This window comes from Felis catus, chromosome A1, assembly GCF_018350175.1.
Source record: "Felis catus isolate Fca126 chromosome A1, F.catus_Fca126_mat1.0, whole genome shotgun sequence".
NCBI lineage: Eukaryota > Metazoa > Chordata > Mammalia > Carnivora > Felidae > Felis > Felis catus.
In genome coordinates, this window is record NC_058368.1 from 173,129,879 (window position 1) to 173,418,236 (window position 288,358).

Genomic DNA, 288,358 nt, shown 5'->3' on the forward strand with positions numbered 1-288,358 from the left:
TCTCCATACTTCTATAACACTTTCTACTGTCTTTTCCTTATTAAAAAATTTTAAATTATCATTATTTAATACATATAAAAATATTATAGGTAATTTATAAAGAGTAATAATATAATGAACACCCATGAATTCATCATCTAATCTGAGCTAGAAATTATCAACCCACCTATTTTTTTATTAACAAAAAAATTTTTTTTTAAATGTATGAAATTTATTGTCAGATTGGTTTCCATACAACACCCAGTGCTCATCCCAACAGGTGCCCTCCTCAATACCCATCACTCACCCTCCCCTCCCTCCCACCCCCCATCAGCCCTCAGTTTGTTCTCAGTTTTTAAGAGTCTCTTATACTTTAACAAAAATTTTTAACATTTATTTATTTTTGAGAAACAGAGAGAGCACAAGTAGGGGAGGAACAGAGACACACACACACACACACACACACACACACACACACACACACACACACAGAATCCAAAGCAGGCTCTAGGCTCTGAGCTGTCAGCACAGAGCCCAACCTGAGCTGAAGTCAGCCACTTATCCAACTGTGCCACCCAGGCACCCCAGGAGATACAGAATCTTAAGCAGACTCCAGGCTCTGAGCTGTCCTCACAGAGCCTGACGTGGGGGCTTGAACTCAGGAACGGTGAGATCATGACCTGAGCTAAAGTAGGACACCCAACCAATTGAGCCACCCAGACGCCCTTAAGTAAAAAAATTTGTTTTAATGTTAATTTATTTTTGAGAGAGAGAGAGAGAAGGTGGAGGAGGGGTAGAGAGAGAGAGAGAGAGAGAGGAAGACAGAGGATCAAAGTGAGCTCTGTGCTGACAGCACAGATTCTGGTGCAGGGCTCAAATCCATGAACTGTGAGATCATGACCTGAGACAAGTCGGATGCTCAACTGACTGAACCACCCAGGTGCCCCCACCCCCACCCCCACCCCTAACACTCTTATGCTTAACTCCTGGTGCACTTGGACAGGAGTTTCTCAGGGTATACACCTAGGAATTGAATTGCCAGTTGGTAGGGTATGTGAATGCTATACTTTATGAGCTATTGCCAAATTGTTTTCTAAAGTGATTGTATCAATTTATATTCTCATCAGCAAAGGATAAGAGTTCCTATTGATTTTCATTCTCTCCAGCATTTGGTACTGTCACACTTCTTTATCTTTTGCCAATCTAGTGGGTATAAATGGTATTAAATGTATGGTAGGTCTTTTCATTCTATTTATCTCTTTTTCCTTTTTTAATTCATCAAACATTTATTAAGCATCCTGCATGAACTAGATATTTTGTTAGGTCCTAGGGAATTTAATGTCTCTCTATTTTTCTGATTACTTTTTTATTGAGGTATAGCTTATATGGAATAATGTATATAAGTACAAATCTTGAATAAATTTTTATATATAAATAGAGCTGTATAATCACTACCTATATTAAAATATAGGACATTTCAAGTCCTTGAATGCTGACTGTTCTTCTCAGCCAAAAGAAATCATTATCCTGAATACTGTCATTACAGATTAGTTTTGCCCACTCTTGAAATTTGTATAAATGAGTTGCTAATTTCCAAATATTTGGGGCATTTCTAGATTTCTCATTGTTATTAATTTCTAATTCAATCCATTGTGATCAGAGCACATACTCTGTAAGACTTCAGTCTTTTGAAATCTCTTGGGATTTGCTTTATGTCCAGCATATGGTCTATGTGGTGAACATTACATTTGTATTTGAAAAGAATGCATGTTTTGCAGTTGTTGGGCATACTGTCATATAAATATTTAATTGTGTCAATGTGGTTGATAATGTGATCAGATCTTCTGTATCCTTACTGATCTTTATTTAGTTCTATCGATTACTGAGGTGTGTGTGTGTGTGTGTGTGTGTGTGTGTGTGTGTGTGTGTGTGTTCAAATCTTTAGCTGTGACTGTGGATTTGTCTACTTCTCTTTTTGGTTCTGTTATTTTTTGCTTCACGTGTTTGATTTCTGAATATATAATAGGAAAATCTTATTTTCAGTTAGACACTTTTATCAGTGTCTTATCCTTATCTCTAGTAATACTTATTATTGAAAGTCTACTTTATCTGATATTAATTTAGCTGAGCCACATCTTTTCTGTGGAAAAATATTTATTTTTCCATCCTGTTGTTTTATGTTCTTTTGAACTTGATGATGTTATATTTAAAGTGTATCTCTGTATAGCATATAGTTGAATTTTAAAAATCCAGTCTGTTGGGGTCCCCCCGGGTGGCTTAGTCCGTTAGGCATTCAACATCAACTCAGGTCATGATTTCATGGTTTATGAATCTGAACCCTGCATTGGGCTCTCTGCTGTCAGTGCAGAGCCCGCTTCGGATCCTGTCTCTCCCTCTGTCTCTGACCTTCCCCTGCTTGCACTCTTTCTCTCAAAAATAAAATAAGCATTAAAAAAAAATCTAGGGGTGCCCGAGTGGCTCAGTTAGTTAAGTGTCTGACTGTGGCTCAGGTTGTGATCTCGCAGTTCGTGGGTTCGAGATGGTCATCGGGTTCTGTGCTGATTGTGCAGAGCCTGATTGGAGTTCTCTTTCTCCATCTCTTTCTGCCCCTTCCCCACGTGCCCCCCCCCCCAAAATAAATAAAAGTTAAAAAATATTTTTTTAAATCTAGTCTATCTTTTTCTTTTAGAGTGTTTAGTCCATTTTCATTTAATTTAGTTACTGATATAGTGAGGTTGTTTTTACCATTTAATTATTTGTTTTCTATTCACTCCATCTGTTCTTTGTTCCTTTATTCTCTTGTTTTTTTTTTTTTTTGCCTTTTCTTGGATTGAACAATATATATTAAAATTTTTTTTCAAGTTTATTTGTTTATTTTGAGAGCGAGAGAGAGAGAGAGCGAGCACAAGCTGGGGAGGGACAGAGAAAGAGGGAGAGAGAAAATCCCAAGCAGGCTCTGTGCTGTCAGCACAGAGGCCCACTCGAGGCTCATTTCCACAAACCATGGAATCATGATCTGAGCTGAAATCAAGAGTTGGCCGCTTAACTGACTGAAACACCCAGGTGCCCTATTCAGCAATATTTACTATCATTTTTATCCTTTGTTTTTTATTGTTATTTAACTATTTAGATATTTGATCATGATATGACTATTCTTTTAGTAGTTGCTCTAGAGATTATAATATGCATCCTTAACTCCTCGCAGTTACAATACAAAATTAGCATTTTCCACACTTCCTGAAAATGCTAGAACTTTAAAATTGTGTCACTCTAGGTGCACCTGGGTCGCTCATTCAGTTAAGCATCCGACTTCGGCTCAGGTCATGATCTCATGGTTCCTGAGCTCAAGCCCCGTGTTGGACTCTATCCTGACAGCTCAGAGCCTGGAGCCTGCTTCGGATTCTATGTCTCTTTTTCTCTCTCTGCCCCTCCCCTGCTCATGCTGTGTCTCTCTGTCTCAAAAATAAACATTAAAAAAAAAAGTCATTTAACACTTACTGCTTTCTTGTTATTGTTGTCAATTTATTTCAATGCATTGTTTTAAATCCACAAGATGTTATTTTTGTTGTTGTTTTAAATTGAAAGTTTTTATTTATATTTACCAACTTAGCCACCCTTTGAGGTGTCCTTCATTCTGTTTTGCAGTTTCATGTTTCCATCTGGCTCATTTTACCTTCAGACTAAAAATATCCATTTAGTATTTCTTATAGTGCTGGTCTGCTCATGATGAATTCTCTCAGCTTTTTTTTTTTAATTTTATTTTAATGTTTATTTGTTTTTGAGAGACAGAGCATGAGCAGAAGAGGGACACAGAAAGAGGGAGATACAGAATCTGAAGCAGGCTCCAGGCTCTGAGCTGTTAGCACAGAGCCATATGCGGGGCTCAGCCTTGAGATCATGACCTGACATAAAGTCAAATGCTTAACTAACTGAGCCACCCAGGCACCCTCTCAGTTTTTGATTGTCAGAAAATGTCCTGTTTTGCCTTCATGGAATTTTTTTTTTTTTTATTCTGGTAAAATAGAAGTGCCTGTGTGATTCAGTTGGTTGATCATCTGATTCTTGATTTCTGCTCAGGTCATGATCTCAGGACCAAGGGATCAAGCCCCACATCGGGCTCCCAGCTGAACATAGAGCATGCTTAGGATTGTCTCCTCTCCTTCTGCCCCTCTCCCCACTTCTCTTTCTTTTTCTCTCTCTCTAAAATAAAAAATAATTAAAAATAAATTAAAAAAATAAAATGCTGGTGAAATATAAATAATGAAATTTAACAACGTAACCATTTTTAAGCGTATGGTTCAGTGGCATTCGGTAATTTGCATTATTGTGCAACCATCACCAGGGCCTGTCTCCAGAAAGTTTTCATCTTCCTGAACTGAAACTCTGTACCCATTTAATGGTAACTCTCCATTCTCCACTCCCCTTAGCCCTTGATAACTACTATTCTACTTTCTGTCTTTATGAATTTAATTATTCTAGGTACTTCTTATAAGTGGAATCAGAATATTTGTCCTTCTGTGTTAGGCTTATTGCACTTAGCATAATGTTTTTAACATTCATCCAAAGTGTATTATGTATCAGAATTTACTTGTTTCATAATGTTGAATAAAATTCCATTGTGTGTATATATATGCATACAAATGTATATGTATACATACCACATTTTGTTTACCCATTCATTCATCACTCAATGGATACTGGATTGCTTCCACCTTTTGGCTATTGTGAATAATGCTGCTATGAACACTGGTGTTCAAATATCTGTTCGAATCCCTGCTTTCACTCCTTTGGTTATATACCTAGAAATGGAATTGCTGAATCATATGTATATTCTATGTTTAACTTTTTGAGGAATTGTCATACTTTTTAATGTTTTACAGCAGCTATACCAATTTACATTCCTACCAGCAACACATGAGGGTTCCAGTTTTTCTATATCATTGCCAAACTTGTTATTTTCCATTTCCTGTTTTTAAAAATGTTTATTTATTTTTGAGACAGAGAGAGACAGAGCATGAATGGGGGAGGAGCAGAGAGAGAGGGAGACACAGAATCCAAAGCAGGCTGCAGGCTCTGAGCTATCAGCACAGAGCCCAATGCAGGGCTCAAACCCACGAACCGTGAGATCATGACCTGAGCCAAAGTCGGAGACTTAACCAACTGAGCCACCTAGGCGCTCCTCCAATTCCTTTTGATAGGTTCATGACCTTTATTTACATACTTCTTTGCTTTCTGGCATAACAAGATGCTTCAGGCTCATCTCATACTTAATCTGCCCCATCCATGTAATGAAATGGAATCAGTCATTTCTCCAAAGAATCCTGGATCATTTTAGTGGAGAATGATACTTAGAAACCATAGGCTAGGCTCTAGGTATGCTCATTGCCATTGGGGAGTTGCTGCTCTCGGGACCTCTCAGTAGACACAGCTACGGCACCCATTCTGGATCGACTTTTCTTGCCCTATTCAGACCCTGACATCCCCAGATAGGCTACCCCTCCATGGAGAAATCTTTCTTACTCCATTCAGGCTCTGACTTCTCAAACTGGGCTGGCTTCCTATGCAGATAACCTCCTTTTCATGCACAGGCTTTGATATTCTGTGCCAGGCTGCTGGTCTGCAGGATGTTCTTTTTATCCTACATGTATACTACTCTCCACTCTTGGCAACTCTCCTACATGGATGTTCTCCTTACCCATTTGGACTCCATTATTATTATTTTTTTAATATTTATTTATATTGAGAGAGAGAGAGAGAGAGAGAGTGCAAGTGGGGGAGGAGTGAAGGAAGAGAATCCCAAGCAGGCTCTGCATGGTCATCACAGAGCCTAATGCAGGGCTCAGTCCCACAAACCATGAGATCTTGACCTGAGCCGAAAGCAAAAGTCGAATGTTTAACCAACTGAGCCACCCATGTGCCCCTGAACCTCAGATTTTTATTACTCTGCCCATTAATTGATCTTTCGTTCCAATATATATATTTTTAATTTTGATCCTTTTGATATCACCCTACAAATCTTTGGAAACTTATTTGTTTTCTGGCACAAATAAGATAGTCTAGGCTCATCTTGTTTTTACATACCAGAACTTGATTCAGCCATTCCTCTAAGAAGCCCTGTGTTCTTTGTTTGTTCATTTTTAGTGGGGAATGATGTTAGACATTACAATCTGGATGATAGAAAACCCTTTGTTAATGGGGAGACATTGCTGCTAGTCCATTTTGGTGGATGGAATTTAAAAATAAACATTAGGGGCGCCTGGGTGGCTCGGTCGGTTAAGCGGCTGACTTCGGCCCAGGTCATGATCTCGCAGTCCATGAGTTCGAGCCCCGCATCGGGCTCTGTGCTGACAGCTCAGAGCCTGGAGCCTGTTTCAGATTCTGTGTCTCCCTCTCTCTGACCCTCCCTCGTTCATGCTTTGTCTCTCTCTGTCTCAAAAATAAATAAACGTTAAAAAAAAAAACATTAAAATAATTAGTTCATATTGGTGTTTTCCATTCAAGTTTAACATCAGGGTGTTTTCATTTCATTTCCTTGATTTCAAAAAATTTTTTTTAATATTTATGTATTTTTGAGAGACAGAGAGAGACACACGCTTAACCAACTGAGCCACCCAGGTGCCCCTCATTCCCTTAGTTTCAAATTATATATATGTCTTTTATTGAAAATCTTGATTCCTAATATCATTAACATAATTATTTCTTTGCTTTAATGTATACTATAAAACAAAGTCTAAAATATTAAATCTGAAATTACTACAGATAATAAAAATGCTGATAAAAGTTTGAAATTTCTTTAGAGATCTTTTTGTTCTTGGATTGTGTCCCACTTAGGATGTGTAGTCAAATACTGTAGTCAAAAGGACTTTTTCTAAAGTCCTTTTCTTTAGGTGGTTACCAATTTGATACTCAGTTTGATTAACTTATTTCTATTTAAAAAAAAATGTTTATGTATTTATTTTTGAGAGAGAGAAGGGCACAGAGAGAGGGAGACAGAGAATCCCAAGCAGGCTTCTCACTGTCAGTGCAGAGCCTGATGCGGGGCTTGAACCCATGAACTGTGAGATCATGACGTGAGCCATAATCAAGAGTCAGACACTTAACTGATTGAGCCAGTCAGCCACCCCCTGGTTAACTTATTCCTATTTTATTTTCAATTTAAGGAATTTTTAAATTAAAAAAAAATTTTAATGTTTATTTTTGAGAGAGAGAGAGACAGAGCACAAGCATGAGAGGGGCAGAGAGAGAGGGAGACACAGAATCCAAAGCAGGCTCCCCACTCAGCTATCAACACAGAGCCAGATGCAAGGCTCTGTGAAGTCGGATGCCTAACTGACTGAGCCACCAAGGTGCCCCTCAATTTAAGGAACTTAAAAAAAATGTTTAGTTTTGAGAGAAAAAGAGCAAGTGGGGGAGGGGCAGAGAAAGAGACAGAGGATCTAGAGTGAACTGTGAGATCATGACCCAAGCCAAAGTTGGATGCTCAACTGACTGAGCCACCCAAGCACCCTCAATTTAAGGAATTTTTAAAAATTAGTTTTTGTTTTTTGTTTTTTTTTGTTTTTTGTTTTGGCTAGGAGAAGCATAAACATAAACCAAAGTTCAAAACTGCCTTTTGCCCATTCCTGCCTCCTTGCTACCTCTTTTTCCTTTATTCTGTAAAAGTAATCATTTTTATTCATTTATCCTTTTATCATTTCCTTTTGCAAATCCAAGCAAATACATATTCTAACTCCCTCCTACATTCTCTTATGTATATAATATATACATTTGATCTTTTAAAAAAAATTTATTAAGGCATAATTTACATACCATAAAATTTTTGTATTTAAAGGGTATGCTTCAGTGATTGTTAGTCTATTTATAGGGTTGTGTGACCCTACCCACAATGTAATTTTAGAACATTGCCATCACACCAGAAAGAAACTTTATGCACTTTTGCATCATTCCCATTCCTATCTCTAGGTAACCATTAATGTGTTTTGTGTCTCTTTTGATTTGTATTTGGTCTTTTTTTCTTATATATATAAGTATATACTGGGAGACCCCTATGCATATCTATAGCGATCTTCCTCAGTTTTAAAAACAACGTAAACTTGTTTTACTCATTTAAGTACATTTAAAATTTTTTTTATTTACAGTAAAACCTTGCTTTGTGAGCATAATCCATTTCAGAAACATGCTTATAATCCAAAGCACTTGTATATCAAAGCAAATTTTCCCATAAGAAATAATGCAAGCTCAGATGATTCATTCCACAACCAAAAAATATTCACATAAAAATGATTACAATACTGCAATGTAATACAAAATAATGAAGAAAATACAAAATGTAAAGGAAAATAAATTAGCCTACACTGACCTTTGAAAACCTTCGTGGCTGATATGACAGAGACAAGAGAGAGGGGTTATTGTGTAGGACAACTTCTACTGTCACTAATGGAATCACTGCTGTCTGTTGGCTCAATGGAATCCTTTTCTGCATGGAGCCATTGTATATGCTCACATGGGTGTTGACTATGGTATTAATAAACTCTTGTCATATACTGTATTTAATGTAACTTGGCAATAAGGCAGCAGAGGAAGGGGTCTATAGCTGCAGGTAGCCTGATCCATGAGATCATGACCTGAGCCAAAGTCAAGAGTCAAATGCTCAACACACTGAACCACCCAGGTGCCCCTTTTTAAAGTTCATTTTTATTGAAGTATGATATACATATAGAAAAGTACACAAATGATAATTTGGTTAATTTTCATAGAGAGAATGCTCTGGTATAACCAGAACCAAGATCAAGAAATGTAACATTCTGGGAATGCAAGCTGGTGCAGCCACTCTGGAAAACAGTATGGAGGTTCCTCAAAAAACTAAAAATAGAACTACCCTACGACCCAGCCGTTGCACTACTAGGCATTTATCCACGGGATACAGGTGTGCTGTTTTGAAGGGACACATGCACCCCCATGTTTATAGCAGCACTATCAACAATAGCCAACGTATGGAAAGAGCCCAAATGTCCCTTGATGGATGAATGGATAAAGAAGATGTGGTATATGTATATACAATGGAGTATTACTCGGCAATCAAAAAGAATGAAATCTTGCCATTTGCTACAATGTGGATGGAACTGGAGGGTATTATGCTAAGTGAAATTAGTCAGAGAAAGACAAAAATCACATGACTTCATTCATATGAGGACTTTAAGAGATAAAACAGATGCACATAAGGGAAGGGAAACAAAAATAATATAAAAACAGGGAGGGGGACAAAACAGAAGAGGCTCATAAATATGGAGAACAAACTGAGGGTTACTGGAGGGGTTGTGGGGGGGGGACGGGCTAAATGGATAAGGGGCACTAAGGAATCTACTCCTGAAATCATTGTTGCACTATATGCTAACTAATTTGGATGTAAATTAAAAAAAATAAAAAATAAAAAGTAAAAAAAATACATCAAAAAGAAAAAAAAATGTAATGTTTGTTACCAGCACCAAAATAGTCCTTCTTGTGCCACCCTTCTGTGACTACCACCACCACCTACCCTAGGATAGTGACTCTCCTGATTTCTAACATCATAGATTAATTTTACCTGTTTTTGAACTTTATGTAAATGGAACCATACAGTATATTTGTATGTGTTTATGTGTGGGTGTGTGTCTTCTTTTTCTTCCCTAATAGTTGTGAGACTAATCAATAGTATTGCATGTAGTTGTAGTTTGTCCATTCTTATTACTACATAGTATTCTATAGTAAATATTCCACAAATAATTTACCCATTGTACCACAGATGGGTATTTGATTTATTTCTAGCTTTTGGCTATTATGTAAACTGCTGCTATCAATATTGTTGTATGTGTCTTTTGATGTACTTTTGTACTCATTTCAGATGTATATTCACCTAGGAGTGGAATCACTGGTTTGTATGGCAAGCATATGTTCAGCTTCAGTAGAAACTACCAATTTCCCAAAGTAGTTCTACCAATTTGTACTTTTATCAGCAGTTGTTCTGTATCCTAACCAACAGTTGATGTTGTCTGTGTTTTTCATTTTAGCGTTGATGGTGGGTATGTAATAAAATTATCTGTGGTTATACATAATAACTAATGCAGCTGACTACCCTTTCATGGGTTTATTTGCCATTTGGTTTCCTGTTTTGTGCAGTGCATGTTTAATTCTTTTGTCCATTTTTCATTAAAAATTTTTTTAATGTTTATTTATTTTAATGTTTATTCATTCTTGAGAGATCGAGAGACAGAGAGACAGAACATGAGGGGCAGAGAGAGAGAGAAGACACAGAATCCAAAGCAGGTTCCAGGTTCTGAGCTGCCAGCACAGAGCCCAATGCGGGGCTTGAACCACCAACTGTGAGATCACGACCTAAGCCGAAGTCGGATGACCAACAGACTGAGCCACCCAGGCTCCCCCTTTTGTCCATTTGTCTATTGGATTGTCTGCCTCCTTATTCCTCCCAAGAAAAGGACACTGGATACAAATCCTTTGTTGATATATGTATTCATATGAATACACTAAAATATCCTTTCCCAGTCTCTGCTTGACTTTTCACTCTTCTATCATATATTTCGATGAACAGAAATTCTTAATTTTAACATAGTCCATTTTTCTTTTTTTTTTTTTAATGACTAGTGCTTTCGGTCCTGTTTAAGGAATATTTGCATACTCTAATGTTTTGGAGAGATTCTCTTATGTTATTTTCTAAAACTTACTGTTTAACAAACTTTCACAGATTAGTAACAACTTAGAAATGATTTTTGGGTATGGTGTCAGGTACGGATGAAGATCCATTTTTTTCCCCATGTGGACATTAATTTGATCCTGCATCATTTATTGAAAAAAGATCAGCCTTTCCCCACTGCACTAAGGTACCAACTTTGTCACATATCAGGTGTCCGTGTATGTGTGGGTTTGTTTCTGGATTCTCTATTCTGTATCAATATTCTGCTTGCCGGGGCACCTGGGTGGCTGAGTTGGTTAAGTGGCTGACTTTGGCTCAGGTCATGGTCTCATGGTTTGTGAGTTCAAGCCCCACATCAGGCTCTGTGCTGACAGCTCTGAGCCTGGAGCTTGCTTTGGATTCTGTGTCTCCCTCTCTCTTTGCCCCTCTCCCACTCATGCTCTCTCTCTCAAAATAATAAACATTAAAAAAAATATTCTGCTTGCCTACATTTGTACCGGAACCATGCTGTCTTCCATGGGTTTATTTGCCCATATAAAGCTATACTATAGCTTTATAATACATCTCGAGGTCTGGTAGCATATTTCCTAAAACTTTGTTTTTCTTGTTATTCAAGATTGCCTTGGCAATAATATACCATATAAATTTAGAATCAGCTTGACAATAACCTTAGACAAGGACTTGTTATTATATATAGACATATATATATACACATATACATAGATGTATATATATATATATATACACATAAACATGTGTATATATATGTGTATATATATGTGTGTACATATGTGTGTATATATATATATATAATATATATATTTACCATTTGGCATAGTGGCAGAGTAAGCTCAGTAAATATTTGTTGAGTAAATGAAGGAACTAGAATGTAATCATTGAAATATAAGCACTAGGAAGGTAAGGGAATTTTGACTCTTAATTGTTGTGTATTAATAGCATTAACAGAAGGCAAAGGAGAAGAGACTCTTGAATACAGAGAGCAAACTGAGGGTTGATGGGGGTGGGGAGCTTGGGGGGGGGTAGGGAAAATGGGTGATGGGCTTTGAGGAGGGCACTTATTGGAATGAGCACTGGGTTTTGTATGTAAGTGGTGAATCACAGGAATCTCCTGAAGCTAAGACTACACTGTATATTAGCTAACTTGACAATTAAAAAACCAAAAACAGAGTTAAGAAATATATCAGGTATATAGGTTTTGAGGAGAAGATGATGAATTTGTGGGAGTTTTTCCATTTTTTAATTGTGAAATACACATAACATAAAATTTACTATCTTAACCACTTTTTATAAGTTTATTTATTTTGAGAGAAGGAGAGAGTGTGTGTGTGAGTGGTGGAGGGACAGAGAGAGAGGGAGAGAGAGAATCCCAAGCAGGCTCTGCACTGATAACAATGTGGGGCTTGATCTCATGGTCCTCAAGATTATGACCTGAGCTGAGACCAAGAGTTGGATGCTCAACAGACTGAGCCACCCAGGTACCCCATTATCTTGACTATTAAAACAAAAAAAATATTTTTAATGTTTATTTATTTTTGAGAGACAGAGAAAGACAGAGCATGAGTGGGGAGGGGCAGAGAGAGATGCAGACACAGAATCTGAATCAGACTCCAGGCTCTGAGCTGTCAGCACAGAGCCCAATGCAGGGCACAAACTGGGAGATCATTACCTGAGCTGAAGTCAGATGCTTAACCAACTGAGCCACCCAGGTACCCCATATCTTAACCATTTTAAGTGTCCAGTGGTATTAAATACATTCATATTGCTGTGCAATCATCATCTCCAGAGCTTTCTTCGTCTTGTCAAATTGAAACCCTCTACCCATTAAAAAATAACTCCCCATTCCTCCCTTCTTCCAGCCCCTGGAAACCACCATTATACTTTCTGTCTGTATGATTTTGATAACTTGGAGTACCTTTTATAAAAGGAATCATATAGTGATTGTATTTTTGTGACTGGCTTATTCCATTTAGCATAATGTCCTCAAGGACCATCCGTCTTGTAGCATATTGGAGAATTTCCTTCTTTTTCAAGGCTGAGTGATATTTCATTGTATGTTTATACCACATTATGCTTATCTATTCATCTATCAGTGGACACATGGGTTGCTTCCTTGTTTTAGCTGTTGTGAATAATGCTGCTATGAACATGGATTTACAAATATTTTTTGAGGTTCTGCTTTCATTGCTTATGAGTATATAACCAGAGGTGGAATTACTGGATCATGTGGTAATTCTATTTTTAACTCTTTGAGGAACCTCCAAAATGTTTTCCACAGTGACTACACCATTTTACATTCCTACCAACAATGCACAAGTGTTCCATTTTCTCCACATCCTTGACAACACTTGTTATTTCTTGTCTTTTTGATAATAGCCATTCTAACAGATATGAGGTGATTTCTCAGTGTGGTTTTGATTTGTATTTCCCTGATGATTAGTGATATTGAGCACCTCTTCATGAGTGTGTCAACTATTTGTATGTCTTTTTTGGAAAAATGTCCATTCAGATATTCCGCTCATTTTTAAATAAGATTATTTGCTTCTTTTCTACTGAATTATATGAGTTCTTTATATATGTTGGATATTATGAGTCCCTGCTTTTTAAAAATTTTTTAAAAAATGTTTTTATTTTATTTTTGAGACAGAGAGAGAGAGAGAAAGAGAGAGCATGAGCAGGGGAGGGGCAGAGAGAGAGGGAGACACAAAATCCAAAGCAGGCTCCAGGCTCTGAGCTGTCAGCACAGAGCCCAACCCAGGGCTCAAACTCACAAACTGTGAGATCATGATCTGAACCAAAGTCAGACACTTAACTGACTGAGCCACCCAGGCACCCCAATGAGTCCCTGCTTTTAATTCTTTTGGGTGTATACCAAGGAGCAGAATTGCTGGATTATCTGGTAATTTTGTGTTTCTCTCTGAGGGACTACCAAGCTGTTTTCCACAGTGGCTACACCATTTTACATTCCCACTAGCAATGTAATACAGTTCTGATTTCTCTACATCCTGAACACTTTTTATTTTCCATTTTTTAAAAAGTTATTTATTTATTTATTTATTTATTTATTTATTTATTTATTGAGAGAGAGCGTGAGCAGGGAAGGGCAGAGAGAGAGGGAGAGAGAGAGAACCCCAAGCAGGCTCTGCACTGTCAGTGTAAAGTCCAATGGGGGGCTTGAACTCATGAATTGTGAGATTATGAGGAGTGAAATCAGGAGTCAGATGTTTAACTGACTAAGCCACCCAGGTGCCCCTCCACTTTTTTAATAACAATTATCCTAATATATGTGAAGTGGTATTTCATTGTGGTTTTGGTTTGACTAATATTGTTGAGCATCTTTTTATGCACATATTAAATGTTTATTTTGAGAGGGAGAAAGTGTGGGGGAGGAGCAGAGAGATTGGGAGAGAGAATCCCAAGCAGGCTCGGTGCTGCCAGCACAGGGCCTAGCACATGGCTTGATCCCATGAACCATAAGGTCATGACCTGAGCCAAAATCAAGAGTCAGATGTTCAATTGAGACACTCAGGGCACCCCTTATATGCATATTAGACATTTGCATATCATCTTTGGAGAAATGCCTATTTAAGACCTTTTGTTTGAATTGGGTTGTTTGTGTTTTGTTGTTGTTGAGATATAAAGTTATTTATTTATTTATTTATTTATTTATTTATTTATTCAACGTTTATTTATTTTTGGGACAGAGAGAGACAGAGCATGAACGGGGGAGGGGCAGAGAGAGAGGGAGACACAGAATCGGAAAGAGGCTCCAGGCTCTGAGCCATCAGCCCAGAGCCCGACACGGGGCTCGCACTCACGGACCTCGAGATCGTGACCTGGCTGAAGTCGGACGCTTAACCGACTGCGCCACCCAGGCGCCCCGAGATATAAAGTTTTTAAAAATATATTTTCTGGACCTTAATCTCTTATTAGATATATGGTTTGCAAGAATTTTCTCCCGTTCTTTGGGTTGTCTTACTCAAATTGTCTTATTTCTTTCTGAGCCAGTTTTCGTAGTTTGTGTCTCTCTAGGAATTTGTCCATGCCAAATAATTTATCAAAATTTTGGCCTACAATTGTTCATAGTTTTCTTTTGTAATCCTTTTCATTTCTGCAAGGTCAATAGTATTGTTCCATCTTTCATTTCTGATTCTAGTAATTTACCTCTGTTTTTATCTTGATCAGTCTTATTAAATATTTGTCAATTGTGTAGATCTTTTCAAAGAACCAGCAGTTAATATCATTGATTTTCTCTGCTGTTTTTATATTCTCAATTTATTATTTTCCGCTTTATTCATTATTATTCCTTCCTTCTGCTTGCATTAGGTTGTTTAGTGTGCTCTTCCCTTGCCAGTGTGTTAAGGTGGAACGTTAGGTTATTGGTTTGTGATCTCTCTCCTTTATGTATATATGTGTGCATGTATGTATGTATGCATATAGGTATGTATGTAATCTCTACACCTAACCTAGGGCTTGAACTCACAACCCCGAGATCAAGGGTTGCATTCCCTTCCAACTGAGCCAGCCATGTGCCCTCTTTCCTTTCTTAGTAATAGCATTATAGCTATGAATACCCTTCTAACTACTGTGTTAGCTACATTTTATAAATTTGGATACGTTGTGCCTTGATTTTGAGTCATCTCAAAGCATTTTATGATTTCCCTTTATTTTTAAGTTTATTTATTTATTTTGAGGGAGAAAGAGAGTGTGAGCAGGGGAGGGGCAAAGAGAGAGGGAGAGAGACAATCTGCGCTGGCAGCATTGAGCCTGATGTGGGGCCTGATCCCACAAGCCTCAAGACCGTGACCCGAGCTGAAAGCAAGAGTCAGATGTTTAACCAACTGAGCTACCCAGAGCCCTTTTTTTTAAATGAATATAATTTATTGTCAAATTGGCTTACAACACCCAGTGCTCATCCCAACTAGGGCCCTTTTTTGATTTCCCTTTTAATTTCTTCTTTCACTTTTTGATGGTTTGGAAATACATTGTTTAAATTCTATGTATTTGTATGTCTCCCCAATATTTTTCTGCTGTTGATTTCTAATTTTTTCCATTATGGTAGAAAATATACCTTGAATTATTTTTATCTTTTTAAATTTTTTGAGATTTGTTTTATGGTCTATCATAAGATTTCTCCTAGAGAATGTCCCATGTTGTCTTGAGAAGAATGTATATTCTGTTGTTGGGTGGAGTGTTTTATAGTCGTCTGTTAGACCTAGTTGCCTTATAATGTTTTTCAAGTTTTCTTTTCCTCACTGATCATCTGTTTAGTTGTTTTATCCATTATTGAAAGAAGGGTATTAGATTCTCCAAATTTTATTGTTGAGATGTCTATTTTTCCTTTCATTTCTGTCAGCTTTTGCCACATATATTTTATGTCTGTTATTTAGATGCATGATGTTTGTAACTGTTATATCTTCTGATGTATTGATCTTTTTTTACCATTATAAAATATCCTTCTTTGTCTCTAGTAGCCTTTTTGTTTTAGTCTATTTTGTATGATATCATTCGAGCCATTTCAGTTTTCTTATGGCTGCTGATATCTTTTTACAGTTTTCTTATGCTTCATGATATCTTTTCAGTTTTCTTATGCTGCATGATATCTTTTTACATCCTTTAGTTTCAGTTTAATTTTATATTTGAAATAGTGTGTAGAGTCAGCATATCGTTGGATGTTTTGTATCCAGTCTGACAATCTCTGACTTTTGATTAGAGTATTTAGCCCATTCTCATATAATATTATTGATGCATCTAGATTTACACTTGTCATTTCCTTTTTTTTGGAGTTTATTTATTTTGAGAGAGAGAGAGAGAGAGAATGAGAGGGAACGCATCTGAGTGGGGGCAGGGCAGAGAGAGGGGAGAGAGAATCCCAAGCAGGCTCTATGCTGAGATTGACGTGGGGCTTGATCTCATGACCTCGAGATCACGATTTGAGCTTATATAAAGAGTTGGACGCTTAACCAAATGAGCCACTGAGGCACCCCTACCAATTCTTTTTTCATGTAGTTTCACATTATCATCTGTAGTTATTTGCTTTTACCCTTAACAACTTTCTTTAATATTTCCTGTGAGGTGGGTCTGCTAGTAACAGTTCTGTCAGATTTTTTTTTTTTTTTTTTTTTTTTTTTTTTTTTTTTAGTCTGGGAAAACTTTTAGTTGTGCTTCTTTTTTGAAAGGTAGCTTTGCTTCATACAGGACTTCGGTTGACAGGTTTTTTTCTTTGTGCAGTTTGAATATATTATGCCAGTGCCTCTGGCCTCCATTGTTTCTGCTGAGAGGTCATCTGTTATCAGGGTTCCCTTGTATGTAAACTGTCTTTTCTCTTGGTGCTTTTATAATTTTCTCCTTGGTTTTGATTTTTTACATTTTTACTATGAAGTATCCATGGACCCCTTTACATTTATCCTCCCTAGAATTTGTTGTGCTTCCTGGATATGTAAGTTATTATTTTTCTATAAATTTGGTGAGTTTTCAGCCATTAATTTCTTCAAATACTTGTTGCTCTACCTTTTCTCTTTTCCCCTTCTGCTACTTTAATCAAATGTTTGTCAGTATGCTTTGTGTTGCCCTACATTTCTCTGAGGTTCTTGTTTATTTTTCTTTATTCTTTTTCTCTGTTTTTCAGTTTGCATAACTTATTAATCTATCTTCAAGTTTGCTTATTTATTTATTTATTTATTTATTTATTTATTTATTTTTGAGAGAGAGAGAGAGAGAGAGAGAGGACAGGGGGAGGGGCAGAGAGAGAGGGAGAGAGAGGATCCCAGGCAGGCTCTGCACTGTCAGTGCAGAGCCCAACATGGGGAACTCACGAACCATGAGATCATGAGCTGAGTCAAAATCAAGAGTTGGGTGCTTAACCATCTGAGCCACCCAGTACCCCTTATTCTTTTTTTTTTTTAAGTTTATTTATTTATTTTGAGAGACAGAGTGAAAGGAGGGAAGGAGCAGAGAGAGAGGGAGAGAGAGAGAATCCCAAGTAGGCTTCGTGTGTTAGCTCATGAACTGTGAGATCATAACCTGAGGCGGATTCAAGAGTCAGAAGCTTAACTGACTGACTGAGCCACCCATGCTTATTCTTTTTTTTGCACAGTTATGTCCCCTTAGTGATTTTTAAATTTCAGTTATTGTTTTTCAACTTCATAATTTCTGGGGTTTGTTTTTAATGTTTTTATTTATTTTTGAGAGACAGAGACAGGACAGAGCACAAGTGGGGGAGGGGCAGACTGAGAGGGAGACACAGAATCTGAAGCAGTCTCCAGGCTCTGAGCTGTTAGCACATAGCCCAAAGCAGGGCTCTAACTCAGGAACCATGAGATCATGAACTGAGCCAAAGTTGGAAACTTAAACGACTGAGCCACCCTGGCGCCCCCAGTTGGTTCCTTTTTTTTTTTTTTTTAATGATTTCTATCTCTTTATGGATATTCTTCATTTGATAAGACACTGTCATCATAGTTTCCTTTATTCTTTTTTATTTTCTTTGGTTCTGTGAATACGGATGGATGGCTACTTTAAAGTTTTTTTTTTTTTTTTTGATGTATCTGAACTCTGGTTGCTCTCAGTTTCTGTTGTCCACTTTTACCAGTGTAATACTTTCCTATTTCTTTGCATGTCTTGTAAATTTTTTGTTGGAAACTGTTTTTTTTTTTTAAATAATTTATTATAGCAACTGTTATAGTCAATTTTATATGTCAACTTGACTGGGCCATAGGGTATCCAGAAAGTTGGTGAAACATTACTTTGGGTGTTTCTGTGAGGATGTTTTTAAATTTTTTTTTTTAATTTTTTTTTCAATGTTTATTTATTTTTGGGACAGAGAGAGACAGAGCATGAATGGGGGAGGGGCAGAGAGAGAGGGAGACACAGAATCGGAAACAGGCTCCAGGCTCTGAGCCATCAGCCCAGAGCCCGACGCGGGGCTCGAACTCACGGACCGCGAGATCGTGACCTGGCTGAAGTCGGACGCTTAACCGACTGCGCCACCCAGGCGCCCCAAGATTTCATTCTTTTTGATTGCCGAGTAATACTCCACTGTGTGTGTGTGTGTGTGTGTGTGTGTGTGTGTGTGTGTGTGTGTATACCACATTTTCTTTATCCATTCATCCACCAAGGGACATTTGGGCTCTTTCCATACTTTGGCTATTGTTGATAGTGCTGTTGTAAACATGGGGGTGCATGTGTCCCTTCAAAACAGCACACCTGTATCCCGTGGATAAATGCCTAGAAGTGCAATTGGTGGGTCGTAGGGTAGTTCTATTTTTAATTTTTTGAGGAACCTCCATACTGTTTTCCAGAGTGGCTGCACCAGTTTGCATTCCCACCAGCAGTGCCAGAGAGATCCTCTCTCTCCACATCCTTGCCAACATCTGTTGTTGCCTGAGTTGTTAATGTTAGGCATTCTGACAGGTGTGAGGTGGTATCTCATTGTGGTTTCAATTTGTATTTCCCTGATGATGAGTGATGTTGAGCATCATTTCACGTGTCAGTTGGCCATCTGGATGTCTTCTTTGGAAAAGTGTCTACTCAGGTCTTTTGCCCATTTCTTCACTGAATTATTTGTTTTTTGGGTGTTGTGTTTGATAAATTCTTTATAGATTTTGGATACTAAACCTTTATTTGATATGTCGTTTGCAAATATCTTCTCCCATTACGTCAGTGCCTTTTAGTTTTGCTGATTGTTTCCTTCACTGTGCAGAAGCTTTTTATTTTGATGAGGTCCCAATAGTTCACTTTTGCTTTTGTTTCCCTTGTCTCTGGAGACGTGTTGAGTAAGAAGCTGCTGCAGCCGAGGTCAAAGAGGTTGTTGCCTGCTTTCTCTCTAGGAATTTCTGCTGTCCTTTGGATGAGAACTACACCATTGGCTCTCCTGATTCTCAGGCCTTTGAGCTTTAAATGGAACTAAAGCCATCAGCTTTCCTAGGTCTCTAGTTTGCTGAGTTATCCTTAGGATCTTGGGACTTGTCTTTCTTAATTTTGTGGATTAATTCCTTAAAATCTTTCTCTCTCTCATCTCTTACTGGTTTTATTTCTCTGGAGAACCCTGACTAATATAGCAACTCTGAGTACTGGTCCCTTCAACCCTCCGGGACTTACTGTTATTTGCTTGTTTGTTTGGTGATTGGTTGGATTATTTTAATGAAGTCTACTTTCCAGGCCCCCACATCAGTGTAAAGCCTCTGATGTTCCTCAGGGAGACATAGCTTTTGATATGTCCACAGTAACCCTAGGATAGTGATTTTGATAGGACTCTATTCCTCTCTTTTCCTGATCCTACCCAGTTGTTGAATTGTTCTAATTGCCAGCTGATTGCTGTATTGTTTTAAACAATCCCCTGGGGTATAAATTGCTCTGTAGATTTATCCAATCAAATTCTGGCTCCTTTGAAATAATAGTTCCTGAGGTCAGTGTTTGATATCTATTTTGACTCCTTCCAGCTGTGTTATTCCCTGGGTTTTTCCTGTAGACTGACTGGCCTGTAATTTATCCTGCATCTCAATTTTCTTTCCAGTTAACTTTTACCACAACCACTGCTCTTCTTGTGAGCACCCTTAGCCTTGAACTTCTCCAAACTTTGTTGTAAATGAAGTCGCTTACTTTAGGAAGAGATTAGGAGCTACCTGTTCTTTTCTCCTCCCTCCCTCCATCCTGCCTGCTTTTCCCTGGAAGCAAAATCTCTAAACCGGGGCTCTGGAGCTGTAGAAAATAGGACCAATGACAAGCTTCTCTCTGAGTAATGCTCCTACTCTAGGGTCTAGGACCTCTTGGCTTGCTATCCTGATGTGGAACTGTTAACAAAAAACCCAAGTTCAGCTGCCTGTAGTTCAAAAAGCCAATATTCAAGAGATGAGTTTTTGACTTGAAAGGAATATGAGCTTTATTCAGGTAGCTGGCCCCCTGGGAGAAGGCAGAGTCTTTCCCAAAAGCAACTCCAAGGTTTCTGCTCGGCCCAAAGACTTTTAAAGGAACTTTAGGGCAGTTAATCAGTAAAGGGGGGGAGCACACAGGTCTGTAACACTTCTTGATTGCATGCAGACTCAATTGTGCCAGCTACAGAAATTATCAAGGTGCTCAGAAGTTGTGCAAGCAGATTTGGTTCAGAGTCTTTCTTGGGAACAATGCATGATCTACAGATATACAAAGAAAGGTTAATTACTTAATCACATGGGCTAAAGGTGGTTGCTAAAACTTTAAAGACTACTAAATTGGCCAGAGGGGCTGAGGTCATGGCTTTAGAACTACTGTGTTTCATGAGCTCAGGCAAGGTGATCAGGGCTCTAGTATTCTCAGCATGACCAGGGGCTAGGTGAGGGGATTCTCAGCTTCCCAACTGTGTTTTCCAGGGACTTAGCCTCAGCAACAGGTTGCTGGAGACAGAATGAGAAACTGATGTCCTGCTCCTCCTTGGAAGGAAGCCTTTGACCATGAGCTGAGGGAAGGGTGCCCTGTGTTCTTGGCTGTAGCAGTCTGTAGAGCAAACTCTACCTTACTGAGCTGGGAGGTGGAGGGGAGGGAGCAGAGCATTCTTGGTTCAGATATTGCAGTCTCACTTTTCTCACTGAATTTTTAATAGATTGTTTGATTTCTTCATTTACTCTTTGTCCTTAAGACTATTGTCAGAGGCTTGAAAAACATTTTTTTATAGTTTATTTATTTTGAGAGAGAGAGAGAACATGAATAGGGGAGGAGCAGAGAGAGAGAGAGAGAGAGAGGGAGAGAAGAGAGAGAGAGAGAGGGAGAGAGAGAATCCCTAGCAGACTCCATGCTGCCAGCTCAGAGCCCAATGCAGGGCTCAAACTCATGAACCATGAGCTCATGACATGAGCTGAAATCAAGAGTAGGTGGCTTAACCAACTGAGCCACCCAGGCACCCCTTAAGTAGGCTTCACACCCAATGTGGGGCTTAATTAAACTTACCACCTTGAGAAGGCCCAGTGCTCTACTGACTGAGCCACCCAGGAACCCCTCAATGAAGTTATTTTTAAAAAAGAGAGAGAACCTGTCACATTGTGTGTCAGGATTGAGGGGCAGTCACTGACTTCTGGCCATGGTCACCCCTCCCATTTCTCCTGTACACGGATTTCATTAAATAATAAAAATCATGTATTTTTTTTAAAAAGATTCTGACTCTAGATTATCTACTAATTACAAATTCTTTGTTTCTTTCATACCTATGTACACATTGTCTGTTAGCTGTCAGCACTGTGTATGGGTCTCTTGGGATTCCACCATCTTTAACGTATCCTTACTTGATAGGGTTTTTGCCACACTTCCTACAAGGTCCTCTTGTTGTTGTGTGGTAATGTAATAACTGTTATTGTATTGCTCTACCATGGCCTATTTTAAGTTAGCCTCTCTCCCATGGGTGAGCATTTGGATTGTTTCTAGTTTTTAGCAAATATAATATACAATTTGGCTATAATCATCTTTGTTCAAGTCTGTTCTTCTCTCTTTTGAATCATCTTCTTGAGATGTATTCCCCAATGTGGTATTACTTGGGTTGAGAGTATGATCATTTTTATGATTCTTGACAGCTATTGCCAAATTTCTCTCTGGAAAGATTACAATTGTTTATAGAGCATTCACAATGAAGAAATATACTTATTTTCTCACAGTCCTGTTACCATTGAGTTTTGTCTGTTTTATTTGTTCTTGCTAATTTAACAAATGTGCTGTGGGACTTTTATTTTATATTTAATTGTTAGTGATGCTCTACATTTGTTTTAGTGCTTATTTATTGTTAACATTTTCTTGTGGGTTAACTCTATGTGTTTGACAGTCCCAACTTTGTATGGGACTTCGGGCAAATCAGTAGCCACCTTTTCTCACTGTGATTCAATTTCTCAAACTGTGAAGTGGAAATTGAGCTAAATCAGTGTTTACTTTGCTTAATAGAAGAATTCTTTTTTCCAAACATGATTCTGTGTAGGTTCCTAATGTTTGAGAGAGATTACAAGTGGTAATTTATTGATATACAGCTATTTTAAAAGTTAAAGATTATAAGTTATTTATAAAATCAATTAATTTGAAAAATGAGGCAGTCTATGTAAAGACAAAATTTTGCAGTTGGGTATTATAGGTGGCAATTGGAGTCTTTGTATCAGAGTCATCATGTAACTTACTGTGTTCTTTTAAACTTTTTATTTTGGCGTAATTTTAGACTTACAGAAAAGTTGACAGACTAGTACAAAGAATTCCCATATAACCTTCATCTAGATTTCCCAAATGTTAAAATTTACTACTTTAGTTCTATCATTGTTTCTACTTTTGCTTTATAGATGATGTTTTTGAACCACTTGAGATCAAGTTGTAGACATGATGCTACTTTGCCACTTAACTCTAAATACTAAAGTGTAAATTTCTCAAAAGCAAGGACCTTTTCATATATAATCACTGTATAGTTATCAAAGTAAAAAAAATCACATTGACACAATAGTGTTATTTAATCTATAGACTTTATTCAAATGTCCCAATCAATCCTTTCCTTTATAAAAGCCAAAGAGAATTCTAGATCATATATTCCATTCAGTTGTCATGTCTCTCTACTTTCTTTAATCTGGATGAATTCCTGGCTTTTTTGTCTTTCATGCCACTGATATATTTAAAGAGTGAAAAATAGGTATTTTATAGAATGTCCCTCATTTTGGGTTTGTTTCTGTTTCTCTATGGTTAAAGTGTATGCATTTTGGCAGCAATACCACAGGCATCATATCAGCTTGTACATGACATTGATGTGCCTCATCACTAGTGATGATAACTCTGATCATTTGATTAAGGTGGTGCCCGCCAGTTTTCTCTATTGTAAAGTTACTGTTTTCCCCTTTGTAATTAATACTTATTTTGTGAAGAAATTTTTCAAGATTATATACATATCTTGTTAGTTATCAACCTTGCATCCACTAGCTTTAATATTCATTGATGACACTGCCTTAATTTTACTCTGTTGGTTGCCAAATGGTGGTTTTATAATTTTGTCATTCATTCTACATTTATTAATTGACCTTCTACCTAATGGAAGAACTGTCCCTTCTCCCTTATTTATTTATGTATTTATATCAGTATAGAATCAAATTATTATTTTATTCAATGAGTTACAGTCTATGACTATCATTATTTATTTTTATTTTTATATTGTCCTGTATTTGACCCTAGGAACCCCTTCAGGTTGACTCCTGTATGTTTGACATGTTCTCATCTTTCTTTAAGCACTTCTTTACTTTCTTGCACAAACGGATGATCTGGGCTCATCTTGTACTTTCCGTGGAGTCAGCCACTTCTCTGAGTCCTAGTTCTGTATAGTAGAGAATGGTTTAAAAATTTATTTTTTATTTTGTTTTTAATTTTTAAATTTATTTTTGAGAGAGGGAGAGACTGAGTATGAGTATGGGAGGGGCACAGAGAGAGAGGGAGACACAGAATCCAAAGCAGGCTCCTGGCTCTAAGCTGTCAGCACAGAGCCTGACATGGGGCTCAAACTCACAAACTGTGGGATCATGACCTGAGCTGAAGTTCGACACTTAACTGACTGAGCCACCTGACAAGAAATTCTACGCAGAAATGGCAAGAGAAGCTTTAGAAGGAGAGGTTAGCACAGAAACGTTAGGTAACTTGGATGCAGCAATCACTAAAAGGTCTCTGGTGATTACTTTGTTTTAAAATATACAGTTTGTTCACGGCAAAGGAATCAATCAGCAAAACTAAAAGGCAACGGACAGAATGGGAGAAGACATTTGCAAGTGACATATCAGATAAAGGGTTAGTGTCCAAAACCTATTAAGAACTTATCAAACTCAACACTCAAAAAACAAATAATCCAGTGAAGAAATGGGCAAAAGACATGAATAGATACTTCTCCAAGGAAGACATCCAGATGGCCAACTGACACGTGAAATGATGCTCAATATCACTCATCATCAGGGAAATACAAATCAAAACCACAATGAGATACCACCTCACACCTATCAGAATGCCTAACATTAACAACTCAGGCAACAACAGATGTTGGCAAGGATGTGGAGAGAGAGGATCTCTTTTGCATTGTTGGTGGGAATGCAAGCTGGTGCAACCACTCTGGAAAACAGTGTGGAGGTTCCTCAAAAAACTAAAAATAGAACTACCTTATGACCCAGCAATTGCACTTCTAGGCATTTATCCACGGGATACAGGTGTGCTGTTTTGAAGGGACACATGCACCCCCATGTTTATAGCAGCACTATCAACAATAGCCAAAGTATGGAAAGAGCCCAAATGTCCCTTGATGGATGAATGGATAAAGAAAATGTGGTATATATATATATACAATGGAGTATTACTCGACAGTCAAAAGAATGAAATCTTGCCAATTTACAACAATGTGGATGGACTGGAGGGTATTATGCTAAGTGAAATTAGTCAGTCAGAGAAAGACAAAAATCATATGACTTCACTCATATGAGGACTTTAAGAGACAAAACAGATGAACATAAGGGAAGGGAAACAAAAATAATATAAAAACAGGGAGGGGGACAAACAGAAGAGACTCATAAATATGGAGAACAAACTGAGGGTTACTGGAAGGGTTGTGGGGCGGGGGATGGGCTAAATGGGTAAGGGGCACTAAGGAATCTACTCCTGAAATCATTGTTGCACTATATGCTAACTAATTTGGATGTAAATTTTAAAAAATAAAAAATAAAATTAAAAAAATATACAGTTTATTCATTAAAATTTTTTTTTAATGTTTTTATTTTATTTTTGAGAGAGAGAGACAGAGTGTGAGCAGGGGAGGGGCAGAGAGACTGGGAGACACAGAATCCGAAGCAGGCTCCAGGCTCTGAGCCATCGGCACAGAGCCTGAGACTGGGCTTGAACCTCTTGGACTGTGAGATCATGACCTGAGCCGAAGTCAACCAACTGAGCTACCCAGGCACCCCTACAGTTCATTCATTTTTAATCACACAATAGTTATAAAAATAAAATCAGGACATAAAGGCTATGGTAAAATTCTCTTTGATCCCAATTTTAGATGTTTACTCCCTTTTCAGAAGTATCCTATACTTTATGCTCATTATGTATCCAAGTATCCTCCCAGGCCTATGAAAATACTTCTACATGTTCTGTTACTTAAAAAAAAAAAAAAGTGATATTTGTATAAGAGTTTGTATTCACATAAGTGGAATCATGCTGAGAGCGTCATTCATTCTCCTCCCATCTGTGCTGGGTACTGGGTATTCTTCTAAGTCCTGGGGATGCAGCAATGCACAGAATAAAGTCCCTATTCTCCCAGAGCTTGCATCATCCTGCGATTTGCTCTTTAAAGTTAATATCATGTTTTGAGATGTATCCATAATGACACATGCAGATTTGGTTCACTTCTTTTAATTGTTTTATGTTATTATATTATATGAATATACTATACTATGTGATATATCATTCCTTTACCGCTGGACATTCAGAACTATATCAATTAGGATGTTTTTACTGCAAGTAACAAAACATACTGATATAAAATTAAGGACGCTTAGTATTTCACATTACAGAAAGTCCAGAAGTTGAATGCTTTCCAGGTATATATGATCAGAGCTCTCACCCTGTTATTTTCTAATTTTTCCTCTTCTAAGCTGTGTATTAGTTATCTGTTGTTATATAACAAATTACCCCAAAACTTGGTGGCTCAAATAATTAATATAATTTTTGTGGGTCAGGAATTTGAGTATAGCTTAGCCAGGTGGTGCCTTTGACTTAAGGTCTCTTATGAGGTTGTAGTTAAGCTGTCACCTTGTGGGGCTGGGGTATTGGTAGTAGTGGAATTCTCTCTCACACATGGGTCTCTCCACATGACTGTCTCATGACATGGCATTTGGAGTCCCCCAAAGTGAGCAAATGCAAAGGGTGAGAATGCCCAGGAAGGAAACCTAGTCTTTTTATAACCTAGTCTTGGAAATGACATCCCATTACTTCTGCCTTATTACATATTTTTTAAAAGTGAGTTAGTAAGTATAGCCCACCCTTAAGAGAGTGAATGCCGGAAAGCAGGATGATTGAGGGCCATTTTGGAGGCTGCCTATCAATGGCTGGTCTGAAGTAAGATGCTCCAAATGGAACTTTCTGGCCCTGCACTGAAATCTTTTCTGATCTCCCCCTTCCCAGTTCTATTCAATCAACATGTATTGAGTGTTTGCTTTTGGCCAGGCTCTTTGCTACTTGCTGGGGTTATACAGATCATGTCTTCAGAAAGCTCACAAGTCTCATAAAAGAGATAAATACGTTCAGCAGATAACTCCAGTATACCATGGGTGATTAAATGTCCCAGCAGCTGAGGAAGCAAGCAGGGGAACTATACTGGGACTGGTCTCAGGTCTCCTTAACTGGTGTGTGCACTCTCATTCAAGATATTAGCAAGAAGCAGGGATTGGCCAGGGCTGCCCTTGGGCATCCCATAGCAGGGTGCTCAGGGCATTCCTTTTTCCTTGGGTGTCCCTGCTTCTGGCAGTAACTACCTTGGTTCCATCCCAGGTTGGCAATTCCCTGTCAGTTGTCTGGTCTTCTGGGTCTCCTAAGGTCATCTGGAAGTGGTGGAGGAATTAGGGCAGCCAAAAGTTGTGTCTTTTTGGCCAATCTTCTATATCTATTAACTCCTTCTGCCTTGTCCCTGTTATTATAGATCTTGAAGGCCTCTTCCACCAAGGTTGACAGTGGAGTCTGAGGGATGGCCTCTAACTTTTGTAATTTTTCTCCTCATGTCTAGAGTAGATTGGGTAATAAAATGCATGGAAAGCAATGCCCTTCCCTCTGCAGGTCTGTGTTAGTATAGTGTACAGTCTTCACAGAAGACAATGAGATCTAATTGGGTGACAAATTTGACTGGCTCACTGACAGAGAAGCCCATACACCTCTTCTCCCCACAGACAGGACAGAGAGGGTAGAAGTACCAAGAAGTGTTTTTTTTTTTTTTTTAAGTTTATTTATTCATGTAGAGAGAGAGAGAGGTAGTGTGGGGCAGAGAAAGAGAGGGAGACAGAGAATTCCTAGCTGGCTCTTTATCATCAATCAGCACAGAGCCTGATGCAAGGCCTGACCCATGAACTGTGAGATCATGACCTGAGCAGAAACCAAGAGTCATAACACAATTTGATTTATGGGGCATCTGGGTGGCTCATTCGGTTAAGCGTCCAACTTTGGCTCAGTTCATGATCTCACAGTTTGTGAGTTCGAGCCCTGTGTGGGGCTCTGCACTGACAGCTCAGAGCCTGGAGCCTGCTTCAGATTCTGTGTCTCCCTCTTTCTGTCTCTCTGCCTCTCATGCTCCCTCTCTCTCTCTCTATCTCTCTCTCAAAAATAAACAAAATTAAAAAAAATTTTTTTTAAAAACAATTTGATTTAATGTTTTATTTATTTTTGAGACAGAGAGAGACAAAGCATGAGCAGGGGAGGGTCAGAGAGAGAGGGAGACACAGAATCCGAAGCAGGCTCCAGGCTCTGAGCTGTCAGCACAGAGCCCGATGCGGGACTCGAACCCACGAACTGCGAGATCATTACCTGAGCTGAAGTCAGACGCTTAACTGATTGAGCAACGCAGGCACCCCAAAAAACACTTTGATTTAAACACAAACGTAGGCCACATTAGGCCTGTGTGGTTACCAGTTTGCAATCTCTGGATTTAATATCAGAAGAAAGAAGAAAGAAACCCCTCTACTGCATACCTATTGCCTGCCAGGGTGGGCACATGGGATTTTTGCCTCTCCTACTGCTCTTTTTTTTTTTTTTTTTTTTTGGTTAAGGGGCTTAACCAATTGAGCCACCAGGCTACCCCTGAGAACTATCAAGAAATTTTAATTTTTTTTTTTCAACGTTTATTTATTTTTGGGACAGAGAGAGACAGAGCATGAACGGGGGGGGGGGGGGCAGAGAGAGAGGGAGACACAGAATCGGAAACAGGCTCCAGGCTCTGAGCCATCAGCCCAGAGCCTGACGCGGGGCTCGAACTCCCGGACCGTGAGATCGTGACCTGGCTGAAGTCGGACGCTTAACCGACTGCGCCACCCAGGCGCCCCAAGAAATTTTAAAGAGGGTTAAAAACAAGGAGTCTCCAGGTTGAAAATGGGCAGTGGGCAGAGTAGAGGGAGCTGGAAGAAGCAAAAGGAGAAAGCGAGAAGAAAAGAAAGAAGCCAAGCAAGGGCCAGTGGAGGGAGGCACTCTGTCCATTGCCCATTGGGGTGATCAGACTAGGGGAATCAGCTGTTTCACTGCATCCCTTATGGGTGTCTATTCAGACAACTTGGAACCAGGGAATAAAAGGAGAAAGGAGAGAGAAAAAAAGAGAAAGTTTCCTGTGGCTATCAGACTTCCAGCTATTATATGGTGTGAGGCTAATTCCTCCACCACTCTCACTTGTCCCTGCTCAGGGACAGACTGTTTGACCAAGGTCTACTTGGTATAAAGTGAGCCTCTCCCACCTCTGCTGGTTAGGTAACAACCAAACAGAGCATGTTCTCAGCCTGTAGGCTGAGAAAAGTTAAGCTGTAGCTGTCTTGTGGCCATGCCCATTAGTTGAGTATAAGGAAGGGGAAAAGTGTGGAAAAGGAGAGGGAGATTAAAGGAGGAGGGAAGGAAATTGGAAAGGAAGGGCAAAGGGTAAAGCATTGCCTGAATGAAGTAGTGGGAACCCTGGGATGCTGGAGGCTGACTTACCTAGCACTGTGACAGTGAAGCAAAGGTTCAGGCAGCTTCTAGTCAGCTATGAAGGGGTTTCGTCCAGCCACCCTCCCCGTGGGTCCCAGACGCTCTCCTACAGGGGACAGAAGACCTCCTGGGGTCCTGGTGGAGTTGCCAAAAAAGTATGATACCAACCTCTAAGGAGGCTTAGCTGGGAAAAGGGTGATGTTTAAGTATGTAAAGGTGGGGATTTCTGATACCTGTGCACTTAAAGGTCATGCTTCTTCATGCCTTGCATGCCTAATTAGCATGTAAAATCTCTACCCTTGGGTGGGATTTTTAGTATTATAATGAGGGAAAAGTCGGTGAAAGGTCAGTGTTGGTGGCCATCCTGGCACAGACTGGTTTTATCCAGTCTTCACCAGTGTTCATAGTTGAGTTCTTCCTTTCCGTAACCATCTTGTTTCCACATTTCTGCAAGATATACTACTCAGGAGACATGGAGTTTCAGCTTTTCTTTTTATGTAGACAGCTAAGGAATGCTGGATTTTGCATTTAGGATTGAAGGGAGCTGAGTTTAGTTCTTGCTGTCTCATTTCTCCAGAGATTTTACTCTCCTTATTCCTAAGGAGAAGGGGCTGAAGATCTCATCTTCTGAAACTTCTTCCTGCCGAGTGGGGGCTGTTGTCCTTAATCTGGACGTGTAAAAAAACCTCTCCCTATTCTGACTATTTATAGGGACTCAGGTTTTCTATGGTCTTCTACCATTGGGATGGGCTGGATTCCCTGGGCCACCATCAACTTGACCTGAAACTGCTGGAGTCTAGAAGATACAAACTTTACTAACAGGTTAAACAGGTGCCAAAAATAAGTAGCAGCAAGATGGCCATTAATGGTCCTAGAAAAGGTAAGAACCAAGAGAGACCGAAGAAGGCAATTTTGATTGTTGACCATATATAGTTAGGGTCTGTCCCTTGGATGTACTGATGTAGCCAGGATGCCTGCTTATAGATGTTTCTTATATTTGCTTCAATATTCACATAGTTATTTACATAGGTTATGTTAATAATGGCAGACCCCTTCTTGTTTGGCCAGGAGATGATCTAAGGCTAAACTGTTATTCAGAAAAGCATTTGCTAGAGAAACCAAGGATTCTTGAAAGTCCTACGATTTTTCTCCTCTATTTGTAGACAACCCTTCCAAGGTCAAAGTGAGATTTCTTCAAGTCACTTCATGGTAAGTGAAGCCTCCCCAAGGGTATACCAGCTCTATAGTGGCTCCAGTTCCCACGAGGATTAGATCAATAGCATACCTTGGCATTTATGTTGTAGCAGGTATATAGTTATTCCACCTGGAGTTATGCTGTCTATGGCACATTCTCCCTGGTGGTATATGTTAGAAACACATGGGTAGGCTACCACCAGTTGCAGCTTATATGTACCGTCTGAGGGAGTTTTGGAAGTTGGGGGTGGCTGAATTCCACATTAAAAAAAATGGGAACCTGGTAGTATACATGCTTTGTTGGGAATGCTTGAATTAAATTGCTTCTAGAGTTAATTTTTGGGGAGTTTATTTGAATTATTACAGTTGGGGGATAAGAGTTTACCTCTTGGAAGGGTATTATCTTTTAATTTTACTTTATTGAAAGGTCAGAGATCACTGGTTGTTTGTTATAGTGACGTTATAGACGATAGTTTGGCATCCCTGGGCCATGCACGATGTAGACTGGACTGGAACTCGACAAGTTAAGTTTACCATAGGAGTTATATAGATACATGCGTAAGTTCCATTTTCTATTATGCAAACTTTGAGGGTTGAATAGCTTACCCTAGTGAAAGAAGAAGGAGAAGTTGAAAGATTGCCCATCAGGAAAAATGAGTGTGAACTGTGGACTGGTCTGTGGGTGCCTATACCAGATCAAGCAGTTATAAAGATTATTTCCTGAAGCTATGAGTCTAGAGGTATTAACAAGGGAATTTCCTTGCCGTTGACCCTTGATCAGATTAGCTGGGAAGATGACTAGAGTCAACAGGAGGAACATTTTTGGAAAAAATTTGAAATTGTATTGAAATCCAAGTTAGTTAACATATAGTGTAATAATGATTTCAGGGGTAGAATTTAGTGATTCATCAATTATACGTAACACCCAGTTGTCATCCCAACAAGCGCTTTCTTTTTTTTTAAATTTTTTTTTTCAATGTTTATTTATTTTTGGGACAGAGAGAGACAGAGCATGAACGGGGTAGAGGCAGAGAGAGAGGGAGACACAGAATCGGAAACAGGCTCCAGGCTCCGAGCCATCAGCCCAGAGCCCGATGCGGGGCTCGAACTCACGGACCGCGAGATCGTGACCTGGCTGAAGTCGGACGCTTAACCGACTGCGCCACCCAGGCGCCCCAACAAGCGCTTTCTTAAAATGCCCATCACCTATTTAGCCCATCCCCCCAACCCAACACCCCTCAGCAACCCTCAGTTTGTTCTCTGTATTTAAGAGTCTCTTATGGTTTGCCTCCCTCTCTGTTTTTATCTTGTTTTTCCTTCTCTTTCAGGAGGAACATTTTGGTAATGGAGGCTTTCCTTTTAGACTCAAAGGGACAGAGAAGGTGCTTCTCTGGTGGGGTGGGAGTCGGGTTGAGCAAAGCTGTAGAGGGCAAGCAGAATTATGGCCCCAAAGATTGTAAATAGGAATCCATGCCACCACATTATTTATATGCTATAAATTCATTTTCTTGAATAGATATTTAAAGTCTTCTAAAGGCTCAAAGGAGTAGCATGATTCTAGGTCTTCCGGATAGGCCTGTGGATATTCAGGAGAAAGGAATTTCAATCTGGAAAGATGTACCCAATTAGGGACTCCTTGTAAGTTGACTGCAGTTAGAGTGGCCAGGATTGCTCTGTAGGGACCCTTCCATTTAGGCAACAGTTGGTTCTCTGGGCAGTTTCCTTTCCAAGTTCTAAGAAGGACCTGATCTCGTGGGTTAACTTGTAGAGGGGTTGCCCTCTCTGCCTCATTCTTGGTGGGGGCTGGCAGTATTTTGTTTGCAAAGTCTGTGATTGTTTTATGTACTTGACCTAAATTAATAATATATTGTAAGCTCTGGCTCACGTCTCTAACAGCAGTTGTCTAATCTGAGATTCATGAGTCTCCTGAAATGAAACAGAGCAGGGACTAAACTCAGGTCCCTTCAATCCTCACAACAAAATCCAGCATTCCTTGGCTGTCTCCATAAAAAGAAAAGCTGAAATTCTATGCCTACTGAGTAGTATAACTTGCAGAAATGTGGAAACAAGATGTTCACAGAAAGGAGAGAGGCAACTATGAAGACTGGGAAGACTGGATAAAACCAGTCTGTGCTAAGATGGACAGCAACACAGACTTTCATGGGCTTTTCACACTTATAATACTAAAAATCCCACGGAAGGATGCAGATTTTACAAGCTAATTAGATATTCAAGGCTTGAAGGATCATGGCCTTTAAGTGCCTACGTGTCAAGAATTCCACCCCCCTCCCCCATGCTTAACCATTACCCTCTACCCGACTAAGCCTCTTGAAAGCTCTCCCTGACCTCTCTTTGGGGAGCTACCTGAAGATTCTTTCCTTTGTGTTGTCTTCCTTGTGCTGTAGCATAAGCCCCAATAAAGCCTTGTCTGTAACTCCTATTTGACCTGTTGTCAATTTCTATTTAGTGAACCCAAGGGCTCTTTTCAGCATCAGGGTTAGAGGAGGCAAAGGAAGAAATTGTTGAGCGAGGTTTTGGAGGATCAGTTGGAGGTGTGACTTGGGAGGATAAGAAAAGGATATTTCAGAATTAGATGTTACAGAAAATGTTAAGAATAATGTAACTAGTTCCATTACCCAACTGTTAACATTTTGTTATATTTATTTTTAGGTTTCTTCTTTTTAAAAAAAAGAAATCATGACAAATCTATCTGAAGTCCTGTTTATCCCCCTCTCCAATCCATCCTGACTTCCACCCCCTCCTCCTGCCCTTATATTATTAGGGTGCTTATCTGCATATCCATCTAGTTCATTTTCTATAACTTACACACATATGTTTCCCATAATCAGTATATACTGTGATTCTGTGTACAGTAAAACCTTGGTTTGCAAGCATAAATTGTTACAGAAACATGCTTATAATCCAAAGCACTTATATATCAAAGTGAATTTTCCCATAAGAAATAATGGAAACTCAAATGGTTTGTTCCACAACTGGAAAATATTCACAGAAAAATGATTACACTACTACAATATGGTACAAAATAATAAAGAAAATACAAAAGACAAATAAATCAACCTGCACTTACTTTTTGAAAACCTTGGCTGGTGTGAGGGAGATAAGAGAGAGGAGAGTTATTGTATAGGATGACTTTCACTATCACTAACGGAATCACTTCTATCTATTGGCTCAATTGAATCTTTTTCTTTTCGTGCAACTTTAACAAGGAACCTATCCAATGACACTTGCTTTTGCCTCCTTTTGAGTATTTCGTAGAAATGTAAACTTGCACTGTCGTTAAACAGGTTCATTGCTTGCACTGCTACAGCTTTATTCAGGTGGTGATTTTCTACAAAATTTTGCATTGTTTCCCACTCTTTACACATCTTCCTAATCTCATTTAAAGTGAGGGATTCTTCAGCCTTTTCCTCCTCCTCTGGGGGTAAGATGCAGACGTAGAGTTATAAAATCTTGCAATTTTGGCTATTAGCATACCTTGTTTCTACCTCTCAATGATTTACTTCTTAACTTCCACCACAATCATCTCCTTCTTCCTACCGCCTTTCTTTTCAACCTTGTTCTGCCTGGGGGCCATTGTATATGCTTGCAAGGATGTTGACTACTCTTGTCATATACTGTATTTAATGTAACTGGCAATAAGGCAGCAGAGGAAGGAGTCTATATCTGCAGGCAGCCTGACCTAGAATGAAGCAAAGCATTCCTAAACTTACCCTTGCATGAAAAAGCAAAGGACTGTCTATAGGTGCTTTGAAGTGACAAAAAATACACTAGTGCCAGTTGTGGGCACTTTCCAACATTTTGAAAAATCACTAATTTCTACCAAACACCAAGGCCTTAGACAGAACATCTGAGCATGGGAGATGATCACCCACAATATCAAAGAGAGAAAGAGAGAGAGAAAAGAACCATTGGCTCAGCTGTGATCACATGACATTTAGCATCATGTACAACTTGTATTGGAAGACATTGCTAAATTTATTAGAAATGTTTGTTTAGCAGAACACTTGCAGAGCAAGTTACTCCCAGTTTAAGGTTTCACTGTATTTTAAATCCATTTCACAGTGCACATATTTGTTGGTATGTTTCTATTTATAACTCTTATGAGCTATTAAATGTTGATAGTATAGGACTCACTTATTAGTTTTATTTGTTGTCAGTATTTTATTGTAGGAACATATCACGTTTTATTCCTCTGTTTTATTGCACATTTCTGTTTACATTTTTCACAAGGAAGCAGGCTAGAAGATGGGTTTGTCTTCTTGTTCACACCTGTAGGAGTTTCTTTCTGTATTTTTCTAGACATGAGGTTGCTGGGTCATAAAACATACCTTTTAAATTTCACCAAAGTGGCTGTTCTAATTTTATACCTCCACGGTACCGAAGAGTTTCTGTTTCTCAGTTTCCCTCCCTTTCTCAAAACCATCAGATTGTAACATTTACTATCAGGTGATAGTTTTCAAGTGGTCATATGAACAGACAATTTCAATATAATTCTACGTGAAAAGAAAGGGCCAGAGGAGGCTTGGTGTGGCAGAAAAGACTTTGAAGGGGTTCACTGCAGTGTTTCGAGCGCCTGTTACCCTTTGGTTTCCCTCAACGTGTAAAAAAAAATGACACAACGAAAGAGAACACTGCAAAACGCCGGGAGGGCAAGATCTGTGTTCCAATCTCAAATCCGACTCCTTCTTGGCGAGCCCCAGCCCTCGTGCAGTGGTACGACCTGGCAGCGGATTCCCCCCGCGGTGCGGATTGGTTCCGTCCCCAGACGCCGGCGCCTGCGCTCCCACCAGCCCAAGAGCGCGACTCCTCCCCTCCTCCCCGCGGTGCCTCAGCTTTGCGCGCGCGCCGGCCCCGCGCTCCTGACGCGCTGCGGACGCTCGCGACCCGCAGCGCCCCGGGGGAGGGGCTGGGCTGAGGGCTGACGGCCGGTCGGTGAGTACCTGCCGCCTCCACACACCTCCAGCCCGCTGTCTTCTCTCCTCCTCCTTTCTCTTACGGGGGCCGCGGCCCGCCCTTCACCCGAGGGGCGCCGCTGACGCTGGATAGGGCCCTCTCGGCGCAGCGACTGATCTCTCCGGACGCCGAGGTGGCCCCTCAGGCTGTTGGGTGGGCGTCTCTGGACGCCGGGGTGGGAACACAGGATGCGGGCGGGCGCCTCCCGACGCGAGAGTGGGGCCCTTTGGTACACCAGGGTGGGCCGTAGGGACTTCGCTGGGCGCCTCCTGACGCGGTGGTGGCCTTCCTCCCTTAGGTGCCAGGCCTGACCCCCCACCCCCTGCCGCCGCTCCCCCCTACCCCCCCCCCCCGCGGCCTCTCCCCCCCCTGCGCCGGGGGGTGCGGCCTTTATCTTCCTGGGCGTTCCTTCGTTATTTCTCGTGCGACGATGGGCTCTTGACCCCGCCCGTCCCTCGAAAGCGTCTTCCTCACGCTGAACTCCCCGGGAGGCAGCTCAGTCCTCGCCGTGTCCCCCCCACGGGGCCCCACAGCCCGGACCTCTACCGGAGCTAGGGCCACCGGGCCCCTCCGCTGCCCCCCCCCCCCCCTTCGGGCCAGGCTACCGTTCAGTTGCGGAGTGATTAGTTATTTGCTCAGAAAAAAATCTGTTCCTTGGAAATCTTTATTGTTTGCCACTTTCCCCTCTAACGGAACTGATGTTTCTTTCTGTATGTTGACAGTGTTTCAAGCTTGTTACACGTACACATTTATAGATCATCTTAACGACACTTATATGAAATAGGTACTATTCTAAGTTTACAGATGAGGTAACCTGTCTGACTGTTTTGAGCTAACCTGTAGGGCCGTTTTGAATCCAGTCAGCCTAATGTTCTTGTATTTAGTCACTGTATCATACTGAGATATAAGTAATGTCCAGGAAAAAGTGAAAGTTTTATGCTTCTGTATTTTTTTTCTGTCGGGAGCTAGTGCTTTGTAGATGAATCAAAGAATGTGTTTTTGGAATCAGGCATATCGAGCTGCAGTTCACAACATATCCATTTACCAACCTAGGAACTTGCCAATTGTTTGATTTTGAGTAAGTTTACAAACATTAAAATACTGATAAAAATCGTTAAAATAATGATTAGTGATAAATAGTGTAAAATAGTGAATCCTACCACATATAGTTATTGGGAAGATAACCTTTATAATGTGTGTGAGGTACCAAGAATAGTGTCCCAGGACTCCATAAATAACTATAATTATCACTCAAAATGCGTTTGGAGTTTGTTGTTACACACTTATCCTGAGGCCGAGAATAAAGAATAAGTGTGTGTGTGTGTTTGTAAAGGTATTTACCTTTTTTACTTTTTTTTTTTTATGTTTATTTATTTTTGGGACAGAGAGAGACAGAGTATGAACGGGGGAGGGGCAGAGAGAGAGGGAGACACAGAATCTGAAACAGGCTCCAGGCTCTGAGCCATCAGCCCAGAGCCCGACGCGGGGCTCGAACTCCCGGACCGCGAGATCGTGACCTGGCTGAAGTCGGACGCTTAACCGACTGCGCCACCCAGGCGCCCCAAGTATTTACCTTTTTTAAAAAAATGTTTTATTTCTTTTTGAGAGAGTGAGACAGTGTATGTCTGTGGGGGAGGGGCAGAGAGCGAGGGAGACAGAAGATCGAAATTGGGCTCTGCCCCACCTCACAAATTGTGAGATCATGACCTGAGCCAAAATTGGAGGCTGGGCAGAGACAACCAGGGGCCCCCATTTACCTTTTTTTTTTTTTTAAAGATTTTTTTTTCAATGTTTATTTATTTTTGGGACAGAAAGAGACAGAGCATGAACGGGGGAGGGGCAGAGAGAGAGCGAGACACAGAATCGGAAACAGGCTCCAGCCTCTGAGCCATCAGCCCAGAGCCCGACGCGGGGCTCGAACTCACGGACCGCGAGATCGTGACCTGGCTGAAGTCGGACACTTAACCGACTGCGCCACCCAGGCGCCCCTACCTTTTTTTTTAAAAACAAGGAAACAATCTGTGAAATCAGGTGCTAAAGAGGTTGGTACCACATTTCTTGAATAGTGACTTAATAACTTATAGTCAGTCATTCATAAAGAATTGTTAAGGTCCCTGTGTCCTTAAGCTTTCAAAGCAGGTTTGGTAGGTAGAATGTCAAGATTTAAAATTATATTTTCAGTGATTGTTCTTCAGATAGATAAAGATGATAGATGTGCTTAAAGAAAATGACAAATAGTATCCCAAATTGGATAGTACCAAAAAAAGCTACGTGAGAAATAATAATAATAATAATAATAATAATAATAATAATAATAAAAGAAACCACGTCTCATTGCATCACCTTTACTGCTTGTACATTCTTTTAGAGACATTTTGTTCCTGTCATAATTAAGATGAGGCTTTTGGCCTCTAGGCTCTATTTTTCCTTCACAGTTAGTGGTAATTCATTCTATAGCCTCAGTTCAAATAATTGAAGATAAGCCATTATTTTAGTGAGTTCTTTATTTTGAAGGGTAGCAACTTAAATAAATAGTAACTGAGCTATGTGTTGGCCTGTGTGTTTATATTGGCCAAACAGTGGGGCACCTGGATGGCTAAGTTGGTTGGGCATCCAACTTCGGCACAGGTCATGATCTCGAGGTTCACAAGTTAGAACCCGGAGTCCAGCTCTGTGCTGACAGCTCAGAGCCTGGAGCCTGCTTCAGATTCTTTGTCTCCCTCTTTCTCTCTCTCTGCCCCTCCCCTGCTCACGCTCTGTCTCTCTCAGAAATAAACATTAAAAAAAATTAAATTGGCCAACCAATGCCTTGTTTTTACTCTTAGAGTTACTGTGGAGCAAAGTGGCTACATCTCATGAAGCACTGAATTTTGGAGTCTGTATCTGTGGGGTGCCTTTACTTAATGCTTCTTACCTATGTCTTATCTGCTTAATTCTTTGAAAACCCACTTTGAGACTACAGGTGGTTCTGTGCTACAGAAAAGGGTTTTTATTTACTCATCTTTAAGAAATACATATATATTTGGTGGTATAGCTATTCTTCATGTCAGATTTGAGCAATTTTGTTTAAATAACTCTAGGGTACAGAAAACATTTAATAAGATGAAAGCTATTCCATATAAGATGTTTTCCTGGGGCACCGTGATTCCTTGAGAATTCTCTCAAACTAATTCCGACATCCAGGTTTTACCTATGCTATTCAACCTGTAATAATTTTATCCTTTTATGCCTTTTTGTAGTATTTAATAATTTAAATATATACATTAAGCTGTTCATTCAGCACATATTTATGTGTGCATACCATATATTAGGTAGCAGTTTTAGTTAGAAGAGGTGTAAAGATTAAGTTATAGAGTATTGGAGTCAGGTGACAGAATTGCAAGTGCCTGCTTTGTAACTTTGGACAAGTTACTTTTCTGTACTTATGCTTCCTAGTAATAATTATATATACTTCTTAGGTTTTTATGAAGATTAACTAATTAAGAATATTTTTGGACCATCAGGGCACGTAGGTGGCTCAGTTGGTTAAGCATCTGACTCGATTTTTAGCTTAGGTCATCATCTCAGGGTTGTGAGATTGAGCCCCACGTTGGGCTCCGTGCTGGGTGTGGAGCCGGCTTCAAATTCTCTCCCTCCCTCCCTCTCTCTCTCTGCCCCTCCCCCCTCTAAAAAATAAATAAATTTAAAAAGTTAAAAATATCTATCTTGGGACCCTTGAATTGCCGTGTGAATTTTAGGATCAGCTTGTTGATTTACACACACACACACACACACACACACACACACACACACACACAATGAACCAGGATTTTATTAGGTACTGTATTGAATTGATATGTTAGTTTAAAGAGTATTGCCATCTTTGGGGCTCCTGGGTGGCTCAGTCAGTTAAGTGTCCGACTTGGGCTCGGGTCATGATGTCACGGTCTGTAAGTTCGAGCTCTGCATTGGGCTCTGTGCTGTCAGTTCAGAGCTTGAGCTTGTTTCAGATTCTGTGTCTCCCTCTCTCTCTGCTCCTCCCCCACTCACTCTCAAAATATGAATAAACATTAAAAAAATAAAAAATGAAATATTAAAGAGTATTACCATATGAAATCTTTTGATCTTTGAGCGTGGGATGTTTTTCATTTTTTAGATCTCTCATTTCTTTAAAAAATGATTTGTAGCTTTCAGAGTATAAGTTTTGCATGTCTTCTGTTAGGTAAAGTTAGTCCTTATGATGCTATTGTAAATGGAATTGTTTTCTCAACTTTATTTTCACATTGCTCATTTTGAATGTATAGAAATAGTTTTATTTATTGATTTTGTATTCTGCAGCCTTGCCAAACTTGTGTATTCTGATGGTTTTCTTTTTAAAAAAATTTTTTAACGTTTATTTATTTTTTTTTTAAATTTTTTTTTCAATGTTTATTCATTTTTGGGACAGAGAGAGACAGAGCATGAACGGGCGAGGGGCAGAGAGAGAGGGAGACACAGAATCGGAAACAGGCTCCAGGCTCTGAGCCATCAGCCCAGAGCCTGACGCGGGGCTCGAACTCCCGGACCGCGAGATCGTGACCTGGCTGAAGTCGGACGCTTAACCGACTGCGCCACCCAGGCGCCCCCTAACGTTTATTTTTGAGAGAAAGAGAGCATGAGCGGGAGAGGGAGACACAGAATCTGAAGCAGGCTCCAGGCTCTGAGCTGTTAGCACAGAGCCTGATGCGGGGCTTGAATTCAGGAACAGTGAAACCATGACCTGAGCTGAAGTTGGATGCTTAACCAACTGAGCCACCCAGTCACCCCTCTAATAGGGTTTTGTTTTGTTTTGTTTTGTTTTGTTTTGTTTTTAGTGGATTCCTTAGAATTTTCTATATACAATATCATTGCATCTGAAAATATAGTTTTACTTCTTTCTTTCCAATCTATATGCTTTTTATTTATTTCTTTCTCTCTTTTTGCCTAATTGCTTTGGCTAGGACCTCCAGTATAATGTTGAATAAAAGTGCTGAGAGTGGACATCCTTGTTTTGTACTTGTTCTAAGGGGAAAGCTTTTAGTCTTTCACCATTAAGTATGATATGTATTTTTAATTAAAAATTTTTAATGTTTATTTATATTTGAGGGAGAGAGAGAGAGAGAGACAGTGTGTGAGCAGGGGAGGGGCAGAGAGAGAGATGGAGACACAGAATCTGAAGCAGGCTCCAGGCTCTGAGCTGTCAGCACAGAGCCCGCCTCGGGGCTTGAACCCATGAACCGTGAGATCATGACCTGAGCCAAAGTCAGACACTTAACCGACTGAGCCACCCAGGTGCCCCACTTTTGACACTCTAAATATAATTTGTCTTGATGTGGATTCCTTTGGGTTCATCTTTTTTAGAACTCTCTGGGCTTCCTGGATCTGGATGTCTGTTTTCTTTCCCACATTAGGGAAATTTTTATCCATTATTTCTTCAAATAATTTTCCTTCTTGTTTCTCTCCCTCTTCTGGGACCCTTGTAATGTGAATGTCAGTCTGCCTGGTTTTGTCCTTTCCATAAGTTCGTTAATGTGTCTTCACTCTATTCATCTTTTTTCTTGTACTGCTCTAATTGAATGAGTTCCATTGGTCTGTCTTCAAGTGCAGTGATCTTTTCTTTTTCATATAGTCTGATGTTGAACCCCTCTATTGTATTTTTCAGTTATATTATTGCATTCTTCAGTAATGTGATTTCTGTTTGGTACTCTCTTTTATTTTCTTTTAATTAAAATTCTCATTATGTTTATTCATTCTCCTGAGAGTGTAGTGCATAATTTTTGTGACTGTTATTTTGAACTCCTTTGTCAGGTAAATGACTTATCTCTCTTTTGTTAAGGCGTTTTTTTGAATTTTATCTAATTCTTTTTGTTTGGAACATCTTCCTCTGGTTTTGTTTTGTTTTTTGTTTTTTGTTTGTTTTTGTATTTTCTTTGACTCCATGTTGATTCTGTGCATTAGATAAAATAGCAAGTTTTGAAAGAATGGCCTTATGTAGGAAATGAATCTTATTTTTCAACTTTGCCATAGCTTTTAGTTGTCTTTCAAACCTTTGTGATTATCCAAGCAGCCTAGTATATTTTTAGTGGTTCCTGGCACTTGAAGGTATGCCAAGAACTGCCAATGTCCAAAGGGGAGGAACTCAGTCATCACCTAGGTTGAGGCTGTTTGGAAGCCAGACTCTTAGGCTGCAGCATTTAAAGTATGCAAATATATAAAGTCCTGCAGGACTGTCAGTGTAAGTAAGTCCTGGTGGCCCCCAGAAGCAGGTGATCTAGAAGTATCCCCTGGGAAGCAGCTGTAAAAATTGGAGTATCAGACAAGGGCACAAACTTCTTTCTGGGAGATAGTGGCAAGCTTGAATGAGGCAGAGGAAGATGCAAAGATGGTGCCTACTGGCCTCTGCCTTTGAATATTTCAGTAGTCACCCACGTGTATGTTAAATTAGATGCCTGCACCTCAGGCTGATGTTTTAAGATAAACAAATAAGTCTCTCTCATAGAAAGTCTTGGTGCTTTTCAGTTGGCTGCCTTTGTGTTGAGCCCTGGGGTGGGTGAGTTGGTATGTGTCAGCTTTTTGAGAACTGCTTTTCAATTCATTTTGGTTTTGGGAGTCTTAATGGATGCAAGCTTGTTGGCTTTCAGAGCTAGATGTTTAGGGGGTTATCTCTCAGTTGCAGGTCTGAAAAGTTGTGATGCCAGATATGCGATTCAAACTGATCTCTCCTCAGGGAGAAGCTCCTGGGTCGACTCCCCCCCCACCCCCCCATGGGTTGTTGTGCCTAGGGTGGGGATTATGATGAGATTTCTCTTTGCTTTGATGTGGTTTCCCTCTCATTTGTCTTATGTGAATGGGTTGCTCTGCCAGGTTTTAAGTTTATTTTAAAATAATTTGTTCCATATATATTTGTAGACTTGGTGTGTCTATAGGAGGAGGTTAAATCAAGATTTTTACTATGTCATCTTGAACTGGACCCTCCTTTCAAAATATTTTTAAGTTTTCATTTGTAAGTCTTGCCTTATTTTGTTACATTTATTCCTAAGAATTTCATTATTTTTGATGTTATTAGAAATGGAATTTTTAAAATTCAATTTTTGGATTTTTATTGCTAGTGGATAACACTACAATTGATTTTTGTATGTTGACTGTATACTGCACTCTTTTCTGAACTTCTTTATTGGTTATAATAATTTTTCAGTGGAGTTCTTAATTTTTTTGTTTTTTTAAATACAAGACCATGTCATCTGCAGATAGTGATAGTTTTACTTCTTCCTTTCCAATTTGGATGTCTTTTTTTTTTTTAATGTTTATTTATTTATTTTTGAGAGAGAATGGGCAAGCAAGGGAAGGACAGAGAGCGAGGGAGACAGAATCCCAAGTAGGCTCTGTGCTGTCAGCACAGAGCCTGATATGGGGCTCAAACTCATGAACCATGAGATCATGACCTGAGCTGAAACCAAAAGTTGGACACTTAAGCGACTGAGCCACCCAGGCGCCCCAGTTTGGATATCTTTTATTTCTTCTTGCGTAGATGACCTGCCTTGAACCTCCAGGATAATGTTCATTAGAAATGATGAAAGCAGACATCCTTGTCTTGTTCCTGTCTTAAGGAGAAAGCATTCAGTCTTTTATGTTTAAGTGTCATATTAACTATGGGTTGGTTTTTTGTTTTTTTTTTTTTGTTTTTTGGAGATGTTCTTTATCAAGTGGAGGCATTGCTGTTGAAAAATAGTTCCTTTAAATTATAATACATAGTCAAGAGAACCAACTATCTAAGTTAATGTTTAAATAACTGGGATAAATTATTATATTATTTTTATTGAAATGGCCCTACAGAGATGAGATATGTACATATATAGTTTTTTAATAGAAAAATTGGAATTTTAATGAGTAGTGGAAGTATTCAGAAGTTATTTTACTTCTTTTAGATGGGAACCTTTTTCTTTTATATGATTAAATTACAGATAGCATCTGGAAAAATTAAACTTTGAGTAAATTACTTACCCTGTGTTTCAGACAAGGATGCCACGGAGAAAGAAAAGGGTTAAAGAAGTCACTGAAGCACAGAACTTGGAGAAGAAAGATGCAGAAACTGCCAGTTCTGTCAATCTGAAGAGGAAACGTAGGTTTGAAGATGCATTCATTGTGATATCTGATAGTGATGGAGAGGTTAGTATTCTGAATAGTGGGGCTTTAGCTCTCAAACTAGGCCTTCTCCATGGCTTGTTTTGTGACTATACCTTAATGCCAACTTGCTGGAATGTGCAGTTTTTTACTCAGCTTCATTTTGATTTGTAAATGTAATTAAGAATTATGAGGGGCACCTGGGTGGCGCAGTCGGTTAAGCGTCCGACTTCAGCCAGGTCACGATCTCGCGGTCCGTGAGTTCGAGCCCTGCGTCGGGCTCTGGGCTGATGGCTCAGAGCCTGGAGCCTGTTTCCGATTCTGTGTCTCCCTCTCTCTCTGCCCCCTCCCCCATTCATGCTCTGTCTCTCTCTGTCCCAAAAATAAATAAACGTTGAAAAAAAAAATTAAAAAAAAAAAAAGAATTATGTAAAAGAAAGTAATACTGTTTGGCTGAGACTGGATCATAGTTACTCATTTTTGTAATATATTGACCCAAGATGGTATTTTTTAAACTATTAGAAGAGACTAAGGCAAATGTAAATGTTAATTTTTATGTGTTTGGAAAGTGGGAGAAAGAGAATGTAAATGCTGTAAAGTCTCTAAGTGTGATAGCAATGAATCACCTGTAGCTATTTAAATTACAGTTAATTAAAATTAAATAAAAAAAATCCCTTTCTCTGTTATACTGGCACATTTCAGGTGATCAAAGTCACATGAGTCTAGTGTCTGCTGTATTAGATGACACAGTTATAGAACATTTACCTCATTGTGGTAAACTTTAAAAATTTGTTTATTTATTTACTTATTTATTTAGAAGGAGAGGGAGAGAGAGCACACATATGCAGGGAAGGGCCAGAGAGAGGGAGAGAGAATCCCAAGCAGTCTATGCACTATAGCATAGAGCCCTACATGGGGCTTGAACTCATGAACTGTGAGATCATGACCTGAGCTGAAATCAAGAGTCAGACACTTAACTGACTGAGTCACCTGGTGCCCCTCATTGTGGAAAACTTTATTGGACAGTGTTGCTTTTGGACAGTGCTGCTTTAGATCTTAACATCTCTTCTTTGGTCCTTCTTTCCATGTGTTTATTAGAGATTTCAGTTGGTCTTTAGGTTACATAGAGGAAGGCAGTGAATTAAGTCATTGTTTTTTCTTCCAAGTTTACTTCTCTTTTTTCTTTATCTTCTAGCTCATTTGATGGTAGAACCCCTCATTTGCCTTGTTATTAAAACTCAGAATTGTATTTAACTCATTCCTCTTTCTCATATTTTATACCTAATCATTCACCACATTCTTTAGTTTTTACCTCTTAAATGACACTCAATCTATTCTTTCTCTTTCATTTCCATTTCTTTCCTTGATCATCTGTTATTTGAGTTCTTGTTATTGAGATCATGTTGTTATTTGAGCTCTTGAGTCTGTTAAGACTCTGAACTTGATTGTCTATCTTTGGTTTTTCTCTACATTTCACTTAGTTTACTCCAACTTTTTTTTTTTTTTAATGTTTATTTATTTTTGAGAGAGAAAGACAGAGCATGAGCAGGGGAGGGGCAGAGAGAAAGGGGGACACAGAAACCAAAGCAGGCTCCAGGCTCTGAGTTGTCAGCAGAGAGCCTAATATGGAGCTCGAACCCACAAACTGAGATCATGACCCAAGCTGAAGTCGGGTACTTAACCGACTGAGCCACCCAGGTGCCCCTATTCCAACTTCCTTTTAAGAATTCCGATTTTAGATTGTTGTATTCACTTACTTAAAAAATCTTTGATTCTCTAGTCCCTACAAGATCAGTTTAGAATTTTAATATAGTATACTTCACTACAACTGTCACAGTTTGTTCTCATTTGTATTCTTATCAGTAGTGCATTAGTTGCCTTGTTCCTTTTGAAGGGTGTGACCACATTTTTTATTTTTCCCAATTTCATAATGAAAAAGTTGTGTATTTTTTAATAGGAAAATTGAACATGTTTTCACATCTCTGTTGGGTATTTGTTTATTTTTTTGAATTTCCTTATAGTCTAGTTTTTAATTAGGATTTTGGCTAAATAGTTTTTAAAAAGGTATGAAAGAAAAAAATAAAAAAATAAAAAGGTATGAAAGTATAAAGAAGAAAACAAGGGGTGCCTGGGTGGCTCAGTCGGTTAAGCATCTGACTCTTGATTTTGGCTCAGGTTGTGATCTCATGGTTCATGAGTTTGAGCCCTATGTCAGGTTCTGTGCTGACAGTGCAGAACCTGCTTAGGATTCTCTTTCTCTCCCTTTCTCTCTGCCCCTCCCCTGCTCGTGTTCTCTTTCTCTGTCAAAAGAAATAAATACAATTAAAAAAAAAAGGAGAAAATAAAAGAATCCATCAATTCTACCAGTTGAATAACTTGTGTTAATATTAACAAAAATAACTATACACATACACACACACAGATATGTTAAAACATTTTATACATACATGTTAAAACAGATAAAAACAGTTCAAAACTATTTGAAAACAGTATGGAAAGCTATATAGTGAAGATGTACACCTCAGTCAGTGTACATTTAAATAAAGGTAATAATTTTTTCTCTATTCTTCCAGAAAAGTTTTTTTTATGAATATGCTATAAATAAAATCTTTTACAGGAAAGGAATCATGCTACATAGGCTGTTTTGCTTTTTAATTTAATATTTATTGCAGATCTTTTTATAACAACAGATACAGATCTAACTCATTAATTTTTTTTTTTAAGTTGTCAAATATGCCACACAGGAGAGTCCATAAAATGCAAATCATAATTTTTTTATTTATTTTTTTTCTTAAATCCCCGTCACCTATTTCACCCATTCTCCCCCCACCTCCCTTCTGATAACCATCAGTTTGTTCTCTATAGTTAAGAGTCTGTTCTTGGTTTGTTTCTGTCTCTTTTTCCTTTGCTCATTTGTTTTGTTTCTTAAATTCCACATGAGTGAAATCATAAGGTATTTGTCTTTCTTGGACTTATTTCACTTAGCTCCATCCAAGTCATTGCAAATGGCAAGGTTTCATTCTTTTTTATGGCTAAATAATATTCCTTGCAAATGGCAAGGTTTCATTCTTTTTTATGCCTAAATAATATTCCATTATCAGTATGTATACATATATATACATACATATATGCCACATCTTCTTTATCCATTTATCTGTTGATGAACACTTGGGCCGATTCCATATCTTGGCTATTGTAAATAATGCTGCTATAAACATAGGGGTGCAGGTATCTCTTTGAATTAGTGTTTTTGTATTTTTTGGGTAGATATCCAGTAGTATAATTACTGGATTATAGGGTAGTTCTATTTTTAAATTTTTGAGGAAATTGCATACTGTTTTCTGCAGCATCTGCACCAGTTTGTATTCCCACCAACAGTGCATAGAGGGTTCCTTTTTTTCCATATCCTTGTCAATGCTTATTTCTTGTGTTTTTGATTTTAGCTATTCTGATAGGTGTGAGGTGATATCTCATTGTAGTTTTGATTTGTATTTCCCTGATGATAAGTGATACTTAGTATCTTTTCATGTGTCTGTTGGCCCTCTGGATGTCTTCTTGGAGAAGTGTCTGTTCATGTGTTCTGTCCATTTTTTTTTTTTATTTGATTTTTTTTGGGGGGGGTATTGAGTTGTATCAGTTCTTTATATTTTTAGATACCAATCCTTTATCTGATATGTTATTTGCAAATATCTTCTCCCATTCTGTAGGTTGCCTTTTAGTTTTGTTGTTTCCTCTGCTATGCAGAAACTTTTTATTTTGATGGAGTCCTAGTAGTTTATTTTTGCTTTTATTTCCCTTGCCTCAGGAGGCATACCTAGAATACTGTTGCTATGGCCAGTGTGAGAGAAATTACTGCCTGTGGTCTCTTCCATGATTTTTATGGTATCAAGTTTCATCTTTAGGTCTTTAATCCATTTTGAATTTATTTTTGTGTATGCTGTAAGAAAGTGGTCCACTTTGATTCTTTTGCATGTAGCTGACAAGTTTTTCCAGCACCATTTGTTGAAGAGACTTTTTCCCATTGAATATTCTTTTCTGCTTTGTTGAAGATTAATTGATCATATATTTATGGGTTTATTTCTGGGTTTTCTGTTCTGTTCCATTGATCTATATGACTATTTTTGTGCCAGTACCATACTGTTTTGATTACTATAGCTATGTAATATAACTTGAAGTCTAGAATTGTGATACTTCTTTTTTTTTTTTTTTTTTTTAATCCAAGTTAGTTAACATATGGTGTAATAATGATTTCAGGAGTAGAATTTAGTGATTCATCACTTACATACAGTACTCAGTGCTCATCCCAACAAGTGCCCTCCTTGATGCTCATCACCCACGTAACCCATCTCCTCACCCACCTCCCCTCCAGCAACCCTCAGTTTGTTCTCTGTATTTAGAGTCTCTTATGGTTTGCCTTCCTCTCTGTTTTATCTTATTTTCCTTTCCTTTCCCCTCTGTTGATCTGTTGTGTTTCTTAAATTCCACATGTGAGTGAAATCATATGATATTTATCTTCTTTTGAGTGACTCATTTCACTTAGCATAATACACTCTTAATTCCATCCATGTGGTTGCAAATGGCAAGATTTCATTATTTTTGATCACCGAGTAATATTCCATTGTGTGTGTGTGTGTGTGTGTGTGTGTGTATACACCACATACTCTTTTTTTCTTAAATTTTTTTTTTTGCGGTTTATTCATTTTTGAGAGACAGAGCATGAGTGGGGGATGGGCAGAGTGAGAAGGAGACACAGAATCTGAAGCAGGCTCCAGGCTCTGAGCTGTTAGCACAGAGCCCAACATGTGGCTTGAACTCAAAAACTGTGAGACCATGACCTGAGCTGAGCCCCATGCTTAACCTACTGAGCCACCTGGGTGCCCCATACCACATCCTCTTATCCATTCATCAGTCGATGGACATTTGGGCTCTTTCCATAATTTGGCTATTGCTGATAGTGCTGCTATAAACATTGGTGTGCATGTGCTCTTTTGAGTCAGCATTTTTATATCGTTTGGATAAATACTTAGTAGTGCATTCGCTGGGTTATAGGGTAATTCTATTTTTAACTTTTTGAGGAACCTCCATAGTGTTTTCCAGCGTAGCTGTACCAGTTTGCATTCCCACCAGCAGTGCAAAAGGGTTCCTCTTTCTCCACATCCTCGCCAACATCTGTTGCCTGAGTTGTTGATTTCAGCCATTCTGACAAGTGTGAGGTGGTATCTCATTGTGGTTTTGATTTGTATTTCCCTGATGATGAGTGATGTTGAGCATCTTTTGATGTATCTTTGAGCCACCTGCATGTCTTCTTTGGAATAGTGTCTGTTTATGTCTTTTGCCTACTTCTTCACTGGATTATTTCTTTTTTGGGTGTTGAGTTTGATAAGTTCTTTATAGATTTTGAATTTTTTTTTCAAGATTGCTTTGGCTATTCGGGGTCTTTTGTGGTTGCGTACAAATTTTAGGATTGTTCTAGTTCTGTGAAAAATGCTCTTGGTATTTTGATGGGGATTGCATTAAACATGTAGATTGCTTTGGGTAGTAGAGCCATTTTAACAATATTTGTTCTTCTAACCCATGAGCATGGAATGTCTTTCCATTTTTTGTGTTGTCTTTAATTTCTTTCATCAGTGTTTTATGGTTTTCAGAGTATAGCTCTTTCACCTCTTTGATTAAGTTTATTTCTAGATGTTTTATTGTTTTTGGTGCACTTGTGAATGAGTTGTTTTCTTAATTTTACTTTCTCCTGCTTCATTATTAGTGTATGGGAATGCAGCAGATTTCTATACATTGATTTTGTATCTTGTGACTTTACTGAATTCATTTATCCGTTCTAGTTGTTTTTTGATGAAGTCTTAAGTGTTTTCAATATGTAGTATTGTGTTTTTTGCAAATAGTGAAAATTTTAATTCTTCCTTACTGATTTAGGTACCTTTTATTTCTTTTTGTTCTCTAATTGCTGTGGCTAGCACTTTCAGTATTATGTTGAATAAAAGTTGTGAGAGTGGACATCTTTGTCTTGTTCCTGACTTTAGGGGAAAAGCTCTCAGTGTTTCCCCATTGAGAATAATGTTAGCTGTGGGATTTTCAGATAAGCCCTTTATTATGTTGAGATGTGTTCCCTCTAGACCTACTTTGTTGAGGGTTTTCATCATGAGTGGATGTTGTACTTCGTCAGATGCTTTTTCTGTATCTATAGAAATAATCATACGGTTTTTACATTTACATAAAATACAAAATCATACTTTAAAAAAATAATTCGGCTATCTGTATTCACTACCTTAGAAGCCCTCTTGACTTAGTGTGACCCTCATCAGTTGCATCCCTTTCCACCCATCTAGAGGTAAGCACTGTATTTGTTTTACATTTCCATGATTTTCTGTACAGTTCTACCACATATATGTGTATTTCATTTTTTCACCCCCCATTTATGTGTATTTCAAAACAGTACATATATACTAAAAAGCAGTCTTAATGGTTACATGCTTTAAATTTTTTTTTTTTCAACGTTTTTTATTTATTTTTGGGACAGAGAGAGACAGAGCATAAACGGGGGAGGGGCAGAGAGAGAGGGAGACACAGAATCGGAAACAGGCTCCAGGCTCCGAGCCATCAGCCCAGAGCCCGACGCGGGGCTCGAACTCACGGACCGTGAGATCGTGACCTGGCTGAAGTCGGACGCTTAACCGACTGCGCCACCCAGGCGCCCCAGTGGTTACATGCTTTAACCAACATTTTTCAGTAATCATTTCTCCAAAAATTTGAAGTTTTACCTTAAAAAATTTTTGAGAGAGAGAGAGAGAGAGAGTGCATGTTGGGGAGGGGTGGAGAGAGACAGAGACACAGAATCCGAAGCAGGCTCCAGGCTCTGAGCTGTCAGCACGGAGCCCCTTGTGGGGCTTGAACTAATGAGCCATGAGATCATGCATGACCCAAGCCGAAGTTGGCCGCTTAAGTGATGAGCCCCTGAGCCCCTGTAGTTTTACCTTTATTGTAAACTAAAATCTTGTCAATAAATGGACTTGTTTATGGATTTTCTATTTTGTTCCATTAGTCCATTACAGACTTTTGAAATAGTTGTTGTGTTGATTATCTTGGGTTTTACAGGTAGGCACTTATGCCTGCTAATAATGGATCATTTTCTCTTTTCCTTTCTAGTATTTATACCTTTTTTTGTTGTTTGTTTCGTTACATTGATTATAGCTTCTAGAATAATGTTGATTGATTTCAGTGATAGAGTACATCTTTGTCTTGACTTGAATTTAATTGTAGAAGTATTCAGATGTTTTGTTTCATATTTCTATTTTTTATTATGTTACAGAAATATTAATTGCTTATTTAATATTAGTGTTTTTAGGAATGGGTATTTAATCAAATGCTGCTTCATTTTTTAACAAGATGATGGTATAGTTTTTCTCCTTTAATCAGTTAGTTTTATATAGTACATTAATACTATTTTCTAATTTTGGCACATCTTGCAATCTGGAGTAAATCTTACTTGGTCACTATATATTATGCTAACATAATACTGTATTTGCTTTCTTAATATGTTAGGATTTTTGCATCTGTATTCCTAGTGGCATTGGTTTTTGTATAATTGTCCTTTTTTTGTACCTTCTGAATTAGATTTTAGTATCAAGTTTAAGCTATCACACTTTTTCACCTTCTGTTGTCCTGCCACAGTTTATATAGTAAAGGAATCATCCTTTTTTTTTTAAAGTTTATTTTTAAGAGAGAGAGAATGTGAGGGTATGAGCAGGGGAGGGGCAGAGAGAGAGGGAGACAGATCTTTTACCTGTTTTTGAATTGGGTTGGTTGTTTTCTCACTGTTGAGTTTTGAAAGTTCTTTATATACTCTAGCTAAAAGTCCTTTATTAGGTACTTGCTTTTCAAATATTTTCTCTAAGTTCATGGCTTGTCTTTTCATTCTCTTATCAATATTTTGAATGCTAGAAGTTATTTTAATGACATCTGTTTGCCAATTTGTTTTTTATGGATTGTGCTTTTGGTGGTATATCTAAGAAATTGCTTAACCCAACAAACTTCAAGCTGTATTACAAAGCTGTAATCATCAAGACAGTATGGTACTGGCACAAAAACAGACACACAGATCAATGGAACAGAATAGAGAACCCGCAAACGTATGGCCAACTAATCTTTGACAAAGCAGGAAAGAATATCTAATGGAATAAAGACAGTCTCTTCAGGAAATGGTGTCGGGAAAACTGGACAGCGACATGCAGAAGAATGAACCTAGACCACTTTCTTACATCATACATAAAAATAAACTCAAAATGGTTGAAAGACCACAATGTAAGACAGGAAGCCATTGAAAAAATCCTAGAGTAGAAAACAGGTAACAACTTCTGTGACCTCAGCTGCAGCAACTTCTTACTTGATGGTCTCCAGAGGCAAGGGGAATGAAAAATGAACTATTGGGACCTTATCAAAATAAAAAGCTTCTGCACAGCAAAGGAAACAATTAACAAAACTAAAAAGCAAATGATAGTTGGGAGAAGATATTTGCCAATGACATATTAGATAAAGAGTTAGTATCCAAAATCTATAAAGAATTTATAAAATGCAACACCCAAAAACAAATAATCCAGTGAAGAAATGGGCAGAAGACATGAGTAGACACTTTTCCAAAGAAGACATCCAGATGGCCAGCTGACACATGCAAAAATGCTTAACATCACTCAACATCAGAGAAATACAAACCAAACCACAATGAGATACCACCTCACACCAGTAAGAATGGCTAACATTAACAACTCAGGCAACAACAGATGTTGGCGAGGATGCAGAGAAAGAGGATCTCTTTTACACTGTTGGTGAGAATGCAAACTGGTGCAGCCACTCTGGAAGACAGTATGGAGGTTCCTCAAAAAGTTAAAAATAGAATTACCCTATGACCCAGCAATTGCACTACTAGTTATTTATCCAAGGGATACAGGTATGTATGCTGTTTTGAAGGGACCCATGCATCCCCATGTTTATAGCACCACTACCAGCAATAGCCAAAGTATGGAAAGAGCCCAAATGTCCATCAGTGGATGAATGGATAAAGAAGATGTGGTATATATAGATAATGGAATATTACTTGGCAATTAAAAAGAATGAAATCTTGCCATTTGGAACTATGTGGATGGAACTAGAGAGTATTATGCTAAGCGAAATTAGAGAAAGACAAAAATCATATGATTTCACTTATATGTGGAATTTAAGATACAAAACATGAACATAAGGGAAGAGAAACAAAAATAATATATAAACAGGGAGGGGGACAAAACAGAAGAGACTCATAAATACGGAGAACAAACAGGGTTACTGGAGGGGTTATGGGAAGGGGGATAGGCTAAATGGGTAAGGGACATTAAGGAATCTACTCTTGAAATCGTTGCACTATATGCTAACTAACTTGGATGTAAATTTAAAAAATTAAAAAAAAACAAACTTACAGTGCCAAGGGGGGAAAAAATAAAAGAAATTGCTTAACCCAAGTTCACAAGGATTGTCTCTTGTGATTTATTTTAGAAATATTATGTTAGGTGCTACATTTAGATCTATGATCTATTTTGAGTTAATTTTTATATAGTGTAGTATAGCTCCATGTTCATTTTTTTGCACATCATACCCAATTTTTTTTTTTAACATTTATTCATTTTTGAGAGCGAGAGAGACAGCATGAGTGGGAGAGGGGCAGAGAGAGAGGGACACACAGAATCAGTGGTAGGCTCCAGGCTCTGAGCTGTTGGGTCAGAGCCTGACACGGGGCTCAAACTCACGGACTGTGAGATGAGACCTGAGCCGAAGTCAGACGCTCAACCGACTGAGCCACCCAGGCGCCCCAACATCATACCCAATTTTTTGAGCACTGTAGGTTGGAAAGGCTTTTCTTTCTTCACTGTACCATTGCACCTGTGTTAAAAATCAGTCATGTTTATTTATGTGAATTTAATTCTAGACTTTATTCCACTGATCTTTTTGTCTGTCTTAACTCAGTTTATAATGCTGCTTTGATTATTATAGTGTGTGTGTGTTTGTTTGTTTGTTTGTTTATTTATTTATTTATTTATTTTAGAAAGCACACAAACAGGGGAGAGGGACAGAGGGGGAAAGAGAAAGAATCTTAAGTAGACTCCACACTCAACATGGAGCCTGATGTGGGGCTTGATCCCATGACCCTGGGATCATGAGCTGAGCCCATATCAAGAGTCAGATGCTCAGCCAAGTGACCCAGCCAGGTCCCCTCCCCCTTTTTAAGTTTGTTTGTTTTCTTTTGAGAGAGAGAGAGAGAGAGTATGAGTGGGGGAGGGGCAGAGGGAGAGAGAGAATCTTAAGCAGGCTCCATGCCCAGCACAGAGCCTGACATAGGGCTTGATCTCATGACTGTGAGATCATGACTTGAGCCCAAAGGTGAGACGTTTAACCGAGTGAGCTACCCGGTACCCCTGATTACTATAGGTTTTTGAAATAAAACAGTGTCAGTCTTCTTTGATCTTTGTTAGAGGTTTTTGGCTATTCTAGTTCCTTTGTATTTCTACATGAATTTTGAAATCAGTTTGCCAGTTCTACAGAAATTTTGTTAGTTATTTGATTGGAATGATGTTGAATTTATAGGTCGATTTGAGGGAGAATTAATATCTTAATATGGAGACTTCTGGCCAATGAGTAAGGTATATTTTTCTATTTCTTTAAGGTTGTCTCTAACATCTCATGGCAATATTTTGTAGTTTTCAACATACAGATCTTTCACATCTTTTGTCAGATTTAACCCTAGGTATTTGATGGTTTTTGATGCTTTTGTAAATGGAATTCTTTTAACATTTCAGGTTTTTTTTTTTTTGGTAGAATATGCATAGAAATGATTTTTGTATTTTTTCTTGTATTTTGCAACCTTGGAAACTTATTCTAGTATATTTTTATAGATTCCATCAAATTTTCTACATGGCCATGTTTATTTATTAATGTTTATTAATAAAGACTGTTTTGCTTTTTTCTTTGCAATCTGGATTCCTTATATTTCTTTTTGTTGTTTGATTTCCCAGACTGGAACCTCTTGTATAATGTTGAATAGAAAATGCCAAGAATAGACCTCTTGGTCTTGTTCTTGATCTTAGGAGGAATGCATGTAGTCTTCCATTATTATGATGTTAACTGTAGGTTTTCCATAGACACCTTTTATTGGGTTCTCGGTTTTTTTAAAAAAAAAGTTTATTTTTTTAGTAATCTCTGTATCCAATGTGGGGCTCAAACTCACAACCTTGAGATTAAGAGTCACATGTTCTTCCAACTGAGATGGTCACATGCCCCGAAGAAGTTCTCTTTTGTTTCTAGTTTACCAGTTGAGAGTTTTGATCAGGAATGAATATTAGATTTTGTGAAATGCTTTTTCTGTATGGATTGAGATGAACTTATAATAATCCTTTTTAAATTCGTTTTAATATTGTGAATCACATTGATCTTTGAATGTTAAAGAAATTCAGCATTCTTGGGACAAACTCCAATTGTTCATGATGTATTATCCTTTCATAATGTTGGATTTGATTTGATAAAATTTTAATTGGGATTTTTGCACCCCTGTTTATGAGGGTTATTAGTTTGTAGTTTTCTCGTAATATTTGTGTTTGGTTTTGATGTTGGGTGATTTGGGCTTTATTGAATGAGTTGGAAAATATATCATCTTCAGTTTTCTGGGATAGTTTCAGTAGAATTAGTATTATTTCTAACTTAAATGTTTGATAGAATTTACCAGTAAAGTCATCGGGGCTTGAAGTTTTGTTTGTGGGAAGTATTTTAACTACAATTTTGATTTCATTATTACATATAAGGCTATTCAGGTTAAGTCTTGTTTTTTTAATTTTATTTTTTATTTTTTTAAATTTGCATCCAAATTGGTTAGTATATAGAGCAACAATGATTTCAGGAGTAGATTCCTTAGTGCCCCTTACCCATTTAGCCCATCCCCCCTCCCACAACCCCTCCAGTAACCCTCAGTTTGTTCTCCATATTTATGAGTCTCTTCTGTTTTGTCCCCCTCCCTGTTTTTATATTATTTTTGTTTCCCTTCCCTTATGTTCATCTGTTTTGTCTCTTAAAGTCCTCATATGAGTGAAGTCATACGATTTTTGTCCTTCTCTAATTTCACTTAGCATAATACCCTCCAGTTCCATCCACGTAGTTGCAGATGGCAAGATTTCATTCTTTTTGATTACCGAGTAATACTCCATTGTATATACCACATCTTCTTTATCCATTCATCCGTTGATGGACATTTGGGGTCTTTCCATACTTTGGCTATTGTTGAATAGTGCTGCTATAAACATGGGGGTGCATGTGTCCCTTCAAAACAGAACACCTGTATCCCTTGGATAAATGTCTAGTAGTGCAATTGCTGGGTCGTAGGGTAGTTCTATTTTTGGTTTTTTGAGGAACCTCCATACCATTTTCCAGAGTGGCTGTACCAGCTTGCATTCCCATTAAGTTAACTCTTTCTTGAGTGAGCTTTGATTGTGTCTTTCAGGGAATTTGTCCATTCCAACTACATTGCTAATGTAAAGTTGTTTTTAATATTAACTTTACCCTTTTTAAAATCTGTAGATGTATAATGATAACACCTCTCTGGTTTCTGATATAATTTCTTTAATCCTAATCAGTTCAGTTTTATTGCTTTCTGTTCATTGATTTTTCTGCATTGTTTGTCTGTTTTCTCTTTCATTGATCTCTTTTTTTTTCTAATTTTTTTAAACATTTATTTACTGAGAGACAGAGAGACATAGCACGTGAGCAGGGGAGGGGTAGAGAGAGGGGGAGACACAGAATCTGAAGTAGGCTCCAGGCTTTGAGCTGTTAGCACAGAGCCCAACGCGGAGCTCGAACTCACGAACCGTGAGATCATGTCCTGAGCTGAAGTCAGTTGCCTAACCAACTGAACCACCCAGGCGCCCCTCTTTCATTGATTTCTACTTTGGTATTTTTATTTTTTTGAAAAAAATTTTTTAAATGTTTATTTATTTTTGAGAGAGAGAAAAGGAGGGGCAGAGAGAAAGGGAGACACAGAATCTGAAGCAGGATCCAGGCTCTGAACTATCAGCACAGAGCCCGACGCAGGGCTGGTACCCATGAACTGTGAGATCATGACCTGAGCCAAAGTCAGATGCTTAACCGACTGAGCTACCCAGATAGCCCTGGTTTTTATTATTTCCTTTCTTCTGCTTACTTTAATTCCTTCTGTTTTGTTTTTTGTTTTTATTTAAAAAAAATTTTTTTTAACGTTTATTTATTTTTGAGACAGAGAGAGACAGAGCATGAACGGGGAAGGGGCAGAGAGAGAGGGAGACACAGAATCGGAAGCAGGCTCCAGGCTCTGAGCCATCAGCCCAGAGCCCCATGCGGGGCTCAAACCCACGGACCGCGAGATCGTGACCTGGCTGAAGTCGGACGCTTAACCGACTGCGCCACCCAGGCGCCCCTGTTTTTTGTTTTTATTTTAGTGCACAAGTAGAGGAGAATAGCAGAGGGAGAGACAGAGAATCTTTTTTTTTTTTTTTAAGTTTATTTATTATTTATAGTTTGAAAGAGAGAGTGAATGATCGGGGCTGAGGCAGAGAGGGAGGGAGGGAGAGAGCATTCCGAAGCGGGCTCCCCACTGTCAGCATGGAGATGGACTCAGGGCTTGAACTCATGAATCGTGAGATCATGAACTGAGTCAAAATCAGGAGTCAGATGCTTAACTGATGGAGCTACCCAGGCACTCTTAGAGAATCTTAAGCAGGCTCCATGCTCAGTGTGGAGTCCATTGTGGGGCTTAATCACCCACAACCCTGGGATCATAACCTGAGCTGAAATCAAGAGTTGGTTGCTCAATTGACTGAGCCACCCAGGTGCCCCTACTTTTATTTTCTTAATTTGGAAGGAAGTTAAGGTCATTGATTGGAGACATTTATTTCTTTTGAGAATGAGAGAGCAAGTGGGGGAGGGGGAGAGCAAGAGGGAGAGAGAGAATCTTAAGCATGCTCCATGCCCAGCACCCCAGCACGGAGCCAGACATGGGGCTAGATCTCACTGGGGCTAGATCTTAGTCCTGAGATCATGAGTCTGTGTTGAAATCAAGAGATGCTTAACTGACTGAGCCACCCTGATGTCCTGACATTTATTCTTTTTGATATTGGTGTTTAATGCTATAATTTCCCATTAAAGCATGCTGCAGATTCTTACATGTTGTGTTTTCATTTTTATTCAATTCAAAATACTTTATAATTTCCCTTTGTGTTTTTGGTTTTGTTTTTTTTGTTTTGTTTTAGATTTATGGGTTATTTAGAAGTGTGTTATTTATTTTCTAAATACTTGGGAGTGTTTCTAGAGATTTTTTGTTACTGATTTTTTTTTTAAGTTTTTATTTTGTTTTTTTATTTTGAGAGACATAGAGAACATGAGTGGGGGGAGGGGCAGAGAGAGAGAGGGAGAAAGAGAATCCCAAACAGGCTCCATGCCGTTAGCGTGGAGTCCCATGTGGGGTTCAGTCTCATGAACTGTGAGATCATGACCTGAGCTGAAATCAAGAGTTGGACACTTAACTGAGCCACCTAGGTGCCCCTTGTTACTGATTTCTAATTTAATTCCTTTGGCCGTATGTACTTTATATGAGTTGAATCTTTTAGAAATTGATTGAACTTTGTTTTGTGGCCCAGAAAATCACTTATCTTGGTAAATATTTCATGTGTACTTGAGAAGAATGTGTTTTTTGTGTTTTTTTTCCCTATAATTATCAATATAATCAAGTTGGCTGATATTGTTGTCAAATCTATATCCTTATTTATTTTCTGCAAATATTACAACTATTTTGACAGAGATACTAAATAAAGGCTGTGTGTGTAATTGTGGATTTGTCTGTCTCTTCTCAGTATTGTCAGTTTTTGTTTCATATATTTTGAAGTTTTATTATTATGTATGTAAACTTAAGAATTTTATCTCTTCTTGATAATTGATCCCTTTATCATTATGAGATTATCTTTTTTATTGCTGGTGATATCCTTTGTTCTGACATCCACTTATTATGACATATATATAGCTATCCAGTCTTCTCTTTTTTTTTATTGATAGGAAAATTCTTTAATCAAAACAAGCTTATATGTTAATATTTATGGCTTAATTAGAATAAGTCTGTCCAAATTAAAATTGTATTAAGGACCAAATACAGAATGACTCGTTTGTGTTATGTAATAGAATTCCCTCAAAACAATGGGTCCTATTTCCTTTTTAAGATCTATGAAAAGCAAAACATCCAATTTTTGAAATAATTTAATTTTTCATCTACAGATGAATATAATTAACCATGAGGTTAAAACATAATATATGTCACATGCGAATACTATTTTTTGGTGGAACTTACAAATCGTAGACCTAAAATTGTAACTATCTTGTCTTAATTTCCCCCCATTTACTTAGTTTTCAAACATGAGAAGTGTCTTTGAGCTATTGAAAATTACTCAATGAACTAATATTCAAAACAATATTTTTGGTATGCTGTCCTTTAGCTATATACCCATAAATGTTGTATGTTAACATTGGGTTTAATACAGAGACTGTCAAAGTGCCAGTACTTTTTACTTTTTCTGCTGCTTTGAAGAAATGAATGTGTACATTCTTTGCAATCCTGTCACATAAATGATACAGAAATGAGAATAAAGTTTCCTTTTAATATAGCCATGTTTTCCAATAGTGAATTTTTTTCAAAAAAATTTTTTTTAGTTTTTTTAATGTTTATTTATTTTTGAGAGACAGAGAGAGACAGAGCACGAACAGGGGAGGGACAGAGAGAAGGGAGACACAGAATAGGAAGCTTGCTCCAGGCTCTGAGCTGTCAGCACAGAGCCCAATGCACAGGGCCCAAACCCATGAATTGTGAGATAATGACCTGAGCCGAAGTCGGACGCTTAACCAACTGAGCCACCCAGGCGTCCCTCAGTTTTTTAAAATGTTTTTATTTATTTTTGAGAGAGAGAGAGAGAGAGAGAGAGAGAGAGAGAGAGACAGAGTGTCATTGAGGGAGGGACAGAGAGAGAGGGAGACACAGAATCTGAAGCAGGCTCCAGGCTCTGAGCTGTCAGCACAGAGCCTGATGTGGGGCTTGAACCTGCTAACTGCGAGATCATGACCTTTGCCAAAGACCAAAAGCTTAACCGACTGAGCCACTCAGGTGACTTTCAAATAGGTTACTTTTTTAATGTGGTATTTACTTAAATTTAGTATATAAGCATCAGAGATTGATTTTTTTCTCCCTAAATAAGAAAATACAACTTCTATGACTTCCTTAATGAGTTTGACTTAAAAAGAAAACTTAGGAAGTTGAGATATTACTTAAAAACAAACTTGTTTTAAATTTTATCTACTAGTGCTTATTAGGGGTATTAGATGGTTCATTTCAAGAGGGTTAATAACCCTAAACCAGACTTATTCCTGTATATAATCCATTTTGTTTTGTTCAGGACAGTCCTGTGATTTTACTGAATTCCCAGGCACAAAACTAAATTATCTTCAAGTTTTGTACTTTGTACAATTGTCACTTCAACTTTAGTTAAGTATCTGGTTCTGTTACAGAAAGGCATAAAGATATTGTTACAGAGAAGCAGAATAATGTAACACCATGTAGACTGGGAGATTAAAATAGACTTTTGATAAAAGGAGAGAATCAGTACTTAGGTAGATGTAGCATTTATTTTTAACTTTATTTATTTTGAGAGCAAGCGAACAGGGGAGAGGCAGAGAGTGGGAGAGGGAGAATCCCAAGCAGGCTCCACACTGTCAGCATGGAGCCAGACGTGGGGCTTGAACTCATGAACTGTGTGATCATGACTTGAGCCGAAATCCAGAGTTGGATGCTTAATCGACTGAGCCACTCAGGCGCCCCCTAGATGTAACATATTTTATCTATCATAAATTTCTTTGCCTTTTACAAAACTCATGAGTGAAAGGACAGTCTGTAAATCCAAGATTTAAAAAAACTGCACAAAACCCACGATATTTGGGGAAAAGGTTTATACAAAGTTTTTCAAGTGGAAGTTTTTTCTGTCAATTATGCAATAACATATACACTAATTGAATATATGTCACAACCATAATTCTAAATTTATCATTTTCTAAATGGAATTTCCTCATATTTGCTGTAGGATAAGCTTTACTATTACACAAGTACAGTGAACGATAATGTTTAGTTACTTTTAAGCAAAGTAAAGCAGTTTTCTTTCTCAAAGTGAGTTTAAACATCAAAACAGGCCTATAAAATTTTAAAACTTTTCAGCAGTCTCAGTATTTCAAATGAAAACCATTATAAACTTCTCAAATGATCTTTATGTTATAAATCTGTCAACCTAGTTACCTAGTGTAGAATTCTTCAGAGATTTTTCTGTGTCTTCGCTGGATGGCTTTTTGTTAGTGTCGGCCTCATGTTTGTGTTTGCTTTCTTTGTTGTTACATTCATTATGTTGTGGCCATTAAGCTTGCTTTTGACTTGTCTTCCATGCTGTTTTTCCCCATCCTATTATTTTAAATCTATTTGAATCTTTACATGTAAAGTACATTTCTTATAGTTAGCATGTATAGTTGAGTCTTGCTTTATTATCCAATCTGACCATCACTGCCTTTAATTTTGTTGTGTAGACCATTCACATTTTATGTGATTATTGGTAAGGTTAGATTTGGATCTATCATCTTGCTGTTTGTTTTCAGTTTGTTCCATCTGTTCTTTGTGTCCTTTTTTGACTTTCTGGGTTTTCTTCTGTATTAATCAAGTCTTTTTTATGATCTCATCTTCCTTTTTTGACTTACTGGTTATAACTCTTATTATTTTAATGGTTTATTTAGAGATTTTAGTATGTCTGTTTTGCCTATCATAATGTAACCTCATGATGTTATACCACCTCATGTATAATGTAAGCATTTTATGATAGTTTACTTTTATTACTTTGCCCTGAACTTTATGTTATTGTTGTCATGTGTTTTTCTTGTACATATATTATAAGCCCCATAGTACATTGTTATTATTTTGCTTAAACAATCAGTTTTTGAAGCTAAGGAGAAACAATCATATATTTATCAGTGGTTTCCATTTTTGGTGCTCTTCAGTCCTTTGTGTAACTTTATATCTGGTGTCATGGTATCATGGTTTTCAGTGTGATTGGGCTGCCATAGCAAAATATTATAGATTAAGTGGTTTAAAGAACATAAATTTATTTCCTCACAGTTTTGGAGACTGGAAGTCTAAAATCAAGGTGCCAACAGGGTCATTGTCTGGTGAGGACCCTCTCCTTGGGTTGTAGATGGCTACCTTTTCACTGTGTACTTATATGGCTTTTCCTCCCTGATGCACTGGTTGAAAGAGAGTAAGTTCTCTGGTGTCTCATTCTATAAGATACTGTCTAAATATCAATACATTGGGGATTAGGACTTCATTGTATGAATTTTGGATGGGTGTAGGGGGAGATGTGATGACATAGTCTAGTCCATTGCAGTGTTCCTGCTTCCTCTAGGGCTTTACTATTTCTTGTGAGTAGGTCACATGGCTGAAGTTACTGCTTCTCTTTGTACTTTCTCAAGTACTGGCTGTTTCTTCTTTGTTTCACGACAGTACTACTGACCCGGAGGTGGGGTAAGTACCCTCTTACTTGTTTCCAGACTTACTAGAAAAACCTAGTTTGAAACACAAACCATTGTGGTAGGCCTGCTACCCCACCCGTGAAGTAGTCATCTCCTATCCTCTGGGTCACCTGCCCCTCACCAACCATCCCACTTCATGACCATTCATTGACAATTTTAACAGCTACTTATTAGACTGAAGCATATGAAGTTGCAGTTTTTGTAGGTTCAACCTAAGGTATGATCTGTCCAGTATGCTGGCCTCTCAGTTCTCTGACCTTTTGGCCATCAACTCCCATGGATCATACCATGTCAGCCTTTCTCAAGTGGGGTTCGGAGAGAGAAGTAAGCCTAATGCCCAAGACATCCACTGTATGTAATGAATTAACCTCTGTCTTTTGCATCTAGAATGGTTTCAGTTATGTACCATCCTTGGGAGAAATAAGGAAACAGCCAGTTCATTTTCTGTGTTCTCTGGTTCCTCAACCCTGGTTGAACCTGTCAGTAATAATTGTGCCACTTCCAAGATCTTGTTTTCAGATCTCCCATTCTTTGGTGATCACCACCACCTATCTTTTCCAACTCACTCCCTCTAATACCCTAACTGCAATAATCCTTCAGCCACACTAGGATGTCTAATTCCAGACTATCACCTTTTCATTGTCCCATTACCCTGTCACGTCCTCACTTCTCACTAATTTAGATTTCATTGTTATCATATTAACAATTCCCTTGAATATTCTCTCAACTCACTTCTAATTTCTGTTGTACTCCCTGGCAAAACCCAATTTTGGTTAAATCCAACCCTCCATCTATTTATTTGTGTCCCTACGTAAGCAGCACAACAATGCTGACTGGGTTCACATTATATTTAAGGCCATAAACCTCAAGTGGCCCCTCAGTACTGCCTAGCAATCCACATGTTTCCACAGTCTGTTTATTCCTCTACTATCCCAGAGACTCTGTTGCTTCTCCTCTGCTGTCCTCAAACCTCCAATATCTATCCTGACTCGACTGTCACCATTCTTCTTTGTTTTGATACAACAACTTTGTCTCATAAATATGATTCACACATTATATAATTCACTAACTTAAAGTGTAATCCAGTGGTTTTTAATATATTCATAGTTGTGCAGCTATAACCACTATCAATTTTGTAGCATTTTCAGTAACTGAAAAAGAAACCTGTTCCCATTAGCAGTCACTCTCCATTTCCCTGCCAACATCCAGCCTTAGGCAACCACTCATCTACTTCTGTCTCTATGGGTTTGCCCATTCTGGGCATGCCATGTAAATGGAATCATACCATATTTGGTCTTTTGTGACTGGGTTCTGTCACTTAACATATGTTTTAAAGTTCATCTATGTCATAGCATGTGTCAGTACTTCATTCCTTTTTTTTTTTTTTTAATAGCAGCTACACCATTTTATACTTATATCAACAATATACTAGGATTCTAATTTCTCCACATCCTTGGCAACATTTGTTATTTTCTGTGTTTTTTTAAAAAATAATTATTATAGGGATGCCTGGCTGGTTCAGTTGGAAAAGTTGTGCAACTCTTGATCTCGGGGCTGTGAGTTCAAGCCCCATGTTGTGTGTAGAGATTACTTAAAATCTTTACAGGAAATTATTATAACCACCTTACTGAGTGTATAGTGGTTATCACATTGTGGTTTTGATTTGCATTTTCCTAATGTCTAATGATCTAGGTCATCTTTTTATATGCTTCTTGGCCATATCTAAGAAATATCTAAGTTCTTTGCCCATTTATTAGTTGCAATTGTTTGTTGTTGAATGGTGTTAATTTTTATATTGTGCCTATTAAATCCTTATATAATATGATTTGCAGATATTTTCTTCCATTCTCTGAGTTGTCTTTTTCACTTCGTTGATGGTGTTCTTTGATGCAGAAAAGCTGTAAATTTTGATGAAGTCCAGTTTATTTCTTTTGCTTTGTTGTTTGCACTTTTTATGTTATATCTAAAATTTTTTTGGCAAATAGAGTCATGATAGTCTTTAAATGTTTATAGTTTTTGCTCTTTGATCCATTTTGAGCTAATTTTTGTATATGGTACGAGGTAGACATATGTGTATGTGTGCATGCATGTCTTGTGTAGTTTAAAATACATATAAAACTTACCATTTTAACCATTTTAGGTGTACAGTTCAGTGGCATTAAATATATTCACATTGTTGGTTAGTTGTAGGAGTTTTTATATACTGTGGATATTAACTCCTTTTCAGATACGTGGTTTGTAAATATTTTCTCAGACTCTGCAGGTTGCTTTTTTACTCTGTTAATAGTATCTTGATGCCCAGTAGTTTTTAAGTTTTGCTATAATTAAGTTTGTCTGTTTTTTCTTTTGTTGCTTGTGCTTTTGGTGTCATATCCAGGTTATCATTACCAAATCAAGTGTTATGAAGCTCTCCCCACTATTCTTCTAAGAGTTTTAATATTGTAGCTTTTACATTTAGGTCTTTTGTCCACTTTGTGTTAGCTTTTGTATATCATGTGAGATAGGGATCCAGCTTTGAATATGTAGATTGCTTTGGGTACTATTGACATTTTAACAGTATTTGTTCTTCCAATCCATGAACATGGAATATTTTTCCATTTTTTGTGAGTCTTCTGCAATTCCTTTCATAAGCTTTCTGTAGTTTTCAGTGTATAGATTTTTCACCTCTTTGGTTAAATTTATTCCTATGTATTTTATGATTTTTGGTGCAATTGTAAATGGCATTGATTCCTTTATTTCTCTTTCTGCTGCTTCATTATTGGTGTATAGAAATGCAACTGATTTCTGTACATTGATTTTATGACTTGCAGCTGAATTCAAAATAACACCAGCATTCTTTACAGAGCTAGAACAAACAATTCTAAAATTTGTATGGAATCAGAAAAGACCCCGAGTAGCCAAAATAATATTGAAAAAGAAAACTAAACCTGGAGGCATCACAATCCTGAACTTAAAGCTGTATTATAAAGCTATAAACATCAAGACAGTATGGTACTGGCACAAAAACAGACATATAGATCAATGGAACAGAATAGAGAACCTGGAAATGGACCCACAAACATATGACCAACTAATCTTTGACAAAGCAGGAAAGAATATCCAATGGAAAAAAGTCTCTTCAGCAAAAGGTGTTAGGAAAACTGGACAGCAACACGTAGAAGAATGAACCTGGACCACTTTCTTACACCGTATACAAAAATAAACTCAAAATGGATGAAAGATCTAAATGTAAGACAGGAAGCCATCAAAACCCTTGAGGAGAAAGCAGGCAAAAACTTCTTTGACTTCGGCTGCAGTAACTTCTTACTCAGCACATCTCTGGAGGCAATGGAAACAAAAGCAAAAATGAACTACTGGGACCTCATCAAAATAAAAAGCTTCTGCACAGCGGAGGAAACAGTCAGCAAAACTAAAAGGCAACCAACCAAATGGGAGAAGGTACTTGCAAATGACATATCTGATAAAGGGTTAGTATCCAAAATCTATAAAGAACTTCTCAAACTCAATGCCCAAAAAACAAATAATCCAGCAAAGAAATGGGCAAAAGACATGAATAGACATGTGAAAAAACAGATGGCTAACAGACATGTGAAAAAATGCTCAACATCACTCATCATCAGGGAAATACAAATCAAAACTGCAATGAGATACCACCTCACACCAATCAGAATGGCTAACATTAACAACTCAGGCAACAACAGATGTTGGCAGGGATGCTGAGAAAGAGGATCTCTTTTACGCTGTTGGTGAGAGTGCAAACTGGTGCAGCCACTCTGAAAAACAGTATGGAGTTTCCTCAAAAAGTTAAAAATAGAAATACCCTATGTACTACTAAATTGTAGTAGTAATTGTAATTGTAGATAAATTGTACTACTAGGTATTTATCTAAAGGGCACAGGAGTGCTGTTTCATAGGGGCACATGCACCCCAATGTTTATAGCAGCACTGTCTGCACTAGCTAAAGTGTAGAAAGTGCCCAAATGTCTATTGACAGATGAATGGATAAAGAAGATGTGACATATATATATATACTTTAAAATTTACCATCTTTCGGGGCACCTGGGTGGCTCAGTTGGATGAGCGTCCGACTTCAGCTCAGGTCATGATCTTGCGGTCTGTGAGTTTGAGCCCCGCGTCGGGCTCTGTGCTGACAGCTCAGAGCCTGGAACCTGCTTTGGATTCTGTGTCTCCCTCTCTCTCTGCCCCTCCCCCACTCATGCTCTGTCTCTCTGTCAAAAATAAACATTAAAAAAATTTTAAAAAATTTACTGTCTTTCAGATTTTTTTGCATTGATTTTGAGTTTTCTCCCCATCCTTCTTTGTTTAATTTTTGCATATGTAGAATGTTTGCCCTGTTAGACACATCAAATCTGCAGAGAAAGGTATACTTAAATTACACTGCTCTCTATCCTGTACTCACCTATTCCATATCCCTTTCCCTGTTGATAATCAGTTTTATTACTTGGTAATTCTTGTTGATGTTGCTTTAAAGAAAATTAAGCCCACACATGTTTTCTTAATATTAGTTTTTTATATGTGAAATGTAGTATACATATTTGCATTTTGATTTTTTCTCTGAACAATATATCCTGCAGGTTATTTTTTTCATTCTCTTACTTTGTTACATTTCTTCAATGAGCATCTTTAAATTATACTTGAATCTGTTTACCTTTGGGGATTTAGTAATTCAGTTTTCTTTTTTTGAGATGGTTTTGTCTGTCTTCAGTTTCTTTCCTGAGTTTTACCAACTTTGATTTCATTCGGTTTTTATTTTTGTCTGGTTACGGTTTGTGTTTTTAGATTCTGATTCTGCTTTTCTTCTCTTTTTTTTTTTCCTTTTCTTTTCTTTTTTCTTTTCTTTTCTTTCTTGATACAGAGCACAAGCAGGGGAGAGGGGTAGAGGGAGAAGAGAATCTTAAGCAGGCTCCATGCTTAGTGCAGAGCCTAATGCAGGGCTTGATGCCATGACTGTGAAATCATGACCTGAGCCAAAATCAAGAGTTGGATGCTTAACTATGCCACCCAGGTGCCCCAGATTCTGTTTTTCTTAATTTCTGGATGCTTCTTTGTAATCTATTGGGACATTGTATTTTCTTTTCTATGGTGGTGTTTAGTAGGGGGGATAATAATGTTCATAAGCTGAAATGGGTTTTTTTGCATTTTCTTTTTGGTTTACATTTGCTTAGTTTGGAATTTCTTTTTTTACTTCTGTCATTTACTGGGCAGATGTCCTACTTTAAAAGTTCCCCTTTATATCTTTAGTGAAGTGTAGTTTCTTTTATGGAATATACTGTTAATATTAGTGAATTGTTAGGGTGGGGAAGATAGATTGACGTGTCCTTTTTTTTTCCTTTTTTCTTCAGGAGTCTTCCTTTTTGTTTCTCCTTCCTTTGTTTTCTTTCAATGACTCAGAGGGCAGCAGTTCTTCCCCGTTTATCTCCCTCCCTTCCAGTAACACTGCATCCCTGTGGTTGCCACTTTTGGTTCTTCTCACCTTTAAGCACTTTATTGTAGCTAATTATGTGAAGTACCATATCTTGGACCTTTGCTTAGTGTTTGGCCATAGTGTTAGACTTTCTAATCAGGGTAATGTTTTCTGTGCTTTAAGTTCTTTAGTTTCTTTTTCATGGAGTCTCTTAAGTGTCTCCTTCCTCTATTTTGTGCACCCACAGGGTTGCAGCAGCAATGGATGTTCTGTTGGAATTTATTTTTTATTTATTGCTTGCTGCTTATATGATGCTTGTGGTTTGTTCTGAAGACACTGGTCATAGTTGGCGTTTTTTTTCTTGCCTTTGTGGTCTTGTGGTTTTTCTGGAGGATTTGTGGAGAAATTCAGATTTAGATGATTTTCCATTGTTTTAAAATTTTTTCATTTTCAGCCATTCTGGATCACTTTATTATAGTTCTGTCGTTGTATGTAATCTTGAATTGCGTTTTAGTAGATTATCTTATATTCTCTATATCTATTTTATATTCTTTGCTGTTTTGGCTCTTTGTTTTGGCATATTTTTTGGCATTTAGGAAAGTTTTTTTTGTTTGTTTTAGACATTAAGTGTCTTTAAAATTTTTTTTCTTCAAGTTTATTCATTCATTTTTAGAGAGAAAGAGAGCACAAGTAGGGGAGAGGCAGAGAGAGAATCCCAAGCAGGCTCCACGTTGCCAGCACTGAGCCTGATGCGAGACTCGTTCTTCCGAACCGTGAAATCATAACCTGAGCTGAAATGCAGAATCGAATGCTCAACTGACTGAGCCACCTAGATGCCCTTTTTTTCTTTTTTTTCTTAAATGTTTATTTATTTATTTTGAGAGAGAGAGAATGTGTGCATGTGCGCATGTAAGCAGGGAAGGGGCAGAGAGAGAATCCCAAGCAGGCTCCACTTTGTCAGCACAGGGCCTGTCATGGGGCTCAGTCTCTTGACCTGTGAGATCATGACCTGAACCAAGTCAGAAGCTTAACTGACTAAGCCACTCAGGCACCTCTGAATTTATAAAAAAAAAATTTTGGGGGGCTTGTGCTCACCCAGTGCGGGGTTTGTACTCACCTGAAGCAGGACTTGAGCGCACCTGAAGTGGGCTTGAGCTCACCTGAATTCAGCAGGGCTCGAGCTTATGTGATGTGGGACTCAAATTCATGAACCGTGAGATCATGATCTGAGCCGACGTCAGAAGCTTAATGACTGAGCCACCCAGGTGCCCAAGATGCTCTGATTATCTTACTTCACCATCAGTTGTGGGTACAAAACCAAACTTAGTATGTGAAGGGTCATATTTCTGACTAAAACTAGAATGAAAGTTTTGCCCTTTGTCTCCTCACAATCACTTTATTTTACTGCTACCGCTGCATTCAGAAAGATTTGGGTTTTTTGATGACAGAAGTCAGTGAAGCTTGTTTTTAAATCTAATTAAGATTAAAAATAATTAATCAATAAGATTATTGATTGTATGGGAGATGCTCAGTTGGTTGAGCGTCTGACTCTTGATTTTGGCTCAGGTCATGATCCCAGGGTTGTGGGATCGAGCCCTGTGTCAGGCTCTGTGCTGAGCGTGGAGTCTGCTTAAGATTCTGTCTCCCTCTGCCCCTTTCCCCCCTCCCACATTCATGTTCTCTCTCTCTTTCTAATAAAAAAGAATAATATATTTTGAACATAATGTGAGCTTTATTTCTTTCATTTAATCATATTAAAGTATAATTAAAACAGGCTTGATTAAAACTTAAAGTGATAATGTTATTAAATTAATGTTTGCATTTTCTCACATATTTATAATACTTTGGATTTTACTGAATAAATTTAACATACCACATATAACATGGTCCTTCTGCAAATGGAAGTCCACTCATCATGTGCTTGGATATTTTGGCAGTGTCAGATTGCTGTAAGTTTCTAAGTGCATATTTTCATTTTCTATGCTTATTTTGTTAGAGCAGTAACAAGGAGTGTGCTCATCTGTAGATCATGTTTTCAGTAGCATTGATTCAGATTTTACAGTGACAGAATATTCTACTCTCAGCATTATTGTGCACACATCTTTGTGCTTGTGTGTGAGTGTATCTGTAGTATAAATTCCTAGAAGTATATTGGTGGACAAAGAGTTTGTACATTTATGATTTCAGAGGTTATTGCCAATTTACCTTCTAACCATATTCCACCCATTTTATCCCATCTAGCATAAGAGTACCTGTTTCCCCACATAAAGTGATTTATAACACATTTTCTTTTACTATTAATATAGGTTTTAAAAAGTATGTAATTATTTTGATTTAGATGTTCAAAGTGAGGTCGAGCATCTTTTCATATACTTACGAGCCCCTTGTGTATTTTTCCTTATGAGATATATTATGTGTTTTGCTAAAGGCAGAGGTTATTTTTTATTTATTTTTTATCTTTAAATTTACATCCAAGTTAGTTAGCATATAGTACAACAGTGATTTCAGGAGTAGATTTCTTAATGCTCCTTACCCACTTAGCCTATCCCCCCTCCCACAACCCCTCCAGCAACCCTCTGTTTGTTCTCTATGTTTAAAAGTAAGGGAGGAGGGGCTCCTGGGTGGCTCAGTTGGTTAGGAGTCCGATTTCAGCTCAGGTCATGATCTCAGTTTGTGGGTTCAAGTTCTGCGTCGGGCTCTGTGCTGACAGCTCAGAGCCTGGAGCCTGCTTCAGATTCTGTGTCTCCCTCTCTCTCTGCCCCTCTTCCTCTCAAAAATAAAAAAAATTTTTTAAAAAGTAAAGGAGGAGGTTAAATATTGGTCTTTTTTATTGATTGTAAGAGCGCTTTATATATAAAGAAAATTAGTACTTTTCCTAATAATTATGTAACATAGTTTTCCCCAGCTCTATTGCTTTTTTTTTTTTTTAAGTTTATCTGTTTATTTTGAGAGACAGAGTGTGTGAGTAGACGGGAGGGTCAGAGAGAGGAGGAGAGAGAAAGAGAATCCTAAGCAAGCTTTGCACTGCCAGCCTGGAGCCTGACTGGGGGCTCGAAGCCACAAACTGAAATTATGACATGAGTTCAAACCAAGAGTTTCACTTAACCAACTGAGCCACCCAGGTGCCCTGCTCTGTTGGTTTTTAGGTACTAATTTAAAATAAATGAGTACACACTGACTTTAATCATACTCATTTTTAAATCTGAATCAAGCTTTCCCTGTACTTTAGTGCATGTTTAATGGTGTTATGCAGATATTTACATGAGTGTCCATTTGACACATGATAGTGTCAATATATTATGTCTTTCAGTTTTTATGATTTTTGTTTCAGATTTACATGTTTTCTTTTTTGTACCGTAAGGGATCTATTTCTGATGTTTCTGTGAACATTTACAATAGCCACTGATTCTGCAGAGGTTCATTGGCCTCTATTAGTTGTAGAAGATGCGGAAAGAGTACTACTTGTAATCATAGCCATTCTGATGATATTTCTTATTTTGCAACAGGAACCAAAGGAAGAGAATGGATTGCAGAAAATGAAGACAAAACAGTCAAATAGAACAAAGTGTTTGGCTAAAAGAAAAATTGCACGTATGTTTTCATTTTTGTGTTGAGAATACTTTGAAAATTGCAGCATAGAATTGATACTAGTTTCTTCATTAGGAAGAGGTTTGTCAGATTAAGGATGTATGTGCCTATTTATTCTGGATTCTTTTGAAATTTTTAGGATTCACTGTTTCCTATAGCTTACACAGTTGACTTATGCGTAGAGGGTTCAAATTAAAAATGTGAACTTCAGAGTTAGGCATACTTGGATTTGAATCCTTGTTTCAGCCCTTAGTATATAGTCTTTAGGTAAATTAGTACTTTCAGACTACCTCTGTTTTCTTTCTTTTTTTTTTTTTCTACCTGTTTTTTCTTACCAATAAAATACAGATATAACAGTGGCTCAAATAATGGTACCTATTATAATGGTACTATTTTTATCATGTTAAACAAAATTCAACCAAGTAAATTTGAAGATCTGATTGGCTTATTAAATGATTCATGAATCAGGCAACATTCCATCTGGCAAGTAGAGGGATGCTCTGAGGAGCTGTTTGAAATGGAAGCTTTTTATAGAAAGGAGGGTGGGGCAAGAAAATTAATAGCAAAAAAAAAAAAAAGATTGTTTCAGGCAAGATCACTTTCTCTTACTGGGAAGGACAGGGGTCTTATTAGGTAGATTATGTCATTTTCCTTTGGGGGATGGAGAGAGTTTATGTGATAGATTATCTCATTGGTACTTAATCAGAATATTCCTGATTTACAGGTTAAGACTTACATTAATGGGGGAAGTTGAAACTACAGTTAGATTAGATATTAAGCCCCAGTTTGGTGACTTGGCCTGGCACAAGTGATGGCATTTTGGGCCCGTGGGCTTTCTTGTTAACATTCATTAAAATTGTAAGGGAGAAATTCTCCTGTGTGTCTCCTCTACTCTTAACACTTCGCTGTGGTCATCACGCGTGTTGGGGGTTTTCTCCCACACCAAACAATTCTCTAGTTCTCAGTCAGACCCTGTCTGGTATCCCAGTTTAACCAATTCTGACACTGCCTGCCTGGAGATAGTGTCAGGTCCCACAGGTCTGCCTTCACTTTTGATGGCAACTGCAAGTCCATGTCGTTACCTGTGCATATGCCTGACTGGCTATAAAGTGGTTCATTTGACCCCCTCCTAGGGTTTGATTAATTTGCTAGAATGGCTCACAGTACTCAGTGAAACTGTTTACCTACCAGATGACTGGTTTATTATAAGGGATGTAGTGCAGGAACAGGTAGATGGCAGAGGTGTATAGGGCAAGATATGAGGGAAGGGCTGCAGAGCTTGCACGTCCTTTCCAGGTGTGTCACCTTTCCAGTATCTTCACTAACCTAGAAGCTCTCCAGACCCTGTAGTTTACAGATTTTTATGGAAGCTTCATTATGCAGGCATGAGTGATTAAATAATTGGCCTTTGCTGATTGGTTCAGCCTCCAGCCAGCCCCTCTCCCTTCCCTCAAGGCTAGGGGACAGGGATGAAAGTTTCAGCGCTCTAATCCCCTGGTTGGTTCCTGCATCCTGAGAGGCTTTCCCAAAGTAAATGCATTAACATAAACTCAGGTATGGTTGAAAGGGATTGTTATGAATAACAGAAGATGCCTTTATTGTTCTTTTCACTCAGGAAATTCCAAGGGTTTTAGGAGCGCTGTGCTAGGGAACAAAGGTCAAACATATATTTATTAGTGTAGGTCACAGTATCACAAAAATTTTTTTGTTGTAGATTTTGCTTTGTGAAGTTACTTCATTATTATTTTTGGCGTTTTAATGTGATGTGAAGTGTTCATTTCAGTGAATTTTTCAAAAGATATGAAAACTAGTTGAAATTATTACAAAGGTTGATTGAAAATAAACAAGGCTTTATTTTACTGTTAATTTGAATTTCAGTGATTTAAGGTAGAATTCTTAGCCTTGTAAAATTGACCACACACAGTTCATTGTTGTGAAATCATTCCATTATGTCTAGAGGTAGCTTGTCACTAGGTTAGATCTGTTGAATGTACCCAAGTTATTTTCAGTATTGAAAATTGATAATAGTTATTTTTTGGGATGTGATCATCTTTATCAATTGATAGTTAAATTTATGTCATCATTGGTGGACTGTTGATAGTTGCCTGTTTGGTTATTCTGGATCTTTACAATCAAATTGGGTTTTATTTTTTTATTTGGTTGTGTTATGCTTTTTTATCTGGTCTGACAATCCTTTTTATCTTTTTAATGTATTTTGACAACTTTTGTCTTTTAGTTGTCTTTTTTTTTTTTTTTAATGTTTATTTATTTTTGAGAGAGAGAGTGAGACAGAGCATGAGCAGGGGAGGGCCAGAGAGAGAGGGAAACAGAGAATCGGAAGCAGGCTCCAGGCTTGGAGCTGTCAGCACAGAGCTGAACGTGGGGCTCGAACCACGAACCATGAGATCATGACCTGAGCCAAAGTCGGACGCTTAACTGACTGAGCCACCCAGGCGCCCCCTGTTTTTTAGTTGTCTTTCACATTTACATTTAATGTAATTATTGATGTTACTGAATTAAAGTCTGTCATTTGAGAGCCATTTGTTCCAGCTGTTCTTTGTCTTTTTTCTTTTTCTTTGTTTTTATGAAAAAAATTTTTTTGAAGTCTATTTTTTTTTTTTTTTTTTGATGTCTATTTTTGAGAGAGAGAGTGACAGAGCATGAGCAGGGGAGGGGCAGACACACACACACACACACACACACACACACACACACACACACACACAGAATCTGAAGCAGGCTCTAGGCTCTGAGTTGTCAGCACAGAGCCCAGTGTAGGGTTTGAATTCAGAAACTGTGAGATTATAACCTGAGCTGAAGTCAGATGCTTAACTGAACTTTTTCTGTCCTTTTTTTTTTTGAATTTGGTTCCATTTTATTTCTACTACTGGTTTTTTTTATATCTCTTTTAAAAAAATACTTAGTGGTTGAGGCACTTGGGTGGCTCAGTTGGTTGAGCATCTCACTCTTGATTTCTGCTTGGGTAGTGATCCTAGGGTCGTGGGAACGAGCTCCACATTGGGCTTTGTGCTGGCATGGAGCTTGCTTGAGACTTTCTCTCTCTCTCGCTTTCTCTTTCTCTGCCCCTCTGCTCCTCTCCCCTGCTTGCACTCTCTCTCTCAAAAAAAATTTAGTGGTTGAGCTAGCGTCTATAGTACATACATTTAATTACAGTCACCTTCAAATAATGTTATGTTGTTTCATGTGTAGTGTAGACTACAGTACATTCCCAGTTTTTGTCTACCCTACTTTGTGTTATTTTTGCCATACATTTTAGTTTTGCATATAACACACAATATGTTGATACTTTGTTTTAGATAAATTATCTTGTAGAGTAATGGAAATAAAAAGTAAAGAATTCCATACTTTTGTTTATTTGTGCTATCTCAAGGGCTATTTATTTCTTTGTGTAGATCCCAATTTCTGTGCAGTTTCATTTTCTTTCTGCTGGAAAGCTTTTTTTTTTTTTTAATCACTTTTTGTAATGTAGACTGGTTGCCAATCAATTCTCTGCTTTTGTTTGAGAGTATTTCTTCATTTTTATGGTAACTACTTTATTGAGATATAACTCCTGTACCATACAATTCATTCATCATACAGTACTTCCTTGTATTGTATGAGTGTTCTAATTCCTTCACATACTTGCCAACACTTCTTTTCCTTTTTATTTATTTTTTAAATTATAGACACCCCAGTGGGTATGAAATGATCTCATTGTGGTTTTTGATTTACATTTCTCTAATGACTAATGATGTTGATCATCTCTTCATGTATTTGTTGGCCATTTGTACATTTTCTTTGGAGAAAAGTCTTCATATCCTTTGCTCATTAAATTTTTTAAGTATAAAAGTCACATAAAACATACTATTTAAAAATTTAAAAATTAAAAAAATTAAAAAATGTTTTTATCATGAAAGAGGTGTTGAATTTTGTCAAATGTTTTTTCTGTGTCTGTTAAAATGATTATTTGGGTTTTATCTTTTTTTTTTCTGCCCCTTTTTTTTTTTTTTAATTTACATCCAAGTTAGCATATAGTGCAACAATGATTTCAGGAGTAGATTCCTTAATGCCCCTTACCCATTTAGCCCATCCTCCCTCCCACAACCCCTCCAGCAACCCTCTGTTGGTTCTCCATATTTAAGAGTCTGTTGTGTTTTGTCCCCCTCCCTGTTTTTATATTAGTTTTGCTTCCCTTCCCTTACGTTCATCTGTTTTGTATCTTAAGTTCCTCATATGAATGAAGTTGTATGATATTTGCCTTTCTCTAATTTCACTTAGCATAATACCCTCTAGTTGCATCCATGTAGTTGCAAATGGCAAAATTTCATTCTTTTTGATTGCCGAGTAATACTCCATTGTGTGTGTGTGTATATATATATATATACAGCACCTTTATCATTCATCCATCGATGGACATGGGCTCTTTCCATACTGTGGCTATTGTTGATAGCGCTGCTGTAAACATTGGGGTGCTTGTGCCCCTTCGAAACAGCATACCTGTATCCCTTGGATAAATACCTACTAGTGCAATTGCTGGGTCGTAGGGTAGTTCTATTTTTAATTTTTTGAAAAACCTCCATACTGTTTTCCAGAGTGGCTGCACCAGTTTGCATTCCCATGGGTTTTATGTTTTAAAAACTTTGTTGATTTGGTATACTAATTGATTTTCTTATGTTAAACTAACTTTGCATTCCTCGGATAAAGTCTCCTTTGTCATGGTGTAGAATACTTTTTATATGATGCTGGATTTGTTTTGCTGGTATTATGTTGAGAATTTATTGCATCTACATTTCGTAAGAGATACCAGTCTATAGTTTTCTGGTCATGTGTTTGTGTGGATTTGGTATCAGGCTAATATTGGCCCCAGGGAATGAGTTGCATTTTGGTTTCTCCTTTAATTTTTGGAAGAGTTGGTGTTAATTTTTCTTTAACTGGCAGAATTCACCAGTGAAGCCATCTGGACCTGGGCCTTTTTTTGTGGATAGGTTTTGATTACTGGTTCAGTCTCTTACCTATTGTAGTTTTATTCAGGTTTTTTCTGTAACTTCTTGAGTAGTTTTGGTAGTTTATCTTAGGAATTTGTGTTTCCTCTAAGTTAGCAAATTTATTGATGTACAGTTTTTCTTATAGTATTCCATTATAGTCCTTTTTATTTTTATTTTTTTAAGATTGTTAGGAATGTCTCCACTGTCAGTCCTGCTTTTACTTGTTTGAGTCTTCTTTTTTCCTCCCCTGCTCAATCTAACTCAAAGTTTGTCAATTTTGTTGTTTTCAAAAATTATTCTTTTTATCAACTTACCTGTTTTTCTATTTTCTGTTGATTTCTTCTGTATTCTTTTAGGTTTAGTTTTCTCTTTTTTTCCCCTGTGTCTTGAGGTAGAAGTTTAGGTTATTGATTCAAGATCTTTCTTTTTTAATATAGGCATTAGACAGCTGTAAATTTCCTAAGTACTCCTTTAGCTGCATTCTATAAGTTTTGAAGACATACTTTATTTTCATTCATCTCAAAGTATTTTCTTTTTTTTTTAAGAGATTTTATTTTTAAATAATCTCTATACCCAATGTGGGGTTCGAACCCACAACCCTGAGATCAAGAATTGCTGGGTGCCTGGGTGGCTCAGTCAGTTGATTCTAACTCTTGATTCGTCTCAGGTCATGATCTCATGGTTTGTGAGATCAAACCCCGCATCAGGCTTTGTGTTGACAGTGTAGAGCCTGCTTGGGATCGTCTCTCCCTCTCTCTCTGCCTCTCCCTTGCTCTTGCATGTGTGCACTTGCTCAGTCTCTCAAAATAAATTAGTAAAGAGAAAAAAAAAAGTCATATGCTCTACTACCTGAGCCAGCCCTGTGCCCCCCAAAATATTTTCTACTACCTTTTTGGTTTCTTCTTTGACCCATTGGTTAGTTTCGGGTGTTTTGTTTCATTCTGTGTATTTGTCAGTTTCCCAGATTTCTTCTTTCTGTTATCACTAATTTCACTCACTGTAGTTGGAAAACATACTTTGTATGTTTTTTATCCTTTTATATTTATTGAGGCCTGTTCTATTGCTATCATATGATGTATGGAAAATATTCTATATACACTTAAGGAAAATGGATACTCTGCCATCAGGGGGAGTAGTGTTCTGTAGATACCTGTTTGGTCTAGTTGGCTGGAGTGTTAAATAGATCTTTGTTTGGTCTAGTTGGGTTATAGTTTTGTTTAAATTTTCTATTTCCTTGTTGATGTTCTGCCTAGTTCTCCCTGTTACTGAAAGTGGTATGTTGAATCTTATTCATTTTTGAAGAATGTTTCCCTTGTTTATAGAATTCTGGTTTGACACTTATTTTTTTTTCCAGCATTTTCAGAATGGCACTGTGTTGTCTTCTGGCTGCACGGTTTTGGTGAGAAGGTGATGAGAATTCTTACCTTTGTTCTTTTGTACGTAACCTGTTTTGTTTTTTTTTTTTTGGTGACTGCCTTCAATGTAGTGTGTGTGTAGGCTTCACGCCCAGCATGCAGCCCAATGTGGGGCTTGAACTCACAACCCTGAGATCAAAACCTGAGCTGAGATCAAGAGTTGGATACTTAACTGACTGAGCCACCCAGGCACTCCTGGAATATATATTTTTTAAATATTCTTTTTGGATCTGTGATTTGTAGTCTCTTATCAGTTTTTGAAAATTCTCAATTTTGTTTTATTAAGACTATTTTTTTTTTAATTTTTTTTCAACGTTTTTTTAATTTATTTTTGGGACAGAGAGAGACAGAGCATGAATGGGGGAGGGTCAGAGAGAGAGGGAGACACAGAATCGGAAACAGGCTCCAGGCTCCGAACCATCAGCCCAGAGCCCGACGCGGGGCTCGAACTCACGGACTGTGAGATCGTGACCTGGCTGAAGTCGGACGCTTAACCGACTGTGCCACCCAGGCGCCCCAAGACTATTTTTTTTAGAGCAGTGTTAGGTTCACAGCAAATTGAGGGACAGGTACAGTGATTTTCCATTTACCCCTTGATCTCATGCATGTATAGCTGCCTCCATCAGAGTGAAGTGTTATAATTAATGAACATACTTTGACATATTATTATTACCTGAAGTCCATAGTTTACCTTGGGTTCACTTTTGGTGTTGTACATTCTGTGGATTTTGACAAATATGTAATGACATGTATCTGTCATGATATCATACATTTTCACTGCCCTAAGAATCCTTTGTGCCCTCCCTATTCATTCCTCCTGCTGCCAGTCTCTTGGAGTCACTGGTCATTTTACTGTCTCCATAGTTTTGTTTTTTCCAGCATGTCATATAAGCCTTCATACAGTATGAAGTCTTTTCAGGTTGGCTTCTTTCACTTAGTAATACACATTTAAGGTTCTTCTGTGTCTTTTCATGCTTTGGTAGATCATTTCTTTTTATTTGCTGAATAATATTTCATTGTCTGAATATAGCATTGTTTATTCATTCACCTACTGAAGGTCATTTTGATTGCTTCCAAGTTTTAACAATTAAGAATAAAGCTTCTATAAATATCTGTGTGCATTTATGTGCATCTCTTCTGGGTAAATAACCAAGGAGTCTGATTGTTGGATTGTATAGTAAGAGTATGTTTAGTTTTGTAAGAAATCGCCAAACTGTCTTCCAGAGTGGCTATACCATTTTGCATTCCCATGATCAGTGAATGAGAGTTCCTATTGCTCCATACCCTCACCAGCATTTGGTGTTTTCAGCATTCCAGAATTTGGTCATTCTAATAGGTGTATAGTAGTATCTCATTGTGTGTGTGTTTTTTAAGTTTATTTATTTGTTTTGAGACAGAGAGGGTTGGGTAGAAGCAGGGAGAAAGGGATAGAGAGAGAGAGAATCCCAAGCAAGCTCCACACTGTTAGTGCAGAGCCCAATGCTGGGCTTGAACTCACAAATAGTGAGATCGTGACCTGAGCCAAAGTTTGATGCTTAACCTGTTGAGCCACGGTGCGGAGTCTGCTTGGGATTCTCTCTCTCTTCCTCTCTCTGCCCCTCCTCTGCTCATGTTCCCTCCCTCCCTCTGTCTGTCTGTCTCTCTCTCTCTCTCTCTCTCTCTCTCTCTCTCTCTCTCTCTCACACACACACACACACACACACACACACACACTCAAAAGTGTGTTGTTTAATCTCCATGAGTTTTTAGATTTTCTAGTTATAGTTCTGTTAAAGATATGTAGTTTAATTTCATTGTAATCTGAGAGCAGGTGTTGCCTGATTTTTATTTTAAATTTGTTAAGGTGTGTTTTATGGCCCAGAAGTATGTGAGCTTGAAAAGGGCGTATATATTCTTATTATTGGTTGAAATAATCTATAGGCTCAATTATGTACAATGGTGTTAAGTTCAATTATATCCTTCCTGCTTTTCTGCCTGCTGCATCAGTCCACTTCTGATAGAGGGATGTTGAAGTTTTAAAATACGATAGTGGATTCCTGTATTTCTCCTTGCAGTTCTATCAGTTTTTGCCTCACATATTGACATTATTGTTAGGCATTTACATGTTGAGGATTGTTACGTTGTCCTGAAGAATTAACCTCTTTATCACTATGTAATGCCCTTCTTATACCTGATAACTTTTCCTTGCTCTGAAGTCTGCTCTTTCTGAAGTTAATGTAATTACTCCTATTTTCTTTTGATTAGTGTTATTATGGTAAATTTTTCCATTTACTTTTTCACATATGGTTTTTATTAATTTGTTATTTTTATTATTATGTTGAGATATTTTTTCTCTAAACTCACTTTGTTGTGAGTTTTTATCATAAATGGGTATTGAATTTTGTCAAGTGCTTTTTCTGCCTCTTTTGAGATGATCATATGATTTTTATGCTTCATTTTGTTGTTTGTTTCGTTTATTGAAGTATAATTAACATACAATGTAATATTTTAAGTGTGTGACATATTGATTCAATAATTCTTTACATCACTCAGTGCTTATCGCAATAAGTGTAGTCACCATCTGTTACTATACAACATTATTACAATATTATTGACTATATTCCCTATGCTGTACCATCTATTCACTTTTAATCTCTAGCTGTCTTTATATTTAAAGTGGGTTTTTGGGGCACCTGGCTGGTTCAGTCAGTGGAGCATGTGACTCTCGATCTTGAGGTTGTGAGTTTGAGCCCCACATTTGGTGTGGAGATTACTTAAAATCTTTAAAAAAAAAAGAAGCGGGTTACTTGTAGATAACGTAGTTTGCGGTTGCTTTTTGATCCACTCTGACAATCTTTTAATTTGTACATTTAGTCCTTGGCATTCAAGGTGATTAATTGATTATTTAAAAAAAATTTTACTTATTTAAGTAATCTCTATACCCAGTGTGAGGCTTGAACTCAACCCCTAGATCAAGAGTCACATGTTCCTCCAGTTAAGCCAGCTAGGCACCCCCATGTGATTATTTTGTAGCTGGATTAAGGTTTGTCTTATTTGTTACTGTTTTCTGTATTTGCTCCTCTTCTTCATTCCCATTTTTGTCTTCTACTTTGTTTCTGCCTTTTGTGGTTTTAACTGAGCATCTTATTCAATTTTCTCTCCTTAACATTTCTGTTATTTTCTTTTTTTATATTTTTATTTATTTATTTATTTGTTTTAGAGAGAGAGAGAGAGAGAGAGCGTGAGCAGAGGAGAGGGCAGAGGGAGAAGGGGAGAGAATCTCAAGTAGGCACCAGTGAACTCAGTAAGATGGGTCTTGATCCCATGACCCTGGGATCATGACCTGAACTGAAATCAAGAGTCAGATAGATGCTCAACCGACTGAGCCACCCAGGTGCTCCGCCCCCCCCCCCCCCCCCCCCCGGTTTCTGTTTTTGTTTTTACAGTTTTCAGTGATTGCTCTGGAGTTTGCCATATACATTTACAACTAATCCAAGTCCATTTTTTTTAAAAATTTTTTTTCAATGTTTTTTATTTATTTTTGGGACAGAGAGAGACAGAGCATGAACAGGGGAGGGGCAGAGAGAGAGGGAGACACAGAATCGGAAACAGGCTCCAGGCTCTGAGCCATCAGCCCAGAGCCCGACGCAGGGCTGGAACTCACGGACCGCGAGATCGTGACCTGGCTGAAGTCGGACGCTTAACCGACTGTGCCACCCAGGCGCCCCATCAAGTCCATTTTCAAATAACACTGTAATGTGGGCACCTGGGTGGCTCAGTTGGTTGGACGTCCGGCTCTTGATATTGGTTCAGGTCTTGATATTGCTGGTGTGATCTCAAGGTCCTGAGATTGAGCCCTGACTCTGGCTTTGAGCTGAGCATGGAGCTTGCTTGGGTTTCTCTCTCTCTCTCTGTCTCTCTGTCTCTCTCTGTCTCTCTCTCCCTCTCTCTCCCTCCCTCTCTCCCTCCCTCTCTCTCTCTGTCCCTCTGTCCCCCTCTCCCTCTCTCCCTCTGTTCCTCCCCTGCTTGTGTGTGCGTGCTCGCTCACTCAAAAAAATAAACATTTAATTTAATTTTTTTTGAGAGACAGAGACAGAGTGTGAGTAGGGGAGGGGCAGGAGAGAGGGAGACACAGAATCTGAAGTGGACTCCAGGCTCTTAGCAGTCAGCACAAAGCCTGACGTGGGGCTTGAACTCAGGAACTGTGAGATCATGACCTGAGCCTAAGTTGGACACTTAAGTGACTGAGCCACCCAAGCGCCCCAATGAATAAACATTTAAAATAGGGGGCGCCTGGGTGGCGCAGTCGGTTAAGCGTCCGACTTCAGCCAGGTCACGATCTCGCGGTCCGTGAGTTTGAGCCCCGCGTCAGGCTCTGGGCTGATGGCTCAGAGCCTGGAGCCTGTTTCCGATTCTGTGTCTCCCTCTCTCTCTGCCCCTCTCCCATTCATGCTCTGTCTCTCTCTGTCTCAAAAATAAATAAAACGTTGAAAAAAAATTTTAAATAAAACAAATGGATCACCTGGGTGGCTCAGTTGATTGAGCTATTGCCTTTTGGTTTCTGCTCAGGTCATGATCCCAGTTTGTGAGTTTGAGCCCCATGTTGGGCTCAGTGCTGGCAGCACAGAGCCTTCTTGGGATTCTCCCTCTCCCTCTCTCTCTGCCCCTTCCCCACTCGCTCTGCCTGTGTGTCTCTCAAAATAAATTAATTAATTAAAAAATTTTAAATAAAACCAAGTAACACTGTAATGCTTCATGAGTATTGTGTGTACTTTATAATAACAAAATTATGCTAATTCTTCTTATTCCTTGTATCATTGTTGTTATTTATTTCACAAATATAGAAGCATATATAAAAATATGTAAGCATACATAGTCATACATTATTACTGTTAGCGTTTTGAACAAACTGTTTTCTGTTAGATTAAGAATAAGAAAAATAAAAGTTTTTTTTTTTTTAACATTTATTTATTTTTGAGACAGAGAAAGACAGAGCATGAATGGGGGAGGGTCAGAGGGAGACACAGAATACGAAACAGGCTCCAGGCTCTGAGCTGTCGCGGGGCTCGAACCCACGGACCGCGAGATCATGACCTGAGCCGAAGTCGGCCACTCATCCGACTGAGCCACCCAGGCACCCCGAAAAATAAAAGATTTTATGTTACCTTCATTTATTCCTTCTTTGATACTCTTACTTTGTGTATATGTATATGAGTTTCTGACCTATATTTGAGGAACTTCTTTGAACGTTTCTTGCAAGGCAGGTCTACTGTCAACAAATTCCTTCCATTTTTGTTTGTCCGAGAAAGTCTCTATTTCTCCTTCACTTTTGAAGAATAATTTACAGGGTACGGAATTGTGTATAGGTGGCTTTTCCCCTCAACACTTAAGTGTTTTACTCTATTCTCTTTTTGCTTGCATGGTTTCTGAGAAATTAGATGTAATTCTTATCTTTATTTCTGTATAGGTAAGGTTTTTTTTCTCCCTTTGGCTTCCTTCAGGATTTTTTCTTTATCTTAGATTTTCTATAGTTTGAAAATGATATGCCTAGGTGTAGGGTGGGTTGTGTGTGTGTGTGTGTGTGTGTGTGTGTGTGTGTGTGTGTGTGGTGGGGGGGTGAGCTTAGGTCTGTGTTTTGGTATCTGACATTACTTTGGGGAAATTGAGTCATTTCTGTTTCACATGTTTCTTTTGCTCCTTTCTTTCTTTCTTTCTTTCTTTCTTTCTTTCTTTCTTTCTTTCTTTCTTCTCCTTATGGTAATTCTATTATGTGTTTATTACTCCTTTTGTTATTGTCCCACAGTTCTTGGATATATTCTATTTTATTCTTTTCAGTCTTTGTTCTCTTTATAGTATTGGAGATTTCTCTGATGTATGCTCAGTTATATTCAGGTTGCTAATAAGCCCATCAAAGGCATTCTTCATTTCTCTTAGTGTTTTGTTGTTGTTTTTGAGAGAGAGAGAGCATGCATGCACACAGCGGGGGTTGGGAGGTGGGTAGAAGAAGAAGGAAAGAGAGGGAGAATCTTGAGCAGGCTCCACACCCAGCATGGAGCCTGACATGGGGCTTGATCTCACAACTCTGAGATCATGACCTGAGCTGAAATCAAGAGTTTGATGCTTAACTGACTGAGCCACTCAGGTGCCCCTGTTATAGTGTTTTTGATCTCTAGGATTTTTTTTTGGTTCTTTCTTAGGATTTTCATCTCTTTATTTATGTAGTCCATCTCTCCTTGCATGCTTTCTACTTGCATGCTCTCTAAATATACTAAGGGGTCTGTACTAAGATTGCTTAGTATGTTAATCGTAGTTGTTTGAAATTCCCAGTCTGATAATTCTAGTATCTCTGCCATGTCTGGTTCTAATTATTACTCTGTCTCTTCAAGTTGTGTTTTTATGCCTTTTATTATGCCTTGTATATAAACACTTCTTTAATTAGGTTTTGTTTTTTTTTTTTAATTTTGGAGAGAGAGCACACATGCGGGAGAGGGGCAAGGGGTGGCGGGGAGAGAGAGAGAATCTTAAGCAGGCTCCATGCTCAGTGCAGAGCCTCACATGGTGCTTGATCTCATGACTCTGGGATCATGACCTGAGCCAAAATCAAGAGTTGGATGCTCAACTGACTGAGCCACCCAGGCGCCCCTGTAATTTCTACTTGATAGCTGGATATGATGTACTGGGTAGAAAGAAATAGTTATGAATGGGTTTTTGATAACATGTTGGTAAGGTGTGGGAGTAGGGAAAGTATTCTATAATTTTTTTTTTTAAACGTTATTGATTTATTTTGAGAGAGAGTGAGCAGGGGAAAGGCAGAGAGAGAGGGAGAGAGAATCCCACTACACTGTCAGCACAGATCCCGATGCGGGGCTCAAACTCATGAATTCGCAGTGAGATCATGACCTAAGGCGAAATCAAGAGTCATATGCTTAACTGACTGAGCCATGCAAGTGCCCCATGGGAAAGTATTCTATAGTTCTGTGGTTAGGTCTCAGTCTCTCAGTGAATCTGTGCCTCTGTACTGTGAACTTTGTAAGTATTTCTCGGTTTTTCTCCCCTCACTTCCTTTATGTGGGACAAGATGGCTAGAGAAGGTTGGAATTTTGTACTTTTCCTTCTTACAGGTCAGACACTGATAATACCCTGTCATTGTAGGCTCTGGTTAACTAGTTTGACCTAGGGCAGACCTTCTTAAAAAGAAGGGAGTACTCTGACATATTTCAAATTATTTCCTTTTTCTCTCCGTCTGTTGGATGCTCAAGATGAAATTTCTGCTATTTTTATTGTGAGAACCTAGTTGAGCCCTTGGAGGTAAAGTTCACAAACTTTGGGTGGGGTGGTTGCTATGATGGAGTTCCTGTGGAGTTTTTAACACTCAGACTTCTATGCACTGAGCCTCCAGTAATTTGTCAATTATGGTTTATAGTTTTCTACCCTGGCACTGGTTTCTGTGGCGGTTTCTGCTGTTGAATCTCTTGCTCTGATAAACCATGACTCCCTGTATTCCCCTCTCCATCTCTTTATCTTGGGGGCAGTTGTTTGTTCTGTGTTCTTCCCTCATGGATCAAAGAAGAGTTGTTGATTTTTTAGTCTCTGAAGAGATTTTCACTTCTTGTTAGGACAGAGTGGCAACTTTTAAGCTCCTTACATGTGGAACCAGAAGTTGGTTGTGTTGTCTCCATTATAGTTTTTCATTTGACTTTTGTACAGTTTATCATTTTTGTATGTCTTTGCAATTAGCATTTTGATAACAACATCTGAGTCTCTTGAGTTAACATGCCATAGTTTTTATTTTCTTTCTTCTTTCTTTCTTTCTTTCTTTCTTTCTTTCTTTCTTTCTTTCTTTCTTTCTTTTCTTTTCTTTTCTTTTCTTTTCTTTTCTTTCTTTCTTTCTTTTTTCTTCCTTCCTTTCTTTCTTTTTTCTTTCTTTCTTTCTTCCTTCCTTTCTTTCTTTTTTTCTTTCTCTCTTTCTTTCGAAATTTATTGTCAAATTGGTTTCCATACAACACCAGTTGCTCATCCCAACAGGTGCCCTCTTCAATGCCCATCACCCACTTTCCCCTCCCCCCACCCCTCATCAACCCTCAGTTTGTTCTCAGTATTTAAGAGTCTCTTATGGTTTGCCTCCTTCCCTCTCTGTAACTTTTTCTCCCCCCTTCCCCTACCCCTGGTCTTCTGGTGAGTTTCTCAGAATCCACATATGAGTGAAAACATGTAACATGCCATAGTTTACTTAACCATTGTCTGTTTTTAAGTCAGTGCTCTTATAGATGCTAGTGTCATGGACATCTTTTTGTGTATTCTGCTTCTCTTCAGTGACTGCCTAGGGTCATCATTTCCTAGAAGTCATATCACTTTGTTTGAGAATGCACATCTATGGAGGTTACATGGTGCCTTTCAAAAGTATTTTACACGTTTACACTGTAACTGGCAATATATAGGTATATCAGCCTCACTACAGTACAGAGCTATATCTGTTTTGGAAAAGAAAGTTCTTAGGAAAAGATTTGGGTGCGAAAATGATTTATCTTATTTTCTTTTATATGAAATGTTCCCTTTTAGCCATTTCAAATACCCCCAAATTATACAGGTTCTCTTGATGTACTATCTCAATTTGTGATCTGGATTGTTAACAGCCTGTTTGTATGTCTCAGTGGGAGGCTAACCTGAATGTTGGGAGATGTTAATCATCATAAATTATGATCAGCATAATCAGCTTTATACAAATTGTGCACTACTGTGTGTTTAGCTTAGCAGAATCATTTGATAATCTGGGCAAGTCCATTCATTTGGAGATTCTAAGGTTGACAGTTGCTGATATTTTCCTTAAAGGTGTATGCTCCCAGGAAAAAGTTTGTTTTTCCCTTTCTTCTTGGATTCTTCTATAGGTGAGAGGTCAGGTAAAATGAATCCTAGTCAACAGTGATGCTTCTTGGATTTTAGTCTCAGATCATGGTTGCTGTGTGAAAATAAGAGATGGTACTAGTGAAAGACAGTAACTAATTCTGATTGTGGTTAAATTAAATATGTAATGGTGGCTTTGTCAAGTTATGTGGTTGTATGCTGTCAGTAAAATATATGTAAAATGATAATCTGAATTGAAGTTTTGGATTTCTTTAAATAATATATAATGACAATGCATTATTTAATTATTAATTAATAATAATTAGCAGTTATTGGATGCTTGCTATGTGCCAAGTACTATTCTAAGCTTTCTACATGTATTAAATTAATTCTCATAACAGCCTTAAATATTACTACCTCAAGTTTATGAGTTTACTACCTCAATATTACTACCTCAAGTGCGACCTAAAACAAGTATTACGGAATCATGGTATTTATCTGACAATCCCTAAAGTCAGGAGTATATTTACTCTACATGCATGTCCACAGCAGATTAAAAGAAGCAAAGTAAAAGTAGGGAGGGAGATTATCAAAGACCAGCACCAGTGTCCAGGTATACAGGATAAGTAAGGTACTGAAATCTAGACACTAAAGAAGTAAAATCAAGATTTAAACCCAGGCAGTCTGCCTCTAGAGTTCTTGTATATTAGAAAACAGAATCATACTATGTTACTATATTAAAGTTCTTGTTCTAATGGTGTAGCAAGAGGGCAGAATCTGGAGAATACTTCAGTTAATGTAGCAAAGCCTCATGTCTCCAGAACCTTTAGGGAATAGGGTGTTTTGAAAAACAGTATTACAAAGATCTCAGATTTGTTGTGCATTATATGGTTCTTGTTTCTCTTAAATTGAACATAAATGATGTAATCAAAATTTTTTAAATGATTTAGTGATTTTGATAAGAATTTTTTCACTTTAGCTATTCTAGTAGCATGTTAATTTGCATTTTAATTTGCATTTTTTTGATGACTAGTGATTTTTTCGTGTGCTTATTGGTCATTCCAGTATTTTCCTTTCTGAAGTATCTGTTTAGAATCCTTGCTTATTATTTTAAAACTTAGATTTCTTGTTTTATTAAATTGTAGGAATTTTTTGTATATTTTGGATGTAAGTTCTTTATCAGATTTTATTTATTTATTTTCTTTTTTTTTATTTTAGAGAGAGGGAAAGTGCATGAGTGGGGGAGAGGGGCAGGGGGAAAGAGAGAGAGAGAGAGAGAGAGAGAGAGAGAGAGGATCGTAAGCAGGCTCCGTGCTCGGTGCAGAGCTTGACGTGGGGCTGGATCTCATGACTGTGAGATGATGACCTGAGCAGAAATCAAGAGTTGGACGCTCAGCCAACTTAGCTACCCAGACACCCCTATCAGATTGTGTGTGTGTGTGTGTGTGTGTGTGTGTGTGTGTGTTGTGAATATGTGCTCCCATTTTGTGGCTTACCTTTTTATTCTTAAGATTTAAATTATTATTAGGTCCATTTTTTTCTTGTATGCTTTTTTCTTTCTGGGTCTTGTATAAGCAATCTTTGACTACCCCAAGATTACAAAGATTTTCACTTAGGTTTTCTTCTAGAATTTTTATAGTTTTAGCTTTTATATTTAGTTGTGTGATCCATTTTGAGTTAATTTTTGTATATAGTATGAGGTCAGAGCTGAGGATAATTTTTTTGATGGATATACAATTGTTCTAGCACTGTTTGTTGAAAAACCTGTTCTTGGGGGGCCTGGGTGGTTCAGTCAGTTGAGCGTCCGACTTCGGCTCAGGTCATGATCTCAACGGTCCGTGAGTTCGAGCTCTGCGTCGGGCTCTGTGCTGACAGCTCAGAGCCTGGAGCCCGTTTCAGATTCTGTGTCTCCCTCTCTCTCTGCCCCTCCCCTGTTCATGCTCTGTCTCTCTCGGTCTCAAAAATAAATAAACGTTAAAAAAAAAAATTAAAAAAAAAAGGAAAACTTGTTCTTGTCGAAAATCAATGTGTGCATCTATTTCTGAATTTTCTATTATGTTCCATTAATCAAGCTTGTTGGGATTTTGATTGGGATTGTGTTAATTCTATAATTTGGTTAGAATTGATGCCTTATTTTCTGAGTGTCATTATGAACTCATAGATTTAAACACATTTAATATCTTAGTTCATTGTATTCATTATTCTTACTGATTTTCCAGTTCACTTTTTGGCCAATTGTTCAATTTTTGGCCAACTTAAAAGTTGGCTATTAAGTTCTTTTGATATGACCCTAGTAACGTCTGATAGATACTTTGCTTGCAACAGATATTCTAGCTAATTTTTTTTTTTTTTTTTACATTTCTTGCTCCAGACTTGGAATCAACCACTGTACTTTTATATCAGCCATGGTACCTTTCTCAAAGATATCCTAGTTGCTTTTAATGGGAAATTGTGTTTGGAGATCACATTCTGGTCACTAGGGATGTTCTTTTCTACTGGGTAAATCAGAGGATTTTGAAGAATAAAATTCTTCTGGTTGAGTGTTGAGCACAAAGCAATGCGATATGTAGCAAAAAGTCCTGGAATGGGAGCCAGTTTTTTAAATTTTTTCATTCATTTGCCAAATATTTGTTGAGTTTCTGTCAGGTGCCAGGCACTCTTTTATGCAACAGTGAACAAAGTAGGCAAAAATGCTGCCTTTATGGGAGTTTACAGTCTAGTTAACCCAGAATTTTTACTGAAACAACTGCTATTTTTCTTGGCCAATACCTTACGTTTAGGTCTTTCCTCATTTATAAGATTTTTTTTTTTTTTAATTTTTTTAACATTCAATTTTGAGAGACAGGGAGAGACAGAGTGTGAGTGGGGGAGGGGCAGAGAGAGAGGGAGGCACTCCGAAGCAGGCTCTAGGCTCTGAGCTGTCAGCACAGAGCTGAACGTGGGGCTCGAACTCATAGACCATGAGATCATGACCTGAGCTGAAGTCAGATGCTTAACTGACTGAGCCACCCAGGCATCCCCCCTCATTTATAAGATTATGAAATTGTACTAAATGGTCTGTAGTGTTTTCACTCGAAAAGTTTAATAATTTTGTTTTCTTGCTTCCATGCTTATTCAGTGTTTGTGCTGTTCCTCTCCTCTTTTTGTCTTATCCTCTTACAGAAATGACAGAAGAAGAACAGTTTGCTCTGGCTCTCAAAATGAGTGAGCAGGAAGCTAGGGAGATGAACAGCCAAGAGGAGGAAGAAGAGGAACTCCTGAGAAAAGCCATTGCAGAAAGCCTGAATGTAAATATGCTATGTTCGAAAAGTTTGTGAGGGTTGATCAGAAGTTAATTTTTTGTTGTTTTTGTTTTTTGTTTTTTACTTCTGCAGTATTACAGTTGCATTAGGAACTCGCTGTAGTAGTTCATAAGGTTTTCAACTAACAAATATTTCCCATAATAATTTTAAAGTGTTTGTTGAATTGTTGGTGAATCCAATTTGAAGTGTTTTAATTTAAATGAAAGAGTTTTCTTCCACCCCACAAGATTTTCAGTATATGGTTTAAGAGGATCATAGTAGTTGGCAGCTTCCGAAAAGAGTTACCAAGTCCCAAGAAACCAAAAGGAAGCAAGATGAGGTGCTTACTTCTCCTGTGTTTTGGGGAGAGCAAAGGCAATGAGAAACTAGAAGTGAGTTATGGAAAGAAAGAATGAGCAATTAAAATTTTTTCAAATAATGTTAAATTGTGGTTTGAATATGTATAGTTGAAATTATTTTAAATGTGAAGGTTATTTGCCAGTAGGAGGTCCTGAGCCATCCTTTATGTCATTCATGTCTCTATATTAGAAAAGGATGTAGTATAGTGATCTAGTATAGCATTTTGCACATAGTAGGCATTCAGTACACATTGTAGAAGTCATTTGAATTGAGCATCTGCATTTTGGAAAGGAGAATCTCTTAGGGACAGTGGCCTCCCCATTTTGTCCTTCCTGTGACCCTTCATGTATAGCTATTTTAATAATAAACCTGGTCTGGTGTGGGATCACTTGTTTCAGAGTTGCCGGCCTTCTGATGCTTCTGCTACCAAATCTCGACCTCTGGCAACTGGACCATCTTCACAGTCCCACCAAGAGAAAACTACAGACTCTGGGACCACTGAAGGCATGTCTCCCTGTTCTGACTCCTCCCACTCATCAAGTATAACTATATCACAGGGATCTCATGCTGAGAGTAGATATACAGAAATGCCCCAAATCCCTTTGGTGTGGTATTAAAGAGGTTAAATCTGAAAGCAGTTGAGATCTCACTAATATCCAGCATACTTTTATCTCCAAGGAAGTCAACATTTGGTTAAACACAAAGAAGAGCCTTTTACCCACATTATGTAATTCTTGGTAAGTGATAACTTACCAAGCCCTCTTAACGAAGAACAGTTTGTCCTTAGCCCTACTTTTTCTCAAATACCTACAGGCATATGGCAGCTGGTACCTCCATCACTGTTTAAAGGCTCACATATCAGTCAGGGAAACGAGGCTGAGGAAAGAGAGGAGCCTTGGGACCACACTGAAAACACTGAAGAGGAGCCGGTCTTTGGCAGCTCAGGAAGCTGGGATCAGTCAAGCCAGCCAGTGTTTGAGAATGAGAACGTTAAATGTTTTGACAGATGTATTGGCCACTTGGCTGAGCACACACAGTGTGGGAAGCCACAGGAAAGTACTGGGAGGGGTTGTGCTTTTCACAAAGCTGCCCAGGGTAGGGGGGACACATCTAGGCACTGTCTGCTTACCCAAGCAGATGCCAAAGGTCTCGATGTTGGGGGCACTGTGCACTACTTCTGGGGTATTCCATTTTGCCCTGCTGGAGTAGACCCTAACCAATATACCAAGGTCATTCTCTGCCAGTTGGAGGTTTATCAGAAGAGCCTAAAAATGGCTCAGAGTCAGCTCTTTAAAAAAAAAGGGTTTGGGGAACCAGTGTTACCTAGACCTCCTTCTCTGATCCAGAATGAATGTGGCCAAGGAGATCAGGCTAGTGAAAAAAATGAAGACATCTCAGAAGATATGGGAGATGAAGACAAAGAGGAGAGGCAGGAGTCTAGGGCATCTGTCTGGCACTCAAAAACCAAGGATTTCCAAGAAAGCCCAATTAAAAGCTTGAAAGAGAAACTTTTGTTGGAGGAAGAACCAACAACCAGTCATGGTCAGGTAAGGGTCAGTGATGCTGTGATTAAGGATGATTTATTCACAAGTTAAACAAGAATTATAGCTATTTGTTCTTTTTGTGGTCTTTTTTTCCTGATTTTAAAGTAACACATGCTCACTATGGAGAATTAGGAAAGTACGGGAGAGTGTAAGGAAGAAAAAAAATTATCCATAATCTCAGCGCCAAGAGGCAATCATCATTATTTCTGTGCATTTTAACATGTTATTTTTAAATTTTTCAACAAAATGAGGACTCTTGTGTATAAGCTTTATTTCTTTTCCCCACTTAATAGTTTATCTTAAATCTTTTCTGATTCATTAAGTGTATTTGAAAACATTATTATATGGATGTGTCATAATTTATACTTTGTGTTTTAAAATTTTATTATTTCTAAAAAGTTAAGTTTTTGAATAGGTAATAATATTCACATGGCCCAGAATTCAAAAAGATGTCAATGAAAAGTCTGTCACTTATCCCCTTCCCCAGCCAACCAGGTCCCTTCCCTCAAGTCAACCTATATTGCTAGCTTCCGGTGTATTCTTCTAAGATATTTTATGTAGTACCAGCAAATGAGTATACATACTCTTTTTCCATACTCTACACATTATTCTGCACCTTGCTTTTTTCATTGAAATATTTCTGAGATTGTTCCATAACTGTACATAAGGAATTTCTTCCTTATTTTGGATGTGTAATACACTGTGTATGGATGAATTTTATCCAGTGCCCCATTGGTTGACTTTTAGGTGTCTGATATTTTACAAACACTGTTGCACTGATTACTCTTGTATGAAGATGTTTCATCCACATGGGAGATATTTGCATAATTTCTTGTAGATATAATTGGTGGATCAAAGGATATATGCATTTACAGTTTTGTTAGCTACTGCCAAATTGCCTTCCATAGATGTTGTATAAATTTACACTCACAGCAGTGTATGAGTACCAGCTTCACTTAACCATACCAAATCAGTACTATTAGGACTTTTTGATCTTTGCCAATCTGAGGAATGAAAAATACTATCTCAATACAGTCTTAAATTGCTTTTCTTTTATTGTGTGTGCAGTTGAAACCCATTTATATTTCCTCTTCTGGCTGTTTAGATTTTATGGGCATTTTTCTTTTTCAACAGTTTTTTTTTCTTAGTGGTTTGTAGGCACCCTTTACATATTAGAGCAAGTGGTCCTTTTTAATAGGAAGGGTAGTTTTCCAGTTTATTTCCCCCCCACATGATGGTATATTTTTTATTTTGCTTGTGCTGGTTTTCTATAATTTACCAAAAACAATCGCCTATTTGGGAACATTTAGGTTGCCTTTTCAGTTTTTTTTCTGATATATCTAGATTGTATTATATATCAAAGCTTATATTCTATTTTTTCTCTAGATATTATAAAAGCAATCATATAATTATAATATACATAGTTATATATTATACACAATATATAATTATAATGTATAAACCGAAAATTTAAATTTGGAGTATTCTTTTCTATGCGTATGCTGTTTGTTACTATTTTTATTTTTGGGCTCTCAGTTTTTGGTTTTGTTTTGCTGTTATCCTATTCTGTCTCTTATGATAAGAGTTCAAGAAATGATTTTTTAGCTATGAGAAATTTCACAGCATAGTGTAGAGAACCTGGATTTGCAGTTTGAATTTTGACTTTTGTGTTTTAGTAACTGTATATCTTTGAGCAAGCTATTTAACCTTTGTGAATCTCAGTTTTACATCTGTAAAATGAGAATAGTAATTCATGTCTTACAGTAGTTTTAATGATTAAAGTGAATTATGTAAAATGTCTAGTATGATGCTTAGGAGATTATAGGCACTCAGTAAATGGTAGTTCTCTCTAAGGGACCAGAACAGCATTCATTGAAGGTACCTATGGGAATCATTCTTCCTCAGCAGCCTTCTTCATCCACATTCTGGCAATTTTGCTGTAAGGGAAGGGAAAGTATTTTTCTTAACAATTCTTCTAGTGACTTACCTCTTTTCCAAAGGAAAGTTAGATTGTGCTTGTGATAACATGTTTGTTTGTTAGTTCTTTGTAATTCAGAGATACTTCCCCTTAAGAGAATAAATTAGCTCTATAAATGAACATTTATTTATTGTATTTGTTGACTGATTGATTGTAATTCAAGTTGTTAGCTTGAAAATCCCAGGGACTAGAGTTGTAGAGCGTAGCCTTTTGTCAAGTTCTAAGGTTTGAAAGCAGCGACTTTGGAACAGCAGTGTATGAGTACCAGCTCAAGGATGATGGGGGCACTATACAGACTGAAGTTCTCTAACTTCCCTTAACCTGGCCACCAAATACTATAGATAGTAAGTACTATTTGGCCACAAGCAATCAAATCAAGCTAGTTTAATTAAAAAAGAAGACTTTATCTCGGAGCGCCTGGGTGGCTCAGTTGGTTGAGTGTCCACCTTTGGCTCAGGTCATGATCTTGCAGTTTGTAGGTTTGGCCCCATGTTGGGCTCTGTGCTGACAGCTTGGGGCTGGAGCCTGCTTCAGTTTTTGTGTCTCCCTCTCTCTGCCCCTCCCCCGCTCTCACTCTGTCTCTGTCTCTCTCAAAAATAAATGGGAAATATTTAAAAAAAAAAAAAAAAGAGGACTTTATCATGAGGAAACAGGGTGCCTCATAAATTCTAAAACAGGATGGTAACTAAGCGTGGAAAAGGTCTGGGATGTTATCTGTAATTTTTCTATATCTAATTGCTATATTGTGGTATCTGCTTTGTTTTTCTCCCTACATATTGGCTTTCTTGGCTTCTCTTTCACATTGGTAGGTGGAAGACACTGATCCTACAGATTCCAAACTTAAATGCAGGTTATAGAAGATTTATTCTCTTTCAGTTCCAATTTCAAATTCTAAGAAAGGACTTATGGCCCATTTGGGGTTAGTAGCCTTCACCAGCCCAGCTTACTGTGGCCTGATGTGTGGTCTGTGTCAAATTGTACAAGTGACTAAGTCCACTGCTATAATATAGTGGGAGGGGTGATGGACTGTCTTTAGCAAAAAAAGAGACCAGGCAGACAAACTAGTAAGTATCCATATAGTCACTGTCATTAACATTAATTTTAGAAATGACTTAAAACTGTTGAAAAATACTGAAAAGTTTAAAGAATAAAGTTGATAACATTCAGGGTCCTACCATCTAGTGATATACTCCTTCATCTTCTATACCTATTTTTGTACAGTGTCTATAATATTATATTTTTGTATTTTTATGTTAACATTATGTACACATTTTCTTATGATATTAAAATCATTTGTAGATTTCACTTTTTTAATGACTGCATAATAGTGTGGCTTATGAATTTATCATAGTATTTTAACCCTTTTCATACTGCTAGATATTTTGGTTGTGATAAACATCTTTCTTTTTTTTTTTTAATTTTTTTTTTCAACGTTTTTTATTTATTTTTGGGACAGAGAGAGACAGAGCATGAACGGGGTAGGGGCAGAGAGAGAGGGAGACACAGAATCAGAAACAGGCTCCAGGCTCTGAGCCATCAGCCCAGAGCCCGACGCGGGGCTCGAACTCACGGACCGCGAGATCGTGACCTGGCTGAAGTCGGACGCTTAACCGACTGCGCCACCCAGGCGCCCCGATAAACATCTTTCTTAAGTAAAACTTTGTTCTATTTAAAATTAGTGTCCTTAGGGGTAGGGAGCAAGAAAAATTCTGGGTTAAAGAGCTGCAAACATAAAAAAAGGTCTTACTATTTATTGCCAAGTTGCGTTTTGGAAAGGTTGCTCAAATGTGTACTCCTTCCTTACAGTAATGTATGAGAATGCCTAGGTCAGTCTTGCCAACACAGAATAGGATCTGTAAAAAACAAAACAAACAAACTTGCAAATTTTATAGGCAAATAATGAAAATCTTACAGTTGTAATTTTACCACTTGGTTTTTTGCTTTTAGGAACTGTGGGTGGAAAGAATTTACATGTTTATTAAACATTTTCTATTGATTATGACTTTGCTGGAGCTGCCCATATATGAGACTCCTTGGTTGATAGAGATAGCAAAAGATTTCTAGAAATAGGGACTTAAAAACACTCACTTTGAGGCAAATTGCTTTAGTATACATGAAGGTTTTAAAAGCTTTCGAATCAGATAGCTAGTTTCTGGCATCACAGCAACAATAGAGAGGTTGTTAGTGAAGATGGAAAGATCATCTTGATGGCCATACAGCCGGGAGGTGGAGGAGTAGTATATTGATGTGGTCGCTACTCTTCAGGGTCTGATCCTTAATTTTTCAGTCCAGATACTGGAATTTATTTTTCAGAAATGGCCAGATTATGTGGGGGTGTGAGAACTGATGTTGACAAGTCAAACTTCAAGCTGACTTGTACACCAGATGACAGTTTGCTGATTTATTATGGAAGGTAGATGTTTTTGGTGACCAGAATATTCAGGTTCACCGTCCATTGAGCCTTCTTCTAGGATGAAGGTATCTGGAAGGCTGAAAATAGTAATCAGAAAATAGTAATTTTAATGGATGATGCAGCTAGTTTATGGAAAGACCTGGTAAGCTACTAATACCTGGTAACAGAAGACATTTCTATAGTGACCAGATGATGTGTCTGTTAATTTTTACTTCCCAGGCCATGGTGTTGATGACACTGCTTGATTCTGAATTTTTGGATTTTTCTTTTTTAGATTCATATCACCCCTTTTTCATTAACATGTTATTTCTTCAGGTAGAATGCAGTGTCTTGATTAGGCCACAGCTTCCTTAAAGTTGTATTCATATCACGTGTCCCTGTTCACCTTGATTAGATTTGGGTATTCAAGTTTTGTTTGCTTATTTTGCTATGTTATTTTCATATTCTGGAAGAACCTCACTTTATCCGTATGTTCAGAATGCTGCCGCAGAGGTGTAAGTTTAGAAATTAAAAATGATTTATTGATGGGTGCCTGGGTGGCTCAATCGGTTTAGCCTCCAACTTTGGCTTAGGCCATGATCTCACAGTTTGTGAGTATTGCATTGGGCTCTCTGCTTTCAGCGTGGAGCCTGTTTCAGATCCTCTGTCCCCCTTTGTCTCTGCCCCTCCCCTGCTGGTTCATCCTCTCTCGCTTGCTCACTCTCTCTCAAAAGAAATAAACTTGGGGGCGCCTGGGTGGTTCAGTCGGTTAAGCGTCCCGACTTCAGCCAGGTCACGATCTCGCGGTCCGTGAGTTCGAGCCCCGCGTCGGGCTCTGGGCTGATGGGCTCGGAGCCTGGAGCCTGTTTCAGATTCTGTGTCTCCCTCTCTCTCTGCCCCTCCCCCGTTCATGCTCTGTCTCTCTCTGTCTCAAAAATAAATAAATGTTAAAAAAAAATTAAAAAAAAAAGAAATAAACTTGAAGAAATGATTTATTGAAATGACATTTTTGAGATTCTGTGTTGAAATGATTGTAGGAGTATTACTTGAGTAAACAATATAACAGTAATGGTTAGAACATGGATTTTGGAGTCGGATTTCAGCTCCACTTTTGGCCAACTCTAATTTTGGGTAAATTATTTAACCTGTCAAAGTTTCACTTACCTCATTTCTAAAATAATAGTTTCTGCCTCACAAGGTTCTTATGAGGATTAAAGGAGATAATGCATTTTAAAGTGATTTGCATAGGCTTGGCACATAATAGGCGTGTAATAATTAAAACAAAACACTGAGAAAGGTAGGTATGCTTTTAGTCTAAGGTAGAGGTGCAGGTATCTTTTAACTTAATTGCCTTGATTGATTCTGAAGCTCAAGTTTATTCAACTAGTCCTTCTAAGAGAGTAAAATCTACTAAATGGACACTAGGTGTCAGTATTTACCTTTTTAAATTTTTAAAAAAATTTTAGTAATCAGTGTTTCGTCACTACTGATTTCAAACAAATACTCAGGTGACTATTTATTGCTGTCGTATTTTAGTCCTTTTGTCCGTTTTGTTTAACCCTCATTTTTCATGATGATTGCATTCCTGATCATTGTACAGCTTTATCTTTCCTTTGAATGAAGTTTCATCTCAGCTATTTCTGTTTTTTAGTATATTTTATCATTTACCTGACTGGTACAGAGATGCTTAGCTTGTTTAGGTTATTTTTATCCTGTTAGGAGACCCTGAAAACTACAGCCAGTAGCTTTATATCTATTGGAAGAAGCCTTACAGCTCAGGCCCTTCTTCAGAAATTTCCCTAAGGCAGCTGTGCTCTTAGGGAAGTTTCTGTGCTCTTATGTGCACCTACATTTAATGAGTTGACATTTGTACCAACTTTACTATTAATCATAGAAAATAATCTTTTTTTAATCTAATCCCTATTTGTTACATTTTTTAAATTAAAATTTTCCTTAACATTTATTCATTTTTGAGAGAGAAAGATAGAGTGTGAGTAGGGGAGGGGCAGAGAAAGACGGAGACACAGAATCCCAAGCAGGCTCCAGGTTCTGAGCTGTCAGCATAGAGCCCAACGTGGGGCTTGAGCCCACAAACTGTGAGATCCATGACCTGAGCCAAAGTCCACAGCTTAACCGACTGATCCACCTAGGCGCCCCTTTTTTGTTACATTTCTTGAAAGATATCCCTGTAGCCAGATATTAAAACGATAGTGGCAGATTTGTAGCAAAAGGAACCTTTATAACCTTCCTGTTGGGATGGTCTGTTTTATGACGTGGTTGTACTTAGAGAGACATCTTTTACAGATTGTATTGTTTTTTGCAACAGAATATGTCCATTGGAAACTGGGCTTTTCTCTGTATTTTCTCTATCCACAACAAAAGCTTTATAATTTTTTTGATGTTATGTATTTAAAAAAATTTTTTTTAATGTTTATTTTTGAGAGAGAGAGAGAGAGAGAGAGCGTGAGCGAGTAAGGGGCAGAGAGAGGGAGACACAGAATCCAAAGCAGGCTCTAGGCTCTGAGCTGTCAGCACAGAGCCCGATGCAGGGCCTGAATGCGTGAACCATGAGATCCTGGACCTGACCTGAAGTCAGATGCTTAACCGACTGAGCCACCCAGGCACCCTGTTACGAATTTTTTTTTTAAGTTTACTTATTTATTTTGAGAGAGACAGTGCAAGCCGGGGAGGGGCAGAGAGAGACGGAAATGAGACAGAGGATCTGAAGCAGGCTCTGCACGCTAACAGCACAGAGCCCAATGCAGGGCTTGACCTCATGAACTGTGAGATCATGACCTGTGCCAAAGTCAGATGCTTAACTGACTGAGTCACCCAGATGCTCCTGTAATTGCTTTTTTGAAATCATAATTCATTTGACTCACAATATTCATATGTCTTACATTTTACAAAGTACATCATACATATTTTTAAATTCTCACAATAATGCTCTGTGAGGCCGTCATTAATACCCGTTTTAAGATGAGGAAACAGATTGAGATGTGACTTATCCTAGATTACAGAGTTGATGTGTGATCCACTTGGGATCTAAAACCCAGTGTTCTCACTCCATAGGATGTGCTCTTTTTACTGAAACTTACTTATGTAAAATGTTTTATTCTTATTGCTAATTGCTGATTAATAGTGTTGAGCAATTAATTTTATTTTTTTAAAAGAGGACAAACCAGTTCATCTGTGCCTATATATTTAGGATGTTATATATTTCTTTGCAGTCTTCCCAAGGGCTTTTTGTTGAAGAAACTTCTGAAGAAGGAAACTCTGTACCTGCCTCACAAAGGTAAGTTTATATGTTGTTATGTGTCTGAATTCTCTGATGGTGCCAGAATAAGAGAGATGAACGACATTAGTGAGACTGTATAGGGACAGCTTGTCAGGGATCTTTTAGCTCCTTTATAAACACAAACCAAGAGAGATTATTATCATCCAGTTCTCAAATATGTATCTCATAGAAGTCTAGAATATTAGAGTGTAAGAGACTTTTTTTTTGTCCAGCCATCTTGGCTCATATCCCATTTATACCATTCCTGAATAGTGTTTACATCCTGCTACTCTTATAACTATTCTAGCTTCCTATGCCAATTTGAAAGCTCTAGATTTTTTTAGTCCTTCTAGACCACCTGTCCTCTTTCTTTATTCCCTTTTGCTTATTTTATCTGCATATTCAAATTGTATACATCTTTTAAGGCTATTCTTGAGACTTGTTTTTTATTATTCATATTATTCAGGTCACAGAGAATATGTGTCACTCTCACTTCCTGTCCTTTGCCACTTTTAATGTCTTTCATTTTTTCCTTAAATTGCTGTGTTTGTATTACCTCCTCAGTTATTCTTGCTGATTGATTGATTGATGGGGTTACCTTCTTAAGTTTTCTCACCTTAATAATATATAGTGGTTGGTTGGTTACAAACTGCATTATCAACTGGATCAGGTTTTCAATTACTTTTCCCTTTTATCTGGTAGTTGACCTTTGGGGATTACTGTAGAGCTTAATTTTGTGTTGAGTGACCTTCATCTCTCATGTGGAAGTTGAGGCGCTATTACCATTTGCTGTAATTTGGTGGTGGTTCTTGGGCTTTTGGTTAAGTTGATAGTAGGAGATATTTCTTCCTGAGTTGAAGAATAATGGTTTTGGTTTGATTCTCCTGCTGTTAAGACAATTTTGGAAGTGGTTTTAACTGGAGCAGGCCTTCTGCTTCTGGCAGGTCCCTGTGCTTTGTTGTGGTGAGCCTTGTGCAGAGCAGATGTAAGTTTTAATAAATGATTATACGCTTTGTCACCAGGAGAGAGTTGGAATTGCAGGCAATGTGGTTTGACTTCAAATTGATTAGCCCATTTTATAAATGTCAGCAAATTGTTTTGTGATGGACCCTTTGAATAGAGCCCTAATGTTACCTGCAGAGTAAACTGTGTCTGGCTGGAGTTTATAACAAATGTTACTAGATGTTTTATTTAGAGAGAGAAATCACTTGTGGTTTCCTATTAGGATTTAGTTATTTATCATGGACCAGTGATGGTTAGTCTCTCTTCTCTGTGGTTCTTGGTTGATGTGGGGTTGTATGTTTTTAAGCGTCCTCTTGCATACTTGATCAAACAATCATAAAGCTCTGTGAAGCATGAGGAGGGTAGCTCAGATGCTCAGATTTCTCATCCATGTGTTCCTGTGTCAGAAGGAGATTACACTCCATGGACAAGCAGGATAAACTAGAAGTTTGATGGGAGTGATTCATAATTATGTTACTCTCAGAAGAGCATTTCAACTTGTATGGGCAGGTCTTTACTATAGGGCAGTTTGGAATTACATTTTTTTTGTTGGTTGGAAAAAGCCACATCTTGAGATAAAGAGGAAATTTAACTGCAAGGTGAGGGAAAAGCTAGTGTGTTGTTAGGAGAATCTCCATATTTTCTCTTATGAGTTTACAAATCTCTAACCTTCAGAAGGCTGAGGTGGAGGCTATAAAACACCATTGACATTCTTACATTGGAGTGGAGTTTTTGTCTTCCTTGGTATTCACAGATAGTCCTTACCCTTCAACTTTCCTTTGTAAAGATTCCAAAAGGGGGTTCTTTTGGTTCAGTGATTTCACTGCAACCAGAGTTGTAAGCATGTTTGTTTTCCTCATTTCTGACCTGGAGTTTTCACTACCAATTCCTTGCTCCCCTGTTGTGCAAGTGGTATCAAATGGCAGGTATAGATTACCTGTGGCCTTGTAAATGACTCACCATTGCTTTTGGCCTTGTGTTCTAATTTGGTTCACTGGGATTCACTTAAGGTTTGGTTCTTTTTCAGCATTGCTGCTTTGACCAGTAAGAGAAGTTCAGTCCTTATGCCAGAGAGTTCTGCAGAGGAAATCACTGTGTGTCCTGGTAAGCACTTCACTGATTTTACTCAATCTGATCCTTAGCTATCTTACCTTTTTGTGCCAATTAATTTTTCTGACTTTTCCAGCCCATTCTCAGGAGGTTTATGTGTGATTGATGTATGTGTGTATATCTCCTCCGTATATATATACATATACATATATATATACACACACACACACACACACACATATATACACATATATATACACACACATATATGCACACACATATATATACACACACACACATACACATACGTATACGTACGCACTCACTTTTTTAATGGACATTGGCTCTGATTCTTCATCTTCACTTAGAGCTATTTTAGTTTTGAAATTAATATGGCTCTTTTGTCTACTTGTTTGCTTACCAACCTCATCAGATATGACAGCAAAACATCAGGAATAGCATTTAACTGTACATTGAGAGGCAAGAGGACTTCATATTTTGGTTTATGGGTTCTCCAAATTGGACTTTCCTCAAATATGCCTGTCATTAAACAGATTTTTCTCAGAGCCTTTTACTATTTTTATATACCATTTACTCATTGCAGAGGGAGTCCAGAAATTGAATTTTGTGTACAGTTCTGTCATTGACTTATTTTTAATTTCAGATAAGACATTTAACGTAGTTAAGCACTGTACTTTGCTTTTTGTTAATTGTAGAGATGAAAAGACATGGGGTACCTTACTTTAGGTACAAGAGATGTTCATTCAAGGTTGTACATGAATAGATTTTGACATACAAAATAATTTTTTTGCTTTAATTGTAACAAACTTTTATTAAAATGTTTTTTGCTAATGTGATTTTATTTATTTTAATTGAAGTATAGCTAACATACAATGTTACACTAGTTTCATGTGTACAACTTGTGATTTGGCAAATTTATACATTATGCTGTGGTCACCACAAGCATAGGTACCATCTGTCACCCTGAAGCACTTTTACGGTACCATAGACTGTATTCCCTGTGCTGTACTGGTTATTCATTCCATAACTGGAAGCCTGTATTTCCCACTCCCCTTCACCCATTTTGCCCATCCCCCCGCCTTGGTACATAAAATAATTTTAAATGAACTAAGATACCCATTATCTAAGGGAACTCTTGAGCTGAATCATTGTATAATATGAAAAATTACTTTGTGATAATGAGCCATTACTTTTTAAGGAATTTGTTTTAGCTTATATTTTCTTGTTTTGCCTTTCTTAAAAGTGGGGCCCATTACATTTATCAGTAACCTCATTCATGTGAGATTGAGGGACTTCCTATCAATGTTTAAACTCTTTGGGCAGTAAGTGTTGCATACATGTTACCATAGATCACACCTAGTTTTCCCTTAGGTCTCATATAACCTATCAGGGTCAGAGAGACACATAGCTTCTTATTTTGGTTTCTTTCAACTTTTTTCTTTAGAGACTTAAACTTAGTTTACACATTATTCTAGGAAGGACCTATAAACATTTATAAACATTTGGCAGCATATCATAAAGGCCTTTCTTATTTTTAAAGTTGAATTATGTTGTTTTTTATTGAAAGTGGTTTCTTAATTCTTATAAAATGTATTTGGATTACTGCCTAATGATACCCGCTGAGAGACCCCACTACCAAGTGCTCTGATTTTGGCAGGAGCACTCAGGGATGCTGTGCTATCTTTGTGAAAAGAAAACTTTACCCTGCTTTGTCTTGGATTGCTGATTCATGCCATCCCGTTGGATGTATGTGTGTATCTCTTCCACATATGTATGTGTACATATACACACACACCCACTCAGTGTGTTTAGGATGATGGCATGTATGTCACCTTAGGATCTTGCAGGAGGAACCTTATAAATACAATAATTTTGAAAGCCCTAGTTAATGAGAGGGAAAAGCATGCCCTTCAGTACTGAGGTTAGATAACTTTTATGATCATGACTTGCTGTCATTAGCTTGCTAATTAAGTCCAACTGTTTGCTGACATAAACCAATTCTACATGAGATTGTAAAAGGTTTTCATTACATTACTGTTCCTTTTGCTAAGAAAGTATAACTACTTCTCCATGGAGCCAGATTCCTGAATGTCTTTGTAAATGTATAATTTAGGAGCTATGCAACTAAATTTTCTGGAAAATTTGAGTTCTGGATGTTTTCTAGATGAATGAAATACAGATTGAGTGTTGTAGTTCATCTTACCTTTTTTGTGTTGTCCTATATTTCTGACAGTTCCAGGGATCTGATATTCAGAATTATCACATCTTTTTAGAGTTACTCACTTTGTTGAAGAAGCAGGATTATAGCCTTATTCCTATATTGTATATGCTCCTAGCATTGTTTATTTCTAAAGAGCTAATGCTGTCTTGTCTTTATAGTTGAATATTTCAGCCATCTACAGAAAGCGTAATTAAAGACTTCTTATCATTACAGTAGTGCAAACAATGAGTAGCTCTGATTTTTTTTTAGCAGACCGAATGTCTTTTTTGGTACTCTCAAGGAAACTTGGCAAAGAAGTTTCTTTCTTTCTTTTTTTTTTTCTTTTCTTTTTTTTTTTTTGGTTTTATTAAACAATGCATGAATCGGGCAGCATCTCATCTAGCAAGTAGAGGGGGGTCCTGACAAAGAAGACTTTGAAGTTTATGCACTGTAAGCCTTTTCCCATGAAGGTAATAAAATCTGTGTGTGTGTTCATGCATATTCATTTTTCAGAGAAAAATTATAAGGTATAGAAGTATAGTTAACACTAGAAATGTGTTTAATCCCTCTTTGATGATTGAGAAGATAACCTCAGTATTTTATAGGTACTTTATTTGCCCAATATTGGCCATTATATTTGTGAAGAACATAAGTATCAGTTAGATGTACAGTGCTTGCAGTGTAGATAAGAGAGAACTTACTGGATTTGTATTCTGGGATAAGTTTCTTTTTCAGATTTGTTGTCCTTTTTTGACATAGAGGTACTGTTATTTTGTTATATTAAGTGATAAGTGTCTCCACCAGAGGTTGGCAGACTTTTTCTGCAAAAGACTAGAGAGATATTTTAGGCTTTATGGGATAAACTACTCATCTCTGCCATTGAAACTACTCAGTACTACCATTTTAGCACAAAAGGAACCATAAAATACAAAGAAGAATGTGTGTGGCTGTATTCCAATAAAACTTTATTTACAAAAACAGGAGGCTGGCTGATTTTGGCCCATGAGCTATAGTTTGCTGACTCCTGAACTAGACTATGAGGGACCCCATCTTATATCTCCATGTTGCTTATAGCCTATACAGTGCCTGGAACTTGTTGTTCATAAATATTTGTTGAGTTAATGTTGAACAAATAGATGCTGCCTAAAAAATATATTAAAGAAAGGCATATTTTTGCCTAGAATGTCTTTTCTGTTTTTGCTCCCAATTTTTGTCTTCTCTAATCATCCCTTTAACCTTAGAACTAACATTGGCAATTTTTTGTTTTCTGTCAAAATAAATATATTTTAAAAACAGAACTATGCTGAAAAGAAGCCAGGTGGATTAACTGGTGAATGGATAAACAAATTGTGATACATCCATACAGTGGAATACTACTACTCAGTAGTAAACCGGAATGAACTACTGATAGTAACAAAATGAATGCTTTTCAAACACATTATACTAAATGAAAGAAGTCAGACACAAAAGATGGCATACTGTAGGATTTCATTTATGTGACATTCTAGAAAAGGGAAAACTATAGGATTGTAAAGTAGATTGGTCATTGCAAGGAGCCAAGCAGTGGGGAATTCACTGCAAAGGGGTACATAAGAACTTTTTGGGTGCTTAGAAATGCTTTATATCTTGATTTTGGTGGTTACATGGTATAAATGATACCATGTATAAATTGTATACATTTGCCAAAACTCATCAAACTGTATACTGAGAATTGGTGAATTGTTTTATGTAAATTGTGCCTCAATAAAGCTTTAAGTAGAGGGGCACCTGGGTGGCTCAGTCGGTTAAGTGGCCGACTTCGGCTCAGGTCATGATCTCGCAGTCGGTGAGTTTGAGCCCCGCGTCAGGCTCTGTGCTGACAGCTCAGAGCCTGGAGCCTGTTTCGGATTCTGTGTCTCCCTCTCTCTGACCCTCCCCCGTTCATGCTCTGTCTCTCTCTGTCTCAAAAATAAATAAACGTTAAAATAAATAAATAAATAAATAAAAATAAAAATAAAGCTTTAAGAAGAAACAAACTAGATCTGTATTACCACTGCGGTATTATACCCTAAGCTTAAGGGGAAATAGGTGTTTTTTTGTTTTTTTTTTTTTAATTTTTTTAACGTTTATTTATTTTTGAGACAGGGAGAGACAGCATGAACGGGGGAGGGTCAGAGAGAGAGGGAGACACAGAATCCGAAACAGGCTCCGGGCTCTGAGCTGTCAGCACAGAGCCCAACGCGGGGCTTGAACTCACGGACCATGAGATCATGACCTGAGCCGAAGTCGGATGCCCAACCGACTGAGCCACCCAGGCGCCCCAGGTGTTTGTTTTTTTAAGTATGAAAATATAAAATGGAAATTAATGACTTTTTAACTTTTTAAATTACAGAGACACAGCTAAGTTCTTCTGAAACTTTTGACCTTGAAAAAGAAGTCTCTTCAGGTAGCAGAGAGATCCTGGATGAAGTAAGAATAATAATGGCAGATAAGGAGGTGAATATTCTGTATAATTTTTCTTAGTGTTTTCTTTTTCCGGCTAGTCCTCTCTATGATGCAGCATTGACTTGGCTGGAAAGATTTAGGTGACAGAAAGTTGTAGTTTTGGGGATACTTACGTCAGAGGGAGATTCTTACACTTCAGTTCAGCACTGTTTTAAAATAGGAGTAGTCACCATTTCTTGATTTCTTAATATGCTTTATTATTTTCTATTACAGATGGGGGAAACAGAGGCTTAGAATGTTTAAGTCATTTGCTCATATTCAAGATGTTAATAATGGTAAAACTAGAATTTAAACACCGATTTATCTCCAAAGTCTGGGATATTTCTATTAAATTACTGATAAGTAACAGAAATGAACAATCTTAGAAAAAGTCACTGTATTTATATTATGATGTAACTTTCAGCCCTCATTTCTAGATGTGATCAGAAATGCAAAGTCAGGGGGCACCTGAGTGGCTCAGTCAGTTAAGTGTCTGACTTTTGATTTTGGCTCAGGTCATGACCTCATGGCTCGTGAGTTTGAGCCCTGCATCAGGGTTCTGCTCGCGCGCGCGCTCTCTCTCTCTCTCTCTCAAAAAGAATAAATAAACTTTAAAAAGAAAAAAGAAATGCAAAATCAGGATAGCAGCATGAAAAAATAAGCAAATCTTTATTTGCTGTATTAAATTTCCTAACTTCACATATCTGGTATCGGCCCTAGAGATGAATGATACAAGTTCATCCTTCTTTTATTACTATTATTATTTTAAGAGAGAGAGAGCTAGCACATAAATGGGGCAGGGGGTGGGGCAGAAAGAGAGAGAGAGAGAGGGGGAGAGAGAGAGAGAGAGAGAGAGAGGGAGAGAGAGACTCTTAAGCAGGCTTCGCACTCAGTGTTAAGGTTGATGTGGGGGTCAGTCCCACAACCCTGGGATCATGACCTGAGCCAAAATCAAGAGTTGGACGCTCAACCAACTGAGCCACCCAGATGCCCTACAAGTTCATACTTCTAATTAAGATTTTCAGTATATATTTTTCATATTGAGTCTGATGAAGTAATTTACCAAGAATTTAAAAAATTTTAGAATCTTTAAAATCTGTTGCTCTGAAAAGCACCCTGAGAATTAAACTAATTTTTCTATGGATAAATATTTTGGTTACATTTGTGTATGCTATCTTATCCTGAGCATTAAAAAAAAAAAAAAAGTTTCATTCTCTTACTCCTTTTTATAGTCTAGGTCTTTTGAAAACAGTTTTTACAATAGAAGGTAGATCCCTTCCCTGGTCTCTTCATTGCAGGTAACTGGGTAGAAATTCTGCTTTCATGAATCATGCACACTGTGTGGTTCCCTGCAACCTGATCTGTCACACCTGACAAAGATTCCCTGATGCTAGTGGTGGTAGGGAAGATGGTGACAATCTCTGCAACAGAGTGACCTAAGGACAGATCCTGCTAGAGAATGTCAAAATGGCTTCCCAGGGAGGGACCAGAACCTTGTAAATAGGGATGGAGAACAGAGTGATACTAACAGAGTCATTTTAACTACAGAAGAAGCCCTACAGTCCTTTTGTTTATCAAGGCTGATTTCTTATCCACCTGTGACTGCAAAGGAGACTGTTCTTTGGGGCAAAGAGCGCAACCCCTATTTAGGATTTATAGTCTGCACCGCTACACATCAAATGGATAGAGGTGTGTGTATGGCCTTTCTTACATCGGATGTCCTCTTTTCGGTGTTGCTGTTTGCTGGTATCTATAGATGTCTATAAATAGTGTTAAAAATTTCTATTAAAAAATGTTAGAGATACTGTAGTTTTTACCCAATCATTTACTAGTTACAAGTTGCTTATTAGAAAGGTAGAATCTGAACATTTTATGAGCACAAAGATAGTATCAGAATGGGTGTGGTCCCTTACTCTTAGAATCTGTGTAGAGGTTCATTTGTCCTAAAATTTCTTGTTTATTGGAAGGTGGTATGGTGTAGTGCAAGGAGCTTTGAGCATTGGACTTAATTGTTTTATTCATTTCATATATTTGACAGATACTATAGTTTGTGTACTGTGTGCCAGTCATTGTTTTAGACTCTTGAGATACAAAGATAAAACAACAACAACAAAAAAACAGTCGCTTCTCTCAAAGGGTCCTGGTGGTAAAGGAGGCGATAGACACATAGATAATTTTAATGTGGTCTGACAAACGTAATGATAGAGATGCCCAGAGCATTAGGGGAACATAGAAGAAGAATGCTTTTTTGAATTTCAGTTCTTCATATGTAAAATGGAGACAAAAAAGAACCTATTTTACTGGGTTGCTCTGAAGATTAAATTAGATAAAGAATATAAAACACATAGTAGAGATTTGGCACAAGTAGAAGTATGTATGTGGAACCAGTTATTATTTTACTGCTTTGTAATATATTGTGGCTGTTCAGGGATACTAACTTACTAATGACAGAGAATTGCTCAAAAGTATTTATTTGGAATACCACGGCAGAACTGTAATCCTTGATTTGACTTCTTGCAGTGGTCAGGTTCCTTTGGAAATAGTATTTTCTGAATATCTTGCCTGAGAGAACCCCTTGGTTGGAGTTTCAGATAGTCTTTTCTCAGAAATGTTAATAGAAGTTACTCAGCATCAAACAGTTGGTGTAGTCAGTTGGTTTTTAAGTAAACTGTGTTGAGTCCTATGGAAAGAGGGGAAAGATCTAACTAAACAGCTTTCTGTTTAGATAAACTGGATGGGGGAGTGGGAGGGGGTTGGTGACTTGTAGGACGTACTTTTATTTTCACTTGGTTCATTTCTTGAAGTGAGATTTCTTTTGAGGCCAGAAGGTAAGGGCTAACCTTTAAGTGATCAAGATTCAGTGTCCAAGTACCTTATTTGAGAAATGACTGGGTAGTATTTTAAAAGGAGTAGAGGCAGCTCTTCAGAGACTGAATCCCTGACTACACAGCCCTAATAAAAACCTGCCTCGCTTATATGTTTTCCTCTTGAGATTCCTCCATTGTAGTTAATATTTAAATAGAACTTTTAAATGGTGCTGAAAAAAATCTTCCTTTATATAAAAATGTTCAGAAACCTTCTGGGTTGCCTATGAATGTGATTGGAAATGGTATTGTATTCACAATAAGACAATAATAGACTACTCCTTCTTGAATACATTAATAGTTGAAGGTACATTCTGTGCATTTTACAGAGCTGGTGATGAATACAAAGGAGTGTTAGTGCTGGGTGTGAGCACCAGTGACATTCATGTCATATAACATTTCTGTGCTTAGTGAACTTTAGAATGCCAAGTAACTACTCAATTGCCATTAACTTTCAGTAACTCAAAACTACTTGCAAGTTTTAGGGTATATTGATTTTTCTCCCTTCTGTTCAAATGGCTTTGCATGCATAAGACAACTTTTCAGTGTAAGATTTATGAACAGAGGGTTTCTGAGAAGCTAAGTGACTAAGCTTGGAATAAATGACATCCAGAACTTCCAGACACAGTTGGTTCTCCCCACCTTTTAGAGAAGAATAATAGAACCAGATCATCTCCCAATAGTTGGCAGGGTCAGCTTCCAGAAACAAAGTAGAGGGGATGCTTTTTGCTTTTGCCAAAATATGGTATAATGGAAATACTAAAGTTTTGATGCCACACAAGCCTGGGTTCAGGTCTAGATTGGCCACTTCCTAACTTTGTGATCAGCAAGCAGGTTACTTTATCTTTCAAACAAATCTCAATTTCCTCTTCTGTAATCCTGGAGCTAGTGATACCTCTGCCAGTTGGGTTGTGAGAGACAGGTATGGAAAATCCTTGCCCAGGCCTAGTATAGAATATGAACTCAACCACTGTTAGTTCTTTTTCTTGTTTCTTTTTTCACCCTTTCACAGTATGTCTTTTCAAGTAAAAGGCAGGTGTGTTGAAAACAACATTTTCTGGCAATTGTAGAAACTGTTTGACTTGGTATTTAGATGGCCTGTTTCCCTCTGTTGGATCTCATTCACAGGCAGTAGATTTTAAGGGTGGCCTAAATCAAATCAAAACAAAACAAAACAAAACAAAACAAAACAAAACAAAACAAAAACCCAGTTGCCTCGGAGCTCAAATTATCTACCTGTTGCAGTTTTGGTCCTTGTACCAGAAGAGGGTTTATTTTTTTTCCCATAGTAAGGCATAATAACAGCCCAGGTGTTCCTTGCTCTTAAGTGGAAGCAGTGGCTGGCTATGCAGGACAGTTTCACATTGATTGGTTAGGACATGCTGTCCTTTGAAGCAAGTGTTAGGTAGTAGTGCTGCAGTGCTCACGCATACTGTTGAATTAATCGCTGCAGAGTTCTTGGATCTGACCTGTAAAGGTAAAATAAAACTGCCTCTCAGAGACACTGGCAACTGTAGGAAAAATGGTGATTATAAAACACTGAGAGGAATAAGAGAGAGAAGGTATAAGAATGACTTTGGCAGAATTGTCTTAATGACTTTTATTTGACCATTCTTAAATATTTGGGTCTTAGTTCTATTTCCACTTTTGATCCAGAAGTCACAGATAAAACAGAAGAGGTGGTATATCTTACTGGTCTAAGGTGAGGCCTAGCTCTTAAATTTTAGTTATGCTCCTTTTGCTTAGAACTCTCCTTTCCTAACTCCTTATGTCTGAAGTCACTTGCAATGCTCACAGTTCTTTATGACATTGAAAAAGTTTCTTTGAGATGCTGTTGATAAGCATACTGACTTAAGAGCATGAGAGAGAGAATGCCCTCAGATTTTGCAGCCAAATAGTCCTTGATTTGAATTTCAGCTCTGCCTCTTATTTGTTCTCTAACTTTGGGCAAGTTGCTTTACTGTTTTGGACAGTGCTTTCTTCATGTGTAAGAAAGATGATGTTAATACCTTTGTAAGATTGCTATGAGGCTTAAGTGAGTATTACATGCAGAGTGCTTAGCATATAGTATGCGGGCACTGAATAAGTATTAACTATATTAGTGTATCTCCCAATCTTCAGACCTGAATTTGGCAAACTGATTGGTATTTTCTTAGAAAGTAAATGAAATATGGGATGGACTCTCTTGCAGTTCTTTGAAGGAAAAGATGTATTATAAAGTAAAGTTATTATAGTTGCCATTTGTTATTTTCTTCAGGTTGATAACAGGGAAAATGCTGAGAAGGAAATAGCTATTTCTACTGTCTCATCCAGTACCCAGGTGTCCTGCCCACTATGTGACCAAGACTTTCCACCCACAAAGATTGAGCGACATGCCATGTACTGCAATGGAATAGGGCCAAGTACAGGTAAGACTTACCAGGATTTATCAAACTTTTCTTTGCATGATAGTTTTGTAATCCTCTATAATACAGTACAGGAAAAACAGACCACTCTTCCTCAAAGTTAAAGTTGTTGGGTTTGTCTTTTTCTCTTTCCCATATCTGTTCTTTATTTCTTTGGCAGGTATGCTCTTTTGTTGCACATACTTAGGAGAAAGGGAGGGAAAAAATCTTTCATCTTGGTATAGGTGGGCCAAAAATCAGTGTGATGCTGTGGACCTTCCATTTCATCTTTTATTTCAAATATTGAGATTCCATGGAGCTTGAGGAATTAAGTTCTAGGGTTGCCTGTTTTTTTTCCAAATTGAAGTGTAATTTACACAATGTTATAAGAGTTGCCTGTTTTTTTTTTTTTAATTCAAAATAAATCCCTTGTGGGGTTTATTTATGTGTGTAGAAATTCTAACTAAAAACAGAAGCCAAAAAGTATCCCCCATTTCTGTTCATGTGCTATATGTCTCTGCTGTATCACCCTGGAACCGTTGGTTACCTCTTGAAGACTACATCAAAAACCTTAGTTTTGGTGCAGTGTGAGATATTGACCAAGAGAATGTGCTTGTTGATCACAGTCCATTACCATCCCCAATCCTGCCTTTCCTTAAGCGTGTTGCACTTCTTAGTCCCACTTGATTCCCATAACTTGGAAGTATTTAGTCTGAAATTGTATAATTGTGAAGTATTTTATAAGGTAGGAATTCCAGGAAAGAAAGGCACATGTTATTTAATTTTTCCGATATAACACACTTTTTATTTATTATGTAAGGAAGTACCTAAACTTACAAACTTATAATTAAATAAATTTGTAGGTTTTTCTGATTATAAAGTCGTACATGTTCATTGTAATAATAATTGTTTATATTTATTTGTTAAAACTTTTTTTTTAATGTTTATTCATTTTTGAGAGACAGAGTGTGAACAGGGGAGGGGCAGAGAGAGAGGGAGATACGGAATCCAAAGCAGGCTCCAGGCCCTGAGCTGTCAGTACAGAGCATGAGGTGGGGCTCGAACTCATGAATCACAAGATCATGACTTGAGCTGAAGTTGGAAGCTTAACCGACTGAGCCACCCAGGTGCCCCATATTTATTAAATACTTAAAATGAGTCACATACTACTTACATAAATGGGACCATGCTATAGTATATATATTATTCTATAACTTGTCTTTTTTTATTTAGCAGTAAATTTAGATCTTTCCATGTACAGATATGCTTTTTATATAGTGGACATCTCACCATCTGTAAAATTTTCTGTTTTGCTTTTTCTACTTACTAGCATAAAATTTCCCCCATGTCACTAAAGTTACATGTGTGTATATATGTATATATGTATATATATATATTTTTTAACTTAATTAATTTATTTGTTTACTTATTTACATCCAAGTTAGTTAGCATATAGTGCAATAATGATTTTAGGAGTAGATTCCAGTGATTCATCCCCTATGTATAACACCCAGTGCTCATCCCAACAAGTGTAATCCTTAATGCCCCTTACCCATTTAGCCCATCCCCCCACCCACAACCACTTCAACAACCCTCAGTTTGTTCTCTGTACTTAAGAGTCTCTTATGTTTTGTCCCCCTCCTTGTTTTTATATCATTTTTGCTTCCCTTCCCTTATGTTCATCCCTTTTGTGTCTTAAATTCCACATATGAGTGAAATCATATGCTATTTGTCTTCCTCTAATTTTGCTTAGCATAATATCCTCTAGTTCCATCCACGTAATTGCAAATGGCAAGATTTCACTCTTTTTGATTGCCAAATAATACTCCATTGTATATGTGTGTGTGTGTGTATATATATATATATATATATATATATATATACACACACACACACCTCATCTTTATCCATTCATGTGTTGATGGACATTTGAACTCTTTCCACACTTTGGCTACTGTCGATAGTGCCGCTATAAACATCGAGGTGCATGTGTCTCTTCAAAACAACACGCCTGTATCCCTTGGATAAATACCTAGTACAGTTGCTGGGTCGTAGAGTAGTTCTGTTTTTAACTTTTTGAGGAACCTCCATACTGTTTTCCAGAGTGGCTGCACCAGTTTGCATTCCCACCAGCAGTGCAAAAGGGATCTCCTTTCTCCGCACCCTCACCAACATCTCTTGTTGCTTGAGTTGTTAATTTTAGCCATTCTGACTGGTGTGAAGTGGTATCTCATTGTGGTTTTGATTTGTATTTCCCTGATGATGAGTGATGTTAAGCATCATTTCATGTGTTGGTTGGCCATCTGGATGTCTTCTTTGGAAAAGTGTCTATTCATGTCTTTTGCCCATTTCTTCACTGGATTATTTGTTTTTTGGGTGTTGAGTATGCTAAATTCTTTATAGATTTTGGATACTAACCCTTTATCTGATATGTCATTTGCAAATATCTTCTCCCATTCTGTTGGTTGCCTTTTAGTTTTGCTGATTGTTTCCTTCGCTGTGCAGAAACTTTTTATTTTGACGAGGTCCCAATAGTTCATTTTTGTTTTGGTTTCCCTTGCCTCTGGAGACATGTTGAGTAAGAAGTTGCTGCAGCCAAGGTCAAAGAGGTTTTTGCCTGCTTTTTCCTCAAGGATTATGATGGCTTCCTGTCTTACATTTAGATCTTTCATCCATTTTGAGTTTATTTTTGTATATGGTATAAGACAGTGGTCCAGGTTCATTTATCTACATTTTGCTGTCCAGTTTTCCCAACACCCATTTGCTGAAGAGACTGTCTTTATTCCACTGGATATTCTTTCCTGCTTTGTCAAAGATTAGTTGGCCATACATTTGTGGGTCCATTTTTGGGTTCTGTCTTCTGTTCTATTGATCTATGTGTCTGTTTTTGTGCCAGTATCGTACTGTCTTGATGATTACAGCTTTGTTATACATCTTGAAGTCCAGGATGGTGATACCTCCAGCTCTGGTTTTCTTTTTCAACATTACTTTGGCTATCCAGGGTCTTTTCTGGTTCCATACACATTTTAGGATTTTTTGTTCTAGCTCTGTGAAGAATGCTGGTGCTATTTTGATAGAGATTACATTGAATATGTAGATTGCTTTGGGCAGTATTGACCTTTTAACAGTATTTGTTCTTCCAATCCATGAGCATGGAATATTTTTCCATTTTTTTGTGTCTTCTTCAATTTCTTTCATAACCTTTCTATAGTTTTCAGTGTATAGATTTTTCACCTCTTTGGTTAGGTTTATTCCTAGGTATTTTATGGTTTTGGTGCAATTGTAAATGGGATTGGTTCTTTGATTTCTCTTTCTGTTGCTTTATTAGTGGTGTATAGAAATGCAACCAATCTCTGTGCATTGATTTTATATCTTGTGACTTTGCTGAATTCATGGATCAGTTCTAGCAGTTTTTTGGTAGAATCTTTTGGGTTTTCCATATAGAGTATCATGTCATCTGCAAAGAGTGAAAGTTTGGCTTCCTCCTTGCCAATTTGGATGCCTTTTACTCTTTTATGTTGTCTGATTACTGAGGCTAGGACTTCCAATGCTATGTTAAATAACAGTGGTGAGAGTGGACATCCCTGTTGTGTTCCCGACCTTAGGGAGAAAGCTCTCAGTTTTCCCCCATTGAGGATGATATTAGCGGTGGGTCTTTCATATATGGCTTTTATGATTGAGATATGATCTTTCTGTCCCTAGAAGGCTTTTATCAAGAAAGGATGCTGTGTTTTGTCAGATGCTTTCTCTGCATCTATTGATAGGATCATGTGGTTCTTGTCCTTTCTTTTATTGATGTGATGTATCCCATTGATTGTTTTGTGCATATTGAACCAGCCCTATATCCCAGGTATAAATCTCACTTGGTCATGGTGAATAATTCTTTTAGTGTATTGTTGGAACCCATTGGCTAGTGTATCTTGTTGAGGATTTTTGTATCCATGTTCGTCAGGGAAACTGGTCTGTAGTTCTCTTTTTTAGTGAGGTCTTTGTCTGGGTTTTGGAATCAAGGTAATGCTGGCCTTATAGAATGAGTTTGGAAGTTTTCCTTCCATTTCTATTTTTTGGAACAGCTTCAAAAGAATAGGTGTTAACTCTCTTTAAAAGTTTGGTAGAATATATCTGTTAAGTCCATCCAGTCCGGTGTATCCTGCAAAGCCTTTGTTTCCTTGTTGATTTTCTGTTTAGATGATCTGTCCATTGTTGTAAGTGGGGTCTTGAAGTCCCATATTATTTATGGTATTATTATCAATGAGTTTTTCTGTATGTTTGTGATTAATTTATATATTTGGGTGCTCTCACATTTGGGGCATAAATGTTTAGAATTGTTAGATCTTGTTGGATAAACCCCTTAATTATGATATAATGCCCTTCTTCATCTCTTGTTACTGTCTTTATTTTAAAATCTAGATTGTCTGATATAGGTATGGCTGCTCCAGCTTTCTTTTGCAACCATTAGCATGATAGATGGTTCTCCATCCCCTTACTTTCAATCTGAAGGTGTCTTTAGGTGTAAAATGGGTCTCTTGTAAATAGCATATAGATGGATCTTGTTTTCTTATCCATTCTGTTACCCTATGTCTTTTGATTGGAACATTTAGTCAGTTGACATTTAGAGTGAGTACTTAAAGATACGAATTTATTACCATTGTGTTGCCTGTAGAGTTGGAGTTTCTGGTGGTGTTCTCTGGTCCTTTCTAGTCTTTGTTGCTTTTGTTATTTTTTGTTTTGTTTCATCTTTTCTCCCCTCAGAGAGTCCCCCTTAAAATTTCTGGCAGGGCTGGTTTAGTGGTCATGAACTTCTTAGTTTTTGTTTGTCTGGGAAACTTTTTATCTCTCCCTCTGTTTTGAATGACAGCCTTGCTGGATAAAGAATTCTTGGCTGCATATTTTTCCGATTCAGCACATTGAATATATCCTGCCACTCCTTTCTGGGCTGCCAAGTTTCTGTGGATAGGTCTGCTGCAAACCTGATCTGTCTTCCTTTGTAGGTTAAGGACTTCTTTTCCCTTGCTACTCTTATGATTCTTTCCTTGCCTGAGTATTTTGTGAATTTGACTGTGATAGGCCTTGTTGATGGTCGTTTTTTGTTGAATCCAATGGGAGTTCTCTGTGCTTCCTGGATTTTGATGTCTGTGTCTTTCCCCAGGTTAGGAAAGTTTTCTGCTATGATTTGCTCACAAAAACCTTCTACCCCTTTGTCTCTCTCTTCATCTTCTGGGATCCCTATGATTCTGATGTTATTCTTTTTTAATGAGTCACTGAATTCTCTAATTCTTATATTGTACTCTTTTGCCTTACTCTCCCTCTTTTTTTCTGCTTCATTATTCTCCATAAGTTTGTCCTCTGCATTACTGATTCGCTGCTCTGCTTCATCCATCCTTTCCACTGTGGCAGCCATTTGAGATTGCATCTCAGTTATAGCGTTTTTAATTTCATCCTAACTAGATTTTACTTCTTTTATCTCTGCAGAAAGGGATTCTGTGCTTTTTTCAACCCCAGCTAGTATTATTATCGTGATTCTAAATTCTGGTTCAGACATCTTGGTTGTATCTGTGTTGATTAAGTTCCTGACTGTCATTTCTTCCTGTTCTTTCTTTTGGGGTGAATTCCTTCGTTTCATCATTTTGGAGGAAGAAAATTAATAAAATAAAAAATAATAAAATAAAAATTAAAACAACACAAAAAATATAATAAAAGGATGCCAGACTCTAGGTGTGTTTTGGTCTGGTTGTTGAAAGAAAAAATCTATAAATTTTTAATGCTTATTTATCTTTGAGAGAGAGCGAGCACATGTGAGTGGGGGAGGGACAGAGAGAAGGGGACAGAGAATCTGAAGTAGGCTCTGTGCTGACAGCAGAGATCCCAAAGAGGGGCTCAAACTCACAGACCATGAAATCATGACCTGAGCTGAAGTCAGATGCTTAACTGACTGAACCACCCAGGTGCCTGTAAAAATATTTTTAATGCTAAATATTCCGTGATCTGAATTGCCTCCATTTACTTAACTGTTATGCATTTAGCATGATTCAGGTCACCATGTTGTTGAGCCTATTATGCATGAAGTTGTTGCTGTATTTTGGGGTTATTGCCCAAGGATGTATATCACTAGCTCAGGTGATAGTAAAAAAAGATGGGCTCTAGAGTCTAGTTATTTTGAGATTGAATCCCATCTTTGTCACTTAGCAGTGTGTGATTCTGTGCTGATTTCCTATCTTCCTTTTATGCAGCTTTCAAATTAACAGTAATGACCTTGTTTATTTTTTTAAAGGTTAAATGAGATATCTTAGGGAAAGTGCATAGTACAATTCCTAGCACATTGAGTAAGAACTTAAGAACTTAAAAACAATTTTTTTTTTAATGTTTGTTTATTTTTGAGAGAGAGCACAAGTAGAGGAATGGCAGAGAGAGAGAGGGAGACACAGAATCTGAAGCAGGCTCCAGGCTCCAAGGTGCCAGCACAGAGCCCGACACAGGGTCTGAACCCAAAAACTGCGAGATTGTGACCTGAGCCAAAGTCAGAGGCTTAACCAATTGAGCCACCCAGGCACCCCAGTACTTAAGAACTTTTAGTTGGCTGTTACTATTCTTGGTAGAATTACTGGGTTTGAGATTTTGTCATCATTTTTAAGCATCATTATAATAGCATGGTCATCTTTTAAATGTAGTGAAAGTTGAAGACCTACATTTGATCATCATCACCTTCTAGTAGAACACTGAAGGACTAGGGCTTTAGATGCAATTTTAATTTGACAGAGCTCTTCAGTCTGATGTTTTTAGCAGAGAGTTCCAGTGACCGAAAGAACTCTGGGGTTGGACATCTGGTGACCGGAGAAGGAAGAAACTATCTTGCACATCTCACCAAACATGCTTATCCAGCTGGTATTAATTATCTGAGTCAACAACCTACACAGCATTGAGGTCCAGAGATAAATGAGTTTGAGAAGCTGATTGATTGTACCTTGAGCTGTAGAAAAAATAACTTTATGGTCAGAGCTGTTAGGTAAAGGGTAGTATAAAGTAGCTCTTGCTGACACCTCCCAGACTGAACTCTGATAGTCTGTGCTTAAACAGCAGGCTTTGGTATTCATTACTGTCCAAAGACATCTTTCAGCTATATGATACTTGCTTTTTAGCTTGTTCTTCCTTACTAGAGTTTAGTGGGGCAATTCACAATTCATCTTACTGTTGAAATGAGTTCAGCATTGTTTTTAAGTTTTCTGAACCACAACTTATATCACCAGAACCAGGTTGTTGTCATTGAACTTGTTGAGAAGCTGACACCATCAGGTGGGCAAAGGAGACTGAGACTTGCATTGTCGTTCATTCAGGGGAATCCTTTCAGGTTCTCTTTATTCCCCTGGGACAAGTGTCAGTGACCCTGTCGAATGCTGCTCAGTGGGATTTACTCTCTGGTTTTGAGCACTGTTTCAGATGTAGATATATGTGTGTTTTCTGATAAATTGGAAGTATGTATGTTATTGGCACTGTATGTCTTTTAGCCCTGATCCAACTGTCTCAGATATCCATTTAAAGATGTCTGCTATATCCTGAATAACAGTAACACTTTCTTTTTCAAGGGAAATTTGTTTTAAAAATTAGCTGAGGAGTATAATAAAGAGAAATGTAGAATACTGTAAATATCAACACCAGCTTGTGTGCCTACAGTGAGAAATTTGATTACTTTCTATCCCCTATTTCCTTAACTTCATTTCATTGAAATATTTATGCTTGGTTGTTTTTTTTATTTAAAAAAATTTTTTTTAATGTTTATTTTTGACAGGGAGAGAGAGAGAGACAGAGCATGAACGGGGGAGGGGCAGAAAGAGGGGGAGACACAGAATCTGAAACAGGCTCCAGGCTCTGAGCTGTCAGCACAGAGCCTGACCCGGGGCTTGAACTCACAGACTGAGAGATCATGACCTGAGCTGAAGTCGGACGCTCAACTGACTGAGCCATCCTGGCGCCCCAGAACTTTTTTTTTTTTTAAATGGTGCTAGAACTTAACATGGGTTACTAAAGACATTTGAGACATTTCTGCCATTAAGGAGCTTGCAGTGTCATTGGGGAGATAAAGATTAACCTAAGAAATTAATTACAAGATGACATAAAGTGAATGATGATGTACCTGTATGAGTGATTTTTTTTTAAAGTGTGTTTATTTTTGAGAGAAAGAGAGAGAGAGATCAAGTAGGAGAGGGGCAGAGAGAGAGGTGGACAGAGGATATGAAGCAGGCTCTGAGCTAACAGCAGTGAGCCCGTTGCAGGGCTTGAACTCATGAACTGTGAGATCATGACTTGAGCTGAAGTCGGACACTTAATTGAATGAGCCACCCAGGCACCCCTACATGAATGATTCTGACTGTAAGTGCAATAGGAATATGGAGAGCTGCAGTGAATAGGGATGAAATCTCAGAAAGAGGGTTGGTTTAACCTGGGCTAGGAAGGCTAATAGGTTTGGATAAACCCATGGGAAAGTAGGGGACCCTTTATCTTCCTATAGGTTAGATAAGAGAAGGAAGCAGGCGAAAGAGGGGTGCCTGGGTGGCTCAGTCAGTTAAGCGTCCAACTTCTGCTCAGGTCATGATCTTGTAGTGCATGAGTTTGAGCCCCATATCAGGCTCTGCACTGACAGTGCAGAGCCTGCTTCTGAGCCTGCTTCAGATCCTCTGTCTCCCTCTGTCTCTTTCTTAAAAATAAACAAACATTAAAAAAAAAAAAAAAAAAGGAAGCAAGGGAAACAGCCACTAGACAACAGCTTCCACTTAGTCTTCCTAGTAGTGTTAACTTGCTAACCTAAATTACTCTCTCTGACCCTATAAGAGAATTTGCAGCAGGGAGTCCCCACTGGAACTATTCCACTCTTGATTTATTCCTGTGTCTTAAGAACAGAGTTTGGGGATATAGGTGGGATGGAAAAGTAATTAGGGGAATTATGCAAAGCACCTGCTACTGTGCCATGTGCCTGGCATATTATACGTCCTCAATAACTTTGCTGTCTGTTTGCTTTTTTTTTTCTTTTTTTTTTTTTTTCACCATCTTGCCTGCCCCTGTTTTCCTTGCCAGAGATAGTAGTGATTGTTTTGGTTCCTCTCAACATTTTATGACTGGAGACAGAGGCCAGGCCCTCAGCCCAGTTTTTGGTAAAAGGGAGCCCCTCTCCTGCCATGGAAGGGAAAGAGTTACTCTTGAAAACACATAACCCAGGCTGGGAGACCATTCGCCCAATGCCTAAGGGGATGGAATAATAGAGAGGACTTATCTCCCAGAATTAAGTATTCAGCTCTCCCCTCCTTTCTGTTTTCCCCTAAATCTGATCCCAGACATGCTTGGTTTGGCTCTGTAAAAAAAATAGTAATTAGAGTCATTTACATGAAGTGTCTACCATTTATGCCTAGTTACCGTGCAGCACAATAACAATTATGCATATCATTAAATATGTGTCTGATTAACTTTGCTGTAAGTTTTATTTGATTATAATACTACACTCTGAGTAAGTTGGCTCAGTCTGCTCAGTTTGTTGCTCAATGACATGGCTACTACAAGTTTGGAAAAACTAGAAGGAGTGTTCTTTAAAGGCATTGTTTGAGGGGAGAAGATTTGTTAAATTAATCTAGACTAACAAAGATAGGTTGCTTTTGTATTTGCTTTCTGGAAAATGTGTTTGAGACCATTTTTATTAAAACATTTAGGAAGAATAAAGCTCTCCATTTACTTAGTAAATATTTACTAAGCAACTGCTATGTACCAGATACAGTGAACAGAATATACAAAGTCCCTGTTCTCATGGAGCTTATATTTTAGCAGTGGGATACTGACAGTAAATAAGTAAACATCCAGTATGTTAAGTGGTGATAAGTATTTTGGAGAAAAAGAGGAAGCAGAGGAAGAGAATGGAGAATACTGAGGTCAAGGGGTAGCAATTTAGAATAGGTGGTAGGGAAGGTCCCATCAAGGAGGTGACATCTGAACAGAGACCTAAAGGAAATGAGGGATTTCGAGGTGGAGAGGAGAGTGTGTTATAGGCAGAAGGAACAGTAAGTACGAAGACTTTTGGTTGTGAACAGGCTTGGTGTGTATGAGAGAATGACAAGCCAGTGTGGCTGGAGTGGAGTTAGTGAGGGAAAGATAAACAGTGAAATTAGAGAGGTAATTGGGGAGGGGACAAGTGGACAGATCACATAGGGTTCTTAGGCCATAGTAAGGACTTTGGCTTTTAATTGGAGCAAAGGAGGAGCCTTTGGAGGGATTTGAGCAAAAAAAATGAATTAATATTTGAGTAAAGGATCACCTGGTTGCTGTATGTATGGATTGTTGAGGTGGGGGACAAGAGTGGAAGCTGGGAGGATAGCCAAAATTTTATTTTTGGCAATATGATAGAGTGGGAGAAACATGGGCTTTGGAACTAGGCAGATCTGAATTTAAATGTCCACTGTTAATACTTGTCAGCTGGATAATATTTGACAAATGACCTTACCCTTTTGAGGATCAGATGTCTTGTTTATAAAATTAGTCTGACATCATTAGGATTGTCATGAGAATCAGAGACACTTTACAAAGTACCTAGCACTGTGTTTAGCATGTAATAAGTGTTCAGTAAATAGTAGCTGCTGTTATTGAATATTAGTCTTGTCTGTGTAGTCTCTCTGAAGTCTGTTTCTGTGTGCCAATACCTAAAGAATAGTCCATAAGCCAGGTAGAGGGGAAGATGAAAGGCAGGGAAAATTGTAAGGTGTTAAGAATAAGCTAGTAAGAAATAGATGGTGGGAGAGTTAGGGAAGCTGAAGTTAGGGAAGCTGTACTCTTTGGGCCTGGAGACAGAGGTGTGGCTTAGAGTCAGGATACTGTCAGGAGTGGATTTTCTTTTCATGGATGTCTCCTCGAAAAATAATAGTGAGTAAGTGGGTGAGTGTAGGTGAGATTCCTTGCTATAAACTTGCCTCAGAGCTAACAGAGAAGGACTGAGGCCTAAAATTAGGCTTAACTTGGGTGGCTTAGCAAAAATCATAAGACCTGAACATCTCTAATGAAGAACTTTTTTTATTTTCTATTAAAAAATTTAAAAATGTTTATTTATTTTGAGAGAGAAAGAGCGGGCATGAGTAGGGGAGGGTTACAGAGAGAGGGAGAGAGAGAATATCCCAAGCAGGCTCTGTGCTGTCAGTACAGAGCCCGATGTGGGGCTCAAACTCAGGAACTGTGAGATCATGACCTGAGCTGAACTCAAGAGTCAGATGCTCAACTGAGTGAGCCACCCATGTGCCCCGAAAAGCTTTTTTTAATTAGATAAAGTTTGACTTTTTCTTTTTTATATACCTGAATTTGCCTACCTGAATGTAATTTGTACCCCATTTACTCTTCACTCTTGTATCAATATGGTTTTTGTGGTACCTAGGAAAAGTAGATTAACTATATTACTATTGACACCTAACTACTGAGGTGTTAACAATTGGGAAATAGCACAGTTTTAGTAGAAATAACATGGATTTTGGAGACAGACTGGCTTGTGGGGAGATCTACAAATCCAAACATACTGAGATATTATAGTACAGTTGGGCAGATAAAGCATGAACATGAATAACTGTAACACAAGGTCAGAATTACTAATGGACTTAAAGTCTGTGGTGTTTCAGAGGAAATGTGATTAGAGATTGAGATGGAAGGGCATTAATGTAAAAGAACAGTAGGCAAGATCACATAAATAGAAAAGTATGAACAGTATACAGGAAAGAGCAAGTGATTCAATGTGGTTGTAGTATGGGCAATATGAAAGGAAATAGTAGGCAATTGTAGAATGACAAATGTAACTTGAATTATGTGGGTTAAAATGGGGTAGAGTTTTTTCTACTTGTAAAAGAATTTTTTTGTGTGTTTACTTCACACTATAGTATATAGGACTCTTTGGGATGCAAGTGTTGAAAATACAATTCAAGTAACTTAAGCAAAAAACAAGTTAGTTTGCATGGTAATTGGGAAGTCTGGTGTAGGTTTCAGACAGACCTCGATCTAAGAGCTCAGATGAGATCTCCATCTTTTGACTCTACTTGTCTGTTTTCAATAGGCTTTTCAAGGGCAAACAGAATGTCTGCCAGCAGCTGTAGACTTTTCACCTTTATTGGAAAGGAGTTCTTTCTCCTGAAACCATAGATCAGTCTAGAGAAAGACTTTTGATTAGTCTTTATTTGATTTAAGTGACCGTTCCTGGACTAGTCACTGTAACCAAGTAAGAGGGTATGCATCGTTCTTAAGTCAGAACAAGTAACAAAACCCTGTTAGTAACTGTCAGAAAAATCTATAAGTCACAGTAACAGAAAACACCATTAACAATAGGCTTAATATGTAGGGTTTCTTTTTCTCATATAACAAGGATCTAGAGTGAGGCAATGGCTCAGTGATGTAATGAAAATTTAGACTTTTCTCTTTTGCTTCTACAGTCCTTGACTTGTGGCTTCCTTTTTTTTTTTTTTTTTAATAATTTTTTTAATGTTTATTTATTTTTGAGAGAGAGAGAAAGACAGAGTGCAAGCAGGGGAGGGGCAGAGAGACAGGGAGACACAGAATCCAAAGCAGGCTCCAGGCTCTGAGCTTCAGCACAGAGCCCGATGCGGGGCTTGAACCCACAAACCACAAGATCCTGACCTGAGCTGAAGTCAGACGCTTAACTGACTGAGCCACCAGGCACACTAATTTGTGACTTCTTGATTCATGGTCTCAAGGTGACTTTTTTATCTTTAGACCTCACATCTGTGTTCCAGGAAGGAGGGGATAAAGGGGCATGGCTATAGATTTTTACTGTTGCAGTCTAACATTCCTATATTATTCTTTATAGTCTAATATTCCTATAATCTTGTGGAATTGAGCTTATTCCAAATTGTGGTAGAATTAGGCCAGGTATATATCTGGTGTTCATGTCTTTTATGTATGTGTGTTTGCCTTTATGTATGAAATTATACTGTCTTTGAAGTCGTTGATTAATTTGCTTTGTACAGTGATTCACCTTAACAAAAAATTTTGTTTTCTACTGTTTAACGAAGTGTTGCACTAGGTGCTGGGGGTCCTCAAGAGGTAGTAAAGGGATATGATACAGAGCTGACCGGGACCTCAAATTTATATTCAGGGAATTCACACAGTCTAGTGGGGCAAATAGACTTGGGCATAACTATGACACAAATCATTTGAAGAACTAAAATAAAGGCACTAGCCACTCATACAATAGAAGGGGGTTAATTTCTGATTGGTGAGAAAAAGAGCAGATTCTTGTTTAAGGGTTCCCTTAATATTAGGCTTAGGTTTTTTACCATTTTTTTTTCCTTCTATTAAAGATACACATCCAAAATAGCACAAGCCTTGGGGCACCTGGCTGGCTCAGTTGACAGAGCATGTGACTCTTGATCTTGGGAATGTGAGTTGAAGCCCTATGTTGGGTGTAGAGAAAAGTAAAATCTTTTTTTTTTAAGTTTATTTACTTTGAGAGAGAGGAAGAGAGTATGAGTCGGGGAGGGGCAGAGAGAGAGAGAGGGAGAGAGAGAATCCTAAGCAGGCTCTGTGCCATCAACACAGAGCCTGACGTGGGGCTTGAACTCACAAACTGTGAGAGCATCACATTAGCTGAAACCAAGAACCAGACACTTAACCAACTGAGCCACCCAGGTGTCCCCCCAAATAAAATCTTTTAGTCAAACAAGCAAGTGGGGCACCTGGGTAGCTCAGTTAGTTGAGCATCCGACTTCTGCTTAGGTCATGATCTCACGGCATGTGAGTTTGAGCCCCATGTTGGGCTCTGTGCTGACAGCTCAGAGTCTGGAGCCTGCTTTGGATTCTGTGTCTCCCTCTCTCTCTGCTCACCCCCACTCGCATTCTGTGTGTGTGTGTGTCTCTCTCTCTCTGTCTCTCAAAAATAATAAACATTTAAAAACAAGCAAGTGGCATGAGTCTTACATAAATTGTCTGAATTTCTGTTTAGAGTTATTTCTTTAAACTAGGATTACTAAAAGTGGAATTACTGAATTATATCTACAGAGTTTTAAGATTGCTTTCTAGAAAGGTTTTAGTCATTTAAATTTTCTCCAGTAGAATATGAAACTATTCCTTTTACCACACTATTCCAAATACTGAGGAATATTCGTTTTCTTTTTCTTTTTTTTTTAATACAGATCATGACATATATGATACGTAAATAATAGCATTTCACTGTACTTTATTTATATTTCTTCAATTAGTAATAAAGTTAAATTTTTTTCTTTTTTTAAAATTCTTTAAAATTTAAATTCTTCTTTGAAGAATTGTTCTCTGAACTTTGCCCAAGTATCTTTTGGGTTCTTAGTATTTTTCTTATCCATTTATAGAAGTTATTTATAAATGATTTGCCTTTTGCTTTGAAGGTGCTTTCCAGGTTTTTTCTACCCATCCATCAGTTTTCACCAGGTTTCCAGATTTATGCAGCCTGAGACACCAACTTCTTGGTGTGAACACTGTCAAAGCTTTTATTTCTTGAAGAAGAGTGCTGATTCTGTAGAAGGATCTAATTCGTGTGAATAGAAGTAGCACTGATAGGGGGAAAAGAGTATTGGAATCCATGCAGAATTAAGGGGGGTGGGCATTAAGGAGAAAGGATAAAGACTTTATTGCTATTGATGGTGGCAGGAAGAAGCTAAGTAGAAGGTGGCGGCCTGGAATTGGAGTCACTAGGAGCCAGATATCCAAAATGGCATACTATTTAAAGTAGATTCCTCTTTGAGAACTTGAGTCCAGAACTCTTTGACATTTTCTGAGTGGCCACCATCTTATTTGAATGTCTACTGACATAGCTACTGATGAACTCCTAGACCAATATCTACCTCTACCCCAGACTTAAAGGTTGCACTGTATGTAACCCTTCTCCTCTTGTATTAAGTATTAATAATGTAGCAGCGGTGTGCCTCTCACTTCCCCTCCCCTCACATCTTGGTTGTCTTCTGACAACTTCTCTTCATCCTTTCTGTGGGACATTGCCTCATATCAGCTCCGCTGTGATGCATTAATAAGTTGCTGTATGGTTTAGCATGTGAAATGGATGTCTGACTGCAGTCTCTGTCTGCTTGAGTCCTTAGTGCCTTCATTCTTCTCATCTTATTCCTCTTAACATTGGCTTTGTCTTTGCTTCAGTTACCCCTACTCTTTGTGCCTCACTGCTAAAGAGCCAGACCTCAGGATTTCTTTCAGCAGTGTTCTGCCAGATGTGCTTATTCTTTCCTGAAAAATAAAATAGCTCTTAACACCTGAGTTAATATCCAAAGCATTATGTGTTGAAGGAATATTATCAGCTAAAACCCACTTCAGAGAAGTTCTCTCACTTCGTGATCTAGTCACACTTTTTAACTTGGGCATTTAGAACATTTTAAGAAGGAAGTTCAGGGAATTAATATTAGATCAGTCATCTCCTTTAAATCTATTTTAGAGCCACAGGCAGGACTTTAGTTACCTCAGAGGATAAATGTTATTGTTATCGTCATTTTATTCATGAGGAAACTGGCTTCAGAGAGGGCAGCATCAGATAGTTAATAAGCAGTAGATCCAGGGCCTAAGCCCAGGTTGGCCTGACTCAAGAGCTAGCATTCTTCATTGCTACAGGTTCATTCTGCCTTCCCATGTATGGAGACAGGAATACACAAAGTTTGAGGAGAACATGGAAGCCTCAGTCAGTTTTAAGAGGACAGAGTACTAGAATCCTTCATCCCTGAATGCAAACATGAAATCTGATCTCATCAGAATTGACCTTGTCAGCTTTTAAATTACCTGGGAGAAACAGTTTGATGGATTCAGACTATTTCCTAGTGAACTGAGTTGATATGACATAAGTCACCTCTGTAAAAGCGTGTGTGTAAAATGAAAGGATCAGATGAACTATCAGAATTACTTCTGGTGGTGGCTGTAGAAATTGTCCATTCACAGACTGACTTATTACTAAGGAGTCTAAGGGCATAATATAAAGGAAACACTTGATAGCAAGATAATATTTTTCCATTAAGTAAAAGGATTTAATGTGCCAGGTCTTTACAAATCATACCTAATATGAACCAATAAGAGCTACCGTTTATGAGCACCTGTTATATATCTGGAACTGTGCTTTTTGTATAATAAGCTTTTGAAGCAGGTATTATTCCACTTTTATAGAAGAGGAAACTGAGGCTTCACAGGAAAATAATTTTCCCAGTATCACATTCCTAGAAAGTGGCAGGAGCTGGCATATATACAAGCAGCTTAAATTAAAAAACTCATACTCCGGGGGCGGGGGGGTGGGGGTGGGGCCTGTGTGGCTCAGTTAATTAAGCTTCCCACTCTTGATTTCAGGTCAGGTCATGAACTCACGGTTTGTGAGTTTGAGCCCCGCATCAGGCTCTGTGCTGGCAGTGTAGAGCCTGCTTGGGATTCTCTGACCCTCCCCCCTCCCTCCCCCTGTTTCTCTCTCTCACAATAAATAAATTTTTTAAAAAAGTCAAAAAAACCTCATACTCCAAAGAATCATCCAGGAATGTTCAGATTAAAAAAAAAAAAAAAACAAGAACGGGGCACCTGGGTGGCCCAGTTGGTTAAGCATCCGACTCTTGGTTTCAGCTCAGGTCGTGATCTCACGGTTTCATAAGTTAGAGCCCCACATTGGGCTCCAAGCTGACAGTGCAGAGCCTGCTTGGGATTCTCTGCCTCCCACTCTCTCTGTCCCTCCCCCACTTGCTCTGTGTCTCTCAAAATAAATAAACTTTAAAAAAAATTATTAAAAAAAACAAATTTCAGAATACTAAATTTTACATGATAGTCAATATATTGTTTTAAGAATTTATGGTAAAACTGTGTGTTTGTATAATAACAAATTATATAATTGTGACAATAAAGGCTTCTTGGTGGAGATGGGTGGAGGCAGACTATGGGATCAGGAAGAAGCACACAGATAATCAATTTTGAGAATAGTGTAGTGTTTTGTTTTTTTAAAAATTTTTTTAACATTTATTTATTATTGAGAGACAGAGAGACACAGAGCATTAGCAGGGGAGTGATAGAGAGAGGGGAGACACAGAATCTGAAGCAGGCTCCAGGCTCTGAGCTGTCAGCACAGAGCCTGACGTGGGGCTCGAACTCATGAACTGTGAGATCATGACCTGAGCTGAAGTCAGTCGCCCAACCGACTGAGCCACCCAAGCGCCCCGAGAATAGTGTAGTTTTTAAGTTGGATGATTGGTTTGGATATATATATTTTTTGTACATATTATAAACATTTTAAAGAGCTTGTATGTTTCTGTTACGCTTCTTGTTATTCATTTCACTCCTATAGGAACCTTGATAAAGCAGCTACTAGTAAAATTCAGAGAAGTTCAGTTTTTTCTCTATATGAAACTCATTTAGCATTACCTTAATTTAGGCTCTGATGACAAGATGTAACCACTGGATATACTTGCCATTAATAATTCTTGTGTTTTTTTAAATGTTTATTTTTGAGAGAGAGTGTGCACACAAGTGGGGGAGGGGCAGAGAGAGAGGGAGACAGAGGATCTGAAGCAGTCTCTGTGTTGACAGCAGAGCCCAGTGCAGGGCTTGAACTTGTGAACTGTGAGATCATGACCCGAGCTGAAGTTGGACACTTAACTGACTGAGCCACCCAGGTGCTCCCTCCCATTAATGATTCTTTAGAGAGAAGGCTCTTAGGTTTTTTCCTAGGTTCTTTATATCTATGCTTTCATACCAGTTTTTTCAGAAGACAATGGCCAGTTTAATTTTGATTATTGTCTTGCAAAAGAACTTCTTGTGATTGTTTTAAATACAAACATATAAAATTCAAACATAAAAATTGAGAGAATAGTAGTACTTTGAACCCCAGGGTATGCCACTTGTTCATCAGCTCATGGTCACTGGTGTTCTATCTATATTCCATCCATAACCTCCTCTCCTCAGATTATTTCAAATCAGATCCCAGATATCATTTCATTATAATACTAGTTATTCTTGAAAGAGAAGATCTCTTTAAAAGAAAAACTGGGGCACCTGGGTGGCTCATTCGGTTGAGCGTCCAGGTTTTGATATCCACTCAGGTCATGATCTCGTTGGTGGGATCAAGCCCCAGGTCGGGCTTTGCTCTGGTGGCCTGGGAGCCTGCTTGGAATTCTCTCTCTCTCTCTGCCCCTCTCCCGTGCATGCCCCCCTCCCCTTTCTATAAATAAATAAATAAATAAATAAATAAATAAATAAACAAACAAACAAACAAACAAATAAATAAATAAATAAATGTAAAAGAAAAAACCAATCTAAGCATTATGTTATACCTAAAAAATTAATATCATCAAATATTTGGTGAATTCAAATGTCCCTTAGTCTCCTGATTGTTTGAAATCAGAGTTTAACAAGGTTTACACATTGTAGGGAGTTTTTTTCGTAATTGTTTATATTGAGAGAGAGAGAGAGCATGCAAACAGGGGAGGGGCAGAGAGAGAGGGAGAGAGAGAAGCCCAAGCAGGCCCCACGCTCAGCTCAGAGCCTGACTTGAAGCTCGATCCCACCACTGTGAGATTGCAACCTGAGCCGATATCAAGAGTAGGTTGCTTAACTGACTGATCCACCCAGGCGCCCTGTAGAAAGTTTTTGATGCTAATATCTTAGGCTTTCTTAATTTATGGGGAGATTCACATCCCCAAAATGTTCCTTTTTAAGACTTAAACACTCAGGATTTATATTCATAAGCTTAGTATTGTTATTCACAGTAACTGTGTCACAGCCATTTTTACTCCTTCCACAGCATCTTAACAGTGTTATGCAGGTAGGCCCTCTGAAAATGTACTTTTTTTTTTTTTTTTAACATTTATTTATTTTTGAGACAGAGAGAGACAGAGCGTGAACGGGGGAGGGTCAGAGAGAGAGGGAGACACAGAATCTGAAACAGGCTCCAGGCTCTGAGCAGTCAGCACAGAGCCCGACACGGGGCTCGAACCCACATACCGCGAGATCGTGACCTGAGCCGAAGTCGGACGCTTAACCAACTGAGCCACCCAGGTGCCCAAAAATGTACTCTTTAAAGCCAAAGTTGAGAACCTTCTTAAAGGGACAGAAAGTAAATATGGCTATGCAGGCCATATGGTCTCTGTCACAACTTCCCAGATCTCTGTCACAGCTACACAACTGTACTATTATAGCATGGAAGAAACCATAGACAATACATAAATGAATTAGGTGGCTGTGTTCCAGTAAAAGTTTATTTATAAAAATAGGTGGTCAGCCTGTAATTCGCTTATCCTTGTTCTACAGCATTAGTTTTTCAGAATGTGTTCTACAGATCACTAGGTTCTGTGAAGGTGTGTAAAGGGTATGGCGGCCAGGACTAGTATTGGTATAACAGTCTACCTTTACCACCACCCCATCTGGAACTCTGCTTGTATGGATTTTTATATATTGGGTTTCAAATGAGATTTTATTTAAAAACAGGATTCTCTTGTTTAGAATAAAAAAATGTTGAAGTTCATGGGTGTATAACATTCCTAGTCTTTATAGCAGTGACTCCTATTATTGCTTTGTGTGAGGCACCATGCACTTATGTATTTATACTTACCCTTATCCCGTCTGATCTTTGCAGCAACCTTAAAATTACATTCTGTCATCACCAAAGAGAAGTAAGTAACTTTGTCAAAATCTCTAAGCTAGTAAATTGGATTGCTTGACTTTTTATTACTGAAGACAGGAGTTCTCTGTATGTCCTGAATACTAGTCATTTGTCAAATATATGTTGTACAGATAATTTCTTGTAGTCTGTGACTGCCTGTTTTCCTAATGGTGTCTTGATGAGCAGAAGTTTTAAGATGAAGTTTAATTTATTATTTTTTTTCCTTTATAGTTGCTATTTTCTCTTTAGGTTTATAATGCATCTTGAATTGATTTTTTTGGAAGGTGTGAGGTAAGGGTTGAGGTTTATTTCTTCCATATGGATATCTAGTTATTCCAGCACCATTTATAGAAAAAAATTCTCTTTCTCAATGGATTACTTTGGTGCCTTTGCAGAAAAATTAAATGACTATATATAGGTCATGGTTCTCTGTTATAGTTCCTTGATCTGTTTATCTTTATGCCATTGATGCAAATATCTTAATTACAGTAGCTTCATAGTAAGTCTTGAAATCAGGTAGCAAAAATTCCCTTTGTTCTTTTTTAAGATTGCTGGATATTATAGTCTTGCATTTCTGTATAAATTTTGCAGTCAACTTATTAAGTATATTCTATAGTTTTCAACTTTATCTCTGTTAATATTTTTCTTGAAGTATATTTTATCTGATAGAACAATTAAACATAGTTTTAGCCATTTCAGCTCTTTTACATCACTGTTTGCCTAGTATATCTTTTTCCATTCATTTACTTTGAACATACTTGTATTTGTATTTATGTATTTATTTTATTTATTTTTACATTTGTTTTAATGTTTATTTTTGAGAGAGCATGAGCATGAGCGGGGGAGGAGCAGAGGGAGAGGGGGACAAAGGATCTGAAGTGGGCTCTGCAATGACAGCAGAGAGCCCAATGCGGGGCTTGAACCCACAACAGTGAGATAATGACCTGAGCTGAAGTCAGACCCTTAACCAACTGAGCTGCCCAGGTGCCCCTGTATTTTTATTTTTTAAACGAGTCTTCTTGTAGACAGCATACTGTTAGGTCATGCTTTTTATCCATTCTGACAATCTCTATTATTTTTTTTCATTCCCCCCCCATCTCTAATATTTAATTGGAAAATTTAGTTAGTTGACATTTAAAATTTAATCATTGATGTGGTTAGATTTAGGTCTACCATTTTATTGTTTTGCTGTTGTTTTTTGGTTTATCTCTTTTGTTTTTATCCTGTTTTTTTTTTCTTTCCTATCTTTTGATTATTTGAATATGTTAATAGAATTTTTTTTTAAAGCTATACCTCTTTGTATTTTTAGTGGCTGCTCTGGCTTTTCACAGTCTACTTAGAGTTAATACCACTTAACAAAAAAGTAGAAATCTTGTAACTGTATAGGTTCATTTACTATTCTTCCTTTTTTTAAATGCTATAGTTGTCAAATGTCACATGTATATATTTATGTATTATAGGCCTCATAAAACAATGCCAAAGGTTTTGCTTTAAACAGCCCTGTATATTTAAAAGCAATTAAGAGAAAATAGACTTTTGTATTTATCAGATGTTAATCATTTCCGATATTCTTCTCTTCTTCCTGATTATCTGAGTCTATAGTATATCATCACCTTCAGCTTCAAGAATTGTCTTTAGTATTTCTTATAGTGTAGGTCTAATTGTAACCAACTTACTTTAGCATGTTATTATCTGAATGTCTTGATTTCACCATCATTCTTGAAGGATATTTTTTCTGAATATAGAATTTGGGCTGATAGGTGTCCCCCCACCCCGCCAGCATTTCTGTTTAAAATTTTTCTTAATGTTTATTTATTTTTGAGACAGAGCATGGGAGGAGCAGAGAGAGAGGGAGACACAGAATCTGAAGCAGGCTCCAGGCTCTGAGCTGTCAGCACAGAGCCCAATGTGGGGCTCGAACCCACAAACCTTGAGATCATGACATGAGCCAAAGTCGGATGCTCAACCGACTGAACCACCCAGGACTTTTAAAAAAACATTTTATTTATTTATTTGAGAGAGAGAGAGTGTGCTCAGGTACATGATCAGAGGGGAGAGAGAGAATCTTAAGCAGGCTCCATGCTCAGCACAGAGCCTGATGCGGGGCTTGATCTCACAACCTTGGGATCATGACCTGAGCAGAAATTAAGAGTCAGACACTTAACTGACTGAACCACCCAGGCACCTCTCCCCCAGCACTTTAAAGATTTTATTCCACTTTCTTCTGGCCTCAGTAATCTGTGATCATTCAAGTTGTACCCTTGTAAATTGAAAACATTACATTTGCCTCATCCTCTTTATATGTTAAGTAATCTTGAATTTTATCTTACATATTGTGAATGTTATATTGTGGATATTCTAGAGTCTATTTTATTTCTCAAAGTATTATTTGTTTCATTAGTTAACTGGGTTGGAATCAAACTGCACATTCTTATTTAGGGAGGCAGTTCAAATCTTAATTTAGTTCTTTTATCCTTAACTGGAGTTTCTGTATAGTACATGAGTAGTTCTGGAGTCATAGACCTGGGCAGAGTTTATTCACAGACTGTGGGTCTTCTCTTTTCTGGTTTTTCCTCTCAGAATATTCCTCAGTTTGGATTTGTCTGATGTTTTCTTGTGATTAGATTTAGGTTTAACATTTGTGGCAAGAATATAACAAAGGGAATGTTGTATTCTTCTAAATGCATCATGTCTTAGTCAGTTTGGGCTGCTCTAACAAAGTACCACAGACTGGGTAGCTTATAGACAACAGAAATTTATTTGTCACGGTTCTGTAAGCTAGAAGTCTGAGATCAGGGTGCTGGCATGGTTTGCATTTTGGTGAGAGCCTTATTCTGAGTTGCAGCCTGCTGACTTTTTGTTATGTCTCACGTGATGGAAGGAGAGAGCTCTGGTTTCGTCAGGCCCTTAGAATGGCACTAATCCCATTCATGAAGCCTCCACTCTCATGAGCTAATTACCACCCAAGGGCTAGGATTTCAACATATGAATTATTGGGGGACACAAACATTCAGTCCATAGGATATCACATGAAGGGGCAAATGATTATCAGTTTGTACTATTGGCATTGTTAAATTTGATTTTCTGTCTAAGGTGGTGTCTACCAAATTTCCTTTTGTAAAGGTACCCTTCCCTTTTTTTTTGTGGTCAGTATGTCATCTATGGGGTAATACTTTGAGGCTATGTGAATATCCTGTTCCCAAGTAGGCATTTACCCATGGTTTTAGCATCAGTTGGTGATTCTTGCTTAAATTAATTATTACTACAGCAGTAAGTGGTGATTTTTTTCTTTTCTTCCATTCTTCTACATTGATTAGCTGACATTCTTCTGTAAAGAGAAATTTTCTCTCCTTATCCCTTGTTAGTATTTTTTTTTAATGTGGAATGAACTCATGGATTCATTGTTTGTTTGTTTAAGATTTTTTATTTTTAAGTAATCTCTACACCTGTTGTGGGGCTTGAACTCACACCCCCAAGATCAAGAGTCACACACTTCTCTGACTGAAGCCAGCCAGGTGCCCCTGATTCATTTTTAAAATTTAATGTGTTGTAATTCATTCTTCCCAGTAATTTTGTTGTTCAAATTGTTCCAAATTTGGCCAATGGAAATCCCTTCAGGTTTTCTTCTGTAACCTCTGGGAATGTGCCCATCAATTTTTTGAGCACTGTCTTTTTACTATAAGAGAGTATGGGGTTACCATGACTTTTCCTGTTCACCCCTGGAATTTGCCATTTATCTAAGGGCTCTGCTCCTAATCATTAGGCTGTTTGGCCTTCTGACAATTTTTATTTTTAAGCATTATATATTTATTGTAGAAGGTTTTAGGAAAATTTATTCAGAAAAAATTCATCCATGACCCAGCCCAATCCAAACCACTGCTATAGCTTGATATGTATCATATATCCTTTTTTTTTTTTTTAACATAGCTTTTGCCAGCAGGTCTTATGTTAAGCCTATTTTTTATTTTCATTGTTTAACCGTATAATGAATCTGTTTTCTAGCTTCAGCAGTTATCAATATGACAAATCTTTTTTCACTTATAATACACCTCCTATCCACCCCCAACCAGGTTTTGGGGAGGCAGTTTTCAGGTATAACATATTGTCTATACATACTTTAATATGTATCTCTAAAAGATAAAGGCTATTAAAAAAAAATACAGACACTGGGGGCACCTGGGTGGTTCAGTTGGTTGAGTGTCCTACTTTGGCTCAGGTCATGATCTTACAGCTCATGAGTTTGAGCCCCACATCGGGCTCTGTGCTGACAGCTCAGAGCCTGGAGCCTACTTTGGATTCTGTGTCTCCCGTCTCTCTCTGCCCCTCCCCCGCTGGTTCTCTCTCTCTCTCTCTCTCTCTGTCTCTGTCTCTCTGACTCTGTCTCTCTCTCTCTCAAAACTAAACATTAAGGGGTGCCTCATGGTTCAGTTAGTTAAGCATCTGACTTTGGCTTAGGTCATGATCTTAAGGTTCCTGGGTTCTAGCCCCATGTCGGGCTCTATGCTGACAGCTTGGAGCCTGGAGCCTTATTTGGATTCTGTGTCTCTCCCTCTCTGTGCCTCCCCACTGCTTATGCTCTGTGTCTCTCTCAAAAATAAATAAACGTTAAGAAAAATAAACATTAAAATAAATAAATAAATAATATAGACACAGTACCATTATTATATCAGTCAGCATCTCTCTTTCCCTAATTACCTCATAATTTTTTTAAATGGCTTGTTCAAATCAGGATCCAAACAAGTTGCACACATTTACATTTGGTTGATGTCATTCAAGTCTCTTTTAATCTCAGTTATCCGCCTATCTCTATTTTCTTGACAGTTTATTTGTTAAAGAGACTGGCTTTTTGTCTTTCAGTATTCCTTTTGTGGATTTTGCTGATTGTGTCCCTGTTCTTTTTTTTTTTAATGTTTATTTATTTATAATTTTTTTTAATGTTTATTCATTTCCTGAGAGAGGGAGAGAGCGTGAGCGAGTGCAATCAGGGGAGGGGCAGAGAGACAGAGAGAGACACAGGCTCCAGGCTTTGAGCTGTTGGCACAGAGCCCCACACGGGGCTTAACCGACTGAGCAGCCCAGGTGCCCCTAATGTTTGTTTATTTTTGAGAGAGAGAGAGAGAGAGAAAGAGCATGAACAGAGGAGGGGCAGAGAGAGGGAGACAGAGGATCCCAAGCAGGCTCCATGCTGACAGCATTGAGCCTGACGGCAGGACCCAAACCCACAAACCACGAGATCATGACCTGAGCTGAAGTCAAACGCCCAACTGACTGAGCCATACAGGCACCCCTTCCTGTTCTATCTTTAACATGTTATTCTGTTCTAGACAATAATTTCTGGAAACTTAATAGTTAGATTTGAGGTTTTATCAGGTTCAGTTTGTGGGGTTTTTTTGTTGTTTTTTTTAAAGAGTGCTTTATAAGTGGTATTGTATATTTCATATTGCATCAGTTTGGGAGGCACATACTATCTGATTATCTTACTTTTATGATTCAGTTGATCAGTAGGATCAGCCTAATCCATTCATTAGAAAGCCTCTAGCTTTCAACTGATGGTCATTGATGACCATTGCCTGATCTGTTATTTCATCAGGGGTGTCTCCTAATATTTATTTAAACAGTTTTTTTTTTTAAGTTATAAAGTGGTATATATGCTCACTGAAAAAAAAAATGGCAACATGGAAAAATAATTACTCCCCCTTCCCGCTTTACATTTAATGTTTTGGTATATTTCTTTTCCGTCTTTTTTTTTTTTTTTTAATTCCTGCATAGTATTTCATCTTGTGTTTGAACATTAGGTTGTTTAAATTTTTCATTGTTATAAATAATGCTTTGATAAGATATCTTTGTCTTATGATCTTGTTTAAAATCAGATGATTTCTTCAGAATAGATTGCCAAGGTATAATTCATGGGTCAGTAGATATGAATTATTTTACAATCCTAGATATATATTGTCAAATTGCTTAAATAAAAATTCTAGCTGTTAAAGAAAAAATTGAACTATAAATATTATACCCAAGTGCTAGTAGGAACTAGACAAGTGACTGTTTTTCTAAGACCTCTAAGTTATTCAGTACCTCATAGATTGAGAAATTTTGCTCATAGAAATATAGTGGTGGTAGACCCTTTATTTCTGTATCTTAAGTAGGATTGTGTGGCTTATGGATTTTCCTCAGTATTTACTCTTGCCTTTAGCTTCAGGGTGGGGGGTCACTGCTAAGAATATTTTTATATGAGTACTTTTGTCTTTATATGGATAGGTATTATGCAAGCCATGCTGACACTTCAGATGCAGGGGGTAACTATAGCAGTATTGAAGGTTAGGGTCAATAGCTCAACATTAAGTGTACTTCTTGAAAGCAAGCTTGTCTCTAAACTGGAAAGGAAATTGCTGCAACTTGAATAGGGACAGGGGGCCTCTGTGGCTTCTCTGAAGCAAAGAAGACAGTTTGGTATTGTGGTACTGGCTTTGGAGTCTAACAGACTTGGAATCATATCCAACACCAGGTATTTACAGAATTGAGGTCTCTGAGTCTTTATTTTGCTCATCTGTAAATAGGACTCAGTGATGCCTGCCTGTTTTAGGTTTTTTTATACTTAGGAAGTGTTAACATAATCATTAGGGTTTTTGAGTTAGATGCTATCTGTAGTAGAATAAAATTATCAAGTCTAGAACCTGAGAAGACAACAAGAATTTATTTATTGATTGGACTGAGGTAGATAGGGCTTTTCTGCTTCAAGTGTTATTTTGGGTCAGGCCTAAGAGACCTTTTCATCTAAGTTATAAAGATATGCTATTGTTCTTAAAGCCAAGAAAATACTCTGGCAAACTTGTGAATAAGAAACTATCTTGCCAAATGAATTCATTAAATATATGTTTATATTGAGTGTCAATTTTATGCCAGGAATGTGGAATGCTGAAGTGATTAAGAGACAATCTGTTGGGGGAGACAAGTAGGTAAGGCAGTAATTAGAGTGTTGTGTGAGAAGTGCTGTGATAGATATGCACATAGAGTCCTGTTTGAGTGTAGAGATTGGGGCCTTCTTGGGTCAGGGAAGGCTTCCTGGGTACTGCCACTGGTAATACTGGGCCTGAGTTATTCTTAGAGCAGTATGGAAGATAGATTGGAGAGACTGAGGCTAGAAACAGGGAGACAAGTAGTAAAGGAGAGTCAGTGGAAGTGGACAGATTTGAGAATCTTTTCGTGAGGGAATCAATCAAGCTTTTTTGTGACCAGGGATCAGGATGAGAGAAGGCAACTTTGATTTAGGTTTCTGGCTAAGCCCACTGTAGGATGCTCAACTTAGAGAGCCCCCTGAGTAATTCAGAAGTATTGTTTATACTATATTATTTATGTTCCTTTACTGACAACCCCAGTTAATAATTTATATAGCACCTATTATAACCAGGTACTGTTATACAAGCTGAGAATATACCACTGAACAGAAAAGAAGTCTGTGCGCTCATGAAGCTTACATTCTCATGGAAAAAACAGATAATAAGTAAGGCTTAAGAAAAATAAAGCAAAAACCAGGGTATAGCGAATGCCCAGGACAGGGAAGGTGGTAGGAGGCCATGGGGAGCTCTTAAATGAAAAGATCAAGGAAGACTTCTTGAGGTGATTTTTGAATAGAGTCATCTAGGTAAAGGGAATAACTATAAATGCCCTAAAACAAGAGTGTGCTTGGCATGTTTCTATAGCATCAGGGAAGCCACAACGAGTGTAGTGGGATGAACAACAGGGGAAAAGAGAGGAAAGATCAGATCAGTGACCAGATCATCTGGGGTTTTGTACTTCATTCTAAATATGATGAAATGCCATGGAACAGTTGAGAGCAAGGGAGTGATATAATCCAACTCTGGCTACTGTGTGAAATATAGTCTGTAAAGGGCCAGGGGCAAAAGTAGATGTGAACAGACTAAGGAGGAGGCTTTTGCAGTATTCCAGGCAGAGTCTAATGTGATAGTAGATGATAGTGATAGTTGTAAGGTAAACAAGTTGCCAAATTTGGGATGTATATTGAAGGTTGATCCTACAGTATTTGTTGGAATCTGAGGGAAGGAGAAAACAGGTGACACCAAGTTTTGTCCTAAAGCAGCTGGGTTAATGACTCCATTTTTTGAGTTCGGGAAATACAAGGGATCCAGAATAGCCAAAACAGCCCTGAAAAAGAACAAAGTTGAGGGTTCATACTTCTAATTATATAACTTACCAATTGAGACCATATGGCACTGGCATAAAGAGATTAGATAGATAGATAGATAGATAGATAGATAGATAGATAGATAGAAAGAAAGAATAGAATTGAGAGTCCAGAATTAAAACCATACATTTATAGCTAACGAGGTTTTGACAAGGCTGTCAGGATAGTTCAATAGGGGTAAAATAGTCTATTCAACAAATGGTACTAAGACAACTTAATATCCATATGCAGAAGAAAAAGTTTGACCCCTACTTCACACTGTATACAAAAAAATATATCAAAGATCTAAATGTAAGTACTAAAACTCTTAGGGGTAAATCTTATGACCTTAGATTTGGCAATGGATTCTTAGATCTGACACCAAAAGTATAAGCAATACAAGACAAAAATAGATAAATTAGATTACATCAAAATTTAAAACTGTTGTGTATCAGACTATTTTAAGTGGCCTAATATACTGGTAAATAACAGTTGCTGTAGGGGGCAAACGACAGAAAAAAATTTTGAGGAAATGATGGCTGAGAAAATTCCAAAGTTGATGACAACTATAAATCTGTAGATCCAATAAGTTCTATGAAGCACAGGAAGAAGAAATATCATCATAAACTTTAAAAAGCACATCATGGGGCGCCTGGGTGGCTCAGTCGGTTAAGCAGCCGACTTCGGCTCAGGTCATGATCTTGCGGTACGTGAGTTCGAGCCCCACGTCGGGCTCTGTGCTGACAGCTCAGAGCCTGGAGCCTGTTTCAGATTCTGTGTCTCCCTCTCTCTGACCCTCCCCCATTCATGCTTTGTCTCTCTGTCTCAAAAATAAACGTCAAAAAAAAAAAAAAAGCACATCATAATTGGTGCGCCTGGGTGTCTCTGTCAGTTGAGTGTCGGATTCTTGATTTTGGCTCAGGTCATGAGCCCAGGTTGTGGAATCAAGCCCTGCATCGGGCTCCATGCTAAGTGCGGAGCCTGCTTGGGATATTCTCTCTCAATCAATCAATCTCTGTCTCTGTCTCTGTCTGTCTGTCTGTCTCTCTCTCTCCCTCTCCTCCATTTGTTCACTCTCTCACCCTCAAAAAAAAAATAACACATCATAATCAAATTGCTTAAAACTAGAGATAAAGAAGAAGTGGGGCGGGTTGGGGGGTGGGGTGGTGCCTGGCTGGCTGAGTCAGTAGAACATGCAGCTCTTGATCTCAAGGTCATGAGTTCTAGCCCCACGTTGGGCATAGAGTTTACTTAAAACAAACAAACAAACAAACAAAACCCAGAGATAAAGAAAAAAACCTTATAACCTTCCAGAGAAAAAAGATACATTACATGCAGATAGAAAACATAAGAATTAATCAGATTTCTTGTTGGAAACAACACAATCAAGAAGACATTGGGGCAAAATCTTTCAAAATACTGAAAGAAAAAGATTAGTATCTGTATCTAGCAGAATCTAAATTTCTGTACCCAGCAGAATATTTCAAAAACGAGGGCTACCAAATATAATAAAGTATCTTGGGTTGGATCCTAGAATTTAAAAAAGGGAGGTCATAATGGAAAAACTGGTGAAATTTGAATGAAGTCTAGAGTTCAGTTAATAGCTATGTACCAGTGTAAATGTTTTAGTTCTGACAAACGTACCATGGTTACATAAGGTGTTAACATTAGGAGAAAGTAAGCAAACGTTATAAAGAAATCTCTGCACTATCTTTCCAACACTTTAAAAATCTAAATTATTCCAAACTAAAAATGTTATTAAAAATTTAAAAGATGAAATAGAGACTTTTCAGATATACTAACACTGAAAGAATTCATCACCAGAGACCTACTCATAAGATAAAGTCCTTGAGGCAGCAGGAACACTGCAATGGACAAGATTGTGTCATCACCCCTCATGGGACTGAGGAGCTGAATTTTAAATTATGTTTAATTCTAATTAAGATTTAAATTTAAATAGCCACATGTCTCAGAAAATGTAGATAATTCTAATGATGCGTTTTTGTTGGGACTAGTCTTTTGGGAGAGGCTGACAACATTGAGACAGGCAACATGCAGGTATAACAAGCCTTCCCTTCTTGTACCTTCCACTGAGGAAGTGCTGGGTTGGAGGATGGCTGGTCTTAGCAGGACCATACACAGTTCTGTGGCCTTCCATTTTTTTCTACTGAGATGGTTTTGAGTTTGAAGGAGACATACTGATTAGACTGTTACTCTGCCAAGTCTCTCTTCTTTGTATGTATAATTTCCACTCTCCTCAAGGGACCATCTTCATTATTTACAGTTTCAGGCCACATGTTTTTATTGTTGATTGCGTGTCTTCTGTGCATTGTGGAAACAAATGTTTATATGATATTGATAATTGTTCTTTAATACTTTAATTATTTACTTTACCATTTTGTTTGTATAAATTAGTATGAGAACTAAAGATTAAGACTTAAATTATAGATAAGCTGGGTCGTGGGGGTGGCTCAGTTGGTTAAGCGTCTGACTTCAGTGGGTTCAAGCCCTGCGTCGGGCTCCGTGCTGACAGTTTGGAGTCTGGAGTCTGCTTCAGGTTCTGTGTCTCCCTCTCTCTCTGCCCCTCCCCCGTTCACATTCTGTCTCTCTCTCAAAAAATAAACATTCAAAGACAATTAGAAAAAATAATAGATAAGCTATTTGGCACTTATTCTAAGGGTAGTCTTAAATCTTTGGATAAAGCTAAGAAATCTGGAAGGATAATGGAATCATATAATAATAGCAACAAATGTTTGCTGAGGGCTTTCTGTGGGCTGGACACTCAACAATTTATTTGGATTAAATTAAATCCAAATTATTTGGATTATCTGATATGATCTTTACCAAAACCTCAGAGGATAGGTGCTATTATCTCTTTTTGTAGGTAATTCTACTGATACTCAGGTTAAGTAACTTGCCATAGACAACACAGCTGGTAGAATCCCAACTTGGACAACTCTAAAGTCAATGCACTTTATTCTGCTGGGTGTTACAGCTTCTTTTGTATATTAACAGTGCCAAGCCAAGTCCCAAGCACAGCTCCTTAGGATGTTTTCCATTCAGTTCTGTAAAGGCCTGAGTTAATGGTCATAGGTTTATAAGTGGCTCTGTCAGGTCTCAGTGATATCCCTTCTTTCTGTTTTGCTTACCTGGCCCTGGTAGTTGCTTTCCTGGTAGTTATCTGTCCTCAGATTCCATTGTTCCCTTTTGAAATCTTTGACCGTTGTCACCAGTAGTTAGGTTTTTGGACTTAAGTTTAATACTGAAATTTCTTCCGATAGCTATTTGAAATGGCTGTCTTGGCCCTCAGAAACCAAAGTAGGAGGCTCTTTTAGAGCAACATATTCCTTCATGCTTCTTTGTAAGGGCTATAGGTTTCTAAGACAAAATACAGCTGCAGGGTCAGTCCAGTTTACTCTGATCATAACATTTAATAATAAAATTAGCATATGATTTACAGCTGTCTGCCTAGTCTCTCCCCTCAAATTCTTTTCCACTCATTTACCACTTACAACTTTTTATCTTCCCTTCCGTTCCCTCTTATTTCTCAGGAAAGGCAGCCTACTCTTGTAGAACAACATATGCATCTTTATTTATTTAATTTTTTAAGATTTTATTTTTAAGTAATCTCTACACCCAGCATGGGGCTCAAAACTACAACCCTGAGATCAAGAGTCAAACACTCCACTGACTGAGCTAGCCAGAAACCCCAACATAAGCTTCTTTACAGTTAGAGTTAGACTTGTATTGCGTTCCTGGTGCCATGTTTCTTTTGTTGTTGTTTTAGCTTTGTGATATTGATCAAGTTATTTAATATTTCATCATCTGTAAAAATACAGGTAATCATATATGCCTTGCAGGATTATTGTAAAGAATTAGAGATGATGTTTATAAAGTCCCTGGCACAGAGAAGGTCCTCATAAAACAAGAACTTTTTTGAATCCATTGCTATGATTTAATTTGGCAAATATTTATTAGCACCTAATCAATGTTGGACTCTACTGAGGATTCTGAAGAAACAACAAAACCTAGAATCTCTAAATTCAGAAAGTTATATAGTGTAGGAGACTGACATATAAACAAATAACAACAGAAAGGCGCTAAGTACAATAGAGGTATATATAAAGTGCTAGAAGCAATTAATTATTTTTCCAGCTTTGCCTGTGGAGTGCTTTCCAAGTATTTCTTTTGGAAAAATACTTGGTAGTCAAGATGGGGGACAAATAGAAAGAGAAAAAAAAAAACAACCCTTAAAGGTTTCTGTAATCTGTGAGGTGCCAACCTTTTGAGAATTGATTTCAGCAAGACACTTGATAAAATCTCTCATGAAGTCCTTGTACATAAGATGGAGAAATGTGGGATGGCTGATAGAATAGGATTTGAAGATGGTTTTACAACTGTGTCTGGGATGTTTTCTCCTACAGTACTTTCTGTTTACTTATAAAATCTCTGGGTTGGAAGGAACCTTAGAAATAGATATATAGTATACTCTAACTTGTACCTAACACCTCTCTACTGTCTCTTTTCTCTTCCCTTTTAATTTTTAATTCAACAGTACAGAAAAGTATATAGTACAAAATATGCCTCTCTCTCCAATTCCATTCCCCAAATGTCCCTGACATCCTCCCCAGAGACAAACGCTATTAATAGTTGCTTGTGTATATGATCTTCTTTTATTATGCGTATCTTTTTACACCTTGTATTGTAATTATTTGAGTGTATATGCTGTCTCCCTTAGTAAGTTGTAAGCTCCTTAAGAGCAAGGACCCTACCACATGATTTCCTATATCTCTCCAAAAGTACTTGTACATTGAAGGTTCTCAATAAATATCTGCTTGATTAAGTATTTAAATGAAATTTGGACCAGGGAGAAGAGAGGCTTCTTTAGTAAAATGCCACAGTTTTCTGTCCTTGGCCATATCATTTATAACTTGGATGGAGATGTAGAAAGCATGGTTGTCATGCTTGTCATGCAGATGACACAAATATGGAAAAGAGAGCTGATAACATCAGATGACAGAATTAAGACTGCAGATGATCCCAACAGACTAAAATGTTCAGCTGATTAAAAACAACAACAACAACAACAACAACAACAACAACAACAACAACAACCAGGGATAAATATAAAGTCCTGTGTTTAAGGGGGGGAAATAACCAATAGCTTAGTTGTTTTATACCCAATACCCAAGTATAGAATTAGGAGACTTGTCTTGATGATAATTTATTTGAAGATGATTTGGGAGGGTAGGGGATGGATCTTAGTTGCCTTTAAGCTCACTTTAAGCTTAATTTAAGATTGTCAATAAAGCAAATACAGCTTTGGCTGAATTAGTGGAATATGAGTCTAAGTGGGTTAGTTTGTGGTTCTTGTGTTCTCTCTACTAGTCAGACTGCTTATTGAGTATTAGGTCCATTTTGGGGTGCCACACATTTAAAGGGAGCCTGACAAATTGAGGTGTATATAAAGGAGGTTAACTAGGAATATAAAACTTGGGTATAAGAATCAGACTGGTATAGATCTCTCCTGGGTTCTGTCACTTAGCAATTGTGATAGCTTGGCAAAGTCATTTCCTCTGAGTTTGTTTCCATACCTTTAAAGTAGGGCAGAATAATAATACCAATCTGGAGGATTATTATAAGGATTAGAGCTAACCAATGCAATCAAAATTTTCTGCGGTCATTAGAAATTAGATTAATGACTAAGTATAGTCCCTGCTTTGAAGGAGGTTACATTTCAGTGGAGCAGACAACTGAGTAAATCCAAGATTGTAATGTAGCTTGTTAAGTTTTCAGAGAATTGACTTACATAAAAGGGGGTAGGCTTATTCATAGAGCCCCCGGTAAATACAAATTGAGTCGGATTGTTGTGTAGCAGTAGAATGAGTTTCCTTAGGAGAAAGTGAATTCCCCTCAGTGAATGGATATAATCAAGTTGAGACTAGGTGATTATTTGTTGGGGATGCTTGCAAGGCATTTTTTATGAGTAGAAGGTTGGACTAGAAGGGTTGGAAGACTCTGGCCACCAGGGGCCAAATCTAGCCAGACATCTGTTTTTGTAGATACAGTTTTACTGGAGCATACCACACCCAGTTATTTATGGGTTGTTGATGGCTGCCTTCCTGCACCGTGCAGAGTTGAGTAGTGTGACAGAGACCATATGGCCTGCCAAGCCTAAAGTATTTACTGTTTGGCCTTTTAGAGAAGTTTGTTGACTCCTGGACTAGATCAACGCTTCACAACCTAAATTATTTTGTGAACTGCTAACCTTCCTAAATTCTCTGACATGGGGATTTCAAGTCAAGAGGGAGGAAGGCAAAATTTGAAGTTAGATGGTTATAGTTTTTCTTGTTGGCAAGGAATGAAGACTGCAAAATAGTTGATTAACCTCTAAGACCTTTTAAGAGACTGTGATTTTATAAACAGATGCTTTGGGTGTGAGACAAAGTATTATTTATATGCCACCTGGGCTAAAGCTATCTGTACCCACTAGAACTGGGAAGTGGTCCTAGTGTAGTGGGAAAAACTGGTTGTGTTCACCATTGTGAGTTTGTTTCCTCACTTGTAATTGGAACACTTTCTATACTAAAGATTGGAACTAATGTGTGTACTCAGATAGATGTAGCTATCGTTAATATATTCCATAGACTACCTGATTGGAGTGTATGTCACACCAGATAGAATTTTGGTTGGTAAAGTATAAATCCCTCCCTTGAGTGCTGCTAGTTGGGGTACTACACAAAACCCTTTCCTTGTGTTGACTAGATTTTTATTTATTTATTATTATTATTATTAATTTATTAATTTATTTTAGAGACAGAGAGAGAGAGTGCCCATGTGCAGGTAGGGGTGGGGCAGAGGGAGAGAGAGAGAGAGAGAGAGAGAGAATATCTTAAGCAGGCTCCACACCCAGCATACAGCCCTGCCACAGGACTCTATCTCATGACGCTGAGATCATGACTTGAGCTGAAATCAAGAGTTGGATGCTTAGCCGATTGAGCTACCCAGGCATCCCTGGACTAGATCTTTAGATTTCATGGCAAATAGGGAATAAATCGATCTTATTAGCAAATATAGGAATATCTTGTGGCTGGCAGCTTCAGTTCATACATTACAGGTGTTACTCTCTTTGCTAGAAAAGGCAGAGATTTTGCAGACACAGTGCACTTCTCCCAGTGGAATATGATTTTAAACTTCTTCCCATACATTTTGTCTTTTATGTTCAGAATCTACTTCCAACTAACAGTTTTCTTTCTTTCTTTTTCTTTCTTTCTTCCTTTCTTTCTCTGTCTCTCTCTACCCCTCCCTGCCCCTCCCCTCCTTTTTTTTGTTGAAAGTGTTGACTCGGAGACAAAAAGAGGCCAACAGCAAGAGCAAGAGTGACAGTGAGACAACTGCCCAAACTTCCCTAGACATTGACAAGTAAGTGACTATGTCGTGTTTTCAGAGCTCTTGTCTAACATACCATTGCTTGGACTGAATAAAGAGACCTATTCCTCTCTACCCTGGGTTTCTTTGGCTTTCCAGTCACTTCATTGCTTTGATATCTGAATCTATTTTTCTTATTCCCAATTTATGTTAATGCAGGTGGCCTCTATCTTTTTGAATTACCCTTAAAAAATTCTACCACCCATTCCATTTCCACATTCTGTTTTCTTTAAATTTGCATTTTGGTGTTTGGTACTTTTGGGAGCAGTGAGCTATTTTGCGATGTAACGGTACAGAAGTTCAGTTGCAAAAGTTTGGGCAATATAAGTGACTTCCTTGGGTTATAGGTTGCAGCTTGACTAAGAAAGTATATTGTAAATGGTGGTCGGGTAGAAGTGATGCCCCCTGAAAGGAAAGACTTACCAACAATACATTAAAGCAGTCAGTCATTAGGCAGAAATGTTTATCTTTGAAATACAGATCTTAGACCCTAAATTTCAAGGCTGTCTTCCCTAATCCAGTTGAGTGGAGCTGATCACTTGCTCCTTTTGGAATCCTAACATGTGGACATTCCTCTATGACTGTATTGCATCCCATCCCACTATATTGCAGTATTTTTTTTTTCTTTTTTTTCATTTCTGTCTCCTTGGGTAGACTGTGAATTTTGAAGGCAGATACTTGCCTTCATTCATGTTTATATCCTCAGCATCTAATAAAATGTGTCTGAGACAGCAAAAACAATAATAGCTCTTTGTTGAACACCTAATATTATGTACCAGCCACTGTGCTAAGTGTTTGATGTACTTTGTAACTCTCACAATAGCTGATAAGGTAGTTGTTCTTTCTTTCTTTTTTTTTTTTAATAGATAAGGAAATTGAAGGGAAATTATAAGTAACTGGTTAAAGATCATGTAGTGAGAACTGGCAAATCCTGACTCCAAAACTTAAGCTCCTTCCACAGTGCTGCTATCTCATGTAGTAGGAGATGACTGTATGATTTTTGCATTAATTCATAAATTTTAAAAGGTACACTGATCTAGATTTTCTCATAAGGCAGAGTTTTATTTATATTCTTCCAGATGATTGAGTATATGAGATAATTTTTTCTCCTATTTTTAAAGACCTCCAGAGAAAGTTTTCTGTAGAGCTAATCCAGATTTCTCTTGCTGTATAGTAACTGAATAGTTATGACCAGAAAGAGAAATCTAAAATAGCAGCCTTTGGAAAGTTTTCTTTAGCTTCTTAAAATGAAGATGATCTTAAGAGTCTAGAAGACCTGGTTTCTGACAATTATTAGCTATAGAACCTTGGGGAGAATAGTACTTTCTTAGTAGGGCCAAAGAATTAATTGAGAAGTTGTGTTTAAAGGGCTTGGTACCAGTTCCTACCACAGAGAAAATACTTAATAAGTGCTTATTTTCTTCCTTTGTCCCCAATGATTCCATTGTCACAGATGCCCAATGAATCTTACTTCAAGGACACAGTTTCCTCTCTTTCTACAGATTCTACTATTATAAAAGATAAAAATAACTATGTAGGTGAAGTTACTCAAAAGTCTCTGGCAGAACCACATGGTTTTGGTAACTTCCTAGTCGATGTTGCAGGTTGTAAAATTAAGGAAGTCAGCATACAGAGTCAGACAAGTTCATCCACCCTGGTAAAAAATGTCATCTTGATTTAATTCTCATGGTTGTCTAAATTTTAACTTCCCTTTGAAAAAACTATTACACTTAATTTCAGAAGAGTTTGACAGAATATTTTATGTCTGAAGAGCAATCAGCATTGTTTGAGATAGTTAGAAGAGCTGATTTCATTACCATCCCACTGCTGCAACAGCAGGGTACAGAGAAACAGCCAGGGAAAACCGCTAATCACTCAGTCCTTTTGATTGGCGTCAGGTTAGTTTTATTGGCCATCCTGCTGAGCGAATCTGCATTGGTTGACATGTCTCCTCCACTGAATAATGTAAAAACACAATTGAGACAGAGTAACATAAAAACACAATTTGAGACATATCCAGGAGCCCAGAGGCAAAAGCAAATCTTAAAACTGCTCTTTCCCCCTTCCTTCTGATTGGCTAGGAATGAGAAGTGTTATCTCTGTAAATCCCTGGTCCCATTCAGAGAGTATCAGAGTCATGTAGAGTCCTGTCTCCAGCTTGCAAGGGGTGACCAAGGAGATGGGCCTGAAGAGAGTGGGAGGATATGCTCAGCTATGGAGGAGAAGTGGCGGCAGCGGCTGAGGAACCCAAAGGTATGTATGGAATGTTTTAGGAAGCTCTCCAAAGTTCTGTTCTATGCTTTTTTCTTCTTCCTTCCTTTTCTGCTTATCTAGAAACAAGATTGCATTTTAAAATTATCTTTTCTTTCAATTAAAAAGTATATATGCTCCTTGTAGGAAATATAGGCAGTTCAAAAAAATATTAAGAATCAGGAGAAATTAAGAAATTATTACCCATAATTTAGCTACTCAGAGATAACAACTTTTAGTATTTTGGCCAATTTTTTCAGTCTTTTTTTTATGCATATTTCATGTAAGTGAGACCACACTATATATGCACATATATATGTGTGTGTGTCTACATAATATTGTAGCATAAACACCTTCCTGGGTTTATTTTCAAACTTTTTTTTAAATTACTCTTAAAACTTACATCACACAGAAGTCACATAACCATTCTCATATTATTGGGCATTTAGGTTCTTCCCAATTCTTTTGTATTACAAGATTGTATTTAAAACATTAATCTGTGTACCACTTACTGTTTCCTAGAATAGATTTCCTGAAGTGGAACTCCTAGGGGAATGGATATAAACATTTTAAAATCTGTTGAAACATATCACCAAATTCTTCTCTTGAAAGGATATCCAGTCATATCCCCACTGCCAGGAGCATATTTGAGATCAACTCTGTTTAACACCTTGTGAGCCTGGTCTTAGGAAGCTGTGAGGTCTGGCCACTAGTTACTGGGAAGATGAATGTGCTTTCTGGGCTTTGCAATTAGATCAGCAAGAGCAAGTCTTGGCTTAGAGATCAAAGATAAAGCAGCAGCTCCATATTCTATGTTTACTAACTTAGCAGTCACTGCACACTAAGGTGAAGAGCCATTATCTATCATGACAAAAGAAAGGGACTCTCCTATATCAATGGGGTGATTTTGAGGTAGTGATTTGGAGTTGGGGATTATAGGTAAATGCTTATATTGTAGAGCCTGTTTATTCTTCTGGCATCACTATCCCTAGAAGCTACCATGAAACTATTATTTTCTATTTTAAATCTCTCCAAATCTATCATGGTCAAAGGCTGCTGTTCTTTAATATGATCTTGGTGGAATAATTTGCTTTGACTCTGGTATCCATTCTTGGATAATATTCTTGGCATAAAGATGTATTCTGTTCATCATCACAGTTTGTGTTTTTACTTGTGTACCCCATTTATTAGAAAGCAAAAAGACTTTCCTAGAGCTGTGTCCCACATTCCTTCTCTCCTGGAGACAGGTGTGATCTGGGCTAAGGAGGTTGATTTTTGGACTCTCTGCCATGAGATAACTCTTTCATCTGTTTTTCTCTGTCACAGGAAAAAAAACGCAGTGAAGGCCGACTCCTCAGTCTCTTGGAACAGTCTGAGCAGAAGACTGCAGGTGAAGACTTCAGGACCAATTTTCTGGGCTTCTGTCAAAGGCCCAGTAAAAATAGCCACTGAGAACTCATTGTTTGTTGGAGTTATGTGGGTATACATTTGACCCAATCAGCCAGCCTTTTAGACTCTAAGTTGTATCTCCCTAAAGAAGATGAGGACACACCCTGTCTTGTTCATCATGTGTTTCATTTCAGGCTTTATAAAGCCTGTTGAGTGGGAAAAAAAAATCCAAATCATAGAGGAATGACACAGCCCTAAATACCTTCTAAAGGAACAATCTTGGAAAACCAGACATGTAGACATTTCTTCCTCCTTCTAATGTTTTGTGCATTATTTATGTGTCACTTTTAGTTTTGTGTCCTAATCTATGCTCCTGAGGGATTATAGGAAGTAACTCTCTCTTTGTGCCTAGTATTTATGGAGCAGTAGAGTGGATTGGTTAAGAGCATTGCATAAAGTTAGTAATACCAACTTCATAGATTGTAAGGATTATATCTAGTAAAGCTCCAAACAAATTCTCTGGCATAAGTAGGCTCTTGGTAAATGTTAGCTGCTATTATTACTATTGTTATTTGTTGCTATTGTTAAAATTCACTAGATGTAGATGGAAGAGGAGCTTTTGCTTAAGCCTGGGGAGATTTGCCTTCTAGTTCTGGTAGTTCATTCTCACAAATAAATCTGTTTTGCCTCCTGATGACTATAAAAAGGCAGCCTCTCCAAGCCCTACGGCCTGCTGCCTCTAGATCAGCATGTTCTGAATCTCTGCAGGTGGCAGAGTTCCCTTGGCAACTCCTTGTACCTCAAGTCCAGATTTGAAGTAGATTATTCAGAGGTTGTTCATTCAAAAGTGTTCACCTCGATACTTCTGCAGCTGAGTCTATTGGATGCTAATACTAACATTCCGTTGGTCTGAGGCTTGGGGATCTGAACTACCTGGATAAGACTGATGAAAAGCAGTGCCCAGAAAATAGGAAGCACATGAGCAGTGAGAAGTAGTATGATTACAACACTTTTAACAGCATTACTACTTTTTCTCTCTTATTACAGATGCAGAAATAAAGACCAAGTCTAAAGAAACAGGAGGCCTCAGGTGAATTGGGGTATACATTGAAATATGACTGTGAGCAGTTCTAAAAAAGTGTAGGCCTGGTCCTGGGTTCCATGGATAATGTGATATTCAAACCATTGAAGGTAGAAATCACCATGGAACTGTGTGACCTCTCTCTGTGATCCCTCCCCCAACCCCCAATATATCTTGGCTAAGAATTGGATGGCTAGTTCAATTTCATGGCATAAAAACAGGCAGAGCAAGAGCTATGACTTATTCTTCCCTCCCAACCGTAGTCTTCTGACTTAGATTTCAAGAAGTTTGGGAATTTGGTAAAAAAAAAAAAAAATTAAAAAAAAAAAAGGGAAATTGGGTCTGAATTCTCATTCTCTCACTATCTGTGTGGCTTTGGGTTTATAATTTACCCAGTGTCCTCATCTGCAAAAAGGGAATGATAGTACTTATCTGGTTGCATTATTACAAAGATTATATGAACTGATAATGTATGTAAAAGCCCCTGGTACAATGCATGATACATACTTAGTGCTTATTAGTAGGTATATATTGAATTCTGAATTTTTTCCCCTTCTCTCTAGGGTGCCCTCGCTAGGGATGGAAGAGGCAGGCTGCAGCAGAGAGATGCAGAGTTCCCCTGCACATCTTGACTTAAACGAATCTCCCATCAAGTCTTTTGTTTCCATTTCAGAAGCCACAGATTGCTTAGTGGACTTTAAAAAGCAACTTACTGTCCGGCCAGGTAGCCGGACACGGGCCAAAGCAGGCAAAGGAAGAAGGAGAAAACTCTGAATTTCTAGGGTCCAGAGTTCACAAAACCATTAACGATAGGGGTGGGCCATGGTCATTAAGCCTTAGTGGCCCCTATTTCATTGTTGAGCAAGTTTTGGCCCTACAGGTTTCGCCACCAGCACCCACTCAGCATTCTCGTTTTGATGTTTTCTATAAGCTATACAGACATTGTGTATAGTATTCTGTTTTATAACAATCTGGATTCACTTATAGTTAAAAGAAAATTTAAATATATTTATCTATGTTTGTATGAAATATTATTTCAATAAGATGGAGATTTTACTTTTTTTTCTCTGTGTTACTGGATTTGGGTTGGGAATATTTAAATGTGGAGCTAGTTCTGAGACTCCTAAATTACATGTTTCCAAATTAATTCCATTACTGGTCTTTGACATACTGCCGATATTCACTGAATGTGTAGTGTGCAATTCTAAGCATTGTGTGGTTACTTCCTTGACCTTTTCTGACATCATTGTGGAAGGTGCCAAGGCATCAGATCCTACCTCTTATTTTGCTGTCCCTACCATTCGGTGACCTACCACTTCATCTTGCTGCCTCACCTAGTTAAGAATTCTCAGCCAGAGCATAGGACCTTTGAGGAATTGAATGCTCTGTTAGTAGCTCCTATGCAAAATTATTTTTCTTCCTAGATTAACCAGTGGGGATGCCAGGGATATCTGTTAAAACAGATTGGTTCTCTTGCTGTCAAAGGTCATAGCAGCAATAGGAAATAACTTATATTTCAGTGTATTAGTAGAGGAGTGCGCATTTTTTACCACATTGCCCAGGAGCTTTCAGTGCAGAACAGAGATGTGGTCTGTCTTCAGTGTACTTGCAGACTCCAAAGATAAGAGGATGTCGAATGGCAGAAGCAACTACCTGTGGGAGATGACCAAACAAGGATGTTAAGAAAGCTAGCTTTGGCCCAACCTGATTTGGAGATGTAATAAAAGACTGTGGGAGGTGGCTGCTGTCCAGGAATGGGCCCTGGGACAGGGTAAATAGGGACACCACTCAGACTCTCCTCACTTCTGATTTATCAAGTTCAAAGTTACCTTTTCCTTGGTTTTAAAAAAGATGAAAATGAAGGGTGTGTTAGACTGGAGATTCAGAGATAGCTAGGATGGAAGGCACAGCAAAGGCCTTTAAGGCATTGTTTCCTGCCTGAGCCTTTGCACACAAGCTCTTTGAGTTAAAAGAAGGCAGCATGGTATGCACACTATTTATTCCATGTTTTGGTGTTGGGTGGCATGGACATTGTGGCCAGCATCACATAAGGTAATAGGTGTTGTTTTTTGAGGAACTATTGTGGCTTAGGCAATGTATGTACTTTCATTTAATCCTCACAGCAACTCTATGAGGTAGGTATTACCCTTCCTAATTTTCAGATAAGGAAACAAAGGCTCAGAGAAATAAATAAAGCCACTTTTTGTCCTTGGCAGTGAGACCACAGTGCCCCTCATCTTCAGTCCTAAAGAAAATGCTGTATTTTTACTCTAGTATTGATTATTTTCTTGTTTTCCTTCTAACAAAAAGTAGTTTATTATGTCCCATCAACTTAATCCTCACTAGTCTCATTTACTGGCAATTTATTGGAGGGTAGAGCATTATAAGTGGGATAATATGTTTCTCTCTCTTCCTGAAGAGAAGAGAAAAGGCTGATTCTAGAAAGTGAATTTTTTAGCTTAAAATTGAGCAGTTTCCCCAGAACATGGGTCAGTGGCAAATTGTTGGAGGCGAGTATGGGTCAGTAGGACCAGGACCAATAGGCTTACTTGCTAGTCAGGGGAAAACAGCCATCTCCCCAGTGCCCTTCATGACCTTACTCCTTACCCCCTCCCTACACTCTACCATCCCTATCTTTGGTAAAGTCTGCTCATTTCTTTTATTCCCCCTGTGCCCATGGTCCCATGAGAGAGGCGTTAGTGAGACAATGAAGAGACAAAAAGTCAGTGGAAAGAGTATCACATCAGTCTGAGTCTGAACCCCTTTCTCTGATATGTGTTAATCCCTCTGAGACCCAGTTTCCTTGTCCATGAAATGGGGAAATCATACTTAACAGTGTTCTAAGGAGTAAGATAATGTATATAAAGGCACAGTATCTGTCGCATAGAAGATGAGAAGTAAATGGCAGCAGTTATTAATTAATGTGATGCTGGTTTTGTATGTCATAAGTAGTGTTAGGGTGAGAAGTAAAAGAAGCTAGAGGTGGGGTGCAGATGCGAAAGGAGTCAGTTATTTGAGGAGTGAGCCCTTGACTGTCTTAGCTTCAACAACCACCAGCCTTCCACAACAGGCTTGGGTCCCTGGGCATTTAGAGCTCACCCAGGACCCATGGGTTTTTCTTTTCTTTTTTTTTTTTTCTTCTCCTGAAAGGTGGGAAGCAGATGTTCTGCTGATGTTGCCAATTCTTGGAGAGCTGGAAAGCTCCATGAACTTCGTAAGCTATTACCATAAATTGGGAAAGAGAACTACTCCATGTTAGGCATTGTGGTTGTGTAATTTCATTTCATCCCTTACAACAGCCTTTCATCCTCTAGCAGAGGCTGTGCCTTGCCCATTTCCTCTGGGCACTCAACATTCTATTACATACCCACAGTAACCTATTGCAAGAATTTGCAACTCTCTGCATTAGCACTTCTCTAGCTTTGTATTGGCACAGGCTGGGATGCCAGGACTTAGGCCCCTGATGCAGTCCTCAACCAGTGAAAGGTGGAAGCTGGGGGATAAATACTTGAGCTTCCTTACCTGTTAGGTGGGTGCATTCTCCACCAGAGTTCTCACAGAGTTCCTCTGTGGGACTGAGCCTCACTAGCTGCCAGCAGCAACTTAGTTATGTACATTCAATTGCTTTTCTTTTCCTTCCTACCTCACTTCCAGTTCCCCTGCCAGCACTTCCTGGATCAGGGCTGGGACTAGAGTGAGGGGCCCTTGCTTTGGGTTCATGTAAGGACAGAGTTGGCACTTACATGAAGGTAAGAGGGCCTCTTTACCTTTTGTAGCTAGGCACACCTCACATGGATCACCCTCATCCTAGCCCTGGCCTGGATCACTTCCCAGTTAAGATATTTGCACTCAAATTAGGTCTGCCTCTGGGGAAACCCAACCTGAGGCAAATCCTATGGAAAAATTAGTCTCCATGTTTTATGCATGGAAAATTTAGGCTCAGAGAAGTGAAGAGATTTGCCTAAAATCATACAGCTAAATGGGATGGGATTCTAACCCATCTGCCTGACACTAGAGCTAATGCTCTGTGTACTTCACCACCTCCTACCTCCCACTTGAGTCCCAGAACTCAATGGAAGTTTTAAGTTTGGATGAGCTCATTCTCACCTGTGAGGCAGAGCAGCTTTGGCCCTAAGTTGATTTAGAAATTGGACTGAGGAGAAGGCAGATACTAAGTGGAGGGTATACCAGTGGGAAGATAGAAGAATATATAAGCCCAGAGTGGAAAGGCTGCTGAAGCTATACGCACCAGGAAAGCAGGAAGAGTTTATTTTGAAACTCTCAGTTTCAAAAGCCCTGTAGCTTTTTAATTTAAGTTGTAGCTCTTCAATTTAACACAAATTAACTGATACCTATTACATGTCAGGTCTAGAACCTGGGCCATGGGATTCCAAAGATGAATAAGGAACATTTTCTTGGGAGTCCGTGGGGAAAGACAAACATTATTTTAATAGACTGTTGTCAATGCAATGATATAAGCCAATCCAAGACCCTGAGATCAATAGACCACACTCAGCTGGGGTCAGGGCCAAGAGGAGCTTCTCAGGAAAGGCTCCACAGCATTGGTGATGACTCAAATATAATTTTTTTTAATGTTTATTTACTTAGAGCAGGGGAGCTGCAGAGGGGGAGAGAAAGAGAATTCCAAGCATGATCCATGACTCGGATCATGACCTGAGCCAAAATTAAGAGACGCTTAACTGACTGAGCTACCCAGGCACCCGTGAAGTATAAAGGATAGGAAAAATTTGGTGACAAGGCTAGAGAGAGCAAAGGGGGAGATTATTCCAGATAGACCAGCATGAACAAAGACTTAACAGCAAGAAGCAGCTTGATGGGTGTAGGAAGTCTGCAAGGCACACCTGGAGTAAAGGGTGTGGAAGGAATGGTGGGGAACTTACTGAGCCTGTGTGCCTGGCTGCTGGGCACTGTCAGCTGTGAGAAGCAAGACTATGAACAGCTCCGAGTAGGGAGAGCCTAGCTCCTAGCCCAGCCCTGGCTGCAGCCCACCTTTCAATGACCTGACCACCAATTCCCATCCCTCGGTTCCTCCTGGACAGCTGGAGATTGGTACTAAGGGTGCTATGAGAGAGTCTTGTCAGGATTTGTCCTTCTTGTTGGTCAGTGGTCATCTGGCATCCAAAGAGAACTGCTGGCTACTACTATGCCTCTGCTATAGCCAGGACTGTCACAGCTGCTCACAGACCTCAAGCTCAAGCAACCTCCACCCTCTATAGGCCCTGACACAGAACTTCCCCGACACTCTGCCTAGGGTATTGGGGAAATAGACACAGGACTTCCGGAAACATGGATGAAGAGTTTTGGCATTACTTGTTAGGAACATATCCTCACCCTGGCCCAGAAGACTGGACTCTGGCTGTCAGCATGAATCACATTCAGTTCCATATTCTCTTCCAACTAAACTAAGCTGAGAGAGACTAGAGCCCTAGGCTAGGCAGGATGTTATGCTGTGGGTGATGGCCACTCTGTCCTCCTGACTCCACCCCCAGTTTCCCTGCTTTTCAGAGCCCATGTGTCTGATTGGCACTAATCTAGCCAAAACTAATACAAGAGCCATCATCCCTGGTCTCCACCCTGGTGTCACATGGAGGCCATGTTCTATCTGTAGATAATGGTAGGGTTACTGCTGTTGAGGTAGACCAGAGTTTTAAAATTTCTGCTTACCAATTTCTCAGAAATGAAAATTGGTGCAGTATGTCTGGTCTCCTGTCTTGGTGGGTGTCTTAGCCTGTTCAGACTTCTATAACAAAATACCACAGATTGGTATATAAACAACAGAAATTTATTAGTCTGTATACTGAAGTCTCAGATCAAGCATGGTTGAGTGAGGGCCCTTTTCCAGGTTGCAGACTGCCAACTTCTCATATCCTCTCATGACAGAAGGGGCAAAGATGCTCTCTAGGGCCTCTTTTATGAGGGCAATGATCCCATTCATTAGGGCTCTGCCCTTATGACTAATCTTCCAAAGGCCCCATTTCATATCTTCACCTTGGGCATTAGGTTTGCAACATAAGAATTTGGAGGGATACAGATATTCAGACCATAGGAGTGGTCATAGTGATACCCCAAGGTTCTATGTATTCAAGAAGACCAATTTGGGCAAAAACAGCTTTGTGGCCAACAGCTGTACTGCAGCCTGAGATTCCCATTTCCTTTCTGGTAGAGAAGACCCAAGGTATGAACCTACTTTCTCCCCACCCACCCCTTGGCCTACCAATTCAAGGATAGACTCTACAGTCTGGCTGCCACCTTTCCCATTATATATCCCCACCTACACATATCTTCTTTAGGTCTTTGGAGCTGCATCCCATTCCATGAAGGTGCCTTGTGCTCCATGATTTTGTACATGATCTTCTCTTTGTCAAGGATCACCCCTGCCAGCATACTGCTATTCTTCCTCCAAGGCTTAGCTTTCTCAACTTGCCCTGCCCACTCTAGAACAGAGTTAGTCTCTTCCTCTTGTGTTCCCACATTGCCTCTTGCACATTAGTACTTCAACATTTTAATGTTGATTTATTTATTTTGAGAGAGAGTGTGTGTGTGAGTTGGGGAGAGGCAGAGAGAGGGAAAGAAAGAATCCTATGCAGGCTCCATGCTGCCAGTGCAGAGCCCAATGGAGGGCTCGATCCCACGAGTCTGGAGATCACAACTGAGGCTGAAATCAAGAGTTGACACAACTGACTGAGCCACCCATCTGCCCCAGTACTACATTTTGGAAAATTGTCTATTGTACTGTACATTTCTCATGCTAGGCTCTTCCATCTTTCCAGGGGTAAGCCATCAACTCAAAACTCAGACTCTGAGTGTTTGTAAAGTGGACGGAGCTCCCAGCATTACAGAGGGGATGTCCCAGGGTCCTTGACCTAGTTCAGGGCTCCAGTTTCCTGCTTCATCTTGCTTAAGTTTGCACCATAGCCCTGCCTGTGCTGGGCTTCTCTTAAGGCAGACTCAGAAGGAAGTGCACCTTCCTGAATTAACTGATGTTCAGTTAGTGGTGGCCAAGGAAGAGGGTGGGACATTACAACTCAGGTGACTTGTGAGTTTCATTTCACAGTTCAGTGGGATGCCTCACATTGAGAGAGAAGAGCTGACGCCCGAGGAAAGTGACCAACTGCTTCTCCCAGGTAAGAGCCTCTTCTAATTCCTGCTTGCTTTAGCCTTAGTCCCTTGCCCTCATCTCTCCAGCTTGGCCCATGCTAGGGGAGTGGAGGCTGGAACGACTAAGCCAGATGTCCTCAGTGGTCGCTCCCATCCTTGGCAGGGATCCGTGGATACTTTTCAGAAGGAAGTCTCACCTCATGTAGCTGATTCAGCTGAGTTAAGCTAAGAGGCCAACAGTTACTCAAACATGTGCAGACCCTGGCTGGGTTCTGGGAATCTAGGGATGTGGAAGAAATGTCCCTCCCCACTGGGCTCAGCTGGAAGAGACAAACAGGGATACATTTACTGGGAGTGTAAACACTGAGATTTATTGAGGGGAGTCTTCAGAGTCTTTGGCATGTAGAAATATGGAATAGATATCAAACAGAAGAGTGAATGAGTAAGAGAGTGAATATATGATTGAATTAGCTGGGAGTGAGTGAATGAATGTTTGAGTTAGCTGAGCCTCAAAAGGGGAGTGAAAGCTCACCCCGTGTGTAACCCTTGGCCCTTTACTAAGATTATAATTGCCTTCGTTATCCCATTTTATTCTTGAAACAAACTTGTAACATACGTGGAGTTAACATTCCCATTTGACAGATTTTGGAAATTAGGTATATGTTACTTTGAGGAAATTTGTTAGAAACTCATTTCTTAGTTCTCCAAATAAGGACCCCACCCCCAACCCCCAAATTTTTCAAAGCTGTATTAGCACCTACCTATGCCAAATCTTGTGCTGGGATGAAGATGTAAATGACTCAGACACAGTACTTCCAGAGTCAAGGAATACCGTGAATGAGGGCTGGACAGCAGGAGACAGGGTGAAGCTTGTAGTAAGTGTGGCTGGACTATGAGTGGGAGTAGCAAGAGAGGAAGCTTGGGGCCTGCAATGCTGTGATAAAGAGTTTTAGACTTTTTTTTTTCCCTGCAGTGGGAACATCAAAATGTGAAGGTTTACCTCCTTAAGGGAGATAGGGCTGGGAAATGGCATTTTTGCATAGTTTGGTGATATGTTGGTAGTTGGTAGGGCAGGGAGATATACAAATTGGAACAGAAGTATCAGTTAGGAGGTTGTTGGAATAATCAGATGGGAATAGGGTCTGGGGCAATGGCAGTGGGAACCAGGAGGAGGGGATACATGGGAGAACTCTTTCCATTTTTAGCTCTTTCAGTGTAAGACCTGATTGCATAGAGGAAGTGAGGGTCAAGGATGTAGACAGGCACCTGAATAGCTGTGAGAGTGAGCAACCTTAATGCCTCCAGCCAATGTGGAGGACAGGAAAAGTTTCATAGGGAAAAGTGAAGGAGAAAATGAATGTGTCTTTGACTATTGAGTTTGAGGAGCCTCTCTATCATCTGGGCAGTAATGTCTAACAGACCATTAGAATTTGGGATTTGGTTCAGGACAGGGGTAGATTTAGGAGCCCTTGCACATAGGCCTCAATCAAACCTTGCAGATGATACAAAGGGAGTGTGGGGAAGAGGGCTATGGCCAGAAACTAGGAGAGGGGGGTGTTGTTTAAGGGAAGAGGAGAGAAGAAGTTATGAAGACTATGAGACTCAGGAAGGAGGCCCGGGAAAGACTGGCTGTCAAAGCCAAGGGACAAGAGAATTTTACAGTGAAAAGAATGCTCATGGCTTTGCATGACTGAGAGAGGACAGTAAGGGTGGGGACTGAGGAAAAGGTTGGGATTGGGCAGTCAGGAGATCCTAGGTGATCAGTAGGAGGGCAAATTCATGGGCATCATGGGGGTGGAAGATGGGGAGGGGTTGCAGGGATGGAAAAGTATCTTTCCTGAAGTTTTGCTGTTATAGGAAGAGAGGTAGAGTAATTCAGTGGATAGATGCCTTCTGCTCATCTTGGGGCCTCCACTGCATTTTCCCTTTTTCTTAACCCTGAAAGGCACCTGAATCACCAAAAGCTCCCTTGGGAACTTCTTGGAACACCAATACCACCTCTAGCTTGAATTAGCAAAGTACCAAACATCTCTACAGTCCTTTACAGTGTGCAAAGGGCTTTCAGATTCATTAACTCCTTTAATCCTCACAAGAACTGAATTTTTGTCCTGTCATAGAAGAGGAGATTGAGGCTCATAGAGTTTCAATTCAGATTCATCTAAATAAATCTGAAGGCACACCCTGAGCAAGGTTCTTTTGCTCTCATTATTTCATTTGCGCCACATAGCCCTTTGACATATATTGGTCCCCATTTGGCAGATGAAGAAAATTAGGCCTCCAGATTAGAGACCTGGTGCTGCTGCTTTGTGAAGAGCTGGGTCCTCGACTCTGAGCACAGGGCTGTTTCCATTCTGCATCACTATACTTCCAAAACCCACCCATGAGCTGATGTTTGTGTTACACATTAAATTTCCTGAAGGAAAAAAAAATCCCAAAACTAACTTTATTTATTTATTTATTTATTTATTTATTTATTTATTTATTTATTTATTTTAATGTGTACTTATTTTTGAGAGAGACAGAGCGTGACTGGGAGAGGGGCAGAGAGAGGGAGACACAGAATCCAGAGCAGACTCCAGGCTCCAAGCTGTCAGCACAGAGCCTAATGCAGGACTTGAACTCACAAACCGTTAGATCATGACCTGAGCTAAAGTCAGATGCTTAACTGATTGAGCCACCCAGGCGCCCCTCAAAGCATTTTCTAAGTCTTACTCCATTTAATTCTTACAAGAACCTTGTGAAGGTAGATGGTAGATATTTCCTCCCATTTTACAGATGAAAAAACTGAATTTCAAAGAAGTCAGAAATGACCTGCCCGAAGTTGTGCCACTAGTGGAACCCCTTTCTAAATTTTTTTTTTTCAACGTTTATTTATTTTTTGGGACAGAGAGAGACAGAGCATGAACGGGGGAGGGGCAGAGAGAGAGGGAGACACAGAATCGGAAACAGGCTCCAGGCTCTGAGCCATCAGCCCAGAGCCCGACGCGGGGCTCGAACTCCCGGACCGCGAGATCGTGACCTGGCTGAAGTCGGATGCTTAACCGACTGCGCCACCCAGGTGCCCCGAGTGGAACCCCTTTCTAAAGAGCGAACCCATCCCTGTTTAGATCTCCCTTCAAGATGAAGTTTGCTGGGCACCTGGGTGGGTGGCTTAGTCGGTTAAGTGTCCAACTCTTGATTTGGGCTCAGGTCATGACCTCACGGTTTGTGAGACTGAGCTCCACATTGGGCTCTGTGCTGACAGTGCAGAGCCTGCTTGGGATTCTCTCTCTCTCCCTCTCTCTGCCCCTCCTCCACTCACCCTCTCTTTCTCTTTCTTAAAATAAACTTAAAAAAAAAAAAAAAGATGAAATCTGCATGCCTTAGCTAGGCATAAAGGCCATTCTTAGTCCAGCCTGCCTGCTTCTCCAGCAAGTCTTTGGCCCCTCCTTACCTCACACCCTTTGTTCCAAACCTCTGAAACATCCCTGAAATCCCAAGCACAGTAGCAGGTCCATGTCTGTTACTGCCCATGTCAACTGTATTATGATTGTTGGTAAGGCTCTGAAATCCCTGAGGCCAAAGTCTACATCTCCTTTGTACCCCAACATTGGCACAGTAGCCATCAGGAATTGTAAATGTAAATAAATAACAGAATGAATAAATGGCATTGGGATTAGAAATCAGTCTTCCTAATGCTCTGTTAATATACATGCTTCTGGAAAATGAAGGCCTTTTGGTTGATTACCAAAGGATCCGTTGATGGTCAGAGGTTCTGAGCTCTGCACACAGCTTTCTTCCCAGACCCCTTAAGAAGGAAGAAAGTTAAGGTCCATGGCCTCTGAGGGTTTGCAGAGTGTGTGGTTCATGAGGGCTGTCCTTTTCCTTCTATAGGTGGCCGCCCCCCATTGTGGAAACACATGGAATCCATTGGGGCAGTAGGGTTGCAGCAAAGGGAAGGAGTTCCTAGCTGCTCCCAGAAGGGCTTACCTTGCCCCTCAGACAGCTCTGAGCTGGTAAGTGCGGCACTGGGTTTCTGTCTCATGCCTATTCAAGGCTGTCAAGGGCAGGATCAGCTGAATATGCAGTGGGGCCATGGGCTCACAGCCATGCAGCCCTTTCTAGTTAACCAAGCCTTTCAGATCTGATCTGGTAACTACCTCTTCTGTGGCTCCACACAACAGCAAGGTGGGGATTATCTTTTCATCTTACAGCTGAGGAAGAGGGGACTTAGAGAGGTGAAGTGATTTGAGTTTTAGTTGAGCTAAATAGGAGCTTCAGCTGAGGTGTTTCAGTTCCAAAGGCATTGCTTTTGCCACCTTGCTACATAGGCACTGTCCCTGCCCTGATGGGTTGGCATAGTCTAGAAAGGACCATCTTGGGGTTTTCTGGTAGAAAGTTGCATTCTTTTTTTTTTTTTTTTTTAATTTTTTTTTCAACGTTTATTTATTTTTGAGACAGAGAGAGACAGAGCATGAACGGGGGAGGGGCAGAGAGAGAGGGAGACACAGAATCGGAAACAGGCTCCAGGCTCTGAGCCATCAGCCCAGAGCCTGACGTGGGGCTCGAACTCCCGGACCGCCCGCGAGATCGTGACCTGGCTGAAGTCGGACGCTTAACCGACTGCGCCACCCAGGCGCCCCAGAAAGTTGCATTCTTAAGGCACTTCCTTCTTCTATTTCTTTAGTTACTCCTGCATGTCTCCCTCCCTTCAACATGGCCACTGCAATCAGGCACACAGAGTTGATTGCAGGGCTGAACTCAACGTAGAGGTTATTCTGCAACATAGTCCATAAGCCTCAGGTTAGCTCAGACTGAGTTTCTCTTTTCTGTCATCTGTTTTTTTTTAAGTTTATTTATTTTGAGAGAGACAGAGACAGAGAGAGCAAGTGGGGGAGGGGCAGCGAGAGGGGTATAGAGAGAATTGCAAGCAGAGCTGGACTCAGAGCTCAAACTCACAAACCATAGATCATTACCCAAGCTGAAACCAAGAGTCAGACACTTAACTAACCAAGCCACTCAGGCACCCTTCTTTTCTGTCATCTTGACCAAGATTTAGAAACCCTTGCATATCACACCATCAAGCAGGAAACACTTGTGTAAGTCATTTCATATCTGTTAGTCTGTTTCCTCATCAGTAAAATGAAGGAAAATAAAGTCTAATCCTCCCACCCCCTTGGAGGATTAAGTGAACTAATGGAGATAAAGGACCTGCACAGAGGAGGCCTCCGTGAAAGGGTTCTTGAGTTGTTCCCTGCAGTTTCTTTAGTTTTCTAGCTTATTCTGACATCTGCTGGACTTGGCTTGTTGCCTAAACTGTGAGGGCACCACCCCTCACTGTATTTCATGCTCCCACTTCACCTTTGTCCAGTCTCTGCTCCAGACCATGCTATCAACGTTTCCCTAGTACACAACTCATGGCTGGGCCACAGAAGTGAGCAATGACATGGCCCCTGGCATGGGGGACTCAGGCCTTCTGAGTATTATTATTCTCTTGGCCATATTCCAGGGCCACACAGCCAGGAAGTGGCAGAACAAGGACTCAGATGTAAGTTTTCTCGTCCTTTGGAGTTTCTTCGCTGCAACCTTCATCAGCTTTGAGTTCTTTTGAGGTGAAATTGCTAGTTTTTATAAGGTTTCACATTCATATGGAAACCCCTCTTCGGTCAGTTCTGGGCTCAAATCCCACTCTGTCCCTTAATAGCTGCTTGGGTTATGCAGATGACTATCCCTCTCTGACCTTCAGTTTCATCATTTGTAACACATGAACAACCCTTCCTAGTGTACATGGCTGCTAGAAGCATCCCCTATAATGTAAACACGGAACTGAACATCTGGCACTCCAGGTAGGATCATTTGCCTCCTTAGGAATCTGTTTTCCATTCTCTTCTTAAGCAGAGGTGGGAGCAACTCACCTGCATCTCCCTCACTGAACATCCTTTCCTCCTTGGCTCTCCCTGCCTCCTTATTCATATGCCTGGTGGTTACTTTACAGATATGGGTCCAGCATGGGGCACTGGAATGGAATTACTGTGGGACAGGTGGTGAGGACCTGGGAAAGGCTCAGCCCAGGAGACTAGAAAATAGAGTCACAGGTTGGGACTCTCCAGTAAACCTAGGAGGGCTGCTGGTGTCTCTTTGAAGGACAGGCCAGAGAGTCATCTGGGGGAGGTTTCCACATACAGATGAGGTACTGGGGTCCTCTTAAACTCCCCCACAGTAGCCTGATGGAGAAGAACCTGGGGTGTCCTATTCTCTGCTTTTTGCCTGCCTACCCCTCCCATCACTTTGATTCATCCCTAGCCCAGCCTTCCCCCCAATTCATCCCCTCACTCTGAAGAAAATCCCTTTATCCTCTTCTCCAGATCTTCAAATGGCTTGTTCCCTTCCTTCATTTAGGTCACCTCCTCAGGGAGAACTTCCCAGACCAATATCCAAAAATACCTCTTCCTCCCCTGGTCACTCTCAAACTTCTATTCCTGCCTTAAAAAAAAAAATCTACCATTTCTACCAGAATATATGTTTATTTGCTTATTTTCTGCATCTGTGCTGAAATCTGAGCTTCACAAGAACAGAACTCAGCTGGTTATGCAACATATAGTGCTTAGAATAGTGTTGGGCATGTAGTAGGGGCTCTATCGATGTCTGTGGGAAGGATGGCTGACTGATGGCTGATGATGATGGCCAATTGTCCTCCGTGGTGTAGCCTCCAAATTTTCCTGGGCCGGGCTTACTTAGGTTCCAGAGTCAAATGGATTAAGAACCTGAACTTGAGATTCATTCACACATTTTGTTCATTTGCGCATTCAATGACAATTCACTGAGCAGCTCACCTCTGGGTACTGGGGAGCCAGAGTGAGTCAGGATACGACAGGAGTACGACAGGGGTACGACAGGAGAGAGGCCTCACTAAACCCTGAATTCAAAAAAGCGGAAGGGGCAGGGGACACAGGGATCTGAGAAGGAGCTACCAGAGAATGGAGCAGGAGGAGGAAGTGTGTGGGTCTCCCCTCTAAGAAGGAACCTTCTAAGAATGCAGGAATGTAGTGTAAGCTGCAGGCTATAAAAGAGAGCCAAGGGATGTGAAGAGGTGAGGAGTGGGGCTGAGCAGGTGTTGGGGAGAACAGCAAGGCTCAGAAAGAGCTCAGGAAGGGCTCTAGTCAGCTTCTGGGAAAGTCAAGGGAGGTGCTGGTCTGTACTGGCAAGAAGAGGAGGTGTGAGCCAGGCAGGACAGTCCTGATTGGAGTGAGAGAGCTTGGCTAGGTTAACAGGGCTCTTGCCCAGATGTTAGCCTGTTTCTCCCCAGGTGCTGGAATGCCTACAGCAATTCAAGGTAACACAGACACAGCTGCAGCAGATCCAAAACAGCCTCCTGGGCTCTATGGAGCAGGCACTAGGGGGGCAGGCCAGCCCTGCTTCCGCTGTCCGGATGCTGCCCACATATGTGGGGTCCACCCCACATGGCACTGGTGGGTGACATAGACTAAGATGGGTGGGCAGGCCTGGGGAGAGTGTTCTGATCTGGGGAAGGGAGAAGTTCCTTATCCCTCTTCCCATTAAGGTTCCCAACTCTAAGCTCTCTTAATGAGACTTTACAGTCCTTGGGGATGTTTCTGGGAGGCAGAGGGCTTGTCTTGCCAGCTCATGCCTTTCTGTGACCTTTCTGCCCCAGAGCAAGGAGATTTTTTGGTGCTGGAGCTGGGGGCCACAGGGGCCTCACTGCGTGTTCTGTGGGTGACCCTGATGGGCACTGAAGGACACAGGATGGAGCCCCGGAGCCAGGAGTTTGTGATCCCCCCAGAGGTGATGCTGGGTCCTGGTCAGCAGGTGAGAGGTCACTGCCCAGTCTCTGGGGCTTGGCTGGGTGGCCAGGGCTCTGGTGGGAAGATCTGAGCCCCCAACCTGTTCCACAGCTCTTTGACTTTGCTGCCCACTGCCTGTCTGAGTTCCTGGATGCATTCCCTGTGAGCACTCAGGATCTGCAGCTTGGGTTCAGCTTCTCCTTCCCTTGTCACCAGACAGGACTGGACAGGGTGAGGCAGAGTGGGCATGGGAACATTGGGTGGAGGAACCACAACCCTATGAAGGTTGCTGGGGAGTGACCCAGCTTTCCTGCCCCCAGAGCACCCTCATTTCCTGGACCAAAGGTTTTAGGTGCAGTGGTGTGGAAGGCCACGACGTGGTCCAGTTACTACGAGATGCCATCAAGAGGCAGGGGGTGAGTAGAGGCAAGGGAAATGGGAGGGCAGCTTGTGTGTCCTGGGCCTGGGCCCAGCATACATAGGCTGTGCCTGTGCTCCTGGGAAGGCCTGCTTTCCTTTTCTGTTTATATCCTTTATCCAGTTTAACTCTGGGGTGAATGTTGCTACCATTCCCATTTTATAGGTAAGGAGGCTGAGGCTAGGAAAGGTCAAAAAATTTTCAGGGCTGTAGGAGAAAACAAGGATGAAAAGACTTGACCCTGTCCTCAAGGACTTCACAGTCTAGTGGGAAAGCATTTTGACAAAAGATTGTCCCTGTCAAGGAGGTGGTTCCAATGACTCCGGTAGCACTGGGAAAGGTACACCAGGACCTGGGCAGGGATTTGAAGGAGGAATTCTCCAGGTGTATAAGCTAGGCCTGGGGTGGAAGGTCTGGTTTCAGAGAAGAGTATGTGCAAAAGCCTGGATGCCTGAGAAAGGTGGATCTGAATTCATGTGACTAAATACAGTGGTGCTAGTGGATGGTAGTCAGGGCTGGGAGGAGCAGGCTTGGGAAGTCAGGCCAAGGTGAGGATGAGCAAGCCAGGTGCCAACAGTGCAGTTTTTCCAGATGCCATGCTTGCTCACCCTCATCTTGGTCCTGTGGGGAGCGCTGGTGTTCTGGGGGTGATGGCTGAGGTTGAAGCCTTTGAGAGTCCCAGGACCCGAGCTGGGGATGGAAGATCCAAGGGGAAGTGTGGAATGGGAGGAAAATCCTCTAGGTGGGATGGCCTAGAATATATGTGTGGGCATGAGCACACATATTTCATGGACTCTGAGAACCTCCATCAAAGCCAGGACCCCTCCGTCAAACCAAGGCCCTAGGCTTGCCCATCCCCCCGGTTCCCCACTCTACCTACATAGGTAGAGCCCTGACCTCTGCTCTCTCCATTGTCCAGGCCTACAGCATCGATGTGGTTGCCGTGGTGAATGACACAGTGGGCACCATGATGGGCTGCGAGCCAGGGGTTGGGCCTTGTGAGGTCGGGCTTGTTGTAGGTGAGCCGTGGGCCATTTGTGATGATGGGTAGAGGGCACAGCTACCTGATGGGCAGGTCCTGATGGAGTCATCCCTGCCAGACACTGGCACCAATGCATGTTACATGGAGGAGGCAAGGCATGTGGCGGTGCTGGATGAGGACCGGGGTCGTGTCTGCGTCAGCGTTGAGTGGGGCTCCTTCGGCGATGATGAAGCTCTGGGACCAGTGCTGACCACATTTGACCATGCCTTGGACCGAGAGTCCCTGAATCCTGGTGCCCAAAGGTGGCCTGATCTTCTGCTCTAGAGCTTGTCATTCTTCTGCTCCCTTCCTCACTGCTATCCCTGAACTCAGGACCCTCCCTCTTGCTTGCTCATAGGGTTTCCAGGTTGCAACCTGGGGGGCCCTGGCCAGGCTCAAACAATTAAGGGCTTAAGATTCTAGAACCCAGAGTTTTCAACACTTAGCCCTCCCTTATTCCTGACAGGTGTTCCCTGCCCTCTTTTGGGTCCTGCCACCCTCCAGGAGCCCCTCTGAACCCAACTTAAGCCAGAGGGGGCAGCAAAATCTGGATAAACACCCACCTATCTCCTGGAAGGCCATTTGCTTCTAGAACCTCCAGTCCGGGGACCCTAAAGAAAATGATCCTTCTTTTGGGGCTCTTAGAGGTGGGGCCAGGTGGGCTGAGGACTTAAGAAAGGCTCTGTCCAGCCATACTTCCTACCTATAGGTTTGAGAAGATGATTGGGGGCTTGTACCTGGGTGAACTGGTGAGGCTTGTGTTGGCTCACCTGGCCCAGCGAGGAGCCCTCTTTGGCGGCTGCACCTCCCCTGCCCTGCTGAGACGAGGCAGCATTCTCCTAGAGCATGTGACTGAGATGGAGGAGTAAGTAGGGAAAGCGAGTGGGCTTAGACAACGGGCTTTTTGGCTTGGGAGAGGGAAGGATGCTCTGTCCCCCAGGTAGCTCTGGGGCTGGGGGTGGGTAGGGAGCTTCCAGGCTATTGAGTCCCAGTACGCTGTGTCCCTCCAGCCCCTTGGCCGGGGCAGCCCGCGTGCATGCTATCCTGCAGGACTTGGGCCTGAGCGTGGGAGACTCGGATGCTGAGCTTGTGCGGTACGTGTGCACAGCCGTGTTTACTCGGGCTGCCCGGCTCTGTGCTGCTGCCCTGGCTGCTGTTCTCTCCCGCCTCCAACACAGCCGGGAGCAGCAGATGCTTCAGATCGCTGTGGCCACCGGAGGCCGAGTGTTTGAGCGACATCCCAGGTATGGGAAAAACACACAATCCTGTGTGAGCAGGTAGCAAGAACATGTGTGTGTTTTCCATAGAGACCCAGAGGGCACTCTGTGGTAGCATGGGTGCCAGGCAGTGGGTACAAGTGGCACTCAAGCAGAGTGAGGTCAGATGGGGACTAAGGGAAGCCAGAGGAAGTCACGGGAGAGAAAAGATGCTTCTCTTTGGGTGGGCAAGGGAGGGGTCTCTGGGGGCACTGGGAGCACTGGAGACACTGAGCATATGGTTGGTTCACAGATGGATTTAGAATTGAAGGGATCTGGAGTGATGGGGCTCAGGGCTTCAGCAAGCCCTGGGTGGGGTTCAGGTTCAGGTGCCAAGCCAGGTATGCTTGCTATGTGTCTGTGTAGTTTCCTCAGCATCCTGCAGGAGACCGTGATGCTCCTGGTCCCTGAATGTGATGTCTCCTTCATTCCCTCTGTGGACGGGGGCGGCCGGGGCGTGGCAATGGTGACTGCTGTGGCTGCCCGCCTGGCTGCTCACCGACGCCTGCTGGAAGAGACCCTGGCACCATTCCGGTTGAACCGTGAACAGCTGGCAGCAGTGCAGGCACAGATGCAGGAGGCCATGGCCAAGGGGCTCCAAGGGGAGGCCTCATCCCTCCGAATGCTGCCCACTTATGTACGGGCCACGCCTGATGGCAGTGGTGAGGACCTGGCCTAAGTGTGGGGCTGGGTTATAGGTTCCTGGAGGTCATAGCATGTGCTGAAGTCGAACCACCAGCTTTGTCCTGGCACTGAGGGTCTCTGTCCCACAGAGCGTGGGGACTTCCTGGCCCTGGACCTTGGGGGCACCAACTTCCGGGTCCTCCTGGTACGTGTAACTGCAGGAGGTGTGCAGATCACCAGCCAGGTCTACTCCATCCCAGAGTGTGTGGCCCAGGGCTCTGGACAGCAGGTACTCACAGCTTGGACCTGATGTCAAGAATGGGGAAGAGCCAGGATGGGACCACCCTCTGACTTGCCCCGTATCTCAGCTCTTCGACCACATTGTGGACTGCATTGTGGACTTCCAGCAGAAGCAAGGCCTGAGTGGGCAGAGCCTCCCCCTGGGATTCACCTTCTCCTTCCCATGCAGGCAGCTTGGCCTGGATCAGGTGAGGGAGGGAGGGCCAGGAGAAACCATCCCCAAGGGCTTTCCACCCTCATCCCCTTCATGAAATGGGCAGGAGACCTGGGAGAGGGCTTCAGGTATCCTGGGCTGGAGCTAGGGGTGGGCAGAAGCACTGCTGTGCTGGGCCAGCACTTAGTCCCAGTTTCCCTGGATATGGTGCGTGCAGGTGGAGGAGGTGTGGCCTGGAATCTAGGGCTATAAAGAGGCCTGAGGTGGAAAAGATCATGGATACCCCTGGGGGCTGCCAATGGGCAGCAAAGTGGAGCCAGGTTAGGTCTGGGCACTCAGGAGCAGTGTAGGCCCAGATCAGGGCTGATGAGGGGACACACTGTCTCCCCCACAGCCCTGGTGTACCGATCTAGGGGACCTGCAGGGAAGAGCATTTGTTCCTGTATTTCAAGCGGCTGTGTTGTCCAGTTTCTTTGAATGTCTCCCCTTCCTGGCCTTGCTGTGCCCTGGCTTGGTGTTGGGTGCCTGACTGGAATGGCAGAGCAGCACAGAACTAGACACAGCACCCACTAAGCATCCACCTCTGCATGTCCTTCAACAAGAATGCTGGACTTCTCAGTGCATACATCTGAGGCCTGTCATGGAGACAGCTCCTCCCAGACCTCTGGTCCAAGTTCCCAGGAGTCTCCTCCTCAACAACCCCAACTTCTGCCAGAAAGCCTCCTGTGATCAGGAGCTTGCTGCCCCTAACCACATTCTTCCACGCCTGTGCTCACTGAAAAAGCTCTGCTTTCTCTTCTCCACCCAGCCTTTGTGCAGGTTTCACCTCTGCTCCAGCTCTGACCTCTCTCAGACACCTGCCTCTGTATTTTGCTTTCTTTCACACAATGGCCCTTTGGAATTGAGCATTCAGCACTGTCTGTCTGCTGGTCTCCTCCACTCTAGGCTAAGCACCCTGGCACCGTTTGATTATTCCTTGTAAGGTGTGAGAAGAAGGTGGGACTCAGGATGCAAAATCAGGCATGCAACAACAAACAAGGTCCTATTCATTTTCTAGAACTGAACTTAATTTCTGTGTTGAGCCCACATTCTTTTGAGGAGTGAAACTTAATGATAATCAATTTGGGGACCTCCTTCCCCAGGTAGGGGTCGCTCCCAACTGCACAGCATCCTTTGTTGTGTATGTGCAGATACTCGGGGAAGTCAGGAGATGCCCAGGCCCCAGCTATGTGGACTCTCTGCCACTTCCTGTCTTGGTTCTTGACACCTTCCTTGACAACTCACCTTCCCCTCCAAGGGGAAGGAGAACAGAGACTTCCTCTGCTGTCAGGTCACTCCAATCTCTACTGTCTCCTCCCTTCCCACACAGGGGAATGGCCCAGGAAGAGGCATAGGACACCTTTCTCAGGAAACTCCAAAACTTCAGTCCCTCACACCCAGCACCCCTTCCCCAGACCAGGGGTCTTTCTCTTGTCTGGGAGCAGGGAAGTTTTGCTGCTACTAATGATCTGTCTTCCCCACATTAACCCTCCTCCTCATTTGCCCTCTCACTCTCTGGTTTCTGGTTTCAATACAATGAGCATAGAACAGTCTGGCTGTGGTTATATAGGAAAAAGGATAAAAGGAAATATTGTTGGGGGAAATGTTGGTTAATAGTTCTAAAATCTCCTGCCCCAAAGATTTTCATAGCTGCTCTGCATGCTCATACTTTGGGCAGCGCTGCCATTTTCTAATAGCAGTAGGCTAACTCCTCCTGCCCCCACCCTCAGAGGAAGCACACTTAGAAATGAATAGTTCTACGCTGCCAAGCCCATCACTAAGTTCACAATTTAAGGCCAATTTCTCACAATAAAGGCCTATCTGTCTTGTCTCCTCCCATTCTGCCCAGGTGTCTGGATTCTGGCTTTTCCATTTGTCCTGCACTCATATCTGGAACACACAAGTGTATCTGCTATGGACACGGCTCTATCCCTAATTCCTCAATTTCCTTCATCTCAAGTGACTCTTGCTAGTTCTTTCTGAAAGAGCAGAATTTTCTGTCATTTGGACCCCTGAGCCTTCTGTGTCCTCCCTCTTCTCATACATAGCACTCATTTTATCAGCTCGGTTCATTCCTAACCCAATTATGAAGGGCCGTTCCTTCTGGGCAGCCGTCTTAAAACATCCAGACTCTCAGACCATCTGAGCATTCTGGCACTAATAATAGAAGACATAGGTCAGATGGTTATTAATAGCTTTCTTTACACAGGAAGGCCCCTGGAGAGTTAGGAGGGGCAGAGGGCAAGGCCTTCAACCATATGGCAGAGTGGGTATGGGATCCTGTTTGGGGAGAGGGGAAATCGTATGCTTCTGACAGGATGCAGGCTTTGGGGAGGGTGAGTGAGATTCCAAGGGGCCTTCACCTTCCTGCCCCACCTTGGTCCCACCCTAGGGCATCCTCCTAAACTGGACAAAGGGTTTCAATGCATCAGACTGTGAGGGCCAAGATGTTGTGTGTCTGCTGCGGGAAGCCATTGGGCGAAAACAGGTGAGGAGTCTGCCTCTAGGGATGCTTGGGGCTGTGGCAGGCCTTGAAGGGAGCAAAGGGTCCCTTGCTTCCTGACCCAGGGGGGTGGAGTGGGTGGCTCTCTGCAGTAGAGACCTTTGGGTCCAGCGCTGGTTGCCGTGACGACCACGTTGCCCAGCAACTAGCAGCATCCTTTTGTGTGCAGGCAGTGAAGCTGAATGTGGTTGCCATTGTCAATGACACGGTGGGGACCATGATGTCTTGTGGCTATGAGGATCCCCGTTGTGAGGTCGGCCTCATCGTTGGTGAGGAGGGCCCTGCTTTTTTGTGCTCCTATTGCCTGGTGTTAATTCATTGCTTCCTGTTGATTCCTCAGGTTGGACACTCCCCTGGTCTTGGGGATGTGGCATCTTTCCTGCCTGACCCAACTAGGCCCTGCAACACTCATTTGGACTGGGTGTCTAAACTTTGGTTGTTTAGCCCAGCTCAGCTACTGATTCACAGTCATTTAAGCTCTCTGAGCCTCAGTTTGCCCTTCAGTTTAATGACTCTGAGCTTTAGAGTCATACAGATTTGGGTGGAAATACTAGCTCTGCCACTTCTATCTGTATGACCTTGGCCAAATCACCAGAGACTCAGTTTCTTTCTAAGATGGAGATAATGCCTGTCTCAAGGGTCATGAGGATGAAACAAGAGGCAACAAAGTGTGGGACAATGCTTAGCTCATGGTACATATACAGTGCTTGGAACTGAGTAGAGGCTGTGGGTGGAGGACACAGAATGAGCTGTGGGGGTCCTTCAGGTAGTCCAAGATCCTAAGTCTTTATTAAGCGTTTCTCTTCTGGCCAGATAGGGCCTGGATGAAAGGTCAGGAAACCACATAAAGACAGGGGAAATACCTGTCTTCTCAAAACTGACCATGGGGTGCCTGGCTGGCTGTCAGAGGAGCATGTCACTCTTGATCTCAGGATCGTGAGTTAAAGTCCCATGTGGGGTGTAGAGATTACTTAAATGAAAAAAAAAAAAACTTTAAAACAAACAAACTGACCATTTAGTGGGAATTGAGCCCAGAACAGCATGTGGCAGTCAGAGAGAGCTTAATCGGACTCTACACATCAGGGTGACAAGGCCAAGATCAGAAAGGAAGTGATCCCAACATGAATGGGACTTGAAGAGAGAGGGTTGTCTAGGCAGGGGAGGAGGGCTCCCACAGCTCTTTGGGTAGTCTCCCAGAGAAGGAGGTATGTAGTAGCCTCCTTTAAACTGGGAGCTTCTTGAAAATAGAACCTAGCATGGAGAGATGCTCAGGAGAGGTGTGCCCAGATTGCTATGTGAATAAACAACTAGTCAGAGGAATTCCAGGTGGGGCTGACAAGGAGACCACCTGCCTAGAGCTGACCATGTATTGGGGGAGAGGGAGGGGATGTCTTTACCCAGAGTATGCCCTCTGCCTAGAATGCCTTTCCTTTCTGTGCTTCTTGGCTTTAAGGTAAAATCCAAACATCATTTCCTCTCTGTAGCTTTTCCTGACCCTCTAGGCAGGAAGACTCAGCGGTGCTTAAGGCTCCCATGATGCTCTTATTTGCACTTCTACCTGGGTACATACAGGCACTATCAGAGTTAGCTGCTTACTGCCCAACCTTTGGCCACTGTAGGGCTCCTCATGTCTTGATTCCTATGTCCCCGGTTCCCAGCCAGAACCTGCTGGTTTCACTAAAGATGTGGAAAGCCAGTGTAGGGAGATTGGGCCTCTCAGCTGCAGGCAGCAGGGGTTGGGAGGCTCCCTCACATATCTCCCAGGGGTGGTCTGGGGTAGCATGGAAGATACAGTGATGGTGGTGCTTGTACAGAAAGTAGTGGAGGCCCAGAGGCCTTGATGCTCCAGGGTCTTCAGAAGGAATGTCAGGAAGGAAGGCATATCAGGATCTGGCACAGGTTGTGAGTGTGGGGAAATGGAGAGGTAAGACATGAACCCAAATTTTGCCATCTCAGTCTGGGAAGGGTTCAGAGGAGTCTTATCCATGTCAGTAAATGGCTTCCACCCTGTCTGGCCTCTCTGCAGGAACTGGCACTAATGCCTGCTACATGGAGGAACTTCGGAATGTGGCAAGTGTGGCTGGGGATTCAGGCCACATGTGCATCAATATGGAGTGGGGAGCCTTTGGGGATGATGGCTCTCTGGGCTTGCTCAGAACCTGCTTTGATGCAAATGTGGACCAGGCATCCATCAACCCTGGCAAGCAGAGGTATGGGCTGGGTTGGAAAGAGGTGGCTGGTGGTGGCTGGCACTGGTTATGGTAGCAGGTAGCGTCTCCTGACCTTTGTGCACCTATGCTTTCTTGCAGTTTTGAGAAGATGATCAGTGGCATGTACCTTGGGGAGATCGTCCGCCACATTCTCTTGCATTTGACCAGCCTTGGAGTTCTCTTCCGGGGCCAGCAGACCCAGCGCCTTCAGACCAGGGACATCTTCAAGACCAAGTTTCTCTCTGAGATTGAAAGGTACCTGAGGCCTGCATTGCCTCCTTCCACCTCCCAAAGGAATCTATCCACTTTGGGTAAAATTTTGGCTGGTGGGAGGTCCATTCCAGAGGATGGAGATGTCATGAGGTGGGAAAGCTAATGCAGGACTCTGGCTTTCTGTGCTTTCTTCCTTTCTTTCCTCAGTGACAGCCTGGCTCTGAGGCAGGTCCGAGCCATCCTGGAGGATCTGGGACTGCCCCTGACCTCAGATGATGCCCTGATGGTTCTGGAGGTGTGCCAGGCTGTGTCTCAGCGGGCTGCCCAGCTCTGTGGGGCGGGTGTGGCTGCTGTGGTGGAGAAGATCCGTGAGAACCGGGGCCTAGAAGAGTTGACTGTATCCGTGGGGGTGGATGGGACCCTCTACAAGCTGCACCCCCAGTGAGTCTGGGTGCTGGGCTGAGCAGGGAGGCATGGCTGGCTGGGGTCTGGCTGGCCTGGTCTTACCTCAGCCCCTCTCCTTCACAGCTTCTCTGGCCTGGTGGCAGCCACAGTCAGGGAGCTAGCCCCTCGCTGTGCGGTCACCTTCCTGCAGTCAGAAGATGGGTCTGGCAAAGGTGCAGCCCTGGTCACTGCGGTTGCCTGTCGCCTTGCCCAGATGGACCATGTTTGAAGAAGTCTCCAGGAACTACGCTTGCTGGACCAGGGCCCAGGTCCTACCTGTCCCCAGCTACCCAGGACTCCCAGAATAGCCCAAATGTGGCCATTCTGTGGCCACTAGCCTTGATCTCTGGCTTTCTCAGAGAGAAGTAGCACTTGGGTTAGCAATATATATATATAATTTATTTACATTCACGTCCGCTAAAATCCCTACGCACCCCGGCGGCCGGGCAAGGCTGTGTACATAAGGCCAAGTGTAAGTGCACGAATGCACTTAAGACAGAGTCAGGGCACGAGCTTCACACAACAGACCCCGCATGGGGGAACCGGCCAGCCCCAGGAGCGGGCACGCCACGGCACGCACACTTGCCATTGTCCAGCCCGGGACTCCCATTGCATATTCACATGCCCTGTTGGGCAGGGCTCCTCCAGGCTGGGGGTAGGGGGAGGATCAGGGAGGAGCCATTGGGTGTCCCTGGGTGGGTGGGAGAAGGGCAGCATGTGAGAGGCAGATGTGGACTGATACTGGGTGTGAGAGACGTGAGTGGCCTCCAGGTGTACAGCATGAGATGAGCGTGTGTGTGTGTGTGTGTGTGTGAGGGGGAGTATGTGAGATGAGAACACGAGACATGCATGGGCACATGCCCGTGCGGTGGTCGTGTGCCTGAACCCAGGGGCCGCCCCTTGTCCAGCTGTGGCCCTCAATCTAACAGGCTTGAAGCCAGGCCCCTCAGATGTGCCCCTACCTGGCAGGCACAGAAATGTTTGCATAAGGTCCAGCTCAGGCAGGAGCTCTGGGGGCCATGTCCCGAGCCCAGTGTGTGCGCGCATGCCCGTGTGTATGCGGCCTCCTGGCCAGGGGCAGGAGGAGAGGTAGCATCACACGCACATACACACACACAGATGGGCTGGGCCTGGCTTGGGCTCTAGGCACTGTCCACCCTGGGTGGGCCCCAGAGGCCAGGGCATGGTCAGAGCAGGTGGCAGTGCCAGCCTGGCCAGGCAGGCCTTGGAGGGGCAGAAGTGTAGGCAGGGTCTGAAGGGCCAGTGTTAAGGGACAGTGTCTGCCAGGAGGGGGCCTGTCCACACAGCTCCCCCTGAGCATGGGGGAAGGGCCCCGTCTGGCATCTGTCCGTCCCTGGTGGGTGCCAAAGCTGGTGAGAGTGTAGGCGTTGTAGGCCTGGCTGGCCTCAGCACTCCGCCTCTGACACCGTGAAGAGGCCAGCGTCTGGCTGGCCCAGTCCGGCTACTGCTGCAGCCAGCTGGCTGAGGTTGCCGTTGGGGAAGTGCCGCGCCTCCCACAGGTTGAGGATCATGGCTGTGGGGCTGGGCTTGGAGGCAAAGAAGCTGAGATGGCTGTGGAGGGGGTGGGGAGGGGGGACAGGAGCCAGTCAGCGCCCTGCCTTACCCCAGGCTGTACCCTCCTGTCCCTCAGCCCACCCAAGGGCAGGACCTCCCCTCGACCAAGTGCACCGACCACCCTGGGTGCTGGTGGATGGGGTGCAAGGCCCACAGAGCTTCCTGTCCACCCCACCCATCCTATCCCACCAGGATGGACTGCAGGTGGCCTTTGTAGCCCCTCCTTGCCCATCTCCCACCCACCTGTCCAGGTGGAGTTTCTGTGCCAGAGTCCGCCAGTCGGCACCACGGCTACAGGGTGGGTCAAGGCTGGTAATGATCTTCTGCCGAATGAGGAAGGGGATCTTGAAGGCACTGGGGCCCACTAGGGCTGGGACCCCCCCTTCACTCTCCAGAGCCAGCAGCTCAGCAAATCTCGTGTCCTAGGGGAAGGAGGGGTGGAGGTGCCTCTTAGAACTTTCATGGCCCAGGCCCACTGCCACCTCCAGCTGGGGGAGTATCCAGATCACCTCAGAGCATAGGGGCAGCATGGGCAATTTCCTGGGCACCCCTGGTGTGCCAGGGCCCTGCTCACACCAGAGTTTAGAGGGTCCCAAGCCTCAGAGGTATGGTGACCTATCCAAAGTCACACAGCCAGTAAGCAGGAGAGCTGTCTAGCCTCACTCTCCTCCTCTCTCCCCATCACTCTTCCCCAGGTCACCTCTACTGACCACTCAGAACTCACTGAACTCTTCTCACTGCCTTTGTCCTCCACACTCAGTTCCCACTGCCCCTTTTCACTCATTGCTGCCTGTCTCTTACTCATCCTTCAAGGCACTGTACAAAGTTCCTCCTCCTGGAAGCCCCAGGGCCCCCAGGTGGCTCTGTCTATCCCTCCTGCTGCTCCCACATCTTCTTCCATCTCTACCCCATGTCAGATTGTGATTGCATCTGTCTGCACCTGTCCGTCTGCATCTGCACCTCTCTCCCTGGAGACTTGGAGGAAGCTGCTAAGCAGTTTCTAGGAGGAGGTGGGCTTGGTGGCAGGGTAGGCCCAGTGAGAAGGGGGGTGGGGGTGCGGGCACATTTCAGCAGTGCTGACGCCCCCTTCTGCCCACCTTGGTGATGTTGAAGTTGATATTGAAGCTCTGCCCATCACCTTCCACCTGCCACACCCACACCTTGCAGGCCAGATCACTGGTGCTGGGGCTGACGCGCTCCAAGGTGAAGGTGCAGTGCAGGTACTGCTGCGTGCCATTCCAGATGTGATAGAAGGGGATCTCCTGAGGAGACAGGCTGCGTCAGGCGTGCCCGGCATCGGGTGTGCCCACTCCAGGCACCCTGAGCGCCCTCACCTGGTAGCTGACGAGGAGCTTGCTCTTCCACAGGGAGCTGGGCACATCGTGGATGGACAAGCGTAGGTTGTGGTAACTGTCCTTGAAGTGAAGGACTCGAGGTTCCTGGATCAGCTGTCCTCCCAGCTGCTTCTCCAGCTGTACCACCTCCTGCGGCGCGCCCCAGGTTGTCAGCTGAGCCTGGGGCCCGGAGCACCCTCCCCACTGCCACCCCTCCCAGAGGACCTCCCCGTGGCAGGGTGGGGGCACGCGGTACCTTGAGTGCGTCGTGGGTATCATGTAGGCAGTAGACTCGGATGTTGTATTCAAGGGAGGTGCAGGCCACGGGGGCAAACAGGAGCAGCTTGAGGCGCTTGGTCGCGGCCACGCTGAGGGCCTCTCCCACCAGGGCAAAGCGGCCCAGCTGCTCGGTGAAGACATAGCAGGCGCCGGCCTCCAGCTGGCAGTAGTAGAGGTGGGAGGGTGCCTCCTCACCCAGGTGCAGCACATCCTGCAGGCAGGGCCCGATGGGTCAGCTCATGGCCAACTACAACTCTGAGGAGCAGCCAGACTGGGGAGAGGGTGGCTCGAGGGCCAGATAGGAAGCCCAGGCTCCACGCTGAGCCCCGTGCTCAGGTGGGTGGGCTCAGGGCGGTTCCTGCTCACCTCCCAGCTGCCCTCACAGGACTGCTTTTTGAGGCGCAGGCTCCAGCTCTCCGGGCAGGGCTCCCCACAGTGGTCCATGGCGAGGATGACGGGCCGGGTGAGCAGGACTCCAGGGGGCCCGCAGCTAACGATGGGACTCAGCAGGGTCTGGCAGCCAGCTAGGGGCAACCTCAAGTGGGGAAATATGGGTGCGGAGGGAAAAGCATCAGTGGGCTGTCTTGGGCGTTGGCTGGGGCAGGGTAGCGGCACCCCAGGTTGGTGGCCCCAGAGCTGGGTGGAGCTTATATGGGCAGTTCTTCCTTGCCCTCCCTATGGCTATGCCAGACCAAGTCTGACAGTGGGTGGGCAAGGGGCGTCATGGTAACTGAAGGCAGAGGGCAGAACCCGCCCAGCCCCAGCAGCAGGGCCCGCGCCCACACCTCACGTCCTCCGGCTTGTGCAGCGTGAGGTAGATCTCGTAGATCTTTCCTCGGGGTATGGCATCTGGGGGGATGAGGAGGCTGATCCCTGTGACAAAGTGGGAGGAGGGCTGGGGTTTACCAGGGCTGCAAAGACACCAAACACCCCACTCTGCCAGCCTCTACCAGAGCCTCCCTTTGAGAACTGACCGGTGTCAGCCTGGCCTAGGGGACAGAGGTGCCACAGGCACTGCCAGGCTGTCCATGAGTCCTAGTGGCCCCAAGAGAGGTTGAGAGAACTCAGGTGGGACAAGCATGCTTAGTTAGCCTGGGCACAGAAAACTCTGGAACAAAATGTGTCAGGTATGCTATACCTACCTGACCCATCACCCAAAAGGCACTGGGTGGGACCAGGGCACTCCCTGCTTAAAACCTTCCCTGCCTCCAGTATAAGGTCCAGCTCCCTGACCTGGCATTTAAGACCCTTCACCTATGACCCCAATTGCCTTTCCAGCAGCTTCTTCGGCACAGCCTGTGCCATATACTTGGCCATTCTGGAGCCACTTTCCTGAGCACTCCTCTGCCTAGATGCCCTGCCCTCCTGCTCTGCTCAAGCTTTCCTCCTCTCCATTGGCCCTGGCCATCTTTGGGGATAGCCATTCTCGGCCACCATGACTTTGCTCCTCATTTGGCAGTGGCCCCTACAGATGGGGCTGGGGCCTTTAACAACTTGGGTCCTTAGGTAGCCTTCCCTGGTTTGGGAGCCTTTGCACACACATCCTTCTGTCTGGCTGATTCACTTCCATAGCAGGGTCTTGCTGGGCAGCATCAAAAGTGCCTGCTCAGTGAGGAGTGGTTCCAGGGGAGGCACAATGGGACAGGAGCTGCAGAGTTCCTCTGGGGGATGGCAAAGGGTGGTCCTACTTCACCTTCCTGTTCTTTTAGGGCAGGGAGTCCCTACATCAGAAGGGGCTTCAGAGGCTAGTGACCAGGGAAGAGAAGGAATTCTACGACTTTATCCCACCAAGTCCAAAAGCTTACATTTATGCTCTGAGTGGGTAACTCTGAGATGGGCTACTTGGAATATCACTACTTCCCAGAAACTGAAGCCCAGGAGATGGCATATTTACAGCTACTGCTCCCTTCATCAGCTCTGTGCTGCCTCCTGCTACTGGCTGCCAGTGTTGGTGGCAGTTCCAGAGATCCACATATGAATGCTCTCTGTGGCAGAGGTATACACACTTGCACACTCATTCAATGAATGCTAATGTTGAGTACTTGAAGCAGTGAGGGAAAACCATGGGCCCTGCTCTCATGAGGCGTCAGCCCCGTGGGTAGAAACACAAGTGGATGGTGGTTAAGGGTGCTAGGGGAGAGCAGGGAGGAGCAGCAGCCCCCCTGCCCCAGGGGAAATGAGAGGCTGATGGTCACTGAGTGCCCACTGTGCCTATCCTAAGAGCTTGACATGGACCATCTCACCTCATCATCCTAGCAGCCCCGTGAGGAGGACATGAGGCACAGAGAGGGAGAGCTGCCAGGCCAAGACCTGAATGAGAAGTAGCAGATGAGTCAGTGAATGGGGGCAGAGGGATCTGTGTGTGCAAAGGGCAGCATGGTGTGCTTGGAGTTCTGAGAGCCCACCATGACTGCCACGTGCAGGAAAAGAGTGCATAGGAGGGTAGGGGCCACTGTAGCTGGCTGGCAGGGGACAGGACACTGTGGCTGTGTCATGTGGGCTTTGTGGGGGGCACTGTGAAGCCCCCAAAGCAGTTGGAGAAGGGGAGGGACATGATTAAGTCTGGTGTCATTGGGTGAATGCTTGAGGTAGGTGTGGTGGCCTGAGCCCGAAAAGGTAGTAGGGAGGAGAGCCAGGAGGATGCAGAAACATTTGAGGAGGAAGAATGATGGAATTGGTGTGTGACTGACTAAAGCTGTTGTGGAGGTGAGGGGGGACAAGTGAAAAAGACCAGGAAGTCACAGTGACCTCCAGTTTCTGGCTTGAGCCACTTGACTTTGCTGTCCCTGAGGTGGGGAAAGCCAGGAAGCAGGAAGTTCTGGGGGAGGGTGGGAGACAGTGCTGTTTTAGGCATCAGGAATCTGAGGTGCTGTGAGACATCCAGATGGAGCTGCCCAGGAGGCAGCTGGGTGTATGATTCTGTCGCCCAGGAGAAATGTGGCTGGGGCTGGAGGAGTGGGAGTGATCTGCACAGACATGGCGATTAAAGCCATGGAGTAGGCGCAACTGCTCGGCGAGAGGGTGCCAGGAGGGAGCTCTCAGGAACACCTACATTCAGGGAACAGGCACCAGGAGCAGCTGGAGAGGGGCAAGAAAATCAGGGGCATGTGGGGTCATCTCAGCTGAGGGGATAGAAAATTTCAAGGTGGGAACATCAGAGGCTGCTGTGCTTCCTCAAAAGGTCTTCAGTAGAGATTACTGAAAATCTTTAAAAAAGGATGACTGTGGAAGGGATCTGTGGATTCTCTATCAAGAGGGGTTTCCGCGAGGTGGTGGGTGGGGGATGCCATGTTCAGGTGTTTGTGGTCTGCCATCTCTCCACTAGTTTGCCAGTTCCTTGGGGCTGGCACCTGTCCTACCTCTGGGCTCAGGGTCCAACGTAGAGTCCAGCACACACAGGCTGGCTGACTGTGGAAATGAATGGACAGAAGTCCTGTCCCTTAGGTAACAGAAGGGAGACACTCAGGCCATGGCCTCAGTGTCAGCCCTACTGCCAGCCGCGACTGGATCCTCTCCAAAACTCTATCCCCTTTCCTTGCTGGCCTGGCTCAGCACTTGGGATGAGGCTGAGCAGCACAGGAAGAACATCAGAGCTGTCCCATCCTCCTCCAGGAGAGACACAAAGGCTAGTCTTGCCTTTTAGAGTTCCCCGGGGCACTCTGGGGTCCTTCCCACCTGTATTAGGGATCATCAGCCGTCCCCCGAGGAAGTTGAAGGTCCCGTAGGTCATGTTGCTGGTGCCGCGGGGCAGGGAGCGGAAGTAGTTCTGGGTAGAGAGGCGGGAGACGAAGTCCTCGGCCTCAGAGGTGGGTGAGCTGTGGTGCAGCGTGTGGCGCCCACCACCCAGCGGGCTGAGCAGGTGCCCATTGGCGAGCTGGAACTTAGGGCTTGGCCCATCCTGCCGGGGACACAGACTGCCCTGGCAGGTGGTGGTGGTGGTGCTGAGGTCTGGCTGGATGGTGAGCAGGTGGGGATTGTCTGCAAGGGTAAAGACAGACTCAGTGAGTGGCACTGAGGTGATCTCTTGGGCAGCTCTTGGTGTGGGGGCCCGGCAGGAGTAGGGGCGAGGGGCACCCCACCTGCTTTGCTGGGCTTGATGCTGACAGGCTGGAAGCCTGAGGTGAGTATGGACGAGTCAGCCACATCTGAGTCTAGCCCTTCCTTCTTCCGGCAATAAACAAGGATGAGGACGAGCAGCAGCAGGAGGAGGCACACAGCCACAGCAATTAGGCCCACGTAGAGGGCCACGTCCTCGGGCCCGGAAGCAGCTGCGGGAAAGAGCGTGGCCTTGGGAGGGGCAGGGTGCAGCAGGCCGGGAAGGAGAGGTCAGTGGTCTACACCCCAGGAGGATGAGGCGCTCACTCCTTGGGCATCAGCACTAGCGGGGCTGGGGATACGGGTGGCAGGGAGCATGGAGTCAGCATGTGTGCATCTCAGTCCTGCATCTGCCTGCCACCACCATGCTCTGTCACTCTGGGCAAATCACATCTCTCACTGCTCCATTTGGTCTGAGGTTGCTGCTACTGAAGGATGGAGGAGGGGAAAAGATACTTCCCTGGACAGCCCCAATGGGCTGCTGGGCTGAACGGAAGCTCCTGGGATCCCCGAAGTAGGGGATCTGCTTCTTGGAAGGGGGGTGGGGCGGTCTGCCAATCTGGTTCCTAGCCATGTCCCTGGGCCAGAAGCAGTGGTGCTGGGGCTCTTCTTCTTGTCTGCCTCCCCAGGCCTGAGGCAGGGCTGGGGAGGGGGTGATTGACTGCCTGGAGGAAGCTTATATTGATTTTAGAAGGGCTTTGCATAATAGAAGAAATGTCCATCAGAAAGGAATTGACACAGATAATTAGGTTTTTAATTGAAAGAATGGGGGAGGGTGTGTTCTAGAGAAAAAAATCCAACAGAGATCTTTAATTGTTAGTTATGGCCTTGTAATTAACAGGCCTCACAAGCCTGGTGTCCCCAAAGGACTTCTGTGTGCACTTGGGGAACCATGTGGAGGTGAAGCTGCAGGAGAGGAGGGGGATCCAGGGGCATGGTGTACATGGTAAAGGTTCACACATATGCGTGTTTCATGAGAGGTGAGAGAGGTATTAGGGTGTGTTAGGGATGGGGAGTTCCCGAGGGTCCTAAACTTTGGAGAAGGGGATACAGCCTGTGGCAGGGGGGCTGATCAGGGCCAATCCTGGCAAACTCAAGAGGACTCCTGGGGCAGAGAGGACTCACTGTGCACGCAGAGGTCGCTGGTACAATTTCGGGTGTCCAGGTCAGCACCCCGGCACTCCTCGCCTCCATTGCGGGGAGCTGGGTCAGAACATTCACGACTCCGCCAGTGGGTGCAGTCGAGCCCACAGGCCGACCACTTGCTCCACGGGCTCCAGCTGCCATCGACTAGATGAGAGACAGACACGAACACAGAGGAGATGGTGCAGTTAGCCTGGGCAGCCAGCCTGGGCAGTTTGCCAGTGTGGCCCTGCTGGGCATCCAGACCTAGGTGCGATGCTGTGGTAAGGAGCACACCCTCTGGTGTCCAGCTGGCCTGGATGACGCATGCTAATGACAGGAGGCACGATGATGCCGGGCCTGCTTTGCTCTATCCACACTATGGGGCCGTCCTGGCCCTGGGGCAGCAAGGGTACTTGGTCCCACGATGACCCTCTGATTCCAGGAATAGGTGGTCTGTAGCCTCAGGCGGTGCCCTGCCCCTGCCCCACACTGTCTGTACCTGTCCTGATCGTACCTCAGCCTCTGTGACTCAGCCCCTCTGCCAAGGCCTAGCCTGGACACAGACCAAGCCCTGCTTCCGATCACACTAAACCCCATCCCAGCCTTGGACTGAGCCTGGCCTTGCGTGTGGGCGGGTGGGATGGAGCCATGGGGGGCAGGCTGGTGGGCACAATGGAGCCAGGGCACGGAGATGGCGTGGTGAGGAGCGATGCGGGAGGTGGCGGCCGCTGGTACCTGGGCACAGGGTGGCGCAGGCTGTTTTCTGGACATTCTGCCCCTCACAGAAGGCACCCCCGTTGAGAGGCGCCGGGTTGGTGCAGCTCCGGCTCCGTTTCTGCCAGCCGCGCCCACAGCTGGCGCTGCAGACGGACCACTCGGTCCACGTCGACCACCCACCGTTCACTGGCCGGACAGAGAAGGACTGGGGTCAGGGAGCGGGGGGGCTTCCTCAGACACGCTGGCCCAGGGGCCAGGGCAGGAGGGCAGAGGGGCTGTGAGCTGGAAATGGGCGGACTGTGGCTGTGCTGGTGAAGAAGCCCTGGAGGGGAGCCCATGCTTGTGCTCACCGGCCCCCAGGGCCTGGCAGTATCCTCTCCACAGCCCCTTCTCCCAGCAGGTTCTGCAAGCACTCAGGGCAGCCAGCCCTGGCCCAGTCTTTCATGCAGGCAACTCCTGCACCCGCCCCTTCTGCCTGCTCCTAGGGTGCCTGGAACATTGTACTTCCCATACCTGGGACACAGGAGCATGGGCTGTAGTCTGTCACTTTTTCTAGACTCCCATCCTGTGCCCTCATCTCCATCTGCACGATGTCCCTGGCCCACAGGTAAGCCAAGGGATGGTCCAGCCGCAGAGGACTACCACCTGTCCCACAACTCTGCCCAGGCATGCCCCTCGGCTCCCAGACAGCCACAGCAAGCCCTCTCCCTGTCCTTCCCAGTGAGGCCATGGCCTGGTCCACTGGGCCCTGGCTCCATGGGGAGCCACCAACATGTCGTCACCCCATATCCCTATGCCCGGGAGCCCCTCTGCCCCACCAGCGCTGGGGCCCACCGTAGACGATGACAGCAGCCGAGGCGCTGCGGCGACGCGCTACGATGTTCTTGGCCACGCAGGTGTAGTTGGCCGTGTCGGCCAGGCGGGCCTGTCGCACCACCAGGCTGTGCTCCCTTGTGATGTACACATTGGGGTCCAGGGACGGGTCCACCAGGTCCTCGTTCCGGAGCCACTCCACCTGGGGGAGGGAGCCACGCCACTGCACTGCCCGCCCATGCTGGCCCTACCTGGAGCGAGAGCAACCCCTGGGGGCGTCAGGGCAGGCAGGAGCTGAGACCTGGGAGCCCTACCCACCTGCGGAGCGGGCACCAGAGCCCCTCTCACCTCAGCCGGGGGGATGCCCTCTGGTGGGCGGCAGGGTAGCACGATGCCCTGCTCCAGGGACACCTCCTTGGCCAGCGGCTCCTGCTCGAAGTTCTTGCGCAAATCTGGGAGAAGAACAAGAGTGTCCTCCAGCCTGAGTGCCTCATGACAGCTTCACCTGGCTGGCCCTGTACCCTGGTCCCGCAGGGGCTGTGGCACGTGGCAGGAGAAAGTGCCAAGTGACCAGGGGGAACATGGGGGTGGCTGGGCCGTGTGCAGAGGCAATTTCTCCACCCATCAAGGCAGGCCCTGAGGTTTTTCTGACCAGACTCTTCCCCCTAGTGATACCCTCTGGCCACCCCTGACCAAGGGCTAGGCTCTGGACTCACAGGCAATGCGGATGTAGGCCTTCTGACTCTTGGTGGTGCCCGAGGAGCTCCACGCCACACACTGGCACCAGTACTCCTCCAGCCCAAACACCTTTTCCACCTGCTGCCTCGAGACATTGATGCGGACCTCCATGGCGGGCAGCCCTGGGGGGCAGGAGAGGTGGGTAGCCAGGGTCCTAGTCATGCCAAGCCTCACACGGTTCTTGCTGTCCAGATGTGTGGGGTCCCTACACCACCATGGCCACTCTGCTCAGAAAGAGCAGCCTGGAGGGAACTCTGGGGGAGCCCCAGGGGGTACTCTATTTATATCTCCTGAAAGCCAGGAGCCAGTCCTTAGCTCCTCCATTCATTATACTTTTTTACCCCAGGCCTGTCTCCCTGGAGTCACAGAAATGTCTCTAAATGGGCTTCCTGTTGTTTCAGAGACAACAGCACAGAGGAGCTTTGGGCTACAGGGGCTGGCCTTCAAGGACCCAAGGCAGAAAGGGTGAGGTAGATAGGAGAGCCCTGGGGCTTTTGTGTATTTAAAAAAAAAAAAAAAAAAAAAAAAAAGGTGAAGGATCTGGTTTACCTCCCTGGGGTTAGCAGGTAGATCCTGACATGTGATAATATAGTAATAGCTATTAACAATATAATTACAGCGATTATGTAGTATGATAATAGACCCCTGGGGCTTAGCCAGGGTTTCCCACATGCTAGCTTATTTTCTTCAATCTACTCCCTTGGTCGGCATTGCTCCCACTCTATGGATAAGGAAACAGAGGCTTAGAGAGGCAGTGACTTGCCCATCTCAAGAGAGAAACGCTGGTGAGGGTGAGGGGGCAGTCTGCAAAGGTGAAGCTGGCTAGTGATGAGTATCTGGGACCCTCTCTGCCCCAACTGGGCTGGGCTGAAGAGACCCCTCTCAAAGACAGACTCAGCCCCCCTGTCCTCTGCCACACCTGGGCGCCCCGGGGGGGGGGGCCCAGATCCTCTGAGGACCCAGAAGGGATGGAATGCCTGCCGTCCTTTGGGCCCCTGGCCCTTGGCCAAAACCAGTGTCCCCAGGAGTGAAAAAAGACTGTTTCCAATTTCTCCTCCTCCTGACCCCAATTTCCCTCGGGTCATTGGCTTATCAGAAAGAGGGAGAGAGGCCGGGCAACCAACGTGTTTCCATTGTTAACAGAGAAATTCAATTAGGGCTGCATTGCAGGGAGAGCAGCAGCCCAGCTGAGCAGACAGGCCGGGAGGCTGTTTTCCCCCTTAATTTCTCTAACATGTCTTTCTCTGACCTCTGCCCACACCCCTCCTCATGAGTCTCTCCAGCTCCCACACTGGGCCCCCAGATTTTTCTCACTTGCCCCTGCCCCTAGCAAGTTCTCACAGGAGACCTCTGGCCAAGGTCATCATGGCTGAGCTCCCTCTGTTCTGGGCACTGCCTGGCACCCCTTCTCTCTAAGGCGAAGGATGTGTGCATTCTCTGGGGGTAGGGTGAGGCTGAGAACTGGGGGTCCCTCATAGGGTGTGTGTATAGTAGAAGGACCCTGGGCTCCAGCTACCTGTCAAGCACACTGGAGTCTTGGGGCATCTGAGAAGGAGCTGTGCATACACTTGGGGGTGGAGACAGGGCCCTCCTGCTCTAAGCTTCGGGGGTTAATGGTGAGAGACTTCCAGAACATTCTGAACTGGGTACATTTCCTGAGTGGACAGGTCTATGGATGGATGGACTGTTCCATCCCCCATGGTGGTGGTGGGAGCTCAGGAAACTCAGTCTCGGGAGAACGGCACTAAATTTAAGCACTCCTATTTCTTTCTCCCCATCTCCTCCCCTCTCTGTCCTGCCACTGCCACCCCCTCATCTCCTTCCTGCTGCCATGAAGGAGGGCCAAGTTTGTCCACGATGTCCCAGATCCAGGCAGTGGCCTCAAGCACCACATGCTCCAGGAAGCTGGTGGACCTAGGGGGAGATCCAGACCCAGACCCTGTCCTGCTGGTCCTGGATGTGAAGACAGTGCCTTCCTCCCTGCAGGTCACCAAGCAGATGCCAGGAGAGAAAGGATGCATGGTCCCTGCTGGCCCCAGAGTGTGTGGGGTGTGAGTGGGTGTGTGAATGCTGTGGGCACATGGGGAGGCCCCAGTGTGGGTGTGCTGAGTATTTTTGGGAGGTGGAGGGTTAGCGGGGTGGGGTTGGGGCTCTGAGGCCAAGTTTGGGCTTAGGTTCTCATGTTCTCGCCAATCTGCTTCTAATAACCAGCTTGTTTAACGCACAATGCTTGGCTTCACAGATCTGGGGCTTTTATAGCGTCAGCAGGTTTGGGTTTGAGCGTTTTCAGGCTTGGTCTCTCCTCCTGGCTTTCTGGATGGGAACTGGGGACAAGTCAGGGGAAGACAGGGGTGCTGTCTCCTGAGGTGTCCACCCAGCTACCCACACAGGAATGGTGGGGCTAAGGATCTGTGCTGACCTATGACTCTACCATACCTGCCTGACCACAGAACATTCCTGGGGCAGGGTCTTTGGTCTCCGTGTCTGCATGACACCATTGCCCACTGCAGTGACATCTGTTTGTGAGCTTATCTCTTCTCAAAGCACTCAATCACTCTGGGTTGAAAAATCAACAAGATCAATACAAATTTGGATATGCTGGCCATGGGAGGCTTGAGTATGGATGCTCAGGGCAGGAGAGGGCCCCAGTGATTATGGGCAAATACGTCCCCATGAGCTCTGCTCTCTGCCTGGTTTGAAGGGAGCAAGACCAGAGCAGACTCTTGGGGACTCTGGGGTGGAGGCTCTTGGCATGTGTGACCCAGCCTATGACTGCTATGCAGGCATTAACCTGGGTCTCAGCCAAGCCATGGATTCCAGAATTCCTGATGGTAGGAGACAAGGAGGGGTGTGTGGGGACACCTGGAAGGAGAGGCTGGGAGCAGCAGGAGGCTGGCCTAGAGCCTTCTAAGGAGTTCTAGACAGGCCCTGAATGATGCAGGAAGGCAGGTCTCCGACTGTAGCTTCCTCCTCCTCCTCACCTGTCCTTTCCCTGGGGGATCTGCCACAGCAGTGGGAGGACTCAAAATGGTGCTGGGCCCTGGGTGTGGAGTAGGGAGAGAGGAAAGGCCTGGAGCCGGGCTCATACAGGGTGCATGAGATCTCATGGCTTCCCCCACCAACCTACCAGCCCCCCGACCCCATTTTACAGATGAGGAAACTGAGGCCCAGTGAGGGGAGGCAGACACTGCCACCAGGTCCTAAAGCTGCAGGGCCAGGGAGGTTTCTGGTACCTCTGCTGGGGTCTGAAGGTGGGGGATCATCTTGGGGGCTAACCTAGGCCTGGCACAGTGCAGGTCCTCAGTTAACCTCTGAGGACTGCAAGAAAAACAGCTGCAGGCAGAAGCTGTGTGGAGGCCAGGGCACTGCAGAGCTCAAGGGCCTGGGCTAGGAATCATTGACTGGGGAGCTGATGCTTGGTGGGAAGGAGACCAGCCCCTGCTAAGTCTTGTAGGGGAAAGTCGGGTGTGGCTTCTAGGGACCAGAATGCTTGCTTGGAGCCCTTTTGGGGCCCTGGATGAGTCAGAGCCATCTGTAACATGACAGGTTGGTTCTGAGGACTAAATCACCCTCTGCCCAAACTCAGGGCTCATTTGCTCACATCCCCATTATTGTGAGAGCTTCCAAGTTCTCCTAGGCAGGGCCCCTTCCTTTAGTCTCCCTCTTCCCAGCACCAACTTTCCACAGAGTTCTAGTGCAGTCACAACCCTATGTTCTGCTGCCTGCCCCCCAGGCCCACTCTTTCTGCCCATACCGGGGTCTCCGCAGGCCAGCTACCATTCCTGCATTTGCACCTTCTGGTCCTTTGGCCTCGGAAATGCTTGTTCCAGGAGGTTTTAAGATTCATGCTTAGAAAGTATCTTCTGGAATCTTCTCTGGAATACCCAGACCCTCCTGCCTGGTGGCATGGGCCACCCCTCTAGGTCTGGGGTCTCTTGCCTGCCTTGACATCTGTGTGAGTTGTCCTGGGCATGGCCTGCCTGTCTTCATCTGCACTGCTGCTCTGGCCTCACTCTGGTGGCTGTACCCCCACAGGATGCGTGCTATGTCTCGGGACTCAACCTGAGGGGCTCCTCATGTGTGGGGGCTTCACAAAGTGCCAAGGTGAAGGAAGAGGAAATGGACTTATTTGGGGTCCAAACAGTGAGGAGGAGGAGAGGCTATAGTCAGCTCCACTAGGCCTGCTCTTGGAGAGTGCTGGACCCCAAACAAAGGCTCTCTGCCCAATCCCCACTGGCTGCCTGCTGCCTAAGGCAGGGAATGGGGTGTCCCACAGAAAGGGCACTTCTTGAGTCTGCCCTCTGTCTCTGGAACCCCTCCCTCCATGTCTCAGCTCAGTCTCACTGGTTCCCTCTCCTTAGCGTCTCTGTGTCTGCCCCTTCCATCAGCACCCCCACCCCCATGGGCCCCAAGTGTCACTCATAGCTCTGGCCACCTCACTTGGCATTCTGAAATCCCACAGGACTGTGACCTCACTCCAGAGCCCGAGATGTGAGTCTCCCAGATGGTACCACTGTTACCTATGCACACCTCATACCCTCCCTCCTGACCCTGACCAGTATGCCCACCTCTCTGACCCAAAGCCTTTGCTCCTGCTGAGCCCCTTTCCTAGAATGCTGTTCCCCTGTTCTTTCCCTGACCAGCTCTCATAACCCTTTTGTTTCCATGTCACCTCCCCTGAGAAGCCTCAGTCATGCTTTCCTCTTGCTGCCATAGCCCCCAGAACTCACTGAGAGGTCCCCATGCTGCCCACCTCTCTGCAGGGGCCGGGGCTCTCTGTGGGTGGTGGCTGTGTCCCCAGCATGAAAGTGGGGGCTCAGGGAATGTGTGAAGAATGAATGGGGACACAGAGATCAGAGTGTCACGTCCTCATTATCTGGGACCTACTCCCTCCAAACTCTCTTTGCTGGCACTTCTCGCCAGGCTGCCCGTGGCCCAGACCAGGCTCAGATGCAGTGGTGGGCATCTGCCTCTCAAATCATAGCCTCCTGGGGCATTTGTAGGGGGTTCCCTTTTACTCACTAACCCACTTCCCAGGTGGTGAGTTCTGGTGAGGGTGGGGTCTCCTGGAGAAGGCCTCGGTGTATATATAGGGGGTGTGAGGTATGGGAATCCTGCCTCTTCTGGGGGCTTGGGGTGGTGGCCAGAGTTGGTTATATCCTGTCCTGCTCACAGGTGTGCAGCCAGGGGTAACTGCAAGCCCCATTCTGGGCCTCCATTTTTTCCGAGGCTGAGACTCGCTTCCCCGTTAACTGGCCCTGCCTGGCCCCCCAGCCTGGCCTCACCGCTGCTGTCGTCCGTGCTGCGCTCTATCACATGGTCCACCTGGCGTACCCACTCCCCGTTGCACTTGAAGAAGATCTGCGTGGCAGGCATGGCCTTGCACACCAGCAGCACCGGCTTGTTCTTGACGATGTATACATCCTCGGGCTCCACCAGGAAGTGAGGAAGCAGGTCTGGGTTGGCGCCGGGTACTGGGTTGGCCACCGTGGCACTCTGTTGGGCACCTGCAGCAGGGGCAAAGAGGGAAGGTGAGCCGGGACCAGCCTTTCAGGGCCCTTGGTGGCTACGTGCCCGTATAAGTGCTGAGGCTGGGCCATGGGAAGGCAGCGGGTGTGGCTGATGGGAGGAGAGTGAGGCCAGGCTGCCACTTCCAGCCCAGCAATCTAGGCTACCGAATGCTCCCCTGAGCCTCAGCGTCCCCTCTGTAAAATGGGGGGAATCCCACCCACTTCTGAAGACTATAGAGAGATGAAATGAGACAAGGGCAGAAGTCCCAGCCCTTAGGATGCCCTCCACACAGAGCAGCAGTTAGGGCTCATTATTACTCTGGTAGAAGTTCAGGGATCTGGTGAGGCAGCCCACCACCCTCGGAGGTCCAGAGAAAGCCAGAGGGACGGAGAGGACCCTGGCAGAGCAGGTGGGCAGCCCAGGGTGGGGGAGGGCAGGGTCCCTTCCTCTCTTGCCCCGGCTGCCTCCAGGGCCACTTCTGGGCTCATCTCCATTCTGGTAAGTAGGAGGCGCTCAGAAAATAGCATGTGAATGAAGGAGGGGAGGGGGCAGCTATGAGGGGAGACAGGGCGGAGGGGGCTGGTGCTGGTGCTGGTGGCAGTGCGACAGGAGAGGCCCCAGGGTCGGGGGAGAACCTGGACTGCTGGCTGGGCCCAGGCAGGGTGGGAGCCAGGAGAGTGTGTCTGGGAGCCTGAGGGACCTAGGCCATGTCCCACCCCTTCAAGGAGACCTGAATCTGGGCTTCCTTCTAATTTTAACTGAAAACCACAACCATCCCACAAGTCATTTGTTGCTAATTACACAGGTAATTGGCTCTGAGGCTTTGGTGGAGGTAACCTCCCCACCCCTCCCCCCGCCCTCCGCCAGGCAGTCTGACGGTCTGTTGGGCCAGCAGGACCCTGGGAGGGTGGAGAAGGGTGAATTGGGAGGCAGTGGGAGGATGGAGTGGGCGTGCCCTCCACCTCCAGCTAGGTGCCCGCCAAATAGGCCCTCAACAGCCTGGTTTCCCTCAGGGCTACTATGATTTCCCCCCACAAGCCACCCTGACAACCAACAGTGGCCTCTGGCCATAAAGAGGGAAGAACATGGGCTTCAGAGACCAGCTCTGCTCCTTGCTAGAGGTGACCTTGGGTGAGATAGCCGTTTTGTCATCTGTGACACTGAGGTCCTGTCTGCCCCTCGGGAGAGTCTGGAAGGGCCTCATGTGGTCTACCTCTTGGGTTCTCTACTGTCTAGTCTACCCTTTTGGAGAGCACTCCAAAACTCACAAAGGGCTTCTAACACAAGGCCTGGCTCCTTGGGCCTTGATCCTTCTCTGCCCAGAGGGCATCCAGTGCCCTTTCTCTGCTGTTTAGCACAAGGTCCCTCTCCTTCCAAGGTGGGAGTCTGCCCTCCACCCCAAGATTGATTTTGGGGAGGGGATCCGCGCCTGGTCCTGTAGGTGTCCTGGGCCAGCTCAGGTGAGCTGGGAACGGGAATGCCCGTTGAGAGGCTGAAGCCTGGTGTGACTTCTTCAGGCATGCCAGCCCACTCTCAGCCTGTCTCCCTGCCTGCCAGATGGGTCACGCCATTCCTAGGCTGTTGTGAGAATGAAATGAGAAAAGGCACTCATAGCAATGTCTTCGTGGTTGAAGGCTGATGAGGAAACTGAGGCACAGAGCCTCAGATGCCTTGCCCTGAGGATGGGGGCGGGGAGTCATGCCCTTGTGTGGGAGGGACACAGGGAGGTGGAGGGCATTGCTGGCTCAGCAAGACAGCATCTGCCGCAGGGCCATCATCTGCCACCTCCCCCTCAAGACCATGGCCTCTCCTCAGCTTATCTCTTCCTGTTGTGAACTCTTTTTGGAAGCCACCCTTGCACTTCCCTGTACAAGCTCCAAGACGAAGGCCGACCTGCCTCGGAACCACACTTGCAGCGAGGAAAACAAAGCTCACCTTTCCCCATCCTGCCCCATCCTGCAACACCTCCTCGGGGCTCTGCCGGTGCCCTCTGGGGGTCTATTTGAGGTTGAGGAACGTGGAGGGGTGGAGGGGAGGAGCCATCTAGACATCTTACAGATGGGGAATCTGGGGTCCCAGGGGAAAGTCACTCACTTCAGACCCCCAGGCTCGGGCCCTGGATTCACAAAATGTCCGGTGGCCACCTCATGACTCTTCTGTTGTTACACTTGCTCTTCACTGTTACCCAGCCAAGGGCAGGACTGAGTCAGGCTCAGGCTTCCTAAGATTAGGACTCTGAAGGAGAGCATGGGCTCCTGAGTATGGGCCTGAATGGGGAGCTAGTAGGCCCAGTGACGTCTCTAGACACAGTATCTCCACACACCCAGGGCTGCACAGAGGATGGCCAAGCTTGACCTCTGAGTGGGGCCCACAGGGGGCTGGTCCAGCAGGGAATGGGAGCCCCCAGTGGCAGGCTCAGGGCTTCCCTGTGCATCACCTCCCAGCGGCTCAAAGCAATGGTCTGCAATGGCCCGTGCCTGCCTACTGGCTCGGGGCTGGGTGGGCAGGGGTCCCGGCCAGGGATATGGGCAGTGAGTGTCCCTCAAGCCTCCCTATTGATCGCGGCACCAAGCACTGCTCACGTCAGCTGCCCGCTGAACCCAGCACAATCCCTCATGTCTGCATTTAACTGCTAATGAAAAATAAATGTACTGTGACCAATAAGGGACATAGCTCACTTCTCCAGGGCCTCCGTCACGCCACGCTGGTGCGGCCTCCCCTCCTCACCCTGAGGGGAGGCATTTACTAGGTGGACCCAGGGGGCACCCTCCAGGCTGCAGCTATGCCCTCTATCAAGGACACTCTTAAGGCCATAGGTAGGGGTAAATTCAGGCCCCATTGGATGTCCTCTTGGAGCTACTAGATGTTTCCTAGGTGGCCAGAGCTGGCCTCCCCTCCTCTGGCCCTGAAGCTCACCATGTGCCCTCCACCCTGTGGTGGATCACAGCACCATGTGCCCTCCACCCTGTGATAGATCACAGCACCTGTGATCTACCTGACCCCTCACTGTCCCAGTTAGGCCTCTTGCCTGAACTAAGGCAGCGCATGAGCCTTGGGTCCCTCCCACTCCATGTCACAGGCCACTAGAGTAAGCAACTTTCTCTTTCACCTGAATCCTGTACTTGTCTAAGAAAAATAACATCAAGCAGTGCATGCTCAGGCCCAAATGATCTATGACCTTTTCCACAAGGCACAAGCTCTCTAGTTTGCCCCAGTCCCCGCCACTCCCTATTGCTCTAGCCCAGGCCTGCCTCTTCTAGTTTCTATTGTGTGCCTGGCTCCCACAGCTGTTTCAGGATGAGGCCAAATGCTTTTGGTTGACATCCCTGAGTCTTCTGGCACAGACAACTCACCAGCCTTTCTGTGCAGAGACACCTATTGATCCCTCCTAGGCACCTCCCTCACCACCTCCAGGTCTCGGCCCACAGTCTTCTCTGTCTCAAACACCCCTCCTCCCTCCTTTGCCAGCACTTTCCTACCTTCTCCTCAGGGCCCAGCTCCGTTGTCACTTCCTCTGGAAAGAGGGGTTCCCACTTCACTCTCCCAGGAAACCACAATATCATTTTGCCCTCTCTGCATCTATGGCCTGTCCTCACTGGTGCTGTAACTCTTACCGCAAGAGAAACATGTGGGTGGCTAAGGCCTTTGTCTTCAGCCAGCCTATCCATCCCTGATCCCTGCCGCGCAGCTCAAGGCGCCTAGTGCAGGCATTAGCAACTAGGGACTCAGAGTGGGGTGCCTTTGGCTGCTTCCTTTGGGGCTGTTGAAGCAATAAGCATGGATGAATGGCTCTGCCAGGATGGACACACAGGGGCTGCAGGAGGGCTGGCAGGTGCACGTCCCACTGACTATATGGCCCTGGCATACCCTGAACCCAAGCCTTCAGTTCTGCAGAGGCTCTGTTTACCGTGCCCCAGCCAAGGACCTCTTACTTGCAGAGGACATGACCCAGCTGCCCTACTGGAATCCAGTTAGAAAACCTCTTTCAGGGGTGCCTGGGTGGCTCAGTTAAGTGGCTGACTCTTGATTTTGGCCCATGTCATGATCTCATGATCTGTGAGACTGAGCCCCTCGTTGGGCTCAGTGTGGAGTGTGGAGCCTGTGTGGGTGTTTCTCTCTCCCTCTCTCTCTGCCCCTCCCCCACTCATTCTCTCTCCCTCCCCCCCCCCTCAAAATAAATGAATAAACTTAAAAAAAAAAAACCTTTCACTGGGAATGCAAGCTGGTGCAGCCACTCTGGAAAACAGTATGGAGGTTCCTCAAAAAACTAAAAATAGAACTACCCTACGACCCAGCAATTGCACTACTAGGCATTTATCCACGGGATACAGGTGTGCTGTTTCGAAGGGACACATGCACCCCCATGCTTATAGCAGCACTATCAACAATAGCCAAAGTATGGAAAGAGCCCAAATGTCCCTTGATAGATGAATGGATAAAGATGTGGCATATATATACAGTGGAGTATTACTCGGCAATCAAAAAGAATGAAATCTTGCCATTTGCAACTACGTGGATGGAACTGGAGGGTATTATGCTAAGTGAAATTAGAGAAAGACAAAAATCATATGACTTCACTCATATGAGGACTTTTAAGAGACAAGACAGATGAACATAAGGGAAGGGAAACAAAAATAATACAAAAACAGGGAGGGGGACAAAACAGAAGAGACTCATCAATATGGAGACCAAACTGAGGGTTACTGGAGGGGTCGTGGGAGGGGGGATGGGCTAAATGGGTAAGGGGCATTAAGGAGTCTACTCCTGAAATCATTGTTTCACTATATGCTAACTAATTTGGATGTAAATTTTTAAAAATAAAAAATAAAAATAAAAAAATTACCATAAAAAAAACCTCTTTCACTTACTGGCAGATCCCCAATGGGCTCTGTGTTCAAGGGAATGATGAGATCTTCCTGCATGAACAGGTGGAGGGAGGCAGGAGTGGCAGTGGGGAGATGGATGAGGACGCGTCCAATAGAGTGGAGCACCGTAGACCTGCCTCACGAGGTGCATCTGGGAACTCCCACCCAGTCTTCAAGTTTCAGCAAATGTGCCATTTCCGCTGGGACACCTTTCTAGATCCATACTCTTTGTCACTTGCCCAAGTGCCCACCCTGTCCCCTGAGCCTCCCTCCAGGGTACATTCAGGATGGGTGGCACACCATGTGTTTGCTTGGGGCAGGAGCCCAGCATACTGATGGAGTATTTGTTGAGTGACTGCATGACTACCCCTTCTTCCCCCTTGAATTTCAGAAGACCTGCCAAGGGTGGCCACTTCACTCTTGTCCTGCAGGGAGACCCAGATATTGTGCAGAGTGGCCCACAGGCAGAGGTGTGGGCGGGGAGAGGGCTCCTGCACGGCCACACGCCAACTTGCTGCTACTCAGAGTCTGAGCCCCCCTTTCTCACTTGCAGTCTGGGATGATAAGACCTGCCCGTGTAACTCTGAGGCCCAGGGTAGGTGTGAAAGTGCTTTCAAATGTTTTATTTTTAAAAGCACCATGAAAATATGAGGTGTGATTAATCAAGCTATTAATGAACTGGATTTTCTGAGCAAAGGCTCAGTCCCTGGGGAGGGGGGAGGAGGGGAGGGGGCAGGGTGTCACCTGGCCTCATTCAGCTGGGAGATGGGAGCAGCACGTCCCAAACGCAGCCTTGCCCCTGCTGCCACTTGCTCCTTTCATCCTCACACGCTTTCCCTGACAGTCCTGGGGGTCAGACCCACAAGCCCCTGCTTTGTCTACTCTGAGAAATGTTCTGGATTTGATATGGGGTAGAGGAAGGAGCTGGGGCCTGGCAGCTTTCTCTTTCTCCAGGCTGAAATTTTCCTGGCAATTCAGCCAGCATTGAGCCCCCTGACGCCTGGGCCCTGGGCGCTTCTGTTCTCAGAATGCCTTGCCTGGAGATTTGCATTTGGTAGGTCCCCCTGGGGCTTGGGTGTTCCCATTCTATAGGCCCAGGTGGAGAGAAGAGAGCGCCACAGGCTAACGCACCACGCCCTTCACCTGGCACTGGAGGCCCTGTTGGCCCAGGGCCTGAGCTGCCCACTTGGCCTTGCCTCTAGGGCCTCCCTCCAAGTGTGCTCCGTGGGATGGCATCTTGACTGTTTGTAGTCCCTCAAGGGCTTGTGCACATTGTGTTCCAGGCTCTGCCTCCCTCCCCTTCTGGCTAAGAGTACCTGGTTTTCTGTAGAGGATGCTCCCCCCACCCCACTCAGGCCATGTGCTCATTCAGTCCAGGTAGGCTGAGCCCTTATCTGGCCCCAGAAATAGGCATACGATGCTGCCTGGTTCGCAGATAGGCAGATCACCCCACCTGAACAGATGGGACTCTGGGATTTGGATTGGACTGCTAGAAAGAGAACCTCTCTTTCTTCTGGGCCAGTCCTGAAGGCTTTGTAGGTCTATATGCCCGGGTGACTTCTACTCATCCTTCAAGGCCTGTTCAAGTAACCTCCTCCCTTGGGAAGCTTTCTCTGACACTCACACAGAGTGGGCCACACTTCTTCTGACCTCCCACAGCTCAGCTGAACTTGCCCACCATCTTAAACCTCATATTGTCACCATTTGTGAGTCTATCTCTCCAATGTCAGCACCTTCAGGGCGGGGACTGAATGGTGACATCCTTTGCACATCCCCCGAGCCGGCCAGGATCTGACACATAGCAAATGCCCAGCAGGTGTTTGTTGAACATGTGGTGAACATCATTCCCTGGAATGGGACCAGAGCCCAGAAAGGAGGGCTGAAAGTGGAGGACACACACTCAAATCTGATGGGAAGCCAGCTCTGCTTGCTCTCCAATCAATCAATCAATCAATCAATCAATCAACCAAAGAAATGAATGGAAAGGGAACTTGATTTCAGAAGCATGAGTGCTGAACCCCAGGGAGGCAGAGAACATGGGCAGCACCCAGGGAAGGCAGGGAGCCAGGGGCCAGGGCCACAGCGGTGGGGCACTGAGGGGTGCACACGTGCAGGGGAATGGGGATTTTTGCTCTCCTGCCCATTTGTACCTTTGCAGCCTGAGATTGCTTCGTGAGTTATTATTTTTTAAACATAGGCAATTCTATGATGAGGGAGCTTCACCTCTGATAAGCAGGGACAAACTGCACTTGCTGTCAGAGATGCAGAGACAGCTGCAGGAGGTAGGGGGAATGGAGGAATGGTGGGCCAGAGGCCCCAAGATGACAGATCTGGGAGCCACACAAAGAGCCCTGTGGTTCCAGGCAGCAACTCGGACACACGGACCTGCCTGGAGGTGACAACGGGGTGCCACAGGGCGAAAGCAAGCTGAGGTATGTGCCCCAGAATTCTTCCAAATCCAACATGTAAAAAACCTCTGTGCTGCCTGTCAGCTGCTTTGGGGGCTCATTTGACTGCTGCAGACCTCCCTGCTGCTGTTTCTTAAGCCTCAGTTTCCTCATTTGGGCCACTTCATGCTGACCCTGCACCAGGTTGAGATGGGTTAGTACCACCCTGCCTGAGGTCTTGAGGTGCCCACCCATGCCCCTCTTTTTTCCCTTTTCTGCCCCTTGGCCCATCCCTCAATCATCCGTCTCCCTGGCTGCTGCTTCTCCACCCAACAGCCAGGACTTCCTGGAGGGCAGAGACAGGTCTGGGCCCAGGCTCTTTTGCCCCAGTGCGTGCGTGGTCAGTGAACGGGGGAGGACACAGCTGCAGTCTCTCCGGTCTAGGAGTGTGCACGAGGTGGAAGTAGCAGGGTGGGGGGCTGTTACCCCAACCCACACTCACACGCTTGCGCGGCACTCCAGTTTCCATGGCAATGAATGCGTGAAGGTGCCACAGAAGCAGCAGCCACCTCCCCAAGATTGGAGGAAAGTCACCCTCTTCCCCAACGGGCTCCAAGGGCCTGGTCACAAGGACAGACACCGGCGCCACAAGGAGGACATGCAGACGGGCTGAACTGCAAAGAACAAAGCAGGTAGGAGTGGGGGACGGTGCCACTTCACCAGTTCAGAGGACACTCGTGCCTAGTGTGGCCAGGCCACGCTGTCCACGGCTGCCGCACACCGGGCTTGTCATCTGGTGGCTGTACTCAGGTGCTTGCTGCTGGCCCCTCATCTTACAGACAGGGAATGCGAGCTCAGGACTTCCGTAAAGTCATCCAGCGACAAAGGGCTGTGTGGGTTCTCGACAACTCCCAGCCCAGGCCGGGCACAGGGCAGGGGCTCTGGGCATTTACTGGACCAGGGTCTGGCCCTGTCCACCTCACATCCTCTACTCACTCTGTGACCATGCTGACCCTCTCTGTTTCTCAAACCCTCCAAGCTTATCTCACCACAGGGCCTTTGCACTTGCTCTTTCTTCCACCTGCAACACACTGCCCCTTGCTCTTCTACAGCTGCCCCCTTGAATCCCTCAGGTCTCAGCTCCAGTGTTACCTCCTTCAAGTTACTGTTTCTGAAGCAGCCCCTCCGAGCCTCCTATCTCTTTCCCAGTCTACTTCCCTCACAGTGCTCACTGTTATCTGAAGTCATCCTGTTTGTAAACTTGCTTGCTGGTTATTGTTCATGTCCCCTTCCCTGAAATGTTTCATGAGAGCAGGGACCACACTTGTCAGGTTCTCTGCTGTAGTACCAGAACCCAGCCCAGGGCCCAATACATAGTAGGTGCTTGATAAACATGTGCTGAATTCAGGAACAAACAAACTCAGGTCTTCCAACTCTATCCAGTGCTCACACTTAGTGTCACACTGCTGCCATCACTAAGGTCCCCCAGACACACCCAGGAAGGGGACTTAGAAACTACTGGGATGCCAAGGGAGGGAGTGCTGTGATGGGGGGGACAGGCTCCCAGGGGCCTCTTCCTAGTGCCCCTTCCTGCCACAGGGCCTTGCTTTGGGCCAGAGAAATAGTTAATAAAGCTGAGGCCTAAATAAGCATTTGATTAACAAACGATAAAATAGCTATTGTGTCCCTGAATTAAGCTGTAATTGTGGCTGATAATTGGCTGGTTAGAATTTAATAAGCTGCAATTAAATAGAATGGAATCCAGGGTAATTATGTGGTCGCACAGCCCAGAGAGAACTAGGGAAGGAAGGCTTTCTCTTACTATGGAATCTTCTGGTGGTGGAGTGTGTGTTGCTGTGGGAGTGCTTCTGGTTGGGGTGGTGGGTGTGTATGTGTGTGGTTTTGTGTGTGTGTGTGTGTGTGTGTGTGTGTCTGTGGCAGGTCTCCTCCACCTTTCACTTGGCAGGGGTGGGTGGTGGGCGCAGGCCCAGCCTCCTCACCACCGCTCAGCGGGAGGTCAGCATACAAGCTCTGAGCCCTACCAGGGCCTACGGCGGCCCTAGCTGGAAGAGACATAACGGGATCCCTGGCATAACGGGATCTCTGGGAGGGAGTCCAGGAGGGGTCTGGGCAGGCAGGCAGGATGGGGGTTTACCTGTTTTCCCAATGAGGAAACTGGGGCTCAGAGAGGGGAAGGACTGGCTCAAGGTCACTCAGCTATCAGTGGCCAGGCTGGGTCAGATTCTCACATTGCCCATGGATCCAGGATAACTCTGGCCAGCAGGCTGAAGGATGCCCCCCCCTTTCCCCTCCCTCCCCAGCCCCAGCTAGCTCCTGAGTCACCATTCTCCATTTCCATCCATGCCCTTCTCCAGGTAACCATCCAGGCTCAGTTAAGAATTGTGCAATTATTCCACACTGAAAACAAGGAGCCCCACCCACTCCCATTCCCCTCTCCCTTGGTCTTCCTGCCACCAGCCAGCCCACCTGCCAGAGGCTCTGGTGGCTGCAGAGCTCCCAGTGGCTCAGCCTCGCATGCCCAGTCCCACCCCCAGCCCAGGTGAGGCCCCCAGCAAGTCTGAGGAAATGATGAATGGCATCAGCGATGCGCCGTTTATGACCCCATCAGCATTTTTACAATGTTGCTGGCAATTAATTTAATTAAAGACCCTGTCCCAGATATGGTGGCATTTCATATCTCACTGGTTTAATGCCAGCCTGGCCAGAGTGGGGGCCAGGGGTGGTGCAGGAGCAGCAATTAGCTCCCTAGCCTGGCTCTGCATAGTGTGCACCAGACAGGGCAGGGCAATTTCAGCCCCTGGACAGAGCTCAGAGACCAGAGGATGGCCGCACAGAGAAGTGCCCTTGGCCAGTGGGAGATACTACCCACAACCACAGCCAACAAATGCCCACCCACACACATGTGCACGTGCACGCACACACTCACTCACACATGCACATACACAGTCTTAGCACAACATGGATTTTTTTATCTAACCCTCATGATAATTCTAGGAGGCAAAGAACTATTAACTATTTTTATTTATTTATTTACTTATTTTTAAGTAGGCTTCACACCCAGCATGGAGCCCAACACAGGGCTTGAACTCACAACTCTGAGATCAAGACTTGAGCTGAGATCAAGAGTTGGATCCTCAACCAACTGAGCCACCCAGGTGCCCTGGCAAAGAACTATTTTAAATCTCCAACTTCCAGGCAATGAAACCAAGGCAAAGAGAGGTGAAGTCAGTAGTGAGTGATGGGTTCCTACCCAGGCCAGATGGCTGTAGCACCCTAAGCTCTTAATCAGGACATGTGCATTCACCAAATATGTGCCGGGCGCAATGCACCAGGCACCGTGTTAGGCACAGGCCACACAGTAGTGCCCAAGACAGACTCGAGTCCTTGACCCAAGGAGTGGCCAGTGGCCACAGCCCCACCTAGGAAGTCCTAGGCACACAGTGTTCCAGAATCATATTGGCCATGCCTCGTGCTCTGGCATTCATGGGTACACACACACTGAGCCTTGTACACACACACGTATAACAGCACTGCCTATCGTCCTTCGGGCTAAATCTGGCTGCGGTGGCCAATGCCGTCACCAGGATGAAAACCCTGTGGCCACAGGTCGTCAGCCATCCTGTGACCCCATTCTTAGCAGCTGAGTCCATCTGGACTTCTCTTCATAAGGGACCCACAGGAAAATCCAGTCCAGATCCAGCTGCTCCCAGCAGCAGTGGTATCTGAGCCCCCAACCCAGCTCCTCCTCTGCTCCCCATCCATGTGGCTTGCCCACCTGTGCTCTGCCCTCTCTTGGGGCTTCTGCTCCCATGGCTTCCCACCAGCCTCCTGACCATGGCTCCCCAACTAGGCTCCCTAGCCCCACTCACTGCTGACAGCTTTCCCTGCGTCTGGATGTCCCCCAGAACCTCACACCAGGCATGTCCCAAGTCAGGCTCAGGGGCTCCTCCAAACCTTCTGCCCTTAAGCATTGCTCTTAGTCAGCAGGGCTACACCCCCAAGGAACCTCGGTAGGAGTCTTAGAGCCACCAGGCCCTCTTGCTCCCTGACCTCTTCTAGCCCCCTGAGTGCCACCCCAGGCTTTCTTCCACCCACTCCTTCCTCTCTCCATTTATGGCTACCCAACTCCTCAGGCCCCCACCCCCTGAGGGTGCCCCAAACTTGCCTTCCCATGACCACCTCCTGGCTTCGGTGCCATCCTCAACTACACCACACAGTGCTATTTCTAGAAAGAAAATCTGATCCCACACTTCAACCCCCTGAAATAGTTCCCACTGACCACAGGGTAAAGGTCATAACCCCACCCCACCCAATGCAGCAGCCTCATCCTGGGCACCAACCCACACCCTGCAGCCAGCTCAGTGAGTCCACAATCCCCTCTCACTGCACACTTGGACCCTTGCCCTCACTCCGACATCCCCCTGCACCCGCAGGGCACCCCACTCACTCGCAAGGCTCACCAGCCCTGTCAATTCATAATTCGAAGGTGCCACCTTCTCTTGACACCCCCCACCCCCCAAGCTCCTCTCTGCGGTGGAGATGCATGGCTTGCTCCTCTGGCTTCCTGGCTGGGAGAGCATTATCGACTGACACAGGCTGCTCGTGCAGCGGCTGCTTCTTCCATCGGACCGTGCACCCTTAAGTGCGCGCACAGATGTGAGCCACCTCTTCTCAGCAGTGTCCACCTCAGGGACTGGCAAGCTGGGGGTCAGTAACTGGGCTGAGGTGAAGCATCCCCCTTACTGACTTCAAGCTCTGGGCTGGGAACCATGTCATTTATATCCCTGCCAGTGACCGGCCCAATGCACATACTTGCTGAGAGCAGGGCACAGAGACCTCAGTTGGGCATCAAAAGACTGGGTCTCCAGTCCTCAACAAGGCTATGAAGTCCTGGGCAGGTCACTGCCCCTCTGAGCCTTGGAAGGGTCACGGGTGGCAAACTCAGGTGTCTTCAGGGGCCGGGTGGGAGCCAGAAGTGAACAGTAAAGATGCCCGTCCAAGGGGTCAGTGCAACCCAGCCAGCTGCTACTACACTTTCTTTGAAGAGAAGCTGGAAATCCATTTTTATGTGAAATTTCCTGTTTTAAAATGTTGACAACTAATTTAAACATTTAAACACCTTGTGGGCCAAGCAAGTTGGCCGGCCAAAGATAGACTGGATGATGTCCAAGGTCTCCTCCAACTTTACAGATCTAAGAACCGGGGTCACAGCAGGGTGAGCCTCCCCCCCCCCTACCAGTCACTGCTCTGCCCCTCTGGTATCCTGCTTCTCCCTGACTCTTCCCACCCTTGCCGGCACCCCACCATCCTGCCTCCTCCCTAGGATCTCTCCTCATCATGGCCTCCTGAAGGAAGTCCCCCCAAGTTCTGGGCAGCAAGAGTCATCTGTCTAGCACCCCAGGTGGCTGGGATTTAATTGTGGGCACAAGCATCCTCCCTTGCTTGAGGCCTGCAGGCACTGCCCCTTTCCTAGAGGCCGAGAGTTGCAGAAAGGGCGGAGAGATGCTCTCTGCTTGGTAAAGCAGAGGGGGTCAGGAGGGGCCAACAGCAGGTTAGGGGCTGCCCTGCCTTGCTTGCCTTGGGTCTGGTCCTCAGATTCTGACCCCCGGAGAGCCAGAGAAGGCTGCTGAAGACAGAGACACAGGTAGAACTGGGGCAGGCATCCACAGAGGAAACCCCCTGCGACGACCCCCCCCCCAATTCTGGGTGGGTAGGAGCCCAGCCTGGCTGTGAACTTCCAGCTGGGAAGAGGGTGTCTGGCTGCGCCCATCATACCCCTGATGAGACAGTAATGAGCCCTCACCCCATTTTAATTACCCGCTGTCCAAATAATTACCAGCTTGTTTATTTTACTTAATGGCAGCCGTACTTTTTTCTCCTAATATTGATTTCATGTTTTCCTGGTTTGTTCATTATCTTTCCTGCCCCTTTAATGGGCTATGAGATCTTTCGGGGGAGGAGGGGGCGAGGACTAGAGGAAGATAGGGGAGAGGGTATGAGTGAACATGGAGGAAGGAGAGACTGGTGGCCTGGGCCTTGCTGTGCAGCTTGAGGCAAGCCACTGCCCTCTCTGGGCCTCACGTCCCCAAACCCCAGATCCCTGCACACTCTCTCATCCTCGATGCAATCAGGGTGGAGCATTTAAAAATGAAAGACAGGAAGGGAAGGACAGCAGGAGAGAGAGAAGCTGGCCCACTCTTTCCCCTAAAGGGATGGGAAGACTCAGACAAGTGTGAGGGTAGGAGGGATATGGGGGAGGGTTGGGAGTGGGTGGAGCTACACTAATGCCAGAATGAGGTGGGAAGGGCGTGCTCCTGGAAACCAGCCTGGAGGAGGCTGCAGGTCAGTGGGGGTGTGTGGAGGGACTCATGGGCAGCCTCCTCATCATCGAGTCCTCCAGGTCTCGTTGGGAAGGGAGAGAAAGCCTCCACCCTCATGAAGCCTAGCCCCTCCCTGGGCCTGACCTTGGTCCTTGGCCTCCACCTCACCTGTCTGCCATAGCCATGGAAACATGGGTGATGCTATGATGTCATCATTTCTCTGGTTGGGGGTGGGGGGCAATAAGGAGAGATAGGGGCAAAGGGGGAGGGGAGGGCAGGGGCCTCTGTGGGTGAAGATTTAGAGCCTCTTGAAGGGGTCATTAGCTCTTAATAAATCACTAATAATTGCATGAATATTTAAATCTTAATAAAAAAATACAGTGGGCCCAGCGAGTCTCCCTGTGTGGGTATTTATTGCTCTCAGGCTGGAATATATAAAAGTTGGTATCGGTCTGATTGAACTGCTGTTATCGCCACAGCTAAATGGGTAATTGGGAGTGAGAGACGCTATCTGCAGATATAAATTACATACAGTAAACCGAGGGCATTAACTGAGGGTTTATTATCAATTATCTCTGCGCTTGTTCCCCTTAAAACGAACTTTAAGTATATTAATGAGAAATTTACAGGTCTTAATGAATTGAGGGAAGCTAAAGGCTGCTGAGGGTCTCCCACCTCAGCTCCTGTTCCCTGGTGGGGGCCCGCACCCAAGGGGGGCCCTGGAAGAAGACTCATGGGTCAGCATGCTGGTCCACACACACCAGCCCTCCTGCTTGGACCGGCTGGGACAGAAAGCAGGTCAGTCCCTGGGGTGCACGGTGCCCCTCTCCCAAACCCCTTCCCAGAGAAAGGTGCTGGGTGTGAATGGGGAGGTTTCATCCAGCAAAGACCCAACCAGGGCTTGGTCCTCTGTTGTGTGCACACGCTTAGAGCCCAACTTCAGCTTGATGTACACAAGGCAGACCTTCATCTGCCCCTGAACCTGTATGCAGGTGCTGCCATTTGAGCTGCATGAATGGAGCATGAGGGGATGGGGGGCCGGGAGGGGACACGGGGTGGGTGTGGGTGGGGTGCAGGTGGGAGTGGGGTGTGCACTTGTGTAGCGTTTGCATCCACCCTGCTTCCCCTCCAGGCCCTGCTGAGATGTGCTCACAGCCCACAGGCCTGCTGGCTTCAAGGTCAGCATGACCTCCTTCTGGGCCAATTCACCAGCCAGCAGTCTTGGCTCCCTCTGGGGCCTCCACACCAGGAATGTGCTGCCCTCCCGGGCATCCTCAGGCCCTGCCTGGTCCTGGGTAATGGCCTGAATTTACCATGGAGGAAAAAACCCAGGCCCCTCTCTCAGGAGCTCACTCACTTATGGGAGACGGGCATTGGCTAGGTGTCAGAGCAGTAAGTCCATGATTATAACCCATAGTCAGAATTCTGTCAGAGAAGCACTGGTGGTCTGAGAACACCTTGATCTGAGGTATCCAGGGCTTGATCTGAGGCATCCAGGAAGGCTTCCTGGAGGCAGGGTTACTGAGCTATGTAAAATGCCTCAAAGGCCCAAGGGTCTCCAAGGATGCTCAACTCTCCTCCCTTAAGGACAAGAAAAATTCTTGTTTAACCCTTTTCCCCTCTCCAGCCTAGGTCTCTTCTCTCTCTTGCCCTCAGGGCCTAGTTCTGTCCTCCATCCTGTTCCTGACTCAGCCACAACAATCTGGCTTCCTCCTCCACCTCTCCACTGAAACCCTTTCTCCATTTGCCAATGACTCCTCTATCTGATTCAGGAGCTCTTCCTGGCCTCTGCCTTTAGGGCTCTTCTGAAGATCTTCCCTTTCTCCTGGACCTCTGATCAGCTTTCTCCTTGCTCTTGGAGAATGGCAGGCTTCAATAAGGACCTCAGGGCAGAAGACTCCAAAATCCCCACTGCAGGACCTTTGGGCCTGTCTCTGCAGGATGTTTCCTCTTGGCCATCCAGTGTGGCCACTCCAAATGGTCAGCTCCCCATGCAAACAGCACTGTCTGGAAAGCTGCTGGCTCTGCCTCTCCTGTTCCTTTTTCTCCTGTCCCTTCAGATGTCATGGGCCACTGTCCTCCCTAATCACCATCTAACACCCGGCTGCTTACCTGTTCTCCCAGCACTCTGAGCTCAGTCCTGCTTTGGGGCCATTGTACCTGCTGTTCCCTCTGCCCGGGATGCTGTTCTTACTTGATGCTGTAGCTCACCCTCATTGTCCAGATCTCGGCTCAGGTCACTTACTCAGAGAGGCTTTCCCTGAGCACCCCATCTCAGATAGTGCCCCTGGCACTCTTGGATAGGTTCCCTGTTGGACGTGTGTGTTGTCCATCTGCCTGGAACTAGAAGTACAGCTCAAGAAATGGACAGCTTGGCTGTCTCATTCACCTGGAACAGGGCCTTGAACATTAGAGGCCCTCACTACCTCTTTCTGAGTGAAGGGATGAGTAAGTTTCTACAGGACCTGCTCGGTGCTGGGCACTGAGCCCTCCGCTGCAGAGAGGGCTTCTGGGGTGTTCACCATCGGGCAGGGGAGGAATGCAGTGGGGCAGTGGGTGTGCCCTGCTGCAGGGACGGGGACGGGGCGGAGGGGGGGTGGGTGGGATGCACTTGCCTTGGGGGAAAGGTAGGGGCCTGGAGGGGGCAGCGGAGAGGGGTATTCTAGTCCGAGGGAATAGCAGAAGTAAAGAATCTGAGTCCGGACATATCTGGTGGCAGCGCGGTTGGACACTGAGCATGGGACACTGAGCATGGGAAAGCGGGGTCGGTGGGATCAGAATGCTGTAGAGACAGCTCTGCTGTGTGAGGAGGAAGAGAGTGGAGGCTGTCACCACTGCAGAGGGAGCCTGACCTGGAACAGGCCGCTGGAGACGGGGAATGAGGAATGAGGAACGGATGTGAAAAGCATCTGGGGGGCAGGGTAAGGAGATGACCGTCCTGACCGGGAGGGAGGCAGCAGGGAGCAGAAGATGACTCTGTCATTTCCTGCCTGGTTGAGTGGATAGATGGCCAGGCAGCCAGGCATAAATAACTGGAAAAGCCCACTGCTCGCACTTGGGGGAGGGCAAGATCAGTGCCCTCTGGCAAGCTGAGAGAGCCATCGACCCACCCTGTGGCAGACCTGTGTGTGTGTGTGTGTGTGTGTGTGTGTGTGTGTGTGTGTAGCAGCTGTCAAGCTCTGGGTAGGGGAGGGTTGTGGAGTACAGGGGAGGGTTGTGGGAGGGCAGGTTGGGGAGATGCGGGGCAGGAAGGCACTGAGCCTCAGTCCTGCCGGGGTTCTCTATCTTTAACTGGAACAATAAGAGGCCAGGCTGGCTTTCAGAAGCTGCAAAATGCTGGTCCACAGGCCTCTAGATGTGTCTCATTGGTTTAAACCAACATTTAAAAACTAGGAGGTTTCATGCAAACACTGTGAAGAAGGGAGCTGGGGCCACACCAGGCCCACACCCCCTGAGCCATGATTGGCTACACTCTTCAGGCATGACACAGTTCACCCACGTCCTCTCTGGCCCCTTCTCTCACTGGCCTGCTAGAACCAGTGGGCACCCACGTTTGGCTCAATCTGGCCTCTGCTCCCACCTCTGTGGGTGGAAATAACCCCCTGCTGGACAGGAACAAGAAAAGTCCATGAGAACAGAGTGAGGCTGGGCAGTGGTGCAGACACGGGCCCACATGCCCCCTGGGATTCCAGGGGAGAGGGACCCCATGTTTGCCCCAACCCCCCACCCAGAGAACCCTGGCACCCCATGGGATCCCAGTCCGTCTCAAGGACATGACAAAGCCCGAGATGTCTGATATATCTGTTGAGACACTTTCATCAGCGTGGACCTGAGGTTAGTTATGGCTTTTATTTAAAAAGTGCCTTTTACTCCCCCAAACACAGCCCCATTTGCTTAACTCTCTCTATCCCTTGTTTCCACGCCTTGCTTCCAGGCCCCTCTCCCTCCCTGTTGCCTCCTGCCTCTGTAAATAATCCTCTGTGTCTATAATTAGCCCCAAGAAGAATAATTCATAACAAACTTTATTTCTCATGGCATCTTTCTTGCTAACGTGTCGCTGAGCGCCTCACAGGATCAGCAGGAGGGAAACCAGACTCAGGAAACAGCTGAGCGCCTCCCCATGTGCTCCTCTCCCTGTCTGTCTGCAACCACAGAGCGGGTGGGGTGGGCTGAGACTCCCCATTGTGTCCTCCCCAGCCTGCCTGAGCAGGAGGGTGGGCCCTGATGCACAGCCAGGGTGGGTCTGGGATGTGAACCACCAACCCAGAGACTCTTCCAAGGCTAATCATGATCTGAATGGTACTACTACTAATAATGGCAGCTAACACTTACATAGTGTTTACTACACCCCAGGTTCTGCTTTTTAAAAATTGAGGTTGTCTTTGGGGCGCCTGGGCGGCTCAGTCGGTTAGGCGTCCGACTTCAGCTCAGGTCATGATCTCACAGTCTGTGAGTTCGAGCCCCGCGTTGGGCTCTGTGCTGACAACTCGGGAGCCTGGAGCCTGCTTCGGATCCTGTGTCTCCCTCTCTCTCTGCCCCTCCCCTGCTCACACTCTGTGTCTCTCTCTGTCTCTCAATAATAAATGGTAAAAAAATATTTAAAACATCAAGGTTGTCTTTTTTGATGTATAAAATGCACCCCCCACCGCCTTTAAATTTATAGTCTGATGAGGTTTAACAAATGTATCTATCCACCACCACAATCAAGACAGAGAATAGTTTTGTTTAGCCCCTTTACTATCAATCCCTTCTCCCAACCCAGCAACCACTGATCTGCTTTCTGTCACTAGAGTTTTGCCTCCTCTAGAATGTCACAGAAATGGAATTAGACAGTATGCAGCCTTTTGTGTCTGGCTTCTTTCACTTAGCACAATGCTTTTGAGGTTCATCGATGTTGCTGCTTGAATCAGTAGTTGGTTCCTTTTTATTGCTGAGCAGTATTCCATTATATGAATGTACCACAGCTTGTTTATCCATTCACCAGTGCTATTTCTAGATTTTGGTGATTACATAGCTGCTGTGAACATTCACATATAGGCCTTTGGTGGACAGGTCTTCATTTCTCTTGGGAGTGGGACTGCAAGGACATATGGTAAGCACGTATTTAACTGGATTAGAAATTCTTTGTTTTATGTACCATAAACATTCATATATAACATACCACTGAATTCTCTCAACAACTTCATAAGTTAGGTACCATCATTATTCCCATTTTATAGGTGACAAGCGGAGGCTCAGAGTGGTGAAGTAACTTTCCCAAGATCACACTGCTAGAAGTGGCAGAGCCAGCAGTCTGGCTCTGGGGTGTGTGTCCAAAGGCCCCCCGATACACTGCTTCCCACAGCATTCCAGCGTTGATCCCTGGGTGAGGCTTGGGATAGGGGCTAAACTCTGATCTGAGAGCTGAAGGGCTGAGTCTGAGTCCCAGCTTCATCTATGGCTAGCAGTATGACCTACACAAGTCCCTTAGACTCTGGCACATCCCTGTCTGCAAATGGTACCCACAACTGCCTGTATCACTGAGCAGCTCTGTGGCTGGAAGAAAATAAATTGGAGCAGATGTTTGGCACCCCCTCCAACTTTAGCTTTGTGACCACTGTCATGCTGTCTGACTTCCTGACCTTACAAGTTTAGTGGAAAAGGAAAGAAGACTCCCACTACCTGCCATGGCGTTCAATGCACAACCAAATCACGCTGCACGCATTCAATGCCTGGTTATTCATCCGCCTCTGCTATAGAATAAATACGTGTGTCCCCCTCTCAAATCCATATGTTGAAATCCTAGCCCCCAATGGTATTAGAAGGTCTCATGAATGGGATTAGTGCCCTCATAAACCAGACCCTACAGGGCTCCCTACCCCTTCTGCTGCCATGTGAGGACACAGGGAGAGGACAGCCATCTCTGAACCAGGAAGCAGGCCCTCACCAAATACTGAATCTGCCAGTGCCTTTATCTTGGACTTCTCAGCCTCCAGAACTGAGAAATGGATTTCTGTTTATAAGCCACCCAGTCTGTGGTATTTTTTGTTATAGCAGCCCGAATGGACTGAGACACCTTCTTTCTGGTGGAGGAGTTTTCCAGTGAGGAAATCCATGCCCAAATACCCAGAAGGAGGGAATCAGAGAGCAGCAACCTTCCCACCTTGGCCACTCAAGGACTGGGGACACCCATGAGGAGGGCGAGAGTGGAGGAAGCAGGAAGCTGTCACCAACCCTGCCCCCACCTGCTTTTTTGCAAGAAGGCTGTCGATGTGGGGTTGCCTGGGTAGGTCTCCTTGTCATCTGGTCCCATTTGTCCCAGTGCAGAATGAGATTTCTCCAAAGCTGGCTTAGACATAATATATCCCCTTGTTTAGTGGTTCAGAAGAGGGTCGTCAGGGAGGTCTGGGGCCAGGTTGGAGAGAAAACTCCCTTTTGGCCTGCCCACCAGCTCCCTCACAGAGAATCCCTATTTGTCCCTCACATGAGCTCCTGGCCACCCTGAGGTCTGCTCCAGATCAGAGGCTCCTGGACGAGGTGAGGTCTTCCATTAAACAGAAAGAGATGAAGAGATGTGGTCAGCCCCTTGCTGAACCCAACTTGTTATTAAAACAAGAGCTTGAAGGGGAAAGTGTCGGTGTGAGTATTGCCTCATTGAGGGAAGCTGTAAGGCTTGGTGGTGGAAATGAATCATGGCTCTGGTCCCTCCCCAGGCTCAATGCCCAATCCCTGTCACTGCACTACCTCATATCTGCCTCCTCCCAGCATGGCTGCATCCCTTCCCCCTCCCTCCGACACACAGTTCCAGTCTTCTCTCCCTTAGACCAGCAGGTTCCTCCCAAGTCCTTCCTCTCCACCACCCTTGGCCAGTGGCAGACAGGCAGAAAGGTTAACACTTTGAGGAGAAAGAGGAGGTAGTGAAACCAAGGTAGGAGAAAGAACCCAGGGTGCTGCCTGGATCCTAGCATCTGCTCTCCTGGGACGCCTACTGACTCTCCCCCAAGTGCCTCCACTTTTGGGTTAGGCCACCTTCTCCATGCACATGTGTTTTCCTGTCACATTTCGACTGGCACTGCCAGGATAGTTTCAGGGGCAAAGACTCTACCCACAGACTGAGCCAGTCCAAGCTTTCACTAGGGGTGATGGCAAGGGACAGCCCAGACCATGTGGACATAGCCATCAGGGACAGCCCTGGGCCTGCCCAGCCAGCCAGTCCTCCTGGCCTGTCTGTGGCTCAGCGATGCTATTATCCCATCCCACTGAGCAAATGTGACAGTGGCCATCCATCACCCAGTTCCATCCAGCACACGTGCCCTGGGATGCATGTCCACTCTACTCACTGCCTGCGGATCAAGGAATGGTGGGGAGACAGAAGGGAGAAGTAAGCTGGAAGTGCAGTGAGGGATCAGAGGAGGCAGACATGACTCCCTGAAGGGTGTTTTGGGAGTGGTGTTAGGAAGGCAGTAGCATTTGAGAAAAGCCTTGAAGGTGGCACAGGTATCAGTAGGTGGGACAACAGGGGAGCAGCAGGTGTAAAATCAGAGAAGCAGAAAAGAGCATGCTCAATGACTGGACACCTGCTGACTCCTCCCCAGTCTCCATCCTCCCCTGCCCCCAAACCATTTCTTAGGGAGTCCCCTGCTGCTCTGTATTCAGCTGTGTGGTTTAGGTGGAAATGACTCCCCCATCGGCTGCAGGAGTGGGTCCTGAGTGGCTTAAACCAATTGTATTTCTTTGTATTTCCTGTTCTGGCTTTGGCAATTGGTTTGGGAAAGGTATGGGAGCTAATGAATGAATGATGTGGGGGCGATGATGTGGGGGTTGGGCTGCTGCAGTCATTTTATTACCAAGACAAGGATGGTATGGAGTTGTTGGGGGCTGCCCTGAGGAAGCCAAGGATGTAGCCAACATCACAGAAGACAGAGCAGAAAAACGGAGAGAGTAGTGGCAGATTGACATGGTTTGAGCCAGTGGATCAAGCCTTGCCCAAAGTCAGCCATACCTTTGGGCTTTTCAGTTACAAGAGTCAATAACATCCATTTACTGCTTAAGTCTGTTTGAGTTCAGTTTTCTGTCATATGGTAACCAAAAGATGTTTAACTGAGAATCCAGTTTGGCTGGAATGTAGGAAACATGAGAAGAGAGGCATGAAGACTGGCAAGATGGAGCAGCAACACTTTACCAGGGGCTTGAATGACAGGTTGGGGAACCGCTATTTATTTCCACAGACACTGGAGGACCATGGAAGGTTTTTCAGCAGAGGCGTGACTGGATCACACTGGCTTCCAGGAATCCTAAAATACCATCTGAATTGGGCCTCACCAATCCCTACTCCCTACCTCTTCAGCTCCCTCCCACAAGTTAGGCAGCAGAACCAGCTTTGTAAGAAGCCATAATCTGTTCACCTTCCATGAGCATGCAGGACCATCTTGCCTGGAGCAGACTCTAGGAACATCAGTGGAAGCCTATGGGGAGTCCACACCTGGAAGGAAGGACATCCTTCCAGGAGTCCACACCTGGAAGGATGGAGGTTCCACAGGGCAAGTATCTGCTTCCTTCAGTGATGTGCTCCCAGCATCTAAAACAGAGGCTGGCACGTAGTAGGTAGGTGCTCAGTCAATCTTGGTGAATGGATAAATGAATTCTCTGTAGCTGGTGGGGACCTCCCCGCAGGAGCTAGCAGACTAGGCAGCAGAGTAGCCCAAAGAGGGGGCAAAGGCACCTCATGGAGCTGCCCGTGGTGCTGAAAACGTTTGCCGCGTCTGGGACTGCTATCCGTGGTGCTAAAACAGAGCCTACACAGCCCTTACGTGGTGAACTGGAAAGGGCTCAAAGCACCTAAGAACCACAGTGGGGAAGCAGACTCCATAACCTTGCTTCCCCTTGCTAATCCCAGTCCCCGAAGACTTTCTGCATGAGGCAGATAACCTGGCACAGACCCAAGCAGGCCTGTTTTCTGATGGTAACCTTGTCCCCAGCATAGGTATCAGTCCATCCTCAGGTGCCCAAGCTCTCCATGGTTGTGGGTTCCCAAAGGGCTTCAGCCGGCCTCTGCTGGGGACCCTGGAAGAAGCAGCCAGGCAGAGATGGGCCCTGGGAAGGCAGCCAGAGAGAGAGAGACTGCATGCCAACAGCATTAACTGGAGGGCCTGGCAGGAGATTCCAGTCCTCATTGGCTCATGGGCACTGCCAAGCAAGGTGCCTGTGCTAGAAGACAGTACATACAGGGAGGGTGTGGCTGCTCTATGAGGATAGATGAGATGGCAGGGGCAAGATGGTCAAGATTTTGACCTTCACAGATCAACACTGTGAAGGCAGAAATTGGAGAGTGGGGATGGGGAACAGCAATGAAGGTGAAGGACTGGGGAGGAAGTAAAGTTTCAGAACACAGGTGACTAGTGAGTGAGGAGCCATTCTCACCAGTTAGGGACAAAGCAGTCCTAAATACAGACTCTCTCACACACATACAGATACAGGGCTACCGGGTTGTTAGGTCTGGCCCAGGCATTTGGCTCTGAAGGGACTTCCTCTCTGACATCATGTTCACAGGGTTGAGGCCTCCCAACATCCTAATTTTGCCTAAGAACCACTCTGACTCTTCCATCCATGAACTTACCTAAACCTTTCTGGAAGCAATTTATATTTTCAGCCTGTATCACCTCCAGGGAAATGATTTTCAATGTTTATTCCCTGCTGAGTGCAGCAGGATTTCCTGTTATTGGTTTTAAACTTACCTCTCTTGAGCTTTGCTGGGGTCCAGGAGTGGAGATGGGTTTGTTCTGCCAGTCTGGGATTTAGTGAAGGAGCCCATGTCCCTTCTCTATGCCCTTTCTGATGTTACAGATTTTTACCATATTCCTGCTTAGCTTCTCTCTGTATACTGAAGTTGTCCCAGGCGGGCCAGTCTGATTTTATATGACAGTTCCCTTCTCATCACAACTCTCTTGATAACAACCATTCATGGTTGTACTCAACTTTATAGCTACCTATACATTGTCACCTGTGTGCCGTCTCAGTGTCTTTCACACTCCCTGTGAAGCAGACCCCAGAGATCATTACCTCCACTTCACAGATGTAGAAACTGAGGGTAAAGGATAGGAAATGAGTTACTCAGATCATGTAAGTCTGGAGTAAAACCCAGGTTCCCCCCACTCTTGGGTGGATGGCTCTCCAAAGAAGGCATGACCACAAGCACACCAGAATGTTGGATGCAGGTAACCCTCACTCGTGTCAGGAGAAGGGAACATTTATGGCTTCTTTCAAACTCCCTTCCCAACCATGTTCAGCCTTCTATTGCTCTTCTGGGTCCCTCCTTAGGTAAGAAGCTTCAAGTAAATTCCCTCAGACACCATCCGCATTATTTTCCCCAAACTAAAACTTGCTGGCCATTCTCTGCCCAGCCCACTGCCTTTCAAGATACGATTTTCCTAAAGCTTATCCCTCACCAGCTTGGCATTTTACTACCACCCAGGAGAGTTTAGATTTAACTGCAAACTTGGTGATTTCACTGTACACATTCTCTTCCAGATCTTTTATTTAAATGTTAAAAAAAAAAAAAAAGATTAGCTCCAATTCTTGGCTGAGCTCTCATCTTATACTTCTCTATCCAGAACACTGTTTATTAATTCAGACCTTTTGTTTCCTTTCTTTGTCAGCTCCTTATCAATGATAAAACAGTTGCCTCAAATTCCAGATGAATCCATTTTTAAGATACATTTACACATGAGACCCACACCCCAGAAAACTTAGGATACAGAGAGTCAGAGGACACACACACACACACACTTTATCAAAGCATCCGTTTATATTGATGCTGATGCCTCTACACCCATGCTAAGGCACACAAGTGTTTATTCACACACTCACACTTCCTTCCACACTCACTCATACACCTGCATATTGAGGAGGGACTTGGCATTGCCCTTTGAGGAGCCCAGTGATTTCATATGTTTGACAGGAGGGAAGGAGATAGAGCCAGGCAGGAAAATGCCAGCACATGAGAGAAATGGATCAGAGGCTCTGGAGCATCTGGAACTGTTGGGAGGGGATCAGGGAATTTCCTGAAATTTGGACTAGGGTGGTTAGAGAATCCTGGATAAGGACCTCTCTCAGCCATGGGCAGGGGGCCCAGATAGCTGTGTTGCCACACAGTGGACTGGGCAGGCAGCCTCTATTCATACTTAGAAGAGAGGCAGGTCTGGCAGGTGATCATGGACCCCCAGGGGTGGGCATCCCTGCTTTCCAAGCATGCAGTGAGGTCACCTTCACCGATGGGCACATATTTTTTTCTCAGTCACACCAATACCAATGTCCACCTCCAGGTGTACAAAGCCAGCCCCTGGCCAGAGGTCCCATTTCCAGCCTCGTGAGATGTGTGAGAACACTTGTCACCCTACCAAGACACCCTGAAGCCACCTCTCTCCCTGACCATGCTCCTTGCAGAGTGCAGAGGCTGTCCACAGTGTCAGGTAGGGGCCTGGAATTTCCAAACGCTTTCATGAGAAGTAGCTGCCACTTAAACCCCAAAGGGGTGATGACTCCCAGCCTAGAGAATCATATGAGCACCAACCATGGCCCAGAGCACACTTATCACCTTCCCGCATCCTATTTTGCCTTGGGGCTACCACACTGGCATGTTTTCTCTGGCCACCTGGAACAGGGTGGGGCCAGCTCACTGGTCACTCTGGTCTAGCTACAGGGAACGGAGCACGCTGAGGCTGGTCTCCGCAGGATCCCTCACAGTGCACATGTGGCCCCTCAGAGAACTGGGAAGGACAGGGGAGGGACAAACCAAATTATAACCAGGGACACCATCTCCCAGCACCTGGGGACAGCTTTCCCTTAGGAGGATGGGATGTGGGGGTCTCAGACTCCTGCAGGGGTGCAGGCAGAAGGTGAAAGGGACGGGGAAGGTACTTACACCACTGGATAGATAAGTCTCTGAGTCACTGGGCCCTGCTCTCTACTGCATCTGTCCTGCTGCTTGGGAGTTCTGAAATCAGATTCCTCTTGCTCTCTTTTTCGTCCTCTCCTGACATTTTTCTTTCCCTCAGGGTCCTCAGAGGAGAAGGCTCCATAGAAAGATCTTTAAATGAATGGCCCCTCCCGGGCCCTGGGGAATATATTAGAGTTCTGAAGTGATAGCCAAAATGGTGGAAGTAATCCAGGGAAGACAGGGAGACATATCGGGCAGGCTGGACCGCTAATGCCAGCCATGCATCTCGGTGGGCTGGGGAGCCGAGAGCCACTTCTCAGAGGCAGACAGGCCAGGGACCGAGAGGAGGAGAAAGGAGGGGGGAACCCCATCTCAGCTCCTTCTTTGTTCTCCTCTGCACTCTCGACAGCATGCAATTATTTCATTTCTTCATTTGCTCACTGGCTCGTTGCCCATCTCCTCCACTAGAACATCAGCTCCAGGAGTGTGCCATCATACTTCCCGGCACCCGCAGTGTCCAGCTCAGAGCCTGGTACAGAAATGGTGTTCAGCAAACATTTGTGGAGGACATGAGTTAAGGACTGTACGAATGAGTGGGGGAGTGAATAAATTAATAAGTGAAGCCATCCAGGCAGACTCCCAGCCTGCACCCAAGCCTGTCCAGAGACATGACCAGTCTCATGAGGTTGCTCAGAGAAGCCCCACCTCAGTCCCTGGCAGTGGCCTAAAGATTCTCTTCCTTGGGATGAGCACTGGGTGTTGTATGGAAACCAATTTGACAATAAACTTCATATATTGAAAAAAAAAAAAAAAAGATTTTCTTCCGTACTTGGACTTGGCCTCAGTCCCAGATATTCCTGCTGTGCCCTTGGGCTTAGCCAATTACCTGCATTCTTGAGGCAAAAGTGGCCACCATGCACGCCAGACCCATGCTTAACATCAAGTCTTCATGACTTTGGTAGTATCCCTGCCATGGCCAGGGTACAGGCCTTGTCAGCCCTCATCTGGATCATTCTGGTTCTGAGCTTTGATCTGCCGTTGGGCCACTAATGATCCTTCTAAAACCCAGATCCGATCACATGTTTCCTGATTTAAAATCTTCAGCAGCTCCCTATCTCTGGAATGGCTTGAAACTCCTTGGTATGGCATTAAGAGACCACTGCATAATGTGGACTCAACTTATCTTCACAACCTCAACTTCTGCCACTCTTACCACGGCGACAGCAAGGCCAGCAGCTAAAAGGTCCTCAGTTCCCACTACACACCTTGCTCTAAGCCACACATTATGGCATGGGCTTATTTGATGTCCTCATCCTGTAGGATAGGTAAGCCATGTCTCCATTTTACAGATGAGGGAAGTGAGGTGTAACTAAAGTAGCTAAGCAATTTGCTCCAGGTTGAACAGCAATAACAACAAAAATTATTATTAGAACTAGAATGTATTGACCATGAACTATTCCTGGCACTGTTCCAAGCATTTCACAACTGCTACCCATTCAATCTTTAGACCAACCCTGTAAAGTCGGACTGACAGCCAAACATTTGACTTCTCCGTGCCTCAGTTTCATATCTGTAAAATGGGGAGGATAATGACAGCATCTCCTCAAAGCTCTGTCATGAGCAAATGTGTGAAAGTGCTTAAAAAGGGGTGGTTCCCAAGCAGGGGTGTGCCATTTTGGGTTTTGGGGAGATGCAAGTATAGCAGTAAGGCTGGGTTGAACGTTGAGGGCAGGAGGACAGATGAGGACCTCTGTCAGGAGGCAGTGGTCAGCAGCCAGGCTCTAGGAGGTAGAGGGAAGGAGAGAAGGAAGAGACAGGTTCGAGGTGACAGGGCTCAGGGCAGGACCAGGTCTGGGAAGTGCTGGAATCCAAGATGGTGCCCAGGGCAATGGCCCCGTGTGGCCAGAGCAGGGTCATGGGCAGAGGGCCTACTTAAGGGAGCCAGCCTAACACTGGCATGTCTTCATTGGAGCAGAAAGAGGGGTCAATCCAAGGTTCACCCTGCAGGGAATGGAGCCTCTAGGATGCTCCTGTGTCTGTGCTGCTATATCACCCTTGGCATTGGAGACCTGGCCTTAGGGACAGGGAGAGGGGGGCCCTGGGGCCTCTACACCAGCTGACTGGAATTGCCAGCTGCAGTCCCATAAATCGTGCCCTGGCCCAGGCTGGCAGTCCATTAACATGAAAGATTTTATCGCGTTTTACAACCTCCCTGTCTTGTACGGCGACAGCAGGTAATTAAAACAATAATTGTTTTCTGATGTTGCTTCTGCTGAACGATAAAAGCTTCCAGTTATTTTCTTTTCACTGGGGTAAGGTGGGGGAGGAGGGGTCTGATCTGGGGGTACGGGGGTGGAGCGAGGGGCCACAGAAGTTTTGGAGGTGCAGAAGGGTGAGGAAGGGCCTCCCGAGTGGCTACTGTGGAGTGAGGCCAGCAGGAGCCTGATTCTCACTTGGCAAAGCTCTGAGGACCTCCTATCACACACACACTAGTACATAAGCAGATTCATGCCACACACATGCCCCCTGCAGGCACATCCTTCATGCCCAGACCTTGGCTGCCCTGTGAGCTGCTCTGGGGAGGCCATCCTGCTTGAGAGCCCCTAGGAGGGGAGGAGGGGGCTGGCAGCATCTGGGATCTGAAGGAAATCGTCTGCCCAAAACCCTTGGGAGCCCCTTATGGCAGCTCCCATCCATCCTGAGAGGGAGGCATAGACAGGTTCTAAAGAATGGAAGTGATGAGGAAGAGTTGGGGGGCGGGTTGGAGCCTATGAGTACAGCCCCAGTGCTAATGAACCTGTATTTCCTAGGTGCTCAGAGTCTGGCACACCAGAGGTGGCTTGCTGGGGAAGGGCTGGGCTTCCTCAAGTCACAGAGGGCTTGATTCAAGGATGACAGGATACATGGTATGGTGAGGGGTCTTCTATGCCCTTCTGTACCCATCCATCCCTCCCTCCCTCCCTCCCTCCCTCCCTCCCTCCCTCCCTCCCTCCATCCACTTATCCAGCCAACAAATACTGAGCTTCTACTTAGTGCCAGGCCTGTTCTAGGCATAGGTGATATAGCAGGGAGCAGGTCACAGTCCCTCAAGAAGCTTGTGTTCTAATCCTGGGGGTGGGGGGGATAAAAAGTAAAGAAATCAGTAAAGGAGGTCACCTCTGATATTGCAAAGTGCTGTGAAGGAAATAAGACAGAAGTTAAGCCGCTACTTGAGGTTAGAGGGCCAACGGGAGCCTCTCTGAGGAGGTGACTTTCAGTGAGTCTTGAATGACATGGAGAAGAGGGGGGAAGAGAGTAGGGGCTGAGGCTTCAGGGTCCCAGTACCTTCAAGGGGCCCTCAGACCTCCCTGTCTCCACCACCTGGTCCTGCCACATGCCTGCTCCTTGCAGCCCCACGTCCAGGAAGCCTGTGATGGACACAGGTGGGAGTAGGGTGATGACTGGCGTGAGCTCTGCTTGCGCGGGTGCCCGTGAATGACATCACATCTGGGGCTCCCCTGCCCCTGCCCCCCACCGCCCTCCAGGCCTGCAGTAAATCATCCTGATGCTTTAAAACAAATACTTCTTAATCACTAAAAATTGAAATGATTTCATGTGAAAATGTTAATGCATTCGGAATCACAGCCGCGCACTGCGTCTGACAAATTAGCACCCAGCCCGTCGCATTGTTTGTAGCTACATTTATCCTGGTGATGAGACACACACACAAAACGGAGCAGAGGGGTGGCGAGGGCAGCTCCTGGCTGGGGGCATGCACAGAGGAGGAGGGAGGGGGCAGAGGGAAACAGGAGTCTCAGAGGGCAGAGAAAGGCCCAGCCCCATCTCTGACAGCCAGCCTGACCCCATTGCCTGCTGCAGGACTGCGTGTCCCCAGCTGCCCCAGTCCCCTCGACCTGCCCTTGGATGCCAGTTCTGGACCATGAGACCCTCACCAGGCAGGGCTGGCTGGCCTAGTGGCAGGCTCCCCAGGGACTCAGGCATTAGTAAAGCAGGAGCACCAGGAGAAGAGAAAAACAATTTTTGCAAGAATTTAATGTGTCAGAAGTAAACGTTAAGATGTAGAAAAACTGGAGCCCTCATGCTCATGCATGCAACATAAAATGGTGCAGTTGCTGAGGAAAACAATTTGGCATTTCCTCAAAATTAAACCCTAGAATTACCATTTGACCCAGCAATTCCACTCCTAGGTTTATACCAAAGATAACTGAAAATGGGGTTTTAAACAAATATTTGCATATGAGTATTCAAAGCAGCACTATTCACAATAGCCAAAAGGTGAAAACAACCCAGATGGATGATAACGGATAAACAAAATGTGGTCGATCCATACAATGGAATATTGTTCGGCCGTAAAAAGGAATGAGGTACTGATACATGCTACAACACGGATGAACCTGGAAAACATTTCGCTCAGTGAAAGAAGCCAGACACAAAAGGCCACATGTTGTATAATTCAATTTTACATGAAATACCCAGAATAGGCAAATCCGCAGGGACAGACAGCAAGCTGGTGTTGCCAGGGGCTGGGGGAAGGGGGAATGGGAAGTGACTGTTAACAGGGTGTCCCTTGGGGTGAAGAAAATATTTTGAAACTAAATAGAGGTGATGGTTGCACAGCATTGTGAATGTACTAAATGCCACTAAATTGTATACTTTAAAATGGTTAATTTAAAAACAAAAAAAATTTTTTTTAAAGTAGGCTTCATGCTCAGCGTGGAGCCTAAGGCGGGGCTTGAACTCGCAACCCTGAGATCAAGAGTTGGACACTTAACTGACTGCCCTCTGCCTGCCCCTGCCTCAGGATCACCTCCATGAAAGCCCAGAGCTGGGTCATTCTGGATCATTTGCTTCATTTCACAAATGAGGCAGAGGAGAACATCCGGCCAGGGGCTCGCATTCTGAATACAGAGCAGTCCTGGGACCCAGGCCTCAGGACTGCCAGTCCAGGACAGTGTCTAGCCTCTCCAGACCTGGGCTCTCTCGTGCTGCACCCTCTTCTCCTAGTCACTTTCCTTATCCCTGTTGGACTTCTCAGATCTGCTTTGCAATTTTGTGCCTTTCTGGTAGGCAAGGGGGCATGTAGCATAAATGAACACAGAGATACGTCATTACGCTCTCTCTTCACCTAACTCCACGTCCCTGCACCCAGACCACAGTGGACCCTTTAGTAGCCAAGTTCATTCCCACCTCCAGGCTGCTGCACCCACAGTTGGATCTCCTGTCATTCAGGTCTCAGCTCATACCTCACCTCCTCAGAGAGGTCTGACCATCCAGTCTAACCTGGCACCCAGCACGCCCGCATGAGCCCACTCATGGTCATGTGGTCACGTGGCCCTCTCTGCCTGCCTTCCAACTCCTGGAGAACATTCCTCATTATCTGAATCTACTAGTTTATGGTCATCTCCTCCCACTAGAGTGAGTTCCTTCCCATCTCCTCCCACTAGAGTGAGTTCCTCAAGGTAGGGCCAGCACCTGCCTTGCTCACTGAGTATCTACAGTGCGAAACACCTAGCCTGGCACCCAGGAGGTGCTCCATCAACACTTAATGACAGGTGTGCCCCCACCTTCACCTAGCCCTGTCCCCCAGGCCATCCTCTCCACCTCCCTCAAAAACTCACTAGGGCCCTGGGCCTTCTGCCCCACCCCCTTCTGCAGATGGCACACAGAGGGGCTAGGGCTGCGACCTGGCTCTGTGGTGGCTGCCATGTGACTTTGTGAGGTCACTTCACCTCTGAACCTACCTGCAGAGAGGTTAGGTGCAAGTGCTTTGCAAACACTCAGCAGTCAAGCTTGTCTTGCCCCTGCCCCCTTTGCTCGGGTTCCTCCTCTGAAGCATCCACCAGAACCCAAGCCTTTTCTGGCTCATATCCTTGTACCCCAGCTCTATAATTTCTGAGTGTCCTCTGTGTCCTGGCACCCACTCCTCCCCACTCTCTAATGCTGGCTCTGGGCTTCTGCACAGGTCCCAAGCAGCTCCTCGTGGCCTCCTCCCAGCGCACAGGTCCTCCAGGCCTCATCTGCATGCTCCTTCCTTGCAGCCTTCCTTGTGGCTGCCTCCCAGCCCTGCTCAAAACTTAAAAATTTCCTGGATCCTATTGCTCTCTCTTTGGTCTGCTTCTGGCTTCCTCAGAATCTCCTCCCAAATTTTCCTTTTCCATCTCAATTGCAGCCATTCCCCAATCGCTCTTTAGAATGGGATCTGAGCTCACGGTACCCATGACCAGCTCCTTAGGAATGGGTCTTTCATCTCCACTTCCCACCCTCATTGCATCTCAAAGTGCCAGTCCTGGCTTTCCAGTGATCTTTTAGATGTTTGTACCTGCCCATCTGCCACTGCCTCAAACTGAACAGGTGAAATGTGATGCCCCAAACATTTGTGACAGCCCCAAACAGGCTCTCCTTGCTGGAAGGGAGGGAAAGGGAAGGAGTGTGCCTGCACATGTTTTTAGGGCTTGCTATGTGCAGAGCACTGTGTGGGGTGGAGAGTGCAGCCTTGTGCGCATGGGCAGTGGGGGTGCACACCTGTCAAGGTGACAGCCTGGTCCTAGCTCCTGCCGACCCAGGGAAATGGGCTCATAGTGCCCAGGTCTGATTTTTCTTTTTTCCTTTCTGAAAACGTTTTAACGTTTATTTATTTTTGAGAGACAGAAAAAGACAGAGCGTGAGCGGGGGAGGGGCAGAGAGAGAGGGAGACATAGAATCTGAAGCAGGCTCCAGGCTCTGAGCTTTCAGCACAGAGCCTGACGTGGGGCTTGAACCCACCAACCATGAGATCATGACCTGATCCAAAGTCGGATACTAGGCGACTGAGCCACCCAGGTGCCCCCTATATCTGATTTTTCAAGGGAAGCCTGAAATCTGGATTTTTTTGTGTGTGCATTCTCTATTTTTTAGAATGTTGCATCTGCTACCTGGAGGGTGAATGCCCTGCACACTGCCACCTTTGGGTGCCTTTCTCCCATCATCATGTGTTCCTCCTGAGATCCTGTGCCAGGCCTCTTTCAGGTACAGGGTACCAAAACCCAATCCACACTGGCAGAAGCCTAAAACAGGAAGCTCTTGGCTTAAGGGCCGGAAAGGCTGTTGGGGCAGCTCACAGGACTGATAGAAAAGTTCAGGGAACTGAGTCTCCAGGGCCTTGGGACACTCTTCCCCTCTGTTTGTCTCTGATTTGCCTGTGTATTGGCCTCACTCTTCTCACCAGACAGGCTCTCTCCACACAAGGGGGAAGTAGCTACCACTGGTCCAACATTCCCACCTGCATCTTCACAGGCTAAACCCAGAGGCAGAGATGGCAACTTCTCCACCTGCAAGTGAGAAAAGCCATGAAAAGAATCCTGATTGGTCATGTGGCCACTTGGGATCAATTCACGTTGCCCAGGATCTCCATCAGGATTTGCCCATGAAGATGCTTTCCCTGGGGGACGGATGGAACCCTATGACTGACAGTCCCAACAGGACCACATGGTATTGGGGAGGAGGTCACCTAAGGGAGGGTAGGGGTGCTATGCCCACGAGACCATGTGTTGAGTACTCAAAACTACAGAGAAACTACAACACCTCACGAGATGGGGTCAATTCTCCGGAAAGCCCAGTTCCCAAAGGGCAAGAAACTCCTCAAGGACAATGAGTGAGGGTGGGCCTGAGAGGAATCCGAGTCCGTTCTGGAGCCCCATCTTTTCCCCTTTACCACGAAGCCTCACCAAGGCCACCTGCCTCCCACCCATGGTCTCCTTGACAGGTCCCAACAGGGAATGTTCCAACAGCCCCACCGACTGGGAGTTCACTTCCTGCTAAGTCTACCCATGTCACTGCTTGTTAGGAAGGTCTTTCTCAGCCTCCTGTGCCTCTCACCTGCTGGTCCTGACCCTGCTCTCTGGGGCTACACAGAACAAAGCAAATCCACTTTCCTTTCCTGCCTCCAGTGCCTTAAATTAAATAACACAACCCCGTCGCCACCCAGACCTTTGAGGACTTCTCTCTTAGGACATGACTTTAAGTCTACCCCTTGGTTTCCCATGGGCCAGAGCCAGTTTCTGTTGCTTATGGCCAAAGTGCCCAGACTGATGGCCATGCTCTGGAGAGGGCCTGGCAGGGTGGAGCTCCCTGGTTGGGGCCCCCAGTACTGTGGGGCCTTCTTGCTCTCCCGGCTTCTTTCTCATTCATTACACAGCTCCCAAGCCATTTTCTCTTTCTGACATCACTTCCCGTGGCTCAAAAGCTCTGAATCATGTTTGCCTCTTCCTGGTCCCATGCCTTCCACATGTAACATCCAGAGGCTCCTCCTTTCAAATGTCTCCCACAACCATCTCTCACTCTATCCCTGCTGCTTGCTCTCTGGGAAGGGGAGTCCTCATCATTTCTTGCCTGGATGACCACCATAGCCTCCTGGCTGGTCTCCTTGCCTCCAGCCTCACCCTGCTCCCAATCTATCCTCGATGCGCTGCCAGATTAATCTTCCTTAAACACCATTCACCTCCTGTCTCTCCCCAGATCAACGATGCAGCCAGCCCTATCGCTTGTTGGTCCCCCGCAGGCACTGTCTGCTTCTGCTGGGCTGTGCCTCCTGGCTCCCCTGTACACACACTGTCACTATGGAATGCCTGCGCCCTGCCCCATCCGTTCACTGTCTGGTCCAATCCCACCACATGCCAAGGTCCCAGGTGGAGTCCCTTTCTTCTGGCCTTAGGGACCGCCAGAGCTCAGAAGCAGAGCATGGCGGGGAGTGGCGGGGGGAGGGGGGAGGTGGTGGCCAGGGACGAGCCCCGAAGCCACAGTCCACCCTACAGGCCAGCAGGTAGGTTATCCATGCCCGGCCAATCTAGGCTCTCAAATGTCGCTATGGCCCCTGCCACCTCTCTGCTCATCCTTACACCCCAGCCCGCCTCCAGGCTGTTAGGAGTCATACCTGGCCAAGTCACCGGGGGTGAGTCATCCTTCACCACATCAACTTTCCTTCTCAAACCCTTCCATGAAAGCTTGTCACCCCAGAATAAGCACCTTCCCAAGATTCCAGACCTGCAGGGTCTTGCCCTTGAGGCTCTCTGTCAGTGCTGTCAGCCAGGGACCTCATGCTCCACTTCCTTACGCTTTAGGGGTGTGGTCACAGAGGCCTAAAGTGAGCGTACTCGGTGCAGTCCACATAGCATCACAGCACCTCCCATGCACTGAGCATTTAATGTGGGCCTGAATGGGGCTAAGTTGTTCCACACGGAATACCTCATTTAGTCCTTGCAACCCTATGAGGTAGGAGCCTCTCATTATCCATATTTTCTGGATGAGGAAACTGAGGTGCAGAGAGCTGACGCTACCTAACGTCACCCAGTTTAAGCTTCTAACCCACACCATCACCGGCAGAACCCTGGCTCTTAGTGGCTCTGGTGCCTAAGTGACTCCCCACCCTCAGCCCACCAAAGAGCCTGGTGTCCAGAAGGAGCAGCCCCTCCAAGCCTGGGGACATCGGTGGGTCTACAGGCAGAGGCCTAAAGACCCTCTGTCACTCTCTCCTTGTGACCACTTCTTCAGGGTGACCAGGGAATAGCAGTGTGCTACAGCCGGCTCACCTTTGCTAAAGACAGACCATAATTAAAATTTGTAGAATTTTTCAAGCCAGCTGATATCACATTGGTAGCTTAAAATAGGCCACAGTGGGAGTATTTACACCATGGAAATTGGCAAACCAGTCTCCCAGCTCTCCCAGAGTGCCAAGTGTTAAACTTTTACCAGCACATCACTGCTGAGGAGGGAATGCTGACCACCCTCAGAAGGGCATCCTGGCCTTTGGGTGGTGGGCTTCAGGAAATTCACACCAAAGACAGCCTCTGCCCCTCTCCCCCGGTAGAGCCAGATTTCTGAAAGTATAGGGGTCTTGAGAAGAATGTATGAGTCTCAAAAATGGACCTCTGGCTGTGTGAACCCAAAGGATATGGAGAAAGAAGGTCTCTAGAATAGTGTCAGGGAAGCTCTGAGCCCTCATGACCTTCCCCTTTTGTATACAACCTTCGTGGGAACTTGGGGGGCCCCTGATCTCAGCAGCAGGGCCCAATGAGACAGGTAAGTAATTTCCCCTTTCCTGGTTCCTTTCTCACTTCAGGGCCTACTTTTTAAGTCTCTTGGCCCTTCTCCAACAACCCAATTTCTCGCCGGTACTTTCCCTTTTTTGCTTAAATTTTGAGAATCAATTTTGTTGCTTGCACTTGAAAACCCCTGATTCACTCACTGAATCAACTTGCCTCCTCTTTGGAAAAGCAGACGGCAGCTCATCATCTCCTGCCCCATGACCACTCCCATTCCCACTTCCTCGGAGCCCTGCAGCGGGCCTCAACGGTTGGGGTGGGATCTGTCTGGCCCCAGAAACTTGAACTCATTCAAAACAACCCCTTGGCCTCTCTGATCACGTCTTCTTGGTTTTCGGTGCCTTCTTACTAGAGTTTGTCCTGCCCTTCCAGTTCAGTGTCCTCACCTGCAAAATGGTGGGATGGGAAAGCTGGCTTCCCAGAGCTCCCCAGTCAGCAGCCTTGCCCTTTCCTAGTCTTCCTCCTCCAAGCCCCCTCCTGCACCATGTGGCTTTGGCATTTCCCACAAGCCTCAGCTGGACCTGAGCTCAGCCTGCCCTGCATGCTTCTCTACTCCATGTCTCTTGTCAATGTTTTTGTCCTTGGTTTTGGGCCATCTTTCCATGCTGGTCATGTCCATTCCTGGAATGGAAGCCAGACAAATATAAAACCCAACAAATGTCCTGAAGGGGCCACAGCATGATGACCTGACGCCAATCCCAAGCATGATTCTGGTGGAGCTTCTCTGTCAACTACGGATGACTAAGGAAAGTGGTAACACAGAGAGACATACTGGGACTCCGACAGACCCATCACTCCGGACCAGCTTCCCTTATTATAGTTACTGTTCTGGTAGATCAGGGCCAGACTGGAAACAGTGTGTCTGGATTTCAGCCAGGCACCTGATAAAATATCTCAGGATCTGCAAATGGAGATACATGAACCAGATGACAGAACACTTAAGGGAATGTAAAACCTGTTGAATGGCTGGCATTGTTTGTAACACAGCTGATTAAATAGCTAAGGTCAATCCAAATCTAAACTTGGGTCTTTACCTTTGAGCCTCAGGCTGTGTCCTTGGTGCTATTCAGCATTTTGATTAAATATTTGGGCAAACTGTATTGATGACACACTGGTTAAATCTGAGGACAATGTGCCCATCTCTTCCTGGTGAACAAGCTGCAAATGGTCGCAAATAGGACAGTGGCATAGGTGGTTTGGACCCAGGCTAAATGGCAAAATCCTAACTGCTGGCTGTGGGGACTGGCTCACATGGCACAGCACTTGAGTTGGCCCAATGGGGAAGGACCAGGACATGTGTTGGATGGCTGAGGGAAGAGATGCTCTCTCCTTCCCCCTGGGCTGGGCCTGCAAGGATGTAGCCCTGGTAAGTTGTGACAGCCACCTTGGGACTGTGAAGGGAGAGGTTGTTGGAGAGTGGTCCCCCAAAAGAGCAGAGATGAGGCATGGATCCTGGCCATGCCGTTTTTTCCTGGATCCAACCATGCCTGAAGCTAGACTACCTTTTAGTTGCATGCACCAATAAATCCTTTTTTTTTTTTTTTTTTTTTTTTTTTGCTTAAGTAACTTTGGGTTGGGTTTCCTAATATTTGCAACAGCTACACTTAGTATCCTGTGATAGTTCGTGCCAGAGCATTGTATCACAGTGGGATGAACTCCTGGGACTGACATCCAGAGGCAGGCAACAGGAATGTAGGGGACAGGGAAGGGGCTTAGAACCATGCTACATGAGAAACAGCAGAGAGGACTGGTGGTGCCTGGCTGGAAAGGGCAGATAGGGCCAGGGAGGAGCCCTGTCTTAAATAACTGAAAAGGGGGAATCCTCCTTTTGTCAGAAGGAGGAGCCAAGAACCATCTGGGGGAGGTTAGTGAGAAGGATTCCTCCTTGTAACAAAGTGGCTTTGAACAGTCTCAGCCACCTGACGATGTGTGGCCTGGGGCAAGTTGGAAAGCCAACCCCCAGGCGGGTATATTCAAAATTCTGTGGCCTGGACAGCCCTGCCTAGGTTGAGGAAGCACCCAAGGTGGGGTCAGGAGGCAGGATATACAGTGCAAAGAGCTTGGAGAGATGAGGGGATAAGCCCAAGACCAGAGAGTATCAAAGTCTCCTGACTTTCTTCCATAGTCTTTCATGTCCATGGGGCACCCGACAAGGCCTTGAGAGTAAATGACCACCTAGGACAGCATTCTGCTACCCACGGTGTGGGAGGGGGTAAGCAAGGGGGTCAGGCTGAGCAGTAACAAGCTTCCAGCCCTACCATTTCTCGAGCCTCAGTGTCCTTTTCTAATAAATGGGACTAACCTTACCTATCTCGTGGGTTGTCCTTAGGTTCTAATCAGATGATGCAGGAGAGCCCAGCATGGGCCATGATTACTACCATCATGAAGTTAATTAAGGAATAAAAAATGTAGCAAGTCTACAACCACCGAAAGCTCCTCCTCTCTCCGCCCCAAGCTTCTCTTCTAGCTGAAGGAGGATGAGATTCGGAGTCAAAGACCTGGATTGCAACTGCAGCCCTGCCTAGTTTGGCCAGGGACTGCAGGAAGCCGTGCCCTCCCACATCTGTGAAATGGGACCGAGGGCAAGCAGCGCATTCGAAGCCCCTCGCCCGCAGGAGGTGATCATGGAACGCGGCGTTCTCCTTTCCGCAGCGAGGTCAGCCGGGGTGCTCTGGAGGTCTCACGCACACCAGACCTCCAGTGTGACCCACCGGCCAGCCACGTCTACGGGGCCCGGGAAGACGGGGTGGGGGGGGGGGAGGAGGCGGGGGTGCAGCTGGGCGCGAGAACCGAGGCGCAGCGGAGGCCGCGGAGCTGCGGTGCCGGGAGGCTGGACGCCCGCTCCCCGGGCGGCAGCCGAGCGCTCAGCCAGGAACTTGTTAACAGGCCCCGAACAAAGAGCCACTAATCCGGCGGGCGGCCGCGGGCGGGCTGGCGGGCGGAGGGATCCCGCCCCTTCCCCTGCCCCTGCCCCGAGTTTACAGCGCTCTCAGCACCCGCGCCGAGCGGGGGCGGGGCCGCGGGGCAGGACGCCCCCGGAGGCGCCCCTCCCCAGGGCCCCAGCCGGCTATGGGGCCGACGGGCGCAGTGGCTAATGGCTAATCCCCTGGGCTCGAGCTCCTAGAGAGTGGCTCGGGCTCCCGCCGCCCCTCGGCCGCTAACGTGCCCTGCAGCTCGCCTGGCCGGAGGCCCGCATCTAGCCCGGGACCCCGGCCTGGCAAGCTACCCAAACAACGAGGCAACGGGGTGGTGATGGTGTTTTGGGAAGCAGGGTAGGCTCCCGCCACGCGGGGATCCTAAGGAAGCATTCCTACCTGCCTGTGCCTGGCACCCTTTTATCGGGGAGGAGTGAGGGGGCTGGAAAGATGCTGACATGGGAAAACCCAGCAGCCCCTCAACTCCATCTGGTCTCCGCCCCAATCAGGAGGGAGTAAGGTCTCGCTCAGGGTGTACTGCCGGCAGGCTCTCTGCTGGACGTGCTGGGGTGGAGCAGTGCGGGGTGGGGCCCACCTGCCGTCCTGGCTGGGGACGTATAGGGCAGAAAGGATACATCGTCGGAGCTCCCTACCCAAGGGCCCTGCAGTGGTAGCTCTCAGGCCCCATCAATCTAGACTGACCCCCCTCCTCAAATCTCAGCCACTTATTTGCCTGGAGCTCAAGGTCACCCTGAGCCTTCCAGATGGACACAGCTCTGACATCTAGGTGTGGGGAGGGTCCGAGTTCTGGGAGACTCACCCATCAGGGCGCTGGCCCTTGGTGCTGTCTTCAGGGGCCTCCTCCTCCATCTAAGTGGAACTTAAAACCTACCCCTTTGGGGCCTACCTTAGGGATGAGCAGCTGCCATTTAGGCCTCCCCAGATTTCTGAGTCGCTCCCTCTCCCCCATCTCAAACAGGGCTGGGCTGGGCTTGTCAACAACCACACTTGAAGAAGGGGAGGGGAGGGGACTTCTATAAGCGCCACTCCTGGGTGTCAAAAGAGACAATCAAAACACAGGCCTCTCCTCATGCCTGTGTCCTCCCACTTGAACCCTAGCTGCACCCCATCCCGCAAAGATGGCACCAAAGACTCCCCCCAGGTGAGGACAGAACAGTGTCCTCTGCCACATCGTTCCTCGGCAGTTGCTAACATTGCATGCCTACTGTGTGTCAGGACTGTGACACACTGATGACATGTATTAGTCCACCTAATCCATACAACAACCCTGTGAGGTGGGTCCTTTTATGACTCCATTTTATAGACAAGAAAACTGAAGTGCAGGGAAAAGCTAGATTGCCAGCTAGGACTAAGGGTGGGGCACAGGGTGTACCAAGGGCACACAACTTAAGGAGGCCGACCCTGCCCTTGCACAACTTAATTTCTGCACCCTGGGCACCTCTCTTGCCTCACTCTAGTCCAAGTCCTCGTCCAAACTCAGACTTCAGAGCTTGCCTACTCAACCCTTCTACCACCTCCTCAACGTGCCTGGGGGTCTGGCTCCCGAGGGCCAGCGGCTGCCTGTAGCACCTGACATTAGTGCCTCGGAAGAGGATGGCCTTAGACACTGGCACTATGACCTTCTTGGGACCATAAGAAGGCCTGTTTTTGCCAATGCGGGTGTTCACCAGCTAAAGCAGGCCCTTATTTCCTGCCTTGGGTGCTGGGACTCAGTTCCTACCTCTGCTTCACAGCCACTTTCAGCCCTGCCACAGCGGCCACCTGGCTCCAAGGCAACATGGCAGCTACTGCTGGGGTGGCTGGAGCCTTTGGCAGGTGCTGAGCATGTGTGAGTGTTTCCTGGGGGAACCTGATGCTGAGTGCACAGTCCACCCCAAGCTCTCAAGGCAGTCTCCCTGCACACTAGCCTCTGCTCCAGTAGAGTCATCAAGTCCAATGCTTTAATATACAGAGGCCAACAGCCCAGAGAGGTTAAGTGACTTGTCCAAGGTCACACAGCAATAGAATGGCAGAGCTGGGACTAGAATTTAGTTCCATCCAGGGACCCCACCCGCTTTGCTACTATTTTCTGTGTGTCAGAGCTGATCATTAGCACATGGTTCCAGGACAAGCTGCACCCAAATCATCACCTTCATAGAATCCCAAACAAAGCTCTTTGCACACTGGAGGAATCGGTGTCTGAGTCAGGCCCAAGTCCCTGCAGGGGGTGGAGACTGTGGGGGGCGGGGGGGGGACGGTTGCTTCTTCCAATTAAAAGCATGACTCTTTCCTGGGACTCCTGCCTGCGGCTGGAACAGCGACAAATGCTTTCTTCTCTTATCTCTGGGCTTGGGCCCTGATCACCACCTTAGGACTCTAGCTCTGTCCTAACTCATGCCCCTTCAAAGCCAGGGAAAATGGAGGAAGGAGATAAACAAGCCACAGGGGTCTGCTCCATGTCAGGTTCCACCCTGGGGCACTCTCTATGTTGACCACCATCTCATTACTATAGCTTCAGGAAGCAGAAATGACCCTATTCTAAAGATGTGGGAACAGGCTGGGTAGTAAAAGTTACTTGTCCAAGGTCAGGTGGCTTAGAGTGAAACCTAGACCTGTCTGTCTCCAAAGCCCCTGCCCTTTCCACTCTACCTGACGGGAAGAGGGGGCTGAGGCTCCCCAGAAGGCAGGAAGACCTGTTAGTGCCATTCCCATGGGAGCAGACAAGAAGGGTAAAGGAGTGGACCAGGAGAATTGATCACAGGAAGCTGAGCTCCCATCTGGGTGGCGAGGATGGCTGGGGCTCATGGGCCAGACTTTCCTGGTGCTTGGCCTCAGGAACCAGAAGTCCCAATAGGTGTTGCACACAGCAGCCCAAGTTTTGGTGTCAGTTCCATTCCTGAGGATCAGGGTGGGGCCTGAGGAAGAGGCCATGAGACCAGTTTGTCAGGGTCAGGAAGGGCAATGCCATGACTCTATGCCCCTTAGCCCCACCTTCCAGGGCCTTGAGTCTAAAGGTTTGGTGCCCAGAATGACATTATTTGCGTGAGAAGACACCCATCCAGGAACATCTATGACTGGGAGGGGGAGGGGTGAGCAGGAAGGTTCCTGCTCAGTAGACCTGGGCCTACAACCTGTGTGAAGGACCCACAAGCATGCATGATCATATGAGCTGGTTTGCCATCCGTGTGAGGCTCCAAGACACAGCCACCCCATGGTGAGGCTTTAACCTGCTCATTCCTACCCTGGACAGGAGCCATTTCCAGCCTCCCCAGAGTAAAGCAGTCTGTGTCCAGGGACAGGGATGGAGAAGGCTGCCAAGGGGGACAGAGTAAACTTCTCCCCGCTCTCTAGCCATAGCAGCCCTCCTTACCTAGCCAGAGAACCCAAACACACATGGAGGGGAAAAAAGAGAAAAAAAATAAGAACTTGACTGGCCATGACTCAGAGCATGTTGGGGGCTAACAGCAGGGTCATAGTGCGGTGGACAGTGGCAATACCCGTAGAAAACACTGGCATGAATGAATAGCTAACTTGGGCCAGGGGCCTCTGGCAGTTGCCCCAGGCCCCATGTGCCTCTCTAGGCCTGAGGAATCCATCCTGTTGGCCACTCAGAGCTCATCGATGTGCCATGGCCCCTGTGTGGGCCCTGGGTGGAGGTGGGGAGTCCCCTTGGAGGGAGCTGAGATAAACAGAACAGTTGTATTGGCAGCAGCAGGGGGGCTTGGCCTAGGTCTGGACAGAGCAGGAGACGTTGGGCTGTAGGATGGGGAGGGTGGCTGGCGGGGCCAGGGGCACCAGGTCCTGCAAGGCAAGGGAGCTATAGTGCAGAAGCCACAACTTGACTGGGGGTGTGGATGCCTGGCCCACCAGCAGTTAAAGCCAAGTTCCAATGGATCAGCCTAGTCATGCGTGGTGATGCAGGTGTTTCCCTAAGTGCCCCCAGACTCAGGTTTGGACTTCACCTTCAGGCACTGGTGAGCCACAGAAGTCTTTTTAGTGGGGTCCCAGCCTAGATACCAGGGGCATTAAGCAAAGTAGAGGAGGTACATAAAGGGGATGAGTGGGGTGGCCACTGCACTGGTCCAGGTGGGAAAGGTGAGGGAGAAAGGGGCTGGGGGGGGGGGCAGGTGCGGTGACAAAAGAGGAGAGGGACACGAGCAATGTCACAAGTAGAAGCGAGCTGGAGGGCTTAGTGACAGATTAGACATGAAGCGTGAAGGAGAAGGGAGAGCCAAGAGAGACTGCAAGGTTTCCAGCCCCAGGCTGGAGGACTAGGGGGGGCAAGGGGAGGCAGCGGGAGGGGATTGGCCTGGATAGAGTAGGCTCAGGCATGCATGTATGTGGACACACGTGTTCCCAGGCAGCAGCCAAGCCCAATACTACCGCCTTTGCAAGAAGAAGGTGTCCCCCTACCCGGGGCTTAGGGCAGCTCCTGCCTTTGAGACTGCAGGTCTGCAGGTCTGGGGCCCAGAGCAGGATCAGGTGGGAGGAAGGTATGTGAGACAGGAGGGGCTCCTAGCCCCGGGCTGAGGCCAAAGTTGGCTGCTCATAGAAACCTGTCAGTGACCCACGGCTGGGGGCTTGGTACCTGGATCAGTACCAATCCCCGGGTTCCCGAGGGAAGCCCCTCCCAACATGGGCAACAGGGAACAGACAGGACCAGCCCTCTCCTGGGGGTACCTGGGAGGCCCTGAAGCCCAGCCTAACCCATCCCCAAGGCAAAGTGAGAGCCTTAAAGAATTAAGACACCCTCCCCCAACCAACTGCCCCAGTTTGGGGTGAGGGGTGGACAGAGGGGTCCAGGACCAGCCCTGAGGATGGGGGTGGGGCTCGGGGAAGAGGCCATCAGGACAGATTGTTGAGGTAAGGATGGACAATACCACAGCTCAGTGCCCCTCAGCACCACCTTCCAGGAGAGCCAGCTCCTCATGGGCCCCTCCCCCTAGGAGTGCAGAGATCTGTGTGGCAGGGCATCCAACAGGTGTGAGCGGCCCACAGGGGTGGGGAGGCAGGTGGCAGCTGTGTGACTGGGTATGAATGGGAAAAAGCTGTGAGACAGGGTGTGGGGGAGTGTCCCCGTGTGCAGGGGCACACAGACAGTGAGTGTGCTGAAGGGACAGGCTTTTGTGTGAAGCAGTGACAGAGGGTGGGCCCTTGGCCTGGGGAGCCAGAGGCTGCAGTCCTGCTGGCCCCCGGCGCCCCCTGCCGCCTGACTGGCCGTCTCTTCCTCAGCCACTCACACACATTTTTCACTGGCTGCTGTTGCCGAGGAGATGATGGGTGGTGTGGGAGGAGGTGTGGGAGGAGCTGGGGTCATCTCAGGGCCAGCCTGCCTGGGCACGTGTGCCCAGAGCCTGTGGGGGACAGCAGTAAGGGGCCCCAGATAAGAAGAAGGGCCCCTGCATGCCGTTCAGAGGCTCCTCCCACAGGCCTGAGAGTTCATGCCCAGAGGCAGCCTCTGCTCCAGGGCAGCCCTGCGGCACGAGTGCCCACCTGCCAGCTCCCTGGGCAACCATGGACCAGGCCCCAACAGGTGCCCCACCAACCAGGGATGCGGTTCCCCAACTCTATGACCTTCTGAGAAATCCATGCGGCACCCCCCAGGCTGAGGCACCCTGACTCACCAGCACCCATCACCCCCTTATCGACACATGCTCACCTGTGCAACTGCTAACAACGATCACACACATGTGCAGGAGGCCAGCTGTCACACAAGCTCATCTGGCCACACACATACCAATGCCATACACACTGCCAGCCCTCATCGTCACCGGGGCACACATGCCAACCCACAGCCTTCACACGTGCTCAGGCATGACCACACAGCCCTCTCACACACAGCTGACTTGGTAAACATTTCCCGGGCACCTACTCGGTATCTGGCAACACCTCCCCTGTGTGAGGAGCATGAACACCCCCAGTTTACCATGACCAGCTCACCAACCCTGCACTCCCCTGAGGGTTGCACACACGATCCGAACACGGATATATGTGCAATAGAAACACACACCCAGCAGTAGTGCAGCCTCCTGGCTCGGTCAGGATTAAAAGGGGAGGTCATGGGGCCGAAGGGTTTGTTAAAGTGAGGATTTAGGGGGGACAATGGGGTGTTGGAAAACGGATGGGATAGAGTAGAGGGAAGACTGAGGGGGCAGAGTGGGGAGGGCAGCCAGGCAGAATGGGTGCAGGATGTGCAACACAGAGACCCTTTAAAGAAACAGCCATCAGCCTCAATCATGGGGCTGGTGTAAGCGCTCACTCATTGATCTCTAATCAGTCTGGTTTCATACCTCAGGAACCCCAAAGCTCCCTTCTGACATCTAGGATTAACAATGGCCTGGCCAGGGTAGGAGGCATCCCCCAGGTTCTCAGAGCGGCAGGAATCAAGAATTGCTAGGGTGCACCCCATGTCCCCTTGATCACACAAATGACCCCCCCCCACACACACACACACATAAGCTCAGCTCTGCTAAGTGCATGGATGGTGGGGAGGAGAGATCAGGAGGCCCTAACAACTCAGCCTAGGTGGAAGCTCAGGGAGAGCAGACAAAGGATGCAGGGGAACTCCCCCCACCCCAAGGGAGGTGGGCTGAGAGCCTAGTTACCAAGCAGGTTAGGGTGGCCAACGGGACATTGAGGGAGGAGGAAGGGCGGTGCAAGGAAAGGGAGAAGGGAAAGCGGCAGCGGCCCCACCATGCATAACTCTGGCCCCCACGCACCGAGGAGGCTGGGAGCCACAGCCCTGGCCAGGGGCCGCGGGCCTTTGACTGTGCAGGCTGTAAGGGCTGGGGGCTGGTGTATGCGCCTCCACGCCTAAGTGTGTGCGTGTGCGAGCGTGTGGCGGGGACAGAGGAGGACACTGTGTTCTGGACGTGGGCAGAGGCCAGTTGCCAAGTGGGAATTGTGAGTAGCTGTTTGGGTCAGATGCTACCGGGAAGAGGTATCTTAAGCCCCCCTCCTCAATTTCCTGGGCACTGGGATGTGGTCAAAACCTCTATCTATGACTCTCAGAGTCAGGCTCCCCCGGGCGTTGATTCAAACCCTCGACTCTGCTCTGGGGCCGGGCAACCAGCAAACTTCCCCCGCCCGGAGGCGTGGAGCGTTTACACTCGCCAGCCCCGCGCGCTGACAGCTGCTCCAGCACTTGGCAGAACCCAGGCTTCCGGGGAAGCGCGCGGGGAAGCTGCGCAGCAGCGAGAGGCGGCCCCCGCGTCCCGCCTCGCAAAGTTTGGCCTCCGGGGGCTTCCAGACGGGTCCGGCCGCGCGGGTCAGGGACCCCCCATAGCAGCGAGCGTTCGCGCGCACAATCCCCCGCAAGCCTCCCCAGAGCGCGCGCGTGACTCACCCGTGCCGTGGAGCCAGGCGGCGAGGACCATGCCCAGGAGCGCTGGCCACAGGCCGGGCCGGACGGCCATGGCCGCGGGCGGGCGAGCTGGCCGGCCGGGCGCGGGGCCCCGCGGGCGGGAGGGCGGCTTTCAGCGCCTCAGCCCAGAGCCCCAGCCCGGGGCGCCCTCGGGGCCCATGCCAGCGGACTGCGCTGCCTTGGGGCGGCCGGCTGCGGGGCGCACGCGGCGCGTGGCTCCCCTGGGCACCGGGAGCACAGCAATGCAGCCGGGGCGGAGCGCAGCGCCAGCCGCGCCGCGCACCGAGCCAGCCGCCGCGCGGAGCCCGCAGCCGGGGAGCGGGCCGGCGGGCGCCGCAAAACCCGGACTGGAGCAGCGGAGCGGGGCGGCGGCAGGGCGGGGCGGGGGAAGGAAGGAGGGGCCCGGCCGCCCCACGCCGCGCGCTTGGGCCACCCCCAGCTCCGGGGATCCCTCCCGGCGTTGCCCGAGGCTCCCCCGGGGAGGGGTTGGGGTGGTGGGCGGGGAGGCCTCCCACCGCCCCGCGCGGTCTCCAGGGACAAGGCCTGGAGTCTGAAACCCGGAGTGGATCAGTTGTCCGGATCCGGGCTCTCCCAGACCCGCCAGCCTGCGCACAGGTGGCCCGGGAGGGGCCCAGGGCTGCGGCGACCCCGGCGCGGCGCCAGCCTGCAGAAAACGGCTTGGGGCAGGGGTGCTCGGGGCAGGTTCCGCTGCAGTCCTCTCCCCCACCCCACCCCACCCCACTCCCCGCCTCCCAGCCGCGCTCCGAGGCTGTCTGCGTGCCGCGGTACGCCACCAGCCCGCGGCTTGGATAAGGGACTGCGGGAGAGCGCTCTGCCCCGGCCCTCGCGTAGAGGTGCTCGGGCAAGCCAGACTCAGGGCCACCTGCAGTCCCAGCCATGTAGCTTGGTGGACTCCAGCGTGACCCAAGATTTCTCTAACCCCGTGGCGCCCTTCGCCTAAGGAAAACAACCTCAGGACACAGCGTATCTGGGCGCGCGGTGTTTGCGCCCTGAGCTAGCACCGCGCCAGAGACGTGGGCGTGAAGGACTGGGCAGGGCTTTGGGAGCCACGGAGACCCCGGTGTAGGATCTAGGCACCTCTCCACCTTCTAGCTCTGTGACCTTGGGCAAGTCACGTCGTCTCCAGCAATGACCGCTGCTGGAGTCTCCTGCTCCCCACCCCCATTCCCTAATCTGGTTAAAGTAAACAGAGGGTTGCCTTGAAGGAGAAAGGAAATGACAAACGCGCAACATACACACAGGACGAATGGTCAGAAAAAGAGAGGGTCCGACTCTGGGAGGGATGAGAAGGGTGGCGGCAAGGTCGCAAAGTAAGCCTCCTACAGGGGCCAGTCAATAATTTAAATTGGTGCTGCACGCTGGGTGATGTAAGAATGGTCTTCCCTTCCACAAAGAGATATGAGCTCTCCTCTATTTCTTGAAACCACGAGGCCCTCTCTCGGTCTGTCTTTTGTTTCCCACTTTTGATAGAGAAGGGTTATGAGAAATGTTTTCCTTTTCTCTTAACTAGTGTAAGAAACATCAGCCAATGTCCAGATACTCATGCATGGATACTGGGCTTCAGCGCCAAGGAGGCAATGGCAGTACTGGAGACGAGACATAAGATCCAATGGAAAGGTGCAGCTGGCTCTTCTACTCTAGGTGCCAACTGAGGGTGTTGGAATTGGGGCCCAGTATGGCCCTATCTTTCAAATTATCAAGAGAAGCCATTGGATGCAAAATCTTCTGATTTAAAATTTTTAACTAAAAAATATATTTTTTTAACCTCATGTGAGCCCAGGTGAAAATGTCTGCAAATGTCCAACAGCTTCCAGTTTTTGAACTCCGCTTTGGGGATTGCTTGTATGTATGCTGTGTCTACTTGATCTACCCAACTGGAGTGTGTGTGTTTGTGTGTGTGTGTGTGTGTGTGTGTGTGTGTGTGTTGTGGGGAGCAATGTGTGCTCAGGCCCCTCCCTCTGACACTATGCCCCACCCTGCTTCAAGGGAAGAGGTGGATGGAAGAGGTGAAACCTTAGGAGGACTGTCATTTGGGGCACCTGGTGTAAGAGAGGTGATTAGGAACTGGGTTTGGGCACTAAATGGGGAGAATGAAGGACTGAAACTGGGGTCTGGGATATAAGAGGATATCATAATGGTGCGTGCTGCACTCTGCTCTGTCCTTGCCTACGTTAATAATTTGCTCCTCACATTCAATCCTATTAAATAAACATTATCATCTTCATTATACAGTAACGGTAACTGAGATTTTGGGAAGGGAAGTGCCTTAAGCCCAGGGCCAACGTATTCAGTGTTTGCAGGGCTAGCTGAGATTGGGCCTAAGGGAGGCTGACTTCAATGTCCATGCTCCTTACATTTCCTCTTCCTGCAGTTTCTGCTCTGGGATTAGAATTTGGGAATAAGGTTTGGGGAACAAGAAAAGAAAGGGTCTCCTTCTCTTTTCAGTTTGGTGGCTGTGTTCACTTCTCTGGCCTTCTTTCTTCAGCCAGAATAGAATGGTCTGTAACAGGGTAGACTAGGTTATGTCATGGTAACAAACAGTCCCCAAATATCAGTGGCTTCAGCCAACAAAGGTTCATTTCTCATTTGTTCTTCATGGGTCTACTGCTCCAGATCATCCTCAATTGAGGACCCAGGCTGACAAAACAGCCACTCTCTGGAACATCGTTGGTCAGTGAGGTGGGAAAAGAGAGGTCTGGAGATAATCAGTGGCTCAGCCCTGAAATGACATGTGTCACTTCCACTGACAATTCATTGGCCAGAGCTGGCCCCATAGCCCCATACAAAAGGGCCAAGAAATATAGTTCTCCTACATGCCAACAGCTGAAATGTGAGGAAAGCAGCATTAATGATGACCACTGCCTCCAAGCTCAGCATGATCTGGCCCCTGCCTACTTCTGCAACTCTGCCTAGGCCTTAGCCATGGTCACCTCCCTTCTGTTTCTCCAGCATCCAAATTCATCCCCACCTCTGGACCTTCCCACTTGCTTTTATTCCTGGAACACTATGTCCCCAGATCTTCACATGGTTGGTTCCTTTTAGTCACTCAGGCCTCAGCTCAGCCATCCCCTTCCAATTCATACTCAGGGCATATCAGGAAAAGGAGCAGGGATGCCCTTGAGGAGATGGTGAGTTAATTGTCTCACCTGAATTCTGCTTAAGAATCTAGGTGGGAGGACTGCCAGGAAGTGCTTGTCTCAGGCTCAAAGGTAGATGGTCAGATAGGAGGACTCCTAACATCTTTAACCTTCCTTGCCTTTGAGCCCCAGACTCAAAGGGAGGGAGTAGCAAAACCCTTCCTAGGATGGACTCTCCAACTAGTGTCTGTAGTCCTATCCAGTGACCATGCATGGGTTTCACCTCCAACTATTCTGCTGGCTAGGAATTTCTTCTCCCTAGGCAGCAGGAATCTGCCCCTCATTGGATTCACCTTTTGGGGCCTCATCAAACCTGTCTGCTCCTTCTTCATTTCTGTTATTCAAAAGACTCTTCTTTTTTACTTCAGATGACAAAGTCTGGGTCTATCCTGAATTTACTCCCTTTAGACCAAATAGTTCTGCTTCTGTTACTGGAATAGCAACAGAGCTCTGGGTCTCTGTCCTTGCCACCTTGGCCCCCTACTGTAAGTGCTTTCCACCAAGGCTGCTCCTCTGAAGGCATCTCTTAAAGGAAATTGGCACATCTCCTGCCTGCATGGCCTGATGCATTAGCAGGGTCCCAATCAGTTATTGGTCAGTGACATCACACTGTTAATGCCCACTGGATTGGAGGGGAGGGGCTCTGAACCCATGGTGAGGCCATCAATGACTTGGAGATGTGCCAGAATCTCCTGTGGTGCTGGTTAAAATGCACATCTCCAGGCCCTGCCCTATCCTGATTCTAATTTAGTATGTCTGGGGAAGTGTCTAGGAATCTCTGCTTTTCCCACCCACTCCACCCCCAACCAGCTATTTCTACTGGTGCCAGTGGTCTGAAGATTGCACTTTGAGGAACACTGCCCCATGTCTTTTCATAGGTGCTGCCACCAGCTGGATGTTCCCCATCTACCCTTGCATCACTGGCTTTCTGAATTTAAGTGCAGAGACTTCAGTTCATTCCAATTCTATTCCATTGTATTACATCTAATCCCTTTATCCTATATGGAGCCCTCTCAGGTTGAGGAAGCTGTCAGGCAGGGTACTTGCTATTTTCTTCAGCTTCCTGTCATTCCCAGATAAGATTGGGAAGTCATGTATACTTTCAACCAAGTCCTTGCTAAACAGGATGCTGAGAGCAGGACCAAGGAGAGAGTCTAGTGGCTCCCCACTTCAGACTATCTTGCAAGTTGCACCAGGGCAATAAATCAGTATCTCTTTCATTCACTCAGGAAACCTCTGACCACACCATCTTTCAGCTAACATCTCACTGCTGCACCCACAAAATAAACAGACAGACCCTACAGAACCCCAGATTCATGAGCCTCCAGCTTTATCCTAATCTACCAGGCCAATGACTAAAACAAGAAATTAGTTCAGCAGGCTGGACTTGCTCTTGGTGACCCCACGTTGGCCCTTGATAGTCTAGTCCCTGCCTTGATCCAAGCATCCATATTTGCCCACTGCTCAGCATCTAACTTCTGTCTTCTAGAAGCAGCAGCTTCCTGTCTTTCCTTTGAGGAATCACCCTTCCTCACCATTGGTGTATGAGATTCATGTGGGGCCACCCCACCCCAGTTCCAGAGGATGACACATGCTTCAGGTCTACCTACTCAGCAACCACTATTCCTTGAACCACAGTGATTCATTTAGAGATGGGCATATAGCCTGAACAAAGGGCTCAGGCTCTTTTCTGGGATTTTTGTTAGAACTAAGAAGAGAAAGAGTTTCTTTTCTTGCTGAACTTGGAGCAGAAAAGAAGAGACACTGGAGCTGCCACCATGTGAGGAGAACATACCTGAGACTGAAGCCTGGGTAGGGAAAAGCAGAGCCTGGAAAAGAGAGACACTGAATATTGATTCATCACTTAAGGCCCTTAGATCCAGCTGCTCCTGAAGCTGCCAGATATACCCCTGGTTTTTCAGTTACATGAGCCAGTAGATTCCTCTGTTTGTTGTTTAAGACCATTTGGTTTTTTGTCATTTGCACCTTTAAAAATGATACATTCATCTTTTATAAAAATATTTTCTTGAACCTTGCCCAAGATGGAATAAGCATTTATTAGTGCCTACTGTTTGCAAGGCTTAATACCACCCAACTGGGGAAATTGCAGCCTGTGGGAGAAGACATAGTCTTCCCAGTTGTAAGTTAGGATGGAATGATCCAGGTCATAAGACAAGTGGTGAATGGGGGGGGGGGGGTTAAAAGGGAAAGAGAACTAGAAACAAGCCCCTTCAGATGACCCTCAGCAATATCTGGACCAGTCCCTTCCTCACACAGAACCCCAACACCCACACATCCCTGAATCTAACACACACACACACACACACACACACACACACACACACACACACACTATGCCAGCACTGTCTTTCCTAACTCAAATGCACTTCCCAAACCCAAATCACACACATGTGCATGCCCAGCAACTGAACATAATCAATAAAACACGTTTCCTGTCTATACTTACATACATGTAAAAACACTTCCACACATCCCCACTTCTTTCCTGCACAGACTATTGTGCTCTCCATGCTGCCCTATGCTATTGAGAACTCTCTGCCTGGGCCTCTCCCGTGCCTGACCACAGGAATGGAGATCTCCTTGCCTTGGCTCCTTCAGGACCAAGGACAGTGCCCAATATTTCTTGAGATCTCACCTCGTGTCTTGCACAGGACTCAGATCCTTAGCTGGTTTATCTTTTTCAATTCTCACAAACCTTTATGAAATGGATGCTATTATCATACCCATTGTATAGATACAAAAACTGAAGCACAGAGAGGGGATGTACCTTGACTAAAACCACTCAGCTTGTAAGAGATGGGGCAGGATTAAACCTAGAAGGTGCCCTCAAAACGTTTGCTGAGTGACTGAAAGAATGTTCAGTTTAACAAATGGTTTTTATTAGAGACACACACTCCTATGAGGTATGTTATATCATGCACATACAACACACATACACACATGTACTCAGAAACACACACAGAGAAACACACACACACCCAGAGACAACATTTCCAGCTCCATGAGCTCCATGACATCTCAGATTCTGAGGTTTCCCTGGCTACATAGCCCCCATTTCTGGTTTCCCCACTGGGCACTCTCAGGCAGGTTTGATAGTGAGATGTTCCCTGCTGAGGGGCCTGTTGAAAAGGAGAGGGCGGGGAATCATCAGGAAGGGACAGGAGGAGCTGAGGAGGGGAGGAGGAGGATGGGATTGGACCAAGCGGAAGCCTGGCACTGTGCCCTCTGCAGATGACCTGATGAGCATTTTGCAGAGTTAATTTCATTAGCGTCTCTGGGAGATGAACAATTAGCAAGATGCTCTGATGCCTTTAAAAGCTTAAGAGAGGGAGAAGCATGCCTTCTTGGCTTCCCCACCAAGCCACAGTGCCCCTCCTCCTCACTCTCTCTCCATGCTCCCTCCATCATGCTCCCTCCATCTCCCATCCACCATCATCCCATCTTCCCCTTTCCTCTCATCATACCATCACAGAGTCATTTTTCCCAGCCATCCTACCCCAGGAACTCCACCCCACTCGGCCCCACTCCTTGGCCACCACGATGGCCCCTCTCTCCCTTTTCCAGGCTCCCACCTGCCCCTTGAAAAGCCCTATGCTGGACCACTGACCACAGTGCATCAATTGGTCCCCCGTGTTTTGATCACTTAGACACCCAGGGCTGGGGTTTGGCACTGGTCCAGGCCTCCAAAGTAGCACAGCTATTCTTTGGCACCCACAGAGGTCACGGCCAGGTAGGAGGTCTCTGTTTTTTTTATTGATTTTGCTACCAGGTCCTTGGCAACTCCCAGACAGGGTTCTAACCCTTGATAGCTTGGAGCTCCCATTCCAATTCTAGGGCTTCTCTGGTGGATAGGGCTGAAGTAAGCTTCTGCTTCCTCTCCCAGTGCCTGGCATATTGAATTTCCAGGCCTGGGAGGAGGTTGGGGCTCTCAGAAGGGAGGCCCAGGTTACTGTGGGGATCATCCATAGCTCCATTGAACAGATGGAAAATGGGACTCCAGACATCTTGGGTCAGTGTTTGTTCTAGATCCCAGCTGCATGATCTGGTCTTGGGGACCCACTCTTTATTTTGCCTTATCAAAGTCTTAGACCTGTGTGAAGAGTTCTGGCCCAGCTGCCAGCCTCCCCCAGCTTCATTTGGGGAGTCCTGGGGAAGTCTTATATAGGAAGGTCCTGCTGGCCAGGACTCCAGCCTTTGTGAGTTGAGATTCCAAGTTCTCTAGGACTAGATGGGGGCTCCAGACAGACCTCCTCTCAGACTAGATGATCCCTGATGATTCTAAACTCCCTTTAATCCCTAGCCCACAGTCAGGGCATCAGAATTCCCTGGGAGCTTACTAAAATCTGGATTCCTGGACTCCTTCTCCGACCTACTACAGGATCTCCAGGTGGGGCCCCAAATCTGCATTTTTAGAGGTTTCTACCTGGACCCTTGAGACTGGGAACCTTGTCCCACAACATCAGGGGTCACAGACCTCTGGAGCCAGAAATTCTTCCTCTATGTCATTAATTCTCAATGGGGGCAGTATGACCCCCAAGAGAGTGGAGATTTTTCTATGGGGGTGGTGGTAGGTGAAAAAAATGGACACTTTCTCTATATAAAGCATAAATATATGTACAGTACATAAAGAGATATATGGTGTATCTGTGGTATACAATTTCAGAGAGGGCGTGATTAGGAAAAAAATATCTACAAAGGCTCCTTATGGGGGTGATAGTGAAAAACAGGTTGAGAAACTGCTCACTACTGTAAGATTCTAAGAAGCATAAAAGCATAACACACACCTCACACTCCACATCCTGACACGTACACACATACCCAGGGACACACACACATACACACACACACACACCAACACACCCTACACACAAATGCACTGAAAGTCTTCTCTCACACATATGCAAATACACACACTCCTGTCTTCACCCTCCCACACAGACATCAGGAGGCTCCAATAACACTGCATTAGTGAAGAGAAGACTAGGTTAGGATTTTAATAAGCTTTCAAATAAATAAATATATAAAAGCCCCTTTACCAGAGCCTCTATGCTTCTTATTAATGTGACATCTCTGGCCTCACGCTTCTTGAGAACAGAGGAGCCATGTGGTCCTCTTCATGAATGTAGGCGTTTTTCTGAGATGGTGCACGTTCTGTTCATGGCTATGAAGGAGAATGTGTACCTGTGCGTGGTGTGCTAAATGTGGGGGCTTGTGGGTGATGGGTCAGAAAGGAGCCTGTGTGTGTGTGTGTGTGTGTGTGTGTGTGTGCGCGCATGTGCACATGAGGGTGATTCTGGAGTCACGGTCAATTTCCAGAGAATTCAGTCTCTAAATTCTCTCTGTTCATCATTGTACTACTTACCTTTGCTAATACATAGTGCATAATCCATAAATATGTGCTGAATAAATGAATGTAATTTTACAAGGCATCTTGATCTCTGTTCTCTTAATTAAACCTCATGTCCTAGGGATCACTGTGCTCAATTTATAGATGAGGAAACTGCGGCTCGGGAATTTAAGGCAGCACCACCATCCAGTAAATGCTGGATGAACACAAGACTTCTGGTCCCCAGGCTACCCTGAAGACACTTGGGAGACCCAAGTAGGGTGGCCCAGGCTGACTTCTCTGTCTCATTTCACCCAGGATCACTTGCAGGAGGGCTGCTGAAGAGGGGCCATGTTGGAATCCAGCACCCACAGCAAGACCCCCACCCAAAAGGTTCCTAACAATCCCTGCCTGATTTTCCCTCCCATCCTCCCTGGTTCCACCAGACCCCAGGACCTCAGAGCCCACTGCCTCAGTCCCTTGAGGACCAGCCGAAGCTAACACAGAGCAGATGGGCGATGTTCACCCAGCGTGGCAATTGTGACTCAATCCCTCGGGGGTTGGTACATACTGTGTGCCAAGGTTAATTAAACTGGTAATTAGAAGGAGAGATGCTTAATCTATCTGGTTAATAAAATAACCCCCCTTGCACAAGCATACAGGCGCTGTCACTTGGCCAGTGGAAGTGGAGATGCTGCAGCCCTGATATTATGGGTTCAGTCCAGCAGCATGCTCCCCACTCCAACTGGCATTGGCTTCCCACCCTCTCTGCTCCTCAAGTCCTGGAACAGATTCCTGGGTCCATCACAGCCACCTCCAGGGGGAATCTTGAAGGATCAAGTCTAGGAAGGCATCCAGGGGTGCCCAGTCCCAGGGAAGCTCAAAGGTTAACGGCAGCACCTGCAGGGAACACTGCCCAGGCAAGAGTCCTGGGGTGGTGGCCCAGCTCACCTCCTCTGCCAGCCAGGATTCTCTTGTGCCTTTTGTGACCCTTCATGCCACTTTCTTTAAGAGCTATGTCTGACCCTCACACTCCAAATTACATCTTTGGTGAATATCTTTAAAAATTAATTTTTAATTTTACATGTAAAACATGAACACCTTATTATTGTAAAAATTTTAAAAAAAGACTGCAAATAACCTCACCACAGATCTCAGGGATTTGTTTTTAAGGAGGAAGCCACTGGAAATCACTGTGTAGCCTTCTGGGCCTTTCCCTGCATGTATACAGGTATGTCTATTGATGTAACTAGACATAGTTTCACTTGATTTTTGACTTTTTACAACATGGTATTTTACTGTATGCTTCCTTCTGCAGTGTGCTTTTCTCCACCCTGCCCCCCAGCAGTGATGTGGAGACTTGATGTTTTCTTCAGTTAGATTTCACAGAGATGGAATTTTCCAGGTAGGGAGAGAAGCCTCCCTTGTCCTCAGGACCTCATGCTAAGAATGGCCTGACACCTACATCAGGGCATCCCTTGAATATGGGCTCTCAGCCCAGTGGGTCCACCTTGCTCCCCACAGGCCCATTGACTACTCCCTGTCTGCCCAATGTTCCCCTGGACCCTTTTCTCCTCAGCAATTAGAGTGAGCCAAAGTCACAGCAGTGCCCCTTCCCTCCTTCGGCCTCTGTCTCTGAGACACAAGGGCAGCCCACAGAAGGCTGTCTGCATGTAAGGCCTCCACAGATTCACATGCCAACCCACAGACTCCCCAGCTTAGGAGCTGGGTCCTCAAAGAGACTGGCCACCTGCCATTTCCCATTTCCCAGAACAGCTCTGGAGGAGCAGGACCTGAATGACACCCCTCCCTGGGGGACTGATGTGAGGACAAAGGTGCTCAGCTCACCTGCATGGCTTGCCAGGCAAAAGGGGTGGCCAACCTCTCTCCCAACTCCTGGTAACAGCCATAGGCAGGCCCAGCTGATGGGCACATCAGGTGGCAGACAAGGGCAGAGGTGTGCCCATGCAGAGGAAAGGGTTTTATTAACCTCCTAATGATCGGTTTAATGGGCGTTGAAGTCAGGTGAATTCAGTGACTAGAGCAGGTGGCACTGAAGCCACAGTGCATGATTTGGTGTGAAGTGGGGAGACTAAAGGGTCTTTAGCTACCAGAGCTCCAAGTCAGGTCCTAGTCTAAAAGGGCAACAGGACACATTTTTTTTTTAAGGGCAAGAAACAAGTTAGAGAGTGATGGCAGGACCAGACAGGGTATGGGCTCAGCCCACTCTCCATCCATTCATCCACTCATTCATCACCCATTCACCCATCCACTCACCCATCCACTCACTCATCCATTTGCCCATCTACCCATCCACCTACCCACCCATCCGCTCATCTACCCACCAACCCACCCATCCATTCACCCATCCACTGACCCACTTATCCATCTATCTGCCCACACAGTTACCCATCCTCCCACCCACCCACCCATCCACCAACCATCCATCCATCCTTATATTCATTCATTCAACAAGTATTTATTGACCACCTACTCTATGCCAGGCCCTGTGCTGTGTGTAGACAATGTTTTCTTGGATCTGATTATCCCAGTGGGGGTGGTAGGCAAGAGAACAACTGGCAATAAATAAGCAAACAAAGCAACAAAATAATTCCAGATGATGAAGAATATAAAATAGGCGAAGTGAGAGAGAGTGAAGGAGAAAAGGTGTGGTGGATATCAATACAAAAGTGTGGCCAGGGGAAGTCTCTCAGAGCATGATGTTTCAGCCAAGACCTGAGTAATGAGAAAGTGGCAGGCATTTGGGGATCTGGGGGAAAAGTGTTTGAGGCAGAGGGAACAGCAAGTGCAAAACATCTGAAAAGGAGACAAGCTTGGTGCATTTGCATAAGCAAAGGAAAGGTGGTGTGGCTGGGGCACAAGGGAGTGGGGGGAAAGGATGAAGAGGATGGAATCTGAGAGGTAGGCAGGGACGGGATCATAAGGGCCCTTGAGGCAGAGGAAGGGAATCTAGACCATTCCAAGGAAAGCCAGTGGAGGGTTTAGGCAGGGGAGTGAGATGATGTGATCTGCTTTTAAAGTTCATTCTTCTGGCTGCTTTGTAGTGATGACTATAAGGGGGGGGGGGTGCTAATGATTTCTAGGCCCCTTTCAATTCCAAAATCCTATTGTTCCCTGCCCCTCTTCCATTCTAAACTGTTAAGGATAATCTCTAACATTTGAAGAGTGTTTCACCATTTACAAATCATATTCATGGAACCATTCTGTTTAGCTCTCATGCAGTTTCATTCAGCATTTTCCCAAGGAAGTGGCTCCTCTGAGCCCCTGAAGAGCAGCCCCAGAGTGGAGTCTCCTGGGACCTGGAGCCCTAAAGAATGCTGCTCTGCAATGCAGAGTAAGCTGCAGGGTAAGAATATCTCTGTTGGTCTTGCTGTGAACTTCTCTTATGTGCCATCCAGGCTCCCAGGCCCTCTTCTGGTAGCAGCACCCCCATTGTCCTTTGGACAGCCTCTACCACCACCACTCACAGTCTTTGTGGTTCAGATGAAGCCAATCCCACCTCTGGCTCCAGGGATGGGAGTCAAGAGTTTCCCAGTCTCCTGGCTTCCATCATGGTTGGTTCAGGTGGGACATCTAATTTATATGAGAATCAATCCTGGGTCTTAAGCTGGGGCTTATATAGGAGAAGTTCCCTTTCAGGTGCGGTTGGTCACCTGTCAGCCTGGGGGCCTGGAATGGCTGATGGCCACACACTGACGAGAGCCTACCTAAGAAGGAAGGCCCTGCAGAAGAGAGATAACAAGGAGACAAGCAGAGAGGCTTATTCTACTAGAGCATCTTGATCCAGCCAAGCTTAAAGCCAACATCCCCCATCTCAAGGACTTTTTAATTGTAAGTGCTCTTTTGAGTTTGAGTCAGTTTGAGGTGGACTTCTGACCCCAAATGAGTCCTCATCATGCACATTTTAACAACCCTTGAAGGTTTATGAAAACACTCTTACACGCAGGGCTTAGTTCATTCTTAGAGCAACTCTCAGAGGTGAGCATTATTATCTCCATTCCATAGAGGAGGACAAGTAGGCTGAAAGTTGTGTTGTGTTGCTAGATGCAGGGCTAGTACTCAGATCCAAGTCCTTAGTCGTTTGTGTCCTGGAGGGCAAGTGCAAGACTGCCATGCATAGGCCTCCACCATTTCTGTCATGAGCCAGACATGACTCATGTCACCCTTCCTTTGTCTACCAAGGAGCAGGACCCACTTTTCTGGCTTCTCTTTCCTAGCCACTGCCCTCTTTGGACTGGGGTCCTTGGAAGCCTGCTGCCCATGATTCCTGTCTTCTGCCAGTTCAAACAGTCAAGGCCCTTTTGGGAAAGTCACAGTGAGTGACTCAAGGGACACAGACTAGGCCCTAAGACATTCCTTCAACCAGCTGAGAAGCCACGTGCCACAAAGGAGAAATTTTGGACACATGATTAATACTCGAGTCTCAACTATTTCATCTGTAAATGGGGTGGGTAATACACTAGCTTCAGGTGATCAACATTAAGTGAGGCAAACTGAGCACAGCCCTGGGTAAAATGAGCATTGGCATCGTGGGCTCCTTGCAGGTCCCTGTGGTCCTGGCCCCTCAAAAGCGTGCCTGTCCTCTGACCACATAACTCTGTTCTGTTCAGTTTCTTGGACATGTGCTTCTCGCCCTGGGGACACTTGGCCTTTTCCTCTGTGATTCACTCATTTCACTAGGGAATATTTATTAAATGCCTACTGTGCTCCAGGTTCTGCTCCAAACAGTGGGAAACAGCAGTGAACAAAACAAGAGCCTGCATTCTTTAGGGCAGACACAGACTAAAAACATACACAGGAAATATTTTCTATATGCTGCACAGTAAGCAAATGAACAAAACCCAGGGAGATGTGATAGTGCCCAGAGGAAGGAGGGGGGCACGAATTGGAATGGTGTAAGGCCATCTGAGACCTAGATGATGAGAAGAATTCAAGAACTGGCAGCTAAGTCAAGAACTGGCAGCTGGAGTGTCCTAGGCAGAGAGTATGGCAAGTGCAAAGGCCCTGAGGTGGAGCCAGGTTAGAGGAACAATAAGGATGGTGTGGATGGAGAGCTTTGAGTGAAGAAGAGGGTAGGTAGAGCAGACCCTGGGGTCCTTGTAAGCCATGGGTAGGATTTGAATTTTATTACATGTGCAATGGGAAGTCATGGAATGGGGGAGGTAAGCAGGGGAGGGACAGATCCCATGCTCATTCTGAAAATAGCAGTCTGGCAGCTGTAGGAGGATGTGTGGAAGGGGCAAAGAGGAAGCAGGGCTGCCAGCCCAAGCCCCTGCTTTGTCCACACCCTGCTGGAGCTAATGCCCCCAGCCCAGCCCACTCCCAGCAATCAGATGGTGTCAGAAGCCCCTGAGCTCTCTGCTCATCTGGAGGTACTGGTGAACAGTTCAAGGCACCCAGGGAGAAATGTACTTGATGAACTTGAGCAGACATTAGGGTTTCTGCTCCTCACTGCCTCATCCCCAGGGATCAACATCCACCCACCATCCCCCACTCCTACAACTGAAATGGTTTGTAATTTCCTACCACTGTCACTAACAAAGGCATACCTCCTCAGACCCCAAGTAATTTGCATAAGAGAAGACCCTTTCCCCCTACTGCCAGAGATTATTTCCCTCGTCAGTAGCATCTCAGAATTTGGAGGGTCCAACACCCCCTCTCCTCCCACTCCGGTGAGCACTGGGATGTGCGTGTGCAAATGCTGTACCAGGGTGTCTTAGGGCCGTGTGTGTGAGAGCTGATGACCAAGGGCAGGAGGCGGGGAAAGGTTCTGCTGGAGCAGAGAGAGGCCCCAGGCTACGGGAATCCAGCCACCACTGCCTGTCGGTTCCCATCATGAGAGCCATCGGCCTCACCGGCTATTTCATCTGTGTTTATTTGTCTGTCTGCCTGTGTCTTGCTCTATCTTCTGATGTGTCTGTCTCAGCCATCAGATGCCCCCTCAGCTGGAGCCAGTGTTTCTGAAATCAGACAGCTCGAATCTTTCTCCTGGAAGCCGGGCATGCACGCTCTCAGGCCATGGGGCCTCATTGCCTCTCTGGGAGCAGGCCCACATCCCATGTGAAAGAGCAAAACAGCCCCTTGGGCTGCACAGTACTTTACAGTTTGCATTTCTCTGTCCCACGCATGTGTTTAATTATATCTTGTCTTGTTCCCGAAGGAGTTCAAGCCACTAGTCCTATGTTTGTTCTTTGCAGTGACACTAGGTTAGTGGGCAGACACTAACCTAGTCTATTGGCAGCCAAGAAAACTGAGGTTTAGAGGGGTTTTGTCAAGGTCATGGAGCTAGTGAGCTTTAGGGGCAGGGCTGGGACTCCAGCCTCTGGCGTGGGTTGGATTGCTATTGCAGGAAGTTTCCAGAGCTCTCCCACTCCCGGAGGTTTGGAGCTTGCTCTGTCTGGAGGTGTCCCGGGCCACCTGCTCTGTTATGGGCTCAGTGAGGAGTGCTGGACATGTCCTGGCTCTTTCATACCTCTGATCCAAGCCTCGGTTCTCCTGTCTGGAGTTCTGGGGAAGGTTCTGGGGAGCAGCAAGTTGGGGAATCCCATGAGAAGTGGGGGAAGGGGAGGGGATTGAGAGTCTGGGCTGTGGGTACAGGGCAGGCAGGGCTGCTCTGAATGCCCCTGCCTGTGCTCCTCTCTGCAGCCTGGCCATGAGGGACTGAGGGCTGGGGAGGGCTGGAGGGGGCTGGAGGCGGCTGGTGGGGACATAGTGGGGGAGAGAAGGGGCCGCCCCGCTGACAGCAGGTGACAGGATGACTTGGAGCCCAAGCTGCTGCTGCAACAAAGGAGGGGAGCGAGGGGGACAGCGAGGCTTGGCAACCACTCTCCCAGCTGCTCTGGGTTTGAAGCTGAGCCACTTTGCTGGCTCCAGCACAGCGCGAACAGGTGGCAGCAAGATTGGCACAGCCAGGAAAATCCATCTTGCGGAGGCCAGCGTGCAGCAGAGCGGGAGAGGAGCAGCCAGACGGAGGGGGTGGTTGGAGAAGTAGAGAAGGGGAGGGGCTGCGGAGAAGGGACCCTCCACTCCCCCTCCACTCCCCCTCCGCAGGCTCAGCCACCCCGGGGGGGGGGGGCCCACGAGTGTCTGCATGTGTCCACATGGCCACCTCTGCACACCCAAGCCGAGGCACTCAAGACCTCTTGAGGACCCCTTAGGGGCCAAGGGCTGGCCAGGTCTCCTGCCCCAAAGGGCTCACAGGATACCTGCCTTCCTCTTCTGTCCTGTTACTTACACCTTCCAGCTAGCTCACCTCTTCAGCTAGTGCCAGCTGGCACAGGGGACACTTGAGCACCTGGGGTGGATGGAGGCACCTGGGCATCCCAGATGGGCTCCCAATTCCAGGAGTGGCAAGTCGAGTTTTCTTGCCTGGTTTCTTGCTCTGGCAGAATGGGGAGCCCCCAACACATGCTGTTTGGTGCTGTGGCTGAGAACGGGCTCACTCCACAGTGCCCTGACTCATGACCACGTGGGCTCCGTGAAATCTGCCTGCGTGATGTTTGCCACTCAGCAACTGCAAGGCTGTGTATGGTGCTACTTAAACACCTGGTTGATGCCCAGATAAACCAGGTGGCTCTGGCATTCACTCAGTCCCCATTCAGTAGATGTCTGTGAAGTGCCTACTCTGGGCCATGCACTATTCCAGGTATGGAGGACACAGCAGGAAAGAGGATAGACAGGGCCAGAGCTCATGGCACTTACACAGTAGAGAGACGAGTCAAACAAAACAAACAAGCAAACAAACAAACAAACAAACAAACAAGGTAATTTTAGATAGTGATAGATTCTGTAGAAATAAATAGAGTGAAGTCAAAAGGAACTGGAGCGGTAGTTTTTTAGATGACGTGGTCAGTGAGGGTTTCTCTGAAGAGGTGGCATTTGGGCTAAGATCTGAATGAAGAACTTGTCATAAAAAGTGTGGGAAGAGTGTTCTCGGCAGAGGGAATTGCATGTGCAAAGGCACTGAGGAAGAATGACACTGGCCTGTTTGAGGGACAGAAGGAAGACTAGTGATGTTGGGAGCAGGTAGGGCCTGGATCATGCAGGACCTGAAGGGGGTGGGGAGGAGTTAACCTTTTAAAAAAATTTTTTTAATGTTTATTTATTTTGAGTGAGAGAGAGAGAGAGAGAGAGAGAGAATGTGCGAGCAGGAGAGTAGCAGAGAGAGAGGGAGACACAGAATCCGAAGTAGGCTCCAGGCTCCAAGCTGTCAGCACAGAACCCAACGAGGGGCTCGAAATCACAAACCATGAGATCATGACCTGAGTCGAATATGCTTAACTGACTGAGCCAGCCAGGCGCCCCTGAGCTTTTTATCCTCTGTGGGATGAAAAGTGTTTGAAGGAGGGATCCATCTGGTGGCTGTGGGGTGGGGAGGGAGGCATCGGGAGACAAGGTTGGGGTGGCTGCTGTTGGCTGAGAGGAGGGGTGCTGGATTGGAGTGGAGGTGGGGAGGGGGTGAGGAGCAGCTGGATTTGGGCGCGTTTTAGAGGCTGAGCCTACACCACTCTGGAGTTGGATACAGAAGAGGAAGAATTAAAGATATGTTTGAGGTTGAGCTGGGTGGAGGGGGCATTCCCTAGGCGGGGGAGGATTGGGGACTCCCGTGCAGTCAGGGAGGAGACACAGAGGACGTTCTTTCTCCTCTTTCAAAAGTACAACCCAAAGGGGATCCCCACACTCTGCATGTCTGGAGCAGTGTGTGCCCCTGCCCCCCGTCCCCACCTGAGAGATGAGTGTCCGTCTTTATTCCACAGACACATCCCCTCGGACCCCAGCTCTCCCGTGCATTCTGAGCAAGTCGGATCCCTTCTCGAAGATGGACGGCACTTTACAAACTCCATATGCTCAGTTTTCTTTTATTATTTTAATTTCTAAATACTTGGGAAGGGTTCCAGCATTGGCTTCTGCTGTGATTCTGGTGCCAGCAAACACACTTTGCTCTCTCCCCCTCCTCCTCATCCCTTCCTTCATCCAAACCACAGAGCTTTCTTCCAACCTGGAGGAGAACTGGCACGCGGGGAGGGAAGTTCAGCCAGCACGTGGGTGCCCTGTGGGTCTGGTCAAAATTAAATTGACCCCAGAGACCCCGGGGGGGGGGGGACAGCAGGTAGGGCCTGGCCTCGTGGGTGGGAATCCAGGATATGGGTCAGGTCACGGGTTTCTAAAGATGCTTTCAAAGAGGCCAGGGCACCAGATGGGAACAGCAGGCTTCCCCACACTGCCCGGTCCACACAGCCACCCCTCCAGGTCTCTCCCTTGCCCGAGTCCCACAGGGGCTGGCTGCCCTCCTCCTCCTGTACTAAGCTCTTCAGCACCCACTTCGCCAGCAGCTGGCTTGCTTTCTCTCTCTCAGACAACTGTCAGGGACTTCGCTTTGCTCTTCCCTCTGCCTGGAGTGCTCTCACCCCAAACTTTTACAAAGCGTACCCTTTCTCACCCCAGTGTTCCTCCTCTGTAAAGCCCTCCCTGGATACCCAATCTGAGTTGGCTCCCCTTGAACATTCTTCATGGTCCTCGTCACGCTGCAATCTCATGTATTGCTTCGATGACATGTTCCCATAGGATCAGGACCTTATCTGTCTTTGTTTTGCTTGCTGCTGTACCTCCAGTGACTGGAGCAGTGCCTGGTGTGGAGTAATAAATTCTTGTTGAATGAATGAATGGGTTTCCTGCCCATCTCCTCGTGCCAGATCCCATTTGTGGAAGGGAGACGGGGCATTCTGGGTAATGCAGAGTTAGGTATATGGAGGAACAGGACAATTATTGACTGGCTACACATGCCAAGAGCAAAACAAGTGACCATTCAACGTGTTACCCCCATTTTACTCACAAGAAAACGAAAGCTCAAAGGAATAAAGGAACCTGCCCAGAAGCAGACAGCTTGGAAATTGGGGAGCATGGTTTAAATTCTCGGCTTTCCTACCCACCAGGCTGCAGATGGACCACAGATAAATGACCAATTTTCAACAAAGTGGAATAATAAAGTGCACTTAGCACCCCACACTATTATTGACCATAAATCAATGGCACTTTGATGACTCAGATGGTGATGATTTCAGAGCCCCTCAGGGCCCTGTCGTGCTGGGTCCTGATCTCCTGCGTGGAGCCACTCTTGTGCACCGTGTGGGGCCAGGATAAAGCTGCAGTGACCCCATGCAGCACCCTGGGGGCTGCTTTCCAGGCTACACCTCTCATCCCTGCAGACTGGCTTTTGCTTTTTCGTACCGAAGAGAGGTGGACAGGGCGTCGATGTGAGGTTTCCTGGGGCACGTCATCGTGACCAGCAGGAGTCTCCAAAACCAGCCTCAACCAGGAGGGGATGGGTTCTGTTTCTTTTACCTGCTGTGCTCCGTCCCTGGGCATCTGCAAAGCCGTGGCTCCACCTCCGCCAAGCCGGCACTCTGCCAGGTTTTCAGTGAAGCTTGACCAGGCTGGTCTGCAGCAGAGCGTCCTGTCCCTGCTCTGCCTTCATGCAAGTCACTGACCACCATCTAAGATGCCGTGCATTTTGTTTATTTTGCTTACGTCTTACCTCCCTACTGCCCCATTAGACTGTAAGCTCTGTGAGGCCAGGGTATTGCCAGCTTGGTTCCCTGCTGTATTCCCAGCACCTGGCACGTGGTAGGCGGTCCGTGTTTGTGCAATGAATCCTCCCCAAACTTCGGTCATTCACGTCCCACCTTCACAATCCTGGTGAGAGCTGTGTCCCACTTGTACTATCTAATATTTTTCTTTTAACCATCCCCCTTTAAAAAACTTAAAGAAATGAAATGTAAAAGAAAGCTTTTTATCACTGCCATAAATGGAAAGCCAATATCACTTGCCATAAATAGAAGACAACTGTTAAAATAAATGCCACGAAAACAAAACAGTGTGAGGGAATTTGAGCAGGAGCCTGTTGCCTGCAGAAGGCAATAAGCTTAGGCCTGTTCTCTCTCTCTCTCTCTCTCTCTCTCTCTCTCTCTCTGCTAAAAGGAGGGGTCAGCAAGTGCTAGAGAGGCGTCAAAGACGGGCCAGCACGAAACCGAGACCTTGCCTTTGATAAGAGATTTTAGAGAGAATTGCATAGGCAGCCACTTTCTCACCATCCGAGTGAGACAGTTGGCTTAATGCCATGCTCAGCACCTCCTCAAATCCCTACCTGCCATGGTCCTCGTCCCGCACTTTGGGGAACAGAGAATCTGGAGAACTTGATAGGGGTACGTGTGGAGTACCCCTTGAATGTACCTGGTGCCTGGGGCCATGATAGCCCCTAAGGTGTCTTTGTGTAAATTTGGAAAAGCTGGTCTCTGGGCGGAGGTGGTACCCTTGTGGGCAGAGAAAGTCACCCTGTCTCCTGGGTCCTGCCTTCCTGCATCGTTTTCTCCAGGCTCTCAGGGCTCACTGGTCTGGATCTCGATCTTGGTACTTATCCCAGCCCTGCTTGTGCCTCAGTGAACCGTTTGAGCCTAGTCTTCCTCACCTGACTGGGGGCTCCCTGCTGTGAGGACTGTACTGTTGGTACCTTATCTTCCATCGCTCAGCAGTGTCCCTTATAGGGCTGGCTTTCAAGAAACATTTGTAGGCTGGACTAGAATCGGTGATTAATCAAACTCAAAATAGCCAGCATTTCCCCCTGTCCAGACAAATAATACCAAAAAATTCATCTAGTCTCTCAGCCCTGGCTTTTTTCTGAAGTTTTCCTAGCACCGGGTGGGTGGGTGGATATTCCAATTTCCCACATCCTTTGGAAGAATTTCGTCTTCCTGACTCCCAAGCTCTCCTTCCTGATCTTTTCTTAGTCTAGTCCAGCTGGCAGAGAGTTTCAGTTAGCATGTTTTGTGTTGCAAGTGACAGGAAAACTCAGGTCTGATTGGTTACATCATAGGGGAGTTTATTGAGCTATACAGTTTTAAAGTCTGGAGGCAGTGTTAGCATCAGGTGTGGCTTGGTCCAGCAGCCTCAGAGGTGTCACCAGAGACCTTGCTTCTCTCCATCTCTCTTGTCTGACTTCCTTGAGCGTGTCGCTCTCGGGCTCGCACAGAGTCTCCCCCCACCCTGTGCAGCTCCACGTTCTCGCTTCCCGGCAGCAAAATAGCTGTGGCCATTCTTGTCTTGTACCACATCCTTCAGGGGAAGAGTGAAGATCTCTTCTAGACCTCTACGGAAGAAAGGAAAGACCTCGCTTTCCCAGAAACTCTAGGAATATTCTCACGTCTCATTGACTCTGATTAAGGTAACTGACCATCTCTGAACCAATAGCCACAGCCAGGAGGAAGGGATATGCCGGGGGGCCAATCAGGTGGTCTGCTCCTGAAGGTGTGTGGAATCAGCTCACCAATCATAGGCTGAGATATGGGAGGGGGGTTCCTAAGGGGAGTTTGGAGGCCAACTTCCAGAAGGAAGAAGGGATGGATTCTGGGGGCAAACTACAGATGTCCTCAATATAGGGGACTTAAGCCAAGCAAGCCATCCACTGCGGGGCTTTTGTAACAGCTTCCCTTCTTCCCCAAAATACAGGTAGGTGAGACTACAGGCTGGGGCTATTCTCTGAATCCAGGTGCTGCCAGGTTCCGAAAGGACAAGAGTAACCACATGAAACCCACTTCCAAGCCCCACACAAAGGCATAGAAGGTTAGGGCTGGAGGAACCATCAGATCAGGGGTTTTAACCTAGGATCCACAGACAGATTTCAGGGGCTACGTACAGGAACCTTTGAAATCTCTTGCCAGATCCGCGGGGTCTCATGTGTGAAATTTTCTGGGCAGAGGGTCCACAACTTAATGAAGTCTCATAGGAGGTTCACTGAGGGGGGCAGCTAGGCCCTCAAGGTTGAATAAGAGCTGGAGACAGAAGTCGAAAGAGAACCTGGGTTTCCGAGTTCTCCACCCCTCTGGGTGTGGGTGGGGTATCACCACAACATTCTCGTTGTGCAGTAGCCTACTTTCATTTAATCCTCTGCAAGTGCCCTACGAAGTAGCAGCTGTCCCCATTTTGGGGATGAGAGAATGCATGATTTGTTCACGGTCACAAGTGCCTTAGTGGGTTCAAGCCCAGGTCTGAGTCCACAGCACACCACGCTGCCTCCATTTATTTTATTGCTGTTATTCCTTAGAGCCACCCGGTGATGGGAGGTCAGGGACAGAGGCTCAGAACTGCCAGGCTACTGCCTGGAAAAGGGAGTCTCATTTTGCTTTGCATCGGAGGATGCCCACCACCAGACTGATAGTCACCTGGCTGGGCTTCCTATGAATCTGGCAATTCTCAGCATGCTGCCTCAACTCTCAGAACTTCCAGTCCCTCGGCCTGAAGTGGGACCAACAATCCTTACCTTGCAAGGCTGTTTTGTGGGTCCCCGTGGGTCCTCACTGCGGCAACATCACGCGCATGGCCAGGCCGGATGCAGGCGAGAGGCTGCTCCTGGTATTGGCAGACCTAGAGTCTTTTAGAGGTTGTCTGGTTGCTCACCAGGACCTCGGCTTCCCCACAGCTCACAAAGCAGGAGGAGAAAATCATTCCAAGTGACGGCTCGGCTCAGGAAAGCAAGCCCGGGGGGTGAAGTCACTTGGCCAGGTGATACAGCAGTGGTGGGCTGGGATTTGAACCCAAGCCTGCCTGAGGCCAAAGGTGGTGCATTTCCCCTGCCCTGGCTCTCCATGAGCCTCAGGGCAAAGTCTTGTGCTATTTAATTGAGGTGCTGGGGGCCTCTGCAAGTGTGGCCTGGCCACCATTTAATTTAGACTCGTTACTTGCAAGCCTGTCAAGGAGGTACCAGGGGCCATGGCCTGGCTGGGGACAGCCCGGCCCAATCTCATTGCCCCTCTTGCCCTCCCAGCCTGCCGGCCCCAAGTCACATCCAGCTCAGGGCTCCCTGGCCCCACTGCCCACTACAGGGCCAGGCTGCCCTTGGGCTCTGACACGGGAAGGGGGGGGGGGGTTGAGGGGCTTTCCGCTCCAGTGTGAGAAGACACTGCCACCACACACTGCTCCGAACGGCTTCCAAAGCCATAAAGCAGCAGAGAAAAAATGACGGCGGGAGAGGAAACGAGCCACGGAGGAAATTAACTCTCACCCAGGGAGCTGCGCGGCTTTCTGCTGACAGAGAGGGCCGGCTAGATCATAAAACTAAACACTTAAACTCTCCTCTTTACAATAATTACAGCGCCTTGAATGCCTCTTCCCCCTGCCCCAGTTGGCCCAGGCCTGCTCTGCAAGGGGTACCAGGAGGACCTGCAGGGGGCTGGGCCTCAAGAGAGAAGGGACAGAGCCAGGCTTAGTTATTGCTGGATCAGACTTGGGGACCGGCTGCTCCAACCCCCTCATTTGACCGACAGGGAACCTGGGGGCCCAGAGAGGGTTTGTGACTAAGTGACGTTCACCCAGCCAGAGATAGGTGGGACGGACTAACGCAGCTCCTCTCCCTGTGGGCGGTGAGACCCATTTCCACCAAATCGCTGCCTTAATTCTACACACCCTTCCTGAATGAAGCCCATCCATGAGCCAGACCCTGTGCCAGAGCCCAGTGAAAACACCAAGGGCCTGTCCTTGGCCTCAGTTAGAAAATGAGCTCCTGTCCCCCTCACCCTGTGTCCGGCCCCGAGAACAACACCCTTGTGACTCCAGGAAGCCATCTGGAGGGACCTGAGAGCAGCAGGTCTGAACGCCCTCTCTTATGGGCGCCCTCCTCACCCGCTGGCTGTCTGGGGCACCCCCAGGAAGACACTGACTAGAAGCTACCAGCAGCAAAGGGCCACAGGAATGAAGGGCATGGCTGTCAGCAAGGGCAGTGTCAGACTCCAAGCTGGAGAGGACAGGGCTTTTCCTCCCCAGCTGCAAACTGCTCTCTGGACCTTTGACCCCAGCTTCTGTCTAGCTCTACCCTGCTTTCAGGGCTGCCCATCGGCTCTGCTGCGGGGGGACCCCTGCCATCTGTGCCTACACACCTGCTTTCCTGCCAGCTCTACCCCCTACCTCCATTCCTCACTCCTCACTCGGACTCCTCCCCCTGCAACAGCCTTCCTCTCCCGCTTGGCACGTGGCCGCCTTCTGTACTTCCAACGCTCCCCCTCCATCCCTCTCCCTGAGTGAGGGACAGCTGTTGTTTTTTCCTGCAGGCATCATCCCCCTCTGTGTGACTGCCCCTCCCCCTGCTCAATCCTTGAGGTTTGGAAGGAGCTGATTGTTGGGAGCTGGAGCGAGTGGAAGGGTGGTGCGTGCCCCAAGGCCTGGCCAATCAGCATACCTCATTGCCTTGGTAACCAGAGTAATTCAGAGATAAACGGGGAGACCAAAGTCTAATCCAGGCGAATCTTGGGATTGTGGGGAGGGGTCTTCTCTTCCTGCTGGGACTGCTGAGCTGAGCATATATATAAGCCTGATGCTGCCTGAGGACTTGGAAATGAAGCCAATGCAGAGGAAAATGACATGAGATGGGGACTTACAGCTTCCTGATGACTTGTTGAGCACCTGGATCCAGCTATGCCTGAAGTTATATGAGTCAGGAAATAACATTATAATGATATTAATAATTAGATTATATAATTATAAGATTGTGTTTACAATTGTATATTACTTATATATTACTATTTTTGTTATTGTCATGTTTTATATATTGTGAACAATAATTCTATTGTTGCTATTTTGCTTCAGCCAGTCTGAATTTGGTTTCTGTCACTTGTAACTGAAAGATTCTGAGTGATACGGCAAGACCCCCTGTTGAAGGACCCAGCTGACATTGCTATGGCCGCTCCCCAGTTCCTTCCAGAAGAGAAGTCTCAGGACCTGCCTGGGCCTGACCTCTTGGCTCTGTTACTCCCTTCTGCAAGTGAAAAAGGTTGGGTCTTCTGGGTTTGTTCAACAGCTGCTCCCTGTCACTCTGGGGACAACTGCATCAAGCAGAAGGGTCCAGCTGCTCCTACCCAGGCTCCTGAAGGCACATATCATGACTTTTTCCCAGACCCTGGCTCCCAAAGAGGTGAGCACAAATACAGCCAATTTAGCTTGCCAATTTATGCTTTCAGTGGTGAATCACTGTACACGTAGATTTGTTAGCATATACGTTCTTGTATTAGAAGGCCACATTAAAATGAAATTCAAAATGAAAAAGATAACTAGAAATGAACATATGGTAGCCCCTGTTTTACCACCAGCCCAGTATCCACCCTCTTCTTCAATCTCTTCGCCTGGATACTTTTCCTCTTCAAGTTTGTCCTGACCAAGGCTGGCCCACTCACAGCCTGCCATCCCTGACATAGTGATGTCAGGGTAGACATGTGACCCTGGACAAGACAGGAGGACTCCATTCTGGGTCACTTATCACATCCATGAAAAATGATGTCCTCTCTTTCCTCTGTGGTACTCGGCCCATAGAAAGTAAATCTGGAGCTGCCAGGAAGCACTTCAGAGACGGAGGCTGATGAAAAATAAAGCCAAATGCCGAGGAAATAGACCTGGGTTTGGGGAGAGGAGCAGAATCCTAATGACAGTGTTTTTATGCCTGGATCCAGCCATGCCTGATGCTGAAGCTCATTCCCTTAGACTTCCCAGTTCCCTTGTTTTCTTGAGCTGGTTTGAGTTGGGTTTCTAACTCTCACCAACAAAAAAGTACCGTCGAATGTAGGAAGTATTCCAGAGAAGTCATTTTAAGGAAATAACAAAGACAACATTTTACAAGATGCCGAAGTTATGTATAGATAAATAACTAGGATAAATGGACTAGGAGAGGAGACTGACCCATCTGTGCAAGCCAGGCTCTGAGTAGTTGGGTAAATAGAATGACGCCTTTCTTTTGCCCCTTTGGTGTAGGCTGTGACTCTCGAGTAATGGGACAGCTTCCACTAGCCTCAGTTACCAGGTGGCTCTGTGCAGCTTTGTTGGCTGCTCAGGTTTTTCCTGCCTTTTCTGTCGAAGGGAAAAATGGGAGGTACCATTCGCGAGCGGGGTCCTGAAGGCTGGCTGTGCACCCTACCTTCATGCCTAGAGGGAAGAAGGGTGGAGGCTCTAGGCAGAGCAGAGCCATGAATCAGGTGCTCCCTGGTCTCCTGCTACACAGGCTGTGTCCTGTCGACCCCAATGGGAATGCCCTCTGGCCAGAGCACTCAACGTGGAGGCCCTGCCTGTTCCCAACCCATTTCCAGATACTCAGCTGGTAAAGATTCTAGCTGGAAGACACATTACCCAAGAAAACAATTGCTCTCCGGCCCTAAGTTGTCAATACGTTGCTTCTGGAGTCCTATTTAGCTCTATTCCCCCTTTTTTTTTTCTTTTTTTTTTCAACGTTTTTATTTATTTTTGGGACAGAGAGAGACAGAGCATGAACGGGGTAGGGGCAGAGAGAGAGGGAGACACAGAATCGGAAACAGGCTCCAGGCTCTGAGCCATCAGCCCAGAGCCTGACGCGGGGCTCGAACTCACGGACTGCGAGATCGTGACCTGGCTGAAGTCGGACGCTTAACCGACTGCGCCACCCAGGCGCCCCATCTATTCCCCCTTTTGGCACAAAGAAAACAAGATACACAGATGGCTTTGAACAGGTCTCCAAAGAAGTTGCCAAAGGTCCTTACCTTTTCAATCCTCCCTGTCTCTCTGTCTCTGTCTCTCTCTGTCTCTCTCTTTCTCTCTCTCTCTATTTCCTGCATCACTGACAGCATGTGTCATTCCCTGTTCACAGCAGTCCACTGCCAACTGAATTGAATCTAAAGTTTTGGCCCTGATTCTAAATGCCTCCTGGGCCACGGTTCCCATACACCTTTCTGGAGCTGGGTCTTACTATTCTAGGCGCTGTGGCTGCTTGCTGTTCCCCAAGCACATCCCTGCTTGCTAGTGCTGCTCTGTCCCTCGAATGCCCCTGTGGGCCCAATAACCACCATTTATCGTGCTCCCGGCACATACCAACCACTTCACTCATTCAGCCTTGCGGGTGTACACATCACCATCCTTTCTAGGGACCGGCAAACAAGCTCTCAGAGAGGTCAGGTGAGTAGCCTCCACTCACACAAGTAGGGGGACAGGGTCGGAATCTGGACCTCCGGTGCCTGGCTTAAAACCCTTTCCTGATTCCAGGATCCCTGTTTCCCATTCCTACCCCTGAAGACACTGCAAATGCCCCATCACATACCCTCCTTCCTGAAGCATTCCCTCAACTTCCCCCTAGAAATCAACCGACATTGGGGTCCCTGGGTGGCTTAGTCCGTTAAGCATCTGACTTCGGCTCAGGTCAGGACCTCACAGCTCATCAGTTCGTACCTCGTGAGTTCGAGCCCTGTGTCGGGCTCTGTGCTGACAGCTTGGAGCCTGGAGCCTGCTTCAGATGCTGTGTCTCCCTCCCTCTCTCTCTGCCCCTCCCCCACTTTCTCTCTCTCAAAAATAAACAAATATAAAAAAAATTAAAAAAAAAAAGAAATCAACTGACATCTTTTTTTATGTTCACACCCTATGATATCAGGCAGGTTTCCGACAGGGGGCAGAGGGCACTCAGCTGGGACTTTGAGAAGAATTTAATGAGGGTTTCGTTTGCAGAGGTGCAGGCAGGGTTATAAGGGAAGCCACCGTGGGTGTGGAAGCACCGGGGACAAGCCACACGGGAAGCCATTGCCACCCCAGCAGAGGGAGAGGAGGAAAGAGCAGTGTGACCAGAACTGGGGAGAGCTGCTGCAGGGAGGAGGGCCGTCCACAGTTGCTCAGGATACAGGCACCATCAGAAGCAGGGAGACAGGAAGGAAGAGACACTACTCTTTCTCCTTCTACCCTCCAGTTTCCTGCCGATGTACCCAACTGTGAGCCCCAGGTCCAGGGAGCCTGCATGTGCAGTCATGAGAGCATCAGCCTCCCACACACAGAGCTGAGAGAGGAGGGGGCAGAGTGGAGCTGGGAGGTGCTGTAATGCTGTCTGATCTCTGCTATAACAAATCACCACCAACTTGGTGACTTAGAATAACACACATTTATTCCCTTAAAGTCCTGGGGGTCAGAAGTCCAAAATGAGCCTCACTGGGCTAAAATCAAGGTGTCATTCCTTGCGGGAGGCTCTACGAGAGAGTCTGTTGCCTTTCCCACCTTCTAGCATCTGCCTGCACTCCTTAGCTCACGGTCCCATCCTCCACCAGCAATGGAGCCAGCCATATCTCTTGGTCCTGACTCCTCTGCCCCGCTCTGTCTCCCATGTAAGGACCCTGTGATTACATTGGGCCTACCCAGAAAATCCAGGATAATCTTATTTTAAGGTGAACTGATTAACAACCTTAATTTCATCTGCAACCTTAATTCTCTTGCTTGTATAACCTATGATATTCCCAGGTTCTGGGGATCAGACTGTGGACATCTTTGGGGGGGCGCGTTTTTCTGCCTACCATATGCACTAAACAGAAAACAATTGGTTCACCTGCTTGATATGCTGGTTACCTGGGGAGTTGGTTTATTTCCTCTACTGGATGAGTCACCTAAAAGCTTGGGTTACCTGTTGCATGTAACAATCTGCTTCAAGACTCAGTGGCTGAGTCTATCATCGCTCATGCATCTGGGGATCAGCTTGGGTTTAGCTGAGCAGTTGGCTGCTGGGCAACTCTGTGTCTCATGGGCATCTGTGTTGGCTGGCATGGCTCTGTTTCATGTGTTTCTCATCCCCTTGGGCCAGCAAGCCAGCGAGGTGGGCCTTTCCCAGGCAACGACAAAGATGCACACCAAAACAGGGAGGAAACACGCGACGCCTTCTGAACTGTCACTTCCACCCATCTGCCATTGGCCAAAGCAAGTCCCATTGGCAAGCCCAAAGCTGAGGGGTGAGGAGATGCCCTCATCTCTCAGGGAGGGTGTTGCCAGATGCAGGGAGGAGGGAGATATGGGATTACAATCCAATACACTCCAGGGCCATGTCTTAATCATATTTGCTTTCCCACTGTCCCAGAACATGTTTTTTTTACTGGGTTGAGTCTGCATGGAAATGTATCAAGTGAATGAATGAATGAATGAATGAACAGTTGAGCTCCCATAAGTAGGATATACTCATCCAGGCTTAGTGTCTCTCACTGTGGTGCAGATGGGCTGGAGATCACAGCTGGCAGGGCACAAACTCCTTTGTCTGGTGTGGATTTTGCAACATAGGAGGGAGAGTCACATCTGAGTCAAGAGCTCAGCTCCCTTGTGTGTGCGTGTGTCTTGGGGGTTTCCTGAGGGGCTGCAGAGTGCCAGGGTGGTGCGGCTCCTGCAGACAAGCCATCTCTGCCACCTCAGTTCCTTCACTCCTTTTCTCCCTTCCCCTGAGCCCCTGCCTGGGGGACTCAGGTATTCAATGGCCCACAGTACTCAAGGTGGCCACTGGGGCAGGCCCTGCCCTCAAGATGCTTATGGTCTCCTGAGGACGCAAAGCACGACAAGTGAGGGCAAGAGGGTTGCAGCATCTGCAAGAGGAGTGTGGAAAGAGCGCCCCAGGAGCACCAAGTGCCTCCATGCACCCTCAGAGCTGAGCCTGGAAGACCAGACCCTGCTATGCGGGCAGACAAGTGGAGAGGGGCCTTCAGGGATCGGCAGAGACGGCGTGGGTGAGCACGTTGTCCCTGTGTGCAGGGACTGGACCGGCAACTAAAGAAGTTCAGCGCTGCCGAGAAAGTGTATTAACTGTAGGGAGGCCATGAAAGTGAGTGGCAGACAAGGAAGGAGGTGGTTTTAGCCAAAGGGTTTAGATTTATCCTCTAAGCCAGGGGTTGACAGACATCTTCTGTAAAGGGCCAGAGAACAAATATTTCAGGCTTTGTGGACCATGCAGTCCGTATCGCAACTTCTCAACTCTGCCGTTGTAGCATGAAAGCGGCCACAGTCAGTATGTAAATAAACGAGCATGTTTGTGTTTCCAGTAAACTTTATTTATAAAAACAGATCTGGGCAGTGGATGCAGTTTGTCAATCCCTGCTCCAAGCCCAAAGTCACAAACTGGCAGCCTTCAGGAATATCTATCCCACAGATTTTTGTTTTGTTTTGTATCGTTTAGCCAACATTAAAAGATGGAGCGATCTTACATAAAAGTCTAAATCTAGATTTCCGGGCTCCTTTAAAAGTCTGAAGCTCTGGGGACGCCTGGGTGGCTCAATCGGTTAAGTGTCCGACCTCAGCTCAGGTCGTGATCTCATGGTTCATGAGCGGTTCGTGAGTTTGAGTCCCGCATCGGGTTCTCTGTTGTCAGTGCAGAGCCTGCTTCAGATCCTCTGTCTCCCTCTCTCTCTCCTCCTCCCCCATGGACTCTCTCTCTCTCTCTCTTTCTCTCTCAAAAATTATAAACAAACAAACCTTAAAATAAAAAAAACTCTGAAGCTCTGGTTACACCAGGCTTTCAATTCTACATGGCGGTAACCGGCTGGAGTCCCCTTTCACCAGGTCATGGTCTCTCCAGTTTGCCAGAGTCTCCACCATTTCCTATTGCCTCCCACTTATCATTTTCCCTCTGCTGTGCTAATGTTTTCTTTGTTCCCCGCTCCCCCGCCCCTGCAACTGTATTAGTTTCCTAGGGCTGCCTCTGTACAAGAAACTGGGCAGCTTAAATGACAGAGATGTACTGTCTCACAGTTCTGGAGGCCGGAAGTCCAAGGTCAAGGCATTAGCAGGGTTGATTCCTTCTGAGGGCTATGAGACACTATCTGTTCCATGCCTCTCTCCTCACTTCTGGTAGCCTCAGGCATTCTTGCAGATGTCATTCTCCCCGTGTCCTCCCACTGTCTACCCTCATGCGTGTCTGTGTCCAGAATTCCCCTTTTTATAAGGACATCAGTTACATTAGATTAGAGCCCACTCTAATGACCTCATTGTAACCTGATTACCTACATAAAGACCTTATCGCCAAATAAGGTCACATTATGAGGTACTGGGGGTTAGGACTCCAACATATTTTTAAGGGGGGAGACACAATTCACCCATCCATTCCTTCCTAGCCTTAATATTTCCTGCCTGACTGCCCCTGCCATTAGCAGTGAAGACACAGAAAAGTGTTCTTGGAACATCTGGATCTGCATTTACAAAGATTTTACAGGTTGACAGCATGGGCAATGCCTTTGGAGGGGGCAAGTCCCAGACTCAGAGGTTGGGTGACAGCAGTGGGGCGGGGGGGGGGGGTTCAATATGTGGGTACCTGGGCCACATAGGACCAGAGGAGGTGGCAGGGTCAGGAGGGAGGTGAGAGGTGAAACCGATGGGGCTTGGTGAGAGCCTGGAGGAAGGGGAGAGGGAGGCTAATATCCAGGTTTTAGGCTCAAGAAAACAAGTGGGAAGTCATGTTTTTGCTGAAGGGGGGAGCAGATTTCAGTGAAGGTTTTGTAGGGGTGAAAACTGCAGGCTGAGATGAGGAGAAGACAGAATTGTACGCACAGACTTCACTGGAAAAGAGCTGGGCCAGGCTAACAGAAAGAAATAGGGGAAGTTCAGTAGGCAGGGGGCAGGAGGGGGCACTGAGAAGGGGAGAATGGATTGGACCACCTCTGAGGGTCGTAGCCTGCCAGGTCTCACAAGGTCCTCAGGGACCATGTAGCCCAGGGCAGACTGATTTGTTGGTCCCAATTTTTATGGCTTTCTCATGTGACTTTGCAGTCTCTCCATACAGAAGCTGAGTGTCTCCCTGCTCCTCCAATTTGGGTTCAGCCATGGGACAAGCTTTAGCCAATGGAATGTGGGCAAAGATGTCCATTCCTAGCCTTCAGAGGCCTCTTCATGTTTCCACTTTTCTTCTTGGGCCTCTGCCATCACCACCTGAAGACGTGACCTGGTTACCCCACTGGGCCAAAAAGTTGGAAAATAGGTGGAGCAGAGCTAGACCCAGCCGGCCACCTGGTGGAGCCCAGGCTGGGTCAGCCAACACCCACATAACCACAAACACAGGAGCCAAATGAGGCTTGTTGCTGTATGTTGCTCAGAATCTATGGCTGTTTGTTGCTTAGCAATAGCTGACTGAGATACAGGCAAATGCACCATTTTGGAGATGAGGAAACTGAGACCTCGAGAAGGTGAGAGATTTGCCCAGTGATATATAAATAAACTGCAAAGTTCTCCTGATTCTTGGACTGAGGGTCTTTCTTTCTACTCCATTGCAGTGACTGTCACCTAGCTTCTGATTTGTTCATTCATTCAACAAGTATGCTACTAGAAATACCTAGATAACTTGGGTTTTTCCTTAGCCCTCGAAGAGCTCCATGTGGTCATGGACAGATCACGACAAATGTGGTAAGTGAGGCCCTAGAGATGTGCTCAGGCACCCAGAATAGGCACCTAACCCAGCTCGGGAAAATCAGGGTAGGCTTCCTGGAAAAGGGGGTATCTGGGCTCAGTAATAAAAAATGAGGCAAGGCAGAGGAAGGAATGGGTTGGCATGAGCCTGGGCGAGAGCTGAGGCACAGCCTGGGGCTGTGTGTATGGTCAGACCCTGGCGATGGAGGGCAGTAGCAGGAGAACTGTAAATTCTTTAGAGCTATTCAAGCCATTTCAGATGAAGCAGGGCCTGGTGGGAGATGAGGCTGGAGATGAAAGTGAGGCCCACATCCAGCCCTTTATCACACGGGCTCAACCCTTTCACTAGCAGGTGATTGGAGGCCATCGTGAGCATGGCCTTGGACCAGTCAACTCATTCCTTGGGCCTTCGTATGTGCATCCCTAACATGTCCTCATTTAGTCTTTAAGGGCTTCTCCAGCTCTGAAACCATTGTGGGGGACTGCCTGGGGGTGGGCACACCACAGAGGAGACGGTCTGTCCTGGCAGCCAGTCCAGGCCAAGAGCTGAGAAAGAAGGGACCCCTCTGCCTGTGGGATGGAGTGTGGGTGGCACCTCCAGAAACCAGTCACTGCTTTCCTCTGCCTTGGTGAGGAGCAGGGAGCTCTCCTCTGAGCCAAAGTCTGGTCCTGGAACATGAAGAACAAGGATAAATTGGACATTCAACATTCAACATAGGAGCATCCAGACGGAGGAAGTGACTTTGTTTCCCTTTCTTTTCTCCTAGCAGAGGGAACATAGGGGTTGGGATTAGTCACTGGCAAGAGGGGAGAGGGCCTTTCAGGTGGCCATCCAGGCTCAAAGAGCCATGTCCCCCTGCCCTGCCACAGAGCCCTCAGCAGAGGCCACCTGGAGGAAAAACAAACACCTAATACAAGAACCCACTATTTAACAGAAGAGGGCCAATCCAGCCAGGCTGGCAAGGAAATTTCAGGTAATTGATGTTATTTTCCCATTGACTATGTTCTGCTAGAAAGGATTTTGGTTACAGGGTGTAATCAAGTCACACTTAAGAATTCTACTAAAAGATTACTTTTATAATGAGAAAAAGGAATCTGTGGCACACCCTCCTCGGAGGGCAATTTGGCAATACCTATCAAAATGGGAAAGGCACACTCTCTTACATGTAGCAATTCCACTCGTGGGAAAGGGCCTGACAGGTGTTTGCACACACACACACACACACACACACACACACCTGTGTGGGAAGAGACGCTCTTCTCAGCATTGTTTATGGTGGTCAAAGATTGGGAACAACCTCAATGTCAACAGTGAGGGACGGGGGAGACCACTCAACAGTGCATCCATGCAGTGGACTAATACGCAAACATAGGTAAGACCATGGCAGTTGTTGGTGACAAAGAATCTCAAGCAACATTTATTTATTTTTAAAAATTTTTTAACGTTTATTTATTTATTTTTTATTTTTATTTATTTTTGAGATTTATTTTATTTATTTTTTAACATTTATTTATTTTGTTTATTTATTATTGTTCAGAGCATGAACAGGGGAGGGGCAGAGAGAGAGGGAGACACAGAATCTGAAACAGGCTCCAGGCTCTGAGCCGTCAGCACAGAGCCCGACGCGGGGCTCGAACTCACGGACCGTTGAGATCATGACCTGAGCCGAAGTCGGACGCTTAACCGACCGGGCCACCCAGGCGCCCTTCAAGCAACATTTAAATGAGAAAAAGCAAGAGGAATTACACTGAGTGGGATATGCTTCACATATGTAGAAAATGAGGAGAGGAAACAGAGACAAGGGCAGGAACTCTGTGTCAGTTTCCGGTGGCTGCTATGACAAAATACACAAACTTGCTGGCTTAAGACAATAAGAATTTGGGGGCACCTGGTTGCTCAGTGGGTTAAGCATTTGACTCTTGGTTTTGGCTTGGGTCATGTTCTCGAGGTTCGTGAGTTCAAGCCCCGCACTGGGCTCTGCACTATCAGTGAGGAGCCTGCTTGGGATTCTCTCTCTCTCCCTCTCTCTCTGCCCTTACCTTGCTTGTTCTCTCTCTCTCTCTCAAAATAAATAAAGTAATTTAAGAAATAAAAATAAATTTTAAAAAACCAATATTTTTTTCCTCTCACCATCCTGGAAGCCAGAAGTCTGAAATTCAGGTGTCAGCAGGCCCGTGCTCCCTTCTGAAGCTTTGGGGGAGAATCTATTCACTGCCTTTTGCAGCTTCTGGTGACTACCCACATTTCTTGGCTTGTAGCCACATCACTCCAGTCTCTGCCTCCAGAGTCACATTGCCTCCTACTCTTCCCTGCATCTGTTTTATAAGGATGCTATCACTGGATTTGGGGCTCACTTGGATAATCCAGGATAATTTCCTCATCTTCAGATCCTTACGTAATTACATCCACAAATACCTTATTTTTTTTTCCCAAATAAGTTCACATTCACAGGTACCACAGATTAGGGCATGGGCATATCTTTGGGGGGTGGCCCATCATTCAACTTACTTTGGATTCCAGTTCCATGGAAAGTGGAGGCCTCTTGGAAGGGAGACTGGGGGTCTTGCTTTTCATGGCCACGCTTTCTGTAGCCTGCAGACTTCTTTTCCATGAGCATGGGTTACCTATTTTTACAAACTTTGAACAATAAGTAAACCAGGGGCACCTGGATGGTTCAGTCATTTGAATGTCTGACTTTTAATTTCAGTTCAGGTCATGATCTCATGGTTTGTGAGATCAAGTCCCACATCAGGCTCTGTGCTGACAGTGTGGAGCCTGCGTGGGATTCTCTCTCTCCTTCTCTCTCTGTCCCTCCCCTGTTTGTTAACTCTCTCTCTCAAAACAAAGAAATAAACTTAAAAAAAAAAAACCATAATCCAGCTAGCCAACTTTTTCAGCACCTTAAAAAGCTCTTATGCATACATCATCTCACCAAAATTCCGACTGCCTTTACTCAAGGCCCTGACCAGAGTGCCCGGCTCACCAGGGCGGGGTTGGCCTTAAACATCTTTAGTGGGTTCCACAGCCGAACCCATACCAGATGTTGGAAAGGTCCTGCTTATGGGGGTTGAAATCCATACTCAAATGGTAAAAAATGGTAGCCTTCAGTTTCACTGAGGATATGACTCAAGGTGTTCATAAGCAAGATACACACTTAAGCTCCCAATAGTGAAAAATTAGTTTCCAGTGTTACCTGTGCAGTAAGAATAGCCCCCACTGCGGAGATGACAATCCTTCGAGCAGGGGCCAGAGGATCCTTCGATGCCACGAGGGGCCAGGCTGTAATGTTTGACGGGGAGGAGCTGCCCATAGCGTCTTTGTGAATTGCTTGCAGGCAGACACGCTTTGCTTGCATATTAACCGCGTGGGAATTGTCTCCATGTCTCAAGAAATAGTCTCTCTCCCGTCTTTTCTGCCTCTTGGTCTGTTTTGTTTGCCTGTTTTCAATAAAGAGGAGCTCTGAGAAACATACTCCTTTCTTCTTAAATCTCCAGATAGAAGGTCAACTGGGCAGACTTGATGACAAATGGCAACTGACACTTGACCTCAGCGTGGGGAGAGCTTGCGGGGGGAGGGGTGGGGGCCGCTACAAAGAGGTCAGAGCTCTGGGGGACGGCCTGTGCTCAACCCCAGCCCGACACTGCTGGCTCAGGGATCCAGAGCTTCAGGCTCCTCAGGAGAAACTGAACATCCACATTTTTATGTAAACTCTCCCAATAATTTAATGTAGGAAACTGATTTAAATTTTCTGTAACTGCTGTGTGGGCCAAATAAAACATACTCATGTCAGATCTAGCCTGCAGCCCTCGTTCTAAAACCTCTGCCCTAATGCATTAGCGCTTTAAGTTCTGACCAGCCTCAAGCTATATCTTCTACTTCTACAGTCAAGCAAATCCTTATACGTTTTTTTTTCTCAGTTCTTAGCTTCACGTGGTGGAAACAAAACAGTCCACGGCGTTGTACTGGGATAGGGATGACAACTCAGGGAGATAACAGGCAGAAAAACGGGCTTCCTGCTTGTTTGGGAAAAGGGGCAGCCTGTCCAGCCCATACTGGAAGGGGGCAGTGTCTGCTCCCTGGCTAATCGCCTGGTTGTTTTGGACATTTGCTTGTGTAGACTGTTCTGTTCTCAACCTAATGATGCCATTTTTAGTGACTCATTAGGATCCTTATTAAGAGTTGTTAGCACATCAAAACAGTGTTGGTGAGGGCTGGCAGAGGGCGGCTTCCTGGACATTAGCAGTTGTCTGAATATCCCTGGCAGCAGGGAAGGGACAAAATGGCAGTAAATGGATCCCCAAATGCTGTCAGTTCAGAGGGTGCTGTTTTTGCAGTAAGCACTTATTGAGCACCTACTGTATATACACATGGACATACAGTGGCTTTCCCTGGTCCAAGAATAAGATGCAAAGTGGTAACTCCTACCCTTCTCCCGGCTCAGCCGCTCCAGTTATAACAACACTTCTATCCCGTGGACATGTTGACTTGTGCCTGCCTCAGGGCCTTTTCACTTGCTATGTCCTCTGCTTGGCATGCTCTTCCCAAGTCTCAGCCCCAAATACCCTCTTTCTGGAGAGACTTTCTCTGACTCCCTGTCTGCTGTTGCAAATCCTTGCTAACTGCTCTTCAACACATTCCCCTATTTTATTTATAATATGGTGCTTATCACAGTTGAAGTAGTCATATTTATCTGCTTACTGGCTTACTGTCTGTGTCCCCTCCCCCTAGAGTGTCAGCTCCATGAGAACAGGAACCTATTCTACTGGGTCCCTGGCTCCCACAAGGAGCTTGGCACATAGTAGGAATTTACTTAATATTTGATTAACAAATGGGAAATGATAAGGAGACACAACCCCTTAGCCCAGGGTCACAAATGATCTGGCGTACCCACTAGATTCCCCTATCCTGCCCATTGTACATCTCCAAGGAATATATCTTGTGGCTTTATTAAAGAAATCTGAGATCAGGCTTGAGGGAAAGATAACACATGAGTTTCTTCAGGTCATAACTCTCCTTAGCGAAGGATACCTGTGCAGGAGCACAAGCCCAGGCCCCACCTCTCCCCCGCTCCGGTCAGCGCCTGGAGTGAAGCCTCAGGTGCCTGCTGCAGCAGGCAGAGATCAGGCAGGGGCATCCCAGGGCCAGGCTGTGCCAATAGATTATTTCTCTGAGTAATTAAGATGGAATTAAAAATTAATTCTTTCCTTCAGCCTGATTGCATTTCAAGGGATAAACCGAGTGTTATGGCTTTTGTGCATTTTTTTCTCCCTAAATTAAATTGGATCTTGTTTTCCAAGGTGGGGGAAGTGAGAATGTTAGGATTAAACCAGCAGCTCAAAATCCCTGGGGAAGGAACCAGGTGAATCTGCCTTGAGAATGGATGAACTTGAAGGCATGGCTGCTCTGGCCCACATGGTGGACTTGGCTCCCCAGGGAGCAACTTGGGTCCATGTTGGGGACCCAGTAATTCTGATCTGCTCTTGTCACTGTAATGCAGGAAGTCAGGCTACCTTGTCTGCTCCCCACAGGGGACTGAGCTGAATTAGCCAGAGTCAGACCCAGGCTCCAAGCAGGCTCTGCCACTTACTGGTGGCAGCTGTCTCGGGCAAGCTCATCTTCTCTCTCAGCCCCAGCTTTCTCATCTGTGAAATGGGTGTAAACAGCCTACCTCATGGGGGTGTTGGGAGCAATATATGATAAGCAGGTTTGCCCCGTGGCATGGGCATTCGATGAATGTATACAGGCTACAGGAGAAAGAGTTTCCCTAGTTTCTTTTAAGTTGCATTCATTCATTCACCAGGGTAATGCATTCCCAGGATTCAAAAGTCAAAAGGCAGAAAAGGGTATATAGTGAGAATCTCCCTCACGCCACTGTTCCCAGGGTACCAGCTCCTTTCTACAAAGGCAACCAGTGTTATCTGTTAGAGATATTTTATGTACCCATGAGCAAATACGTTCACATCACCCATTCCCTTTTTGTGACACAAATGGCAGTATACTAGATGCATTCTTTGACCCCTTGTTTTGTTTTGTGTTTTCTCTCCACCTTAACAATATATTTTGGACAGTATTCCACATTGGTGCCTAACATAGTTCCTCAGTCATCTCTACATCTGGATAGTTCTCCATTGCATAGATATCCCATGATGTATTTAACCAGTCCCCTGTTGATGGGCATTCACATTGCTTCCAGTCTCTTGCTATTCCCCCCCAAAAAATCTTTAATATATAATTTTGGACAGAAATCATCTTCTTCATATGCATCTACATCTCTCAAATAAACTCCTGGAAGTGAAATTGCTGGTCAGAGGGAAGAAACTCTCATTTGTTAAAAATAAGAAAAATCCGTGTATGGGAGAGGGAATACATGAAACGAAAACTGCAGAATATTTGTAAAAGTTGAAGCTGAGCCGGACATGGGAATTCACGATCTGATTCTTTTATGCATGCTTAAAAATGTCCATAATAGGGGCTCCTGGGTGACTCAGTAGGTTAAGCGTCTGACTCTTGATTTTGGCTCAGGTCATGATCTTGTGGTTCGTGCTCTGCTGACAGCATTAGAGCCTGCTTGGGATTCTCTCTCTCTCTGCCTGCCCCTGCCCCCGCTCGCATGCTCCCTCTCTCTCTCTCTCTTTCTCTTTCAAAATCAATAAACTTTCAAAAGAAATGTTGATAATAAAAAATTGTAAAGATAAGGGACTGAAGTTCTGACAAAGAACTTAGAAGTTATCTCTCCCATCCACACACGAGAAAGGCTGAGCAAACTGAAAATCAACAGCTTTTCTTAGACCCAGAAAAGAACTGAGGTCACGGGGCAAATTGCTATTCCCCAAATTGTGATACAGAGAATCACAATTTATCAGAACAGAAACCCACCAACAGAAAACTCTGGGAGAACCAGTCAAGGTAGGGAAACCTAGGCTGTAATTGATGAATTGCTGGAAGCCTAGTGTGGACAAGGTTCAGAGTCAAAAACTCAAAGGGGACCCATTCTTGGGGAGGTCCCCACACTTTTGTGAGTATTTCCTCCAAGAGCACTACCAAGTTCTCGGAGTGAAGATTAGAACAAAATCCCCTCTATCTTCTGGTCGAGGAAGGGGGAAGTAGCCATTTTGAAATATACCAGAACATTCTGTTCTTTTAACAAAGCCTATGTGCCTTCAAGAGAAACTATTTTGCCTGAGCTTAAATGACCTGGTGGGAGAGAAATACCCAACTTCGGCCCCATCTAGCTTTTGTCAGGGGAGGAAAATACTCAACTGCAGCCCAATGTAGCCTTCTTGTCCCATCTAAGGTGGGCTGGGGAAGGGGTGGTAGTGGTGGAGAACAGAGAAACATTTGCAAAGGTCATAGCCCAGGGGCACAGGCTTGCTAAAAGACAGAGGTAATCTCAGGGCTACAGAATGCTTCCCCTCACCCCACACCTTACCACCACATCGTTAAAGGCGTATTTACCACAGTTCCTTGCATTCAGTGTATCATGTCCGGCTTTCAACAAAAAGTTACCGGGTATGCTTAAAGGCATACAGTTTGAAGAGACAGAACAAGTGTCCAGACCAGATTCAAATACAGCAGAGATGTTGCAATGATCAGATCGGGAATTTAAAATAACTATGATTAATATGCTAAGGGCGCTAGAGGAGCCTGGCTGGATCAGTTGGTAGAGAGGGTGACTCTTGATCTCAGGATAGTCAGTTTGAGCCCCACATTGGGTGTAGACATTACTGTGAAAAAACTAAAAATAAAAATATTTAAAAAATATTTAAATATGCTAAGGGCTCTAATGGAAAAAGTAGACACTGCTGAAGAACAGAGTATCTTTCTGTATGCTAATTAGGTGACTCTTGGTGGGCCTCTAGATTGTTTCAGGATGGGCACTGGTGGTCAGAGGAATCAAACCATGTGATTAGAGGGTTGGAACTTTCATTCTCATCCCTAGACCTCCAAGGAGAGGTGAAGGACTAGGGATTGGGCTAGTCACCAACTGCCGATGATCTAATCAACCAGGCCTACATGATGGAACCCTCCATAAAAACTCCAAACAACAGGGTCCAGACAGTTTCCAACTTGGCAAATACATCCATATGCTGGAGGGTGATACATCCCAACTCCATTTGGACAGAAGCTCCTGCATTCAAGACCCTTCTAGACTCACCCTATGTGCCTCTTCATCTGGTTGTTCATTTATATCTTTTATAATACCCTTCATAATAAAGTGGCAAATGTAAGTCAATGATTTCAAGTTTTGTGAGCCATTTCAGCAAATTATTGAACCATCTGTGGTGCTATGGGAACATCCAACTTTGTAGCCAAGTCAGACAGAAGTGTAGATACCCTGAGGACCCATTACTTTTGACTGGCATGTGAAGTGGGCAGTCTTGTGGAACCGAGGCCTTAACCTGTAAAATCTGATGCTAACTCCAGAGATTTAGTGTCAGAATTGAATTAAATTGTAAGACACCTAGTTGGTGTTCAGATAGTTATAAATTAGTTGGTATGAGGGGAAAACTCCCATACATTTGGTGTCAGAAGTATTGTCACTAGAGAAACAGTGTTCCCATAGGCTTGAATAAATGTTTCTCCAAAGATCCAAAGATATACCAAATAGCCAATAAATACATGAATAGATGCTTAACTTCATTAATCATTAAGGAAATGCAAATCAAAACCACAATGAAATATCCCCTTACACCCGTCAGGATAGCTACTATAAAAGAAAAAAAAAAAAGAGAGAGAGAGAGACCAAAAAACCAGAAAATAATAATAGTTGGTAGAAACTGAAACCTTTGTACACTGTTGGTGGGAATAGAAAATGGTGCAACCATTATGAAAAACAGGATGGCGGTTCCTTAAAAAATGTAAAACAGAATTACCATATGATTCAGCAACCCTTGGTAAAGTTAGTGTTAATTTTTTAATAGTTATCTCAATGTGGTTTTGTAATTGTTTATAAGGTTTATTTATTTTTGAGAGAGAGAGCGCGTGCGCGCAAGTGGGAGAGGGGCAGAGAGAGAGGAGACACAGAATCCGAAGCAGACTCCAGGCTCTGAGCTGTGAGCACAGAGCCCAACGTGGGGCTCAAACTCACAAACCGTGAGGTTGTGACCTGAGCTGAAGTCGTACGCTTAACTGACTGAGCCATCCCAGTGGCCTTCAAGTGTTTATAGACCAATTCCATAGTCCCTGCTATCGAATGCCTATTCAGGTCTTTTGCCTGTTTTTCTATTGTCTTCTTTCTTTTACTCGATGGGAATTCTTCCTATGTACTAGGTAGAAGTCCTTTGCCAGTAATATGTCAGAACATATGTTCTTCCCCTCTGTGACTGGACTTTCCACTGTCCTGACAGTGTCTTTTGATGAACACAAGTCCTTGATTTTAATGTAGTCTTATTTATCAGTATTTTCCTTGATGCTAGTGCCCTTATGTCCCATTCAATAAACATTTGTCCTCCCCAAAGTCACAAAGATATTCTCTAATGCTATCTTCAAGAAGCTTTATTTCACTTTTCATATGGTATGAGGTAAGAGATGAGATAGATTTTTTCCATATGGCTATCCAGTTGACATTTGTTAAGAAGACCATCTTTTCCTCACTGCTCTGTGATATCAACGTTGTAAGAAGCAACACTTCCACATGTTTGTGTACATATGTTTCTGATTTTTATTCTAATTGGTCTATTTGTCTACCTGTATGATAATATTACACTTTCTTAGTGATTGTAGCCTTGTATTAAATTTTAATATCTAATAATGCAAGTCCTCCTACTTTTTTTTTTCTTCTGCAAGATTGTCTTGGCTGTTTTTCACCCTTTGTATTTCTACGTAAAATTTATAACTAACCTGTCATATTGCAAACAAATCACACACACAAGTAATGGGTATTTTATCTCTGACTCCCTTTAAGATTTTCTTTTTGTCTTTGATTTTCAGTAGTGTTACACTGATATACCTAGGTGTGGTTTCTTAACTGCTTGAATCTCTGGCATGTTCTCTTTGGTATGTTTTCTCAGAAAATTCCTAGTCATTATCTTTTCAAGTACTGTTACTGCTTACTCTTCTTTTCCATGTTCTCTTTCCTCTTCTTCCTGAATTCTAAATACTTACTACATGACTTATATGTCCTTCATGAGTTATATTTTCTTTTCTGTATTTTTTCATTTTTCAGTTGGGGATATTTCATTCTGATCTTAACAGTCCCACAATCTTCTCTTCAGCAGTTTTCTAAATCCAGTTGCTTAGTTCTTGCCTGTAGTTGTGTTTTAAAATTATTTTTTCTATTTTATGCAGCTTTATTGGATCGTAGTTGACAAATAAAAGTTTGTAATATTTAAAGTATGCACTTGGATCAGGTTTGGCATATGAATACACCTATGAAACCGCTATCATAATGGATATGATGAAAATATCCATCACCCCAAAAGTTTCCTCATGCCCTTAATCTGTCCCTCCCTATGCCCTTTCCTTAGGCATTAACTGGTCTGCTTTTTATCACTATAGATTAATTTGCATTTTCTAGAATCTTATAAAAATGGAATGACATAGTTTGAATTTATTTTTGGTATGGCTTGTTTTTAACTCAGCATAATTATTTTGAGATTCATCCATGTTGATGCATCAATATGCATCAACTATGTTGTATTAATAGTTCATTTCTTTTTAATGCTGAAAAGTAGTCTACTAAATGGATAGCCTACAATGTGCTTATCTAATGCTTGATGATTTTGGATTTTGGACCTTTGGATTTTTACAATTGTTGGCTATTACATATAAAGTTATTATGAGCATTCATGTACAAGTCTTTATGTCAACACATGCTTCCATTTTTGTCGACAAAAACCTTGTAGTAGAATGGCTAGATTTTATGGTAGTTGTGTGTTTAAATTTTTAAGAAAGTGACACATTATGATCCAAAATTAATATACCAATTTATACACCCACCAACAGTGGATGAAAGTTCCAGTCGTTCTAGATCCTCATCGACACTTGGTATGATCAGTGTTTTTAATTTTAGTCGTTGTAGTGGCTATTTAGTGGAATTTCATTGTGGTTTTAATTTACATTTCCTTAATGGCTAATGTTGTCAGAGCATCTTTTCGTGTGCTTATTTGACAACCATATATCTTCAATGGCAAAGTGGCTGAATAAATACTTACCCATCTTAAAAATTGCATTTGTCTTATTATTTTCTTATTATTGAGAGGTAAAAGTTTTTAATATATTCTAGATACAATTCCTTTGTTAGATATATGTTTTGCAAACACTTTTTCCTGGCCTGTGGCTTGCCTTTTAATGTTCTTATTTTCTCCCACATTTAAGAGCTTTATTAAAGTATAATTTACATATCATACAATTCACCCATTGTAAGTGTACAAGTCAACGACTTTTAGTAAAGAGTACAGTTGTTGAACTATCACCACAATCCAGCTTTAGAAACTTCCATCACCCCCATAAGTTCCCTTGTGCCTATTTATAGTCACTCCTTACTCCCAATATGGGCCCCAATCACTGATATGTTTATCTATAGTTCTGCGTTTTCTGGAAATTTTATGTAAATAAAAATACACAATATATATATTTTTCAGTTTGGCTTCTTTCACTTAGTAAAATATTTTTGAGGTTCATTTTTCTTGTTGCACTTATCAGTAACTCATTTTCTTTTTGTTGCTAAGTAGTACTTATTGTATGTTTTACCATTCAATGGACATTTGGATTGTTTCCCATTTTTGATTATTATAAATAACGTTGCTATGATTATTCACATGCAAGTCTTTCTGTGGACCTATCTTTTCTTTTAGGATTAGAATTGCAGGGTCATACAAGTGTATATTTAACTTTTTAAAATACTGCCAAACAGAATAGTGTCTTTTGAAGAGTAAATACTTTTAATTTGGATGAAATTCAATTTATTGATTTTTCTTTTATAGTTCATTTTTTGGTGGCATATTTAAGAAATCTTTACCAAACCCATCACTAATATTTTCTTCTAGAAGCTTTACAGTTTTGGTTTTTATTTTTAGATCTATGACCTACTTCAAGTTAATTTCTGTATATGGTGTGAGGTAATGGTCAACGTGCTTTTTTTTCCTTTTTGCATACTTTTTGCATATGCTTATCCAAGTGTTCTAGCAACATTTCTTAAAAATAATATCCTTTCCTCATAGCTGCCTTGGAATCTTCGTCAAATATCAATTGGCGTGGTCTACTACTGGACTCGTTTTCTGCTGTATAGACCTGTAGGTCTATTTTTATACCAATACAATACTATCTTGACTATTGTTGCTTTATAATAAAGTCTTGAAATAAAGTAGTGTAAGTTCTCCCAACTTACTCTTCTTTCTCAAAATGTTTGACTGTTCCAGATCATTTGTATTTCCATATAAATTTTAGAATCAACTTGTCAAGTTCTACAAAAAAATCTTGCACTGAATTTATAGATCAATTTGGGGAGAACTGACATCTTAGCCACATTGAGTCTTCTGATCCATGAACACATATATTTCCCTGTTTATTTATATCTCCTTTAATCTCTCAGCGATGTCTTGAGTTTTACATGTGCAGATCTTGCACATCTTTTGTCAAATTTATCATCTCCTTTTATCATTTTTAGAATTTCCATTTGATTATTTTTTGATAGTTTCCAGTTCCCTGCTGAAATTCTTCTTGTCATCTAATATGTTGACTATAGTAACTTCAGTTATTTTAAAGTCTAGTCCTGATGCCTCAAATATCTGGATCCCTGTGATATGTTTCTAATATGTTGTTTTTCTCTTGTATTTTTGTCCTGTTGTTGTATTTCTACATGTTGGTTTTTCGTTGACTATCAGACATAATAGATGAACTTGGAAAAGGCATTTTGAGGCTCTGAATGTTACCTTCCTCCAAGGAGAAATTTCTTTTACGTTTGCCTAAGCTAGGAGCACCAATCACCTCAGGTTGCATTCGTCCAATCAGGAATCAAGATGACTTGAAACAGGCCTGCCATCCCCAAGAGAGGGCTGGTTTAGTTCTGGACCACTTCCTCCTAGTGTGTAGTCCTTTAGGTCTCAAATGAAATTCTGGGCTGTTTATCAGGGTCCTTACTTCTTTTGTTTCCTTTTTTTTCTGAGTGTAACATAAAAGTTACCATCTCAAACATTTTTTTAAGTACAATTCAGTGGCACTGAGTACACTCACATTGTTGTGTGCAACCATCACCACCATCCATCTCCAGCAGCTTTCCATCTTACAAACCTGAAACTCTGTACCCATTAAACAATGGCTTCCCATTCCCCCACCCCCCGCCCCCCGCAACCACCATACTACTTTCTGTCTTTATGAATTTGTCTACTCTCTATATCTCATACAAGTGGAATCTTGCAGTGTCTGTCTTCTTGTGACTGGCTTATGTCACTTAGCATGATGTCTTCAAGTTTCATCGATATTGTAGCATGTGTCAGAATTATGTATACACCGCATTTCCTTTATCCATTCATCTGTCAATGGACACTTGGGTTGATTCTACCTTTGGGCTATTGTGAATAAGCTGCTGTGAACGTGGGTGTAAAAATAGGGTCCTTACTTCTTAAGAGAACTGCACTCCTATCTTTGTCTCCCCAACCCCACGAAATTGCCAGAAGCTCTTCTCAGCCTCTCCGTTACTGCGTTAGAACTAGAAAATGCCTCAAGAGGTAGAGCACTGCCAGATATCAGGCTTCCCTCTCTGAGATTCCCTTCTCTCTGCGATCTTGGAGCCTCGGTAGCTCTCCAGTATCTTCAAACAGTGATTTTTGTACAATTTCATCCAGTTTTCCTAATTATTCTCAGTAGGATGATTGGTCTGATACAAGCTAGTCTATCATAGCTAGAAGCAGATGTGTCAGTGTAATCTTCATTTGCACCTCTCTTATTATGCATGAGCTTGAGCATCTTTTCTGATATTTACATGTTGTTTGTATTTTCTTTGAAATCCTTTCCCATTTTTCTACTGAGTCTTTCTTTTTATTGATTTGTGGGCATTTGTTACATGTCTGGAAACTTAGCCTTCGTCTTTCACCTAAAAAGAATTTTCTGAAGCCAGTTCTAACTTCCCGTATGATCAAGTCACTTTCACCTCTGAGACTTGGTTTATTCCTCTGTGAAATGGGTGAGAGGGCCAGACTTCACCATATGGTCTGTTTCCTTTTGATCTGTCATTCATGGCTTGATTATCTCCTTCTGTAAAGATGAGACAAAAAAATCCGGGTGGGAGGTTATTGAGATTAAAAAAAAAAAATTCCTTTCCACATCCTACCTCCACATTCCATGGTGGATTTGTATTGTATCCACTGCTCTCTGGCTTTAGAAAATTGATCACTGTTAACAGGACGTGGAAGAAGGGAGCCCAGTGTCTGTGCATGCTTTTATACCCCTAGGACCTCAGCAATGTGGCACAAAGCCACTCTTCCCACACTTCAGTCAGTCTCATGAGTTTTGCTGTATCTGCATATCACATGTACTATTATTTACTTACATTTCCAGTAAACCGACTCACTTATTTTTAATCCAAATACCTTTAGCTTTTTCTTGAAAACAATATGTGTGAGGGGTGCCTGGATGGCTTAGTTGGTTAAGCATCCGACTTTGGCTCAGGTCATGATCTCACGGTTGGTGAGTTCAAGCTGACAGCTCAGAGCCAGGAGCCTGCTTCAGATTCTGTGTCTCCCTCTCTCTCTGCTCCTCCCCAGCTTGTGCTCTCTCATATAAATAAATAAATGAACATTAAAAAAAATAAAAAAAGAAAATAATATGTGTGAAATTATAGGTTTGCTGCGTGAGGATATTTTTCTGGTATAGATTAACACAAACAAATAACACATAATTAAGAGCGTTTTCCGGGTACCCCCTTGACCCTTGGGGAGCAGCCTCCGGGGCTGGGATCCCTGGTCTGGTGGCCAGCCAACCATGCCATGCGTGGCCAGAACACCCAGAGCCTCCACCCACTAGCCAGGAAACTTTGCACAAGCATTATTCAATGTTACTCATTATAATCGGGGTATTGCCAACTGATTCCCTCACACAGATGCAGAACCTTTCCTACGTTGTGGCTGTGGGTTGTTTTTGTGCTGAAGTGTTTGCAGCCTTTGATGAAAGGTGGCCCGAGACGGCCTCCCAGACAGAAGGCAGCTTGCTGCGGCTACCACCTGAGGTCTCCAGAAAATTTTCTTCTTTCAGAGCCTGTGCTCTTGCGACGCAGAGCCTTTCTCCTTCTTCTTCTGAGGTCGGTTATTGCTTTTAGCCCAGAGCAATGGCAAGACTCAGAGAGCAAAGATACAGCGGGAGCCCTAAAATAAATTACAAAGTCCAAAATGGAACGCACTTCAAGTGAGCCCTGAGTGAAAAATAGGTAACGTTTTAGTGCCGTTTTCATAAAAGAAACCACCACACCAATATGTCATTGGGTCTTTTTAACTGTGGCATCTGAATAGATTTAAATCTGATTTTTGACATGACTGGTGCCTCTCAGACATTTGAGTGGCTGCAGCATATCCAGGCCGGATGGTAACTGACCGCTTTTTGATCATTCTTCAGCAAATTCATTCATTTCTTCCGCAAGTATCAATAAAGACATAGAGAGTGCAAGCTCTCTGCAAGACGCTGGGCTGCTGGTGATGAGCCACACCACCCGCAGGGAGCCTGGGGTCTGGTGGACAAGCTGAAATCATCTCGAGGAAACTTCTGGCACAGATTTGAAGGCACCTGGGGGGCAGATTTGAAGGCCTCTGGCCCAGGAGTTTCCAGGAAAGTTTTGCTGGACCACAGGGGCTCAGTGCTCTGCGTCATTCTTTTAGAAGCTTTTCCTCCTGCGGTGAGCACCCTGGCCGCTGGCTCCCCCGCAGTGGAGCTCCTGCCCCACCAAGTGATTGACAGGCACAACCTCACCACAGGATCAGGAACCTCTAAGCAACGTGAATGCAAATTAGCCAAGTTCCACGGGTGACTGCACCATCCCTCTTTTTCTGGATATAAGTCTGGTACAGATGCCAAAGTTCAGAACTGAGTGTTGCCCCAAAGGGGGCAACCTGTTTTCCTAGATGCACAGGGCAGGCTCTTAGCCCGTGAGCAGGGTGCTGCGTCCTACAGCCATCCCTGGCCTCGGGAGCAATTGCAAACTTGTTCACACATGGCCTGGGGGCAGGAAGCGTTTTTCCTCTTTATGCCATTGTCCCCTCTCAGTGTGCTCTGCCTTCCCTTCTGGAGGACGGCCAGAATGGGAAAGTGGACTCTCATTCCTGGGGCTCAGACCAGCATCGCTCCCATCCAGAGCACTGATGGGGAACAAGCTGACCTCTGACCATTCATGACCACAGGCGCCTACAAAACCACTCAGGGCAATGTAGCTTCCGCGTAGCAACCTGGCGGTCCAGCAAAAAAGGCAGGGTGCGAGTGTGAAAGGGAGGCACGTGACACTGATCTGGCACAGGCTCCCCTCCCACCTCCCTTCTCCCTCAGCCTCAGCCAATGCAAAACCCTGTCCATCAGCGTCTTCCTCCCTTGTGCCTAGGCCAGTGGCTTTTGAGCCTTTGCAGCTTGGATGTCTGGTTCTGCAGCAAGTGACTCATGCTTGGCTGTGGAGGCTGGGAGAGGAAAGACACCCTAAGGGCAAGGAGAAGAAATTCAGTTACTGCAGAGGTGGGTGAGTGGGAGATAAACATACTGATCAAAACTTCAATGTGCATGAGCTCATTCACCGAGCAACTTGCCAGAGACCCACCAATGAGTCAGGGACGAGTCTATTGCTCAGACCAGAAACAAGGACTGCCAGGAAGTTCCAGAGAGGGGAAGCCTCTTAGAAGGGGCTCTTCTGACCTTGGCCGTGAGGGCAACTTCCTCAAGAGTCTGGCTGGGAGCTGGAAGCAAGCAACCAGGCTTAGGGGCTTGTGAAGTTCTCTCCCCTCTGAGGCTAGAGGTAGTTTCCTCTTGGACCACTTCTGCAGTGGACAGCCTGCAGCCCTGGCTGGACAGAAACTTGAACTTTGGGAGTGTGTCAGGAGGGTGCTGAAGCCAATGTGAGCAGAAGGGAATTATTAGATGGCTTTGGGGGCCCTTGTCAAATCAGGATGCTGGGGCACCAGGGCTGGAGATGAGCAGGACGTAAGCCGAGGAGGCAGAAAGCCCAGGAGATGACTTGAAGCCTTGTCAGCTTGGTGCTGAGGCCACTGAAATGCCAGAGCCACAGGGAGACAGGACAGGCCCTCCTGCTGTCTCCAAGGTCCCTGAGACACTTGATCAAAAGTCAGGGTTCCAGAAGCAGGCATCTGATTGAAAAGCTCAGGCCCTAAGCCCACACCTGGCTGCATCAAAGGTTAGGGAGAGGAAACCTCGTAGTACCTTTGCTTCTGCCCTGGGACACGAGTGCCAGAGTCACTCAAATACAGAGGGGAAGTTTGGGGTAATATATGAGAAGAGGGTGGATCCTGAGCAGCCGGAAAATGACAAGCAGCCACCATCGGCAGCAGGACTGCTTTCCTATCTTTTGCATTTCCTTTGCTCTGTTCTTGTTTTCCCTTTAGCACATGTGGGTTGTAGCATGCAAGCTGGGTTCCCAATCAGAGGCCCCACCAGCCTTAGCAGCTGCACTGGAGATGAGAGAAGAATGTGAAGAGAGAGGCTGCACACCCTGAGCCATGGGACAGTCCGGTGCCCAGAACCGCCTCCTCTGGGGCTGCAGTGGACACCTGAAGTTTGGCTGGGCAGGCATCTTTTCACTCCTCTCTCATATTCTCCTTTGGGCTCTGGGGGTGGGCAGTGACCGAGACCCCAGCCTATCAGTTCATTCCATACCCCAGGCACAGTGGTTGGCCTACAAAGGTCCAATTCAGGCCAACGACACTCAGGGTCAGCCTGATCTTCTTTCTGAAGCTGACCCCAAAAAGAGGAGAACTCGCGGTAAGGCAGGTGCATCTTGCCACCACAGAGGGAGGTCCCAGGGCTTCTGAGGGCCCCCACGCTGAGCTCAAGATTGAAGCCAGCGCAGCAGAAGGCAGGCCCCAAAGAGAAAGAAAGTGAGTCCTGAGGACCCCATTGCAATCCTGGATCCACCTGTGTCTGAAGACCACCTTCTGACTTTTCAGTTATGAGAACCAAAACATATCCTTTCCTGCATAAGCTAGTTTGGGTTGGGTTTTCCATCACTCGCGAACAAAAATGACCTGGCCAAAAAATACAGTGGGGTGGAACGTATCAGGGAAAGACACCCTCAGTCCTCCCAAAGGTTCAAGTAAGAGGCAGGTGTGTGTGTGTGTGGGGGGGGGGGCATCTGTGTATGTGTGTATGAGTGTGCAATTTTTTTTTTTAATTTCAGCCCTACTCAGCTGTAATGAAGGAAACTAGGGAAGCTTTTTATTCTGCTTGAGCCAGAGTTTTAGAGCAAGAAGCCACATTATAGGAGACTCCCACAGTAGTAGGGACAGAAATGACAATTCTTCTCAAGGGGGATGTGAAATTTGGGAGGGGAAGGTCCCAGCCAGAGACTCTTGTCCCTGCTGTTCATTCCCACCTGGAGACCCTCCTCCTAGAGCTTTTCTATTTTCTTTTAATAAGAGACCTGATTCTTTCCTCCAGTCTGTAATCTCATATTTTAAATGCAGCTTGACTCAGCTTTCAAAATCAACAGATAATACTATAAATACCTGGTATTTGTGAAGCTCTGTCACCGCAAATCCTCACCCTTCCTCCGCCCCTCCCCTTCCTGAGTCCCACTGCTTCCTCAGCACCAGAGCAGAGCCATCATCTTCTCTCTGGGTCGGTGCTCACCCTCCCTCTGTGGCCTCTGCCACCGCCCACTCGCCCCAATGGGTCAGAACCAAGGCGACGGCAGCCCCAGACGCTGCTTACAGAATCGCCCTGCGCTGAGCCTTCTCCCCCGGTGTCCTTGCTGCTCTCTGCTCCCACCTTCTACCTCGCCCACCTCTGAAGCCAGCGCATATCCCCAAAACCAGCTTCTCCTCCCTCTCTCCCCATTACCGGCGCTCCCATCCTCCCCGAGCACACTGTCACGGCCTGATGGCCCCACCTCCCACCCTTCACCTATGAGGTCCTTAGCCCTGCGATTTCTCTCCTTAGAGCCCACCATGGAGAACATTAGCCCGTCTCCATGAGCTCACTTCCACCCACAGTGCTCGGGCACACTCAGGCAGGAGGGCTCCTGATCCATGGTGGACACTGGAAAAATTGGTTTTATCGAACATCGTACTCCTCCTAGGTCAGTGCCCCCTCTCCCCC

At 44.4% G+C, this 288,358-nt stretch overlaps 3 protein-coding genes and 1 long non-coding RNA gene across 8 annotated transcripts; 2 read left to right on the forward strand and 2 right to left on the reverse strand.

Moving 5' to 3' along the window:
* The first annotated feature begins 35,353 nt into the window (after positions 1-35,353).
* Positions 35,354-152,337, forward strand: UIMC1 (ubiquitin interaction motif containing 1). Of its 4 annotated transcripts, XM_023259260.2 has the most exons (16): positions 35,354-35,491; positions 43,523-43,675; positions 71,216-71,300; positions 89,680-89,804; positions 90,557-90,662; positions 90,972-91,210; positions 91,505-91,705; positions 99,303-99,367; positions 101,379-101,455; positions 105,994-106,097; positions 111,207-111,357; positions 146,471-146,555; positions 148,643-148,814; positions 150,138-150,201; positions 151,248-151,290; positions 151,845-152,337. In XM_023259260.2, exons 2-16 carry the CDS (start codon positions 43,529-43,531, stop codon positions 152,053-152,055), a joined length of 1,875 nt encoding a protein of 624 aa, XP_023115028.1. In that variant the 5' UTR covers positions 35,354-35,491; positions 43,523-43,528; the 3' UTR covers positions 152,056-152,337. The 4 variants fall into 4 exon arrangements, with proteins under 4 accessions (XP_023115028.1, XP_023115013.1, XP_023115016.1 ...); XM_023259245.2 differs by having other exon boundaries at positions 90,972-91,705; XM_023259248.2 differs by lacking the exon at positions 35,354-35,491 and adding an exon at positions 35,517-35,645 and having other exon boundaries at positions 90,972-91,705.
* LOC109502784 lies at positions 108,142-167,707 on the reverse strand. The gene is made up of 4 exons (XR_002161624.3): positions 167,497-167,707; positions 152,832-152,934; positions 110,186-110,418; positions 108,142-108,765 (listed from the first exon to the last, which is right to left on the reverse strand). It is a non-coding gene; the product is annotated as an uncharacterized LOC109502784 (long non-coding RNA).
* HK3 (hexokinase 3) lies at positions 157,947-175,770 on the forward strand. The gene is made up of 19 exons (XM_019838343.3): positions 157,947-158,426; positions 162,274-162,395; positions 165,686-165,848; positions 166,052-166,206; positions 166,293-166,412; positions 166,502-166,597; positions 167,519-167,618; positions 167,700-167,883; positions 168,330-168,485; positions 168,631-168,864; positions 169,243-169,538; positions 169,650-169,789; positions 169,869-169,988; positions 172,386-172,481; positions 172,666-172,765; positions 174,523-174,706; positions 174,806-174,961; positions 175,127-175,360; positions 175,448-175,770. Exons 1-19 carry the CDS (start codon positions 158,366-158,368, stop codon positions 175,590-175,592), a joined length of 2,862 nt encoding a protein of 953 aa, XP_019693902.1. The 5' UTR covers positions 157,947-158,365; the 3' UTR covers positions 175,593-175,770.
* Positions 175,741-237,627, reverse strand: UNC5A (unc-5 netrin receptor A). 2 transcript variants are annotated; one of them, XM_011285307.3, is made up of 16 exons: positions 237,394-237,627; positions 191,325-191,546; positions 186,018-186,161; positions 185,650-185,753; positions 185,323-185,503; positions 184,507-184,674; positions 183,772-183,936; positions 182,631-182,819; positions 182,227-182,529; positions 179,337-179,424; positions 178,918-179,086; positions 178,529-178,762; positions 178,273-178,422; positions 178,036-178,200; positions 177,182-177,360; positions 175,741-176,935 (listed from the first exon to the last, which is right to left on the reverse strand). In XM_011285307.3, exons 1-16 carry the CDS (start codon positions 237,461-237,463, stop codon positions 176,770-176,772), a joined length of 2,697 nt encoding a protein of 898 aa, XP_011283609.2. In that variant the 5' UTR covers positions 237,464-237,627; the 3' UTR covers positions 175,741-176,769. The 2 variants fall into 2 exon arrangements, with proteins under 2 accessions (XP_011283609.2, XP_023115010.1); XM_023259242.2 differs by lacking the exon at positions 184,507-184,674 and having other exon boundaries at positions 237,394-237,621.
* Between the last annotated feature and the right edge of the window lie 50,731 nt (positions 237,628-288,358).

Bases quoted from the DNA above. Each gene is read 5' to 3' on its own strand.
- UIMC1 (XM_023259245.2), top strand. From the start codon at position 43,529: ATGCCACGGAGAAAGAAAAGGGTTAAAGAAGTCACTGAAGCACAGAAC. The intron at 99,368-101,378 runs GTAAGTTTATAT...GTTCTTTTTCAG, and splicing joins TCTGTACCTGCCTCACAAAG to CATTGCTGCTTTGACCAGTA. The intron at 151,291-151,844 runs GTGAATTGGGGT...CCTTCTCTCTAG, and splicing joins AAAGAAACAGGAGGCCTCAG to GGTGCCCTCGCTAGGGATGG.
- HK3 (XM_019838343.3), top strand. From the start codon at position 158,366: ATGCCTCACATTGAGAGAGAAGAGCTGACGCCCGAGGAAAGTGACCAA. The intron at 169,790-169,868 runs GTACTCACAGCT...CCCGTATCTCAG, and splicing joins CCCAGGGCTCTGGACAGCAG to CTCTTCGACCACATTGTGGA. The intron at 174,962-175,126 runs GTACCTGAGGCC...TTCTTTCCTCAG, and splicing joins TTTCTCTCTGAGATTGAAAG to TGACAGCCTGGCTCTGAGGC.
- UNC5A (XM_011285307.3), bottom strand. From the start codon at position 237,463: ATGGCCGTCCGGCCCGGCCTGTGGCCAGCGCTCCTGGGCATGGTCCTC. The intron at 178,201-178,272 runs GTGAGGGCGCTC...CTGTCTCCTCAG, and splicing joins AGCTCCTCGTCAGCTACCAG to GAGATCCCCTTCTATCACAT. The intron at 176,936-177,181 runs GTGGGTGGGAGA...CCCCCTCCACAG, and splicing joins CAGAAACTCCACCTGGACAG to CCATCTCAGCTTCTTTGCCT.